Source organism: Populus alba, chromosome 8 (assembly GCF_005239225.2).
Source record: "Populus alba chromosome 8, ASM523922v2, whole genome shotgun sequence".
Classification (NCBI taxonomy): Eukaryota; Viridiplantae; Streptophyta; class Magnoliopsida; order Malpighiales; family Salicaceae; genus Populus; species Populus alba.
The window spans coordinates 11133115-11373259 of NC_133291.1; the positions used below are offsets into that span (position 1 = coordinate 11133115).

The following is a 240145-nucleotide window of genomic DNA, read 5'->3' on the forward strand; positions in this document are numbered from 1 at the left end:
CAAGTTAAAAAAATAGAGAAAAAGTTAATGATAATACATGCCTTGCACATATTAGTCGCTTTGTTATATTTGGACGACGCGTGTGGATGATTTTGGTGGTGGCAATCATTATTCTGTCACTTTATTTGATTCGTCTTAATGTCCTTTACCTTCCTGTGTGATACGTGTATGGTGGTTATAATTGGTTCGAATCCAATTTGGTTTTTTTTTTTTTTTCTCTTCTCTTTCTTTCTTATATTTTGTGTGCTGGTCAAGCAAAAAATTATATCAACCATTTAATTTCTTTTTTTTTTGATTCAGTCACTCTTCTCTTAATTGCAATTGTTTTATTTACATTGATTATCTATAATTGGATTTTATTTTTTATTTCATCTCTAGTGATTTGATTTTGTTATTTTTTTTTTATCAAATTTGGTCTTCGTTTTTATAATTACTATTTTTTTAAAATCATTTTCTTGAATGAATTGTTTTTTTTTTCAATTTTATCCCTCAATATTTATTTTCATTTAATTTTTATGTCAAATTTGGTCTCAATTCTTTTAATTGCTATTTTTTTAATCATTTTATTTATTGATTTTTTTTTTTTTGCAATTCTATCCCTAAATATTCAATTTCATTAAAATTTTCTCTGAACATTTAATTTCATTTGATTTTTTTGTCGAATTTAGTCACAATTTTTTTAATTGCTATTTTTTTTATTTTGCATTGTTTTTTTTCATTGACTTTTTTTTTCTTCTAACTTTCACCCCTCGATATTTGTTTGATAACGAATCTTACTTTTTTGTTATTTTGGGTTTGCCTTTAATAAGGTCATTTCAATCTTATGACTTGGGTCATAGATCTAAGATATTAGCCCAAGTCGACTTTGGTTTTTTTTAAAATAATTTTTATTTCAAGTTGGATGGTTAAATTGAAAAAAAGGGAAAAAAATTCTACAAAAGGAAAAAAAAAATCAAAAGAATGAGTGCTAAAATGAAAATAAAAAACATAAACTTTGATTGAATGGCAAAACTAAAAACAATTAAAACTCTAACAAAAGAGCCAAAAATCAAAATGAAAGATCAAAATAATAAGGATCAAATTAGAAATAATAATATATGACAAATTATAATTGAAGGATTGAATTGAAAACATAAAAAAGACTTTTGTAAAAGGGCCAATGATGGAAATAAAGCCATCCAAAACACAAGGACTGGAATTGAAAAACAAAAGAAATAGAGGATAAACATGTAGTTGTTAGAGAACCAATTCAATTCAATAATTTAAGCTGTTAGATAATGTTTCAAGATATGATTAATATTTTTCTCTAACACATCCTATAAAGTGAAAGCCTTTTGATCTTGAAACTTGCATATGGTCACATTATCTTGTGCTTAATTTTTATCCAATAAATGAAAAAAGTGAGATTTAAACTCGTGATTATTTGGTCATTAAGGTTTTGATACCATATCAAAGAACCAATTCAATTCAAAAGCTTACACTGTTAAGTAAGATTTCAACATATGATTTATATTATTCTTTGATAGTAGTTATGCTGGGAGAGAGAGAGAGAGAGGAAGGAAGGAAAAAAAAAAATGCTAACTGGTGATAAACCATCCATCAACCGTCGTTAAGCGCCACATCAGGAAAAAAGGGATGTGGTGGCACTTCTAAGGATACGACGAAAGACTAGGTTTGGGCAATTAGTGGCGTCGCACATGCCACCTTTTTTTATACATCTTTCCATCATATTTGCAGATATCCATTCATTATATTTTGTGGATGTGTTCGACATTGTGTAATATTTTTTTATGACGTGAGCTTATTCAGTTAGTTTCATTTGTATTTATCATTTAAGTCATGAGCTTTTTACAATTGATTTATCTTTTATATTTTTAAATAAATAAGTTTAGAAAACACAATCGAATGAATGCCTTATCTTTTACTGTTTTTTTTTTTGTTATTGTTAAGGGTTTTTTATTTATTTAAATAAATGATTATCGATTTATTTATCTTGATGATTGTATAGGTTTTTCAATTTACACTTTGATTTTTTTATGTAAAAAACACATTTTAAAAGCCTACATACTTGATATTTTTTTGATAAGAAAAAATTTACAACCCATGCTTTGCCGCAGGTTAAATGGCTAGTATAAACTATTGAAACTTTATTTAATACCTTACAAATTTAGTTTATATAATTTTTTTTAATATAATATTAAAGTTTTAATGATTAAACAGTTATAAATTCAAAACAAAATATTTAATATTTGTTTTTAATTAAAATTAATTAAAAACACAAGATAATATAATTATTATAAATTTCAAGTTTAAAAAGATTATAATTAACAATAAATAATACATATCAAATCTTAAAAATTCATCTAACTAATTAAATTTCTAGATTAAAATGTTACTTCACATTTACATTTACTATTCAACTTAATCTTAAAGCCGTGAAACACCAGGATTCTTTTAGATTTTCCCCCTTCATGTCAGAGCTATAAAGTTAGAAAAAAAGCTCAGTGAACAGGGAGCATAATAAGAACAAACCGTCCCGAATTACGATCCTTCTCCAACTCGATGATGGGAACAATTTCATGTATACATGTCTTTTTGGAACAATAAGAGCACTTCGATTTTTTTTTTTTTAATATCAACCACCGCTACGTGTGGTGTGCCGGTGATTCTGATTTATCAATCGGAAGCGTTTTGGATTTTGGGAGAGAAAATCCTTCACGACACAAGCACTAGTAAACATGGATCTGCATCCAGTTATCCGTTGTAATCAAATTTAAAATTTTCACAAGTCGGTGTTTTTTTTTGTTGAGAATTTTACCTTGTTGCCATCACACCTTTCAAGCGTAGCTTGTAGGGGTCGTGGCTCGGTTCATCTCCGATTAAAATAATCTTTAAATTTTCTCGACTCCTTGGTCCGACTAGACGGAATAACCAATGGATTTTGAAATAGAAGGGCACTTCCGTCAGATGAAAAAGACGGATTTCTTAAGAATATTTACTTTATTTCTCTTTAAATATCCATTCCCTTGTCTTGTTGTTGTCTTGTTGGGCCCCACAAAACGTCCCAAATTCTATGGGCTAGTGGATGGGCCCATGTAATCCTCCACCTCCGAACATTATTCCGTACAGTGATATGGGCTCAGTACTTGCTTTTGAACTTTGACCGACTGATATTTTAAGATCCAAAAACAGCTTTGATGGCATCTTGATCCTCTTGAAAGCGATACTCGGCAGATAATGCCAGTGAGAAATGCTTTTTCACATCGGTTAATCCAATCATGAAGGTTAGAAAAAAAATGATCACATGATTTTCGTAAGGCGATGGCTTTGCTTTGCCCGCTGCATGAATGAAGCTTGAAAGGAAAGGGTTTCACTTTCACTTTATGATTTTATTGGAGATTACAAAAGGTGAGCTTGCTTGCTGGGACATCGAGAGCAAACCATCATCCATTCTGCTTTCCCTGTGTGTGCCATACCTTATTGATGTCTCCGTTTTGTTTATTTTTATGCATCTCTCGAGTCCAAGTACGCGTACATGTGCACGTTATCACAAACATTTTCTCATTGAAACTTCTTCTCCATTTCCTACCCTGTTTTTCTTTTTTCCTCCTTTAGTTCAATCTAGGCGCCAAATTTGAACACGCACGCATATAGATTAAGAGTTAACAGACCATATTCGTCACCAATCAAACGAATGTTCAAGACACTTTCAAACTGATAAGAAACAGTACTGACAATTACTTATCCAGGTCACCTTTTTGCCGTGATTGAGATTCCAGGCACGCACCACCAAACTTTTCACACAAGGGTTAGGTCGTCGGTGTCTCGTGCGAAAAGAAAAGCTCAATTTGGAACATATTCGGGTTCTCATACCCTTTGGCATTTATTTATTGATTTATTTTTTATCTAACTTCTTGGTTGAAAACATCAAGCAATAAATTATACTACTGAAACAATCAGGAATCAGGAATTTGGAGCAGCAGGCGTTAATTCATATGAGATTCTGTGCCAAACGTTGGCAAAAGAATTGGCTTTCAAGGAGTTGGATTCTTTAACATCTCCTTCTCATCCATCAACCCAGAGTTGACTGTGTTTTGCGTTGGCCTGTGGGAGTGGAAGGAACAGAGAGAAGACTCTGCGGGTTCTGAATGTGTTGGATTTTTCGGACTCCGAGAGTTACTTTTTCATATTTAAAAGTGTTTGGTGGAGCTTTGTACTGGCTTCTTTTAATTTTAAACTATGTGTCAAACACAAGACAAGGACAAGAACATATGTTATACAGCTCAATCTTATATCTGTCAAGTCCAGTCTATTTCCATTTGCGCTATTTTGTATAGCCTTTTGCCATAACGTGGATTTTTTTTTATGCTCCACGTAATATTACAGATGGGTTCTTCCGAGCCCATGGTTTAAAGAGATTGCCCCCTGATTTCTTGAGGTACTGGCCTGCTCAAAACAAGCCCAGCAATATCCCTCTTCGACTAACCAATCACAGAACCCGTATTCCATGTCGCCACATCATTAAACCCTAGTACAATCTCACTGACGCATCTCTCTCTTCAAAGCTGAAGCTGGTGGATCCCACCCACATGTCTATGGCCCTTCTGTCTTAAAAGAAAAAACGATACATGATTAAAAATGAATATTTCTCATTACATGGGGTTTTCTGCGTATGTGAATTTTATTAAAAATTAAAAGGAACCTTTGTTATTATTAAAAATAATAATAGAAACAATTGTTTTTCTTGTCACACCTGATGGAGCCACTCACAAATTAGGTTGAGCTATTAACCTTAAGTTCAGGCAGTAATACTTTGCCTATTTATGTAGTCTCTTCCATTTCAGCTTTCAAGGATTAAAATATCGTGCAATTAAAGTGTGTTTGGAGCTGACGCTCTCCGATTATTATAATTTATAAGTTAATAATTGATTCGACACTAAATGATCCCATAGAGATCTTGAATTGACAATAAATAGGAACCTGGAATTATTATATTGTTGCTATATGCGTATTTGGCTGGTAATAGCTGTTGGGTGGGGAATGCAAAACACGTTTGGATTATAGAGAGGAAGGTATGATAGAGTTATCAATCGAGGAAGAGGCACGCCCACTGGAATCAAGGACTTGCCAGTTGCCATCAATAATGTCAGTCTATCAATGCTCGAGTTAAAAAGATTTCGGATTAAAAGAAAGAGCTGGCTGAGATGGATCCAGTTGCTGGCCTTGCAGCTATAGTTTGATTCTCCTCTAATTGTGCTGCATTCGACTTGTAAATAGGGCTTCTATGAGTATATATGTGATCGAAGTCACATTAAGCGGTAAAAAAATTGAATCAGCAATTTGTAGCCCAAAGGATATTATACCAAGTTTTGTCATTTCTCGTTAACCATATTCTAGAAAATAATACAAGCTGATGTATCACTTACTGAATCAATAGTATTTTGAAAACACCATCTACAGCGCAGACAAATCCATATCCTCTTTCATCGTTAGCTTAGCTAGACTGGAATGGTATGACTGGCTTTCGGGAAAATGAGACGCTGCTAGGGCAGTACGAGCCAACGTCCTCGTACGGTTCAGGCATGACCCTTGAAGCAGTTCAACACTGGAAATTTTACCTGTTTAAGGGGAGCTCTCGATAACCGGGGAATTACTGTTGAAAAAAAATATTTAAACCAGATGTAAGAAGACAGAAAAAATTCCTAAATTTATTGGGTAAACTGTCACTGACAGCAACGGGAATAGCTGTCGCCTTGTTCACTTTTCAATTGCATTGTTAATTGTTGTTTTTTACGGACAAAATCACCGACGGATTGAAAAGTATTTGGCAGTGAAAAATTCAATTAATTTAAAAGTTTCTTTAAATATTAGCACATGCACTGACGGATTTCATGGTGATTGTTGGGACTCAGACGGAAATTCGTCGGTAATTTCAGTCAGCTAGACGCGCAGATAAGGCAAGAGTAGACAATTCGCATCAATATCTTTTTTGATAAGTTTATTTTTAATTAATATGCGATGTTTTGTAGCTTCACTGGTAAGATTTTTTACCTTTTTTATGATGTTTTTCACTATATTTGTCAAAGAGTAGTTGATTTATTTAATAAAATTTTTAGCAAGCAACTTCATTTTTTTCATATGAATTTTTTTAGTTGAATATTAACAAAGTTTGAGTTGATTTTCTTTTCGCCCAAGCCTAGTGTTTTGATCCATCTGTCCACTCTGAGAACAAGTCCAGCATAGTTCAAATTAATTACATATCAACTGACCCTTGAAAAATCCATCGTTCAGCAACTCCCTGTTGGTTTTCTGAATTCCCTTCCAATATAGGTTCCTCCCACTTCCTTAAAAATGGGCTGTCTTCATCTGCAACACACTGTTGTAACATCAGAAGCATCCCATTCTCCTGCCTAATGTCATCCTGCACGTGTTTTCTTCGGTGAGCACAATTGCCTATGACAGCAACCAAGTCCCTCCGAAATCCTTTATATGGACACAATTCAGGGAAGTATGAAGTAGTTGCTTCTTGGTTATCAGCCTGCCTCAAGGCTTTCCTGATTTTTGCCGGAGGCCCTAGTTCACGAAGCAGGCATAAGAGCAAATCAAGAAGTCCAGATGAAAAAAGCGTATCAACAACATCAACCAAATCCTCGTCAATGCCATCTCAACCATTGGTAGCACATATATCTCTTAACATGGCGAGTGAGTAACCAAGGAGACAAGGACACCAATCACAGCAGATCCTGTCGGAAGCCCAGATTCACCTCTTGAACCAAACTCAATGGCTTCAACTGATTTATTGAAAATTCCAAAAATGCACAAAGCTAAATGGTTGAGGATGGTAATCTCCTTCAGTCGCTCATTCAAAATCTCTGACACAACATTCAAAGATATGCTTGTTCAGTCAAAAATGGATCGCCACTCAAACTAATTTCCTCTCCATTATCACAATCACTACCCACACCATATAATCTTGACAAGAGTCGAGGGAGGTGAACATCCTCTAAACAAATCCTCGAGAGAAGCAACTTCAGCCAATCTTCTCCAAAATCAACTGGTCAAACAACAACATAAAATAATCATAAATACAATACAAAAAAAAAGTGATAGATAATAGAATACTTAAAGGCTAGCATGATTGTGCAGAATAATCAAAATATTACCTGAAGATGCAGTCCGAATAATTTCAGTGACAGTAGGCAACCCTGGATCTCCACAAAGCTGGGAAACTAATTCACGGCTTCCGACACAAGAAGCATAAATAATCATAAAAAGAGGATCACAAGTCTCCCAACTCCGGACTTTTGCAAGCACGGGGCGAAATTAGGAGGATGGCAAGGGCCCCGATCATTCTTAGGAATTTTTTTTTCCGGTCGCCTCCTTTAACAAATTAGATTTTTAAACTTAAAAATAAAAATTCTTAAATTTTTTCCCTCCTGAATTTTTTTTCTTTAATTTGAGACTCCCAAACTAAATTTTCTAACTCCGCCTCTTATTAAATATAGCATAGTTTTCTTTTCCAAACTAGAAGGATTATCATTACATTTTTAAATTTCCTTTCCTTTTCTTTTCTTTTTAGTATCTTGGCTATTGTTATTGTTTCTAAAATTTCTTTAGTATTTTTTTTAATAAAGTTGATTATTTTGGATAACTTTATTTACTAGTATTTTTACGTATTGTTTATAAATACAATTTAGTGGCTATTATTGATACTTTAGCTTCAATTTTGTTACATTTTCTTTATTTTTTTTTAATTTTTTTTTGGGATAGTATATTGTGTCTCCATTTTTTATGGTATGGTTGATTGCCTTTTGAAGGATTATCTCCTTTTCTTTTCTATTTATTTCTTCCACATGTATACCCTAGTTCTTTCTTGTCTTTTGGGCTAAGGCTCATACACTTAGGGAAATGATTTAGAACTTGTAAGATGGGATTGGTGATTTTTCATTAAAAAACTTATGATTTCTTTTAGTCATAAGAAGACATGAAATTAGTTCCGAATATATCTTGAAATTATGTTCTTTATATTATTGTTGCAGGACAATATTTGAGGTATGAAAAGTAGGGAATTTATTCTCTAATATTTGGTATTCTGTGATATTTTCATCATATAATTTTAGTTGTGAGATAATTTTAAAAATAACAGAATTATATTCACTAACCATTTTAAAATCTTATAACTTTAGGTGCAACCAATCATAACAAGCTTGAGAGAGTGGTAAATTTTTGGTGGTTATATATTTTCTTTAGATTTTGCCACAAAACAAGAGGATATTTTATTGTGAGGTATTCGACTTTTAATCATTCATTGAGATGGTGGTGAATAAAAATCATTGCTTTTGCACAATCTTGCAAGGATGCATTATTTTTTTCTTTGATGGTCTCTCCAAAATTCATAGCTTCCAAATGAATATTAGCGTCAAGGATCCATGAAAAAAAAGTTATTCCTAGATATATCAAGAGCGATAAATTCAAGTTTTGTCAGATTCGACATTATTTATAAAAAAGAAGCAACTTATTAAATAAAATCATGAATATAAAATAAAATAAAAATTATTTTTTTAATACTGTTATTCAGTTCTTTAGAAATACTATTTATTCAAGAGCTGTATTTAATTTATTTAATTTTTGATAAACTTACAATACTAGTTCTTCAAGAACTTTAAATTTTGATAAATAAAAAGAAAAGAAAATTTATCAAAATAAGTTATAGAGCCAAATATATTTCATAAAGTATAAACAATACTAAACAAAGAAAATATTAAAATTAATACAAGCCACGTAACATAATACTTTATGTGTGCCAATATTTCAAATTAAATGGAGTGATCATGCTGATAACGTGTTAATAAAATAAAAAATAAGTAAAAATATATATATTCAGAATAAAACCTTAAAGAGAAGTTCATACACTTTTTATATATTATTCCTAATAATTATTATAATATAAGACAAAAAGTCTATTTATAGCATAAAAAAAATAAGAACATTAAATACATTTTAAAACTCCAAGTGTCATGAAAAATAGAAAAAACAAAACCAAAAAATCATAAAATTTAAAAAATTCTAAAATATATGTTCAATATATATAATTATAGATTTTATAATAATACATATCTTCTTGTGCTTTCGTGATAAATATGAATTAGATTTAGACGCGTCTATTTCATCAAGGAAAGGGAAAATAAAATAAAATTAATGCCCTTTCAAAAATTTCCAAACAATAAATGACAATTGTGGGTTTTGACGTATGCCATTAGCTTTTCGGAAATAATAACGGGACTTCCAAGAAAACTTTGCTTTCACCTCTTCTTCCTGCCTCTGAATCTGGCTGTAATATTGGCCGAATTCAGTATAGAAGCCGTCGTCGCTGTCAAAAAATAATACTTTTTTTTTAAAAAAAAAAAAAAAAAATCAAGTCGACGGATTGAAACTGAAAGAGATGGCTTTTTCCTTGTAAACTACTTGCTGTGTTGAATCTTTGAATTCTAAATTTCTAACGAGGAAAGTTCTTTGAATCCCGTTCTTCGCGCGCCGTCCTTTTTTACTTTCTTTCTTTACGATGAAGATTATGATCAAATCAAATTATACATCAATTAAAGTTAAATTTATTTATCGTTTAAAAACATTATATTTTTAAAAATCAACCCAAAACATCAGTAAATAATATTACAAGAAAAGCTAATTGACATGGTCTTTTTACAAGAGCTTAATTATTATTCATCTTCTCATATCTTATTATAAATTATAATAATAATTTTTTAAAAAAATTTTAATTTGAACCTTGAACTTTTTTTTTACATAATTAAACCTTTTTAGCTTAAATTCAAGCCAATTGCATGTTTTTTTAGGGGTGATGGTTGAATTAAAAGATAAAAGACTGAAATGATAAAAAGAGGATTAAATTGATGGTAGATATGTAATTTGTTTGGAAATTTCATTTTCATTCCCGATTCTTTTAAGCAATTAGGTTATCTGGTCCCTATAATTTTTAAAAAATACATTTTGATATTAAGCTTTATTTTATATTTTTAAATTATTTTTTGGATGAAGAAGAGAGAAGGGGTCGACAAATTTCGGTTCAGAAATAGAGAGTTATCGTTGGGGAAGCTTTAGGGCACTAAAGTGCACAATATTTGTATAAAAAGGTTCCATACAACGAAGGAAGTTAAGATTATGTGTTTTTTTACCTTTAAAACACCTAAAAAAATGTATTCGAGCTCATGAAGATTTTTGGTTTAAGTTTAATTTTGGGTTTTTTAGGCCATGATTTGATTTAATAAGGTTCCTCGAGTATTTTTTAGGTATTTTTGGTAAAAAAAAAGTTGAAAATGAGTTTTTTGATGGAAAAAACCATGGACCCCATTTTTCAACTACCACAATGTTCAAATTCTTGGATTTTAGATAGCGTGTAGTCTTTTTTTTTTTTTTTAAAAAAAAAAAGCAATAGGATGAATAACATGTCGTGTATGGTGTTTTCAGACTAATGACCTGAGTTAAGATCTGACATCTTTTTTTGTCTTTTTTGTTTTGATATCATCGTTTAATATTATTATTTTATATGTATATATATAAAAAATAGTTTTTTGGTTTTTTTTTTATCGAATTATCCTAACATCATAACATAGAACATAAGTTTGTCAGGTTAATTCCAACTAGCTTGCCTTAGTGTCTAGATTACATGTCTACCGTGTTGGCTTGATCTCATTATTTTTTTTTTTAATTTTTTTAATAGTTTTTATATTTTTAATTTAGATTTTTTTATATTTTTTAAAATGATTTTTGAGTTTGTATTTCACTTAATGATTTTTTTTTTGCTTATTTAATAACCAATCTTGACTTGGGTTCATAGGTTTGAGAAGTTTACCAACTGATAGATATATGTTTTTTGTTTTTTGATCCTTTAATTATTTTTATTAATTTTATCATTTAATATTAGATTAATTTTTTTTCTTTATGTAGTGATTATTTATATAAGTTGGTGCTTAATTTTGTGGCTATATATTTTTATCATATAATTATAAGAATAGTTTATAATTTTTTTATTAACTCAATAAAGTCAATGGCATGAATTATTGAATGGCATGAATTATTGGGAGACCGAGATAGATCTAATCTATCATTGTTTAAACAATTTTTTTTTTTTTTGCCTAAAAATGGACTAAGAAAATGTAGAAATGGACTAAGTTTATCCTAAAAATATTCCCTGGAACACACTGTTGGAACAAGCATTTATGCCTTCCCGATACCAACGTGATTACGGGCCGTACATGTATATAATTTCCTTGACAAATTTTATAAAAACCATCAATAATGTCTTAAAAAATTGCCAATTCATTCATTTTCTCGGCGAAAGCTTTCGGTGAAGTATTAAATCCTACAGATTTAAATCATGCAATTAAAGATAGCAAAAAGACATGCTCGGACCTTCGGCCATCAAATTTGATGGATGAGCATGTGAAAAACGATGACCGACCAAATCTAATCATACTTCTCTACCGATGTAGTACTGACATGTTTGGATCATGGACCGGATAAAATTGGAGGCACAAATTCGATAGAGTGCGAGATAACATCTTTTTGGTTGGATTATTAGTTTTATTGTCGATTTTCCCCGACACAATTGAAATCTCAAAATCTCACATGGAAACATAATAAAATGTAGGGTCCTCGTACTAGAAAAATCGTACTCGTCACTTTATAGGGTGGGGCAGGTTTGGTTTGTATGTAATATTTGGTAGAAGTTAATTTTTGAAAGAGATTTTTACTTCAAAATATATTAAACTAATAATTTATATTAATAAAATCTAAAAAAATTATTTAAAACAAGAAAAATATTTAAATTTTATTGAAATTTTATTTTAATATCATAATAAAACTGTAAATATTAGAGTCATGGATTTATTGAATCAATTAAAGGAACAACCTTGTATTGGATAATTGCTTTTTAAAAAATCCATGGATTTAATAATTATTTAATCAGATCAATTAAAGTTTAAAAAGGGTAATTTCTAAACTAGATGAAAATAAAACTCGATCCCAACTAGATTACAGGTTAATATGATATCAGATTGATACACAGTGCAGGGCAGATTAATAATTATTAAATAAAAAACAGAGAAAAAGGAACCTGAAAACTGGTCCAGGTTCATCCTCCCAATTCTCCAGTTCCTATATAAATGCAATGTCTCTCGCTGTCTCCTACTCAAAGCCAAATCTGCACCATCAGGCTTGCACTTACCAAGCATTTCTTTCTCATATTTTACTAGTAGTTTTCCAAAGTACCCTCGTCTGCTTCATTAATCAACTGCCCTCCCAGAAATCAAACTTGGAGAGAGAGAGCAAATTGAGTAACCTGCTTCTCTCCACCAATGGCCACCATGTCTGCCCTCGTCGCCAAAACCTCATATCCTCCTCACTCTCTCCCAAAATCATTCAATACCCGTTTTAGCCCTACCCTCAAACTATCGTTTGCGCCCAAAATCCAATGGAAACGAGGCAGAATTCAATCCGGGTTGATCGACCCAGATGGTGGAAAACTTGTTGAACTATTCGTTGAAAAGTCGCAAAAAGATGCTAAAAAGAAAGAGGCAATTTCATTGCCTAAAGTGAAGTTAACAAAGATTGATACTCAATGGCTGCATGTTTTGAGTGAAGGGTGGGCAAGTCCTCTCCGCGGATTCATGAGAGAATCCGAGTTCCTCCAAACTCTTCATTTCAACTCGCTCCGTTTGGAAAACGGGTCGGTTGTTAACATGTCGGTGCCTATTGTGCTCGCTATTGATGATTTGCAGAAGCAGAGCATTGGCGAGTCCAAGAGGGTCGCTCTTGTTGATTCAGATGACAACACTGTTGCCATCTTGAGCGAGTAAGAATAATTTTATCTTTGTTAAATTTGATGCTATTTGCATGTTTGAGTTGCGTTGGTGGAGGATGAATCCATGAAGTTTATATTTTTATATTTGTGTTTGAAAGTGATAATGAATTAGATTAAATTAATGTTTATATTATTATGATGTGATTTGTGCTTGGGCGTTCGTCTACTTTAGATGGAAGCACCCTCTTTCCTTTTCCGATCATGCTAGGACAAGTGTACAATAGAAAGAAATGTATAGCATGTCAAGTATTGTTCATAGTTGCTGATGTCCTACAAATTAGATGATTGTTCTGCAAGTTTTAATAGGCATATCCTTTGATGGTCTCATTTCTCATCCACCAACGGATGTGAAGTCATAGATTGTGTAAAGATTTTTGCTATCCAATTTGATTGATGTTGAAGAAACTTCTAATTGATTAACCTGTATCCTGATTTATTTAGTTGTTTCTTTCTTTCAGTGTAGAGATATATAAGCACCCCAAAGAAGAACGGATTGCGAGAACATGGGGAACTACTGCCCCTGGTTTACCTTACGTTGAAGAAACCATAGTTGGATCTGGAAACTGGCTGATTGGAGGGGACTTGGAGGTGATAGAACCAATCAAGTATCATGATGGTCTCGATCATTTTCGATTGTCTCCTGCAGAACTCCGTGAAGAATTCACTAGGCGCAATGCCGATGCTGTCTTTGCATTCCAGCTCAGGAATCCTGTGCACAATGGGCATGCTTTACTCATGACAGATACTCGTAGACGGCTTCTTGAGATGGGATACAAGAATCCCATCCTTTTGCTTCATCCATTGGGAGGCTACACAAAGGCAGATGATGTTCCACTTAGCTGGAGAATGAAGCAACATGTGAAGGTATGTCCGTCCCCCCCCCCCCCCGTCTTTGTCTCCACATGGATTCGATTGTTGTTGAGTTATTTTATCCAGACTAAACAAGGAGATGCTGGAACCTGAATTATGTTTGTTTTCCATGACTTTTACAGTGTATTCTTGTTTGAGATATTTCTCCCAGAAACTTTCCTGTTTCCCAATAGCTTAGTCTAATACTGATTTTGTTTGATGATGATGATAAATTCTTAGGTACTTGAGGACGGTGTTCTTGATCCAGAAACAACTGTGGTCTCAATATTCCCATCTCCCATGCACTATGCTGGTCCAACTGAGGTGCAGTGGCATGCAAAAGCTCGGATTAATGCAGGAGCTAACTTTTACATTGTCGGCAGGGATCCAGCTGGAATGAGCCATCCAGTTGAGAAAAGAGATTTATATGATGCAGATCATGGGAAGAAGGTGTTGAGTGTGGCCCCTGGACTTGAGCGGTTAAACATCCTTCCTTTCAGGGTATGTATTTTGTTGTCATCAAAATCATTGATATTGCACATGTAACCTTGATAGTAATTTGAAAAAAATCGTGGTTGTTGCAATTGGATGCAGGTTGCTGCATATGACAAGACTCAGGGTAAAATGGCATTCTTTGATCCCTCAAGGCCCGGAGACTTCCTCTTTATTTCTGGAACAAAGGTATGCAGCCCAACGTATTTTTCATTTTCTGATTGTCTAAAAGATATTGGAAATAAGACAAAATAAGAGGAAAAAGTTTCGGACCATGTGAAACAGAGGGAGTAACTTCGTATTTTTGGTTTATATAATTAATGTCTATCCTTTTGCTTCATGTGACAACGCTTACTTGTACCCTGCAGATGAGAACACTTGCAAAGAACAAAGAGAACCCTCCTGATGGATTCATGTGCCCTGGTGGCTGGAAAGTGTTGGTTGAATACTATGACAGTTTGAGTCTGGCAAACAACGGCAAAGTCCCAGAACCTGTTCCAGCTTAGATGGAGTTCAGGATTTGCTGTGCCATACTTGTTATGCCATCTGATTGGGAGAAACTTTGAAACTTATTTATCTCCATCTTATGGTCCAGCGTTTGCATAGATTCTCTGTTCAGATCTCTAATAAAATCACGAGGCACTGGAGCAGGGACAAAAAACTTGCCTCAATTTGTAATTAGATTGCCCGCTGTGGCATCTCGCTTTGGCACACTAGCATGTGTGCTGGATGCGTTGTAACATAGTGCGGCTGTGCTTCTATAAAAGACATAGTTGGGGTGTTTGTTTAATGTTTTTGGGACATAGTTGTGGTGCATTGTATCACATGCACTGAAAGAAGCCCTAACGAGGGATGCTCGTCGCTTGAGCTACCAATTTCCTGCACCTGTTTTAATGTGTGTTCTGGAGTGGTAGACCTTTATCATTTCAGCAGGGATCCTTTCCTTCAGGTCTTTGCATCCACGTCATTTGGAATCTGTCGTCGTTCCACTGGATATGGAAGCCACACATCAGACCTGATTAATAATGCATTCCAGCATTCCATGTTCGTGATAAATAACAGTGAGTTAGCACTGAAGCAACGGCTTTGTGCAGCTCACTTGTTGCGAGGAGCCAAGCACACTGAGGACGGGGTTTTATTAGAATTAGCTTTTCGAGAACAAATGGACGGAGAAAAGTTGTGAGCTTCTTGCCTTCGAGGACAACGAATTGGCTAGGAATGAAAATCCAATCATCAAGAGTTTGCAGGAAGAAGGGAAATTAATGAAGCGATGATGCCTGGAAAAGCACTTTGAAATCGGGAGAGCAAAATTGATTGCAAATTGTCCTGCATTGATGTTGGCAAGTTCGAGATCAACAACACATGTTTTCGGGGAGAATGGTATTGTTTATACTTGAGATAGCTGGTTTAAGACAACTACATCTGATTTGTGAACAATTTCAATTTGATGGAGGTGTGTTTTCTAGGATTGGCTACACGTAATTTGATGTATTAAGGCACTTCTAGTTATTAAGTATATATAAACCAAGTTGTCTCCACACTGGAAATAGGAACTACACCAAGGGACTTAGTGGGTATGCTGAGTATTTGGCTACCATAATTTGGCTTCCATCCCCTGCTTGGTAAGATCGACCAAGTTGTGCAGTTTCATGCACTAGCAAAACAAAGCAAGAAACAAGCAACACACGCGCCTTTATTAATGTTCAGAGCATAATGTCTGATGTAATACAACAAATATAACCATGATTCGCCAACATCCAAATCTAATTACAAACAATATATCATCTTCCCAGGAAGCTATAAAATAAATACAATAAATAATTCATGATCTGTTTTTTTTTTTCTTAGGGGTGAAAAAAGAATAAAAGAATCACGTGTCTTCTACGGTTTATTCCTCCAAGTGAGATAGCTGAAAATTGGTTTCTCTGGAACAGGTATGCACTTGACAACCCAACAAATTGGCCAAGATAGTGCTGCGGTTCCGATACATGCACCCCATTGGCCCCAGTTCAACCTCTCCGTGTCAGCAAATTTCTTCAAAAATTCTACCATTAACACCTGTAAGAGAATGGTTATTCCAATGATTCCCAAAAACAACTTGTTCTTATGGATCCCTTTGAAAACATTCTTCTCCTCCAGCTTCCTTGCATTGAATTCGTTGAACACCTGGCACAGGACAAAAATGTTGAAGATCAAAGTATCATTTACCCTTTCTGTCACTCCAAAGATGGATTCTCCCTTGAATTGAAGTGTCAAGAGGATTGCTATCTGATACAAAGCTTGAGACAGGAGGTTCCTCCACATGATGTTGGTGATGAGAGGTTCAGTCCTGCCCACAGGGGTTTTTTCCATGAGCTCCTGGGTGGGCTGCTCAGTAGCTAGAGCCAGAGCACCCAATGTGTCCATAATCAGGTTCACCCACAGCAACTGGACCGCTGTTAGTGGCACTTCTCCTGCTGAAACTGCTGCTACAAAGTTTATAACAAGAGCAGCAACATTTACTGTGAGCTGGAACTGAATGAATTTCTGTATGTTGTTGTAGACACACCTACCCCACCTCAAAACCGTGGCTACAGAAGCGAAGTTATCGTCCAAAATGACAATATCTGAACTTTCTTTAGCCACTTCAGTGCCTTGAATTCCCATAGATAGTCCTATATCAGCTTCCTTCAATGCCGGTGCATCATTTGTGCCATCACCAGTTACTGCCACCACATGACCTTTTTGTTTGAGGCACTGTACCATGAGAAGTTTATCGAAAGGAGAAGACCTTGCCATCACACAGATTTTATCAACCTTCTCCATTCTTTGCTCATGTGTGTAATTTCGGAATTCTTCCCCTTCAACCACAGCTCCACTGATATTCTCCGCACCAGGCTTGAGTATTCCACACTCGATCGCTATGGCTCTTGCAGTGAAAACATTATCGCCAGTGATCATTTTGATGTTCACTCCAGCTCGTTGGCAATCATCAACAGCTTTCTTCACCCCAGGTCTACATGGATCCTTGATACCCACAAGTCCTAATAATGTCAAGCAGTCTTCTTTGAGCGTTTTGTCTTCCTTTCCATCTTCATATTGGTCCTCCGATATTTGTTTGTGTGCGAAAGCGATGCAGCGAAGACTACTAGCTGCCATATCTTGAATAATTTGCTTGAATGTATTCCTTCCTCTGTCATCCATTTCTTTCATTAATCCAGAAGCATCATAGTAACTCGAGCACATTGCTAGGATCATCTCTGCTGCTCCTTTCCAGTGAACGTGGATCGTGTGGTCTATTTTTTTCATGGACAAAACTCCACTCCTTTTCTTCTGTGAATTGAAGGCTTCGACTTGGAGAATCGTACAACTCTGCTTCATTTGCTCCATATCCATGTTCAGTTCAAGGACAGCCCAAGAAAGAATTGCTTTTTCAGTGGGACTGCCTGAGAACTCAAACTTGGATTCTGGACTTTCTCTGTAAATGCTACCAGTTGTATTTAAAGCAACCCCTTGCTTTATCAGTTCAAGAACATATGGAGAAACCGGAGAAGGATTGCTCTGCTCCATTGATTCTTGACCAAGCCAAAACTTTGTCACTGTCATCAGGTTCATTGTAAGAGTGCCTGTTTTGTCTGTACAAATGGTGGTGGCAGAGCCCATAGTCTCACAGGCAGGAAGCTTCCTCACCATTGCTTGATCTTTCATCATTCTTTTCATTGAATAAGCAAGAGTAAGCGTGACTGCCAATGGCAATCCTTCAGGAATTGCAACCACGATTATGGTCACTGCTGCAGCCACAATCCCCACCACCGCGTTCACTATATCATCAGCCTTGGTCTTGCCACCATTGAACTCCTTTTTGCCGCTCTCATCTTGCGTATTCCCTGTGAAGTAGCGAACCAACAAGACTAATAGAACAAGAAAAGCGACAGCCAATCCAACCTTACCTATTGATGAGGTTAGCTTATTGAGCCTAGCTTGTAAAGGTGTTTGTTCATTTGTGTCACGACTGATATGGCTCATCATTTCTCCCCATGTTGTGTTCATGCCAACTGAAGTAACAAGCATTTGACCGTAGCCATCAGCCACCTTGGTGCCAGAGACCAAAAATGGATTTTTTTTGTGATTGATTTCCACATGATCACTCTCTCCTGTCATGCTTGATTCGTCTAGTTGCAAGGAATGTCCATCGATGAACAAGCCATCAGCAGGAACCTGGTCTCCAATCTTTAAACAGACGACATCCCCCACAACAAGTTCAAATATCGAAACTTCTTGCCGCCGCCCGCTTCTCACAACATCAATTTTTATGTTATTGCTGATTTTCGACAACTTATCAAACTGTCTATTTTGTCTATAGTTGCTTATAGCAGAGACAGCGATAATAAGAAAAACAGCAACAAAAATGCTGCCACCATCATACCAACCTTCCTTTAGACCATGCTCTTTGATACCGAAACCAAGAGAAAGAGCTGCACATCCTAAAAGAATGGCTATAGTAAGATCTTTGAAAGCGTCCACTACAAAATGGAAAAAGCCCTTTGTTGGCGGTTTCTTATACGTGTTGGAACCAAATGCCTGCTGTCGGCGATCAATGTCCTCAGGACCACCATAGATGCCGCCATCAATGTCGGTTCCAATGGCAGAAGCTATGCCGACAATGCCACCAAAATTCTCAAGTTGGTCGAGATCTTTCTTCTTAACAAGCTCTGAAAGACTTGATTGATGAATGTTGAAGTGGTCAGTGTCTAAATTAATGTTTAGCGCAGTGTAAGATGGAGAGGAAGAAACTTTGCTAGGCTTTTTCCTGATAACAGGTTTTTTGGATAGAGAGTATATGGTCCTGGAACAATAGATAGTTGCGAAAACTAAATGCCATCTTTTGTTGGGTTTGCTAAGGGTGGCAGGGACGTCAAGTAAACGCTCAATGCAAACCAAGTTTGCATGCAGAAGGGGGGACATAACGTCGAAACTCTAAAACTAGCAGAAAATGAAATGACAAGATTGAGAAACTAAAATGATATTTCACAAAGCAAAGGATAACTTCAAGAACTTGGAAGAAACCAATAATAAAGGAAGCGTAGAGGCGTATTATTTGAGTGCTAGAATAGACGAGGAGGAATTCTCAAGCTAGCTGTGACGATCAGGTTTTTGGTGTTCCCTCTTTGTTTCACGAGTTCCTTTTTTATAGCGATAATAGACGAGGAGGAATTCTCAAGCTAGCCGTGGGCTATGGCCCAATTAACTAATATTGATGAGAAAGACGGGTGGCACTCGGTTGGAAAAGATTGCTTGCAAGGATTGGATTCTTCTCTCAAGTTTGAAGTTATAATTAATTATCTTAAAACTTAATCTGATTTCGGGTGTTCATTATCCAGTACATATTATTGTATTGTGGATTCTTGACGACAAAGAATCGGTGCAGCGTGTTCAATTGTTATCTTAGTTCTGGGGTATTTTGACCGGTCAAAGCGCGGAAAGAAGGGAAAGGTCGAGGCGGGGTTCGCTTTTATGTCGATTGAAAATAATACCATCACCGAACCATATATGTTGTGTTGGTCACCTGCTCAAGAAAGAGAGAAGAAATAAATCCTAGGAAATTTCTGGGAAGTTCTTCGAATAATTTTTTATTTTTTTTGCATTAATTAAGACGGTTTAATCTCATGTTTTTCTAACTTTCATTTGTTCTACTTTAAAGTAAAATAATAATAATAATAAAAAAGCAGTATGTTTAATAAGGATTTTTTTAATATTCTATTTCATATCTTTTAGGAATGAAAGGTACTAAAATACTCCTTTAAGTTCAATCACTAGGTTGATGAACCAAGTTTTAAAACTTAAATCATTTTTATGGATAAAATTGAATAATTTTCTACTCGATATTAAATATTCTTAAAACTCAAATATAGTTTTAAATAATTAATTTTTTAAAATTTTTTTGAAAATAATATTTTATCATATAATTAATGTAAAGTAATTATAAAACACACTTAAACGTAAAGTACTAAATGATATTAACATTCAAATTGAAGCTAATATTTACAGTATTAAGATAAAAAAGTTAAGTTTTTAAAAATATTTATACTAAAAATATTCATTATATTCATTTTATTTTTTTATAAACAAGATCAAACTAGATTGGAAAAACTAAAAAGCTAAATCTAAACATTATTTTGAAATTTGATATATTACTCTAGCTTAATTTAATTTACAAAGATCAATTTTAAAAATCATAATTTTTAGCATATATTCAGTATTGTAGGACATAATATTTTTTAAAAATATTCATTACTTGAAAATATTTTAAAATATATATATTTTTTTATATTAACTCATCAAAATCATAAAAAAATAATATTTTATCATATAATTAATGTAAAGTAATTATAAACACACTTAAACATAAAGTACTAAATGATATTAACATTCAAATTGAAGCTAATATTTACAGTATTAAGATAAAAACAGTTAAGTTTTAAAAATATTTTATGCTAAAAATATTCATGGTAATCATTTGATTTTTTTTATAAACAAGATCAAACTAGATTGAAAAAACTAACAAGCTAAATTTAAACACTATTTTGAAATTTAATATATTACTCCAGCTCAATTTAATTTATAAAGATTAATTTTAAAAATCATAATTTTTAGCGTATATTCAGTATAGTATTGTAGTACATAATATTTTTTAAAAATATTCATTACTTGAAAATATTTTATAATATATATTTTTATTTTTATATTAACTCATCAAAATCATAAAAAAAAATACTGAAAAAAAATTAAAATAATATCTTCTTAAAACAAATATATTTTTAAAAACACTAAAAAATAAAAATAGAAACACTCTTGTACTAAATGAACGTTTGGAAACGCAGGCCAACCTATATTTTTAAAAAATTCAATTTGTTTTTGTTAAAAGTTAATTTTATTTTTTTTATGTTTGGGATTGTTTTGATGAGCTAATCTCAAAAATAATTTTTTAAAAAATAAAAAAAAATATTATTTTGATGCATTTAAACATAAAAAACACTTTAAAAAACAATCACAACTATTCTTCTAATTTCTAAACATGCCTTTAAGTCCTCGTTTTCATTTAATTGACGGGTAAGGGAATTACAAGCCTGGGTTTTGAAAAAAATTCATTCGGCAACATTATTTTTTTATGTTTTATGATGTATTAGAGAATTTTGGCTGATATATGATTGAAATGCCTGTTATGGTCGTTGCAGCGTTAAAAAAAATAACTTTATTTATAAAATTTTATCATTTTATCTATATCTATATTATGTATTTACAATCCATAGTTTAAAATTAATTACTTATAGATATTTGAATTTCAAACATCTTACAACCCATATAACTATAACTATTACATAACACTGTGATGGCATGTTTTGCTGAAAACACATTCTTGCTTGCCATCATGAGTGAGAATATATTTGTTTTTACTAATTTTTTTTTTAATTTTTTATGATTGTAAATCTTTTTAATATATTAATATCAAAAATAAATTTTAAAAAATAAAAAATATTATTTTTAATATATCTTCAATAAAAAAATATTTAAAAAAACAACCACCATTAAAATTACAACCATAACTACAAACACTAAGGCTGCGTTTGTTTCTCGAAAAGTGATTTTCAGGAAATCGCTTTCTAAGTTTTCCTGTGTTTGTTTGACATTAGAAAAGTTGGTTAACGGAAAATACTTTCTGGTAAATGAAAAACACTTTCTAGTTAGAAAAATTTAGCTTGATTTCAGAAAAGTATTTTCCTTTTATTTTGGACGGAAAACACTTTTTAAAAAGTTGTCAAAAATTTAAAAATATCATATTATTTACTGATTATATCAAATTTGATCCTCAAACTTTTGATTGCTATATATATTTTTGTTTTGAATATTTATTTTTCAATTTCATTCCTTGAAATTTAATTTTTATATTAACTTCGGTCCTCATTTTTTATTATTATTATTTACTTTTCTCTTATCATTTTTTAATATTTTTTATCTATCAAATTTGGTCCTCATTCTTTTAATTATTACTTATTTTATTTAAAATAATTTATGAAATTTTAATTATTATTATTTTAATTTTTTCATCTTTTAATTTTTAATTTTTTAGATTTGATCTCTATTATTTTGATTATTATTTATTTTAATTGAGATAATTTTATGAAATTATTATTTTTTTCAATTTCATTCTCATTCAACTTTTTAATTTGTAAGATTATTCCTTATTATTTTTATAAACTTGAAAAAAATAAAATATTAATAAGTTATTTTCTAGCTTATTTTTCATGACATAACTAAACACTGGAAAATGTTTTCCAACTTATTTTCCATTACACTACCAAACATCGAAAAATAATTCACTTTAAAAAAAACTATTTTTTCAGCAAACAAACAAGCTTAAATAAAATTGAGATTCCAAACCTGTTTGAAAGTGTTGTTGTAGTTGTTTTTCAAAATATTTTTTATTATGAAATGTATTAAAATAATATTTTTTTATTTTTAAAAAATTATTTTGAAAATTAACGTAATAAAATGATCTAAAATATAAAAAAAATATAAATTTTAAAACAAAAAAATTAAAATTTTTAAAAACATGTTCTTTAAAGGGAAACCACATTCTCAACGAAGTTGCTTGTGCAAGTGTAACGAAGAAAAGCAGGGACGTCTTTCTATATAGTTGTAAAAGAGTAAAGCAAAAGAAAAACCTAGAAATTCATAAGCAGATGAGTCGAAGCGAGCGGAAGGTTTGAAAAATGATAACAATTTCTTGGAAAGGATCCACCAATGACCTTTGCCCCGGCAACCCTGCAATACCATCTGAATTGCTATGCAAAGATTCTTCAAATTCGACGATGACATTTCACTGGTTTCGTCGTCTCTGTCCACGATTTAACTCGGTCAACCATATAATTTCCCTTTCCACAAGACTCTTGTATTTTACTCCAGATGGTTGAATTAATTCTCGAGCTACAAGAGAATAAGAAAGAATCTATCCTCTTCATCCGTCTCCTCCATATTTCAAATGCAGTCAGAATTGATTCCTGAGACGGCAACGTTCGAGTGGAAGGGGCCACGACTTCCAAGAGTTCATATTAGTCCTCACACACATATAAATTCTTTATATATGTCCACAAAGAATTATAAATTGTCTTTTTAATATAATTGTCGATGATAAATTGCACTCTAAATAAGAGCTTATATGGTTTACCCATTTCTCACTTAATTTATATCAAACAAATTCTATAAGAAAAAAAAGAGGGTATAATAACACTATTTCTTTAATTTTAGTCTAGACAATTAAATGCTAGATTGAATTAAGGTGAGACTAACTATTAGAGGTGACAGAATTAAAAGACTCTCCTAGCAACTTTCACTCAAATAAAACTCTTTCTTAAAGTTTTAAAACCCAGTTTGGCGACCCGAGACCCAATTAACTTGGGGCTGGAACTGGACCAGATTTATAAAAAAAATAGGGGTAGTTGAAAACCTAATTGACTTGGCAAGACTTGATTGTAACCCATTGATTTTTTTTTATTTACCGAAACAACATCGTTTTAATTTATAAAAAAAATAGAGTTGACCCGGGTGAGCCGGTAAAAAACTGTGACCCGGGTCTTGGACTGGGTTGACCACCGGGTCGGGTTATAAACACTACTTTTTTCTATAAATAAAACTACCATCTAATATGTTAGTTTTTTAATAAAATATTTTAAATTTACTAAAACTTAATGAATTATAATAATACACACACACAAATATATATATATATTTGGATATCAAATGTTGTTTGATTCCAAATCAATATGAACATAACAAATGCTTTTTTTTTTTTTTTCTTCTGTTCGAGAGCAATTGATGTTGTAATATCTCACATCAGCAAGTGAGGTTTTGAGACATCAATCTAAAAAATAAATTTGTATTATCGAGAACAAAATCTTGAGAGCGATAAGATTCAAAACGAACAATATACTATATGTTGGGCCGAGTTGTTACAGATATTATTTTTGTAAAATATTTTTTTTTAAAAATATATTAAAATAATTTTTTTAAAATTTATTTTTTATATTATCATATCAAAACAATAAAAAAACACACAAAAAATTAATTTAATTTTTAATTTTTAAAATTTTATGAAAAAACAGTCCAACCACAACTCCAAACAAGCACTATATAAGTTGCAAGTGTGATTTTATTTTTTTTTCTTTTATTTACCATTTGGGAAAAAGCTTGGATGCATTCAACTTCCAAAAATCAATTCTCTGTAAAAAATACAATACGTTATTTTAGTATGCAAAATTGCAAATAAGACTGAGGGTAGATGAAATAAGCCTGTTCTAGAGGAGGAGGAGGAGGAGGAGGAATCTATATAATATAACTGAAGTTGTCCTCTGACTATCTTGTTCAAATTTGCCCCAAGGACAGCGTGGAAAAGGTATTTGCCAGTCCACAATGTTTTATGTCCTATTGGTTGGGCTGCTGTGAAGCGTATGCTTGGCAGCCCGCAAGTATACGTGGACATGCTCGGAGCCTTTCTGTTTAGGATGGCCCAAGTATGATCTACTCGAGACTTAGCTTGAGAAGAAGCCCAATCCGAGTTTTTCCTTTTTCTTTTCTCAGAATCAATCAAAACCTTTCTATCCTACCCCACAATTTCTTTCATTTTTATTTTTATTTTGTTTTTCGGGGAGACCCTAAAGAGATTTTTATTTACTTCTATTCTCACAATAGATTTTATTTACCCAACAAATCTATCCGAACCCTTTCGAGCTCCTAAACTACTTGCACCGACATTTTTACACACAACTTCTAGTTATTCCAAAGATGCCTGCATTAATCCACGTCTCAAATTTCACCATCTACGTTGGTCTTGTAAAATGGGAAAGACACCGCCCCAGATGTATACAATGCGGTATCATCATTTCAGCCGCTAATCTTTCGCTAAAAAATTTCTAACAACTCTTCTTCATATTCCTCTGAACTAGAAAAAAGGAGAGTGAGGGTCCAACTTGCCAACTTTTGAGCTTGTGCAAAGGTAGAGAGTTCCAAAGCAATGCAAAGCTATAATATGGTTAGCCTTAAAAAATACCTGTCCTTAGCCTCCCAGCAGGTAGAATAAGCTTTAAGACCAAGAAATCTTGAATAGCAGACCCACCTGTTCAAAGCCTCATCATAACTATTATTCGGCACCCATGGCAGAATATATGTTAAGCAATCTGCTACTTTACTGGCAGAACTTGACCAATCTATAACCTACATGTGGCTTAAGCCTAATCATTGGTTTCAAAGTCTCGAGTTCAAGCCACATGATTAGATAATGGCAGGGAAATCTTTTGAGTTGAAAATGGATTAAATCATCAACGGATAATAATGCATATAATTTTATGCGTGGTAAAAATTCTATCTTGGATTCTGTCCGTGTCCTTGTATCCTTACCGACCATAAATGTTGGTTCTTGTCGGTCTGTAGGTCCTTGAGACCCTTTATTTTTTCAATCTGAATGTTGAAATCCAATATGGAGGAGGTAATTGCGTGGTGGGAACCTTTCCATGATTTTCCACACATGCCTAGCATTTCTTGGAGGCTTTCATAAACAACCAACCCATTTTAACTTCGGGAAAGCTACATGGTTCCAACATGATTCTTGATGCTTAAATGAGTGTCGAACCAAATATTATACCTGTAGATCACGAAGTAGATACTGCACAAGCATCTGCAACAATGCATATATACAAAACTGCCAACTAGCTAGGAAGGCTAGGTTTGATTAGCCTAGATATTCCTTTAGGATTGCCTAGAAGGTGGAATAATAATGCTAATGAATTCAGCACATTGTCATCATAAGGGCGGGCCACTGACAGGATACTCAAAGGCACATTTAGTCGCCGACAGTGAGCTTTAATTAGTTAACAGTGTCCCATGGATAGTATAGAATTCCAGATCACAGAATGTCAAAGTCACAGAGAAAAGGAAAAGAGAATGGAAGGATAAAATTAGCCACTCCTTTTAGTGATGGATCGGGTTTAGCTGACAGGTGACCAAAAATGAGGCTTATGCTTTAAGCAATATAAGTTAAGTAGCGAGTTTAATCAAGTATCAACACTCTGGCAGCCTCACAGAAAGGTGTCCTGTGAAATGCTTGTAGCTATAGGCATGTGAAAACAATGATCATCATGTATGTATTTTTTACACTTGTGGAATTTGAATCCCCTTCAGTTCATATACCGCCACAAAAAGAGTAGCCTTCGCCATTGACTTTTGTTGAATGTTTCATCTTACTGCGTCATTTATATTTCAGGATTTAGAAAATTGAACATGGGAAATGAGATGGGCAACAACAACACATCTGGACTGCGAGGTATGGCTAGAAATCTACTTTAGCTTTTCCCTTGGTAATTGTGATGCTTGTTAATTTGCAATGCTAATGTATGCAGAAGAAGATAGCACGACTGATGAGGCGCAGGAAAAATCTGTACAAGCACCTACTAATGCCAATGTTGTGAAAGAAGAAAACCATGTAGTTCCTGCGGGAGAGAGTAAAGATTATCATGAAAAAGTGACAGGGTTAGATTGTGATGATCGAAAGGGTTCTGGAGATACTCATGATCATAACCAGACATCGGATGAGGCAGGTTTGTGGCTTACCGATATCAATATGGAATGCACACATATCTCATGAATTTTATCTGTTGGTTGATGGAACGGAGGATTTGTTAAGTTGAACTGAGTGATTTTAATCTGTTGGCTAGTTTCAACAAAAAAAAAATTCATGTTCAAAACAAACAGAGCTCAGTATCTGTTTACTAAATCAGACCTTCTCTTTTGTAGAGCACGCTGAAGTTCATCCGACTCCGGAGACCTTCTCTTTTGTAGAACATGCAGAAGCTCATCCAACTCCGGAGTCTCCTAAAGCTGAAACGAAACCAAATGAAGTAGGTGGTGGAGATATTGAATTTCCCCCAGCTTCTTTTCCGAATGAATTGGAAGGTGATGAGAAGTCAACAGAGTCTGATTTGGAGGAGACTGTTCTTGGAGCAAACAGTAATCAGCTAGAGAGGCAAGCTTCCTTCAAGAAAGGTTAGCTTATCCTTGGATACTCTGTGAAACCCTATTCTGATTGCCTTACTTCCTGCCAATCATGTTGTATTTTTATTAAGTGATTTTTACATTTACAAAAATAGTAAAACCTAGTATAAACTTCTGCTATAAATGGCAACAGAGGAACAGGAGATCATGTCAGTTTCAACTTTTGTCACGATATCACCATCACATGATCCAGAACCTCAAGAATCTATGGACTTGAAGTTTGATCAACAGGAGTTTATTGAAAATCATTCCGAACAATCTGTGAAAGATAGCACTAATTCACTGGAAACAAGTGAAAATATCCTAGGATCAAATGTTGTTGAAGATATCATCACTAAGGAGAATGGTCACCTGGTGGAGACCTGCGCTTCTGACAATCTGGATGGAATTCTTGTTTCTGGGACCACTTTAAACATGGAGAAGAAAATGGGTGACTTGTCGGAGAAAGAAGTGGCATCTCAAGAAGATAAGATGCTTAGTGAAGAGAAAGTTGACGTTGAAGTTGGAAATGAGGTTGGAAATGATTTAAGCAAAACAATTGTTATGGAGTCAACAACGATACGATCAGATTCTCGAAGTGAGCACAGAGAGAAATGTGAAGAAGAGTTCACAAGGGAGATGGATTGTTATGGAAACAATTGCTCAGAGTCACAGCCAGAGGTTAATCTTATCGCTTACTCACCAAACTGTCATATGGAACAATCTGTGCCTGAAGATAAATGCATGGTCCTTACTGAAGAAACTGAATTCACGAGAAAAGAATCGGAAACGGAAGTTAACAAGCATCATTACAGCCCGAATCAGTTAATGGATGATTCAAATAGAGAATCAGATATTGACTTGGAACATGCATCTCAAACTGATTCTTTTCCCGGGCCTAGTTTCAAGAATAATGAGGAGAGTTCAGATGATGCTTCTCATGATCCTGCTAGCAACGGAAGCTGTCAAGTTGAGGAGGCAAAGGTTTCTGAGAATAGCAACCACATTGACTTATTCAACGACATTCAGAGTGAAGTTTCTGAAGACGGCTGCAAGGAATCTGAAGGAAACACTATGATAGTCCCTGAACTTGGAATTGTTCCAGAAGAGTTATCCATGTCCAACTGGAAAAGCAATGAAGGGGCAACAGATTGTAAACTGGAGGAAGAGAAGACAGCAGAGAAGACAGATGCTCCATGTGCCATTGGAAAAGGTGGAGAACAACAGCAAAGCGGGGACCAGTTAGTGTCCAAAACACTTGCAGTACAAGCAGAGGCATATAACCCACAGGCTCCGGCCTCTCTGTTCCAGTCTCAGGATCAGCAACTAGAAAAGGTAACGGTATCTGTAGATGCTCAAGGCAGCAATGAGTTAACCTTGGAATTGAAGCCCGAGAGTTGCGAGGAGTTCCTTGTTGCAAAGGTTTCTACTGACCAAGGGGAAGTCATGAATATTTTAGGGACCTCAGCTTCTGCAGTTGAGTTGGCAATGGACAAGCCTCAGGAAGAAGCTTCATCCTATTTCATAGCAGCTCGAGAGGTAGTGAGAGAAACCAAATCTTTAGCTTTTGATCAATGTGAGAAACTTGATTCAACAATCTTTCCAAAGGGTGGCTATGAGGCACAAGAAAGCGTGGGGAGGCTCAGCACTGAATCAAATCCCGACAACCTGAACATTCATGTACAGATGCGAAAATCTCCAAGCTTTGATCTTGATCTCCGAATAGAAGCAAGGAGTGAAGAATCAGATCAGACTCCACTTCTTTATCAAGACAAGACTACAGTTGAAAGCTTATCAGATCAGTCTGATGTCAGCCTTCAAAGTCCACATCTGCTTTCTCAGTGTAGTCAAGAAACACTGCGAGCATTGCCACTTGAAGAGAGCGTGATTACTCTGGAAAGAAGTGATTCTGAGAAGTCAAGAACACCATTCCTTGGTTTCTTGAAAGAAGATGAAGAGGCTCATGCTGTTGTTACACCAAAGAAACAAGATAACCATGCTGCTGCAAAGAAGACAACTAAGGATCTGTGGAACTCACCTACAAAGGAGGTGGCATCGGCTTCTCCTAAAGGTAAAGAGAAACATAAGCGCAGAACATCCCTCTTTGGTCAGTGCATGTGTTGCGCAACAGTGATTAATTAAATAGAAATTCCCAGTTTTCGAGTTTTACTTTTCAGATTTTCTTGAATGAATTTCATTTTAATTCAAGTTTTTCAAGAAATGGAGTCTTGATGAAAGGAGAAACTGTCGGTTGGTTCAGTTAACCCAAGAAAGAGTGATTACTAAATCTTCTGCATCTGTAACTTTTTTGTGATCTTTCCGTTCTATAATTCTTCTAATCTTGCATTGCGTTGTATTTTGATGCAAGCTCTTAGCTGATTCTCTTGATTTAATTATTTTGTAAGTTTTTGTTTGTTTGATAATGTGTTGGACAGAAATTGGAAGGTTTGGAAAGGAAATTGCAAACCAGACAGCTTTGCTGCTGCCATTGATTGTATCATTTGTTTATTATATTTATAACACAATCGTAGTGAAGCTTTATGTTTGAAATTTCGAGAGTTTTGACTTGTATTAACATTGTTTTCATCATGGGAAAAAAAAGGAAGTTAAGAAGTCGGATCGTATCAGGGGTGTTGCTCAAAAAGGCCAGCAGATAGGCATTCTGAGATCAATAATATTAGCATTAGTGTTTTTCTAGACTCTAGAGCCGTCCTCAAGGCACATACGAAATTCTTCCAGCCATGTGGCTGGAAGACGGGAGCTAGAGAGACAGCCCATGGACAGCAGTCTGCCCTTCAGCATGCAGGGGGGGCTCAAAGAAACGTTCTCCTATTAATTCAAACCCACAATATTTTGCCTCCAAGGAATACCCTAAGGTAATTCGCAAATAAGCTCTTTGCAGGTGAGAAATATTGGAGAATATAATCGCTTTTATTTTTAATATGAGCATGTTAAAAAGATCAGAAACATAAAAAATATAATTTCAAGCAATTTTTAAAAAAAAAATTCATGAAACTTAATTTAAACAATACAATAAAACCCAATTGATTTCATTTATCATTAGTTGGTGTTAGATTTTGTTACTGAAATTAAGTGTTGCTAGCACTTTTAGGTGCTACATCAGTTAGAAGAATGCATGGCAATGGATTTTCTTGTAAAATTTGGCTAATAAAGCTTAGATGAATTTTCTCAAGGACTCAATTGAATTCATCTCGAAAATCGGGACTGATTTGTCGTATTATTTTATCGGTAGCTTTTAGCATATCACAGGAGAGACAATTTCACGGAAAGGACAGGAGGGACCTGGGGGGGGGTGGGGGCTGTGTGGCGGCGGCTTGCCTTCGCCGAAGCTTTGATCATATTTCCAGAAAGCCAGCATTGACACGATATTCCCAGATCTATTTCCATTTTAAAAACATATTTAAACAACTTCTGGAGTAGAAGAAAAAATAGAATACAATTCAGCTTTGAACAAAATCAAATAGTGATTTTTCAGGTCATTCTAATATTTGGTCATGATCTTTGGTTGGCTGGCTACATTACAACAGCAACAACAATACTAAAAATGAATACAAATTTCTTATGGAGTTAAAGATGTCATTATTCGATGAATTCTGAGCACGGCGTCTTCGATCCGATCGCCTGGGATTTTTTTTTTCACGCCACGTTCATCATCATTTTAACAAACTCGTCGTAATTAACTTGGCCGTCGCCGTCCAAATCAGCCTCTTTAATCATCTGATCCACCTCCTCGTCGGTAAGCTTTTCACCTAAATTGATCATAACATGCCTCAACTGAGCATGAACAGGGAGAGCAAGTTTTTAATTTGATTAGAAAGGTCTCTTTCCAATTAAATTAAATAAGTAGAATGCTATGAACCAAATGCAATGTCCCATGAGAAATGGTTAATGTTCATTGCATGCTGAATCGTACAGCTTATCTCATACGGATTGATGGGTAAACTAAACCTTAAATATATGGTACAATATTTAATTATTTTTACCCGAATATCAATTATTTAAAAACAAAAAAAAACTTTTATAATACATAAAAAAACAGAAACAGAAATTGTGGGTCTCTCTCTCTCTCTCTCTCTCTCTCTCATATATATATATATATATATATATATATATATATATATAGTATGGTTTATTTTCCCTTTACAATTTGGAAGGCGGTTTTGTCAACATCATTCACCACTTATTTATGTTATTGGATTTACGATATTCCCAGTTCTCGTCAACGTCAACTCTCAATAAAAATAAAAGCAAGGGACATAGATGACGATTGTTCGATAACATGAACAGCACTATCATTTTAAATTTGAGAATTTCTGATTTTTTTAGAAGTCTGAATTTTCAATTATGTGAAAAGTATACTACCGAATTCACAGGTAAGGAGCTTTTTTAAGATCTCGAATTAGTTTTCACCGTATAATACTTATGGTCAATAACCATTGCCGTATATTCTATTCAATAAAAATCTCGAATGAAGATGCTGATTGATATATATATATATATATATATATATATTAATGCCATTGCAAAGAAGAAGAAATGAAAAGGAAGGCCAAATTGATTAGAGTATTACCTCATTAGCTGATATGTAGCCATTCTGATCCTTGTCAAACACTTTGAACGCCTCTTTAAGCTCCTCCTCCGCATCAGTCTCCTGGTAAATTCATAAATATATTTCAAATTATAGCCTTAATATATATATATATATGTTAATAACGCGTAACGTGTGTGTGTGATATACCTTCGTTTTCTTGGCCATCAAAGTTAAAAACTCAGCAAACTCTATGGTCCCATTTCCATCCGAATCAACTTCGGTGATCATATCCTGAAGTTCTTCTTCGGTTGGATTTTGATCCAGTGATCTAATGACCGTGGCCAGTTCATCAATGGTAATGCAACCTGCAAGCATATATCTGATTAATGAATACCAGTAAACACTTCAAACAAATGTTATAACTCGTAAGCTAATCACAAACTAACCATCTCCATCCTTGTCGAACAGACAAAAGGCTTCTTTGAACTCAACAATCTGTTCTTGGGTTAGTACCTCTGCCATTTTGTTTTCAAAGACACCACAAATTAAACCTTTCTTACTAGTGGGAGAGAGAGAGAGAGAGAGGTGAGCACAATAGGCTACGAGGGGGGAGAAGAGAGAGAGAGAGAGAGAATGTTGAGCACAAAAGGCTACAAGTGAGGGGGAGAAGAGAGAGTGCGTTGTTTTTGGTAAAGACAGAGGGTATGTTGAGTATCGCTCAACCTTAGCTGGGTTTATGTAGAGCTCCAATGCGGTAAAGTACTGCGGTAAGATTTTTCTTATTATTTTTTTCCTCTTTAAAAAATCACGAGTCAAATCAGCTGATGTCTGGATTGGTTTTTGTGGTCTTTGGCTAAGAAAGAGAATAAAAAAAAGGTCATCTGCTGTCTCTCTTTTGGACCAGTGGACCTTTCGTTTCTTTTACCCGATCTATATTATAGAACCATCTGCGTGTCGCAAAGGTTACTAAGACTAAAATAAGATACTGACTGGTAGCATAAGGTTTGTACTTACGTACAGATGTATATATGAATTTTATATTTGACTTCAAAATTTGTACAGCTGTAAGGTTTTGAAGTTCGGGAGACAGAGCATTCAAGGAGCAGACGGGAAAATTTGGTTCCCCGAGTTAAATTTTCTACCCAAAGGCCACGGTGCTTTGCTTGCTCGAGATGAAGAGATGAGATCTTTTACAAGACCTACTTGTCCACCCGGCAAAAATCGAAATCGAAATCAACGCGTTTTGTTGACCTACAAATATGTCTCATGTGCCGTGTATTGCTTTAGAAATGTCAGTGTAAAATGTCGTTGGCTTAGATTGTATACAAGCACACCTAATTATTAAATTATTCGCTAGTATAAAAACATTACAAAAATAGCTAAAGAGGTCGGTGTTTTCGTGTAGCTACTCTCAATAATTCACTTTTTGGGTTCCCACGATGAATTTACCAAATTATCATTGGAAGAGAAAAGTACGCTGATTTATGGGTATTTTTAAACTTTTTCACGGGATATTTGTAGAATAAGTGAGAAGTATGTATACCTTTTTTCCTATTGATTTCACACTTTAAACTTTAAAGTCTTAAATATTATTGGAAGCTGATTCTGGGTTTGCTTTGGGAGAGGGTTTTTTTTCTTAATTTTAAAATAAATGCTTTTGTCATTAGGGGTATTTGTGTCTTTTGAATTCTAGTTTCTTTGTAATTTGCATGTGGGGTCATTGGTGTTTTGATATTTATAAAAAAAAAAAAAAAAAAAAAAAGTTATTAGTATGTGTTGATCACACGCTAATATGTGGAGGCTACCCGTGCCATTTTGATGGCATGTGACACCTCCTCCAAGTTGAAAATACTCAACTGTCTTTTCAGGCAAAGCATCTCAAATGCTTCTTCTTAACCGATGCGTGTTGTTATAATCACCTTCATAAGGTGGTGGTTAATTTTTTTTTCTCCACCCTCTTTTCTCCTTCTCCACTAGCTCAAAGTTCAAAAAATGTTCCTAACCTTTTATATTATTTCACATGTGGTCCTTTTTTTTTATTGTTCTATATTTGCTTTAAAAAATTTTATAATTTTTTTTTTTCAATTTCATCATTTTATTTTATTTTATTTTTATGTCATAATTGGTTTTTTTTTTAATTGATATTTATTTTGTTTTTCACCCTTCTTCTAATTGATTTTCTTTTCAATTTCATACCTAATTTTTGTTTTATTTTGTTTTAATGTAGTCCCTATTCTTTCAATTATAATTTCTTTTGGTTTCATTTATTTTCTTAATTAATTTTTTTTTAGATTCCTCCCCTATTATTTGATTTTCATACCAAATTTGATCCTTATTTTTTTAATTATGATTTTAAAACCTGGTATAGAGGTTGTCCCCAGGCAAGTCTCTAGTTACAGATCAGGTGGGTTGGCTAGGGTTATCTAAGCAACTAAATTTTTTATTTTATAAATATGTAAAAATGATATTTTTTTTATCAAAATTTACAAAAAAAAAAAATCAATGGATTTTAAAACATGTTTTAAAAAAATTAAAAAGAATTTAACAAAAACACTAGATCCACGTTCTTTTGATCATGGTTGTTAAACCCGATTCGAGAGTTGACCCCAAGTAGCTCCTCAACCACAGGTCGAGTAAGTTGACTAGGATTACCTGGATCGGCTGATTTTTTTTACTTTGCAAGGCTATTAAAATTACATTTTTTTGATAAAGATTTAACAAATAAAATCAACGAGTTTTGATAAAAAAAAAATAACAAAAATTTATTCATCATTTCTTTGATTGTGGTTTTTAATTAATTTTTTTTTGTTTCATTATTTAACATTTAATTTATTAAGGATTTTTCTTTGTGATTTTTTTAGGTCTGCCTTCTTTAATATGGTGTCAGGTCTCATAACTTGAGATCATGAATTTAGAAGGTTTAGCTTTAGTAGACTCTTCTTTTTAGAAATATTTTTATTTTTTAATATTTGGTCGGCTACGAATTAGCCTTTGTTATTTTTTTCATTTTTTTTTGGATTATCCTAATCCCTTGTCTCGGATCACGAATTTAATAGGTTTATTCAGATCTTTTTCTATTGTGATTTTTTTTTATTAATTCAATTTATCTATTGTCATTATCTTTTTTAAGAATTATTAAATTAGCTAGGGTTATTAAATACGGTTAACTCAATGACCCATTTCTCTTATTTTTAAAAAAATCTCAAGTTTTATATGTTTTTTTTTATATAGTAAAAAAAATAATCAGACTCACAACATAACGCGGTTAATCTATCTACTGCACAGTATTGTTCATTAAAATTAGTAACAGTTCACTTTGTCAAGCATCCATAACGCAAAAGGTACATTCAATTGGTTCCGACAAAAAGCAAAAACCTTCCATCTCGTAAAATGTTCGTTTTATCATGCATATATATACTCTGTTGCAAACATGAACTTATATCATAATCCCTTTCAGTAAACACAGTTGAATATATATACTTTTTTATGGTCAGAAAAGGTTAGGATATTCGGCCGAATCAAGAGGATAATATAATATGATGGGCTCTTCGACCGGAGAATACAACGTAGTGGTTAATTTGTTTAAATGGTGTGTGATTACTGCCAACCGCGACCCATAAATGAAGCAAGATGCATATTTAACGCGACTGCCTGTCGACGCGCTTTCTCTTTATTAAGCCCAAATGTCAAAAGGAAATTTCGACATTGCTGAAAGCAGTACGGTGAGGACGTGTCAAAGAACAGTACAGGGTCCAGCATTCACGTGAAGCTCGGTCCAAAAGTTGGACTTTTCGTTCGAAGTTGTAGAGTTTTCCCCCGGGAAGAATGTTGACCTAAAGATTAACTCGAAGGAAATCGACTCCTGACGACTCGGCCTCGCCAATTACGAAAAGCTTTCAACTCCCTGCACACGAAATGAAAGAGATGGAAAAAATGTGGCATTCAAAGTATACATGTTTGAACAAGAATTTGATGAATCGGGATGATGGGTCAAGGCAAGTCTTCCACCTGCAAAGCCATTGGTAGATGGAAATCGAAAGGATGTCCATTAGGGATAATTGCTAGCTCAGTTCATAATCCACTCATGCTAATTTTATATACAGGAGGACCTGTCAGAATGTGATTCTTGGGATTCATCAAAATAATTTCCTACTTAATTCCCTGTTTTCTTAGGAGTTGGGATTTTCTTTTTTTTTTAGACAGTAGTTGTTTTTTTTAATTCTCTGATATAATAATTTTCATGCATCTTAGACACAAACAATACGCTCTCTAACATACTTACTACCTTTAACCTTTTTTCTTATTTTTCTTTTCCTTGGATTCTAACTTTGTTTTTCTTCTTGAATAATATTTCTCTTTTCCTCTTTCTCATTGCCTTCCATCTTCGTATAACAATGGAATCTCTTAGAACCCTCTATCCTAGAGTTTTTTTAATTGAAAATATTGTTACTTTTTCATAATTAAATTGAGGATTTACATTATAAATTTTATCAACAATCCAAACAATTCATTGCAACATTCAAGCTAAATGGGAGCTTTAGCATGTGATTTTCGAGATTCCAAGTACTATAATGGAAAAAAAAAAAGTGAAAAAGGGAAGATTTTAGCGGAATCAAATCATAATTAAGGAAAAAGATGATTGATTGTTAACAAATGCGTGTAGTTACATTATTTATTTACACACACACACACACACACGTATATATCACGACCTACTTTAAGCAAAAGAAATTCAAAACTCATGTTACACAACAAACGAATTCCTGCACTTGAAGACAAATAAGTGATGACTTCCTGATACATAATTTCCTGTTTCTTTGCGACAACACATCCCTCCACAATGACACGAACCAGTAGGCACCCTTTTTGCTTTGCAAACAACTATTACAAGCATGGTTGAATTGTACAAGGAACAAAGAAACCACGGTTCAGTTACAAATCAAGTTGGTTGAGGTTCTACATTACTGTTGCAATGGCAAACCTAACGCTAAGGCCTTAAGGTTACAACCAAGAGCAATACAAGGCTTGAGGCAGGTTCGTCGATCTATTTGATAAGATGTCTCAACTATCTTGATTCAACAGTAATATAAAAGACAAAAGAGAGCAGGCTAATCACTGTTATAAACAAGCAGCCACTTAGAACAGAAAATGGTGTCCAATATTTTCCCAACTTTCCTCCACCATTTCATATAGGCATGCCCTTCGGGACAATTTGATCTTTGAGCCACATGTAAATTGGAATCAGAATAAAGTATGTTGCTGCCATTGCCCCGAGAATGAATCGCATAAGGAACACCAATGGATTCACTGGCTTCTCAATCTCCTCTGCCTTTGGACCAAGCTGTATCAACATGCACATTAATGGGTCATAAATCTTACAGAGAAAAAGAAGCTGGGACGTATCAATATACACGTTCATGAGTCATAAATCTGAAAGTGTATATAGATCTTATGGAGAGATGAATCCAGGAAAAACCTTGAAAGAATGTAGTTTCAAAATGGTAAACGGAAAATAATCAATGCAATGCATCAAGAACAAAGCTTTATGTTTGCTGATTAGTCCTTGTCTACAATTACTTCATTTTAATCAGTGTTGTCTTGTCAAAAGAGTGAAGCACCACCCACACTAAGAATGATCCTCATGGATTGATATCTGTTAGAGCATTATCAAGCAAAGAAATAGAGAGATCTCCCGGGTGACAAAAATTCAACGAAAGTAACCCATATAGACTTACTGCATCGCACTTCTCATAAATCTGAACTTTTGATAAAACTACCTCCCTTTTCTAATTATCAACAGAATCGGAGTAACAGAACCTAAGATGATCTCATACTTTCTGAAAAGTTTAATACAAGAGACAAGGAGAAAATCATCCTCATCATTACTTCAAGGAAAAAAGAAAACCATGAGATAATTACTATTTCACATTGTTTTCCCCAATTGGTTTTGCTATATCCTCCCCTGCTTAAATTTTGATGCTTCAGAGTATTGCTGGGGGGGATGATCCATTTATTAGTCAGTCCAAATTCTGTTTGACTCTGTTAGCGAATATGTGTTCATAAATGGCAAGCTATTTTACATCAGTCTTATTAAATGATGCATCAATTTGCGCTCTTTATGTGATGCCCATTGCAAGCAGTAGAAACCAGCCAATATCCAGCAACGATTTCATGGGCACTTCAGAAAATAGTTAGTTCTTGAAGAATCATGACCAGATCTACCAGCACATATCATGCCTCTCATTCCACAAGGACCACAACTGTGGAATACCAATGCAAGCTGCCAGAACTGCATTAGGAAACGCTAACATCACAAGCTAAATTTCAATGCTTGTTTACCATTAAGACCCCGCACCACACTAATCTTCAAGTCTAACAAAATCAAGAATTTCTTGGACAACAATCAAAATACTTGATAATCATTATGAGAAATTGTAAATAAAATGCATCCAGGAAATTACAGATCTCTTGAAAGTTTTTGAGTTGCATAGCAATTAAGGTAGTTACCATAGAAAGCAAATCAAGGAACCCATAAATAGGTTGATCTCAGCAAAAGTTCATATTACTAAATTAAAAGATAAAGTACGTCACCTGCAGGGGAGAGTCTCCTGATAATGGCTTTACGCCAGTCACAGAGCAACCCATTATCAAACCATGCCGGCGGACACCACGATACCATTTTGGACCAATCCTTTTCAGTTTAACATCTTTAAATCCAGCCTTTTTAAACCATTCAATGTACTCTTCCTCTTTTGGGAAGAGCATCCACACATCAGCAAAAAATCTAGAGAGCCAAAAGGTTGGGTAGACGGGACCTATAATACATGCTTTCCCTCCTATTTTCAGCACTCTGTATGCTTCTTTGATGCCACGTTGGGGATCCGGCCAGTACTCAATACTGGGATGCACAACCACAGCATAATTTGATATACATTGTATTTAGAAAATTAAGTTGAAAATAGCCATTATGCACAAAACTGGAGTCTTTCATTCAGAAAAAAAAGACACAACATTTCTATACCTTCAAATAACAAAGAAAGAATACAGTAATAGCTATTTATAGCCTCAAATTAAAGAAAACAAATAATAAATCTAGGTGTATTAGCAATCTTACCTTCCAGCGGATACATAACGATCTGCATAATCAGTCGGGAAGGGAAGATCCTCAGCATCCCCTTCAATTATCTTGCATTCCTTCAAGGGCTTCTTCTGCTTAGCCTTAGCAAGCTGGTGAGGTGACTGGTCTAGAATTGTAACATTCTTGGCATCCACATGTTTAACAATACCCAAAGTAGTGAACCCAGTACCACCTCCGACATCTACCACAGTCATCCTCCTATCATAGAGGTCAGCAGGCTCAAGTGCCTCATCCCTCATATCCTCAGTCCAATGACCAGGGTTAATGACATGATCATACACTATAGACAGGAATCTATAGAACCAAAATGCCTCTTTCTTGTGCTGTATGAACCTAGGCTGAGAAGCAGGCCTTGCAGATGATAAAGAACATCTGGGTGCTAAGATTCTTGAATTTTGATTCCTATTATGGCATGGTACCATATTTTTCGACGAAAAACAACTAACATGAAGATTTGAACCTACAAAACCTAGCCCGGATGGGGTTATGCCACCAATGAAGTTCACATTTTGAGGTCCATTGAGCAATAAAGAAGCCATGAAATGGTAAATGAAAGAAAAACTAACAAGCAAAGATATTTCCCAGATGTCAAAATTGTGGAAAACCTTCAAGTTTCAAGAGCTTGAAACTACTGTGAAGCATAAAAATTCAGCGTTTGATCACTTTGGTTTGTGGCAGTTCAATAGAAGGGTAAGGTAATGTGATTCTACAGGGAAATGGTTCACCAAAGTTATAACACAGAGAGAAAATCAGGTTGGATTGGAGGCAGAGAGTATTAGAAGAAAATCAAAGAAATATTTTTTTTTTTTCATAAGAATTTAGAGTTCCCTTTGCCTGTGTTGATATGGCACCACAAATCCTACTTCTTTGCCGACTACTGGCTACTAATGGATAGGCTGTAGTTTTCATTTCTCAGCTCTCCACTCCCACCTAAATTATGTGAAACGGCGACGTTTATTACTGTTCTCATTTTCTTTTCTTTTCTTTTCTTTCTTATTTGAAAACCATTTTGTTTGTTCTTGAAAAAAGAAAATTTATCTTTTCTTAAGCTTATGAAACGGCAAAATATATTACTCATTTTTTATAATTTGGAAAAAAAAACAAAAATTAAGATTACAATAACCCCTGATATAATATAGAATTACAAAGATGAAAGAAACTCCCTTATACGTAAAAACACCCCTAATTAGTATTTTAAAAATATATAGATAAATAAAAGAACTTAAAAAATAAAGATTCTGTAACATATCACAATACAAATAATTAAAATGGGCTAGCATAAAATTCATTGAGAAAGGAGGAAAGAGAAGAAAATGGAAGAAATAATCAAATAGGACACACACCGAAACTTAAATAATAATATTTATATTATTATTACAAAGATTTTAACAAAATAAATTCAATAATATTAAAAAAAATTATAAACCACAACCGAAATGAGCCACACGCAATCCAAAAATTAACGAGTGGCTCACATTCTTTTGACAATGCATGCCCACCAAAATCATCGCCTTTTGATTTGCATTGGACATTGAGGATATCTTTGTTTAAATAATTGAAATTATATACATGAAACCCTTCTCCGATTATAATACTAAATCAAGAATGACTCATTTCCAGTGTTAATATGAGAAAGAAAGCTGCATAGCTTTCGAAAACTCTCATGGCCGGTTCATGTTGCACCATTGCTTTAGTTTAGAGCAAATTTTGGTTAATATCTTTGTTTCTAAAACAATCGTCTTCTTTTTATAGCCTAAGCCTGTCCATTCCCCGTGAATGATGGCAAGGCTTTAGTTGCCTGGCCATTAATGTTTCTGCCCCGACCAGGCACAAGTTCTGTGACCGCATTTACAAGTAAAAGCTTGTTACAGAACTACGTTTGGCTCTGCCACTAAAAAAAAGCATCAGAAAAGTGTGGTTCTCCGTAAGATATTTCTTCAGAAGAGATGGGATTCATTGTTTTCTGATAACATATGCGAATTCAGATCATCTTGGATATGCTGTGGAGAAATGGGACCCTTCTTGTTGTTCAAGCTATTGATAATCTGCGTATGGTATTCTTGGAAACTGAGAACGATGACAAGAATCATGGCTAATGCCAACACAAATAATAATAAAAGAAGATACCTGTTTGAATCAGTCGTGATGGCTGCTTGCTTTTTGATGTAAATGATCTATGTTTAGTTTCAAGCTGCCGGAATCTACTTTAGCGGACGAGGAGAAGTCATAATCAGTGAGTGACCACGACCGAATTAAGTACTAGCCAGCACAGATAATAATATTGCAAGGCAGTGCGGAATTCAATTGATGCAGAAAATCTACATCCATTACAAAGCTTTCCCAGCAAAATAGTATTTCGGTGAACACACACTCGACCACTTTCCTCTTTGATTGATGTAATATATCAAGTAAGTACACGGTCTTTCACGGTATAAAGTTCAAAAAAAAAAATGCAGTTCATGAGATAGCATTACGAATCATATCCAAGAAAAAGGATATTGCGGCTTCAGTGGAAAACTTGTTCTTTTGCAAAGGATCAACCAATAATTATACACGACTTTCCTAAGCAGCATCGAAGGAATAGATGAGAGATCGAAAGGAAAATTGGGAGCTCATTGTTCATCTCTCTCCGATGGATTCTGAACTTCCCGGAGCTGGACTGAGTTTTCAAAGCAGTGATAGAAACCATAGTGTGGGAATCTTTCGTACCATGTATCTTGCTGGGTATGTGTGTCCCAGTGCTCCCCACAGCTGCTCTTCCCATACTTGTGAACCCATCCAGAACCATTGTGACGCTCGCCCCAAGTGCGGTTCCACCGCTCTCCATGTTTTCCCTCCCACCATGCCTCCCCCTGCTTGACACCATGACCATTTAGATCAAAATTTTCATCCCACTTGTCACCCCACTTCGCCCAACCATCACCCTCACAGCGCTCAGCCCATTTATCAGTATATTTTGTGCTGCCTCCATGTCCATCATACTTCTCGCCCCACCTATTACCAGCAATATGTCAACATTTTTACAAACAATAAGAACAAAACTGCAATCATTGAGGCATCACTAGAGTTGAAGATTTCAGGAAGGTAAAAGTTCTAGTACCAACTTCGAAAAAATTGCAATTGCTTGAATATGAATGTGAAAAATAAATTACCAGTCTAAATCAATTGGATAAACTGGGAACTAGCATATAAATTTTTAAAAATAGGAGAATTAATACGGCAACAAAAAAATTTGGCAAAATAGCACACTTTTTCTTGTCACAGTTTAAAACCACGACATCAATTAATTGTCAACCACGATAATTAAATTATAGCTCTTCACTTGATCCTCAACTCTTGACAAAGCCCCTGCATAACCAAGCTTGAGCTCATCCTGGCATAGGCCCAGCAAATCACGATGCAGAGTGGAGATCTTTAGTAAAGAGAAACTGCCTTCTCACTCCTATCTTCATCCTTTTCTGGTCTGCGAGGAACTGGACGAGTACTAAAGGGAGATGGGCAAAGCAGGGCTAAAAAACTAGGCTCTAAGACCAGGAAAGAAGCTGAAGGTCAAAAGCAAGACAACCAAAGGCCTTAGGGAGAAGAAGAGGTATAGAGCTAAGAAAGCAGGCTTAGAAGCCGAAGGCTAATAAAAAGATGAGTTAACTCTCCCTTAGGACTGCAACTGGAAGGGAAGGAGTGGAATTTTTCCAATAAAATGGAAAGAAACTAAAACAAGTGACTCATTTAGAAAAGCTAGTTATAGATTGAAGAGAAGGGACAAAAGTGAGTAAATGCCTATGCCATGGAAGACTAATAGAATAGGACTGCATTATTTGGTTTAAGAGAGAATAGGGGTGTCTGTGTGGAAATTTAATGACATGTCGTGCTTCCCATGCGCAACATTTACTAAATGTTGCTTTTCTGAGGCATGACATTTACTAAATATAGCTTTTCCAAGCATAACAAGTTCAAATGTGCTATTTTGCCAAAACTTTTCAAATGGTGTTATCTTACTTATTAATTACTATGCTAATTACAAAAAAAAAAAAAATCAATTATAGTATAATACCTACTCTTCGTTTCAATCAAACCCAAACCAAAATTTCTAGAGTCTAGGAAATAAAAAAATGTCCCTTCAAAGGCAACACTGACATTTAAGATCTCCAATGTCATCACAGATTTGCACCACAATTTAACATGTTCAAGTATGATCATCTTGACTAGAAGTCCATGTCAAAAATGATGTTTTAGTAATAAAAAAAAATGATGACAAATATAAGATTGTTATGATGTGCAGAATTTTTTCCATCACCTTTCATGCCAAACATGAGCATGACCAGCCTCAAGGTTTGTGGTTGGATCAATACTGCACCACTTATGAGCCCATTTCTCTGCTTGACCAGATGCACCATAATGTTCCCACCATTGCTCTTGCCACTCGTCACCTTCTCCATTCTTCCCCCACTTGTCTGCAGTTTTTTCAAGATGCAAAAGCCCAGATTCCTGCATGCATCAGACTCTAGGTTTCAATAGGCAAGATAACTTGAATCATCTATATCACAAAGCCTAAAATACAAAAGGAAAGCGCATTTAGTTATTGCAATTTAGAGAAACACTTCTTATGACCTGCCGCATCGATTCCCTCCAAAACTCGCGCCACACATTTCCAGTTGCATCACGCCCTGATTTCTCTGAACCAAGTTCCTTGTAGCCAAAATCATCAGCAGCTTCCCAGAACTTTTCTTGCCACTCGACCTCTTGGTCAGCACTGACCCCCCTGGTCATCGTCCACCTGCAAATTACACCATCAGGCCTTTGCTCAATTCCTGTCTCCCTCCAACACCTTGATCCATCTGCAGTCACTCCATAGGATGACAACTCATCAAACTTATCTTTCTCAAGAGCATGTGCTGCTTCTGCTGCATATGCTGAAAATTGGACTCCAAGTTCACGTTCTTCCTCATTTTTAGAAGGCATTTCTAGAATGGATTCAGAGCCCTCTACTCCTTCAACCTCAACTAATGACTGCAGTGGAGGTATAGGAGAACTGTGGTTCGTATCTAAAAGTTTACTCTCAAATGGAATTGAGAGAAAATCCGCAGATCGCTCTTTCATTGCCACTGGGATGGTCGAATGAGTATCTGAAGATTTCCTAACTTTCAGCACATCGCTGGAATCATCTGAACTTCCATCACTGCTAAGAGGAGGAGTCCAGGACCAAAAATCTGGACCAGGAACTCCATCTGCAGAAGACTCAGATCGAGACACCAAGATGCTCCTACTCTCTGTTCCTGCTGCATAAGAAAAGAGAAGTGGCTTTATTTTGTTTTATTTCAACAGCAAAGTCTGGTGTATTAATTGCAAGAACTGAACTGGTCTTCAAATTGGGAAGTAAAAAGGGACATCAATTATTTCTAACAGCTTCCAATATGAAAAAAAAAAAAAAAATCATAAGCAAGAAATGTGCGCTGACTGTTTCTGATTCATAATTCCTAAGATCCTGTTCAAGCATTTACAGAGCTGAACAACGCAAGCTTTTAAGTACTAAAGTTAAAGTCTTTTCTCAAAAAATTTCCAATTTTAAAAACCACTATCACTTTGATATCACCATCTTAGCTCCAAGTTCGAAATCATACAGAATACTTCCTTCTCCTTTTTTTCATTTATTTCTATTCAAGAAGCAAGACTTGAAGCTTTAAGTTGACAATACCTAATATTTTCTTCTTTAGCAAACACAAACTCGCGTGATAGACATATAAAGCGTAAAACTTAAATCCTATTAATTCCCAAAATTAACTTAAATTAAACTTACTGAACTTGAATGAAAATATGAACATAAGACCAAAATTTACCTCCTTGTTGAGCTTCCACTTCTCCACCCATGCTTTCGTTACTCTTGAAATCCTTATCAGCGGACCTTTTTCCTTGACAATATCGCGAGCTGCCGCAATGGCCGCCGCGGCACGATCAATGACTTGCACACGCTGAATGCGGTCCCTCTCCTCCTTGGAGACTTCAAGTATCTTCTTGAAGTCCTCGCTCTTCTTCTCCAAATCAACAGTAACATCATCATCATTATCATCACTGTCATTATCGGTTTGAGCTAAATTTCCAGCGATTTGTTGGAACTCGACGGTCTTCCTCTCGCGATCAACAGCCGTTTTCCACATGTCCAGGTAGGAGTTACTGCCATCATTTGAAACCCTAATTCTAGTGATTTTGATGGTTCTTGTTCTGTTAAGGAATGGTGGGGACTGTGTAATAAAGGAGGTTCTGGTATTGGAGAAGAGGGAGGCGCGTGGGGTCGCGCGTGTGTAGGCGCCAAGATTGGCCGCCATTTTTAGTTGCTGGGTGAGTGTTGAGGGGGGGGAGACAGGAGAGGACTGAAGAAAGGAAAACAAAGCAAAGTGGCGGTGGATTTGATTTTTTGAAGTTAGCGCGTGATGGAGTGAGGTGGACGTAGTTTGTTAAATAAGGAGGAGAGGTGATTACGTGTGATTGGAGGAACGGGGCGATGCCTTTTTGTTGGTTTATGATTGGTCCAGGTTTATTTAATATGTTTATTTAGACTTATTTATTTTGAACGGCTAGAAAAATATCAAGATGGGATGACGCTTTGATTGGAAAGGAGATAGATTTGGGGGATCTGCTTTTTACGGAAACTTGACAGCAGAGTAAACGGAAAAGGAGGCTCCAAATGTAAGCTTGCGAGTGGCAGGTTGCTCGTTTCCTTCTCAAAATGAGTTCTTCCTTTAATATTCACGGATTTGAAAGGATTTGTGTATCATAATGGGGTGGGACCCAGGTTTATGATAAAGCTAGTAAAGCAATGCCAGTTTCAAAAATCGCAGGTGATGACAAGTGTTTTCTTTCCCATTAGAGTCACGCTGGGGTTATCGAAAGTGCAATGGGTGGTGTTTTTTAAAATAAATTTAAAAAAAAAATGTTAAAATAACTTTTTATAAAGTTTTTATATTAATATATTAAAACATTTAAAAGCATTGAAAAAAAATATTATTTTAATATTTTTTAAAACTAAAATTAATTTTGAAAAGCATATAAAAAGTAAAAATTTTGTAAAACAATTTTTTTAGGTGGTGTTTGGTTTTGTAGTAATGGTTTTTTTAAAAGTATTTTTTATTTAGAAATTAATTAAAATGATTTTTTTTGTTTTTAATTTATTTATGATATAATTATGTAAAAAAAATTTAAAAAATATAAATAATTTTTTAAAAAAAATCAAATTTCGGAAAAAATAGAGCCCAGCCGACTTGTGAAACACATTAAGGCCTCTCTCACTTTTTTATTGGGGTAAATTAAAGTTGGAGACTTGGATTGTATTCCTGCCATTTTAACGAGAATATGTGCTTGGAAAAGTAATCAAATTGTGGGACCATTCCAACTTTCTAGACTATTCACTATGTTCCATGATTCCATGAAGTGATTACATCTTTTTTTATTATTATTATTATTATTATTATTATGTGAATTTCATAATCTTAGTAACAAACATGATTTTTTTCCCCGGTTTTTAAGATAGTATTTCTAGATAATTACTTTCTCAATTTGACTTGTGCCTGTTAAAAAATATGATTATAATTATTTTTTAAAATAATTTTTATATTAAAAATAATATTTTTTTTTTATTTTTTAAAAATTATTTTTAAAATCAGTATATCAAAAAAATTCAAAATATATATAAAAAATTAATTTTTAAAAAAAAATAAAAATAAAACAACAACAATGTCTCCAAAACATTACAAAGAATAACAAAAGTTATTCACATTAGACTAGAGAGTTCGCACAAATTTTACCTTTCACATCATGACTTAAGATTTGATACTCTAATGATTAAGGAGAGATGCAGATTCCCCTTCAAATCATGAACGCAATAACCCAACACTCTTCTTTAGCGATTCTCTAAATATAAAATATATTTTCTAGTTTTATATATTTGATTTACATAGACAAATGTAAAATATTCTTACAGTGAAAAAAAATAAAACAATTGAAATAAAATTATAGCTTTTAAAAAATAAAAATATTTTACTAGACTAGTCTTGTTGATAAATTATGGGCTTCATCATTAATTAATTCTTATCGGTTCCTTTTTAACATGCACTAAACAACAAACTATTATTTTTAAATAGATTTCATTAACATAACCCGGTAATGAAAAATAAAATATTTCAAAAAATTATTTATATATGAAATATTGTGAATGGGTTATATGTTCTGAATTTTTTCCATTGATTGGAATTCAAATTATTATATCTTCTTCATGCTATAATTCTCTTATATTTTTCAAGTAAGTTAGATGTATTCATATAATATAACATGAATCATGTGAAGAATTTGTTTAGAAAATTTATTGGTAAACTATCTATATTTTTATACAGAAAAATTGAAGTTTCATAATAAGATTTTCCTAGTTTTTTATATAGTATCGTAAAATTTTCTGGATAAAAATATCTTTTTGATTCACTAGTGAATGAAACGTCATAATGGTAATTAACAAAAAAAAATCAATTTTTAATTTTTAAATGATGTAACTTAATTAATCAAGCTCTATGTTTATTTTCTAAAGGTTACTAGTTCGAGTCTCATAAATCTTAAAACTACTGAAGACTTACATGATCATTAATTTTATGACCTGTAAGATTAGTACACATAAATTAGCCAGACACCTACATTAATAAATAAATAAAAAAAATCAACTCTTAAAAAGAATTCGGCATAACTTATATACTTTAACAACCGAGTAAAATGAAACTTACCCATGTGTGTTCCAACAAACAATTACACGAAACAAGCCATCACCTTTTATTCCTCGAGGTTTGACGTGACTAGCATGTAGACTGAATGAGAGAAATTCTCATAAGAACCAAAATGGGTATATGAGCAAAAAATTAGAATTTTTTGTTCCATGGATAGGATAACCTCAAGCTATCTTTTACAGTCCGGTGAAAAAAAAAAAAAAACTATTTATTCAAGGCTATAAAATTCACGAGAATTTTGTTTTCACACCCTAATTTGAAAATTAAATCCTAATGACCAAGAACGGAACACGACGGTCTTTACCCCTAAGATCAAAGATCGAGCACATGACATTACTATGTTGTTAAAAATAAAATAAACTACAAGTTTAGAGGCGGCACTGTTGTTGGCGCGATGTGGATGGAGGTGGGTTTTATCAAATAACTTCTCATAATAGGACTAATTAATTCATTTTGATAAACTACAAGGACTAATTTTATAACTAGCTCCCAACTCCATATGCGTTCCTGTCGAGCTGTTATAGCAGAAAGTTCCAAACATAACTTGACAAATTTAGCACAGCATCACTTATAGAGAGTTAAAAGATCGGTTGCACACCCAAAACAAGGATTGTAGAGGCATCCATGCCTTAACAACGTCTTGGACTTAAAATTCCAAGATTGGAAACTGAGAGAATATATACATCAACTAACAAAGATATAATTTTCCAAGGACCACGATTTCATTAGACTAAATACGGCCCAGGTGGTGGTTTAATATCTGGCGCATCCAGTGGAGGGTCAATATCAGGTGGCGGGGGAGCAGGGGGTGGTATAATATCAGGCGGCAACTTGTGGGGCAGTCGATCCGGTGGCGGAGGCCAAGGTGTCCCTGGGGGTGGTAGTGGAACGTCAGGAGGCGTTGGTAACGGTGGAACAGGGAAGTCAGGTCCGGGATTAGGCACCTCTGGAATCCTTGGAGGTCTTATGTATCCTTCATCTGGTGGACTAGTCTCGATCTCAGGACTGCTTGGAAGTTCTGGTACTTCTGGTGGAACTGAGGGCGGATATTCATTATTATTAGACCTTCTCAGAAATTCTGGTGGGTTCTTGCCTGGAATCTCAGGCGGAATATTAGATTGGTTATGGACTAGTAATCGACATACAGGAGAGATAAGGCCTGGTTTTCCATAAACATGGCTCTTGATAATCTTTCTATTTAGAATTGAGGAGGAAAATAAAAGAGATGGAGTGTTTTTTAAAGTTCTTTCTACGGTCGAGTTTGGTGTGGATAATGGGATGGCTTTCTTCACGAGGTTAGATGATATTGCAGACACCGAAGCGGACATTTTTCTCCCCAGAGACACAGTGCAGCAAAACAAGACAGCAAAATACTGATTCTGGACTAGCCAGGATGGTTGAGTTGTGTCATGTTATAAGAATTACATAGAAACCACGTCACAAGTAGTGCTGGACATGAATGACACTTGTATTCCATGCAGGAGTATGTGGTGTTGAAACACTTTAAACAGGTACCATCTAGTCCCCGTTTGGGAGTAAAGTAATTCAATCTGTGTTTTTTATATATATATATTTTTTATATTGTTATGATGTATTAATATTAAAAATAATTTTTATTTTGATATATTTTTATGTAAAAAACACTTTAAACTGTTTTCATTATTATAATCTCAAACACACTTTTAGATATGTTGTACTCCTTAGCCGCAGGTGGAATAATAATTTTTTTATATATATAATAAATGTAATAGGTAAAAAAAAATGAAGTCTCATTAAGGTAGCAATTTAAATAATACAAAATAAAACAACAATGAATAAATTGATCAAAAACAATGAAAAAAAAGATAGAAAGAACCATATCAGTGTCTATCTAGATTATTAAACAACCCAATGCCGACCTTACTAAAAGAAAAGCATAAAAAAATAGTCAAACTTCAAAAATAAGAAGAAAACATTAGTTTTTTTTTAAAAAAAAAAACAAAGCAATCTCAAGCAAACCTCCTAGACTTAATATAATCTAAAAAATCTTCAATTTGTTCGATCATAAATTTAAGTTCATTTAAAAAACTTAAATGTCATCCAATTTAATTTTGAATGATGAAATTATTGAAAAATACCACTAACAAAAAACACTTGCAAAGGAAAAGAAGTTGCAAAAAAATAAGCCTAAAATCTTACAGGAAAAAACTCAATAAAGATGAAATTTGAAAAAATATATATATTATCCCAAAAAAATTGCAATTAAAATAATTAGGACCAAACTTGAAAGATTAAAAAATTACAGGGTGAAATTAAAAATATTTTGTAATATGATAAATTAAAAAATTATTGGGGGTGAAATAGAAAAAAAGATGTTGAAAGCAAACCTAAATTTTTATCCAAATTTAATAAAGAAGCATAATCCTCGATCAATTTAATTTTAAAGGACGAGGTTACTAGAAAAAATATTAATAAAAAAGCCTGCAAAAGCAACAAAAAAGTTTAAAAAATGAGAATCAAATTTAAAAGATAAAAATAATCATAGAGCGTAAAATTGAAAATATATGTAAAAATCAAGTAAATAACAAACATTCTAAACACGGTCAAATTTTAAAAAGCTCGCAGCCTATAAAAACCTGGATCTTGATCCTATCAATAAAATTATCATAAGCCAATTTAAAAATATGAATTTTAAAAACTTGTCAAGGCCAAAACAATATAACAAAAAAAGCCTCTAGCAATCTCAACACTTAACCGGAGCTAACAAGTCAAACACATAACTCGAGACACGAGACTAAAATAATGATACAAACATTAAAGCTTAAAAAACGAAGGTAAAAAAATAAAAATCAACTCGAGCTAATCTTTTAGATCTGTAACCTGGATTATGAGATTGATATGATCCCATCAAAGGCATACCTGAGAAAACAAAAAAGTCAACTTTTTTACCGCACAAACATCGAGGAATAACATTAAGGGAAAAAAATCAATAAAAAAATAATGCAAGATTTAAAAAAAAAATTAAAAAAATTATGACTAAATCCGACAAAAGAATAAAATGAAATTAAAGATTCAAAGATGTAATTATAAAAAAAAAATCCATCAAGAAATGATTAAAAATAGCAATTAAAAGAAGTTGAACCAAATTTCATACAAAAATCAAATGAAAATAAAATATCTAGGAGAGGAATTGTAAAACAAAGAACAAATCAATTAAGAAAGTAATTAAAAAAATAAAATAGAAATGAAAAAGGAAGAGCACTAAATTTGAAAACAAAATCTCAAAAATCAAATAACCATTGATGATTTTTTTTAATCCAGTTAAAAATAATCAATATAAATAAAATAACAATCTCCATTATTTGACATGTGTTAGTACATGGCATTAATGACTTTCCAAGCAGCACCGTGTCATGAAGGGGTGTTTAAGAAACATGGTAGATTTTATTTTTCAAATTGTTTTTTATTTAAAAATACTTTAAAATAATAATATTATTTTTTTTAAAACACAAATATCATAAAAACATACGTAAAAAAGAAACAATATATAATCAAAACATTAAATATTTTTTTAGATAGATTTTAAATATATTCCAAAACTAGTCTGATATCCTTGGTTCTTATTTAAACTATTTTTGCTTTAATTTTATCATCAAACTATTTTTGGAATGGATGAAGGTTTTTAATGATAAAAAAGGAAATTACATAATGAAACAAAAATTCTTTTTCCGCAAAAATATCTCAGGTGGTCCCAAGAAACACCCCATCCACACAGCCAATCAAATGCAACCACGTAACCAAAGTCCCGAGCCAAAATCATCGTAACATTTTCCCTACCCTCCTAATGTAGCCGTTGCATCAAACACCTACCACTGGAAACAGAAGGCAGTAGAAATCTTGTTTGGCAACCAACGATCCCACAAGCGTCTCCATCCAGCCTCGGCGACATCTACAAAGCTCTTTCTCACTTCACTCGCTTCGTTACATCCGCCCCTTTCCATCTCTTTAAAAAACACTTCCTTCCTCGTTAACCAATCCCCAAACACACCCTCCCTCCCTGTCATCACCAGACCTCACATTTTCCCGGTAACCATGTCTCAATCATTACACTTCTTCACTCCCTCTAGCCTCACTTTCTCCAAACAATCTCTCCCTAAACCCTCCTGTAATCGCCGGTTCCCGGTCACCACCCTCTCTCCGAAACTTATCTCAATCAAAGCCTCCACGTCAGCAGATCCCAACTCCTCCACGACCCCTCCTCAAGTCCTAATCTCCGACAATGGAACCGGAGCGGGAGAGATATTATCTTCTACACCACAGGACTACGACACGCCACCTTCGCAATCATTTCTATCCGACTCGAGCTCGATCGATGTTGATGCGGTGACGGAGGTGGAGTTGAAGGAGAATGGGTTCAGGAGCACAAGGAGGACGAAACTGGTGTGCACGATCGGACCAGCGACGTCTGGATTTGAGGAATTGCAGGCGTTGGCTGTTGGAGGCATGAATGTAGCACGAATTAACATGTGTCATGGGACGCGTGAGTGGCATAAGAGAGTAATTGAGCGAGTGAGGAGATTGAATGAAGAGAAAGGTTTTGCTGTTGCTATTATGATGGATACTGAAGGCAGTGAGATTCATATGGGCGATCTTGGTGGTGCTTCCTCTGCTAAAGCTGAGGTAACATTGCAATTTTGGCTAACTCACTAACATTATGTTGTTGTTATGGATGTTTTGTGAATTCAATTGAAGCATTAATGCATTAAATTATTATATGTTTTGCAAAATGATTTGCTTATTAGGTTCATTTAAATGTGCACCGAGATAAAAATTTGGTAGCTATTCGTTGAGTTGTTGGATGTGTGTGCGCAGGATGGTGAAATATGGACTTTTAGTGTGCGAGCGTTCGATTTGCCCCGACCAGAACGCACCATCAATGTGAATTATGATGGTTTTGCTGAGGGTAATGCTATCCTTATTTGAAGGAAAATATTACTCCTACTTTGTTTTGCAAGAAACTATAAATCTTTAGCGTAATTCAAACCAACAATTGATTTGATACAGATGTGCAAGTTGGGGATGAACTTCTTGTTGACGGTGGAATGGTGAGGTTCGAGGTGATAGAGAAAATTGGTCCAGATGTCAAGTGTAGGTGTACTGATCCTGGATTGATGCTACCACGGGCTAACTTGACTTTCTGGAGGGATGGAAGTCTAGTACGAGAACGTAATGCCATGCTCCCAACAATTTCCTCAAAGGTTGGCGCCTCCGATCTTTTCTCTGTTATAGAAATTGGTATCTTTTTTTTTCAAGTGCAAAAGTTGCCTTTCACTACCTCTGAGAGTTTGCCTTTCATTAAGGTTTGATCTATATGACAGATTACCAAGTTCTAGATTCTTTAAATCTTTGCGGGTTTTTTTTTTTTTTTTTTTTTTGGGGGGTGGTGCTTAACTAGTTATCCAGATCAAGTTTTCGGGATTCAAAGGTGTCCGGGTGATTAACTAGTTATACAGGTCAAGTATTTGGGATTGAAAGGTGTTCAGGTGCTTAACCAGTTATCCAGCTCAAGTTTTCGGGATTCAAGGGTGTTCTTTTTTCTCTTTTGAATGTGAAATTCACTCAATTTCATAAAAATGTTAACAAGAAGATACAAAAAAGAGGAGCTGAGAATTTTCATAATAGTTCAATTTCTTTCATAGTTAATTGATTTAAATGTTCAATCACTTATCTCACTTATTGAATTATGAACTAGAATTCTAGATATGCTTTTATTAATTTGAATCAATAACATTGTTGCTATTATTAATTTGTGTCTTTCATTTGTACTCTCTCTCTCTATCTATCTCTCTCTATACCGGCTTATTGGTTCTCACCGTCAAATGGCTAGTTCACTTCCTCAAGCTGCAAGTAATTTCTTGATAACTAAAGCTTGTCCATTTTCATGGATTCTCAAGATAGAAATTCTATTACTTCACAAAGGGTTTTGAATGGAAATGGTCAATCATCAGTGTTTATGTTTTTGGTTTATACATAACTTTCTTGGCCTGTCCATTATATGATCCATTGAGTGAATGAACTTTCATACTGAAATATTTTTTTCTGCCATGCCCCCACCATCCACTTTATATTGGCACTTTCTTTGTTGGAGAGGATACCATCATCTTTCGAAAATAATTGTTACACATATATTATTGAAATAACTTGCATTACAAAAATTTAATATATAATCTAAGTAAAACCTTGGGTTGGGAGTTGCATTCATTTCTAGGTCAACTCATTCCAGAAGTCTATCTTGACCTTAACACCTGGAAGAACTGCAGTCTGGTCAATTTTTCTCAATTGGAGTTGAAAGCTCCCTCATAAATAGGGGCTGTAGAGTTCATTCTGATAAACCAATTGCAGGTCTCCTGAATGTCAAAAAATTCAATTGTAGCCGTTGCATGCAAATGCGAGTACCATGTGTAGCAAAAATTATGTTTGCATAAATCTTTAGCGATTTGTGTACCACATCAATTTACCAGTCATTGCTCATCACCCATCTCCACTGCACCTTTCTATCTGCAAATTATAAAAATGTTCATTTGCTTTAATTCCCATGTTTTTTATATTTCTTTTTTCAGGATTGGTTGGACATTGATTTTGGGATTGCAGAGGGTGTTGACTTCATTGCGATATCATTTGTCAAGTCTGCTGAAGTGATTAATCATCTTAAAAGCTACATAGCTGCCCGGTCTCGTGACAGGTAAGCCTATAGAATTGATATATGTAATGCTCTCCACTCTCATGATTGAATCTCATCTTAAAACAATCTGCTGAAGTGATTTTTAATTCTGATGTAGTGACATAGCTGTCATTGCAAAAATAGAGAGTATTGACTCATTGAGGAATTTGGAAGAGATCATTCAAGCATCAGATGGAGCAATGGTAGCCAGAGGAGATCTAGGTGCTCAGATACCATTAGAACAGGTCCCGTCAGCCCAACAAAAGATTGTTCAGATTTGTAGGCAGCTAAATAAGCCAGTTATTGTTGCCTCCCAGTTACTTGAATCTATGATTGAATACCCTACACCTACCAGGGCAGAGGTAGCTGATGTTTCTGAAGCAGTTAGGCAAAGGGCAGATGCTTTGATGCTATCTGGTGAGTCAGCCATGGGCCAATACCCTGACAAGGCACTGGCTGTTCTGAGAAGTGTCAGTGTGAGAATTGAGAAGTGGTGGAGAGAAGAGAAACGCTATGAAGCTATGGAACTCCCTGCTGTAGGATCCTCATTTTCTGACAGTATTTCAGAAGAGATCTGCAGTTCTTCTGCCAAGATGGGTATGTGCACGTTATTCCTATCTTCTAGATATCTTGAATTTATGTACCTTTTACAATTAACTGTGCTATTCTCAGAATCAGAGGCTTTGCTTAGCCAAACTTCTCTGATTCAACTAGTTAAAAAATGAAGCACTTCACAGAAACCATGTTTTAAAATACTTTAAGGGTTTCTCTTTTCTTCTCTTTCAAGTTTGAAAAGCCAGTTTTCCAATTATCAATTCTGTGGAAAAAAATAGTTGGTCAACACATTTTCAGTTTTTCAATTCTGAAAACAAAAAAATTTCATTGAGAAACCATTTTTCAGGGAACATGAATACCAAAGGTAAAGAAAAGTGGAAAACGAAGAAAATGCATCCATTATATTTTGATTGCAAAATTACACCAGCAGTTTAGAACTTGCTGTTGTACTTAATTGATGGGTGCCACTTCCAGAAGTGGTCTAAACTCCAAATTTAAGGATGTTTGATGGGTAATTTTGGATTATTATGTTTTCAATATTGTTTTAAATCTTTCTTCCATGTTTTACTGCATAATCACCTATTGTTATTGTTTTCTTTTTTATTCTTTTCTTCTCTCGTTTATTGCCATAAACTGAGTTGCCTTTTTTTCTCCGAACATTGTCACGATACCATTGTAAATTGTCTCAAGTCATCTAAATATATTATGCTGGTTCAGCTAAGCACCTTCTTTTTGTTTCCCCTGCTCTGGCTCTCATGACTTGCTTACTTTATTGTTGGTGGTTATCAGAGTGCTCAAACCTCTCTGGTGATTAGATTCTGGACCCACCCCTCCCCTTCTCGTCCTTCTTTGATGGACCACTTTATTTTTGTTTGTGTACCTGCATGTTTTGTGTGTTCATTAAATTTTACATGGATTGTAAGTTATGATTTGTGAATTTGCAGCTAACAATTTGGGAGTAGATGCACTTTTTGTCTACACAAAGACAGGCCACATGGCTTCTCTCTTGTCACGTTGCAGACCTGATTGCCCAATCTTTGCCTTTACAAGCACAAAATCCGTAAGGAGACGCCTGAACCTACAGTGGGGCCTGATACCTTTCCGTGTGAGCTTCTCTGATGATATGGAGAGCAACCTCAATAAAACCTTCTCATTGCTCAAGGCTAGGGGAATGATCAAATCAGGTGACCTTGTCATCGCTGTATCAGACATGTTACAGTCCATCCAAGTTATGAATGTTCCTTAGATTTTGGGTTAGATTGTCATCGCTACTTGGAACCTTCTTTTCTATGTCCATTGTTACCAGTTCGACAATTTGGTTGCTGCTAGAAAATTCTAGTTGCTATAAGATGAACTCATCGTGAGGGTAGTCTTGAGTTCATCCTGCTTTCACCGGGCCTCGTGCCTGATACTTGAAGGAAATCCACCCATTCAACCATATAAGGCTTGGCAGATCATTCCACTTGAGCACCTGTAATTCTTTGGCAGGTGATCACAATTTTACCCAAGTGACTTTGTTTTGACATGTTGCTAAGGGTACCAACGGAAGGCAGAACTGTATTTTCTTATGTATTTTTGTGTGGTTTTATATAACCAGCGTATTCCAGATTGTTTCAAGTAGTATTTTCGGTTATTGCCTGTATTTGTTCATACATGCTCATCATCTTTCCATTTCATTACTAGGGTTTTTCAGCTTGCTTGCTTGTATTGTCCAAGCATTTGGTGTCCTTAACAATCCCTTATTCCCGTCCCTCTGTTAAAATGTCGTTTACCATCCTCTCCATGTAACCCTGCAAAGCTACTTTGGCCAAAGATACCTTAAAGCTGCCTCTTTGCAATTCAGTTTCAGAAAATGGGAAAAAAGGTGGATTTGAAAGTTCGGGATCGGAGAAAGTAGCTGACTGTCATCTGTCTCGACCGGAGGAACTTCTGGGCCTGGGTAGCTGGGAGCCCATTTGGGATTCTCGTGTTTTATCATTCCGAAAAACAAGATTGACTGGGGAATTATATTAAAGGTCCATAAAACAGCATATTTTTTTATTAAAAAAAAACTGTAAATCTGTGTAATAGAAAATTGAACAGACCGACAGAAAGACGTGGTGTAATGGAATTGAGACTGACTGGTCTTATTTTTTTTATTTAATTTATTTAATGGAAGACGGGATTTTATGCTTGGAGCGAAGGAAAAATATGCCGTTTAGTTTAATGGCCACATTCCGGGTCGTCTGAAAGCTAGAAGAAAATATTTCACATATTCCAGACGAATCGATTTATATATCTTACAACTTATTCCCCCATGGGGATATTGGTTTATATAATTATCAATAGTGAAATCTATATAACGGCAATATAGTCACGGTGGCGGTGGCGGTCCACCGCTTCTCTCATATATCTCTGTGTGAGATTTTATCACTTCCTGTCTTCACGTCACCATAAATGCTCCGCCGCTCCGATGTCAATTGAACTAGCTACTCTCTACTCTCTCCTTGTCTGCTTCTCGTTGCTGATGTTATAATTTACAATTTTACTTGTGCCCGTTCGTCCCTCTTCTCTTATTCATAACAGGAAGATTAGAGTGAGTATTATTTATTTAGTTGAGAGGAATAGTTTTAAGAGAAAGATTTTTTGAAGAATGTTGTCCATAATCCACCCACAAGAAATCTATATCTCATCTCTCTTCTTCATTTCTTGAGAAAAAAGAGAGACGTCGGATACAAGATGCAGTTGTGCCTGGCCGTGGCCAGTGGCGAAAAGAGGCGGAGGTTAACGCTTCATGGAAGATGGATTGGCCAGAAACCATTGTCGAGTAGTTTTGTCCACGGTGTGGGCTCCTGCTATCACAAAAACGACATAATTTACTGGGCCCACTTTATGATTCTCCATTCTCAATCCAGATTAAGAAAGAAAAAAAAAAAGTTATGGAGGTGACTTCAACTTGTGAGGCTACTGTACATCACCTGCTTCCCTTGAAATCATAGACTAGGGAGTGACTTTGATAGCTCTCACTATTTCACCGTTGATTTATTAAACAAACATCCAATTCTACTTTTTAATGGCTTACATCAACGATAATAATGTCAGATAAATAGTTTTTAAAACAGCATCTCAATTTTAACATCTTGAAAGTTTTGATGGAATTTTAAAGTATACTTTATATTATTTTTTATATATTTATAAATAAAAGCTTTTAAAGCTTTAAATTTATATAAATTTATCTTATCTTATATTTAATTTTTATTAAATAAATAAAAATGATGGAATTTAAACTAATTACCAGGTCTTTTTAAAATTTTAATATTATATTATAAAAATTAATTCAATTTAAAACATAATTTCTATTATCTATAAAAAAAACTTATTCATTTAAAAAAACCATATCACAAAGTGAGATTTGTTTTTTCCAATAATGTTTCCCATCTTCACGTCATCGTAGATGGGCCCATCACCCTGAAGTGGCCCAGTTCTCTATCAACTTGAGACTCGTTCAATCCAGAAGATGTGAAAACAGTATCCCTACCACCATCACGAAACAGATGGAAGCAGGCAAATTATTTTTGCACAGTGACCTAAACCCTGCTGCTATTGCTAAGGAACAAACAAGGGGAACAATGGTAGAACGATAGCTGATTTGGCTGTCTGAGGAAAAGAAGAAAACCTGAACTTACAAGAATCCAACCACAACAGTCCCACGGGAGAGAAAGTGGGTTTTGATGCTGGAGACAAAGAAATACCCATCATTTCTTTTTCAGCTTTCCTTATCAAACACCTTTATGTCTTCATCAGTCATCATCTCTGTTATTATAAACCTAAATTTTATTTTGTGGCACCAACTTAATCTGTTCTGGTTGATACAAACAAAGGCGTAATTATTATTGTTGCTATTTCTGAGAATAACAAAGGTTTTGTTGAGTTTCTTAATAGAAAAAACAACCGATGAAGAAGATCTTTAGCGTGGACGAGATATCTAAGGCCATGGATTTGGATTAACTTGCTTATAAAGTCAACACAATATAGCGTAAATACCTCTGGTAGTCTATATATATATATATATATATATATAGTTTGTAAAATGATTTTGTTAATGTTTCGACTGGTTTATGGATAAACTTGTTCGCGCTTGAAAAGGGAGGATTAAAGGAGGAAGATGCTAACTTCTATATTGTAATTCACAGTAAAAGCTCAGTAAGTTATCCAACAAACCATCAAATATATATCCAATTATAAACATGTTAACAACCTTTTAATCACATCTGATTTAACTAGACCTAGCCACTTGATCTAAATTCAACTGTGCAGGCAATGCAGGTGAAAACCTTGTCCTGGAATATGCGTCTCAGGTTCAAACCATCCCGTAGAAAAAACTTAAGGTTGCAGGAGGGGAAAGTGAAGGGTCTTGGATTGGGTATTAAGAACTATTTATTTGAGATTCGGTGATATTATAGAATAAAATCAAACCTTAATTTGATGTTATTACACTTAGCATAACATTCTGGACGTTATCTGTGAATAATAATAAAACTGTACAAGCATTATTGGCAATTTAGACAAGAACGCAGAATGTGAGGCCAGCGATGGCGCGTGTCCAGGGTCGGTTTTGCATGGGGCTGGGACACCCCATAGCCATCCCGAACTTTTCAAAACTTTGATGTGAACATCTCTGTTTTGATCCCTCGAGTTATATATAAGGCTGAAACGGTGGGTTAAACCTACACAGCGAGCTATGCTATAGAACCTACGAGTAAAACTTTAATCACTTCGATAGACGTTGATGTTTGATTAGAAATTAAATTGATTTATCGAGTGATAGCTGAGTGTGTGGAGGAGGGTTGAGCTTCATCGACAATAATGGAATCTCATATAACTTACGGCTTACGTACGTGCCATTGATTTGAATTTACATAGCAACAACACGGATTATATTAAGGGTTTAATATAAAGATTATCTTCGAGACATTATCCGAGCTCGAGAAAAGTAGACATTAACAAGCAAAGCAAAGCATAAAAAATCTATGCGGAAAATAAACAAAGCATGTGTGCTGTGATGCAAGCAAACATTGTTCGGGTCCCAACTCCCAATACCTAGTCTATAATTTTTAGGTAAGGTAGAGATGACTGGCTAGGTTTTATGTAGGATTAGAGAATTTGGTAGGCCAACAAATTTGGGATTAGACATGGAATTTGATATTAGTACTTGTGACGTCTGCTCCTTTATTGGTCAAGTAGATAGCATTTTTTGTTATATAGTATTCGAGTACGTATGTAGCTTCTTTCTCTGGGCTGGTCACCAAAGGTGCTCGGTGAGTGTGATATAAATTATTTATGCAGGCTTTTATGAAGTGTAATTGCATATAAAAAATTAAAAGTGTAAATTAAGATTTTATGCTATATATATAATTAAATAAATTTAGAATTACGTGTATTAAAAACAATTATTAACAATAAATGAAGATAGAAATAAAAAAAAATAAACATGTATAAATCAATATATTTTAAGTTATAACATTAACCTTTAATCCAGTTGTGTTAAATGATTTTGTCTAACATAATTAATTTTTTATTTAATAAAAAAAATACAAATAGATGCATAAGAAATTTATTGAATAAAATAAAAGAAAAAAAATATTATTTAAGGTTACAATATGTATTATAAATATTATATAAAATAAATACTTTCTACTTATATAAAACATAAAAAAAAATATAGAATTGGAATAATCTCTTCAAAAATAAAATTCGCATACAAAATAACAAAAAAAATAACCACAATTTAAAATAAGCTATATAAACAATATAAATGAGGGAATGGATTATTAATTTTTTTTAAAATGCATATAAAAAAGCCACCAATAAAAAAAAATAAAAAAAAAAAGACTAAGCATTGTGGGCTTGACCCCTTTTGTAAGGACCCGTGCACTTGGGCCTTTAATATTTTTTCAATGTAGATGGGACGATCGACATGTTATCCGTTTTATCTTTTTTTAAAAATAAATAAATCAGACTACTCGTCGTCTAATTTTGTTCACATTCGATTAGTGTTGTTGCTAAAAAATCAGGGTTGAATTTTTTTATTCAAAAATTTATTTTTCAAACTATTTCTTACTCAAAACACCTAGAAACCCCATAGTCACTTTGATAAATCTATCATGATCTCAAAAACCCAAATCAAGGCTCTAGAACTCAAAATCAACCCGGAACAAGAAATATTCCCGAGTACATATCTAGGACCACTATGATGTTTTTGGGAAGCAAGCCTGGTAATCAAAGGCAAGGTTCGAGTTTTTTCATACCTGGACCATACCACGCCTAGTACAGGACCATCCTTGTTTATGTTGGAAGAATATATTAATTCCGAAAGATTGTATCATTTTGTTGGTACAGTGGAATGAAAGAAGAAAAAAAACCTAGCCTCCACTAGATAACTACTGGTATTAATAGATCAACAAACAAAAGATGAGGTATTAATAGGCGAAATGCTTCCAAGGAATCTGAATTACAAACAATTTTTGAAAGAAAGATTGTATCATTTAATTTGTGAACGAGGTTTGTTTTCATTTTTTTAAAAAAAAGATTAGAATTCTAGCGTTAGTACTTAATTAGAAAAAAAATATTAAATTTTTTTAAATGCATCTAATATTTTTCTCTTTTTTTTCACGGCCAAAATTATTTTCGATAGATCTCTCGCATTGGAACCGGTTGAAAACAAACTATTTATTCTGCAAATAAATCCAAGTATTTATGGTCAGTACATGTATGCGGTCAAAATCGAGAACCAGAGCTAGACTCCCACCAGCAGATAGCAACGTCTGTGCATGATTATATGCCAACTATTTATGTTGACGCCTCAATAATTTGTGGAGGACCCTTGTGCCATACATCACCGTCTACTAAGTGACTGCGCAACCTCCTGTTCCGTGGTTAGGTCTAAGCAATTAATGGTAGAGGATTGGATAACAAACTTTATGTAACCACCGATCATATCCAAGTGATCCAGCGTCGAGAAATCACTGTTATCCAGACGAGGGTCAAGAAATGGTCACAGCCACACCACCTCTGTGGCTTTCCTCGCCATGAATCTGTGAATACCAGCAGCTCCGGCAGTGGGGCTAATGTATTTGAGAGCAGTACTGTCGTTTTCAGGTGGTCTCACCACGTAGATTAGACCCCCCATCTACCGATGAATATAAAGGGTGGAAGGCCCTACTTCATCATCATGACTTGTTTATATTTATCCCTTTCATTGATGGATAAGGGCACTCATTGGCTTTAGATTAATGCTCCACTCTTTCCCTCTTTATTTCATTATTTCCTTTATGCCAAAATAAAGCTAATGTTTATCTTAATTATCTTCTCTCTGTGTAAAAAAAGTTATAACCAAGCTCCTTGTGTTCAAGAAAGAAAAAAAACCCATCTCTTTATGTGCCCTCTTTAACGCATTACATTAATCCAATTCTCCACAGTGAATAAAAGAAAATAAAACTTTAAAAATACGCTGATTAACAAGATGGATTTACTCTTGATATGCTACAGCTAATGCTAAAGAATATTTGATATGTATATATAAATAAATAAATAAAAAACTGTACTTGGGTTAGGGTTCCGGGGACATCATGGCTGTACTATGTCCTGTGTTATTGGAATTCTTTCAACACACGAACTTTTGTCAAATATTATATCAGTTCCGATGTCTGTAACTGCACTAAATCCAAGGGAAACTTTCAAGTGCCGACAAAATAGCACGCTATCAGCCCGTTTGGTTAATTGAAGGCGAGGATCTGGGCAGGAGGTGAGGTCCTGGGAATTTCAAGGTAATTAAACTTTTTTAAAAAGAGGTAGATTAGGGTTTCGAGGCACTAAATCCGGAATTATGAAGGTAGGGCCTCCTCCTAATACGATTGTCTAAAGTCCTTCACTGTTCAGAGAAATTCCTAAAGTATGCAACTTTTTCTCAAGTCACCCAAAGCAATCCATTGCAAGTAAAAAGCATCCGAGCCTCCAAAAGCTAATAACAACTTAACAAGCCCATGCCCCAAAAAATAAATAAATAAAGGAAAAGGAAAAGAAAAGAAAACGAAAAAGGGTTTTAAAGAGAAAATCATTAAGTTCTTAAAAGAGATTCAATAATATCAACAGACATCATGAAAAGAAGTTCATCGAGGTGGCATCAACAGTCTTGCCACGTTAAAGTTGCAACACATTCAGGCTAAAAACGCAGCGGATTGGCGACACAGATCTCCGATTCATGGAACCTGGTTTTTTCTCTCGGATTGTCAAGCTTTGTCTTTTCATTAAATAAGAGAAAGATACAAGCAGTAGTCGACAATGGGAAATTCTTAAATGGGCGTAGCAAGGCCCCACTCGGTGTTTGGAGAAAGTTGATACATAATATTGGTTATTTAAAAACCTCGGTGACCCTTTACTTGCACAAGAATATAGGGTGCTGGTAGATCAACTTTTCAAAATGATTTTTTTATTTAGGGCAGAATAATTTTTTGATCATTTTCGGACACTGAGACTCTATTTTTCTCTGGTATAATCTTAAGGTAGATCACTCGAAGTGGAATTAATAGCTTTGCAGGAGTTATTTTTAGACGGTTTAGATGATCGATAACGCAGAAGTATACAATTTGTTCATTAAACCAAGCATCTAAGAATAAAAACCCTAGATGATAAAAAGTAAAGAACAAGTTATATATTTTGGATTGCGGATTACACTTTCATTGCAGACGAGCCAAATCTTACAATGCCAAGTGTAAATGTCCATAAGTACTCAGAATCCCTAATATAAACATGATGATTGTGCACAAACTTTGTGGGAAATCGCTGTGTCCCGGATTTACCAAAGAACAAGGACAGTTTAATATGCTTTAACTTAATCATGGGTTCTCTCTAGTTGATTCAAAGATCTGTGCCATGAATCAATCCCATTTGGGTTAGTGCTTTGTAAGAGATTTTCCATCATGCACAGCCAGGAAATTAATGGAGTGCCCCACCCTCAGCCATTGATTTTAGCTTTCTCTGTTTATTCCCCCCCTCCCAGCTCTCAGTACTCAGATACACAATCACTGCTTTCTTAGGAGATGTACACGAAATCATTATCCTGGTGTTCTTGTAGCTTTGACTGTGTCGAGAATGGCCAGACATGCTTGTAGATGAAGACTCATCCTCGATCGTTTTCCACCCTTGTTTCCTCTTTCACACCGCCAGGCCTGGACCATACGATCCAATGGTTCGGAGTTTGAACTGCTGCCTAATCATAGCTTAACAACACGTTAATTTTATATGTATCCATGGTTGGTGCACCTTGTTCTTCAAATTATTCTTTTGCATTGAGGATATTTTAAAGAATTATGCTGGTAATTAGAAATCTCAATACCGTTCTCTCGATTCGATTATTATAAAAATTATAGCCATGATCAGAGCCGGTTCAATCATTAACTATAACTAAAGTAGAGCTATTTTTTAATCATTTGATTTGATTCCGGTGGGCTAGCCATCGGTTTTGGCTATCATTGCCATCCTTTTTCTTTTTTCTATAGATCATGTCATCCCTGTATTATTTCAGGTGACCCTTCTTTTAATTCTAAGAAAAAAGGGATAAAAAAAATGCTATTGTTCTTTTTCACAAAAACCAAAATCCCTGTCATAAAAACAGCCTATCTATTTGTGGGGACGATTTTTGAACTCAAAACTACATTTTATGAATAAGAGTACATTTGCCTAGTAAAGGCACCAGTACGGTGAAATTTTGCCCCGTTGTCTATGGAGAACATGGATGTATAGCTTCTTCTTCTTCTTCTTTTTTTTTTGATTTACGTGGATGTTCGGGCCAGCTTGCGCGCACCACAACTAATCCCACGGCTCACTGAATATCCTGCAAACCCAGTGAGCATGTAAGGCACCGCGGGGGTGACAGGCGAGCACGGTGAGGTTTGAACCCAAGATGCTTTCAACAATAGCATCACATCATCAGGTGTTTGTTACATAGGTCTTCAAAAAAAAAAATCAATGAATATCGTAAAATTAATATTTTTTAAGTGATTTTATAATGAAAATGTCAAAATTACAAAAATATATATAAAATACCATTATATGTCTTTTTTTAAAAAAAATATTTTGAAATAGTATTTTCAAGAATTGAATATACTTATATACCTGTTTGGGAGTGCAGTATGCTTGTCTGAGAGTGATAGATATTATTTTTTAAGATGTTTGTTGTTTGAAAATCCTAAAATAATTTTTTTTTTAAAAATTATTTTTAACAGCAAATTAAAATAATTCAAAAAACACTCAAAATTTGAAAGTTAACAAAATTCAATTTTTTTTTAATATATGATTGGACCGTAATGCCAAATATCATTTAAAAGCTCGTTTTGTGTTGTGGTAATAGTTATTTTTTAAAAATATTTTTTTATAAAATGTATTGAAATAATATTTTTTTTATTTTTAAAATTTATTTTTGATATCCGTATATTAAAATAATATAAAAATATTAATTTAAAATAAAAAATTAAAAAAAAACTCTAAAATCTCGAGTCTAAATAGATTTACTCCCTTCAAGTTGCTTTGATCACTTCCAAACCAACGATTTAAGATAAAAATCAATGGTACTTCGGATAACACTTTTGAATCATAAGGGAACAGTAAGAAATATATTTTCCTGTCCGCATACTAATTTGAATGTATTAATTGTTTAGTTAAAGATCAAAGTAAAAATAATTTGATCTTGAAATATGAAAACTTGACAAATAATTCAATATTAAAGTATATCATAAGGTTCTCCAATTAAAACCACAGCACGTCCTTCAAGAGTCAAGTCAGATGATGAAAGCGTCTCCCAAACAAATAATGAAAATGAGATATTTAAAAAGCAATTTATACAACACTGACAAACACTTCAAGATATATATTTTTTCCTTGTAGGTTTATCACTAGGTAACGTGAAAATGAAATCATTCATTTTTTATTTAAAAAATTACGAAAAAGAAATCTAGGCTTAAGAGGAAAAAAAAAGAGGTACAATTAAAGTTAAAAGGATTTTTTTTTAAAATCCCACAATCGGCACTTGATGATCATCTATTCACCGAAGATGGCCTTATTATGTAATTAGAATTAAAATTATACACTATTATAAGTTAAGATTTTTTTTGTGTTTTAAAAATATTTTTTATTTTTTTTTTATGTTAAATGAAAATATTTTTAAGATTTTTAAAAACAAATACAATTACATTTATGGACACTTTTTTTTTTTAGTTTAACGTAGGATGTCCGAGTCCAGCTTGCGCCACTATGACTAATCCTACAGGGCCCTGAAAATTAATGACCATGTAAATCTCCAGTGGCTATCATATGAGCAGTTCAGGGTTCAAACTTGAGACTATAAAAAAAGCAAACATCTTGATCCAAACTCTTACGACGCATTACTTTTTCTTAATTAAATTTTATCTTGTCTACGTGTGTACTGGCAAGCAACCTTTCGTGATCAATGTATAATAAGAGGTCAGTGTCATCATTCATGCGGCGTGGAGCCTTCGATTTTAAATAAAATATATAAAAACCCCACTGCGGTGGAAATTATTGTTTCTGACTGTGCTTACCAGGTGACATGTTAGCATTTTGCTTTTAAATTCTAGTATTTTATTCTGCTAGCTCCTGCGCAGTTGAAAACCCGCGCATAGACAACTATATAGTAGGGGTAGGGATAGTTATAAGAGTTTAAGATTAAAAATTTTAGTTTTTCTATATTTAAATTTAAGTTTAGTAGTTGATAAAATAATAGGTAACTAAAAATTTATATGATTATTAATTTTAAAGCTTGTGAAATTAATTAAAATATAAATTAACCTGAATATTTATATTAATAATAAAAAAAATCATGCATAAATGATACTAATCGAGTAATAAAATTAAAAAAAATATATATAAAAAAATACAAATTTGGGAAAATCTGTTCCATAAAAAATCTTATGTGTACAAGCGTCTTGATATCTGAAACTCGGTTATATTAAAGAAAACTTCACAGAAAAAATATACCTTGTTAGATATTTTCTTAACAAGCAATACAAATATTATGCAAATGCTGCCCGAGCAAAGAAATGGATGAGACCTAATTCTAGCATACATTAATTATGAACCATAAGAACATTGCAATCATTGTAGCTTATTTTTTCTTGGTAATCACAACATCTCCCGCTTTGCTTCAATTATTTTAAGGAAGGATTTGTTGTTGGGATTATAATTGTGTTTTAAAATATTTTTTTTAATTTAAAATGTATTAAAATTTATTTTATTTTAAAAATTTATTTTCCATATAGCATCTTAAAATAATTTAAAAATATAAAAAAATAATAATTTAAAGTAAGAAAAAAAATCAATTTTTGCTGCCATCATTAACGTGCTTAGCAATTTTTTTTTATCTAAACAACAAAGTTACTTTATCTCCCTCGACTAAGACACCTTCCCCACCGAATAAACATGAAGGTTTGGGCCATCCATCATCTCTACATGCATCTTCTCCATGCCATCTATGCTATATGCAATTTTTGTTGTGCCGAAAATTTAAATTTTTTTTATTTTAAATTAATATTTTTTTTGATATTTTTAGATTATTTTAATGCGTTGATTTCAAAAATAATTTTTTAAAAAAATAAAAAAAATATTATTTTAATATATTTTCAAGTAAAAATAACTTTAAAAAATAATCATAACCATAATTTTAAAATTTAAAAAAACTTCACTGTAAAAAAATGAAGACTACAGTAATTAATTAATGTAAATAAGAATACCTCACTACCCATAAACCCGATTACACCAAAGAAAACTCTCACAAAAAATACTATATTAATTCCTTTTTTCCATGTATATATTATGCAAATGTTGCTTTAATAAATATTTATCGTATCCTTCTAGATTCTGGCTTACATTGTATACATCACACACATGGGCGCTCACACGATTGCTTAAGAGAGGTTGGTTGCTACGAATTCAAACTAAATAGGAAAAAAAATATTAAAAAAATTAGGACAATTGTTTGGTTCTTCAACAAGGATTTTTTTTTTTTTTTTTTTAACTTTAATGAACTAGAGATGGTAATATTCAATATCTCGAAATTTACAAGATCTTCCTGCTCATCTTGCTAGGTTTTTGGGGGAACTTCTAGAGACACTCCTTTGATTGCCAACAACATTTATTTTATTTACAAGTTAATAAACTTACCTCTCTTCCTTCGTATGGAATGCGAGTATTATCATTTTTAAAGATCCATACTATATTCTACATGCTTTATATTTTTTTACCAAGAAAATTAAAGATCCAAGGGACTAAAAAGTAAAACACATAGAAAATCTATAGTCAATATAGAATTTAGATAAAATATTCATTTTCTTCATTTTACTTCTATTTTTCAACTTTAACAATTCATTTATTATTTAAAATTTTAATTTTGATCCAAAATTTTATTTTTTAATTTCTAATTAGAAAAAAGGAGCGAGAAGGGGTGGGCATGATCAGATTTTGATGGTAAAAAAAAAAAATCATTAGATTTTGATGATGGAAAGAGAAAATTATCGTTGATACTGATTTCAAATACAAAAAAATCAATTTAGGTGTCAACAGATTCTATTTGATGTGGAAGTCTAAACTTTGACATTGAGAAGATTTTGGATTTCAGGTTGATTTTTTTTTTAATTTTTGAACTGATTTTTGGGTTGCTTGAAGGCATAAACAAGTTTCTTTATGTCCATAAATTGTTTTTCTTTTCTAATTGTTATTGGGTAAAAAAAAAGGTTGAAATGTTTTTTTTGGTTAAAAACCCACCACCCTGATTTTTTAGTGACATTCCGATCAAATAATTTTGAGCCTGCTGATAACGCATCATATGCATAATTAGTTGGCGCATCGTCCACTTACACAGAAGGTGAGTCGTCTACGTTGTTTTATTTTTAAAAAAAGAAAAATGAACAAACATGTTAGTCACCCTCTAATATCTGGAAAAAAATAAAAATAAAGGCTTGACCAATGTTATTAAACCCGGCCTGGCCCGGCGGGTCGACTAGGTGGTTGGACTAATCCAGGTTTAATAAAATACTGGTTGTGGTAACAACCCTGCCAAACTTGGGCGACCGGTGGGTCGACCCATGACTCGGTAAGACCTAGTTTTTTTTTTTTTTTTCAAATGTGAAATTTAAAACCCATTAGTATATATACTCTATGTTAAAAAAAAGTCATATTTTTTCAATGTGGGATAAAAAACCTTTTGGTTTAAATACTTCAATTTAAAAGGATAACACCTTTTATATATATACACTATGTTTCTAAGAAAAAAATCATGTTTTTTTAATGTTGGATAAAAAACATTTTGATTTAAATACTTCAACTTAAAAGGATAATATTTTTTCAATGTTGGATCAAAACATACTCTAATACCAATTAATATATTTTTTTTATAAAAATCAAAATGACATCGTTTGGCATTTTTAAAAAAGCTAAGTAGGTAAAAAAAATTATAACTTTTGAACGGATTATGTCAAGTCAATTAATTTCTTTACTTTTTTTTCAAACTTAACTTGGACTAAGTTCCCAATCGACCATGCTAAGGGTCAATCTATAAGGTTGATACGATTTTTATAACTTAACCTGGATTAGGTTCCGAGTCGACCATGCTAAGAGTTAACCTATAAGGTTGATACAATTTTTATAGTTATGGTATTTTCAGCCCGTAAAATTAAACAATACTATTTCATCTATTTTTTTTAATATCTTTTTTTTTTTCTTTTGAACAAAAAAGTACCTTTTCTTTATCAAACTTTAAAAAATCAGGTCCATTTTTTTGTAGTCTCATGAGCAATCCGTGTGTTTTTTTTTAGAATTTTTTTTTGTATATATATATATATATATATATATAAACTCACATATTTTTTTGATATTATAATTAAAAAACACAATAAAATTATAATTAATGTACCAGTTAATAAAAATCAAGTTTAGTAATATAACACACGACTGATGCTCCTTACGTGCTACACAATGTCAGGCATCCATCTCCCACTTCTATTCAAATTTCAAATTTACCCCACTAATCACAAACACCACCATTGCACGTACCCCCGCAACCCCAGCACCACGGGAGGTCAATCTTGTAATTACACAAATAACAAGCCAATCACGAGCTCCTTTGGTTTTTTTCTTGTTTAAACAGTTGCAGGTGGGATTATTGAACCAGGTCCACATCAAAAAACTACCTGCAAAATCAGGAGGAAACCTGCCATTTCAGAGTCTACATGGCTTGAGAAATCCACGTCAGCAACACCGTTTCCCCCTATAAATTGTCCGAACCCCATCCATTTGAGCCAGTCCATCAGTCTCCACACTCCTCCTTAAAAGAACTATCTCCACGAGTCTCCTTTAATCTCCTTCAAATTTCTAACCGTAGCAGTCGATTTGTATCTCGCCGGAGAAATGAATATTCCGGCGATGACTTATTCTAACTCTATACGCAATGTCCGCGTTTCCGACCATCGCCGTCATGTCTTACACGAAAAGACCCAAAGCTAAAACCCATCGTTCTCTCTTGCATAGTCTCCAAGTTTTACTTTTGTTCTTCTAGATTTTTCTTTTGATCAAATTTTGGTAGATTAACTCATTTGCTCAGGGCTTTGAGTGGGTTTTTTTTTTTTTCGGGAAAAGGGAGATAATACTGGTAGCTTAGCAGAGGAGTTTTAATTTTAACCAGCACGCATTGATTTTTCATGAAAATGTACAAAGCAAGACTTATCAGGATCAGAATGAATCATTGATGATTAGGCGGTCACTGTCTAAGGAAGCAAATCTATAAGAGCGGCTAGCTAGCTCTGAATATGGAGCAGATGCAGAACTGACAAGGAGCAAGTGTTTAAAACTCCATAGCAATCAATACTTACTAACCTTCAATCTCTGTTATGCCTTTCCCTATGAAGATCCAACCTATAGATATCGATTCTCAGGCACCGGTTCGAGCTGAACCGGCTAAACCGGTTCTGAAATCGCGTCTGAAGAGACTCTTTGACCGGCAGTTACCAAGCGTGCTGAGGATTTCCTCTGTGGACAAACCACCTAGCAGTATTGAAGCTCAGTATGGGGCTAACAGTAAAGATGAGCAGTTCGAGCCAAGCTCGGTTTGTTTGGCTAAAATGGTGCAGAGTTACATGGAGGAATCCAACGACAAGCCATTTCGTGGCCGCCACCGCTGCAATTGCTTCAACGGAAATGGCAACGACAGCTCCGATGATGAATTTGATGTATTTGGTAATGGTTTCGGAGAATCAATGGGTACAGCTCCTTCTGGCGACGCCTGTGATTTTCTCAAGGTAAGTAAATAACATAATAAGATTATTTCTTTCAATTTCCTGAAATAAATCATCAGAGAGAGCTAAAATGGTGATGTGTTCGCTTGGTGTTTAAAAATGGCAGAGTTTGATTCCTTGTGCGAGCGTTGCAGAGAGAAATCTACTAGCAGACACTGCAATGATTTTGGAGAAGAACAAGAACCACAAACAGAAAGATGATTTTTTGAGGAAGGTGGTAGCCGATGGATTAACATCTCTCGGCTACCATTCCTCAATTTGCAAGTCTAAATGGGACAAATCCCCCTCTTTCCCTGCCGGTACATATACAATTCCTTCCCTGTTTTTGTTTTTTCAGTCTAAAACTCAAAAGAAAATTGTTGATTTTATTTTAATTTTGTTCTTCGATCAGGTGAATACGAGTACGTGGATGTGATAATTGAAGAAGAGAGATTGATAGTCGATATTGATTTCAAATCGGAATTTGAAATAGCGAGATCGACTGGGGCCTACAAGGCCATCCTGCAATCGTTGCCGTATATCTTTGTCGGAAAATCAGATCGGCTTGGACAGATCGTGTCGGTCGTATCGGAGGCAGCCAAACAGAGCTTGAAGAAGAAAGGCATGCATTTTCCTCCTTGGAGAAAAGCCGAGTACATGCGTGCTAAATGGCTCTCACCTTATACCAGACTAGACGAAAACATTTTGAATAACAACAGCAACAAAACTGAAGGGCAAAACGAGAAGTCCTTGGAGATCAGTGACGATTGCGGTGGAGAGTTTGAGCTGATTTTTGGAGAGGATACCCCGACGTTGGATTCCGAGTCGTTTATTTCTTCGCCGAATAAAATTTCGGACGAGGATGAAAAAAAGGTGGAGACAGTGGCGTGGCAGCCACCGGCGGTGAAACCGAAAGGCGTAGAGAGAGGAGCCAGGATGGTGACTGGATTAGCTTCTCTCCTTAAGGAGAAACCATAAAAAATTTTGGATTTTTTTATTTTTCCGAGGCATAAAAAAATAGGAAAAAAAAATATCAGTGCTATATATAAATATGAATATATCTTTTTTTTTTCTTTTTTTTTCGAGGTGATGGGTTGTGTAATATCTGAGGCAGGTGAATCTACCGTCGTTGTAATAAAAAACCAATTATGTAAATATTAGAAATCAGAAAAAAAGACTAAAAATATTAAAGCACCTGAGGAACCTCGTTACTCTAAATGTCAGGCACTATCGATTACAAGTTTGGGGGTGTCATATCCATTTCCATTAGGTATTGTTTCCAAAAAGGGAACAAAGGAGGATGGAGCTTTCCTTTAGTGTTTTTTTTTTTAAAAGAACTCATCTTTCTAGGCAAATTACTTTGTAAAATGTATTTATTTTATCAATTTTCTTTAAAAAATATTGCAGGAGTGGAGGTGCCTGGGGGGTGTTGCTATTGTTGTCGATGATGACGGCAGTGGCTCGTGGAGTCTCGGACTCCGTGAGGGAGGAGGCAAATAAAAACTTCACTAGAATGGCGTGATATTCTCTTTAGCTTTTCATGTTTAAAGCTTTTTTATTAGTCTAGCACTACTCCACCTGGGTTTTTGTTTTTATTTCGTTTTCTTCTTTTTCTCGGGAGACCTAAAAAACGTCTCTTTTACTTCAATGCAGCTCTTGAATCCATTCATTTCAATGGTTTTCCCAGCCTTCAGGGAAATTTCTCCTTCATTCTACCGTCGGTCAAGGTTTGTGAGTTTGGGACTGGAAATAAGGGTATGATCTAGGAAGATGCTGTCACACGTGCAAGATAAGCACTGGTTGAGGTTAAAGAGGGAGGGAACACTTTGACCCTCTCGGGAAGCACTTCAGATTTCTGAGTTGATAATTGGTGAACAGGTTTTGAGAGCATAAACTCTGATATTCTAACCTAGACGAGGTATTAGTGGAGCAATCTGTAAAACTGAAAGCGAATCCCGTCCTGTTCCTTGCTATCCGAGAGGCATTTGGGTCAAAATGGACCTGGAGCTCATAGGATTGAATCCGGGCTCCCTCTATATTTTATTGTGGAGGATAAGAGGGCCAACATATCATGTCATAATTTGAAATCTTTTGTTTTTTTCACCTGTAACCAACCACTCCTTAAAGAAATCAGCTCCTTCAGGCCACTCATATTATTTAAATCCCCATTAACATGTTGAAGGTGAATTCACATGTCCCCTGTGCCCTTTCCCTTTCCCTGGACGAGCGCACCGTTGCATTATCTAAACAACTTGAAAACTCGGCATGTTTAACGAGAAGTTGGATGCAGTGGTGGATTAAAAGGGACATCGCCAATTGAATGTGTGAGCTCGGATGCACATTGTTAACACCAGAAGGTGTAAAGACAGGGGGGGAGCGAGCAGTCATTTCCAAGCAGGCATTGATTGCAGAGTTATGGGACTAACAGGAGCAGGTTAGATAGGAGGATGGAGTTCTTCTCTTCAGTTCAACTTTAGGGAAACTGTTCTAAACTTAACTCTCAAGGATCGCAAGAGCCCCACCTCTAGACCTTTTCCATCATGGCAACTAAAGAGTTTCGCAAATAGCCTGTCTGCTAGCATATTTGAGCACAGAGCTCCCTTTTCCTTTGGCTTACTTTGGTGTGTTAATTATCACTTTCTGATGATTTTATTTGGGAAAACACTTCCACAATCATTGTTCTTGGGCAGTCCTGTTTGTAATAATCTGCGTATCTTTCATTATTCGGAGAAAATACTTCCACAATAAGTATTATCTTATTCACGAAGTGGGTAGGGTCGGTTACAAAGCTCTCCGAGCTAATGAGGGGATGTGGGGTCTGTTTCCTCTTCTTATTTTTTTTAGATGATAGTACTATGGTGGGGCGGGCTCTCTTTTCCCTATACAAAGCAAAATAATAAAAGCAAATTTGCCCCAAGTTTGACAATAATAATGCTTTTGTGAAAGCAACCCTTCACCTACTCCCCCTCTCTCCTCCTCTCGATGGATACATGGATGGTATGGAGATTGCTTGTGAGGTGTGCCTTTGATTAACTGAGTTTGCCGAGGCTTCACGAAATCAGAGCATTCATAGCGCACAACGGCTAAAGAACTTGGAAGCGCAGTTGCTCATGGCAAGAACGCCGGGCAAATTGCCGGGCTTCCAAAAACAACGACCGAAGGAAATCAAGGTGACATTTAAATTGCTACATCATGGAATTGAAACCAATACAAGAGAGTGAGAGACACTCCCTTTTGCTATGTACTTTTATACACATAGAAAAAAACGATTATTCATATATGGAAAAAAAGCAGAGTAAATATTCTTTCGATAGGAGTACACGATTTGGTGCTTTACTTTAATCACAAACGTTGAGAGATGTCTCAATCCAAAACAGTGTGAGAGCTCATGGAAAGTCTAGACACCTTAGCCTCTCCTCCATCCAATCAAGATTTAACATGTTGCCCACAGAGCCTACAGTCCCTCCTTTATTCAATGGCATTTATCCGTTATGACATGGACTCGATATTAGGTGGCATGTGGTCCTTGTGCGTGTGTTTCAGCCTTGCCCTTTCTCCCCCCCTGAGTGCTTTTCCTCACATGGTACTGTTTTTTTTTTTTTTTTTTTTATCCGGACTCTTGCCCTGTTTTTCTTGTAGTCAAATCTTGAAGGAAATAAAACTCAAAAAAGCATGGAACAGCCCCATGATTATACTACAAGGCAACCATACTTGTGATCGATAGTGTTACTTCGATTTACCAAAGCTTATATCTCGAGAAGCATAGAAGTTTTACTTTGTGTTGATATAGTTTATGCCTCTGACTGGCTCTGTTATTGCTCACCTCGTCGAATCAACAGGGCAGGTTAAAAGTTTCTTGGGTCAACATTAACCTGTAAAGGGTAAATCACAAAGCCCTTCTCTGATCTTCGGGGGTTCCGTCACTTTTCCCTTTACACTGATAACTTTTTTTAATCACTTCCATCAAATTTCACTTTTGTACGTTTTCAATTTCTTCATATTTTTGGGTTATGCTGCATAACATAATTCCTTGACAACTTTTCCAATTATCACCCAAAGAAAATAAATTAAAGTATTCTATTCTTGGTAATTGATAAAGTAAAAGCTAAACTGAAACCTCACACCAGGGCCAGGAGCATGTTTAACGAAATTTTTGTTTAGGAAGAAAGTTGACAGAACTCCCGAGGTTTTGGTAGTTTATCCAGCTATAAGCTATAAACCAAAAAAACAATGAAAGGATACACAGGCCATCGAAGTTTTTTTATTTTTTTATTTATTTTTTTACCAGAAATCAGATTCGATGTGTATCGGACTGTAAAGGTGGTAAAGCAACCTTGGGGGATTGGTTCATGAAATAAATTTCAATTCTTTAAACGAGTAATTTCCTCTGCAGATGTGCATTTACAATTCGACTGGTCGATGTTCTGTTATGGCAGTCTTTATTTCATTAATATGAGCTTATTTCAAATGCGCCATTAAAATGTACTTGCCAGTTGCTATCCAGCAGTACTTTTTATATTTGACCCAGTTAGTTAATGTTACTATGAACAAAAATGCCACAACCCCAATTAAATACACCATTTATGGACATTTTGGAAACCAGCAATAGAAATGGGAGATAAAATTCACATCAGATGTCAATTAATATGTATGAGATGCTGCTGCTGCATTTACCAGCCTTGAGTTCCAGCTACTGTATGTAGCTGAAGATGTTGCAGAGGGCACCGAAATAAATGATTTCGCAGCATCCCATTGAATCCTTATGCATAAAAAAGAAAAGAGAACAGCTCAAAGAAAATGACCCAGCCAGCGAAATATTAATAGCAAAACCAGCAATAAAATGCAAGAGAGCTTCGATATTTGTATCAGTTACCACGAAGTCAGTGCATAAAAAGCATGGGTGATTAGCATTCCCATTATTAGTACCTAGACAACGCTATACGACACGAAATTGCTTCATGGTCTTGTTTAGATCTTTGTTATTTTCCCCTTTCATTTTTTTTCCCTTACAAATCTCACAACTGGCAAGCATTTACTGCTATTTCTGCAGCTATAATTTCGAAATGGACTCAACCAATGCTATCTAGAATGCATTTTCCAATAATGCAGTTCATGAAGATTAAGGAATATTCATTATCCCAGTAGAATATGCCAAAGCAGAGCTAGCAATGGCAATCATGCAAATGGATTCCCATTTGGGCCAGCTTTGCGATGAACAAAGAGGTCCTTTAATTTCTCTAATATTTGCAATGGTTCAAGGTGCTAAGAAACAAACACCACACAACACACAGCACAAGAAGATCGATACGCGTTTGGCTAAACGTGATTTGTAAGCAAGGCATCAACTTTTTATATTCACTGATCATTAAGCTGCATTTTTCCACTGCCGTGCAAAGCTAGGCAAATATTAGAGATGGAGAGAGCAAGACTCGGGATAAACTTTTTAGCGTTGAATTGATAAGCTCTATTAAATTTCCTGAAGCAAGTCTAACGGAGACTTTTTGCGTTATAATTTAATCCGAACAGTATGATTAGACATCCTTTTTTAATCCTCTTTCTTTGAAGCGGATTCCTGCCCTTTGTTTCCGAAGAAACTAGAAGGTAGTATCACTGTACCGAGTGATGTAATCATTTGCAATTAATAACTTATAATTATTTGTTAATATGAATGTTTGACCTTGAGATTTATGACAGATTTGTTCTAAACTTCGGAATCAAAGCAGATCACTTGTCGATGTAAATGATGTCAGAGGACCCTTGAATTACGGCTAAGTAATATAGAATAGTAATTTAAACGATACAAATATTGCTCTTCAAATACATGTACATGTGTTGATCAGATCTCAGTTGGAGTTTCTACACTCTCAGTGTTCTGTTGCAAAGATGACGGTGAAAGGATAAGATACCTATCAAGAAGGATTGAAACATAGAAAGACATTAATACACAAAATGAAATAGTATGGATCATATAAACGCAATGGATCGTGTTATTCCTAACTTGAGATCGAAGACTTTAATACCTTGCGTGTATACATGAGAGCACATAAATTAATTTTAACCATTCATCACAGATGTAGTCTAGGTGGTGTGGCAATTTTCGAGGGTTCATTATGAATCAAGATTTTATTAGTATATTTTTATCAAAAGAATATTAAATTAAGAAAAACATATGTTTATAATTTTCTTGATTTTCAGGTGTGTTGGACAAGAATACACCAACACAAACACGTCTCATTGGAGACGTCCTGGGTCTCTGGTCAAAACCAGATTCAATAGATGATTGGGTCTAATATTATCAATTCTATAGATTTTTATATAAAATTATGAAGGAATTATTTCTCAACAAATAGATTTAATTAAATAAATTTATATTTTACCAAGATTATTAGATATATTAAAATTTTTCATGGCTAACCATGTCATTATTTGTTAACTGGATAAAATGGATAGAATATTATTCATAATACAACTCAAAATATTAGAAAGGTTAAATTACACTTAAGCCATTTCTTTTTATAAAATAACAAGACTTATGATATCTTCAAAACAAAGATTCACAATTTTCATTATTTATTGCACATATATTTTGAAAGTACCTTGTTTTAAAATATCATTGTATTTTTTCTTTCTAAAAAGATACTTATTTAAATATTGAAGAGTCCATACTTTCATCGAAAGGGATTTTTTTGCAAGTAGATCAAGGGGAGTAAGTTGATTAAAAGTAGCGACAAACTATTTTGGCCTATCAAATAGAAAGTACAGGTTATTAATTACCTTGACTAAAAAATAATAATTAATTATTTGATTAACCAACCCGACAATACTATTTCTAGGTTGCTTGAATTTTTAAGATATCATGAGGTTGATGCTCTTGAGATATTTTTAAGAAAATTATAGTATAAAGGTAGTTTAGATGGTAGCAATTTTCTAATGTTTGCATTTCTATGTTAGAAAAAAATTAATAAATCTCTTTGATTGGTCTCATGGAGTTGGAGCGATTGTTAGCTAATGGCTCTATATATATAGATGGAATCAGAGGAGGATTTGAAAAAAATAAACCAGCCAATGGAATCATCAATATTTGGTCGGCCCTATCTACCGCGCACAGCATTAGTTTCTTAACCACCTTGTTGATTCTATTGGCTTCCTTGCTATCAATATAATATATGAATAACATATAGATAATTTAAATGATTAGCCACTCGATCTCTTCTTCCCAACGCACGCAACGATCCTCTTTGTTTATCCGCATAATAGTCATCAGAAGTGATGGGAAAACTATGAGCTTGACACAGATTCATTTATTTATAAACAAGGCGAGAGATTCGATAATAATCTTGAAACACAAAATAAACCAACTAGCTAGATTCCAGAGAGGGCTATAATTATAATGGCTAGCCAGTCTCAAGATCAGGGCGAATCGAGCAAGAACCTTTTAATATTGTCTGTAAGAAAACACTCCATGGAAAGTTACAGACCCGCCAGCTAATGTGGGTTGGAAATTGTCATTAGCGATACGAAAAATTGTAAAGATAATGATAATCTTATCTCTGGTTGATTGAGGATCACCCTTTCTTGCAAGGAAATCAGCACTGGTATGAAAAGATTATAAAAATATTTGATTCTATTAGTAAACTATATCTCAGAATCAACAGATCCACGAAGCGCCTCTCCCGAGAGATATATCGAAGTTGTAAGCCAAAAAAACAACGGCCATAATCATCTTTTTGAGGAAGCAAACAAGAAAGAAAGAAAACCCAGTGAGACCCTGATCCATTTTGTATAACAGGTATTTCTGATGTGCGGTGCTTACTGCAACTTGTGTACATGATAGTTCTTGTATAATATCATTCTCCTAGAACGAAACCCTAGACACTTCCGTTTGGTACCTAGTAACTAGAGGAAATCTTCATTCCAAATTCATATTTCTGTCTAAATCTTCGTTCCAAATTCATATTGCGGTCTTTGAACCCTAGATAATTCTATCTGGTAGTGACAAGATAAAAAGAATCTTGCTACAACCAAGAACGCGTCCCTGAGTGTTCCTGTGATATCAGCAAAGCTGCAAAGAAGGAGTGATGGGAAGAGAGGTTGCTTTGAAGATTTTAACGTATTCACCTCCCACCAACATGTGGACTGTCAGAACTTTTATAAAGCCAGGCCTGTAAGATTTTGATTTCGAAACTGCTTTTCTTGGTTTGTAGTCCAGTACAGAATCAAGCCCATCCTAATTGTTCATAAAGAGTTGCTCACTAAACTCCAAAATCAAACAGTCCCTCCCGCTCCCATGCTTCACCACCTGACCGGCCTTTTTCAGGAATTAAACGACCATACAGATGCCGGAGGCGGCCTAATCACCCTAATCTCAGAAGTATTATGTTCCCTTTTCACAGCTGCGCTTACCCCTAAAATAAGCGGCGCCCTCCATCGGCCAAGAAGCTGCCTAGCCCAATCATGGTAAAAACACGCAGAGAAGAATGCGATGAAGTTTGTAAGAAACGACGAGCAAGCAAGGAATGGCAATCCTCCATGGATCAATCGACCATGAATCGATTGGCCTATAGGGTCTGTCTCGCTGGAAATCTTTGCCCTTTGGTGATTTTGATCGTGGAGGCTCTTGAAGTCACCTATGAACTATTGATGAAGTTGTTTTGGACAATTCACGTTAACGTTGAAATTATTCACATGCTTGCCGTGACTGTTAATTTTAACAAAAATAAATTATCTAAGGTATTGATATTTTTTTATAAAAAAGTTTGATGGATAAATGTTGTGTGGATATTATATATGTATTTCTTCTTGAGATTATGAGTAAATTTTATTACAATTATCAAACATTTTTTTTTTAAATCTTCTATCCAAAATTTTACATATAATTTAAATTTTTGGATATGACATTTTTTTATATTGTGAAATACAATCTATAAAAGATTCTTATCCATTGAAATATTTTTATATCTAAAAAACCTTAAAGTAAGGTTTTCCATAATTAATAATTCAAATGGATTACAGATATTAACTAAGAGTTTGATATATATAGATTTTTAGATATGAAAATATTTTTATGGATACGAAAATATTTTGAAATATATTTTTGGATTAAATATTATTTTAGAAGGGGTTCTGGTAATTATCTCATTTTAACATGATTATTATGTTGCAAATCCTTAAAACCCATTTGTATATGAAGGCCGCAACGTCTGATGATCCAGCAAAAGCAAAAGCCCAAACCATCACAATCAAATCGGGCTCGGGTCAAAACACTCCCTGCCCGACTGCCCCTGAAAAATAGATCCCGCGGTCGCCAACCTAATCGCGATAGCCAAACAAGACCGATTCACACACAAAATAATGCAGAAGCGGGACCTGAACAAGTCCGGTGGCTCAGGGGGCGGATCAGCAGCCCCAGCACCTAAGAGAGGGCGCCCCTTCGGCAGCACAAGCGGCAGCGCCGCCTCCTTTTCTGCTGCAGATTCTGTAGCACCGTCCACTCTCCTCGGTCCCTCACTTCAAGTTCACACCTCATTCGCCGGTCAGTTTTCCAAAAAAAAGAAAAAAGCCTAACTTTTAGTGTTAAAATTAACATTTCTTTGATTAATTTGTTAGCTTCAGATCAGAATAATAAGAGAATAGTACTAGCACTTCAAAGTGGATTGAAGAGCGAGTTAACATGGGCACTCAACACTCTCACATTGCTTTCTTTCAAAGAAAAAGAAGACATGCGCAAAGACTCTCTCGCTAAAATATCTGGCTTGCTTGATGCTCTTCTTCAAGTCGTATGCATCTCGCTTTACTCTCTCTCTCTCTCTTAAAATCTCATGGTTTGTTGAATTATTTTGTTTATATTTTAGCAAAACTTAATTAGGTGTATGATTGTTTTATATTTAGCAATTTGGTGCTAGTGATGATGTGTTAAAACAAAACAGATTGATGACTGGCGTGATATTGCGCTTCCCAAAGAACTCCAGAAGACTCGTAGAGTAAGAACATTAGGTTCTAATTCGCTTGTTACAGGATTTGGTTACGAGTACGAGGCACTGGGATCAAATGACAATGTCAAGCAATCTGGGTAAGTAGGATTTTTATTAAAATCTGGTATTGGTAAAAGTGGGATGTGAATGTGGGGTGATGTCTTTGTGGCAGATTGACGGATGCTTCAGCGCAGAAGAATGTAGCCAAATTTCGTCCTTCAGAGTGGTGGTATGACGAGGATGGTTTGTTTAATTTAGATGATGAAGGTAGGGCAGAGAAGCAGCAGTGTGCTGTGGCTGCTTCAAATATCATACGCAATTTCTCTTTCATGCCAGAGAATGAAGTTATAATGGCTGGAAATCGGCATTGCTTGGAAACAGTGTTCCAGTGCATAGAGGATCACACTACTGGTGAGGACTTAATAAAGCAAAATGCTATTTCTGTTATTTATCATCCAAGTTGAATATCATCATCCTCATCAAAATATTTGGAAAATTTACAATTGTTTCTCTGAAGCAATCGCAGGATAATTTGAGATTTCATAAGGCCAGTTGCAAATAAAGATTGTGTGAATTATATCTAGCAAAAAACTGCAGAATATGGTAGACCAAAACCTAAAATTTAGGTCATCTAGGGTCATTAAGCTGATGCTCAGATTGATGAGAAGCCTCATGAGACATCCTTGTGCTTTAGAGCTAACTTTGAGGGCAGAAAACTTGACAGACGTGTAGTTGCTCATTTGAATGTGGAAAGTGAAGATTGTGTTGTATGACCTAGAATTCAGGGGTTGATATTGATGTGAATTATTTTTCCTGTTTCCATTTTCTTTTCTTTTTTTTATTAGTTTTACATTTCTTCCCTGATCTTATTATTTTGTTTCACCTTCTACCAAAATGTACTATAATGATAAGGGCCATTGCTGCTAAGGTACATGCATGAAATTTTAGGTTTGTGATCCCTGAATGAAAAGAGAAACACCCGTGCCTCCTTTACATGTCATGTGCATACGGGAGGTTCTGACACAGTGATCTAGTTCTTCTCTTAGTGCAACCAGCGTGTTCATGCTGTGGTATATTGGAGTTTGCAGGGATTGGGAGCGTATAAATATGTGATTTAGCCTTGAGTTCGTGATCTTAGAATTTGGTTGAGAAATATAGAGATATCAACTGCACTTGCTGAGTCAGCAAATGTCCTTGAAGAATAGAACCAGAGAACTCTACATATATATTTACCTGTACATAACAGAAGGAAAGAGTTAGATTTTTTTCAGTTGGCTTACTTCTCTTTATTCTACTTTATGATATTAGGGCTGGCTATTCCTTTTAGTTTCTCATTGTTGATTCTAATGGAGTGATTTTTCTGATGTGAGTTCACCAGTCAGAGAAAAAGTTCTTTTATGAGTTTAAGATATCTTCAAAGCCTAATAAACTGGATTGGGATAGTGATACAATGCAAACACTGCACCTACTGGAATTTTAGCATATTGGTTCACATTGAATCATCAAAGGTGGTCTGATAATTACTGATTGTTGTCATGCTAAACTAAATCTTGTTTGCCCTTTTCTGTCTGCCTTCTGTCCCTTGATCACAGCAAAAGAAATTGATTTGCTGAAATGCTTCAAAAATACACAAGTATAGTCTATGAAATCAAACTTATTTTTGGTGAAGGAAGTAGGAAGATGTTTAGAAAGGCAATTTCACGTGTTATGCTTTTGAAGACTTGTGAGAGGATGCTGAGCTTGTAGATTCTGTCTTATGATTCTTAAATGGTAGAGTTACATTTGTTCTTTTTATGATGTTGATGTATTTTGGTGAAGGAAGTAGGAAGATGTTTAGAAAGGCAATTTCACGTGTTGTGCCTTTGAAGACTTGAGAGGGGATGCTGAGCTTGTAGATTCTGTCTTATGATTCTTAAAGGGTGGAGTTACATTTGTTCTTTGTATGACGTTGTGCAAAGTCATTTCTGTTTTCACTATTCTTGTATTGCTCTTATTTTCATGTTGTTAGAATCCCATTGTCTCCTACATGGTTTAATATTGTTAGAGAAATTTGGATTTTGATGTTGCTTTAATTAGCCATTTCCCTTGCGCACAGCAGAGAAAAAAAAAGGTTGTTTTGACAAAGTGCTTCTAAAATACACAAGTATAGCCTTTGAAATTGAACTTATTTTCGGTGATGTAAGTAGGAAGATGTTTAGAAAGGTAATTGCACCTGTTATGCTTTTGAAGACTTGAGAGAGGATGCTGAGCTTGTAGTTCTGTCTTATGATTCTTAAAGGGTTGACTTACATTTGTTCTTTGTTTGAGGTTGTGCAAAGTCAGTTGCGTTTTCACTATTCTTGTGTTGCTCTTATTTTCCATGTTGATAGAATGCTGTTGTCTCCTACATAGCTTAATATTGTTAAAGAATTTTGGATTTTGATGTAGCTGTGATTAGACATTTCCTGAGGGCAGAAGAGAAATTGCGGCAGCTAAATGTTGACCTTCTAGGTGGAGTTAAGTCACTGATTATATTCCTGACATAGCAGCTTGAGTATATAAAATGTTTGTCCTGTCCCTTGTTTCTTTGATATTGGCTGTGAAAGTTTAGGGGCAAATAGAATGTTCATAGGATTTACTACTTAATGAAGGAAAGTTCTATTAGGTCTCCAAAGGATCCTGTGTTGCTATAGCATTTAGAAGAAAGAAGGTTGATACAACATTATTAGTTGGGAATGTAGAGGGGACTAAGTTATGGAGTGACTAGCGATGTTCTCTGTGGCTCAAGGCCCTTAATGATCATCATTTTGTGGCTTTGGGAAGTTGCAACAGATTTAGGACCAGCCTCGCTAAATGTAATGATATTAGGGTCCTCCGTGAAATTTGTAAATCATCATCATGGATAGGTTATTTTTTAGGTACGTTGCTATGTTTCACCAACTATATACCGTGCCCATGTTTCATTAGACTTATCTTAATTGTGTAGAGTTGCAATGCTCCCTTTGTACTTATTGTTCCATTAAATATTTTTCATATAAGTCTAGACAGTATTAAGAAACGCTGAATCCTGAAGCAACACGAAGGACATCACTTTTTCTTATTGCTCATAATTGCCTTATAGTTTAGATAATCCATTGAATCTGATAAGATATGAGATGAGTTTGGACCTCTGAGTCGTTTGAAGAGGTCATTATCCTAATAGTTGAAAGGCTCAAGTTACCATTAATTTGATGATATTAGATTCTAGCTTCACCATTACTGGTTTAGGATCTTATCTCAGAAAAGAAGGGTTTTTCTTACTCATTTAGCATCATCGCAGACTATAGCAACACTTTCATTTTCTTTTATCCTCAAGAAACACCGTAAGATTGCTTTATGTTAATGGAGAGGATATCAGTGTGGATATTCTTGTCAAATTGCAAATTATCTATAACCTGTTCTTCCCCTCTAGAAGCTCCCTTGTGTTATTTCATCAACCTGCCACTCCTATTTTGTCTCTCTGTTTTTCTTTGTGAATAACTTTTTTCCTAAAGTGCAAATAATGCTTGTTTTGTTATTGACAGTTTAATTGGACTTCCTTGTATGGAGCTCTTGAATTATGTTAAGTTTGTAGTTCTATCTATTCTCATTTGTAATGAGGCTTGCAATAATTTGAGGACTTGCGATATTCTAGCCTTCTTTTCCTTGCACCATACAATGCTGATGCAGAAATTAGATGTATATGTTTCACATGTTGTCTTAAATGCTTCTAAAAGTTCTTGACAATTACAGAGGATGAGGAACTTGTTACGAATGCCCTCGAGACAATTGTAAATTTGGCTCCATTGCTTGATCTCCGAATTTTTAGCTCCTCAAAGCCATCTTACATCAAAATAACGTGAGAAATCTTATTTATTATTGCCTCAAAGATTAATTTTTTTATTCTAACTTGTGGTTGACAAGTTTGTTAATTTCTTTATTGAGCAGAGAAAAACGTGCAGTACAAGCAATCATGGGGATGCTGGGATCTGCAGTTAAAGCCTGGCACTGTGCAGCTGCTGAATTACTAGGGCGTTTGATTATAAATCCTGACAATGAACCTTTCCTTCTTCCCTTTTTCCCACAGGTTGATTTTTCTCTGTTGATGGCGCAAGTTATATAATGTCTTTGCATAAATTTATAACGATGGGCCAAATGACTATTGCAGATACACAAGCGTTTAGTAGATCTTATGAGCTCACCTGCACTTGATGCCCAGGCAGCTGCTGTTGGCGCTCTTTATAACCTTGCAGAAGTTAATATGGACTGCAGATTGAAGCTTGCTAGTGAGCGATGGTAATTTTTCTTTTATTTTTTATTTTGGTTTCATAAATTAGAATGATACGAAGAAATAAGGCTGTGAGAAGAAATTTTATTGTCAACGGGTTTACTGGGTTGCAGACATGACATTTTTGGTGTGTACAATTTATAAAATTCAGGGCAGTTGATCGATTGCTTAGAGTGATTCGGGCGCCACATCCTGTACCAGAAGTTTGTCGGAAAGCGGCGATGATATTGGAGAGTCTGGTCTCCGAGCCACAAAACAAGGCCTTGCTACTAGCTTACGAGAACGCATTTGCTGAGATTCTCTTCTCAGATACAAGATATTCTGATACATTTGCCAGAATATTGTATGAACTGACGTCCAGACCAAGTAACAAATTCACAGCAGCTCGTGGTGTTTGGGGCATGTGATTGGAAACCGGCATCATTTATGGCTGATCCAGCTCCGAGCTGCCAGAATGTTGTATTGGAACTTTTTTCAGCTTAATGTACTGGAACTTTTTTCAGCTTAATGTACTGATTAAGACTTAGAGTTTGTAGTTGCCTACTTGCATTTAGGTTCACTTTATAATCGGATTGATGTCTTAACATCCTTGTAGTCTTTATTTTGTATTTAAAAGTATTTCTGCTATTTTGTTTTAGTATCAACTTGCACATTACGTAGACCCATGCGTTATTTATATTATTCTTTGTTGGTGTATATTTTTATCTTTAAAAAATTTACTTTGGTCTCTATATTTTATTTCTTTTTGGCAAATAAGTCCTCAAGTGAAAGCCTTTTTCATTCTATTTTATAGAAAACAAAAGGTTGGTCCACGATGTTTGGACATGTCAAGTAAAAAAAGTGATTAAATTAAGCAAACAATCTTTTCGCATAAGTGAAGATATCCTCCCCCAATCCAAGATTTTCTTCCTTCTCCCCTTCCCTACTATTCTCCATGAAGAAGAAAGAATCGAGCGATGCATCTCGAATAATTAACATAATTTTACATTTAAACGTGAGCTCTTGTGCCAATACCGATCCAGCTTTCGTTTTGTTTTCTAAATAGTCCAGCCCATAGAGTGTTAAATCTCGGACCGCAGGCCCCGAGTTTGAACCTCGGTCTTGTTTTCTTTAATAAGGTTTTATTTAAAATCTTTAATTGAAATAATGTAAGAGTAAAACTATAAAATACATTTGGATTCAACTTCTAATCTAATTAGGATCTTAGTTTGATTTGTTAGGTCATAAAAGGTCTGGATTGTGAATTAGACTTAGCAAAATATTATTTACTTGTTATTCATTTTAAAAGAAAAAAAATATTGATCTCGTTTGTTATGGGTAGAATCACTTTTTTTTTTATTAATATTAAATACATCATGCTCTTAATTCATAATAATAATAATAATAATAAAATGATCCTACCTTGTATTTAATTAATCGAATTTTTCCGAGTTTAATATGACATAATAATGCTTATTGGAACCCTAAATATATGGATGCTTATTAACCTTGTTTGGAAGTTTTATTTAGAAAGGAGGAGAAGTTTACCCTCAAAATTGCCTCAAGTATATTTTTATTTTATTTTTATTTTTTCAAACCATTGACTCATTTTACTCTCTTTGCAAAGCATTGAACCCCTAAGTTTCTTTTTTATATTTAATTTAAATTTAATGAACTCATCATTGCATATGGTTTTACACATATGCTAGAGATCCTTCACACTTCATTCTACAAATATATTTTTTTATACTATTAATATTTTACCATCAACACCTAACCCATATGTTAGTCTTTAATATTCAATCCCGGAACGAACATAAAGCAAGTAATCTTAAGCAAAATAGGGTGTCAATGTGTGCCTGTCGCCATCCATTTAGATTCGTAAACCACGATCATTTAGAGTTTAATTATGTTGGAAATCGATTTACTTGCACCCAACCTCTAACTTATTTGACAAGACACTTTGCTTGGTTCACCGCATGCCCTACCTCAAGCTTAATTGACTTAGCCTCCGGCGGTGGAGTTGTATACAAGCAAAGTTAACAATGCCCACCTACCTCTTATTAAAACGAATTTCAGTGCACCTTAGCTGTGCAAGAATCCAATTGATGTAACAATTTATGTAATTCTATGTGATGTAGGTTAATTAATCATGTCTTAATTTTGTATTTTAAAGGTTGTTAATTTGAATTTCATATAAATTTTAAGATTATTAAAAGTTTATATAATTATTAATTTCAGGATTTATAAAATTAATTAAAATATATATAAATTAATCCGAAGATCATGTTTATAAAAACAAATCTAATTGATGCCCTGCCACTTCCTTGTACGAAATATACATGTAAATAATGCCTTAATCGGGAATGCATATCATATATGTGAAAACAGGACAAGCAACCAAATTGATGCTTGGCATTCTCGAGAATGCATTTGGGAATTGACAACTATGGATGAGATTAATGGGATGGCTCGATTTTGAGATAAGCCCAAATGGATCTTAGAATTGGTTGAAATTATCAAAAAAGAAAAAAAGAAAAAAAGAAAAACAATGGAACCATCTTCTTTGGGTTGGTGTTATGATCCAAGAGGCTCCTTTTCTTTATTTTTCGATTTCCTTTTCTCCTAGATCAAAGATCCAACAGAGGCTGAGAGGCTTGATAAATATTTCGAGAGACAAAAAGACAGAGAGATTAAAGAATGTTCAGATTTTCAGCCATCTTGAACATGAATGGCATTCGTTGATTAACAACACAATAAAAATACGAAGAGAATCAGAATTTAACCATAAACAATTAATTGTCTTCACTTGCACTTGCATATAAATTGCACTTACATAAAACAATTGATAATCCATTCTCAAAAAAGAAAAATCAAAAGAAAAGAAAAGAGTTGTAATCAATTGACATTATAACTATCTCCCTCCGAAAAGGGGAAATTGTCGAGCTTCAAGAAGCAATGGACACCACTTTAGGCACATGAACAGGGAAATCGTCAATCTCATCAATCCAGGGATTCTTCTCTTTTGCCGGATTGATCGTCCTCAATGCATACCACACCGCACTGTTACACTTGAATCCTGAACCGAAAGCAATCTGCCAAGTTCTATCACCCTTCCTAATTCTTCCTTTGGCCTCAGTGTAAGCCAATTCATACCACAACGAACTGCTAGAGGTGTTACCAAACCTATAAAGAGTCATTCTTGAAGGCTCCATATGCCAATCAGAGAGCTCAAGGTTTTTCTCTAGTTCATCCAACACAGCTCTCCCTCCAGCGTGAATGCAGAAGTGTTCAAAAGCCAACTTGAAATCAGGAATGTATGGTTTTATGTTCAGTTTAAAGATCTTTCTTCCTACTAAAGTTGCAAAAAATAGGAGCTGTTCTGACATGGGAAGTACCAACGGCCCTAGTGTAGTAATATTGGTTTTCAGAGCTTCCCCCGCAACAGCCATAAGGTCTTTAGAAAGCGAGACACCAATTCTTTTGGTGTCATCCTCCTTTTGGAAGACACAATTGTAACACTTGTCATCGGCACCTTTGTGTGTGCGAACAGTGTGGATTAGTTGATACTTTGAGCGGCGGCGATCGGATGGTCGGTTGGAGAGAAGGATTGCGGCACCACCCATTCGGAATAAGCAGTTGGAGACAAGCATGGAGCGGTCATTGCCGAAGTACCAATTAAGAGTGATGTTCTCCATACTGATCACCAGGGCATAGGAGTTGGGGAGCACCTGTAATTAATTAAGATAAAATCCATCAGTTAATTGGTGATGCAATATTGGACTTTCTTGTTTTTGTGTAGTACTTTCCTCTTTTCCTATATATTAACGACGTATGAACTGTTTCCAAAGCTATAAATGCATTACTGTGAACGACAAGATAGAGTTTGAGAGGGAAACTATTTTCCGACCTAAGGTGGTTGTGTGCATGGGACTAACATTTATGTTGTTCGAACACTCGTTGCTACCTTTTCATTTTTAATCAGATTACAACTCGTGTCTTTAATTCGAAGAACTCAGGATGGTATGGGTCGATCGCCTAATAACAGCTGGACATCAGCTTGTGGATGTCACCAAATTAATTACAGAGCCGTTTCATTAAATTGCATCACCCTACTTTTTTCTGGTCCAAAACAAAGGGACGATGCTTGATTTTTCATACCTGCAAAAGCTGCTTGGCGAGATCGATGGAAATAAGCCCAGCACTGCAACCCATTCCTCCAAGATTGTAGCTCAATATGTTCCCTCTAAGCTTGTAATGATTGATTATCATAGCAGAGAGAGAAGGGGTTGGGTTGAACAAACTGCAGTTCACTATAAGAATACCTATATCCTTAGCTTTAACCCCAGTTTTGGCCAAGAGCTCATCAATGGCTCCAAACATCACCATCTCAGCCTCCTTCCTTGCGTCCTCCATGCACGGCCTTGGTGTGACCCGCATCACAGCCTCGGGGAAGTAAGTGTTCTGTCCTAAACCAGACCTCTCCAGGATCTTCTTTTGAAAGGCCAGGTTCTCTTCACTGAAGCAGCCTGCTACTCCTGATTTCTCCATGAAAGTTTCTCTGGTGCACATTCGAGCAGGTTCAGGCTTGTAACATGCAAAATCCACCAAGAATATTTTTCTAGGACGGCTCATGAAGTAGAGAGTGGCCAAGAAAACTACAAGACCTGAGCACAGAGTTACTGAGACAAAATTGAACTTGAGGTGGTTCCATAGCTGGACAAAATCTCGGATAGTGAGTGTTGAAAGATGAGCTGATGCAATGAATAGGAGTGGGACAAGCAAGAGATACATGGCACTAGAGATTAAATAATGATAACCAAGTTTCACATATTTGAGTCTAACTGATAAGAGAAAGTATGGGAGCCTGTCTCTCTTCGTCTCAGCATCAACTGTGACTGATTCTGGTTTCGGTTTTTGTTTGCTCTGATCCTCCGCCATTTTATTGGAACTTCAATGTATAGCCTAAGAAATCAAATTGGAGTTCTTACTCTTTTTATGTGGTTAAACAAAAAAGAAGAGAACCCACAAAGCTATAGAGAGGGGGATTCTGTGAAATGCTAGCACAAAGGAAAAAAAAAAAAAAAAAACTTGAACGTGTGCTTGCTTTGTTGTGTGATAATTGAGAAGAAAGAAAAATGGCTTGCAAAGAGGGAAGAGATGAGTTGGGATTTAAAGAGTATGGGTATAGATAAAGAAGAGAGAGTTGGACTCGGGAGGATGCAACTACCCCAGCGAACTTTTAATTGTTAACCCGCCATGGAATTCAATTTGCCAACCAGGAAAATACAGGTATTAGTTTTGTACACAAGTATTTTTCCCTTTTTTGTTTATACAATTAGGTCTCCTTGTACGCATCTAATTTTGAACTTCGCCTCTCCCCTGATGGCCATATGCCAAAGGGTTCATCAGTGTTCTCATTCAGAATTTAGATAGAAAAAAAAAATGGTATTTCTAAACTTGGGACTAAGCATATTCTTTTATCTTCCAACTTTTCAAATTATAAATTTTTAATCAGTAAAAGTTTATAAAAACTGACATTCAATTTTAATCTCAAACTTTATTTTTTTTTATTTTTTGATCCACATATTCATAGAAGAAAGAGAAAAGGGCCAGATTTTAGTGGTGGAGAGAAAAATTATTGATTAAAATTGATTTTGACAATCAAAACGGGTGATTTTGGTGCTAATGGGTTTCTTTTATTAGAAAAAGTTTATAAATGATGTTTTTTTCACTTTAAACTTATATGAAATGGTAAATCTGAATCTAAAAATAATTTTTATTTTGGGTTAATTGTGGTTTTGGGAACAAATTTCTTATTTGTTAGAGACTATGTATATATGTTTTACAAGATTTTAGGTCGTTGGAATTTAGACAATGCTAGCATCATGTTGCCTACTCTCTTTTTTCAAACCATTAAGGGGTGAACCCATCCTTTAAGAAACTTTTTAAAAACTAAGGTCAAGAAGCATGGGCTACTCCATGCCTGCGTGCTTAGGCCTTTTCTAGAAGCCCAAGAACTTTAGGATTTTGTTGCTCGAGAAATTTGTTTTTTTTTTTAGTTTTATCCATTACAATTGCATTTGTTTTTTTTTTTCAATCTCATGATTAATATTTGATTGATTATTAATTGAGTAATATAATTTGTTTTGGTTTGGTTTTTTTTTTCAATCATTTTGATATTTTATTGATTTTTAATTTTATAAGTATTTATTTTAAATGAAAAAAATATATATATTAAAAAAATTAAATTCAATTGAGTTTGGGTAGGTGGGGATTAAGCTTGATAATATATTTTTTTATATATAAATAATTCTTGATTTATTTATATAAAATTATATATAAAAAAAAAAATTTAACTCAATTGAGTCCATGACTCGAGTTACTTATTTAACTTATTAACTTTTGCTAGGTGAGGATGGGGCTTAATAATATTTTTTTGTTATATAAATAAATTTTTATTTATTTAATTAAAAATACACCTGAACTTTTTGAATTCCGGAGATATTTTTATATGCCGAAACATGTCATAAGAGCCTACTGCCTACATACACAGTTTTTTTTAATAAAGAAAAAGTAGTCAACCCGCGGTGTTACGAATTTTTCCACAGAAGTTCGTTCTATTTCTAGGACACATGCGTGGTGTCATAAATAGCGCGAACCATTATCTGCAGTCCGAAGTTACGAACCTTGGCTGGCTGGCTGGCTAGCGCGTGAAATTTGGGCACTTCAATTTCCCCTCTTTGTCTCAGCCATGCCAGCCAGATGAAACCACATCAGAAGCTTCACAGATGGCGCATACCAAGTAAAATTAAAGGTTTTTTTTTTTTTTTTTCTTTTTCCGACAAGTAACATTTAGAAATAAAAAAAAAACTAATAGTTATTTTTAAAGTATATTTTTATTTAAAAATATATTAAAATATATATTTTTTATTTTTAAAAAATTATTTTTAACATCAACATATTAAAATGATCTAAAAACACTGAAAAAAAAATTAATTTCAAACAAAAAAAATTAAAAAAATTAAAATTTTTAAAAAAAACACTTTTGAAATACAAAAACAAATAGGACTCAAGTGTGAGTCCGCGCTGAATCTGGATCAACCATATATGGTAACCGGAATAATGCCCGGCTTGATTAGAAGGTGTTTTTTTTGAAATATTTTTTTATTTTATAAAATTTATTTTTGACATTGATAAATCAAAATAATATAAAATATTTTAAAAAAATTTAAATTTTTTAAATAAAAAAAAAACATGTTAAAATTAAGAGACTTATAGTAGCTTGCTTTTGTTTACGAGAATAGCGTGATCTTCACACATGATTTAAAGCATCATTTTTAATGTATTACATTAGTGAATCCAGTTTATAATTTAATTCTTAAGTTTTGAAAATCTTAACCACACTCTTCAATTTTTTCATGTTTATTCATAAAAATCAATTATTTTCTTATTTACCCTCCAATTTTAATTTTTTAGCTGTGTTTCTGGTGAAGTCAAAACATAGAGTGAACCGGCTACCTTGATTAAAAAGAAAAAAAAATAGAGCTTGTAAATTGAACAATAATCTAGCTAGCGATCCAGGTTTTGGCATGGCAGGTTTTAGGATAGGCTTCTGACCACTATACAGTGTGACAGCGGTTGCTTTCAGCCAATGATGTTTTTTTTATTTTTAAAAATCATTTTTGACAGCATATCAAAACGATCTAAAAAATATAAACCAAACTCAAATTTAGCAAAAAAAATAAAATTAAATTTAGTAGTAGGAGAATGTCATTTACAGCATTTTTGTATTTCTTGGATACGTTTAAAAAATATAATTCAATTAAAAATATATTAAAATAATATTTTAAGTATTCTTTAATGGTTTTAATATACTAATATAAAAACCATCAAAAAATAATATTTTCAAAGTGATAAATATTATTTTTTAATTGAAAATAAATTAAAATAATATATTTTTATTTTTAAAAAAAAATATATAAAAAAAGGGTTTCAGCAGGGCTTCCAAACTTTCTAGACTGTTAGGTCGGCATTGGAGTATGAACAGGGGGTAGTGGGGTTTACTCTGCTTTTCGGAGCTTTTGCCCTTTTGACCACGAAAAAGTAGCCGTGTGTTTTCTCTCTTGAAATTGCGTGTCCAAGAACAAGACTTCTTCTTTAATTGTTTGAACGTCCAGCCAATCAGCAGCCACCAACCACCTTTGATATTTATACCGTTCTAGCGTATTTATCACCCTGCATGGACACAAGCACCAGCTTGTTGGGCATGGTAGGCAAGAAATACTCCATGCACGAAACCCCTACCCACATTCTATTTATTTTTATTAGGTGGCGAGCGTCCAACAAATAAAGGAAAACTCGAAAGTCTCGATAATTTTAACCCGAGTTTTTACCCGGAAAATACACGAGAAAACCCGCCCCCTCTTTACTCTAATATGGACTTGGGCTGAAAACGGGCCTAGGGCAACGCTTTGGCCCATAACAAGTTGAGGCGGGTCAAATCTCGGACTTGTGCACTTGCCAAGCATAAGATTAGCAAGAACTCCCGAGGAGGTCGCGTACACGAGGGCCCCATTTTTCATCTGAAAGGCGGGATGCCGTACCGAGTCACTGGCCACTGGCACATTATTACATGCTCGGGCCAATATCCAAACTGTCAAATAATTCTGGTCAGGAGATAAAACCAGTCGACCAAATCATAATTGAGCTCTGAAATTTAGAGCCCGCCATAACGAAGCCCCCAAATTCTTTCTGGGACCTAAGATTCATAAATTTCTCCATCAAAATAAGATGTCTGTAAGTTACGTCCCTGACACATATAATTGGTTCTTCAAGACCGTGTTTAGAAGTGGAGGATGAATTCCCTCCATTACTAACTTAAAATCTGAGATGATAAACAAAAGGTCCACGCAGCATGTAGGAGTACCTCAATCTATGTGGATATTGGTGTCCAACAGTACGAACGATGGATGAAATGAGCACAACTGAGAGGCTACAATGGTGACTTACAGTCAGCATCAATGGATATCCTTCCTGCGACCCAATGCTCGAGCCCTTTCCCTCATTTCTTTTGGTGATGGAGGTCTTACTGTATTTGATGGGAACACTATGTATGAACGCTTCACACAAAAGAGAAAACAAAATATGACGATTACAAGAATTGATCAAAATTGCATTTCAGAAAAAACAGAGCCACACCTTAGACAAACACTTAAGACAGATGGCCATGCTCATGAAAGGACTTGGCCAACAAAGAAAACAAACAGTTTCAGAAGAAAAAAAACTGCAAAATTTTAGGTGCGATATTGCATCAAGTGCATATTGCCACATCTTACAGCTCAATTGAGATCATGTAAACTTGTGATTGCCCTAAAATGTTCAACTCTCACAAACTAGAATACAATGATGTCAAGGATATGGTGTAACCCAGGGATCATACCTGTCCATTATCACCTAATGTCATTCATTACAGCTTAGGTTTTTTCCGCCACGTTCCACGAGCAAAGTTCAACACAGGCACTGGTTACTTTGTTGTGGAGAACAAACCCTTACTAGTTTTAGGTTAAGTTTAGTTTCAAGTGACACTAAGATTTCAAAGAAAACATGATATTTCATAATTTAGTTGAGGATCTACCACCGACCACCCTCTCTCTCTCTGTTTGTGCATGCGCTTACTTTTCATTTCTGAATTATGTTCAGACAGTGCCTTGGGTACAGCGTGGACCATCCAGGATGCATCCAATGTCCTCCCACATTTATCAACTCTTAAAAACTACAACATAAACCTTGACTACTTACAATTCTTCCAGATCTTTTCCAGCAATTTAACCACCCCAACATATACCCATCCATCTTAAGCTGCTGCCGAGAAAACTTGCAATGGAAGTTTTGAATCCCAACCATTTAAAGTGAATCCTTAGCCCTCGATCTGACCTGATGAAAATACAATAAAATCTTCATGTGATGTCCAAAACCAAAAGCCCCCTTTCTATACCAAGTCTTAACCCAGTCACAAGTACTCCTACCTCTGTGCACTATACCCTCATTGTTTTTCCCCTTAATATTTCATATTCTCTCTGTCTTGTATCTCACTTGCTAGAACAGAACCCACAAGAGGTATTCCATCAATGTTGATACTGATCATGGATAATGACACGTTTAGACCCTCAAGTCTACTCTACTCCTTCCATAGCTAAAAGAAACTTGTGCCCGCAATTCTTTTCTCAGCAACATGAAAAATAGGCACAAATAAATACCAGAAAATAATCGCAGCTAATGCGCGTAGAGAATTATATTAAACATTGTCCTAATCGCGGCATTAACTCAAGCATAGTTTGCAGAGACATGGGCAGGCCAGAAAGAAAGAAAGAATAACAAATCTCATAAAAAGAGAGAGAGAGAGAGAACATGAAGAAAAAAGGGAAAGAGAATCTCAGTATCATTGGTACATACATTTCCCATGAATTTCTGGAGATTGCTGGTATTGCTAGCGAAGCTGTACATGAGAACTATGGGAACGGTCACATAAACTCCGAATCAATCTCCAAAAATCCCCTTTGATGTACCCAACGACAACATTTTTCTTTTTTCTTTTCTCTCTATCAAGATACCGAAAACTTTCTTTCAATTGTGATCCATCTGAATCATTGACATAACAAAAAGTCGGGTCTCTGGGATGAGATGGAATAGGGTAAATAAAGGGTTTATGGATAATAGATGAATGAAAGGAACAGCGGAGGGGATACGTGAAAGGATTGGAGAGTGCGAGTGGCTTCGGTCCCTCATTTCATGTGGAAATGGGCCAATTGTGGGCTGCAATTGGCCCAGTGGCTATCTTCGTGTTATTTCAACAATTTTCACTAAGTTCTAGTAAGGTATATTCACTACCCATAAACTATTTTGTTTTCCTTTTTTAAATGAAAAAAATATATATTATTTTAATATATTTTCCAAAAAAAAATATTTTAAAAAATAATCTTTATTATAATATCATACAAATTCCAAAAATTCAAAAATACACGTGAAATCTACTAAAGTTCAACTATTTTAAATGGAAGATGCTTCACTAAAAATATTAACATGTCAATCAAGAACACAATATCTTTTCTTGTGAAACCGGCATTTATTTCAATTATATATTAATGATTTCTTTCTATTGTTCATTAATTAAAGTGCTAGTCCTAATAATTCTAGGAATTGGTTTCTCCAATACTTCCTTAATCAAGGAATCATCCCATTAATCAGGAAAACAAATTCTCATTTGCTTATTAGCTAGGAAACCAATCCCATTAACTAATAAATTATTATCTTCATATATCCATTAACCAAGACAATAGTTTCATTAACCAGGATGCTAGTTTCTCAGTTGTCCATTGATCAGGACACTAGTCTTATTTATCAGGATAACTAGTTTCTTTTTTGCCCATCAACCAAGGCATTAGTTTTATTTGCATGGATAACTAATTTTTTTATTGCTCATTAATCATGACACTAGTCCCATTTACTAGGGTAATTAGTTTTTTCAATAATTTATTGCTTATTAATCAGGACTGCTTTTCATTTAAGAAAGAATTACAAACACAATTAAATAAAGCTCTAGTTGTGAAATGTCAAAAACCTATCTGAAGTCTAGGAGCGTAAACCAATGTCTTGCTGCTGAATGGATCCTGCAATATCTTTTGTAACAACATGAATAATATCATTTTCTATTTCATCCTTGGTTGCTTCACATTTTAACTCAGTAGACCATCATTTAATTTCTTAATTTAATATAACAAAACTATTCCATATATTTAAGTTAATCCTTACTTAAAACATAACAAAGACTAAAATTTTAGTTTTATGTATAGTTTATTTCTTTTAAAAATTAAAATACAGGCTACAGATTCACAACAAAGGAAGAAAGTCAATTTTTTTCAGCGACACATCTAAGACTATTTTTAATTGTAACGTCAAAATTATTTAGTCAATTTTAGTTCAACCTTCCTTTGGTTTTTAATTTATATCCAGAGTTTTATAACTTCGATTTAAGCAAGGTTAATTTTGTTAAAAAGATATCATCCTCACTTCGACTTTCATGTATAACTTATTTCAATTTTTAATCACTATTAAGTCCTAAGTCCGACTCAAAATTACACAATTAAGTTGTCCAATTTCTTTATTCTAACATATAGCAAAATTAATTTTTTTAATTCATTTTTCTCACAATCCAATGCAATTATTTTTTTCTACCCAAATTTTGTAATATTCCTTGATCATAATATTGCAAGTTATTTATTTATTTATTTATTTATTGCAAAATTCCATAATTCCCATAACCTAAACATTCATAATTCAAGCTTAATCAAGTCAAGTCTTTCCATTACCATTAAACATAAAATTTCTATTTCATTTCATTTCATTCTTCATGTTTCAACACAAGTTACGATAATTATGACTAAATAATATTCATGCATTTCTTTAAAAAACTTTCTCAATTTTTTCTTCTTATGGTCGACACCAAATTCTTTACAGCACTAGATTTTTTTTTCTAATTAGTCATTATTTTAAGTTGTTTTCATCATTTTCCATCCTGATTTCATCAAACAAGATAAATTTCTCATTTCCCTTAAATTTTCTCATGAACCTTAACCTATAATTTACAATTAAAACATCAATTCTAAATCAAATTCAATATAACTTACAAAATCAAACTTAAAACCCTTTACCTAGTGATAAAGAGAGTTTCGATCCTTAATTAGTCGAATTTTTTGGGTGCTCTCTCTTTTCTCTCTTTGGCTCTAAACCCTTTTTATTTTATTTTCTAAATTCTTCTTCCTTTTTTTTATTATTTTATTCTTGCTTTGATGTTGTTTCCCCACTACCAAGACCAATCTCTCTCAAATCCAGTTAAGTTTTCATGCATGCCCCCCCCCCTCTTCTTTATACAAAAATAAAGATTAAGGCTTTTAATAGTCTTATCTCTAGATAATTACATATTATCCCTTTTAGTTTGGTATTTTTTTTTGCTAGCAACTTGGGGTGTGTGTATTTATATTTTTAATTTCATTATTTAAATTAACTGATTCTATCTCCAGGTTAATATTTTAATATTCAGGAAATTTTAATCGAGGTTTTTACACAGATTAACCTGAATTAACTTGTTAAATCAAATCAAATCAAATCATGAAATTAAAAAAAAAATTAATAAGAAAAAATAAAAAAAACTTAAGTCAACCTAAGTTAACATGTTTAACCAATAACTCGAATTATGTGGAGATAACCTCATAAAAAACAAATTAAAATAAATTATAAAGCTCAATTCTAAATCAACTTAGTATTGGAATAATAAAATAAAAAAAACAATTAAAAAAACGAGTCAACTTGGGTTAAACTTTTCAAACTCATGATTATGATAATGAGATTAAAATAATTTTATAAAAAAATAAATAAATAAGAATTATCAAACTTATTACAAATAAACCAGATATGGAAGGATGAGATTGAGAAAAAAAACTCAAGTTAATTGGTTAAACTTGTGATTCGGGTCATGAAATTAAGATAATTTTTTTTAATATTAAGTAATAAAATTAAAAAAATAATTTTTTTAAAAAAAATATTATTAAAATCAATAGTGATTCACGAGAAAAGTAACAATGAATTCCACTCGTCATTGGCTAGTGCTATAGTCAACGATTTTAGTACCAACATCAATTAATAGATATTCGGAGAATCCAACACTAAGACGCCAAATGGAAGATGCACGCACCAAAGAATAGTCTTCCATGTTGCTGCTTTATTTATTAGGGATACAATGGGTTTTATATACATATATATATATATATATATATATATATATATATTTTAACTAAAATGGTTTTTTTTTTTTTTTTTTAACTTGATTACATCCTTGGGATTTTCATACAAATCTATTAAATGATTATTAAAATTTTGACACAATGTTTAAAAATAAGTTTACAAATAATTTTAGATTAACTTTAATAATTTCAATCAAAAGCGTGATAAATCTTCATTTACGTGATAGGAGTAATTTTTATATTTTCTCAATTCATCACCCATACATTTTATATCTCGTGAGACACACTATAATATGTCAAAAATCCTAAAAACTCAACCATTGATCCTTTGGAATTGTTTACGCTGCTCAATATTATCTACTTCTAGAGATTTCTCTTTCTTTTTAATTTCTTGGAGAACTATGTAGTGCAGATCCTATTCGAGAGTGAGATTATGATTGTTTTTTAAAGTGTTTTTTACTCGAAAATATATTAAAATAATATATTTTTATATTTTAAAAATTATTTTTGATATTAGCATATCAAAATTATTTAAAAATATAAAAAAAATTATTAATTTGAAACAAAGAAAAAAAATAAAAAAAAATTAATTTTTTTAAAATATTTTTGAAACACAAAAATAAATAAGATCTAATCCCAGTCAATATAAAAGGATGAATATCATGGAAGGAAATCCATGCCACCAAAAACGGAACTAAGGGGTGGCAAGGCACCTGCAAAAGGCCCTTACAAAATATTTTAGGATTTTTTTTTATTTAGTATTTAAATATAACAAGCAATGAGTTTTCTAATAATAAATTATTATTTCATTAGTTATTTTTAAATTTAAAATTATCTCTTTGTGTACGTTGGGAAAAAAAAAAGATAAATAACCTTTTCAATTTAATTACCTTTCTTTACCGTTTCTCTATCTTCCTTCTCTAGAGTCCTAACCAAGAAATATAATAATAAAAAGCAATGTGGAAAGGTTAAAACAAAGCTACCAATTAATTCATTGTTTATCAAAACAAGGTAATTAGTGACCTAAATTTAAATTCTTTTGTTTTTTTTATGTTTGATAAGAATTTGATGAGGTTTATATATATATTCTGATTTTTTTTTTCTAGATCTACTAGTTTTACATTTTTTATTTTTTGTTATAGTAAATGTCTTTTTTTTTTTCTAATGAATTTGATATATTTTATGGGTTTATTTCAATTATGCCTAGATTTTTTTATATTTTGTTTTTTAGCAGAGCCGTCCAAAATTATCAATTTTTTCTTATGTGTACCTTATATTATCACCAGGTCCAATATACAATTAGACACGATTTTTTTAGTCAAATTAAGTTCTTTGAAAAGCACATACCCAACTTATAATTCAATTTAAGTTTTTTTTTTAGAAATCAATAATTCTATTTTTTATGTTAGATTTGTTTTTATATATCAATTTTTTTTTAATATGTTAATTTTGCTTTTATATGCACATGGTTTACATATTAAAAAAAATATATATCTTATTATATTAGTTTGACCCTCCTATTAAGTAATCCCAGCTCCACCCTTGCATGCCACCATATAGAGTGAAAAAGACTATTTTAACCATCTATTCTCAAACTATTGGCACCCGAAAACTGTGGATCTACTCTCTACACAATCCAGACCACAGCTCCTGTCCCTTTGTTTTAGAAGCTTATTTGGTATAAAGTATTTTTGTTAAAAAAATATATTGAAATTATTATTTTTTATATTAACATGTTAAAATAATATGAAGATATAAAAAAAAAATTGAAAAAAAAATTAATTTTTTTTTAAAAAAAAATACAAATACGCTATAAATCTGTGCGTGTTTATTTCACCTTCTGTTTTTTTCTCTGTTGAACATAAAAAAATATGGTGATATTGATTATTGACGTGCAATCTAATACTCTTCGATAACTGTTCAGCGAGGCTCGTTGGCATCTAAAGACGGGTTACTGTTGGTCCACGTGGACAATGGATCCAAATCGTCCCACCTGCTTTGAAAAAATATAAAATATCTAAAACATGATTACAAAATTTCCAAAGTTGTTAATTATTCATTACTTGTAGGTGCTGTGTTTGGTCTTTGATTTTAAAAGTGATTTATATATATATATATATATATATATATATATATATATATTAACATATTAAAATTGTTAAAAAATATTAAAAAAATATTTCTTACGCTAGCTAAGTGGCCCTTGGTGAAAGGATTAATTAGCTAAAAAAACAGTTTTTGCTCCCTTTTTAAAATTATCTTAAAAAAATCACTTGCACTGGCATGTCTATGGCCATGTTTATTTTTTCATTCATGTTTTTTTTTTAAAAAAATTAATATTATTTTAATATTTTTAGATTATTTTGATACATTAATATTAAAAATTAATTTTTTAAAATTAAAAAATATCATTTTAATATATTTTTAATTAAAAAACACTTTAAAAAAAAATAAAAATCACATTTCCATACAGGCCTGATAACGATATCTAGTTAACTTACAGGCGGTGCATGATATCTTGTTATAAATAAATATTCAAAAACTTTTAAAAATCATTGTTGAATCCCAACAATAAATATGAAAAGTAAACTAAAAATCAAGGGTGCTCATTCATTCTAGCCTTTATTTAAGATATAAATAATTTATAATTTTAACGCATCTAAGACCTAGATATTAATATTTAATCATTGAGAATTACTTTCGTCTTGTCGAGAGAATGCGTGCTTGGTTTGTTTACGTTAATTATTATTATTGTTCTTCTATCCTGCTTTAATTAATTACTTGAATTCTAGCTCGTCTGTGTGGGTTCGTATTTTTGACTTGCGGTCCCACAACCCTGACCCACAAACACACAGGTCATGAGTTTTTCCACGTGGCACGTTAATAACCGTCCAACTCAGCGTAGCAATGATGCCAGCAACTGCCAAAATAGCATAGCTGGAGAGTGACCTCCTAGCCCACACCACCAAACACGGCGAAATGACAAACTGTGCAGTTGCGGTTTCTCGGAACATTTGAAGGTGGTTTCCTCGAGGAACTTTGCTGATTATATAACATGCTACTGTTTGAGAGTGGTGTAAAAATTAATTTTTGAATTTATTTTAAAAAACACAGCTGGAAATCAACGATAAACACCACCTAGCTCGACTAAGATGAATTCTAGGTTGCAGAAAAAGGGTGCTCGACGCCATTGAAATAGTATCGCGAGATTGATCTTTTCTTTGCTTTTGTTAGGGAGGGCCAGTTAAGTCTCGCTGATGATTGGATGCCTTGAACATTCCAGTCGTCCGCCCACCATTTGGAGAAAAAGAGGACAGGGATTCAAGAAATTTTATACTCCGATGGTATGAAGGTGATCGTTGGCTAGCTGGACTCGTCGTCTTCTCTGACAGCGAGATGATAGGTTATTTTATGCATGATAGGCGTCGGCAAATAACTCTTTGCGTCTCGTAGTCATTAAAGCATTTTAATTGTTCATAGTGGTGAAGTCCTTTTCGATTGCAGTGCCTCTTTCATTTTAAGGCGTCAACTTGAGAGCAAAAGCTTGAAAAAAGAAATAATATTCCTCGACCAGATTGATCTCTTGGATACATCACCTGCTTCATATCCTGCATATGAATAGAAAATTACAATCTAGCTTTGTTTTCTTTTTCGTCTTCTTTTTCTGGTCTTTCCACCGCCACTGGCTTGCCGATTACCAGCATTTATTATTGCAGTGGTGGATGTTTTTTAAGGTTTTTTTTTTATGTCTAGAAATTAATAATATTTTTTATTTTTTATATTAATACATCCACGTAAAAACAAAAAATAAATTTAAAATAAAACAATAAAATTTAATTTTTTTCAAAAAATATTTTGAAACGTTTCTAAAAAGCTATATTAAAAGGAAACATAGTAAATTACCAAAACTTATTGTTCCCCATTCATTCTATATTTTGATTTAAGTTTATATATATATATAATGGATTTACTTGCAGTTAGAACCACGACAACAATAAATTTAATTACCGAAAAAAGGATAAATTTAATTTGAAATTTTACGAATCCTTGGAAGTACCATCGCTGTTATTCTGTGAAGATATTCCTAAAAAATAAAGATTGTAATGTAAATTGGTCTGGAGGAACATTAATGAGATAATAATTCCATTATTTACACATAATTAATATAACTTTGTATTTTACAACAATTTTCATTCTTTGAATCAACTCGACTCTTTAATGTGCTTCACTGAAATCACCGGTATTCAAAAATTAAAATAAAAATTGGCCAACCCTCTATAGTTTCCTAGAAAATAAAATATATAGTCATATAATAAATAGCTTAATAATAAAAATTTGAAACCAAAAAGTTTGCTTTTTTATGATCTTAAATTTAAGTCTTGTGGTGACTAATATAATAATTTACTGGAAACTTACATGATTGTTAATTTTAAAATCTGTAAGATTAATCGAGATATGTACCAACTGACTCGAACATCCACATTAATCAATTATATAAAGAGAGCAATTGAGTTTGATCAAGTTAACATGAAAACACAAAAATCACAACTGATTGCTATTCATGTTAAAATAAATTCTTAGAATTGCATCAAAATTCCCAGCCGTGACAATAAACAAATATTATTAGAAACAAATATCAATGCACGACACTTAACAATTATTAATCCAAAATTAGCATGGATTGCATCATGCATTGTGCCTGGGATGTCAAAGGGCATCCATGAGTTGAAAAGCAAGAAATTTAGATATTAATATCCTATTAATTGAGTTTTAGATATTTATATAAATATTTATTATTTAACTATTATTTATTATTTAACCTACAATAAAATAGTATCATATATATATATATATATACACACACACAATAAAAATATATATTTTAGATTAAATTAGATCAAGTTTTAAATTAAATTTTATAATATTCATACCGTATTTATTATTTATAAAATAAAGTAATTAAAACAAATCTATCAATTTAGATCGGTACATTATGTTGGAATTAAATTAACATCCTTAATTGTGCCTCAAAGGTGTTTGTTTTTGTTTTCTTCTGAGGTATATTATTTTTTCTTAAAAAAAATGCAAGCAGTAGAGATATTTTAATACAACAAAAATAAGAGAAATTAAAAAAAAAAAAAAAAAAAAAAAAGTTAGAAGACACCTGAATTCTAAATGAAACCCACAACCGGCACACGCTCACCCACATATAAAAGCAACCCTCCCCTTCATTAAAAGCCGATCCCCTGCACGCTCTTGTGTTGCTTGCTGTTTTCCTCCCCGCAACCCCCTACCCTCCACGAGCCATGGAGCCCCCGCCACCATCAACACTACAAACGACCACCTCGATACCGACCACGCTTCTCAACAAATACGAATTAGGCCGATTACTAGGCCGTGGTAGCTTTGCAAAAGTCTACGCAGCCCGCTCTTTATCCGACAAGACACAGCTGGCAGCGATCAAGATCATAGACAAAACAAAAACCGATGCTGCCATGGAACCTCGTATCATCTCCGAGATTTCAGCCATGCAACGCCTGCAAGACCACCCAACCATTCTCAAAATTCACGAAGTTATGGCAACAAAAACCAAAATCTACCTCGTCATGGAACTTGCCTCGGGAGGTGATCTTTACTCTAAGATCCGCAAGATTGGGAAACTCAAAGAATCAGCCGCACGTCGTTACTTTCAACAACTTGTGTCTGCCCTCCACTTCTGCCACCAAAATGGTGTCTCTCACCGCGATATCAAGCCTCATAATTTACTCCTTGACGGTAAAGGTAATTTAAAAATATCTGATTTTGGACTCTCGGCTTTGAAGAATGGTGGTGGTGACGGTGTGTTTTTGCTTCAGACTGCTTGTGGGACCCCAGCTTTCACGGCACCGGAAGTAATGTCGCGCCAGGGTTACGACGGAGCTAAAGCGGATGCTTGGTCTTGTGGAGTCATTTTGTTCTTTTTATTGTCGGCTTATTTGCCATTTGATGACAGTAATCTTGCTTTCTTGTATAAGAGAGCTCATAAAGGAGAATATCAAGTGCCCTCTTGTATATCAAAGCCGGTTAAATCGATTATAAACCAGCTTCTAGACCCAAATCCTAATACAAGAATGAGCATGGAAGCTTTAATGAAGCATTCTTGGTTTTTGAAGAAGTTTGAATTGCCAACTCAAAGTAGTGTGTTCGAGTTGGATTATAAAAAATATTGTAAATTTGATCAAAAGAGTGCCGTTGCTTGCATTACTGCGTTTGATATAATATCTCTATCTTCAGGGTTGGATTTGTCTCGGTTATTTGAGGTTAAGAGTCGGAAAGAGAGAAGATTTACATCAAGCGAAACGGTGGAAAGAGTTACAGAGAGATTGAGAGAGGTTGGAGGGAGATTGGGGTATAGGGTAGTGGAAGGAAAGGGTGGGAGTGCTATTGGGTTGGGGAAAGGGAGGGTGGGAGTGTTGTTTGAGGTGTTCGAAATAGCGGAGAAGCTGTTGGTGGTGGAAGTTAAGATGGTGGAGGGTGGTGGGGTGGAATTTGAGGAGGTTCATTGGGGAGAACTGAAAGATGAGCTTGAGGACGTTGTGCTTCAATGGCATAATGATGTCATGTGAAGAGAGGTTCATGTTGTCCTTCAATGGATCAGTTTGAGGAGGTTCGAGGATGTTAGTAACAAAGTTAGCCTAATTACTTGTTCTCGGATGGATGCGTATATGGTTACTGTTCTAATCGGGGATGGAAAACCTGAGCTGATCGTTGTTAATGAAAGAATGTGTTCAGTTGCAGTATATTTTTCACTATTTACTTGTGTTAGCTTGGTTTGTGATCTTAACCTCTTGGTTTAAGCTAGTTAACTTGTAACGGTGATAATCTCACTCAAGTTGGAATAATTAAATTCTCTTTGTTTGCCTTGTTACTTTCTGATCTATACTTGCGTTCTTTGATTTGGCATGACACAAAACCAGCACTTCAGGATATGCAAAAGAAGCACTTGCAAGATTTGTTTTTTTATCAGGAGCTGTGTACGTAGACTATGCCTGATAATTCATCATTGGTCGCATTGCGTCACCTCTAATTTCAGTTCTGAGTTTCTTTTCAGTTTACAGCATTAATTGTCAACTTTTGGTTTTGGTTTGATGAGACTCGAGATTTCTGGCTGTAGATACCATTGATTGCTCGTTAGTCGTTCATCCATTGAATTAGAAGCCATAGTTACAGGCGGCCAATTGTGAAGAAATATGCATATATAGAGAAAGAAAAAAAAGAATAAATGAACACAGATGAAACCCCTGTGAAGTCATGAACTAGAACTCTAAAAAGTTATTCACATTAATTGAATTTTAAACCTCCTTTTAAAAAAAAAAATAATTATGAAGCACAAAACAATGTATTATACACCCTTATCGTTTGTTGATCCAATGCATGACACAATAACATGCAATGTCAGAAGGAAGGAAGGGTACAGCCTATGACTGCAGCGTAATATTTCGACCGAAGTTCTTCAGAGATGTTAATTACTCATCAATTATCATCTCCTTGGTTGCTTCCCACCTGCCAAAGTATAAAGTTATTGCGTTCTGGAGAGTTCTATCAAGAGTCAAGTTAGTAAATAACGGTGATGAATTTTATTGTATGGTTGCTCATGATATGAGCGGTATTGTATTCATTAAGTCATAGTGTACTTTATTATTGTGAAGTCTGGAAAAGTTTCCAGCTTTTCTATTCAACACAATGGTCGTGTATCTTTGAAAAGGAAATGGTGAATGAGAATGATTCTTAACTACACATTGATTGGCATTAACTTGTGGGAATGGCTCTTAACTACACATTCAAGTTTATGCAGTGACAATCTTGTGTTCTTGGCAATAACTAACATTTCAAGGTCAACATCCAGGGGACAATTATGATTAATTCCCTGCATGAAACGGAAACGGAAACGGAAACGGAAACGGAAACTGAAGATTTCCTTTTTGCTTTTCCTCCTGTTGACTGAAAATGAAGATGTTTTAGTAGAAATGAAGACAAAAAATGAAATCAGTTGAGAATGAGCCGAAACACTCTGGAATTCTGACAATTTTTCTAAAGAACTTGTGCATAAGTTAAACTAAAAGGATTGCTAAGAATTTATGCAGATGTTTGCTGATACGAATCATGATGTTGTTTTGTTTTGAGTTTGGTCAACAGCAGTAGCTGTTGATCATGATCATGAATTGCCAACCTTGACAGAAATGAGCCAACCAATTTCGCTAATACTAAACAGTACCGATGTAATTGACGTGGTGATGGTATATATTCTTACAACTGTTTGCTAATGATAGCCAGAGCAATCCTAGCTGGAAAACTGAATGATCAAAAACGGTTTTGTAATACAGAATCTTTTCCAGAGATTTGGGAGTGTTTCAGAATTTACTTTTAAAATGTAGTTTCTGTGAACTCATATTCTGGACTCGTTTAATTTTAATAGCATTCGAATTTTGTACTTTTATCCAGCTCCAGTGATGAGAGAGAACTGTATCCAAAATTGCTTGCCATTTGAGGGGAAAAAAGAGAGTAAATAACATGTTTTGTTTTGTTTTTTTGCCAAGTGTTGGACTCATCTCGGAGATTCTCTTTTCTTTCTGACAACATCTCATGCATTTTTAATGGAGAAAGTTAAGGGAGCAATTGGAAGCTGGGAACCACAGGAGCCACCTCAGATGAACTCAACAATGACGGTGTGAGCCACCAGAAATTTGCGGTAACACGTTTGATTTTGTTTTCAAACTTGGGCTGGCATATTTAGAAGATTTTTATGAAAAAGTAATTTATTTTTTGGCGTCACGACTAATATAATTCAAGAATTTTTCAACACTTTTGGTAAGGTTACGGCTTGAGGTTCATTGATCTCAGCTGATCAATTTCAACTGCTGTAACCAGTAAATTGAGAATCTCATTTCCTTACCTCATCTCTGAAGGAGGAAGGGTCAATTGAGTTAAGAGCCAGAGGAGGTCACAGGCACTGACTTGAAGAAATTCGCTCCATAGAGGTGTCATTGAACTCAAATTGAACACTGTACATTTGACTCTACGCTTTTGTTGATCCTATCCATTACAGATTACAACGACAAACAACTTCTGCTACCCTGGGAGAAAGAGAAAAGGGACTGCAGACCATCACCACAACCTGGGTCTTGGGAAGTAGCGGTTGCTTTTCACTTTTCGTGCTGAAAAGCATGTCAATAATGTTTTTTCATTTTTTAAAATTATTTGACATCTCAAAACGTCAGCTACAGTGGAGAGACCTAACATCCATGCCTGCAAGCCATTCTGATAATCATTTTTCTTAGTTGCTTCAAGCTTGTCAACAGCCTTCTTTGATATTCCACATTTTACCAGAGCAATTCCAAGAGAATTGAACATATAATCGTCAGGTTGACTGGAAGCTTCTACCATTTCCTTGAACGTTCCCAGAGCCTCTTTCCATCTGCCATCCAATGCAGACAACCCAAGCACATTGCTATAGCACAACAAGTCAGTCAAAAGCCCCAACTCTCTCGTCTGTTTTGCAATCTGAATGGCTTCCTCAAACCTCCCCAGTCTTTTCTACATGCACAGCATCATTGCAAAGGTAATAATTTTCATTCCCTTATCTTTTCAAGCTCTCAAAGATCTTTTCTGCTTGTTTGACCATGGGTTTTTCGCTTCAGAGATCTATCACACAATTTGAAGAAAATGCATCAGGACCAGATTCGGACAGCTGCAGCAGTTTGTATGTTTCTTCTGCTTCTTTTGAGCACCAAACTTCGGTATAAAGCTTGATTAAGGAGCTATATATAACTGTATTTCCAGGCAAGCCTGCTCTTTTCATTGCATCTACATAACCAAGAGCTTCTTCAACACTTTCAGCATCAGCAAAAGCATTTATCAGTACACCATAAACTACAACATCTGGTTTCACATCAAGACCTATCATCTCGTTATAAAGCTCCTCAAGCCATTTCCAGTTTACCTATTTTCACAACGCTTGAGATCAAAGCACAATAGGAGATGCAATCAGTAAATAGTCCTGCCTCTTGCATCTTCTCCAGATAATGTTTTGCTTTATGTGGCAAGTCAGCACCGGCCAAAATCTGTATGATAGAACTATAGGTACATTTATCTGGAACTACGCCACGACTCTCCATGCTGTCAAACAAGTGACATGCTTTACCATAACTCTGCGCTAACCTGTATGCTTTAATCATCACATTAAACACGAGGACAGTCAGCATCCACAATATGGCAGTGCTTCCCGTGTGCATCAATGATGGCAGAATAGCACTCAAAACTCATATTTCCTGTGAGATGAAATCTCCTGAACCATAGCCATGAAAACTCACGCATTCCAGCTTCAATGTACATCCTGGTCAGAGCAGACTGAGTATACCCATCAATCTCCAAACCCTTTTCATCCATCTCAGGCACCAGGTCTTCTGCATCACTAGTGTGTGGTAACTAACACGATCTGGCACTAAACCAGTCTCCATCCTTTTAAAGTAGCTAGCCTCCACGGTTATATTATCATGCTTAGCACGAGGGAAATGAGAATATTATGTCCTAGTGTCAGGTGGGCATCGGAACTACATCTTCTGCTAGTCTCCTTCATCCTTTTAAAGTAGCTAGTTAGATTGTTTGAACTTAAACATCCATTGCAGTTGAGAGCCTTTTAATTTCTTACACCGGGTCTTGTCAACTGTCATGCTGCCAAAACAACACATATCACGTTCCTTGCACTTGAATTTTTAGACGAATCAGAGGATAGAGTAGCGGCTCAACTTGATGTCATTAATTGGTGTGTTTGTTTAAGTACGAACAAGATGCGCCGCAAACAAATACTCTCACTTCTTATAGGTTCATACAGGGTGTAACCACGGTCTGAAACGCATCTAAGCTGGAATAGTATAGCAGACACACCGCTGTTTTTTTAAAAATTGATTTTTTAATGAATTAAAAAAAAAAAAAAAAGGCTACTATAATGCCTCGAAGAAATATATAGAAAAAGATAACTCGCATCCATATTCCATATCCATTAAAAGTGGAGGCAGCATGCAGCTTTATCGAAAGTCAAAGGATTTTGAAATATAACAAATTTACAAACGAATAGCTGATGCATCAGAACATGATTATCCCTTTTCTTTACCTCATGCCTTGAGTAAGCATATTGCTTGAGCACAACAGTGCTTATAGGGCTCATAAACTTTCTAATACAAGACATGGTGGGTTGAACATAAAGATACACCCTTTATCAATTACCCGCATCCAGGCAAGCAAATAATTTGCTGATTATTTTTAGTATTTTGACTTCGTACGGCATAAGCAACATGTGGCAAGCCATGCATGCTTATTTACAGTACTTGTTGAACCATACTGCAATGTTAAGGAAGCCTTCGTAGTCGGATTGGGGTCTGCAGAAAAGCAATGCGGATCAGGCTTTATGTGTAAGTGAATTAGATTTGAGCTTCGTTGTAGATGTTTACACAAGAAGGTGTCCCAGTAAATGTTTTACCTTTCAATCGCATGGACATCATTGGGAAACATGAGGATTTTGACCTCAACGCCTCTCTCTTTCAATGCCCGTGCATACTACAAAATTTTAAAATATCAAACCATTAGTACCATAATATTATGCAAGTAATTGAAGAAAAAAAAAATAACCGTTTGAGATTTTTTATCTTGTCTATCACTCTTCCAGCTGCTTTTTTCAAAACATACACTGGAATACAATTTTAAACAGCCAGCTTGTACTTGAGGAGGGAACGAAACTTACTTGCAACCCATTAGAAAATGGAACACGAAGATCCTGAGCACCTAGAACAAAAATGGTCGGTGTTTTGACCTGCGAATGTTATCAAACTAAGAAATTCAATACCATGACTTGACGGATTTGGTACTCAGCGTAGATAAAAAAAGTCCAAAAAAAATGCCTATCACTATCTCTACCCGGCCAATATGACTGAAAGAAGGAGGGAAAAAGTTGTAAGTTTCAGGTTTCCTGTTTCCTCCACCTTTGATTTTGGCAAACACCTACACATAGTTGATGTTCTTGTAAATAACCAAAGAATTTTTTTTACCATGAAGCTCAGATTCTTCATTCTCAACATATTGTTTTCCTTTGCATTGCAAAACTGCCAAAAGCAGCGCTTGGTTGTTGTTGTATAGCATTCCATGCATCTTGCTAGTGCCAATGCAATCCATGCAGGTACAATTTCCAATCCAGTACAGTTGTCCACTGCAAGTTGCATGGAAACGCATTGTGTTTTCTAACACTAGCTATACTAGATTTTTCCGTTGCTTTAAAGTTGATATCATCCAGCATTGTAAAAGCAATTGCACTACCAGGTGTCATTTGGCTGTCGAGGCTGTAGACCAGCCTGTTCATTAGGAGTTTTTTGCAGTAAATTTTGTTTGGTTTGGACCATTCTATTCCTATTCTTAGTGCTTCTGTCTTAAGTCCCAAAAATACAAAGAAATAATATATATATATTATATATATATATATTGAAAAATTGGAAAAATATCGTGTCCAATAGGATTTGAACCACTATCAAAGGTTTTGAAGACCTCTGTCCTATCCACTGGACAATGGACACCATCACATATCACCTAATAGAAAACAGGTCTCTCTAGAAAGTACCTTTGAGATGTGTGATATGGGAGATTTGCTGTGAAAGAGAGCCAGGTCCTCAGCTGAGGGTGCTTCCGTAAATTTAGTTTTCCCCTCAACTCCATAGGATTCAACATAGCACCAATCAGGGATGTCTGTTATGCCAACCATTGATGCAAGGTTACAGACGGGATTTCTCGCAGCTGCAGCCACAAATTTATCTGGCGCCTGCAGAAAGTTTTACAAATGTGTTCACTATATTAGAGGTCTATGTAATAGCAAAAATCTCGATAAACAGTCTACAAAAGACACCTGACTATCACAAGGAGAGAGGTGGAAATGCTAAACCTGGCCAATTAAGTGAGTTGTGAGAAAGCCACCATGGGAACCACCAATCACAGCTATTTTGGAGGGGCTAGCAACACCCGTGTCAATCACATGATTTATTGCTGTAATTACATCATTGACATCCTGTGCATAGTAAGCTATAAGGTTAGAATTTGCACAAACTCCACACGATCTATTGCTGTAATTACATCCTTGACATCGTGTGCATAGTAAGCTATAAGGTTAGAATTTGCACAAACTCCCCAAATGTTTGAGATGCTTGAGTGGATATCTGTATGTCTTCTGGGAGAAAATGGATTTTTTCCAAACGAGGAAAAAGAACAAGAAACCAGGAAATACAGGTAATGTGTCCTCATACTCCTTGCAAGAGATTATTAAAAATGAAGAATCAACAATGGGGCAAAGGGAAGTGGAGAAAGTAAGAGAGAAATATGCAATATAGGAACAAGAAAGCTGACTTGTTTGTTTGTAGTTTAGTACTGCTTAGAGTTTAAAGATTGTTTTGATAACTTTTTAGGATTTTATTGTTGTTGATATTAGGATACTTATTTCTTATTGAGTTCAGGTAACTTTCTTGTTCCCAAACTACATCAGAGAATCCCTTCATAGAAAAAAAAAAGGACTCAGAAAAAGAATCCAACCTGATCCATAAAACCTTGATTTTTACAAAAAGCATCCCAAACAAATTTAGGAGAAAGGACTGATTTGCCCTCAAATTATTATGCACGTCCCAAATGAATCCTCCACCGATCAATTGAGTCCCCATTTATTAGGGTTGGTTAAATCATCTCAAATGTTATCTACAGTGAAAAGATTTGTTTATTTTTAACATATTTTAGGCAAGTATTCACACAAAACTGATGCTCCCTCAGACATTGTGGTGCCAAATATATTCATTAACAAGGATCTTGACACTAAAAGTCACCCCACATGATGCATGTGAATGCTCAAATATAAAAAGAGGTTATAGCCTATTTTGTGTGTTAAAGAGTCTTGCACATGTGGGTGTGATTTTTAACTCCAAAATATTTTAGGCTCACTTTTGTCCTCGAAATCAGGCTAAAAGTGCTTGCACCTGCAGGGGCTAATTCAGAAAATTCTCAAAGGATGGGGACTCATTTGAGATATCCATATATGGGGGGCTCCATTGGGATAGACATAACACTTTCAGAGTAAATTTGTCCTTGGACTATAAACTTTAATAAGAATGAGTACCTGTGAACCCACTTTCCCTGGAAGAGACTGCAAAGCTTCCTCGCCAAATCCTAGGGAACCTCTGTGATTAAAGACTTAGTTAGAAAAATCTGGGAAAGAACAAAAAGGACAGTCACATGCTGGCACTCTAATTGTGTGTTTGGGATTGTGGTACATGGTGCCTTTTAAAATAGCTTTTCACTTGAAAATGCATCAAAATGACTTTTTTTCAGATTTTTTTTTTTCACATTAGCACAACAAAATTATCATAAAGCATTGAAAAATACATCAATTTGAAACTGTTTCAAGCCAAAAACATGTTAAAAAAGCACTCAACGGCAGAAGCACCCCCAAACACACCCTAATACCATTTTAACGACTGCACCAAAACTTTTGAGCATGCAAAGATGAAAATTATCAAGGGACCAAATGAATTTTATGGTAAAGTTATGTGAATTTCAAACTGGTGTAGAACCACCAGCAAGAATATAAAAGTACTAATTCTCCGAGTAAAAACTGCATCTCGGAGATAATCAAAATTCAATGTTCTTTTGAATATCAGGGTAGGGTCTTTGTTTATAGACGGTAAAATTAGAAAACCTACTAAATAGTTCCCATCCAATAATAAAACTAAAGTAAACTAAATTCCAATTTTGAAATTCCTGAATAATCAAACAATATTTCCCGTTGTTGTCTTTCTTCGCTCCCCGTTACAATGCCATGCAAAGAATATAAAACATCAGCTTGGAGATCTTTTTTTTTTTTTTTGCAGATTATATTTCCATGGGTAAAACAGTCTGGTGGAGCATATAGAAACGTGCATTGATCTGAGTTTCTGATTTAACTTAAGAAGAAAAGGGAAAGCGAAAGGGAAAAACTTTAAAACACCTGTAATTTACAATCAACAAGCTGTAACCTAGTGAAGACAGAAATGCATAGGACTTTGCAAAGCCTGACAATGAGACAGAATGTGGGCCTCCATGAAGCACAACTATTAGCGGATCACAAACATCATTCTTCTTAGACTGGTTTGACACAAAAATAGCTTCGAAAGGTTTGCTAGCACCTGAAAGAAACAAATGTACAATGAAGCAAATTTCATTGCAGTGATCATAGTTCAACGCTTTCATGAATTGAGAAAGACTTCCCAATAGTGCCAGAAAAAAAATTCAACCATCCCATAAGATGTACGAAGTCCCTAAAAAAATTCAGCTCCATATGCTGATGCTGGAAACTAAATGAAAGAATACTTCATATCTTACTTTCTTTCCTTACCAATCAAATTCCAACAAAATTTCCAATGAACGGGCTAATGCATGTAAATCAATGAATAAACATACATAAAACAATACCCCCTCCACAGAAACAAAATAAAAAACCCATAAAAAACTGGGTAGAAATCACACTGTTTTTATGATGCATCTGAAATGTGATAGCAGACCCATGCCAATGCATCAAAGTGTTCAGAATTTTGAGACGACAACATATTGATATAATACCTTTTGTCCGGCATTCAGAAACATCCTTGACTGGAATCTTCAATATAGTGAACTGACGACAAGAGAGCAAAAAATTAACCTGTACCAAGAAGAAACTGTCATCACAAAACTAGAACTTCATGAATAAACGATACAAAATTCATGTTCTAAAAATGCCAACAATACAAACCTTCGCAGAGCATCCGAATATCGGGCTTGATACATCTGACCAATCCCATGCAGCATTTTTAATTTCCTTATCAACAAGATAACCATACCTGATTTGAGGTACATCTACTGGACTGCTAAACACTGGAACAGGGGAAGAAAAAAAGATTATATTTCCCTTCTCTACACTTTAACATGGTGGGTTTCAGCATGTGGCTTTACCGGCAATAATGCTGTCTCCATCTAGAGTAAGAAGATTCCATGAAAAATTGGAGTCTGTGGGACTAATACGTGATACATCCCCACTGTAATTCGATAATCATACCATGAATCAACTATACAAACAGATTCTGAAGCTATGTACACATAAGAAAAGCTGTACCTATATGACTTTTAAAGTTACCTCAACACATTCACAGAAAGTATAACTTGAATGCTGCCCCATGCTGAAGATACAATCATAGTGCATCCATCTGAAAGCCATGGATTAGGAATAAAATTAGAACAGTAAAGCCCGGGGAAGCAACCATCCTCTGCGCTCTGCACAATAGGAATCTGCAGTGATTTATAGAAGAAAATAGTTAGTTACAGATCATACACATGAAAGAAAATCTTCCAAATCTGTGGAAACTGGTAAATGCATCATTCATAGGGAAAACATAGCTATGAGGAAATTGCCAGGGATAGCCTCAGGACAAGGGATTGGCAGTCGTCCAGCCTGGGTTCCCAACAAGTGTATACTCCTTCCCTTCATTTGAATTTCTAAAAGGTGAGAGTTCACAAGAAGATCGAGTGTAAAAGCATGGCTATTTTAAAAGCAACATTGATCCCAGAACAAAATGCAATCCATATTATATTATCAATCATTACTTTTAAATATTCACATTCTAGTATCTTATATAAAAGCTGTTGATGAACAAGGCAAAGTTCATCATAACTTCTTGTAAATGAATAAAGCAATAGCAAACAAAATCGGCAATTCTATAGAAGCCAGTGGAATTCACCAAATGTAAATTATACAGATAGACATGAAGAGCTCACCACATCAATAATTTTTAAAGAGGACAAGTGTCCATTCACTGGCCAATCAATTCTGTGAAGTGAATCTGTTGCAGAATGTGCACCCGAATCTACAGAACTTCTTCCAGATAGAAACACAAGGAACCTTCCATCTGGGCTGGATAACAAAGAGATGTTTCACATGCAATCAGCTTTAAATACATCAATACTATCGTGTAAGGAATTTTTTTTCAAGTTATACAACTTAACATATTCAATGGTTTCCCGTTAACTGAAGAATTGTTGATCATTATAGCTAAGCTTATATAGAGAAGGTGAGGGAGAACATAAATAACTTTTAAGCATATAACCACCTACTAATAAACAAGGAATAGTGCATAAGCACATGCATGGAATCACTCCCAACTTAAACAGAGAAGAAATGATGCACAAATTAAACCTGATGTGTCTGTGACACCTAAAAGGACATCTGGACAACGAATTTGCAAATTTTAATATCAAAACATAGCCGCAGGGGAATCCATTAACTTAGAATAGAGAGATGGAAAATAGTGATGAAAAAACAGAAGGAACAAGTTTACTATGCCAGTGCATCACCCGTACAATTCATCGATGTGAAGAGGATCTATAGGCTGGAAACTAGCAAAAATTAACTGGTCACCTTTATCTTGTAATATTTTTTTACACAAAAAGAAAAAAGGTCGTGTTAAATTGGAAAGTGGAAAAGAGACATGCAATCTCAGCAGAGAAGCCATCACGCCATTTTGGGCTAGGGCTTCAGGATAAATTCATTTCCCATGAAATTAAATCTTCGGCAGACTTGATTGTCTTGAAAATGTATCCAAAACTTGAGAAATCACACTGCAGAAGTTATCGCTTATCACACAGAAAAGGAGAAGAAATAAAGTTTCTAGGTCAATGTGAAGGCTCAGAACCAAGGTGGTTGTATAAATAGCATACCTGAATGATGGAAAGAAGGCACTACTTCTGCTCTGAGTTAGGTTAAGAACGGGTGAGTCTTCGTTTGGACTCTCTCTGAAAGATCACAATGAAATTGAAATTACATAAACCAGAGTTGGCATTCTCAATCTCCGACAGCAACTAATTAACAACTGAGAGAGACAGAAAAAACGAGAGCTTTATGAGAACAAGTAACCCACTTGATCTCTAAATCATTGGCTTCTGATGCACAAACTGGTGCTCTAACTGCATATAGTGCACATGGCCTGTTGTAGCAGTATTTTATGCCAAGCTTTCTTGGATTTGATGACCAACCCACAAACACCAAATACTGATGCAAGCCTTGGGTTGATGGAGCCCAGACAACTTGGCCAACGCTCAAGGACTTTGAAATTCCTTTGACAGGCTGAACTTGTCCGCTGCACAACATGGGAAAGTTCAAATTGAGGATCTAATGTCTGACAAAAAACTATGTTTAGCTCTATCAATGACAACAAAAACCTATTACAAAACCTGTTAATGTCAATCAAAAAAAGTGCAGGCTGCCTTTTCCCTGCATAGGTTTCTCCCCAGTCCTCCTCCCATTCCCCCTGACCTTTCCAGCTACCACAGTCCTTATCTGCTGAACCACCTTTTTTATAACCCGAATCATTAAATGTAGGCTTGGAGGTTGAGGCCTCCTCGGCAACATAAGCAAGAAGAGTTTCATTTGAGTTCCATGAGATCCCCTCAAACCTATTACATCTAAAAACATTCAAATTTCTGGATGCTCGACGATGGCAGTGAACAATGATACTTATAATCAAACAAATGTACTACTAAAAGACATGAAAGTAAAAGTCGAAAGTATGCAAGCCTGGCTTAGAAAATCATAAATATTAAAAAGATGTCACCCGCAGCGAAAAGGCTAGATTTATATAGTCACTGACCATCCATCACAATACACAGAACCGTGTACAGATTGGGGGATGTTGAATTCCTTTTCCACATGACCTTGATTCCAAATCTCAAAACGGGTAGGAGATTCATTTTCCGGATTCCGAACAACAAGAAGCTTCGAACCTGATGGTGATGGAACAACTGTAGACACACCGGTCATCTCAACAGGAAATGGAGACCATTGAAAGTTAACAGAATTGCCACTCCCTTTCGAGATATTAGCAGATAGAGCATACTTCCTCCTCTTATTAGCCAGAAGATTTGCTTGGCTAATCGAAAACATTGCCTGGGAACCAATTCCTGCACCAGACATTGTTTCAAGAAACACAAACAGGAAAAAGAAAGAAAAAAAAGTTAAAGTCGCATAAATAACTAGACTTACCAGTGTTAGACTTAAAAGTCCATGCCTTGTCAATGTTAGGGATGCTAGTGAATTCTTGAAGTAAACTGGAAAGGGAAGCATACTCTTCCTCAGTTTTAGCATCTAACCCAACTGGCAGATCCTTCGGCGAGGAAGATACAGAGGCGTCCATTGATGCTTGAATGGCAGAAGATCGTTTACTACAGATTGAAGAGAAAACAAAAATCATCAAAAGAGAGAACAAGCCAGCAGCGAACAACAAGAAGCAAGTAGCATCAAGAAAAGAAAGCAAATTCGGTCAATCGGGGTCAAACCCACCAGTTATCAAACAAGATCAATCTTTAATTTAGCCGTATTATGATCAAACAAAACAAGCAAACTTGAGGAGGATAAGCAACGAAGAATCCACACTTTTTAAAGGTGGAAGAAAAATGGAGTTCTAACGTTAATGAAATAAACTAAGCATTGCGAGGAGACTAGAGAGAGAGAAGGGACGCTTACGTAGAGAGCGAACGAGGAGCGGAAAAAGAGGAGCGAAGGAGAGCTGGAGTGGAAGAGTGAGGAGATATTGTTAAAGAAAGAAGATGGGAAGGAGAAGGAGGGAGACACGACAACCAATTAAGCTTTACCAGGTGTGCTCTTCCCATTTTCGGATTCCAATTTTGTTTCGTTTGCCATTATGAAAATGCGTTTACACCAATCATATTAATAATAATAATAATAATAATAATAATAATAATAAAATAATGTTTTGTTATTATTATATTTTGCTATGAGCAACTATTGTTTTGTTTTTAGTATATTTTGCTATATATTTTTTATTTGTTTGAATTACAGAGAAATTGAAAAGGAAAATATATTTTAAATGCATTTGATGTGGGTTGTGGATGCTGTAATGAACATTCATCATAAGGAAAACTTGATTTTGAGGAACAAAAGTTTTAGAATATTTTTATTAATGAGACCTAGAACAATTTATCTTGTTAAAAATAGAATATGATGCTTGATAATATTAAAGTTAAAATCATCCTTGAAACCATGGAAGCGGTAAAAAAAATGTATAGAAATCAAAATAATGCAGTTCGCATATTTTAAATCAACAGAAATCTTGCTAATCCATGACAACATGACAAAACCTATGCTCAATTTCCTGGGATCCTGAAAAGTATATCATCCTTGCAATCTGTGTTGGAGTTGGAATATGTTGTCGTCCTTCAATAAAATGTCATAAACTCTTGGATGACATGGTCGTGTAGATGAGAATTTAGAGGTGATAAAATGTTCAGGTACAGAGATTTTGGGTTTGATTCTTAGCTGATATTTTGCAGGTTATATTCATGGATCTTCCCACCAGCATGGGAGTTTCAAAAATTCCTTTTGAAACTCCCCAACTTTCTTGTACATTTGCACAGCAATTCTCATAGTCACCATGCCCGGACCAGTCCTCGTTCATTGTTACAAGCAGAAGAAGAAGAAGAAGGAGAAGAAAGGATCTAAAGCAGGCCACGAAATCAAAAATTAGTTAACAGTACACACGCGAGCCATGCATTCAAAAGTTAGTTGAAAAGCCATACGCACCGTTTCATTTAATTACCAAACGCACCGTTTCGATTCCATAAACAGCTGCACGTTAGTTACCACACAGCCTGCGTGCTGAGGGTGTTGTAACCAATTGCTTGCAAAGCTTTATAAATAAGCATACGTAGAGTAAACGAGATAACAAGAAATATAATACACAGTTTGTTTCCTTCTTATCAGGAACTAAATATCAGTGTTGTTGGTGTGGTATCAACAGCCTCTCTAACATTTCATTCTCGCTAAATTCATTCCACCATCACTATCACTGGATATCATCCAATTCGGTTCTATCCATACTTCACCCTTAACATTTGGTATCAGAGCTTCCTATCCACGGATTGCCATCATGCCACCAGACACCAGAACAACTGATCTCAAACGTATTGAAGATTCCATTGCAGCAGTCTCGCAGGATCACAATCTCAAGTATGAATTGATGGCAGATTTACTGAAAGGGCAAAATGTCAAGCTGGATCAAACTATAGCCAACCAAGGAGCTCAGATCAGAGACATGCAAGGTATTATGAGCACCATGGCACAACAGCTAGATTTGGCTCTGCATAAGCTTTCTTCTCACTCTGGCAGCCCAAGTCAGGGCAGAGACAAGCAAGTATCTGGCATGGACGGTTATGAGTCAAGACATAGGAACTCACAGGAGGAAAGAAATCATTCATACAAAATTCACAAACCAAAACATTTTTTCCCAGTCTTCAATGGTGAAGATGTGCACCGCTGGCTCTACAAATGTGCTCAGTATTTTGAGATTGAAGAAATTACCAACACTGACAAATTAAGGATAGCATCGTATTATCTTGAAGGGGTTGCATTATATTGGCATCAGAACTTCTTAAGGAGTACAACCAATCAAGAAACCACTTGGGAGGAGTATATGGAGGCTATTAGCTGCAGATTTGGAGGACAACAAGATCCCTTGGAAGCCATAATGGAGCTTAAACAGCAAGGGAACCTGGAGGAATACATCCAGGACTTCGATATATTGTGGAACAAGGCAGAAATCAATGAAAAGCAAGCACTAGTTATTTTCCTTGGTGGTCTGGAGTTGGAGATCAAAAATACGGTAAAAATGTTTGAACCTAAGACTCTTAAGCATGCTTACAATTTGTCCAGGCTACAAGCAAAAACATTATCATACAAAACACTATCCCCTCCACCAAAACGTTACAGCCCTCTTTTCAACACCTCACAATCACAAACCTACATCCCTCCAAACACACATAACCCCACGAACATCACAAATACCACAAAACCTGGTCCAGCACCATGGCATAATAATCCTGCAAATACTGTTCACAGGAACCAGGTTAAACCCACCAAATCTATAAAGAACCAAGACTTTGAAGAGAGGAGGTTAAAAGGCTTATGTTTCTGGTGTGATGATAAGTTTGTTCCCGGTCATAGATGCAGAAGTAAAAGGCTGTATTCATTGAGTGTTACAGAAGAAGAAGAGGAAGTAATCACTGAAGAACTGCCCGATCTCGACACTCTAACCAGAGAACTACCACCGCACATATCCTTGGATGCATTGGAAGGTACAGTAGGGCTTAACACTATGAAGGTCACGGGTAAATTGGAAAAAACCTCTGTGAGCATTCTAATTGACTCAGGAAGTACTCACAACTTCCTCAATGCGGAATTGGCTCTCAAACTCCAGCTTCATTTAGTCATCATTAAGCCAATGATGGTGCAAGCAGCTAATGGTGACAGGATGATTTGCAAATCCATGTGCAAAAACTTGAATTGGAAAATGCAGGGGATAAGCTTTGTGGCAGATGTGTTCATCATAGACCTAAGCAATTGTGAAATGGTGTTAGGTATCCAATGGTTGTCTCTACTGGGAGATATACTTTGCAATTACAAACATTTGTGGATGTCCTTCGACTGGCAAGGAAAAAGAGTGCTACTCAAGGGAGAAAACCCACCCAAACTGCAATATATAGAACTTGAGCATCTACATTCACTAGCGGGCAGCCATGACATGATAAAGGGTTATCATCTTTGTAACTTACAAATGGTGGACGAGAAGGAGGCAGGAGTCTCTCTGGAATCCACCACTGTCACTATGTCCTCAACTGATAACCAGGACACTCACCTAAAAAACCTGCTAGCAGAATACACTGATTTATTTCAGGAACCTATAGGTTTGCCCCCGCTCAGATCCCATGATCACAGGATTCCTATCAAGGAAGGAGGAGAGGCAGTTAATCTAAGGCCGTACAGGTATTCAGGTCTTCAAAAAGATACACTGGAGGACATGGTAAAGGAAATGCCGAGGGGCAAAATCATAAGGACCAGTAATAGTCCCTTTGCTTCTCCAGTAATCCTGGTGAAGAAAAAAGATTCAACATGGCGTCTCTGTGTGGATTACAGAGCCTTGAATAAACTCACCATCAAGGATAAGTATCATATCCCCATGATTGAGGAACTATTGGAAGAATTGGTGGGAGCTGCAGTGTTTTCCAAAAATTGATTTGCGTGCAGGCTACCATCAAATTCGCATGGCAAGGGGAGATGAATTCAAAACAGCTTTTAGAACTCACAGCGGCCACTACGAATTCTTGGTAATGCCATTCGGCCTAACGAATGCACCGGCCACTTTTCAGAGCTTAATGAATGAAATCTTCAGGGAGCATTTGAGGAAGTTCATTCTTGTGTTCTTCGACGACATCCTCGTGTACAGCCATACTCTTCCTGAACATTATATTCTTCTAGCTACTGTGCTGAACTTATTAAGGGAACATCATCTGGTGGCTAAAGCCAGCAAGTGCTTCTTCGGCAGGGATCAAGTGGAATATTTGGGACACATCATTTCCAAGCAAGGTGTGGCGACAGATCCCTTCAAAATACAAGCCATCCAGGAATGGCCAATACCTACAGGATTGAAGCAGCTGAGGGGATTCTTGGGGTTGACAGGTTACTACAGACGCTTTGTCAAAGGCTATGGCAGCATATGCAAGCCACTCACTCAACTCCTTAAAAAAGAGGCTAAGGGCTGGAATGATGAGGCTACCACAGCTTTTAATCAGTTGAAGACTATTATGACTAGTGCTCCAGTATTAGCTCTGCCAGATTTCAACAAGGTGTTCATCGTGGAGACAGATGCATCAGTAATTGGGGTGGGAGCAGTACTTATGCAAGAGGGGCACCCCATTGCATTCATTAGCAAATCCTTGGGTCCTAAACAACAGGTAATGTCAGTATATGAGAAGGAAATGCTGGCCATTCTTCAGGCAGTTACCAAGTGGAAACATTATCTTTGGGGACGCCATTTTATCATCAGAACAGACCACATCAGTTTGAAATATCTTCTACAGCAGAAACTGACTACACCTGCACAACACGTCTGGCTGGTAAAATTGTTGGGATACGACTACGACATTGAATACAAGCAAGGCCGCGAAAATATTCCTGCAGATGCCCTTTCCAGAATTCCTAATAAAGAGGTTTATGCCTTGACTACTTCAACCATCTCCACTGACCTCCTGGCAGAGATCAAGAAGTCCTATGAAGAAGACGTTACAGTTCAAGGAATTATCAAACAGTTACAAGAATCAACTACTACCCACCCACACTATACTTGGGTAAATGAACACCTAAACAGAAAAGGAAAGGTGGTAGTCGGGAAGAATACTGCATTACGAGACAAGCTCATTTCTATGTTTCATAGTTCACCCGTGGGAGGACACTCTGGCATGACAATAACAGCTAAAACAATCGGGGGGTTGTTTTATTGGAAGGGTCAGCAGAAACATATCAGGCAATTCATCAGAGAATGCAATGTTTGCCAGAGGAATAAACATGACAACGCAGCCAGCCCTGGACTCCTTCAACCATTACCCATTCCTGCAGCTCCATTCATAGACATCAACATGGATTTCATTGAAGGCCTTCCAAAATCTGAAGGGCAGGAGGTGATATTAGTGGTGGTCGATCGTTTCAGCAAATACGCCCACTGCATGGCTCTCAGCCATCCTTACACTGCTTCAGGGGTGGCCAAGACATTTATGAACAATGTCTATAAACTGCATGGTTTACCAGCTTCTATAACCAGCGACAGGGATCCAGTCTTCTTGAGCAGCTTTTGGAAGGAATTATTCACCAGTCAAGGAGTCGAGCTTAACTATTCCTCAGCCTACAACCCACAAACGGATGGTCAAACCGAAATTGTGAACAAGTGCATCGAACAATACTTAAGGTGTATGACTGGTGATTGCCCGAACCAATGGGTCAAGTGGTTACCATTGGCGGAGTGGTGGTACAATACCAACTACCACTCAGCCACCAAAATGACACCCTATCAAGTTTTATATGGTGCTGTTCCACCCCTCCACATTCCTTATTTCCCAAAAGATTCACCTGTGGAATCGGTTGATGAGTATCTATCTGCGAAAGAAGAAATCATCAAAAGGGTCAGGGTGCATCTCCAAGCAGCACAGAACAGGATGGCCATGGTAGCTAACAGGAAAAGGAGTGATCGCAGTTTTGAGATCAATGATTATGTATTCCTCAAACTCCAACCATACCGGCAACAGTTATTGGTGCGCAGATCATCACAGAAGTTAGCAGCCAAATATTATGGACCTTATCGGGTAGTAGCCAAGATTGGGAAGGTGGCTTACAAACTGGAATTACCAGCTTCAACACTGATTCATCCAGTATTCCATGTGTCTCAGCTTAAAAAACATATTGGGAATCACATCAGCCAAGGCACTCCTCCGATGGTACCAAAAACAGCTGCCTTACAGCCTAGAACTGTGTTAGACCGAAGAATGGTGAAACTTCACAATCAAGCTCACACACAAGTATTAATACTCTGGGAAGGACTAGCTCCTACTGAGGCTACGTGGGAAAACTTGGGGGAAATTCAGCAACGTTTTCCACTGTTCAACCTTGAGGACAAGCTTGGGTTCAAGGGAGGGCAATTGTTACAAGCAGAAGAAGAAGAAGAAGGAGAAGAAAGGATCTAAAGCAGGCCACGAAATCAAAAATTAGTTAACAGTACACACGCGAGCCATGCATTCAAAAGTTAGTTGAAAAGCCATACGCACCGTTTCATTTAATTACCAAACGCACCGTTTCGATTCCATAAACAGCTGCACGTTAGTTACCACACAGCCTGCGTGCTGAGGGTGTTGTAACCAATTGCTTGCAAAGCTTTATAAATAAGCATACGTAGAGTAAACGAGATAACAAGAAATATAATACACAGTTTGTTTCCTTCTTATCAGGAACTAAATATCAGTGTTGTTGGTGTGGTATCAACAGCCTCTCTAACATTTCATTCTATCTAAATTCATTCCACCATCACTATCACTGGATATCATCCAATTCGGTTCTATCCATACTTCACCCTTAACATTCATTCATCTTCTAAGCCAGTGAAGAGCCTCTTCTTTAAGGCCACCTTTGCTGTAAAAATCAATCAAAATACCATATGTAGAGTTGACCGGCAGAATCCATTTGATTCTCATTTCATTACACAAACATTCAACATGGCTCCATTTTCGAGCTCATCGAGAATCCTGAGCATAATGTTATATTGAATCACATATAACTCATAGCAACCGTTCCCCTTAAACCACTCAAAAATCTCCAAAGCTCTTTCCCAATTAGACTGCTCCTTCAAAATCATGTTCCTATCTCTGTTACTAAGTGTATCCTCCCATGGATTCAATGCACCATCCAAGTCTTTGATCGTATCAAGAGCTTCCAAAATTGATGGAATGCAACCTCCATAATCTGCCTAGTAGTCGAACTGCGGTGTGCGCTTTATCAACGGAACCATTGCTGCTAACCCTCTTCAAATCAACCCCAAAATTCATGTTATTATCAATTATAGTGCTATTCCTTGAGGTATTTCTCAGTTATCTATCTGGGTTTTTATAGAAGCCAGGTTTATTAGGAGTGTCTTAGTGAACTGTACTGAACTCCTTGAGAATTCTTCCGTTGTGGGTTTCAAAGAGGCCTTGCTGTTTGTGTTTCGACAGTTTCAATCTTTTCTAGTGGAGAAAGTGATACTCCTGTGTTTGTGGGTTTGAGGGTGGTTTCTTTTCATCAGTGGCACCATAGTTAGATTCTCTTATCTTAAAATTTTTTTATACCAGTTTTTTTTAAGTGTTTTTTATTTAAAAATATATTAAAAAAAATTATTTTTTAAAAATTATTTTTACTATTAACATATTAAATTAATATAAAAACATTAAAAAAAAATATTGATTTAAAGTAAAATAAAAATATTTTAAATTGCACAAAAAAAACAAAACAATAATGTAATAACTCAACTTTATATCATTTTGGGAGGACATAATGTGGTAACTCAACATTATATAATTTCGGGTGTGTTTTGTTTAAGAGATATTGGCACCCCCAAATAAAAACTCTCTTCTTAATGATTCCACGATTCCAAGGATTTGCAATATTATATATCAAAATATTTTTTATTTAAAAATATATTAAAATAATATTTTTTTATTTTTTTAAAATAATTTTTTATATAAAAACACAAAAAAAAAAAAACAAAAAACAATTTAAGATTTTAAAAGATAAACATAATTTATACCCACGGAAACATACCTATAAAAGAAAAAAAAAAATTGAAACACAAACCTATCACAGAAGCTCTTAAAACAATATATAGAAAAAAATAACTCCGCATCCATATTCCATATCCATAAAAATTGGAGGCAGCATGCAGGCTTATCGATAGTCAAAATGGATTTTGAAAGACAACAAATTTCCAAACGAATAGCTGATGCATCAGGACATGATTATCCCTTTTCTTTACCTCATGCCTTGAGTGAGCATATTGCTTGTGCGCAACAGTGCTTATAGGGCTCATAAACTTTCTAATACAAGACATGGTGGGTTGACCATAAAGATCCACCCTTTATCAATTACCCGCATCCAGGCGAGCAAATAGTTTGCCGATTATTTTTTGCATTTTGACCTCGTACCGCTTGAGCAACACGTGGTTAGCCATGCATGCTTATTTACAGTACTTGTTGAACCATACAGCAATGTTAAGGAGGCCTTCGTAGTCGGATTGGGGTCTGCAGAAAAGCAAGGCAGATTAGGCTTTATGTGAAAGTGAAATAGATTTGAGCTTCATTGTAGCTGTTTACACAAGAAGATGCCCCTGTAAATGTTTTACCTTTCAATCGCATGGACATCATTGGGAAACATAAGGATTTTGACCTCAACGCCTTTCTCTTTCAATGCCCATGCATACTATAAATTTTTCAAATATCAAACCATTAGTACCATCATATTATGCAAGTAATAGAAGAAGAAAAAAACTGTCAGCGATTTTTTATCTTGTCTAACACTATTCCAGCTGCTTTTTTCAAAACATACACTGGAATACAATTTTAAACAACTAGCTGGAACTTGAAGAGGGAAGGAAACTTACTTGCAACCCATTAGACAATGGAACACGACAATCCTGAGCACCTAGAACAAAAATGATCGGTGTTTTGACCTGCGAATGTTATCAAACTAAGAAATTCAATACCATGACTTGAGGGTTTTGGTACTCAGCATAGATAAAAAAATCCAAAAGAAATGCCAATCACTATCTCTACCAAGCCAATATGACTGAAAAAAAAGGGAAAAAGTTGTAAGTTTCAGGTTTCCTGTTTCCGCCACCTTTGCTTTTGGCAAACACCGACACATAGTTGATGTTCTTGTAAATAACCAAAGAATTTTTTTTACCATGAAGCTCAGATTCTTCATTCTCAACATATTTTTTTCCTTTGCATTGCACAACTGCCAAAAGCAGAGCTTGGCTGTTGTTGTATACCATTCCATGCATCTGGCTAGTGCCAATGCAATCCATGTAGGTACAATTTCCAATCCAGTACAGTTGTCCACTGCAAGTTGCATGGAAACGCATTGTGTTTTCTGACACTAGCTATCCTAGATTTTTCCGTTGCTTTTGAAGTTGATAGCATCCAGCATTGTAAAAGCAATCGCATTACCAGGTGTCATTTGGCTGTCGAGGCTGCAGACCAGCCTGTTTATTAGGAGTTTTTTGCAGTAAATTTTGTTTGGTTTGGACCAATCTATTCCTCTTCTTAGTGCTTCTGTCTTAAGTCCCAAAAATACTAATATATATATATATATATATATATATATATATATATATATATATATAACTCGCATCCATATTCCATATCCATAAAAATTGGAGGCAGCAGCTTTATCGAAAGTCAAAATGGATTTTGAAAGACAACAAATTTCTTAACGAATAGCTGAAGCATCAGGACATGATTATCCCTTTTCTTTACCTCATGCCTTGAGTGAGCATATTGCTTGTGCACAACAGTGCTTATAGGGTTCATAAACTTTCTAATACAAGACATGGTGGGTTGAGCATAAAGATACACCCTTTATCAATTACCCGCATCCAGGCGAGCAAATAATTTGCTGATTATTTTTAGTATTTTGACTTCGTACCGCATGAGCAACATGTGGCAAGCCATGCATGCTTATTTACAGTACTTGTTGAACCATACTGCAATGTTAAGGAAGCCTTCGTAGTCGGATTGGGGTCTGCAGAAAAGCAATGCGGATCAGGCTTTATGTGAAAGTGAATTAGATTTGAGTTTCGTTGTAGATGTTTACACAAGAAGGTGTCCCAGTAAATGTTTTACCTTTCAATTGCATGGACATCATTGGGAAACATGAGGATTTTGACCTCAACGCCTCTCTCTTTCAATGCCCGTGCATACTACAAAATTTTAAAATATCAAACCATTAGTACCATAATATTATGCAAGTAATTGAAGAAAAAAAAATTGTTTTGAGATTTTTCATCTTGTCTATCACTCTTCCAGCTGCTTTTTTCAAAACATACACTGGAATACAATTTTAAACAGTCCGCTTGTACTTGAGGAGGGAACGAAACTTACTTGCAACCCATTAGAAAATGGAACACGAAGATCCTGAGCACCTAGCACCATATGTATAATTGACCGGCAGAATCCATTTAATTCTCATTTCATTACACAAACATCCAGCATGGCTCCATTTTCGAGCTCGCCAAGAATCTTGAGCGTAATGTTATAATGAATCACATATAACTCATAGCAACCGTTCCCCTTAAACCACTCAAAAATCTCCAAAGCTCTTTCCCAATTAGACTGCTCCTTCAAAATCATGCTCTTATCTCTGTCACTAAGTGTATCCTCCCATGGATTCAATGCCCCATCCAAGTCTTTAATCATATCAAGAGCTTCCAAAATTGATGGAATGCAACCTCCATAATTTTCCCAGTAATCGAACCGCAGTGTGCGCTTTATCAACGGAACCATTGCTACTAACCCTCTTCAAATCAACCCCAAAATTCTTGTTATTATCAATTATAGTACTATTCCTTAAGGTATTTCTCAGTTATCTATCTGGGTTTTTATAGAAGCCAGGTTTATTAGGAGTGTTAGTGAACTGTACTGAACTCCTTGAGAATTCTTCCATTGTGGGTTTCAAGCAGGCCTTGTTGTTTGTGTTTTTGACTGTTTCAATCTTTTCTAGTGGAGAAAGTGATACTGCTATGTTTGGGGGTTTGGGGGTGGTTTCTTTTCATCATTGGCACCATGGTCAGATTGTCCGAACTTAATTTTTTACACCGGTTTTTTAAGTGTTTTTTATTTAAAACTATATTAAAAAAATATTTTTTTTATTTTTTTAAAATTATTTTTAATATTAATATATTAAAATAATATAAAAAACATTAAAAAAAATATATTGATTTAAAGTAAAATAAAAATATTTTTACAACACAAAAAAACAAAACAATAATTTAATAACTCAACTTTATATCATTTTGGGAGGACATAATGTAGTAACTCAACATTATATAATTTCGGGTGTGTTTGTTTAAGAGGACATAAAAACTCTCTTCTTAATGATTCCACGATTCCAAGGATTTGGAATATTATATATCAAAATATTTTTTATTTAAAAATATATTAAAATAATATTTTTTTATTTTTTAAAAATAATTTTCTATATAAAAATACAAAAACAAATAACAAAAAAACAATTTAAAATTTTAAAAGATAAACATAATTTTATACCCACGGAAACATACCTATAAAAGAAAAAAAAATTGAAATACCAACCTATCACAGAAGCTCTTAAAACAATATATATAAAAAAATAACTCCGCATCCATATTCCATATCCATAAAAATTGGAGGCAGCATGCATGCTTATCGAGAGTCGAAATGGATTTTGAAAGAAAAAAAATTTCTTAACGAATAGCTGAAGCATCAGGACATGATTATCCCTTTTCTTTACCTCATGCCTTGAGTGAGCATATTGCTTGTGCACAACAGTGCTTATAGGGTTCATAAACTTTCTAATACAAGACATGGTGGGTTGAGCATAAAGATACACCCTTTATCAAATTACCTGCGTCCAGGCGAGCAAATAATTTGCTGATTATTTTTAGTATTTTGACCTCATACCGCATGAGCAACATGTGGCAAGCCATGCATGCTTATTTACAGTACTTGTTGAACCATACTGCAATGTTAAGGAAGCCTTCGTAGTCGGATTGGGGCCTGCAGAAAAGCAATGCGGATCAGCCTTTATGTGAAAGTGAATTAGATTTGAGCTTCGTTGTAGCTGTTTACACAATAAGGTGTCCCAGTAAATGTCTTACCTTTCAATCGCATGGACATCGTTGGGAAACATGATGATTTTGACCTCAACGCCTCTCTCTTTCAATGCCCGTGCATACTACAAAATTTTAAAATATCAAACCATTAGTACCATAATATTATGCAAGTAATTGAAGAAGGAAAAAAAAACTGTTTTGAGATTTTTCATCTTGTCTATCACACTTCCAGCTGCTTTTTTCAAAACATACACTGTGGTAAAATTTTAAACAGCCAGCTTGTACTTGAGGAGGGAACGAAACTTACTTGCAACCCATTAGAAAATGGAACACGAAGATCCTGAGCACCTAGAACAAAAATGGTCGGTGTTTTGACCTGCGAATGTTATCAAACTAAGAAATTCAATACCATGACTTGACGGTTTTGGTACTCAGCGTAGATAAAAAAAAGTCCAAAAGAAATGCCTATCACTATCTCTACCCGGCCAATATGACTGAAAGAAAGAGGGAAAAAGTTGTAAGTTTAAGGTTTCCTGTTTCCTCCACCTTTGCTTTTGGCAAACACCTACACATAGTTGATGTTCTGGTAAATAACCAAAGAATTTTTTTTACCATGAAGCTCAGATTCTTCATTCTCAACATATTGTTTTCCTTTGCATTGCACAACTGCCAAAAGCAGCGCTTGGCTGTTGTTGTATACCATTCCATGCATCTGGTTAGTGTCAATGCAATCCATGCAGGTACAAATACAATTTCCAATCCAGTACAGTTGTCCACAGCAAGTTGCATGGAAACGCATTGTGTTTTCTAACACTAACTATACTAGATTTTTCTGTTGCTTTAAAGTTGATAGCATCCAGCATTGTAAAAGCAATTGCACTACCAGGTGTCATTTGGTTGTCGAGGCTGCAGACCAGCCTGTTCATTAGGAGTTTTTTGCAGTAAATTTTGTTTGGTTTGGACCATTCTATTCCTATTCTTAGTGCTTCTGTCTTAAGTCCCAAAAATACAAAGAAATAATATATATATATATATATATAGTCCAATAGGATTTGAACCACTATCAAAGGTTTTGAAGACCTCTGTCCTATCCACTAGACAATGGACACCATCACATATCACCTAATAGAAAACAAGTCTCTCTAGAAAGTACCTTTGAGATGTGTGATATGGGAGATTTGCTGTGAAAGAGAGCCAGGTCCTCAGCTGAGGGTGCTTCTGTAAATTTAGTTTTCCCCCCAACTCCATAGGTTTCAACATAGCACCAATCAGGGATGTCTGTTGTGCCAACCATTGATGCAAGGTTACAGACGGGATTTCTCGCAGCTGCAGCAACAAATTTATCTGGCGCCTGCAGAAAATTATACAGATGTGTTCACTATATTAGAGGTCTATGTAATAGCAAAAATCTCGATAAACAGTCTACAAAAGACACCTGACTATCACAAGGAGAGAGCTGGAAATGCTAAACCTGGCCAATTAAGTGAGTTGTGAGAAAGCCACCATGGGAACCACCAATCACAGCTATTTTGGAGGGGCTAGCAACACCCGTGTCAATCACATGATCTATTGCTGTAATTACATCATTGACATCCTGTGCATAGTAAGCTATAAGGTTAGAATTTGCACAAACTCCACACGATCTATTGTTGTAATTACATCCTTGACATCGTGTGCATCGTAAGCTATAAGGTTAGAATTTGCACAAACTCCCCAAATGTTTGAGATGCTTGAGTGGATATCTGTATGTCTTCTGGGAGAAAATGGATTTTTTCCAAACGAGGAAAAAGAACAAGAAACCAGGAAATACAGGTAATGTGTCCTCATACTCCTTGCAAGAGATTATTAAAAATGAAGGATCAACATTGGGGCAAAGGGAAGTAGAGACAGTAAGAGAGAAATATGTAATATAGGAACAAGAAAGCTGACTTGTTTGTTTGTAGTTTAGTACTGCTTAGAGTTTAAAGATTGTTTTGATAACTTTCTAGGATTTTATTGTTGTTGATATTAGGATACTTATTTCTTATTGAGTTCAGGTAACTTTCTTGTTCCCAAACTACATCAGAGAATCCCTTCATAGAAAAAAAAAAAAAAAAGGACTCAGAAAAAGAATCCAACTTGATGCATAAAACCTTGATTTTTACAAAAAGCATGCCAAACAAATTTAGGAGAAAGGCCAAATTTGCCCTCAAATTATTATGCACGTCCCAAATGAATCCTCCACCGATCAATTGAGTCCCCATTTATTAGGGTTGGTTAAATCATCTCAAATGTTATCTACAATGAAAAGGTATGTTTATTTTTAACATTTTAGGCAAGTATTCACACAAAACTGATGCTCCCTCAGACATTGTGGTGCCAGATATATTCATTAACAAGGATCTTGACACTAAAAGTCACCCCACATGATGCATGTGAATGCTCAAATATAAAAAGTGGTTATAGCCTATTTTGTGTGTTAAAGAGTCTTGCACATGTGGGTGTGATTTTTAACTCCAAAATATTTTAGGCTCACTTTTGTCCTCGAAATCAGGCTAAAAGAGCTTGCACCTGCAGGGGCTAATTCAAAAAATTCTCAAAGGATGGGGACTCATTTGAGATATCCATATATGGGGGGCTCTATTGGGATAGACATAACACTTTCAGAGTAAATTTGTCCTTGGACTATAAACTTTAATAAGAATGAGTACCTGTGAACCCACTTTCCCTGGAATAGACTGCAAAGCTTCCTCGCCAAATCCTAGGGAACCTCTGTGATTAAAGACTTAGTTAGAAAAATCTGGGAAAGAACAAAGGACAGTCACATGCTGTCACTCTAATTGTGTGTTTGGGATGCCTTTTAAAATAGCTTTTAACTTGAAAATGCATCAAAATGAATTTTTTTCAGATTTTTTTTTTTTGACATTAGCACAACAAAATTATCATAAAGCATTGAAAAATACATCAATTTGAAACTGTTTCAAGCCAAAAACACGTTAAAAAAGCAAGCACTCAAAGGCATAAGCACCCCCAAACACACCCTAATACCATTTTAACGACTGCACCAAAGCTTTTGAGCATGCAAAGATGAAAATTATCAAGGGACCAAATGAATTTTATGGTAAAGTTATGTGAATTTCAAACTGGTGTAGAACCACCAGCAAGAATACAAAAGTACTAATTCTATGAGGAAAAACTGCATCTCGGAGATAATCAAAATTCAATGTTCTTTTGAATATCAGGGTAGGGTCTTTGTTTATAGACGGTAAAATTAGAAAACCTACTAAATAGTTCCCATCCAATAATAAAACTAAAGTAAACTAAATTCCAATTTTGAAATTCCTGAATAATCAAACAATATTTCCCGTTGTTGTCTTTCTTCGCTCCCCGTTACAATGCCATGCAAAGAATATAAAACATCAGCTTGGAGATCTTTTTTTTTTTTTTGCAGATTATATTTCCATGGGTAAAACAGTCTGGTGGAGCATATAGAAACGTGCATTGATCTGAGTTTCTGATTTAACTTAAGAAGAAAAGGGAAAGCGACAGGGAAAAACTTTAAAACACCTGTAATTTACAATCAACAAGCTGTAACCTAGTGAAGACAGAAATGCATAGGACTTTGCAAAGCCTGACAATGAGACAGAATGTGGGCCTCCATGAAGCACAACTATTAGCGGATCACAAACATCATTCTTCTTAGACTGGTTTGACACAAAAATAGCTTCGAAAGGTTTGCTAGCACCTGAAAGAAACAAATGTACAATGAAGCAAATTTCATTGCAGTGATCATAGTTCAACGCTTTCATGAATTGAGAAAGACTTCCCAAGAGTACCAGAAAAAAAATTCAACCATCCCATTCTTCATGTACGAAGTCCCTAAAAAAATTCAGCTCCATATGCTGATGCTGGAAACTAAATGAAAGAATACTTCATATCTTACTTTCTTTCCTTACCAATCAAATTCCAACAAAATTTCCAATGAACGGGCTAATGCATGTAAATCAATGAATAAACATACATAAAACAATACCCCCTCCACAGAAACAAAATAAAAAACCCATAAAAAACTGGGTAGAAATCACACTGTTTTTATGATGCATCTGAAATGCGATAGCAGACCCATGCCAATGCATCAAAGTGTTAAGAATTTGACACAACAACATAATGATATAATACCTTTTGTCAGGCATTCAGAAACATCCTTGACTGGAATCTTCAATATAGTGAACTGACGACAAGAGAGCAAAGAATTAACCTGTACCAAGAAGAAACTGTCATCACAAAACTAGAACTTCATGGATAAACGATACAAAATTCATGTTCTAAAAATGCCAACAATACAAACCTTCGCAGAGCATCCGAATATCGGGCTTGATACATCTGACCAATCCCATGCAGCATTTTTAATTTCCTTATCAACAAGATAACCATACCTGATTTGAGGTACATCTACTGGACTGCTAAACACTGGAACAGGGGAAGAAAAAAAGATTATATTTCCCTTCTCTACACTTTAACATGGTGGGTTTCGGCATGTGGCTTTACCGGCAATAATGCTGTCTCCATCTAGAGTAAGAAGATTCCATGAAAAATTGGAGTCTGTGGGACTAATACGTGATACATCCCCACTGTAATTCGATAATCATACCATGAATCAACTATACAAACAGATTCTGAAGCTATGTACACATAAGAAAAGCTGTACCTATATGACTTTTAAAGTTACCTCAACACATTCACAGAAAGTATAACTTGAATGCTGCCCCATGCTGAAGATACAATCATAGTGCATCCATCTGAAAGCCATGGATTAGGAATAAAATTAGAACAGTAAAGCCCGGGGAAGCAACCATCCTCTGCGCTCTGCACAATAGGAATCTGCAGTGATTTATAGAAGAAAATAGTTAGTTACAGATCATACACATGAAAGAAAATCTTCCAAATCTGTGGAAACTGGTAAATGCATCATTCATAGGGAAAATATAGCTATGAGGAAATTGCCAGGGATAGCCTCAGGACAAGGGATTGGCAGTCGTCCAGCCTGGGTTCCCAACAAGTGTATACTCCTTCCCTTCATTTGAATTTCTAAAAGGTGAGAGTTCACAAGAAGATCGAGTGTAAAAGCATGGCTATTTTAAAAGCAACATTGATCCCAGAACAAATTGCAATCCATATTACATAGTTTTTAAAACCGACCCGGTGGTCGACCTGGTATAACAATTGGGTCACGGGTCAGATAGGTTGACCCGGGTTAACCCGGGTTGACCCAAAAAAAATCCAATAGGCTTTCCTTGATAACCTTGGTGAGCTGTGGTCATTTGGGAGAAATAGTAATCAAGAGTCTTCTGCAAAAAGCATCTAAACATGAAGGGGAATAAGCTGCGTTCTTGGCTGCCATAATTGGAGGAATAGGAGGTTGAATCAGAAGAGGACAAGGAAGATGACATCGAATAGGCTTTGGAACTGATGACATTCCTTCTTACAGGGCATGAGATGGGATCACGCTTTCCTTGTTGGAAGAGCTCTCTGTCGCAATAAAAGGCGCTACTGCTAGGCTCTTAGATGGGCTTGTTAACGAATCTCCTGCATCAAGAAGAAGCTGTTTGCTCTTCTTCCCGACTGAAATGGCTTGAAGATTTCCTTAATTAGGTTTTCTCAATTCTCATTTCTATCTTTTCAATTCTTCATCATTAATTGTTTTGGCTTTTTAACTATAAAAGCCAAAACGACACCGTGTCATGTATATATATGAGACCGGGTCTCAGCTGGGTCTACCCGGGTTCCGGGTCGACCCGCCGGGTTGATCGGGTCCCCCCGGGTCAAATCCTTGGCTGGTTTTTACATAGACCCGGCCCGGACCTAGGCCCGGGTCGGCCGGGTCCCGGGCGACCCACCGGGCCGGGCCGGGTCTTAAAACTATGCCATATTATATTATCAATCATTACTTTTAAATATTCACATTCTAGTATCTTATATAAAAGCTGTTGATGAACAAGGCAAAGTTCATCATAACTTCTTGTAAATGAATAAAGCAATAGCAAACAAAATCGGCAATTCTATAGAAGCCAGTGGAATTCACCAAATGTAAATTATACAGATAGACATGAAGAGCTCACCACATCAATAATTTTTAAAGAGGACAAGTGTCCATTCACTGGCCAATCAATTCTGTGAAGTGAATCTGTTGCAGAATGTGCACCCGAATCTACAGAACTTCTTCCAGATAGAAACACAAGGAACCTTCCATCTGGGCTGGATAACAAAGACATGTTTCACATGAAATCAGCTTTAAATACATCAATACTATCGTGTAAGGAATTTTTTTTCAAGTTATACAACTTAACATATTCAATGGTTTCCAGTTAACTGAAGAATTGTTGATCATTATAGCTAAGCTTATAAAGAGAAGGTGAGGGAGATCATAAATAACTTTTAAGCATATAACCACCTACTAATAAACAAGAAATAGTGCATAAGCACATGCATGGAATCACTCGCACACTTAAACAGAGAAGAAATGATGCACAAATTAAACCTGATGTGTCTGTGACACCTAAAAGGACATCTGGACAACGAATTTGCAAATTTTAATATCAACACATAGCCGCAGGGGAATCCATTAACTTAGAATAGAGAGATGGAAAATAGTGATGAAAAAACAGAAGGAACAAGTTTACTATGCCAGTGCATCACCCGTACAATTCATCGATGTGAAGAGGATCTATAGGCCGGAAACTAGCAAAAATTAACTGGTCACCTTTATCTAGCACCATGAGCATCATATTAAAGTCACCCAGGAAGGGCACCTCTGTCACCCGGTCATGCTGCCTGTGGATTAGATAGCTTTTCGTATTGTTGTATCATTGTTTTCAAAAATATTTTAAAAAAAAATATATATTAATTTTTTTAAAAAAAATATTTGATACGATACATAATAAAAAATATTAAAAAATCAAAAAATAAAAATAAAAACAAGCTCTTGATGTCATTCTAGAAAATTACCTGACCCATTTCCAACCTGAACACCATTTTATTTTTTATTGCAACCATGGGCTTTTTTTATGTGTAACTTTGCCCTGATTCAACTTTAATAAAATTCTCGCTTCCAGCATGAGTATTTTTTTCCTAGAGTCTAAAAAAATATATAATAAAAAAATATTTTAAAAAATAATATAGAAAATAATAGATGACACATGTGATTTGCAGGTCACAGTGTCATATGCTACTTTTTATAAATTTGATGAACACAAGATTTAATAAGAAGAAAAGAAAAAGAAAAAAAAAGAAAAAAAAAAATCATAAAAACACATTAAAATTTCAATGATGACATCATTGATATCGGTAGAAAAATCTTAATATGACAAATCTAGCGACACCAAAAAAAGTTACAAATGATGATTGAAATGAGTTACATTAATAGCTCAAATGTAAGTGAGTCCTGATACATTTTAGACGACTCGTATAGCCCACTTGGTTAACTATTTGTGACCTTGGTGTTGTTAGATTCATTTCTTCGAAATCTTTCCAGTGGTATTGATAATGTCATCATCGAAATTTTGATGAGCCTTTAAAATCTTTTTTTTCTTTATCTTTCTTTACAAATTATAATAAGAAAAAAATGAAAGAGAAAAAACAAAGAAAAAAAGAAAATGATCTTAAAATTAAACTGATTTAGATTTATCTACCTCACCCTATATTTATTTTTTTAGGAAACTTTGAGGCACTAAATAACCACTATCAATCCCTTCTTGACTCACGGAATCCGTTGACCAAAAAAATTTATTTTGATAATCGAAAACCGCTTGAACGGTGACTTTTTCTTTCATTGTTGAAATTAAGGAATTTTTTTTTTTAAGTCGAGTACTGAAAATAATATAAATAAACTTTTGTTCTAAAATTAATTTTTTAAAAAATTTAAAAGCACAAAGATGGAATGTCTAGTTACTCAAAAACTAGATGGAAACTGTGGTAGTTCGTTTTCATCCAGGGAAGTAATGACGCTGGCCTGCTGGTGCCTGCTACCCTGTGCTATCTCTCCCACACGGCAAGAGTTATTATAACGTCAATATTTCCGGAGGAAGCCAGCGTCATCTCAGAATTTAAGACTCTAGACTCACCAATTGCTTGCTGCCAGCCAATCAGCAACCACGTGATCCTCGTCCTTTGGACACCTTGAACATCCGCAGCCTCGTAATAACTGTCATGTCTCGTCCGAACGTTTCCCTACGGCAAGGTCGAACAGTTTGGCCATTTTATGCCCACGTCTATGCACCTTGCAGATGATGATGTTTTTGAGTTTGTGGACCTGGATCGATTGAAAACTAGCGTCAAGTCTGTTCCTGATGCGCTCCTTCTTTCTAGTTTCTGTTCGAATCTGAAACATGAACATTTCAAAGTCTGATACGATATCTGACGTCGAAGGTAGAAAAATATGTGAAGACTATGAAATATTATTGTAATCGTAAAAACAGTTGAATTTATGTGAATATGTATGGTGGGTTTTATTAAAAATCAAGATGAATGATTCGGATGAGTTTTGTTTTTTTAATTAAAATTAGTTGATTGTATTTCTTTTAAATTCGACGAAGTATTTATTATTCATCTAATTTTAAATAATAAGATATAATATTAGATTGATACCCCCATTGAAGCTGGCTGAAAGTCCACGAAGGTGGGATCCAGCAGGTGGTTGGAATCAGGGGGAGGCAACTAGTTACCGGTTCTTGCAAAACATTTTAATTTTTTTATTTAATATTTAAATATGGAATAATATTATATTTTTATTTTAAATAAATAAATTTTTTAATAATATATTTTATTATATTAATTTTAGTTTCTCCTGTTAAATACTGCCAGCTCCACCCCTGGTTGTACCCTTTCATTGATGGAAGAAGAGAAAAAGGTGACCATATTATCGACTAGTTGATATCACCTTTACCTTCTTCTTTAAAACAAAACATTGCAAGGCAGAAAAGCAGAACTATCAAGAGCCAAAATGAGACCCGCATCCCGTTTAGTCTCTTCTCTCTTCTTCTTTCTCTCTTACAGTAATATCCTCCACCACTTGCAAGCCCAGCCAAGCACTCAAGGGTTCACCTGCCCAGCCAACCAGAGTTCCTTTCCATGTCAAACCTATGCCTTCTACCGAGCCTCAGCTCCTAACTTCCTTGACCTTGCCTCAATCGGTGACCTTTTCTCGGTTAGCCGCCTTATGATATCAAAACCAAGTAACATCTCCTCTCCAACCTCACCTCTCATCCCCAATCAACCCCTCTTTGTCCCTTTATCATGTTCTTGCAACCCCATCAATAGCACTAACATTTCCTCTGCAAACATCACATATACCATCGAGGCAGGCAACACTTTCTACATTGTCTCGTCTGAATACTTCCAAAACCTTACGACCTACCAGTCTGTTGAGCTTTTCAACCCTACACTTATCCCCGAACTACTCGACATAGGAGTAGAGGTGATCTTTCCAATCTTTTGCAAGTGTCCTAATCAAACCCAACTGCAAAACAAGGTGAATTATCTGGTATCTTATGTGTTTCAGCCTTCTGATAACTTATCTTCAGTTGCTTCAACATTTGGAGTTGAAACACAATCTATTGTTGATGTTAATGGCAATAACATCCAGCCTTATGATACCATATTCGTTCCAGTCAATCAACTTCCACAACTGGCACAACCTACAGTAGCTGTTCCTGTTCCTTCTGGGGCGCCGCCCCCTGAGAAGACAGAGAGGAAAGGTGTGATTATAGGATTAGCAGTTGGGCTAGGAATTGCTGGGCTTTTATTGGTCTTGGTAAGTGGGGTTTGGTTTTATAGAGAGGGTTTGTTGAAGAAGAGAAGAGATGTTGAGAAAGTTGAGGAGAAGCGTAGGATGCAGTTGAATGGGGGAAGGAAAGGGTTGAAGGATATAGAAGTGAATTTGATGGCAGATGTTTCAGATTGCTTGGATAAGTACAGGGTCTTTAAGATTGATGAACTGAAAGAAGCTACTAATGGGTTCGGTGAAAATTGCTTGATTGAAGGATCTGTGTTTAAAGGGTCCATAAATGGAGAGACCTATGCCATCAAGAAGATGAAGTGGAATGCATGTGAGGAGCTCAAGATATTGCAGAAGGTAAGTTTTTTTTTTCTTTCACTGATTACAGATTTACAGTATATACTCCAGCCTTTACTGTTTGTTTTGGTTTCCAATGAGATAGTAGGATCAGGGACCCAGTTGCATAAAACTTTGCTGTTTCCATGCTTTTACAGCTCATAAAATTTAACACATATAACCCAATTAAAGACGACTTGGCATTTTATATTTCACAAGCTTTCAATGCATACCCGTGATCAGAGTTCTAGTAGAGCAGAGGTCTAGCCTTATCGCCGTCATGAAAAACCTCTAGTCTTGACCTGAACTCCCAAGTAGCAACATAGACGATTAAGTTCATGAATCTCATCTGCTTGATTTCTGTGGGCTGGGATATTTTGAGCCATAGGAAATTTTTACATAAATCCAGATGCGGAGGGGCCATTATGAGGAATCCAGAAAAACACGGGATTAAAAATTGAGACATGACAAGGACACCAATGTCTGACTTCCATTAAAATTTGCAAGTGTCTAATTTTTATAATGGTTAGGTGAAGTGACATGTCTATTTAGCAGGTTTAAGGTTTTAAAAAGTAGACGCATTTTAATTTGTTTTCCGCAGCTTCATAATGAGATTAGGATGTTATGTCAGATCGGCCCATTTCTTTGAGGGCGTGCTATTGCGGAATGTGGATTCCTCATCAGATGAAGGCAGTAGTCAAATGCCTTCTTTTCTCCAGAACAAAATCAATGAAGCTGTCGACTTCCCAGTTAAAAGAAGTCATGATGCCATTATCAGAACATGGACTTTCAAGCCATAGCTAAATACTGAAATGTCAACCTTTTGTTTCTTGATATCCTTGCCTTACTAAATTCTGCAGATAAATGAATGTGCCTAACTGCAAAATATTCGAAATCAAATGCTAACATATAGAAATAAATGGATGGTTTTATTATAAAAAAATAATGGTAAATATATAAATAAGTGAATGATTTCATTGCCATCAACTCCTGGAATAGCTTAGCGTATATATTTTCTTAAGCCATTTCTTTTAGCTCCATGGGTTGGACGGTTTGGGTTAAATATGTAGAATAAAATGCTTTAGCCAAAGCAGAACTGTGATATAATTTGTCTAATACCCACCATATTATGTTTAAGAGCTTATTGACTTTCATTTTAATCATCTATGAAAATACATTTCTGTATGGCTGTGTGGCAAACTCACTGTTCCCTGTTGAAGGTAAACCATGGCAACTTGGTGAAGCTAGAGGGCTTTTGCATAGACCCCGAGGATGCAAATTGCTATCTGGTCTACGAGTTCGTAGACAATGGCTCTCTACATTCGTGGTTGCATCGCAACGAGAGAGAAAAACTAAGCTGGAAAACAAGGTTACGGGTTGCAATTGATGTTGCAAATGGTCTCCAATACATCCATGAGCACACTAGGCCAAGGGTTGTGCACAAAGACATTAAAAGCAGCAATATCCTCTTGGACTCCAGCATGAGAGCCAAAATTGCCAACTTTGGACTGGCAAAAACAGGCTGCAACGCCATAACAATGCACATTGTTGGCACTCAAGGCTACATTGCGCCTGAATATTTAGCTGATGGTGTGGTGTCAACGAGAATGGATGTTTTCTCTTTTGGTGTGGTTTTGCTTGAGCTAATCTCAGGAAGAGAAGCAATTGATGAAGGAGGCAAGGTTCTGTGGGCAGAAGCTATTGGAATTCTGGATGGAAATGTTGAAGAGAGGAAGGTGAAGAGATTGACAGCATGGATGGACAAGGTTCTTTTAGAGGAGTCATGCTCAATGGAGAGTGTAGTGAATACAATGGCTGTTGCAATTGCTTGCTTGCATAGAGATCCATCAAAGAGGCCTAGCATGGTGGATATTGTCTATGCCTTGTGCAAGAGCGATGATTTGTTTTTTGACATCTCAGAAGACGGATTGGCAAACCCTCAGGTTATGGCAAGATAAGTTGTGTTTTTGGGGAGCTGGTAATAAGATTTAGGGAGTTATATATTAAAGTAAAGGGTTGTATATTTAAGCTTAATAATATGATGTAATATATGTGTGTTCTTCCTTTTTAACAGAATCATGTCTTTTTTATCCATGTCATGGTTTTTGAATAAAAAGTTATTTTAAAAAATAAATATTAACTGAAAAGCAAAAAAAAAATATGTCTGGATAATTCTATGTAATTGAATGAAAAATAAAAGAATGTTATTATAATTAAAAAAAAAATGGGTTGATTTGATTGCCTAGGATTGAACCCAGTAATTCTAGTTCTTCACCAAAATCACACCTTGATAGGAAAACATTAATATTTATATATATATAAAAAAAAAAAACCTAAATCTAACGAAATTTCAATATGCAAAATATAACGAAGGCAGACAGTATTGTTAAAGCAATCAATAAACAATTTCAAAATAGCAAGTTTATAATTTGTGTAATTAAAAGATAAAATATTTTTCTAAAAAATATAAAATTATGTTAGAAATCAATTTAAAAAATTTAATAATAAAAAACTAATTTCAATCTGAATGATACTTTATTATTACTATTATTATTTTCAGATTAGATATATAATTATTAAAAAAATAATTTATTAAAATTCAAATAAAAATTCATAATATTATTTAAAAAAATATCAAAATTAAAAAAGTAAGTGAATCTTGGAGTGTAAAGAAAACTAGAGAAGGAAAAAAAGACAAGAAAGGGTAGGCCCATCACCTTGCCCCTTTTTACTTTTATTTATTTATTTTTATTTTAATTAAGGAAATGAATGATATGTTATTTATCTTTTATATTTTTTAAAAAAAAGTGATGGATGATTGGTATTTTGTCACAATTCAAAAAATATTTGCGAACCTCCGAGCTCGAATTCGGAACCTCTAGCTTGTCCTACACGCTAATTAACTAAACTATAACATAAAATTGCTATAACATGATTAAAAAAATATATTAAGATTCTTTATTTGGTAAAAAAACAAGATTGTAATTTTTAAAACTCAAAGGTTAATAAACTCACTAAATCATAAAAAACACGGGGACTAAATTATAGTTTACTTTTAATTTTAATGTAGCACTACCTACCAGCACCATATGTTGATTTTAACAATATCCTTTTGATGAAATTAAAGCAAGGTGGGTAAACCTCCATTTATACACAATGCATTCAGATTGAGGGAAGATGACAAAATATATAATTCCGAGCATATATACTCAGATAGGCAATATACTTTCAGGCTTCGTGTTCTGTTTAAATTAAGAAATTAAAAGGGCTTTTGTACGTTGTAACCAGGAGATATTTTATTAAATTGAATTAAAGAATTTGTGTTTAAGCAACACCAATCATGCTCTTTCTAATTGAAATTAAATTTAAAAAAAAAAAAAATGAAGGATGCTTACATGAATACATGCAGCCCTGCGTACATGAATACAATTATTATAGAAAGCTTTCAGATTATATTCATGTTCCGACTTTATTAGGGTGCGTTTAGTAGTTTATATATATATAAAAACGAGGTGCCCTCTTATGTATTCAAGAACTCACGGACCTGGAGGAATTTGGCAGCAAACCAGCCCAGTATTCATTGAAGAACAAGAATATTTCACTAACTAGCAAAATTGAAAAGAGAAAAAGAAAAGGAGAAGAAAAACTGAGATTGATTCTTAAATATTGTTGTTGATAGATTCGATACATGTATAAATCATACTCCTCACCATGACATTTGTAGGTATAACAACTGTATGCGCACACACAAGCTATACGTAAAGCTGCTGTTTATACGTTTCTTTTTTCAGAAGAAGAAAAAAAAAGGAAATAGAGTACTTAATTGGCATACGAAAGAAGAAAATACAGGATTAATAAGTAGACAATGTCCCAGCCGCACTTTCGGTTTATTTAGGGGATGAAACCTACCGCCATATCCCGGTTGCAGTCTTACTACTGTATGGACTAATTAGAGGCTTTGGATTGCTCAGTAACTGAGCTGGGAAAGGCAGGCGGTGGTTGACGATTAGCACGGCCAACAAAGTTCATTTCATTCAACTCGCAGGTGCCACTTGCTCCAGGGGTGCAAGGGGAAGCCGCAGATGGTGGCACTGGACCCCGTTGAAGGGACTCGATAAGTGGAAAGTGTTTTTTCAACAATTGCTCTTCATACAGTGGCCTCATGGCTGCACCCCATTGGAGTGTGCTTAAAGTCAACAAAATGGAGAACAAAGTGAAAACAATTGTGACACGACTATTTCCATTGAAGGCCATTTTTTAAAAAATGAACTGAAGGACTCTGTTGCAGATAATGCGTATGATTGAGCAGGGGAATGATGTTCATATATGTAGACATCCAACATGTCCATGACTTACGTACGAGGCAGGAGTTTTGCTTGCTCAATCACCTGTTAATTGGTCAATTGACTTGTGCGCGGAAAATGAATGGATTCTTACAAATGACTTGGCATGGGTTGAAGTTTGAAATATAACATGGTACGGAGACTGGAATAATATGTTTTCATACGAGGTTATGAATGAATAAAGCAGGTTATCGACAATTCCAGTAGGCTATGAAAGGAATAAAGCTAAGAGTAAACAGTTAACTATTTTCAATTCTTTGAATTATATCAGGATTAGACTTTGATTTAGAAAATTGGTAATAGAAAAACCAACTAGCAGAGTTCTTTGAGGGAAAAACCAACTAGCAGACTCTGAAGTTAGTTCACAAAGAGTCCAACAAATGATAAATATCATTTCACTTTAAAACAGGAATGTTCCTGGAAAGTGACTCAATAATCCCACAGGAATTCGAGCTCTGAATTAAAAGAAAAGGGGTTATATTCACATGTTTTTCCATATTAGAATTATAACAATGGGGATTATTTCATACATATTAGGACTTCCTAATTAACAGATTTCATCTGCAAATTCTGTGATTTACAAGTTGAGAGGGTTTGGTAGACTATCGAGAAGGTGGTGGCCTCTGTTGCAGTAAGCACTCCTAAAAAGACCTTGAATTGAACAAAGAAAAAGCTAGTCCTCCAATTAGTATTTGTCGTGTTCAAGAGATTCAGATGAACGGGTGAGTGAGATTGCTTGTGCTAAGGAGCAAAATGTGTTTCTTGAATCAATGCGTCCAAAGACTGGAAAAACCTGGTTATGCAGTATCCGGTGCTTGCTAGCTGTGCGAAACGGTAATTGACTTCTTTGATCTCTCCAGCAAGCGTTCCCAAATGGTCAAGACACGCATACTTTACCAAACGTGAGTAAAATTTTAAATTTAATTAAGAGCTAAATTAAGGAAATTCATGATCAACAACCTCCATGTAGAGGGCGCTGGATAGATGAAATTAGGGGTGAATTTTTTAAAAATAATAAATAATTAAGTATCAAGTTGCGTGAATCTAAATCGGAGCTGAAATTGAAGCTAGCATGTACTCATCCCTGTCCCGTGTGGGTGGTCCCTGAACACGATGTCCTGATAACAGAAGAGCTCACGTTTCTTATCTCGAAAAAGCTTCGCGTGGTTTAGAGATGCTGCGGTGGCTGTCTGTCTGTCTGTCCTTGTCACTTTTCCCGTCCGACCACATTATCCTGCGGTGGCCTGCCTCTGCCCTCTTTCCCTTTTTTACTCACGTTTCTGATTGAGACGGCCATGGCCTTTTCAGGTAGCGTCACAGTGATTGTTTTGTCAGGTAATTTATATCTGAGATATTAAGCTAATTTATATTAATTTTTAATATATATTTTCTAGTGAAATAGTTCTTAACTTGACACTTTTATAAATTTATTTTATTTTATATTTAATTTTTATTAAATATAATTTTTAATTTTTAAATTCATAATTATTATCAAAATTATAATATTATATTAAAGAGTTAATTCAACTCAAAAATTTAAATTATTAAGTTAAATCTCAAAATATAATTTATATTATTCTCTAATATATTTTTATTTTTTTTATGAAGTATATTAAAATAATATTTTTATTATTATTTTAAATTTATTTTAAATATTAACAAATTAAAATAATTAAAAAAAATTAAAATATATATAATTAATTTTTTACCGAACAGCTATGCGCGGCGTCCACGTCACCGGGCACTACCTCATATTATAATATTAGCATCTCATTATCCCACTTGCAACGACACTGGTATCATTACAAGGGAAGCGTGGTGTTGACTTTAATTTTCTTCGATGCCATGAATATATTTATCTTTGGTGGGATTAAAAATAAGTTATTTTTTATATTAACGAGATGGTATTCCCGTGCTGTTGCAAGTTTATAAGATAAATATATTTAATAGTATTATAATTATAAATCAATGCTAGATAAATAATAAAAATTAAAAATATAATAAAACTAATATTTCATGATGAAAAAAAAAATTAAGTTAATGATCAAAAATTTAGAGACTGAACAAAAATAAGTTGTAGCAATTCATAATGTTTTGTGAAAAAATATACAATATTTTTATCACATGATTTAACTTTTATGTTAATAAAAAGCAAAAAAAAAATTACAAAGCTAAATTTTCTATCAATTTAATATTAAAAAAAAATCAACAAAGATAATTCTAAAAGAAAAAAACTCATGAGAAAAAATGTTTGTAGCAATAGATAATGTTTTGTTAGTGAAACTATAGTGCTTTCCCCAATACAATCTACAAAGACAGATTAAGAAAGAATTATATATATATAAATCATTTAAAAAAATACTGTAGCAATCTACAATATTTTATGAGAAAAACAACAACACTTTTCCTATATGATTTAGTTTTATTGTAATTATAATTTTAATCAACTCGATATTAAAAAAAATCAACAAAGATAATTTTGAAAAAAAATCATAAAAAATATACATGGAAAAACACTGCAGCAATTCATGGTATTTTAAGGGAAAAAAATTACAAAACTAAATTTCAATCAGGTCAATATTAAAAAAAAAATCGATAGAGATAATTTTTGAAAAAAAAATAGGGACAAAAAAAACCATGCTTGAAACACTATAACAATTCACATTGTTTTGTGATGAAAGCTATAATACTTCTCCACATGATTTAGCCTTATTTATTGTGACTTATAATTGTAATCCTCAATTAGTTCACTATAAAAAATAAATCTGACAGAGATAATTTTGAAAAAATCATTAAAAAAAAAACCATGTGGAGAGACACTGTAGCAATTCATAGTGTTTTGTGAGGAAAGCTACAATACTTTTCTCACATGAATAAACTTTGTTAAAAAGTTAAATTCTAACAAACTCAATATTAAAAAAATAACATCAACAAAGATAATTTTGAAAAAAATATTATAAAAAAAAACACAAAAGAAACTAGAAAAAAACAATGTGAGGAAAAACTATATCAATTTATAGTATTTTACGAGGAAAGTTACGGTGTTTATCCCACATGATTTAGCTTTACTTGTATTTACTTGTAATTGTAATTCTTAAGCAGATTAATATTAAAAAAAATTGACAACAATAATTAAAAAAAAACATAAAAAAAAAACTATGTGAAAAAAAATATTGTAGCAATCCACAATAATTTGTGAGGAAAGTTACAATGCTTCCCTGAACATATTGTAATTGTAATTTTTAACTGGCTCAATATTAAAAAATAAAATAAAACAGGATAATTTTGGAGAAAATCATAAAAAAATAATCACGTGGAGAAACATAATAACAATCAATAATATTTTAAAGAAAAAAATTACAAAACTAAATTCTCAATCAGCTCAGTATTAAAAAAATATAATTGACAAATGTAATTTTAGAAAATAAAAAAATAAAGTAGAAAAATCATGTGGAAAAACATCGTAGCAATCCACAATATTTTAAAGGAAAAAAATTACATAGCAAAATTTTTAACCAGTTCAATAATAAAAAAGTAAAACTAACAAAAATAATTTTGAAGAAAAAAATAAAAAAAGGGGAAAAGAGGAAAAAGTGCAAAAAAAAAAAATGCACTATAAATTATATATATTATAATACACAGTGTACTGGGTGTGTGTAAACAGTGAATTCCCCCACCCTTTAACTTATTACTTGGAGGGTGTTTGGGAGTGTGGTTGCTGTTGCTTTTCACTTAGAAAACACATGCCAATAATATTTTTTTTATTTTTAAAAAATTATTTTTGATATCAGCACATCAAAACGATCCAAAAAATACAAACCGTTCTTAATTTTAGCAAAAAAAAAATTAAAAAATTTATAAAAAACCGGCTGCACCACAGTGCCAAACAGGCACTTAATATTAATGGTTAATTATCAACTTCCTCAAACAAACCATAAACAAGATTTTTTTAAGCTATAATAATCAGATTGAATTTGAGCTGTTTTTTTTATGTATTAAAACTGTCGTTCGGAATTTCTACAAGTTATCTAGGATTATAAAAATTAATTCATGATAAATTATTTTCTCGTAGCCTTTCTATGGAACACGATAGCTAAGAGTTCACCAACCATATTATCCAATACCTCAAAGATGTTTATAATTTGAAGGTGGGAATCATAGCTACTTGAATCCCTTGTTAAACCTGGCATGGCTCTAGTTGTTAGGTCCACCAACCACCTTACCGACTAGTCTTTTTCTAAAGTCAAAGCTCTTGTTTGATATTCTGTTTTAAATAGGGATAGAGTAAAATTTATTTATTTTTTTACTTAAAATCAATTTTTTATATGTATCTAAATCGTTTTGATGTAGTGGTGTAAAAAATATTTTTTAAAAATAAAATAAAAATAATTTTAATATATTTTAAAATAAAAAATATTTTAAAAAATAATTAATACATCACCCCAAACACCTTTAATTTTTTTAACAAAATAAAATTATAAAACTAATTTATTTCGACCTAGTCAACTTGGTGTGTTAATCCACAACTCCTCCATTTTAATAGTTAAAATTCATCAACTTATTTTATTTGTTCTCGGAACAACATTTTCTAAAAAATAAATTAATTTTTTTTTACTGGAATAATAAAGATTAAAGTGGATTCCTAGGCCGTGTTTAATTCATATGATCCCAAACAAGGTTGTTAAAATCGCGTTTTGACTCGTAAAATCATATGATTTTACGAGTCAAAACATGCATTAAGGGTTGAATCGCTTTAAAAAAATAAAAAATGAGTAAAATTTGAAATCGGTTGAAATCGCAAAAATCAGATGAAATCGCGCAAAATCGATTTCAGAACTAATTTTGTGATTTTGAACAAAATGAGATCCTGAAACAAAATCTCCCCTCTTAGACAACTGTCAGATGCTTTGGTAAGAGCAAAAGCTTCGTGGGCACGATTTGCTTTCCCTCGCGGCAATGGCCTGGTTGGGCCCTTTAGTGAATTGATAATGGATCAGCTCACCAGATTTCAACTTAAAATATGGATTTATTCTTTGTTGTCCAAATAGAGGAATTTTCTATATCACAGTGCTTTTATAGTATTTTCATGCTAGTAAAAACCTAATTCGGGATCGATTCAACTTGGAACTTGAGTCGTTGATCAGGTAGCAACTTCGCTTGATGTTGTGCTGTGTTTGCGCAACAAAGTGCAGAGGGTCTTTTTACTCTTCTTTCTAGTTTCATAATTAATTGGACTGAATTAATGGGGTAAAAATTGAACTGAAAATTATTGAATTTGACTGAATTTAATGTTATTTCAGTATTGTAGGACTGAATTAATTGGACGAATTGTTATGTATGAATTTTTATTTAAAACATGAATTTTTTTATGTATTTTAAAATTTCTTAAAATTTTATGATTTTATGATCCGAGTTTGTGAATGACTTTTCATGTCATGTTAAAATTATGATTTAAAAAATCTTGATCCCAAGCATTAATCCTCGTATATACACACGTGGATTTCCTATTAAAATTTGCCTAGAAACATCTCATTTTTAAGAATTGAACGAAGCGGGCCAATGGCGATGACAAGATCCAAAAGTCCCGAACGAGGATAAAAAACAGATGGCCACTGGGAACAAGTGGTCCAGACTCCAGAAGATACCTTTGTCCTCATGCAAGTCAGCAACACTGGCACTCCTACACTGGAAAGGGTACTTTTAGATTTTCAAAAGTTTTTATTTATTTTTTTTGTTAAAATTAAATATGATTTGTATTTTTTGATTATTTTGATATATTAATATTAAAAATAATTTTTTAAAAATAAAAAATATAAATAATATATATTTTAACACAAAAAATTATTTAAAAAACAATCGCTACAACGTAAACCTCTTTCTCCTCTTTTCTCCACTCTGACTCTCCAGTTCCCCTTCCTTTCCCCTCTCAACACAACAGAAAAACACCACACTTTCTGCTGGTACGTCACATCTCGCCGCTCTCTCCCTCTTATTTCTCTCTCGGTACTTTCTTCAAACAGTGGATATAACAATATAAAAACATCGAAAAAGAGAGATGCTTCTCAGCCATTTGCAGAGCTCCCACCCATGGATCTTACCGCCTCGAATCCCTAGACTGAATCAAACTCCTTCTTCACCTAAGAGGTCATCACTACTCCATCTTCATTATCTGTACGCGCACGTTCTTTTGAGTTGATGTATGTAGCATTTTAAACTTACTTTCTGGAGTCAAGTACAACATTGACAATAACAAGAAGTGGACTTCATTAATCGAGATAGCGAAGACAGTGTGTGAACGTTTTATGGTGAATGTTGTTCACACAGATTTTTCCAGGAAAATATGTTGAAGAAATATTTTCCTACATAGTCGAGAATTGTTCGGCTTTGTTTGATTTCTTGGATGCAAAATACTCTGTAAGATGGGAGTTTCTTCAAGAATTTTTTATAGTATCTGCCCGATAGAGGTCTTCTTTGTTCTCTGCTGCTCTTGTTAAACAAAAATTTTCCGGTCTGAGCATTTAAGATGGCTACACTCAATAATTTTTTTTTTTAACAGAAAAGATGGAAAAGTGTGCTAAATTCATGTGGTGTTGGTACTTTGGTTTATAGGATGACATCAACTACCTCACACTGACAGTGTATTTTTATAGGAAATCGTTTCCATGCCGATTTTGGTGGATAAAGTCTCCAGCTTCTGGAGCTTGTAAGTTTGAATTATGCAACACTGGAGGTGAGTTTGAAGCCGTAACCCTTTACCACTCGTTTAGTGCTCAAGTATGATACCAAGGTCAGAACTGTACCTAGATTGGGGTTCTGTCTAGTTCAATGTAGTATCAAGTTCATCTATTTGTTTTACAAGGATGTAATTTTTTACTCAGAGCCCATAACTTCTGAGGCAATAAGTTTGCAACCATTTCAGCACCTCAAATCAAAGAAAAAGCTGTATCAATCTGTTTTGACATTAATTTCTGTGTCAATTGTTAGCATAATCCTTCCTATTTTTGGTGCTTTGCTGATACTACATCATCATTTTTAAATGAACTGTGACAACATTTTTTCTTAAAAAATACATTTTTCAGGGAATTGTAAAGCCATTAATCAAAGCACATGGTATAAGTTCGATAGTGCGGTGTATACAGATATTCCAGATAATTCACATCCCAAGTTCTTGAGTTTGAAGCCAAATAGTAGCTCTGAGGTAAGCATTAAGTGAAAGAACCTGAATATGGAACAAGTTAAAGTTTGGATACACTGTAATAGAGTAATGGGATCTTCCTTTTCCATTTGTGATGTTTCCACAACGAGAAAATAAAAGAATGGTTTGGTTGCATTGATTCTTACTCTACTTCATGTGTACAATTTTACATATTTGGCTCATAGCGTTTTCTTTTGTTGTGTATCTGGTACTGAAAGAAAAGTGATCTAGATTGATATACAATATTTCTGCATATCTCGTTGTAGAAAATTTTACAAGTAAATGTGTTTGTTGTAATTTGCCATATTTACGTTGATGTGATCTACTGTATGTGCAGGATTGCCAAGCTAAACTTACAATTGGATCAATTGCAATGTGTTGCTTATTGACACACTTAAATTCTGCAAATACATTAATAAAGATTGTCAAAGACTTGCTTCCCTCCTTGGCTGGGACTCTTGGAACTACAAACTCCCCATTTGCTTGTGTATCTAATTCCTTGAACAAACCAACACCTCTGCAGTTGGATGTGTCCTTACCCTCATTTCAAGATATTAAGTGGAGCTTATCACGCCTACTTTATTTGTTCAACATGCAACTTGAAAGAAATGTTGCTACGTAAGTGAAATAATAAATATCCTTGTTCTGGTCCATGTGCCTGTTTTTTTTTTTTCCCTACCAGCTAGATCACAATAAGTTTTGTGCGTTATCCCTTATGGTTTGAGGGATTAGAAGATAAGATGTCATCAAGACATTATGATACAAAGTTGATGTAGCTGCAGTTAAGGGAAAACAAACCATGGATTTGTTCTCCTGTAAAACAAAATAAGTAGAGTTCTAATGGCATAAATCCCAAGCATGTTTGTACAATCAAATGGTCTACTGATCACCAATTATGCCAAGAAGGTTTTCTATAGTTCTATCTGTCAATTATTCACTCTTAAATCTAACTTTGTTATTCTACATTAGGAGTTTTGTGGTAAACGTGGCTGCTTGAGAAGCATTGCAATCTTTTTGAGTGTATAATGGGTTACTAGATTTCTGAGATGGATATTTAAATTAATATTTAGCAAACATTTGTAAATATGTGCACAACTTGATCTTAAGGGTTAGAATTTTGGTACCAAAGTACTTAATTGAAACCTTAACTTGAAAATTATACAGTCTGCGTATCGTTCTGGTATCTGTTAAATCTCTAAGGGTTAACATTTGGGCAACAGAGTATTTCAATGAAACCTTCACTGGAAAAGGACATGGTCTGCTTAAGGTATTTGTTAAATCTCTTCCATAGTTTAAATTCCCACAAAAAATAAGGCACCTAAAAAATTTAGCATCAGTGATTGTGTTATATTGGCAAATTATGTTTTTCAGCATGTGAAAAGTTATGAGGGCCCTATGTTTTGTTCGTTGTTTTTCAGTGATCATTTTTGTTGTAAACTTGTTGTAGGTCCTTTGTGGTGCTACTCATGGCTTGCTTCTCATTTGTTTTCATTGGAGGTTTCCTGTTTTTCAAGTTCAGGTAACCTACCAACAACTGCTCCCTTTGGAGAATATAATGACAAAGGAGGATAGTTTTGTTACTTTCTGATGGAAAATGGAACTGTTTAGCTTTATGCATGCCTGCACCATGCCTTGATATTTTTGTCTCCAATACCTCTTGGTTTGGAACTTTTGCAAGATTGCAATGCACTAATTTTGCCATAATCCTTTGGCTTATGCAGATTGGAGGGACTATGTGGAAAATTAAAATGCATTGCATGGATAAAGCTATGCCCATATTTTTATTTGAGGATCTTTGTGCATTTCATGCGTTAAGCTGTAGAGTTTAAACCAACAAACTTTTATTTTACATGTCATCTATACACCTATCTTGCAGGCTATCATTTTTGCAACAAAAGTTTCATTTTCCTCGGGCTTATTTTAGTCACAGCCATTGCCTCAACTCTTCATGTTGTCACCTTTTTTGGTGGATATGATGACGTTTTTAAACATTTGGTTGACATTGGACTTTCAGTGCCTTCTTGTTTGTTCCTTCCATGTGCTCTATTTTCAAGTTGATCAATGGAGAAAAATGTGCAAACATTGCATAAAGAAATTCCATCTATTGATGCCTCCATCCTGTATTTTGTCTCTTAACTATTTGAAACAGACATTGGAGAGGATCTCTTCAGGTTTGATCTGGTTATAGCTCATCTCCGTTAACCAGATGTAAAGTTTCCATTCTATAAGCTGAAAATCTTCTATGTGAGCTTTTTTAGTAAAATCATTTTCCATTTATCAATGCCAACCATTCCTTCTTCATCAAGGAACTCACTCTAGCTGTGATCGGTTGCTTATTTGGTTCTTCTCTTAATTAACTCTGGCTGCATCTAGTGCTCTCACTTGTTTGCTAATCTGGGCTTGTGCTATGTTTAACAATACAGGGGTAGCCAATCTCTGGAGGACTGCTTCTGGGAAGCTTGGGCATGTTTGTGTTCATCTTCTACTCATTTAAGGGTGCGTTAAAGAGGTGAATGCTTACAGGAGAGATTATTAAGGGTGTAGGGATTCAAAGCTATTTCGATGTGTTTTTTGAGGGAATGTTTAATATATAAGAAAATGCATGATTTTGTTTTGGGTGGGATTTTATTTTATTTTTGTTGGGGGGTTGTTTACCTCTTCCAAATGCCACCATACATGATTAATAGTGGCCTTTGTAATTTTGCATGGATTTACCTCCAAGTGAACTTGGCTTTTGGAATTTCTAGAGTTCATTCTTGAGAAAGATTTTCCTACATTTTCAGAATTGTTTGCTTACATTTCTCTATTCTAAAGAACTTCATTATATATGGAACTGCAGCAAAGAACACGAGTTGAACGCGTAATTGGCTTTGTTCTTGCTATATGGGGTATATTGTTCTACTCTCGGCTACTGAGCACAATGACAGAACAGTTCAGGGTAAGCTATTGGAACAGGAACTACTTACTGATGCTGAATTGTATTTAAGTTGCATTCTTAAGACTGTTACTTGGACAGCATAACATGCAAAGACTCAGGGAAGGGGCACAAATGCAAGTTCTTGAGACTGATCATATCATCATTTGCGGAGTAAACAGTCATCTTGCTTTCATACTAAAGCAGCTAAACAAGTACCATGAGTTTGCTGTCCGCTTAGGTACTGCTACAGCTAGGTAATTAATTCTCATCTGCTAGGACTGTTCTGTTGCAGTATCATGTGCTATATGCACCTTTGATTATGTTTTGTATGTCTTTACAGGAGGCAGAAAATTCTACTTATGTCTGACCTCCCAAGGAAGCAGATGGACAAGCTAGCCGACAATATCGCCAAAGATCTTAGCCACATTGATGTACTCACCAAAAGGTATGGTATAATTAAATCCTCTTTGCTAATTGCTGCAGGGCTTCTGCAAAATCCTTCAACCTTGTTCTTTTCTTTCCCTGTGGCTTTGCCAAGAGTTCCTTCTTTCGTCATCAACATCCTTTGGTTGTAACATTTGTTTATTTTGGCGATAATTTAATTTCGATGCAAATATTTCATTACGAATGAATTTCTCTCTTTTTAAGGCACACCAAGCATCTAGGACTTTTCTTTCAACAACTTTCTTCTCGTTAAAGAATTACCCATCAATAAAATTATTTTATAAATTCAAACAACCAGAACATATACATTACATTTGAATTTTGACAACCTACCTGTGAGTGTTCTGTTTTCACATGTTCAGCTTCTTATTTGTACAGTTGCAGCCTTAGCTTAACAAAATCATTTGCAAGAGCTGCAGCTGATAAGGCACGTTCCATAATTATACTGCCAACAAAAGGAGATGGGTAAGAAATTCAAAGCAACATTTGTAGGACTATCTGCTCATATTAATTGACATGTTAGCAATATGTCGCACAAAACTGCTTCCCTTTCATTTTGTGGAAATCATCTTGTAGTACACGGACAAGCACCAGAGTTGCTTTGTTAATGATAGAGATATTTTTACCATGGTAAATGTCATTTTTAAGCTTAACTGTTAACTGTAAATATTGTGGATAATATATTTGGATCGCGGTCCAAGTTGTATCGATGAGCCATGTTTCCTTGATGCTTTATCGTGATGACTGATAAGGTTTGTGCCTTAATTACATTGACAGAAGGAGTGCTGTCCTTCAGTGTCTTTTGTCCACTATGGTGGTCATTGGCCCTTACCACACGGGCAAAACTTTTCTCCACGGCATTGAATTTGTAACAAATAATGTTTACAATCAGCAGTAGATGAACTCAAGATTTGTAGGGATATATTAGACCCTTCCAAGATACTTCCCTGGATTTTGTTCAATATGCAACAACGAAACTTACAAAGAGTATGGTCATTAGCAACAAAGAAACTACAAAGATGCCACATTAAATTGACTGCATTTAATACCTTTTTGTTAATTTTTTCATCACTATTTGTACTTCTGCATGTCATTATCATTACTGTCGTAATTTAATCCATTGATCAACTCCTTCCAGATCAAGTACATACATAACTTGAAGTGTTCCCTGCTGTCTCCTTTTGTGCCTTTCGATCTCAATTTTGGCCTTTGGCAGCTTGCTAGTGATACAATGATTTTAATTTGCATGCACCTGAAATAATCAACATGATGACTTTGTTGAGGTGTTGGCCACTAGGACTTTGCTTGACCAAGAAATACTGTAGCTCTTATAGGGTTTACGGGAATATGGGGAAGGATAAAATGATGTTGGATCTAATGGCCTCTGATTTTGTTAGAATGATCGAACTGGCCGTTACAAGTCTCACTTTTTGTGCATCTGAATCTTGCTTCTTTTCTTAGTGAGCAGATCATGTTTTGGGAATGTACAGTTCTAAGAATTTGTTTGCGAGAGCAAGACTGGAAAAAAACTAGAATTATATTGATTTTTGATCTTCTATTGATTAGGTATGAAATCGATACCAATGCATTTCTATCTGTGCTGGCCCTTCAACCTATTGCAAGGATGGATTCTGTTCCCACCATTGTTGAGGTATGTTGGGTTTTTCCTGATCACTTAATAAAGTTTATTATGCAAAATTTAACTGAATATGGGGTTCATTTTGATATACAGGTTTCAAACACCAACACATGCGAGCTTCTAAAATCAATTTCAGGAGTGAAAGTGGAGCCCGTGGAAAATGTTGCATCCAAATTATTTGTTCAATGTTCTCGACAGAAGGGGCTTATAAAGATCTACAGACACTTGCTTAATTATCAAAGTACGGTGTGAATTTCCCTTACATAAATATGGCTACCAGTATTGTCTGTGAGAGAGAGACAGTTTAGGTTTCCTTTTGGGTTAATATGCTATTTCCTACTGAAAGAAAGCAGCACCACCCAAATACTACTTGAACCTTCCCAACTCTACTATCCGAAGCAAAAAAGAAAATTCCTGCCTAAACACAATTGGCTTTGGTTTAAATTAGAATGGTTCTGTGCAAGTTGGGTTAATTCTTGGGCTATTAAAACATATCCCCATACAATATCCCTATAAGTTAATCAGTTTAAATAGCAGAACTTTTTCCTTTTTCTATTGTATGAAATATCTTTTCCATTGCCCAATTTTGTATTTGTACAGAAAGCGCTAATCAGTATCATGTTTACTCGTTGCAGAAAATGTATTTAATCTTTGCAGTTTTCCTGCTCTAGCTGGAATTAAATATAGGCAACTAAGACGTCGATTTCAAGAGGTAATGTCATCCTCATGGTTTCAGCTAGAAGATAGCTGAAATGCAGTCCACTAAGTTTGATATTTTCTTCTTCAGGTAGTGGTTTGTGGTCTCTACCGGAATGGGAAAATATTCTTCCACCCAAATGATGATGAGGTTGTGCAGCAAGCTGACAAAGTATGTGGATGTTATGAATTTCTGAACTAGCGTACATGATCCTTTAGTTTGCGCATTCAGGATCCTAACCTTAAGATGCAATCCAGTGAAACTTCTAATTTCTATATGAAAGCAAAGAGTGGAACCTGAAATGCCAACCTATTTAGCCACATGAAACTGCTTTATCTTTTCATTCTGACCTTGATTAAAAAATACTGAGGTTGTACTCAGAAAACTTCAGAATGATTTTTAGATATTGTTGCAAATTGGCAATCATATATCAGCCTCATGGTTTATTAATTTCTAGGTGTGCATTGTTGTTTTTATTGTTTCACTGTCTTATCACATGCTGCCTATCGTAGCTGATTTTAATATTTTTAAATCCAGTAAATCCAATTATCTACCTGGGAAAATATAAAGATAACAGATTAGTTTCAAGTAACAACATGCTGCAGCAGTTAGTTTGCTGCCAGGATAAATCTAACGGTTCCAAATTTGACTAAGAACGGGCATGCGTATGAGCCCTTGGCCTTGCATGTCAATGAGTTGATTGATTGTTGCTGCAAAATAGTGTTGCATCTGTCTCTAATTGATGATTGCATGTTTGAGACTTGGAGTCAAATGCCTGCAGTTCACTGGATTTTACTGTATTTGGATCAGTTAATGATGGTAACTATAAACTAAATTAATATGTATCATTAAGTGGAAGTCAATGATGCTGTATAGTTCAATGGATTAGTTAAGTTACTATCTTCCCAGAAAATATATTTTGAGCTTTAGGTTCTAGAATTACTATAAATTAGAGCAATTTCCAGTGTATGAAGGGTCACTCTCTGTCATTTTCAACCATCACTGGCTGCATATAATTGTATGGTTGCCTAGTTTACCACTTTCTTCATGTTTTACTTTGTGAACATCAATGGTTTTATGTTATGCAGCATATATCCTATATGCCATGACATTGTGTTGTCTTATATTATCTCATTGTCAACTTCATTATATAAATTTTAGATGGCTACTACTTCACATGGAAAGATATGTCTGCTCACAGTATATTGTTTCAAATATGTCTGCTTCACTCATGTTACTGGGTTGATTACGGTTCCCCCTTGATCTTATTTACTTGTTCTCTAATTTGCTCGCTTTTGCTACATAGATCTTGTTCATTGGTCCAGTTCACGGTAAAAGGAGCCCACAAATTGCATATTCTAGTGTCTTCAAAGAAGGAGCTTCCTTTTTTCAAAATCTTGAAGTTCCGGAAGATAACAGTGACAATTTAAATTCTGCTATAGAATTGAGAAAAACACGGCTTGAAAATATTGTAAAACGCTCCAACAGATCAGGGTCAAAGGTATCTTCTCCTAGATATGATTGCTCAATCAATAGTTTACTTTTGGATTATATTTGTTGCTTTGCATGATTGTTTTGCTTGTCTATGTAGGCATCAGACTGGAGTCTAGGACCAAAAGAACGCATTCTTTTGCTTGGATGGCGCCCAGATGTTGTAGAAATGATAGACGAGTATGATAATTATCTTGGACCTGGGAGTGTGGTGGTATGCTGCTATATAATTTAGAGCTTTTAACTTGTTTATTTAAATTATAGCTTTTCTCAATATTTTTCTTGCAGTTCATCTTCGTACCTCTTAATTTAAATAATAATTGCTCCTCAAATTTGGTTTTGCTTACCAGAAATTTAAAATTAAATTACACACAAGCAATTATAATGAGAACATGTATGATGTAGACGTGCAACTTATCAGAAATGGTTTAGGAACAGCCTGTAAAACATTATTGCTAACCTTAAGGCAGTCAATGATCCAGGATACATATCCCATGGATTAATTGATTAGTAAATTGATACATTTATTCTGGAGAACAGAGGAATACCATGTTGAAGGTAGCATTGGAAATACACAGTAAAGATGATTTAGTCAGCTGTAGTCTGTATTGGAGAATTTAAATGTTTCAGAATTGTTGTTGGCAGAATGCTTCTTTAGAAATGTACCATTATCATATATATCCTTTGTTTAGCTTCTAACTCCATGAAAGTGTATATGGACATTTTGTTTGCGTCATTGTATCCAGATTCCCACGAAGAGGGTCTCTTTGTTGCACTTTTCCGGTTTTCAGCCCACAAAGGATTTTACCAATAGCGTTTTGTCAATTTGCATTTCTTACTGAATAAGACTGAATTGCATGTTTGTTTCCAGTCCCATCGATAACTTCTCATGTCAAAACATAACTTTCTATGCTTTGTTTCTCCTCTTCTTCATCTTCTTCTTGTCGAGTCTCCTCTCGCATTTAGTATCTGTTTAGCTATTGGACAATTTAAGTCTGGCGTCCCCCGGGATTTGACTTATAATTTTGGAACCTGATAGAACAGAACTTAATGTTTACACATGATGTGCTTTCAGCTTCCAGATCAAACGTGTTGATCTATAGTTTAGTTTCACCTCCTCTACAAATATATGCAGGAGATATTATCAGATGTGCCATTAGATGAGAGGAAGAGGACCAGCAGCGTTGCTAATCAAAGAAAACTCAAAAACATCCAGGTTTCCCACAGGGTACTGTCTAATTCATCCAAGCCAAGAACAGCCATTTTACACCATTTTCTTTATTTTGTTTTTCTTGGAAACCTTCTTTTCTTTGAGTCTAATGCTTTATGATCTTTCAAATATTGCAGATTGGAAACCCCATGAATTTTGATGCATTACAGGAAACCATATTGGATATTCAGAATTCTTTCAATAAAGAAGATATTTCCTTTTCAATCGTGGTAATATCTGATAGAGAATGGCTTCTAGGAGGTAAAAATACGTGCCTTGGAGATAACAACATGCAAAGCTTTATTGGGTTGATGTGGGGTCGCACTAATTGTTATCTGTCTTCAGATCCATCCAGGGCAGACAAGCAATCTGCTTTCTCTCTTCTTCTTGCTGAAAATATCTGCAACAAACTTGGAGTCAAGGTGAACATGGTTCCTGTTAATTTCAGTTGATCATATGGATCCATGTTTTTTATTTCTGAAGATTAGTTTTGAGAGTTTTTAATCCAAAAAAATTTAGTCATAATGAATTGATCTATCTTTTCGAGAAATGATAATCAACTCATCAATATAACAAACAACTGTTCTGCAGGTACAAAATCTAGTTGCAGAGATTGTCGACTCAAAATTAGGCAAACAAGTAACACATCCTATAACAGCCTTGTTCAGCTTTATGTCAAGAACACTGTTGTTTTGTGTGGGTATTTATTAAGCTCATGCTATCTCTTCAGATTTCAAGAATCAAGCCATCCTTGACTTATATAGCAGCAGAGGAAGTAATGAGCCTTGTGACAGCTCAAGGTCTCGAATCATTGTACTCTACTTGCTGTTACACTATTCCATTATTACCATGTTCGAGTAACTTTTTGTTTACATAACAGTTGCAGAGAACAGTGAATTGAATGAGGTGTGGAAAGACATCTTGAATGCAGAGGGTGATGAAATATATGTGAAGGTAAATTCATCTTCCTTGTATTGTATTTTGGTGTCAAGCCTCCTTAGGTGAGTTAAACATATTTCTCATCAAAGAGTGACTCGGTCGTGGAAGGAGATTCGGGGCTGCTCTTTTCCATTTCCTTGAGCGGCTGGTGATGGACTAAACATTCTACAATTAGCATGGAGTTTATTCAGTACCAACCCATTTTACACATTCTAGCTACGTTATTCTGTGCTTCTTTGGCAGGACATCTACCTCTACATGAAGGAGGGGGAGAATCCTTCATTCGAAGAGCTCTCTGAAAGGGCATATTTGCGTCGAGAGGTTGCTATAGGCTACGTGAAAGATTCTAGAAAGGTATAGACGATTAAGAAAGTATATTAGCATTTGGTTTAGGTTTTAACCATTTTGGTCTAGACATCTCATCAACCTTAATTTTGCAGGTTATCAATCCAAATGTAAAATCAGAACCCCTTTCCCTGTCTTTGACTGACGCATTAATCGTTATCTCCGAGCTTGAAGGAGAGCAGCCCATTGTTTTGAAAACGTGAACTTTCAGTCATCATCTGCCTTTGCTCCCGCTTCCTGCATTTTTTTTTTTTCCATTGTTGCAGGGCATCTCTGTTTCTGTCTTATGTGGATGCTGCCTAACAAGCAGAAACAGTGTCAAAATCATCCCAAATAAAAGAAAAATGACGAGAGAGAAGATCAATGGTAGTTTAAATAAAGGAATGGCTACCCAGGGCAGAGTCATACAGTATACAGTGTGTAAATATGCGGGAAAATCCCTTGTCCTGTATTTTTGCCCCAAGTAGGTTGGCACAGGTGATGCTGGTTGATAATTTTCATATTGGTTTGTAACCAGAATTTAGATACCACTTTTAGCTGTTCATCTGATCAGAAAACTTTTGCGAGGATGGGATTATTGTAACCATGACTTGAGAACAAAAATTGTGGCCGCATCCAATCAACCAGTAAGCTGGCAATTGATGATCCTTGAGAGCTCATAGCATGGTTATTAGAACCGGATTGGACTGGTCTGTTTAACCAGTAAATCGGACCTTGGACCGGTTTGGTTCAAGGGTTTAGTAATTGATTCGGTAAGAACTGGATTGATTTGGCCTAAACTGAATCAGTCAAGAATTGGATTCAACTGGTTTGATCCGTTTCAAAGTCAGCCCGTCACATGTCATTTGATAATAAAAAAAATAAAAAATTGAAAAAAACAGCTCTTTTTAGGGACCCCCGTATATCCAAACTCTCGTTCAGTTATGATGCTCTCTAGCTCAAAGCTTTGTTGCTTTTCCTATGTAACTTTGGATGTATAGTTCAATCTATCTTTAAATAATCGAACAAGTTTTTAATGTTTTTAATTGTTTCAATTATATATTTGAATGGTATTCAATTATTTAATATGTAATTTAATTTAGAAGAAATGTGAAATCTGCGAGTACTGAGCAGGCCAGCATTGCACTGAAATGTTTGTGAGTATGGTTAGATTGTGTTTTTTTAATTTTTTAATTTTTTTTTAAAAACTTTAAATTCATATATTTAGTTTTTTTATTATTTTAATATGTTAATATTAAAAATAAAAAATATATATATAACAAATATTTTAATATATTTTTAATACTTTAAAAATATCATCAGCCACACTCTCCAAAAAAAGTCAAGTGTATTCATTGATTTATTGAGGAAAATTAGAGCTCCTTGAACTGTATGTGGTTTTTTTTTAATTTTTAATTTTATCATTAAACTTTTATTTTGCATATTTTATCCTTTTTTTTTAACCCAAATCAATACTCAATTGAATATTTTTTTGTGAAGGGTTGAATTAAAAAAATAGATGACTAAAGTGAAAAAAAAAAATGAAACAGGTTTTGAAATTTATCTTAAAAATTTTATTTTTGTTCCTCATTTTTTTTACTCTTAGGTGATCATTTTTTTAAAAAATCTATTTTGATATTAAACTTTATTTTTCTTATTTTTCAACCACCACTTTTTTGGTGGGGGGAGAAAGAGAGACTCGTCGGTTTCGACATAGAGAGAAAAAATTATCATATTGTGAAAACAATTGATTTATTGTCAAATAATTTTATATAATAAAAAGAATTTAGAGTAAGTGTTTTTTTTTCATTGGAAGTGTCTAAAAACACAAATATGAACCCAGAAAGATTTTTTATTTTAGGTTTTTAGATGTTTTTTTTTTTGTATTTTTAAATCATAGATTGGTTTAAACAAAGTGCATGGAGTTGTTTTTGAGTATTTTGGATAAAAAATGTTGTCTAACCCATTAACTTAAAAAAGAAAACAAAAAGCCCCCGTGCGGGTCATTTTTTAATGGGCCAAGCACTTGACTTAGCTTATTAGGGTGAGCAACGCATGGCCTTATTATTATTTTTTATTTTGATTTTTTAATCAACAACTTTTTAATATATATATTTGATATAATTTTTAAGTTTATGTTTTAATTAATACTTATTTTGCGTCGTTTCTTTGGCTTATTAAACATTTTTTAAATGATGGTAATTTTTTAATTATATTGGGTGTATTTAATTTTTTTTAAGAGGCTATTATGATACATCTATAATTTTTTTATATTATAGATTAAATTTATTTTTAAAAAATTTAAAATATTTTATTTTATTCAATATTTTTTTAGTATGATTTCTATTACAAAATAATTTTAATAAAAAAATTTATTAAACACAATTAAGTAAAAAACGTGTGTTGCGATATTAAACAACTTAATCTATATTTATCTCGTGATTTTCCAGATTTATTTTTATTTATTATTAATTTTATTTTTATTAAATTATTTTGATCTTATAACTTAGGATGCCTGATAGATATGTAATCTATAAACATTTTATGTTCAGGTCACGGGTTTCACGTGTTAACCCTGCTCTGCTCGAAATATTTTTTTTTATTTGTTGTTGTTATTTTATTTTTTATTGTATTATAAAATTAATCAAAATTAAACTTGATAATCAAATTTTTTCTTATTTTTTAAAATATATATTGTTTTTTAATTTGTTTTGGTTATAATTTTTTTTTTATCTAGTCTATGGTATTGAGTGGGTATTTTTGACTATTAAGGATTTTAAAATAATATTTAAGATTATGATATTGATTATTTTTTAAAATATTTTTTATTTAAAAATATATTAAAATAATATTTTTTATGTTTTAAAATTTATTTTTATTATGAATAAACAAAAAAAAAAAAAAAAATGAAAAACACTTTTTAGAAAACAAACAAGCGAAGCAGAAGAAAAAGGTCGTATCATAGTATAGGGAAAGGATCCCAAATCTTGTCGAGCGAGTGAACGAGAATAAACAAAACAGAAGAGCGGAGGGGGGGAAGGGAGGCATATCAACTTTCGAACAGCAACATGGCCCATGGTGGCTATGGCAAACGAAGAGTGGCTGAGCGCAAACCCCCTGTAGGTCGCCGTTCCAAAGGATTAGGCGTAGACAAGAAGCCTAAACAAAAGCCCAAATCCGTCTCTATCAAGAACCAAATGCGTTCTATAGATCGCATGCTCCGCAAGGTACTACTTTCTTACTCCCTTTTTTCACTTTCAATTAGGGTTTTTTCCCCATTAATTAGTTCTCTTTTTAATACAAGGAACTTCCACCTCAAGTAAGAGAAGCTCAGGAAAAGAGGTTAGAGGAATTGAAGAATCAACAAGAAATTCATACTCGTTTGGCTCTTGAACGCAAGATTTTCTTGCGTGATCGGAAGATTAAGTTTTTTGGTAACAACTTAATGTGATATATATATATTTTTCATTATTTAGTCTCAAGCTGAATCCTCAAAGTCATGTCCTTTGTTTTGTTTAGAGAGAAGAAAGATAGAAAGAAGAATACGGCGTCTTGAGAAACTGCAGCGTTCATCTGGTCAGCTACCCCAAGATGCTGATGTTGCTGACCAGCTTTCTAAATTGAAAGAAGATCTTGAATATGTTAGGGTAAGCTGCCGCTGCTCTAAATGTTTTTTTGCAACGCTATATTTTGCCCTTTAGTTTAGTAATATTTAATGGACATTTACTGTTGTTCTGTACTAACCTGATTGAAACTAAAGATACAGTCTACCATACAGTGTGAGATGAAATGTTGATTGTATTGTATTTAGTTTGCACTTGAGTCTTCTTGGAGAAGTATTTTAAACAAATACATGAGCTCCGCTCGTCCTGCTTCTTGTTTTTTTTTTCCCCTTAAAAAAAAGAGATCTTTCTAAGCTGAAGTTTTTTTTTTTTTTTTTTTCCTATTTTACATTACTATTTTCTCCTGGAATTGCAGTTTTTTCCCAAGACCGAGAAATATGTATCTTTATTTACTGGAGGTGATGATTCAGACATAGTTGATAGGAGAAATAGATTGCGCAAGCAGATTAAAGCCAACTTAGTTGCTGCTGCAGCCAGTGGCAAGGATTTGGAAGGTATCTTCTTTCTTTTGCTTACCTCTGCAACTTTCTAAATAAAATGATATGAACTTTCTTGCTTGGCTACTGGACCCAAAGAATGACCCTTGTATAGGATATAGCGGTGAGTGGTGGATATGGTTTGTTCTCGAAATCTTGATGTAGAAAAATCAACGTTTCATGCTTGTGGATCTGCTCCATGGATTAAGTGTTTTTGCAGGCATTTGTGTTTAGACAAATCATTGTCCTCAAGAAATGAAACTAAAATATACAATTATGTGTATCTGTATTAATAAAGAATACACTGTCGGTTGTCATAGGAAGAATGTTTTTCCCTATCTTACCATTCTGTGCACCACAATACTTTGCGAATTTGTACATAGCCAGAATGAAGAAATGAGGTTTTTTTTTGTGCCCTTGCCAATGGTGGGAACCCAGCCTCTATGCCTGGTAGATATTACTTAGCTTTAAATGTTTTCACATTTATTGGGTTGTGGGCAGATCACTAAAGTGACAACTTTGATTTAAGATAAATGATACAGGTCTTAAGCTGAACAAGCAAGCACCCACCAATAATGCTTTCCACATTACAAAAGGCTTTGTGGATTATACACCTGTTCATGCTGTTTACCTGCTAATACATTCTCATTATAGTGGTTTTCTTGTGATATCTTCTTATTATTGTGATGAATGCTTTTTTTTTTTTTTTACTTACCTTAACAGAGACAGGGAGTGAAGATGATGGTCTTTTGGATCTGAGTGAAGACGATTTCTTTTTAGCTGGAACCTCGAGTGATGAAGCTGATGCAGATGATGAATGGACAGATAAAAGTACAAGGTATATACCATAACTGTGAGGGAAGATTCTAGTTTCAAGATCTACATTTGCAGTTGGGCTAGTTATTTTATCTTATCAGCTGCTTGATTTATATTTCCTTCATGTTTTTATCAGTCACATTTACTACTGAATCAAGATAGCAATGAAAAAATAAATATGCATGTACAATGGTTTATTCTGCAAGCTTTATGCTGTCACATTAGACTGGAAGCTCTGCGCACCCATTTGGTCCTATATTTAGATTGTCATAATATAGTTTTGCATATGGTGTAAACTGGTTTATACCTTAAAAGGTGCATATTATAATTTGTTTTCAGGGAACCAGCTTCTAGTGCTTCTGGCAAAGCAGCATCTGGAATGTCAAGCGATGAAAGGAATCAGGTCACTTTTTAAACCTGAATATTGTACTGTTTTAATGAAATTATATATCAGCTATTTTTTATTTTTATTTTTCTGTTATTTAAAAAAAAATGAACATTTTTTCTGACATCAATTTTTTCCATGGAGACAGACAGCTGCCAGAGCTCTAATGCCTCCTCCTCGGCCTTCAAATAATTTGCATGCAAATCCAGTGCATACTCAATCAAGGTTTGGAGCTTCATCAAGCAAAAATTCATGGAAACAGAGGGCTGGAATTTCTACATCTAGTAATACATCAAGTAGCATAAGTGGATCTTCCTTTAGGGCAGGGGGTTCTTCAAGTACAAGGACAGGCCACAGCAGTATTCTAAGTTCAAATTCCGATGCTCATAAACCCCGAAGGAAGAGGAGGCCAAAGAAGAAAAAGCAACAGGTATGTTACTCTTGGCTGTTACTATGTCCATCTTGCATTCTATCTCGTTATTTCTTTCAACCATCCTAGACTGCTGTATTCATTATCTTCAAAATAATTTCATGAGTTGGAGTTTGTTAGGTGTGCAAGTCAATTTGCTGTTATATTTATTAATTATCAACCTTCTGCTGTGCATGATTTGTTTCTTCCTCCATTTGCAGGCCTGAAGTGGATGAAATCAGCACGCATGTAACTTCACTATAATCAATTTAATTAGCTTGTCATCATTTATCTATGAAATTCTTTTGCAGATCTGTTATAACCCCGCCAAATATTTTTCATATCAACAAACAGTTGGGAATCTGTTGTTTTTTCTTTTTGAATGTTAACTTGGTCCAATGTCTCTGGAATGATAGCGTTATTTGAGAATTCTTTCCGACAGAAACACACTTTCTGATCTATATGTATCCCCAGACCCATTCTCCCGGTGTTGTTGTGGTAGAGGCAGTTGGATCTGAACATGGTTTATCAGGGATTTGAATGTGTTGTCATGCGCTGAAAATTAGGCTTTCTCGCCCTTGAATTCCTTTCTTTCTAAACAGAGTTCCTGTAGGGCTCGCTCGAAAAATGTATCCGTGGTCATTTGTTATCTCTGCCATGGCTCGTTCGACTCTGCAATCACTTTTTCACCAAAACAACACCTTAAAGATGTTAACATGCAATGTTATTATTTTATTGCGGTTTCTTATGGCTCCGATCCTTTCGTTTTTTAATGGGTGAGACGCGGGCCTGAATCTTTTTGTTTTAAATATTTTTTATTTTTTAAATTAATTAGTTTTGGTATTTTAAAATTGTTTTTAATATGTTTATATTCAAAATTATTTTTAAAAAATAATCATTATCGCATTTTAAAATGCTCAGCATACCATTGTTTCCGGAATTTTTCTTTTAATTTATATTCATAGAGGTTGTTGGGATGGTGTTAGAATTTTTTTTATATATACAAAGAGGTATGCCTATGGTGTGTTTGATGGATTCACCAAGCGTTATGCATACATAGTTTGGTGCTAATTATTTTACCTGTATTTTACTATGGATTAGATAATTATTTTTTGATAAAAAATTAAATATGCAAGCTTTGTAAATATGTTTTTTATAATAAAAATTTTAATTATAAATTAAAAGTTCTATGCATGTATTTAATTAGATAAACTAATAATTATTTGTGCTAATAAAAAATTTTGTTAACATGTTTATTTAACTCGCTTTGCTATAAATCGAGCAAATTTCTTTCAACACGGATGGATTAATGTGTAGGTATTATTAGCATATTTAACAATGAGTAAAATATATAAATGTGAAATAATGCTTACTTATTATAAAATATAATGAATATCACATGTTGATAGAAACATAATAGTAAAAAAATATGATAATATTGTAATTGCTACTTAGTTTTTGTATAATAATGTTTTTTAAAAAAATGTCAAGAAAAAAAAATGACAATAAGAATAGAAATAATGATATAAATAGGTTAAGTGTAAAGTGATAAATATTTCAAAGAGAAGAGAATAACAAATAATATTTTTTTTCTTCAAAAAAATGTAAATAAAAAACTAAAAAAATTATTATAAAAAATAGTGATAAATAGAAAAAAATGTCAAATGATAAAAATATCAAGCATAAAGAGTAATATTGATATCATATACATTATAAAAAATAAAATTATTAATCTTAAAAAATTATAATGAATTTGATAATAATTTAGATTTTAAAAGTTCTAATTATTAATTTTTTCTAATTATCTTTATTCTTTAACACAAATACAGATTCACAAATACATACTAAAAACATGTTTAAATTACTTGATGTGTGATTAAGGGTGTGTTTGAGAGTATTTATATTTTTGTTTTATGGTATATTTAAAAAGTGATTTCAGTTTAAAAAAAAATTTTAAATTGATATTTTTTTAATAATTTTTATGATTTTAATGTTATAACATAAAAAATTAAAAAAATTATTTTATAAAAAAATCCGTACACGACAATCAAAAACACAAAGTAAGTTTCATTTTTCTTTAAACTCTTTTTAATTTTTCTCTCTTGTTACTAGACTTACCAAACTCGGTTGGGACGGAAGGGAAATGGTTTCCTGGTAAAAGTAAAACGGAACAGCAAAGAGAAGCTCAATTCTCAGTAAGGGCACAACTGAAACACGAGCATTCATTCATTATATCTATTTATTTATTATTTGCTGTAATATATCTTTGTTGCTACCAAAACAACAGAGAGACTGGAATCAGAGAGAGCAAGGAATGGAAAAAACCTGGAAACAACGATGCCTGCCCTTGTTGTTGTTGCTCTCAATATTATCTGCCGACACCAACCACAACAACATTATCTTCCTTCGACAAACTGCGGCTGATGGTGTCACTCCCGAGGAAGCCACACTTCTTCGAGACGAGGTACCCCCTCCCTCCCTCCTTTTTTAAATTTGCCTCTTCTTCTTTTTAATTCAATTTGAAATATAATAAAAAGAAAAAAGAAAACTCTTCTTCTTCTTCTTTAACATTGGATCTGTCATTGCTCAAGTATTCACCTCTTAGCTTTATCATCGAATTTCAAGTTTTTTTAGCTGTTTCCTCTCTCTCTCTCTCTCTCTCTCTCTCTCGCTTTTCAGTAATTACTGGACTTCGAGAATTGCTTTTATTTATGGTGATTATAAGTAAACTTTACAAGTTTTATAAATTTGATCCTGCCCATTTATTATTTAATTGCATTGATGAATTTATTTGCAACCACACTGATTGAAGCTTTAAGCATTGCTCAATTGACAAAAATCCCTCTATGTATTTTTTCCTCTTACGAATCCTTGGTGAATTGCACCATCTCTGTTTTGGGAATAGCATCAATCTTTTTAGAAAAGAAATAAAGAATTGATTTTTCTTCATGTGCGTGATGTGTTTTTGTTGATGGTATGATATAGGTTCGTGAAATGTTCTATCATGCTTTTAATGGATACATGGAGCATGCTTTTCCGCTTGATGAATTAAAGCCTCTATCATGTGAAGGAGAAGACAGTCTTGGTGGTTATGCTTTGACTCTGGTTGGTGATATCCTTGCTCCTGGTTCTTTGTCTTTAAGCTATTATATGAAAGTTTGGTGAACATATTAATGCTGTCGCAGATTGACTCCTTGGATATGCTGGCTCTACTTGGTGACCGAGAACAGTTCACATCCTCTGTTGATTGGATTGGTAAAAATCTTCGGTTTGATATAGTGAGTAAGCATTTATTATGATGATTTGAGCTCACATGTTTTGATACTTTTGATAGGAATAACCTTTTAACAGGCATCAATGCATTTTTATATTGAAATTTGCATCATAGAAATTACAAGCGATGTTACCCCTCCTATCATTTTAGTTGAGCAGTCCAATGACTATCCTTCTGAAGTTATAAAACCTATGTCTGTAGTTATCAGAAGACATGTTATCTAATTTTATTTTTTTTGATTCTGTTATCATGTTTCCAGAATAAAACAGTATCTGTCTTTGAGACTACCATCCGGGTCCTTGGAGGTTTACTCTCTGCTCATCTTATTGCAAGTGATTATGCTACGGTAAATACAATGATCACCTTTGTAAATCTTCTCTTTGCAATATCTTTCTAGTTAAGGATAAGGCAGAAATGGGAAACATTTAGTAATGAATTTTATCGCCTTTTTCTATGAATAAATATCAAAATAAAGCATTAAGAAAGCAATGCGCATGACACACAAGTGTGTGCATGCTGCATGTAAGTTATAGCTTAAAGACAGTATGTTCTTGGGTGCTAATTTATATTGTATTTGAAACTTGATGTGCGTGATTGCTCCTAAATAATGAGTAAATGCTTAGATACCCCTTCGATATTCTATCCGGGGAGAATGCTACTTCCATCTTTTGGTTGCAGGGTATGAGAATTCCATCCTATGACAATCAATTGCTTGACTTAGCTGAGGATCTGGCTCGGAGAATGCTACCTGCATTTGACACTCCTACAGGTATGACCACTAGATACTGACATTTGCTGTATTTCTTGTGGTTTTTGGCATTCCATCCTTGAGAGGTGGGTGAAATCTGTGGCATGGACACAGAATTTGCACTATATCTGTAGTTCTATGAGTGGTCATGACTCATGAGTTTATGTTTCTGGCAATCATAATGAATTTATATTTGTGGTTTGTTTTAAGCCTATCATATTTTTGACATTTTTTTTATTAACAGGACCTCTTAGTTATTGTCTTCAAGCTTAGCTTTAGGGGATGTGTTTTGTAGCTTTATTTTTGTTGGATAGAGTCTGTCTTACCATCAATCTCTAAATTTAAAATTTCTGAAAGCAATTGCATGTTTCGAATATTGGCCTTGCAAGTTCATTGTAATATTATATTAATTTGATCTTAAGCTATGATGTACTGCAGGAATTCCATTTGGGTCTGTCAATCTTTTATATGGGGTTGATGAACAGGAAAGCAGGGTAAAGCCACCCTCTTTTTCTCCTTTTATGTGAATTTCTTGAGATACTTGCCAATGCTTTCCTCACCTTATAGCACCCCTCTTTTTCAAACAGTTATAATAAATGTTTTTTGCTCTACATGTTATTCATTGTAGAATTGACTCCATGAATTCAATATCCTAAAATGACTGGGTAGCTTGTGAAATGCAATTTTTGGTGTATTTAGATAACATCAACTGCTGGTGGTGGAACCTTGACTTTGGAATTTGGGATGCTTAGTCGCTTGACCAATGATCCAAGTAAGTATTCATAGCATGATACATTTTCCAAGCTGGCCATTGAATTGTTGTTTTCCATCTAGCAACTGAGCTTTCTGATTTTCTCCTAGAGAAATGAGATGTCACGATTAAGTTGAGATAATTGTGTTTTTCAACCTTTAATACAGAATTTATGTATAAAAATGTTATAAATTGCATCTTCACACAAATTAGATTGTGCTTGCATTATTATATCATGGCCCAATAGTGTTTGGCTTACTGCCAGGTTTCATATTTTGCAAATCTCAAACTTCTTAGCTTGTCAGATGTGCCATTTCTTAGATGGAATCCATAGTTTGTATATCATTTATTGAATAGAAACTCCTGAGCCTTGCAAAGCAGCGGTGCCAGATTTGTGATCTCTTCAGTTGCGGTCCATGGTCAATGGTGAGATTTTCAAGATCCGAATAGGATTTTTCCATGAGGATTGGCACGGGCAGCACCTTTGTCTGCTCTTTTTGGCAGCATGGCTGAAGAAATTTAATTTGGCTATATTATGGAAATATTAAGGCATTTATGTAACATTATTATGAATAAGACTTTCTCTAGTCATACTGTAGACAGCTACAACAGCATATGAACGTTTAGTTTATGCACATGAATATGCTAGGATATAGTGATTTGAGAAAGTCGAAACAAGAGTGACCTATTTCTTGCCCTTTCCTGATGGTTCAAATCGAAAAAACAAAAAAAATGAATCCTCCTCCTAGGCAATAAAATTTTCACTTGCATTGGAATGAGCGTTGCTGCGTAAGAGACTTGAGCAGAAGAGGCAGTCCATTGACTCCCTAGCTGTTACACACATCTCGACCTGACTTGAAACTATGTTCAGTTACTTTATATTTAGTTAATTATCAAGCAACTTCTGTATAATGACCAGGGGCTTTGCCTCAATTTATAGTTACTGTATAAACTTTCTATAAATTTGTTGGTACTTCAAACATAATAGGGTAACAGCCCCTTCCACCTCAACTCCAGAAATAAAAACAGAAGCAATCTTCACCTTCTGCTAAATTGTTCCATAATGTGGTGCTACTGTATCTAGCAACTATGGGTATTGTGTGTTCATCCATCAAGTGGACCTTATAGTGCCTTTCTGGATTCTGACTTTTATTTGATAAAAGATTAACTTTCTAATGTCAATTCAGACTTTATCAGAACGTTATTCTAAAACTGCCTTTTGTATCTCCATATCACTTTGTAGCTTCTTTTCTTATATTGACTGGTTTCTTTTATTATCCTTTTCCTTCTCAGTTTCTGTGGGGAATCGCAAAGGTTGATTGTGATCCACTTATTGACATTGATTATTGTTCTTATCTCATCTTCATGGAAATGCAGTTTTTGAGCAAGTAACAAAGAATGCCGTGCGTGGATTATGGGCTCGCCGTTCAAAGCTGAATTTGGTTGGTGCTCACATCAATGTATTTACAGGTGAATGGACACAAAAGGTAACATTTTTTTTTAGGCCTTTCAAAGTGTGTAGAATATCTTGTGTTTTTAAAATTACCTGTATTTGACAGCAACATGGCAATCTCCTAGACATTTTCTTTTAAGTTGAATAATGAGGAATAATTAAATTGTGAGAGCAAATTACAGATTGCTATATGGTTTGTCTGACTAGTCCATCCCTTAAGAAAGTTGTGAAAAAAAGAACAGAAGTTTTTGAAACACATTGTAATGACCTTGTCAATTGATGTCATTGTGTATTTTAAAAGTATGAGGATGGGTACATATTAGCAGTTTTTATCTCAGCTTCAGTATTTATATAATTTATTGCATCCACCCACATCCTTCCCCTCCCCCAAAAAAAAAATGCAGCAGATCGATATCTAATATGGGAACTTGGTTGAAATCTCAGTATTTAGCTGATGACATGATTTGGTTTGAGAATAAGAATTTGGGTTAATTGAAGTCACATTGCTTGATATTTGGCTTGAAATTGTACGTGTCTGATGATATTTGACAACTTTGTCTTAACTTGCTCAGAAATGATGGTTGAGAGCATTTTTTTTTATAAATTCTGGAGAAGGTGGTATTCTTTGCTCGTTCACTCTTTGTGACCTTAAAATTAGGGATGGAATTCACTTGAAAAATTCAATCAAGCTTCTTGTCACATATTTCTTCATGGTTGAGTTTTCTCAATGTTTGGGCAACTCAATTCATTTTTTTTCCCAAGGGACAATACTCATGCTCCTTTGCTGCTTTGCAGGATGCTGGAATAGGAACAAGTATTGACTCTTTCTATGAATATCTCTTAAAGGTATGTGATCATACAGTGATTCCATCAAAAAAATATTTGATTATCAGATTCACCAATTTTTTTTCCACTTTTTTATGACTTGTGTTCTATATATCATGAAAGAGGGGGGTTAAAAATACTCAACTCAACTAAGCCTTAATTCCAAACTGGTGGGCACCATTTCTTAAGGTTTTTAGAAAGAGCACTTCAGAAATAATTGTCTATGCAGAACCAGCACTATCAAAATGCTTTAATCATTTCCTGTTCACAGATAATGGTAGAGATTTCTTTGCTATAGCAGATAAATCAGGTTCTCTTTATACAAAGAGTATTTGTTCATTTCACAAGAATCTTTGGGCTGAAAATTTTCTTCATCTTTTCAGGCTTATTTGTTATTTGGTGACGAGGAGTATTTGTTTATTTTCCAAGAAGCCTATGCAGCTGCTATGCACTATCTTTACAATGATCCTTGGTAAAATCTCTAGGCTATTTTGTGCTTCTATATAAATATATCTTTTATATTTGGTTTCTTTTGTTATTCCTCTTTTATGGGGCAATAATTCACCCATTGGATCTTAATTTTAGATGTCTTTATAGGTATGTTGAGGTAAACATGGATTCTGCTGCTATTGTCTGGCCATTGTTTAACAGTTTGCAGGCCTTCTGGCCAGGCCTACAGGTATTTTCTTTTTCTTTATTATAGGTTTTGGACTATGGATTTTATGACTGCCTTTTTTTGAATCTATATTTGGTTGATTGGATATGAGTAAAGGTTTTAGCAGGAGATATTGATCCTGCAATTCGAACTCATGCTGCATTCTTCAGTGTCTGGAAAAGATATGGTTTTACTCCAGAAGGCTTTAATCTTGCTACTCTGACTGTTCAGGTATCCAAATCATTGTTATTGAAAGCCCAAGAAAGTTATTATTCATAAGTGTTCCAGATGTTAGGCCCATTCTATGGGTTTACAAATAGCTGTGCAGGAAATGTCTGTTCTGTTGACCTGACATCACCAAAACTCTTGCCTTTTCCCTCCACCCTGCACTTTTCTTTATGTAATTTACTTTGCATGCTAATAGACATCTTGTGTGTTATATATTATCTCATATATTTGCATCTTTTTTCCATACATTTGTTTTATAGCATGGGCAGAAGAGTTATCCATTGCGCCCAGAGTTGATAGAGAGCACATATTGGCTTTACAAAGCTACCCGAGATCCGAGGTCAGATAAAATCTGTGACAACTTCATACTTCCATAATGTTTTTTTGTTTTTCCAGTTTTGAGGATTTCTAAATTTTGTATACTGACAAATATCATTGCTTCTTTATGTCTACCAAGAAGAAACCAGTGGATCTGGAAAGGATCACATACTGACGTGCCAGTACCATGAAATTTCTATATATGTTTATCATAGGCAGTAGATCCCAGTTAGAAAATAGAAGAATAATACATTCATATGCATTGCTGATTTACTAGCTGTTAGCTCCTTCTACTTAACCTTCACATTTAGCATAAAAAAATAATAAAAGGTTAGCCAGATTTAATTACAAACAGATAACTTGGGGTAGACTGGAATTTCCTGGATGCAAAATATTACCTGGAAAGAAATTCGAGAAATATTCTGGAATGTAAGCTGCTATAAAACAGATTCTGGTCTTTTTGCCAGATTGCATAGTCTTTTTCTCTTGGTTCCCAACTTGCTTGTTTCAATTCCCATGCTCTACCTGACGTGGCTTCTCCTACTGTCATGAAATTGCAATTGAAGCCATGTCTCTAATTATCCTCTGCAGATATCTTGACGTTGGAAGGGATATGGTTGTGAGCTTGCAATATGGGGCTCGATGCCCCTGTGGTTATTGCCATATAGTAGATGTAGAATTTCACAAGAAAGAGGACCACATGGAGAGCTTTTTCCTGGCCGAAACTGTTAGTATTACTTTTGGGTAACTCCAGTCAGATATTTTATTTTCCTTTTTGCTTGGTATTATAGAGGAACCATACCATCAAATGGTATGGAATATTATCATCTTTGTGGATTTGGTTAATATCAAGACTGTCTGTTCATCATGTTTAGGAGTTATCTCTAATGTTATTGCCCTTATAGATGGTCTTGTCATCCAATAATAGAAGGTTGTGAAAATGCTTGAGAATGTAAAGATTGTTTATGATGAGAGGGAAATTTTACCTTTTCAAACGTTTGTGATGAAAAAAATAGCATGAAGATGTTTATAAAATTCTTTTAATATGTTGTTTGGTTTCCATATTGTGTTTTTTTTTTCCTTTTGCTTGAGAAAAGTGTGCCATTACGTGTACATGCTAAAGAATTTCAATTAGATACTAGGATTAGGGTTGGAGTGCAGACTGATTAAATGGGTTATGTTCTATTCAAACCCAGCAGCTAAACTTTTTTGCCTTAGCCAAACTGAACCACTCCTATTCTGGCCAAGGTGTACGAACCTTGGGTTTGACTGTTTGCTTTATATGAGATTTATATTTCGATGATAGCTTGTTTCCTCTGGGATAAATTAGGCACAATCTTCTTTGCTTCCCTTTTTCTGGAAAAAGAAGAATAGATTTATTAGAAGAGATAAAAACTGCTGTACAACAAGGAGGATAAGGTGTCTTCATGGAAATAAGGCAGAAGGTTTATTTGTTTTTTTTTTTTTAAGTATTTGATACAAGAGGGATTGATGCTCATATTCTATGGCAATAAATGAGTGTGTCCTGCCATGCAGAAGGTTATATTAGTGACTTTGCCTTTCCATTTGATGTGCCTCATGAGTTTTAATCCATCTATGCCTTGATTATGCCATTGCATTTGATTAATTACTTGCTAAAACTGTTGTTAGGTCAAGTATCTATGGCTTCTTTTTGATTTGGCTTCGGGTCCAGATAACCTTGTAGAAAATGGGCCATACAAGTAAGGCGTTGTGCTTTTAATTGTGCTTGCAAGGTTAATTCTCTACTATCTCTTATTTTCACTCATTTGTTGGAAATATTTATTCATTTACAGGTACATCTTCAGCACAGAGGGCCACTTATTGCCAGCAACCCCACAAATATCTCTCATACATGAACATTGTTCATATTTAGGTGCATACTGTAAAGGTGGTGGCATTGAACAGGAATCTCGTAAATCAGACATCTCAATCCATCCCCAAGAAAATAATACCAGTGTGATTTCTGGGAGCTGGGTTCATTCCAGCTATCCATCAGATTCCTCTTTTCTCGAGTCTACTACTACATCAGGGTTGATGAAGGTTAGTTTACCTTTTGTTTTTTCCAAATCCCCCGCCTGCATCCTCATTTTATTACTATTAAGCACTAAATCCTATATGATACCTTGTTAAAGATGTATGAATTGATTTTATGTTTTCTTGAGAAGAGGAAGAATGCTGTTAATAAATTTGATGCAAATTGAGTGTTGTTATCCCCTGACGTGTCATTTTGAATTTCAGTGAATATCCAACAGCGAAGTTATATAATAAATGAATAAAAACGGAGTGTCAACCTTCATGCTATCTGGTGTTTGCAACGGCCTTAATAATCTTGACATGGAATGTTGATGGTTTTTCTTTGCAGGGACTTTGCCCCGGATTAACTCATGGACAAAAATATGGAATATCATACCTAGATGCAACGCGTACAGCTCAGGAGGATCGCTCCATGCAGCAAAGAGAGAATGTGGCTGATAGCCATTCTCTGCTGGTTGTTTCCCAACAAAGTGCTGATAATTCTCTGTCGAAAAACAAGAACAATGATCATGACAGGAATGTACAGGAATCAAGTGAATAATAGGAATATCTGCTTGATGCAAAGTACTGTTCAGGCAACCAAGCCATCAGCTGCTCTCATCCTGCTAGCTTCACCGGGGAAAAGATCAGGAATTATGATAGAGAAATGGAAGAAATTCCTGACATGGTACCTGACTTTGGCCCTGTGCAAACCCTGAACTAATTGATATTTTTTGGCTCCAGAGTACCAATGTTTTCTGATGACTGTTTTGGGCAATTCAGCAATCGTTGATAAAGCGGGTTTCTGGCTCGGGATAGAAATATAAGAAGAAAAACAAACATTGATCCTATATTTGATTAACCTTGTCTACATGTTTCCCGGATAAGGAGATGGGAATACGAGCTCAAAGCATTTGTAACCCATGATTCGCCATACCTTCTGTACAATTATACTTATAGTGAGCCTTAAATATTGATTTTATTGGTTGTTTGAGATTTTTAGTGAGATACTTGACTCCAGTACAAAAGCTCCTACGACATGGCAGCCATTCACTGTCTCTTTGCCAGGCACTGCTGCTCTTGAGGATTCAATCAGGTTTGACAAATGTTTAGTTTTTAGCGTTCTTTGATTGAATTCAGCTCTGGTTTACAAGTCAATCTCTACTTTTAGGATTCGGGATTTATTCCCTTTTCGATTCGGGATACAGGCTTGAAATCCACATCGCACCCCCATTTTAGTAGATGCATAATCCACCATTGGGTCGCTGGCCTGTGGCGTTTTCACGCCTGTAGCATTGGCCTGTTGCTGCCCTATATGCATTTAAACCAGGAAAAAGAAAAAGGCATAAAAGCACTAATTACTAAATTAATGTTTTTTTTATATATAAATATATGAAAATCATCTAAAGATATTAATTCAATACTTTTTAAATAAATATTTTTAAAAAATATATATTTTTAATCGTACTACCGAACACAAGCCGTCCCTTTCTTTCTCCAAAACTCTACGCTCCTTAACCCAACAGTTAAAACCACCCTTATTCAATTTTGGCGCCATGAGATATTCGCTCTTGTAGTTTTAGGCTCTATCACCATCACCTCCGACCTCACTGCTCTCTATCCATTGGTTTTTAGTGCCACCTCTTATGCAGCTATGCTCATGGACTGATAGATGAAATTCCTGATTCAAGCTCAAATCTGTAGACCTCATTGATAATGGGTTTGTTGAAAGATGTTTTGTTATTCAGATCTGTAGAGAGTCCTTCGTCCCTTTGAATTTCACTATTGCTATAGTGCTTAAGGCTTTAGATGGATCAAGGAGAGTATGAGATGGTTGGGGGGGGGGGTGATTGATTTTTTTACGACGAGAGGGAAAATGGGTTTTGTGAGGGAGGTGTTTGAAGAGATGGAAGATAGAGATACTGTTTGCAAGAATTCAATGGTTTTGGGGTATGGAAACAGCGAAAGAGTTTATGTTGGACAACATATATATCATGGATGGATGGAAGAGAGGAACGTGATCTGTTTGAATAGTTTGATCCAGGGATATGTTAAGGCTGGGGACATTGAGGAAGCATTCGTGTTGAGATAGTGCCTATGAAGGACTTAGTGGTATTGGATGTGATAGTCTCTGCTGCTCGGAATATTTTAGAAGCTATTCTAATTCGTGATGTTGTGACTTGGAATTCAATGGTCTTGGGTTCTGTAAAGCAGGGAATTTGGAAGCTGCAGATTTTTTTTTTTTTGACAGGATGCTAAAAATAGCAGCTGCATAATGCTTTGGACGTGTATGAGTTCTTTAGGAATAAGGTATCAAGGCCAATTGGAACTTTATATTGGGAATCATACTAGCTTGTTCACAGTGGTTACCAGTTTGATAGATGTGTATGCAAATGGTGCAAGAAGAGAGAGAGCTTTGAAAGCTTTTAAGAATGGTCTATAAGAAAGATTTGCCCTGCAAAATATTACTGCCTTTGCAAATCATGGACCGAGTCAAGATACCATTTCTTTATCTGTTGATGCAAAGGGAAAAAATAAAACTTGATATAGATGCTTTCTAGTGGTTTTGACTGCTTGTAACATTGGGGGCATTGTGAACGAGGGAGGAGGTTTTTCAAGCAAATGACTGATGATCATGGAATTCAGTAAGTGGAAAAGCTCCATGCCGGTGTTGTTGATGACCTTCTTAGCCATGCTAGGTGCCTTGAATAAGCATATAACCTTGTTAGTAGCGTAGCAGTCATGCTGGGTTCATCACAAGATTCAATTGGCTGAAATTTCAGGAGCTGCGTTATTCAAGATCGAGCCTGATAATTCTGGTTAATCTTGTTCTTTTGTCTGATATCCATGCAGTTGCTGGAAGATCAGATCATGTTGCTAAATTGAGAGCAATGATCTGGGAGAACCAAATTAGAAAGCATGGAAGTTCCAGCCGATTTGAGTTGGGAAGATCCATGAAGCTTCATGAGAGATACTTCTCAAAATTTATTATATCTTAGACTCACTCAAAGATATGAAGGTTTTGGATCTATTATGGAAATTCAAAAGAGAAGTATTTCCTCCCTGCACCACGTGTCCCTCTAATATGTGCTCCTGCAGCATTTTGAAAGATGGATGATCAGAATGAAGTGATATAGAGACAAGGATGCAAATTTTCCAGCAGAGTACTGCCCGGATTCATATACACAGTTCCTCCTATAAAACTAGGTTATCTAAAATCATCCTGCTAGTAAAACTATAACCCGCTTGCAGTACTTTTGTCAAAGGAACCCGTTTCAGTACATATATCCTGAAAATCCTCCAGAATTGGTTTCAAAATGAAGTGTTTTAGGTAGATGAAATTGTTTTCTTCAATGGGCCGTGGTTTATACCTTTTGAGGAATGTGGTCCTGAAGTTGGGAAGGTGAAAGTAATGGCTAGAAGTTTGGTAGGTGAGAGGAACTGTTTTTAATGCGTTATCTAGCCAGGTTGAATGTTAGCATCACAAGGATATCAACTGAGTGACGATCTGTAAGTGGGAATGGATATTTCCTTTTCTTTTGGTTCCATCTTGGCCGAAAAACACTGGAACTGGCCACCAGCTAATAGCACTGGGGCCTGGTATCTTATCAAGTAAAGAACAAATTGCCGATGTAAAAAGGGAAACATCAAGATGGAAGTATTAATGTGGCTAGATGCTTACGTCCCCTGAAGTGAAACTGGGCCTAGAGGAGCCTTGCTATTTTTCAATGTGATTTGTCTTGTATGTACTTGTTTGTTTAAAGTTGAGCAGAAGCTCAATGAGAAAAGTGAAAAGAATAATAAAAACCAGGTATCGTTTTTGAACGAGAAGCAAAACTATAGTTCGATGATGACTTCCACCACTGCTTTTAAAGCAGTGCAGATCTTGTGCTCTCTAAGATAATAATAACATGATCCCTTGTAATGCTAGTGATGATCTTTATTTTGATTTGAGATCAAGCCTAACTATGTGGTAGCGGTTCAGGATTTATGTTCCATAGCACTTTGAAATTCTCTCTTTTGTGCCACTAGCTATGTTGCCAAAGACTTTTGTTTTGTAATGCTTGGCTATCAATTCCTTAAGAGTGACCTGAAGTAGGCAGTAGTGTTGCAGCTGGTGGAAATAACATCATCATCAGAGTACTTAATGAGAAATGTAGCTTATTGGAAATCAACAATATTGTTACGCTGAGAATTGTTCGAGCAACGCAAGCTATAGAACACGTCAATCAGATCTTCATTTTCTTTTTGGAACATAGGAGCTGTCTCTAGTTCAAGCACTCAGTGTCCAAGATGAGGATGTTTTTTCTAGCATGTGAATCTTGATTGTCAATTGGTGCAAGCTGGACCATAACATCAAGTTATCTTCCATGATCTTTGATTACAACAACAGACTGTTTTTCTGGTTTGCTGACTATTGTATGAAATAAGCATCACTAGAATTGTGCCAGGTCTTGTTTTAATGGATTCCTTAGGAGCCATTATATATCTAGTCCGCACTAGACGAGGAGAGCTAAGATGTTGATGTTGATACTTAGTGATGGATGGTGTAGATATGGGAGAAGTTGCCTTCGCAATAGTTTTGGCAACAAGTTGCCTTGTAAATCTTATATTCTAAGACAAGTTCAACGAACCTGTACATTTTAAATCTTTTGGAATGCTGTATTTTTTAATGGAAAGTGAAATGGTTGAAAAAATAAAGAAATAAAAAACATGAATGTATTGCATGGAAGACATAAATACATGATGGATTTATTGATTTCTTAATCTTATGAGCCAGAAAATTGAAAAGACGCGGTTGCTTTAGGGCATGTGGTTCCCAGCTAATCACCTTTTTCCTAAAGCATATTAGACAAAACAATCTTAACTAAGTTCCAAAAATTCTCTCTCTGCTCGATAAGATTTTCTTAACCAAACTATATTAGTGATAAAACACAACCAACCATTTTATAACCTGTATAGTGATTTCAGGGTTTTAGGCAGTCATATCCTATGAAGTAATTATCAGAAATGCACAGTAAATCAATAATAATTACACAAAAACTTGTCTTCTGAACAAATATTGGATGCCTTCCGAAAACCTGTGTGTGTAGACAGAATGATGTTCCTACAAGACCAACATTTTCACGTCTGTAAGATTTGCGCCGATTCTCTGGATTAATTAGTTCACATTGAATTTAGAAGATAGCTATCTTGAACAGGAATCTACTGATGTAGTAACTGCTTAATTTACCAGACAAGCTACAGTTTCCTGCTACTTCTAACTTCTGATTTCTCTGACTATTTACCTGTAAAACACACACGGAGTATTTAATCATGTGTCATGTGCATTTTTATGTTCTTCACTATTCCCGACATGCCTTACTTTCGTTGTCAACTAGCTATGCTGAAGAACATTGATAAGGGTTAAAGATGAGCATCTTTATTAGCTGAAAGTTGATGTCTCTGAAGCGCTTTATGCTTTTCTTTTACTTTCTTGTTGTAGGAACACCTTGTTCCTCTTAGTTTTCACACACATCCAGAAATCCTATTCCTCTTAAGGGCTCTGGTGAAGCTCTGATTGCCATGTAGTCTTTGCTGATGAGTACTTATGACCACACAACATGAATGTGAAGCTTCCTAGTATTTTCCTTGCATTCTATTCCCCATGTCTTCTCTATATCGAGCAGACCTTTTCTTTTGATGTTAGCTGGATTACATCGAATGCTTTTTGGACTTCACCATTGGCAGTTAAGTTTACGATTGTGTTAATTTGGATTGTTAATAAACTGAGAAGATAGCTTATTTCTCCTGGTACTGCAGCTATTTGAAATTTACCTTCGATCAATTTCCATCTTGATGCTTATGCAAATGAAAATGACTGTTTCTTTCCTTTTCTCTTGGAATATCTAAACAGTTGAAGGTATTTCTTTTACTTTTCATGTTTTCCTTTATTCTCTTTCCCTGCTTTGAAAATCAACCACAGCCTTGAACAAACTTGATCTGGTCCTTCACATCACTGGTCAAAAAGATCAAAAGAGAGTAGAGGAAAAAACACATAAAGTAGGACCTGCCATCGTTTCTTCTTCCTTAATCTTTGCATTATTTGCTTGTGTTCTTTATTTTTTAAGTGAAAAAATCTTTATTTAGCACCGGCCCTCTCTTGCATTATTAGTAAATCGAGATTCCATGAACCACCATCGTTTTCTTTTACCAAAATATTCTTATTGATTGCATTGAATCTTTATGCTGTCTTTCAGATAAACAAAATTTGGATCAGATTTTGGATTGGGGGGGGGGGGGGGGTGGACAAGGAATAATTATGGAAGGCATACCCTTTAAAGTATAAAAAGATCATGCTAGACATTTACTGAACATCCAAATCTGACTGAAAGGTGTCATATTTCTCGTGGGTATCGAACCAGTTGATCCCTGAGCAGGTGGACACATGCTGAATCAAAAAGTCTCTTTTTCACACCGACTAGAGAACACAGCCGGATCAATATAAAAATATAGTCAGAATCAATTACAGGATTTGTTAGAACTTGGCAAAAACACACTTTTATAATTAGCTTATAGTGGTGTATGGAGAACACTACATGGCAAAACATGGACGACCCTGTCTTTCCATATTTTTCTTTCTGTTTTCATTTACATAATTGCTTGCACTTGGAGCAATATTATCTTCCTGTATGCAGTTTTGGTTTTGATGATATTACAAGGACCAACAAAATGACACCATAGGTGTCCAAACCACCAAATATCTCGCTGCCACACTCTAGGATAGAAACTGTAACTTCACTCTGGTTTTTCCTGTTTCCTGTCTAAAACTTCCAGTCCAATTGTGGAAAACTCTGTAAGAGAGAGACGCGGATTCAGATTTGAGTTTTCTTCTAGGAGAACCCAAGCTGAAAGACTTTCTCAAGGGATGAATCTTCTCTTCGCCCTGCTCCTATGGGTTAACATGGCTTGTGGGTTTTTCATGCACCACAACCCAAGCCTATTGCTTCCGATCCTTTCATGATTCTCAGTTTCTTGCAGGAAGACAGGAACATACTGCAAATGAAAATGAACTGTTAGAATTTATTACATAATATATAGAAATAGATCCAAATGATCTTAGAGAGGGGGGGGGGGAGGCAGATTGGCAGAACTTACTCCCAAGGAACATCTCCAACTAGCATCCAGTCACCATCTTTGTCCTCGTAAGTAGGTGCATATTCTGACCCTTTGTAGCCTTCCCTCTCAGAGTACTCACCTGGCATAGTTACAAATATCATCATCAGAACCACAATAATACTAATCAAATATAGATAAACACCATGCAGTATATACAAAGAACAACATAAAGCACACGCATGTTCATCAAAATAGTCTTACCTATGGTGAGCTTGAACATGTTCTCCAAAGCCTTCAAGAGTTCAGGGTATCCCTTGTAAACCTTAAGGTCTATCTTTCTAAGGTATGGTGCTCCGTCCATGCTTACTTTAACATACATCCCAGCTGCAGCCTCGTCCTCAGCCTTCTTTGGCTGGAAGCTATTTTTCCTGTAGGATCTGATTGGTGGCCAGCCCACTATTTGTACCCTGCATGTCGCATGCATATCAAATGAATAAGTACTGCAATACATTATAGGAAATTAAAGGGTGAATCTATCTACTAAAAACGAAAGACCCTGAGCCAAAAAAGAACAAGGAAAAAGAAAATTTCTGACTTACTTCGGAGCAGAGGCAGTTTCTTGGTCATCATGTTGAGCATCAGATTTACCATTTGCTCCACCCTCCTCTCTGATCTCTGGAAATGGTCGTTTGTTGTTTTTAGCACCAGAAACTCCTTTCTCATTGGTACAGCCCGTCCCTGGCAAACCCAGTCTAAGCTCAGTTGCCTTGAGGTTTAGATCATTCTCATATGCAACGCCAACTTCCATGTTTTCCAACAATCTTTGTTCACGCGCAGGATCTGTAAAGAGATGATGTACACACGAGACTTGAAGATTGTTCTTGTTGTTTCCTTCTGATATGTGGATTCTTGAGAGAAATAATAGCTAGTATTCTCTCTGCAAGGGGATGTGTGAATGGAAACAAGTGTATTTTATATATAAAAAGAAGAGGTTGAGAAAAATCCCTGCTAATCTCCTCAAATGCCTGAATTATGGACGAAGGCAAGCTAAGCCTGTCGGTAGCAATAGCAGCACCTTTGAGGCCCCTTGTCCTTGCATCGAGGGACAATAGGGGGACAAGCACAGCCGCCCATATGGAAGACTTTCGAGAGCTTTAATCGGGGACGGTCAAGATGAGTTTTGGGGGATTGTGGGAGGGAAATCAGGAACGTTGGTTCCTTAAGAGGAAAGGATGAGGAAACATCTCCATGTGGGCGATGGGGTCCGCACGGCTAGGTCGGTATGGGCATGGCCATGCCATGTGGGGCTCGAATTTGGCCATTGAGTTTTGAATTCGGTTGAATGGGTTGTAGCATGGCATGTGGGATATCATGTGGACATGGTCAGCCATCCCCTTATTAATGCCTAATATTATTTATATATATATAATAATAATTGATTTGATTATTCCATGTCATTAAGTAGAAGAGCACAAGAGCCTTAACTAAATGAATTCAATCTTCTTGAGAATCAATTTAATTATCTCAAGGTCTAAAGCTGCTCGTTCATCTAATATATAAACCTTTCACATTATCCTAATGATGTTTAGAGTGCCCGAAATTGTAAGATCATACCATACATCGATGTAATTATCAGCTAATCTTTTCAGAACGAGCAGCATAATCATCATTGATTTCTTGGGATGTTTTAGTCTTCAAATGCAGTTAAACTTTCTTTGCTTGTCCTCGACGTTCTCTTTAATGTTTCCAATTATGGGGTGTGCTTTCAAGGAGAATGGTTATCTTCTTCTAATGATGGATTTCCGATAGGATAAAGAGTGATGGTGATTTTAGGTTATTTAGGGGTATTAGAACATAAAATTAATTTTTTTCAATGAAATAATAAAAACTTTTGGTGAAATAGTATATTTTATATTTTTCATGGTTCTCAAATTTGATATTAAATAACATGATAATTTAAAACGCAAATACAAATAAAGTTTTTAATTTAAATTTATTTATATTAGGAGAGAAAAAGAGAGGTTGAGATTTAATTTCAAAACATGGTAAAATATTGCATTTTGAAATTACAACATTTATAAAATGTCACATTTTAACGAATTAAAACTATGCTATCTCGTTAAGTTTTTCAATTTATGCTATTCTATTTTAATATATTTTAAAATACAATCTATAACATGAACACAATCACCACCTTGTAAGAAGTGGAGATTGAAAGGGTGCAGCATAATGGCACCTTGTCCATTTGGGCTCAGAGGGGTGAGCCCCACTCGGTCCTATGGTCTGACTCTGTGCATAGGATGCTCATTTGTAAGCTGTGCAACTCTGCAAATGATCAACATCAGGGTCCAGTCCTGCTGTTGCACCCCCCGTGCGCCTTCAAAAGTTGTCCAATAATTATCATCTTGATTTTTGTACACGCTCAACAAATAATATTTGATGAAACATCATGGGAACCTCTTGCATCCATTCGAAACATTTTACTGTCTCCTTACCCGTCATTGTCGTCTTCATGTTGTTTCACTGTTCCTCGAAATTTGAAAAGCAGTTTTTCATGTTCGAAGAGCTGTTCATCAGTAAATACGAGCCTGTGCATCGCAGCAGGTGTGTGTCGGCAAAGAAAACTCTAATTCGCTGCAGCACCTCTGTACAATTTGCCTTTTTGTTTTAACAGAGTATCGATAATAAATGCGTATATTGAAGGAAATTAAAATTCAACATGTTCGAAAAGGAAGCTGTAATATAACTTGTTATATATCTTGGTTTCGAACTTTTTTAATTTCTATAACTTGGTTAAAAAAGGTAAGAAATTAACAAAAATAATAGAACCTTTAATTTTTCTATAACTTGGTTACGAACTTTTTTAATCGCTGGAACTAATTATAAAAAGTAGGTCAAAGTTAACATTTGATGGATGTTTGAAAATGATGGAGGGAGTCTGTGCTTTTCTAGTTTGAAGGGGAAAAAAGGGATTCGACATAGCAGAAGAAAATAGAGGCTCTGTTTTCAATAGCCATGAATAAGCACCTTTATTTGTTCTTCGACATGAAAAGAAGTTTTCACCAGCAATCAGTCCGAAAATCCACCCGTAGAATTCTAAAAGTAACGAAAGCAAAATCTCCATGGCTTCCTCTTGCCCTGAGATGATCACTTCCAACATCCAAGTTGTTGATTTAATTACCTGCCATTATATATATGATGTGAAGGCCAGGAGCTTAGAGAAGTTCTAGGTTGAGGTGATACCATGTGAAACAAAAATTGTTCACCATGTTGATTTGCCATGTGAGTTCTTGTGTGCTTGAATGATTTATGAATTTAAATTTTTTTAAAAACATTTTTGAAACACAGAATCAAATAGCACTTAAAAATAAAAGCAGAAGTTTAAACACACTCTGAATAAGATGCAAATCTAGCTAGGTTAGAAATTTCAAGTCCAAATTACGTTTTTATCTACTCATTTTTGAAAGAAAAAAGAAGAAGATAGGGCACAGAAGGTTCCTGCGACATACTAAGTTATTGTTGATGGACAGGTACTGCAATATGGTTGGAAATCTTGGATTAACTAGATAAGCCCGGCTAACCATTAAAGTTTTAATTATTTTCTCGAAGTAGGTATTTTAATTAAGTGCTTACCGAATCATGTAACCTCAGAACTGAGCAAAAGTATTCTTCTCTGATGTAACATCTAACCTTTTCAAACCTTGATGGTAAAAGTGTTTGGGCGGTATACTGTATTTGGGCATGCTGAAGTCGGATTACATTGATGTCTCGAGTTAATGTTGGATAGCAACATCGATGACATCCGTACAAAGCTCGCTAAATTCTGTGGTGCAACGCCGGTGACCACAAATATGTGAAAGCTGTTTGTTAGCTTGCACTAGCTAGTGGTACCCGATCGACCCTGTGCTGGCATTTGGACAATGAAGAAGAAGAGTAACTGGCTAGATAGCGATGCCTAACGAATGAGTCCCGATTGAATCTATTTCGAAGTCTTTGATCCACAAAAATATTTTCCAGGTTGGATACGTGGATGATAAGACCGATCAACGGAATGGAAAAGAGTCCAGTTGGCATGGCATGGCAGGTCGACAAACTTTGACCGACTACGTGTGACATAGAAAGTTCGACAATGGTGGTGCACACGGATTCTGATTCATGTTTGGTTGTAAGAAAGTAGTGAGTTGTAGTGACAGGTCTTGAGATTTAATGTAGGAGCATTGGAATTGTTTGGTCTGAGTTTGTTTTTTCCTTTCGAATCTATCCTTTACCCTTCAGCTTTATTACAAGTCACAGTCTTCGTCCCCGGCGGAGTTGCTTGGGACATAAAAATAATAATAATGAACGATGCCATGGAAAAATAATTGTCCTGAACTGAGTTTTGCTATATGGGCAATCGAGGATCGGACAAGATGATTTTACTCGTACTGCTGTTATAAATCTGTTGCATACGCGAACCTGTGAAAACAGGTTCCTCCTTCTATAATGTGAGTGAAAAAACTAAGGCTTGCTACAATATTGCTGAAAAATCATTGGAAGAACCTGATAGATTTATGCGAATCAAACTAATCGCATTACAGAAACTCATTGCAGCAATTACTGGTTGTAACAAATCTCTTTATATCAACTAATTAAGAACCACATAAAAACTATATTTCTCAATCATTTAAAACAGAGTGCATGCTTCGGATCTGAACAAGCATTAGAATTAGACCTGGTGAACCTTCCTTGTACCTAGATGAAGAAATTAAATAAGTAAACTCAGTCTGTACAAGGACAACCAGCTGCAAGTGTTTTAGATCTTTCTCCTATCAACGACATGTATGGGAACAAACAGCTGGTTTAGTGTCCATATCCTCAACAATATTCCATCTTTTCAACAATATTCCATCTTTGTCGATCAAGCAAGCAAAACGTTTCCTCGTCTACGCAGAGGTGTCTCTTTTAGTTATCACAGATTCGTACTAGGAACAAGGCACAGCAACTCTTCTACTTAAATAATCTCCGGAATATTGATTCCAATACGTGTAATGGTCACAATAAGACAGACACGGAGGTCAGGGTACAGAGCGGCATGGGCTGGATTGCTTGATTTAAGGCTCTCTTAACTAGTCGGTGAGGTGCGGTACTGCTATTTTAAGTGAACCTTATCGGTCCTGCTTATCCTCATAAAACGAAAACAGATGAGTAACCGAGCATAAATATGTATGGACACCAGCAAGCATCATAGGCTGTGCATGTTCTAAGTAAATGTCCAAGAATAACCAGCTGACCAAGCGAAAGCTTGAGGAGCTGGGAAGAATTTCTTTGCTTCGAGAATATTGACTTACTTAACGTAGGCGAAACGACAAATACAACTTAGCTAAAGTATAGTACTGGTCCCAAACAGGCCACCAGATAATAGAAATTAAAACAATCCAACTCACGAGGAACCCCACTCACAATGGGAGGAGAACTTGACAAAAAATGTGGCCATCACATTGAATCGGAGGGCTCCTTTCTCTGCATTAAATCCGTTGGCTTCCTCTTTGTTAATTTCCATCTCTTATATATTCACCTCTACCCTCAAGGACCACATTTGCACTCATAAAGGGTGCGACTCTTTCTTTGCACATATTGTTTAATCTTTTGGATGTCCAACTCCATATTTCATCATAATTAATGTTGGACCAAAACCTTTTGATTAATCAATGGCTTTCTCAATATCCCACCCACCTCGCCCTCTGCATATGTATGTGAAGCAGAACTGCACAGGCACCTTGATGGTCATGGTGGTGGTGGTGGTTAAATCAATAAATCTCACTCTGAGCAATCTGATTTTCCTTGTAGAGTGCATTGCTAGAAATATTTGAGATAAGTACACCTGCGCTGTGTAGTTTTTAGTCTGTTAATTTATTATGACAACTTGTATTATCAATTTACAAACTTGTTTTGATCCATTTAAAAAATTATTCTTCATGTTATCAATTTACAATCCATATAGATTTAATTTTTTTCATGGGCATTATGGAAAAATAGAAAGAAGTTGAAGAATAAGAAGAGAGTATTTAAGGAAATAGTTGATTGTTTGGTACTTATTATGGCAAGAAAGAGGAAATTTAAGAGAGTATGAAAGAGAAAGGTGAACAAACCAAGAAATCAATTAAGTTATAATAACGACAATTAACATACTTGGAGTAATCCTGTGTCTCACTCATAATCACATTTGTATACTTTTCTTTTGATAAATGTACACCCACCTCAGCTATAGCTAGCTGATAAATGATCTTTTTGATGATCTATGCAGTTCCCTTGGATTTTAAGCGAGAATCATTGGCGTTGAGTGAATCTGAAGGATTTTAGGTGGACCTTTGCGGTCGGAAATGGGAAGTTAGAATCCAGAATCCCCAACTTGACTTACAAGCGCGTTTCCGACAAGAAGATTTCAGACACCGAGTAACGTTGATACTAATTTTGCTACAAGCAGATCCACTTGTGCTCGTGTCTGGTGGATCAGAGCATCAGGAGGAGGAGGAGGAGGAGGAGGAGGAGGAGGAGTGGTAGGCTTGCCTGGTTGTCAGGTCTGATCAATTGACAGAAGGTTAATTATGTCGCTAACCCATCTAGCTATCAATCTGCCTATCTGTATTTTCTTGAAGATAGACTAGAAATGCTTGAAGTAGGTAAAGCCACGTCTGTCCATTGAAGACCATTCATGGGATGGCTTCGTTTCCTGCAGAAAGTAGGACCCAAACGAAGCTGCTAATTAACAACGTACACTACTTCATTTGTCTTGTCTACGTTTGATAATGCAACTACGCAACCTTTTCATTCGCAACAATCAAACATATACATGCCTGAAATGTTTAGGAACCTGTTTCAGGCCCAGAGAATAGTTTTTTATGTTTCATTTTCATTTATTTTTTCTATATTTTCAGAACTCAATTATAGATTTTATTTCGGTAATTTGTCAGAAACAAAGATTTTTATACTTTTTTACAAGGATTGAACATGTTTATGTTTTAATTTATTTCAAGAGATTTTAGTTTTCGAGTTTAAGATAATCAATCAACTCAAAGCTCATGTTTATAATTGCCCAATTGATTTTACTAATTAATACATGCAAGGGAAAGATATATAGGACACTTGAAGAATCCTACCATAATTTTTTTTTTACTGTATTTGGAGTAATTAAACGAGTTTCGTTAATTGATCAATAAAAAATTTCAACAATTATCAAAGCCAGAAGGAAAATAAAAAAGAAGAAGAAAGTGTAGCTCCACAAACTAAACTAAACGCTATTTTGATTAATATGCAGGAATTAAACATGATAACAACTTTTTTGCCCTTGAGTAACCAGCTATGTAATTGAATTTTAAGTGGTGTTTGGTATTACTATACTATTATATTTGTAAGAATTTTTAAATATTTTTTAATTTTAAATTAATTTTTTATATTTTTTTTATCGGTTTTGATATGTTAAAAATAATTATTTTTAAAATAATTATTTTAATATATTTTTAAATAAAATTAATAGTTATTTGTTTTCAAAATTCTCAAACAAGAAAGCAAAAGTAAAGAGGCATAGATATCCTTCATTTTGACGGGCAGGTTCCAAATGGGTTCGAATTATTCAAGTGGGCTTAAATGCGACCTCGGGGCTCATAGTGTTGAGACTTTGGAGAAAGAGTGGGAATATATTATACAGAGATAAAGAGATAAACTGATGATTTATCAGATATGAATAATTCATTTTGGAGTCATCATTTGATCAAATGTAACATTAACATTTGACAAACATGGCATGAACTCTCTGGACAGTGATAACTGTAGAAAATAATGTCCAAACAATGAAAGCAAAAGCAAATCAAAATCATTACTGAGCAATGAATGGAATATTCAGCTACTTGTTTGAGTAATGTTAGGTAGAGGAGTGTCAGCCGAATAGTCTTTTATTATTACATTTAATTGATTTCTTTTTTCACGAAAAAGAAGAAGAAAAACAACTCATTCATGGATTCATTACGGAATGGAATATATATTAATCTATTGGTAAACTTTTATGGTTGAGATTCTATCAGAGTCGTGATTAATGTTCGAGTAATGATAAAAAAAAAAAACTCGTTCATGGATTCAATGAATGGAACATCGACCTGCAGTATCTTAAATAGTTAATTCAACAAGTTGAGAGGAGATTTTGGAACATGAGAGACATCTTTGGGGCAGGTGAGCTTCTTTCAAGTTAATTTCAGCTCCTATATTAAGAATTTCTCATTGTTAATTTGTTTTTACGTTGATGATTTAATAATATACATGAGCACTGCTCCTGTAATGCTGCTGCAATTTAAGATCATGGAATATGAAATGACAGGTATGGGACTTATGAAATACTCCCTTGGTATTCAAGTCCAACAATCTAAGGGCAAGATTTTTATTTCTCGAGAAAAGTATCTGGAGGATTTGCTGAAGTGATTTCCAATGAGTAACTGCAAACTAATTTCTACTCCATTAGCAACAAACGAGAAATTGCAGCAGAGTGATGGTGCACCCAAAGAAGATGTATAGCAGCCTGGTTGGTTCTCTAATCTACTTGACAAACACTAGGTCTGACATCGTCTTTTTAATCAGCCTGATCTCAAGATTCATGCAAGAACCAGGGAAATTACATTATCAGCAGCAGCTGAAATAATTTTGCGTTATCTTCAAGTGCGAGAAAACGTGGCATTAGATATGTCAAAGAGAATGGTAGCAAGTTAATTGGTTTTCCAGATGATCGCAAAAGCACTTCAGGGAATGTGTTTTGCATGGGAACTAAAATGGTTATCAAAGAAGCAAAAGACTATTGCACTTTCATCAGCTGGAGGAGAATATAGCTCTGCAGCAGATGCGGCCTGTGAAGGTGTTTGGCTAAGAAGAAATTCTGTCAGATTTGCTGCAGAAAAATGACACCCTTACAACCATTTCTTTGTGACAATATGTCCACCATAGCCATGACAAAGAATTACGTGTTTCATAGCAGAACCAAAGACATTGAGCTAAAGTAAAGAGCATATTTGAACAATCAATCAATGGACGATTCCCTGCTAGATCAAGTAAAAGGAAGTAAAGAGCATATTTGATAGGTGGACTATGTGTTTGCTGTCATCCTTGTGAACTCAGCAAGTTCTAGCCAGGAACTTATGGCGGAAAACTTAGCTGTAGACCGACTTATACAGGTGTAGAGGTCCTTGTGCTCGAGTAAAAAAACACTTAATTAGTATTCACAATTACCCCTTAGCCTCTGTTTAGTTCTCTGTATTATGATAGAACCAGTACAGCATCTTGATATCAGAAAGGAATAAATTTTTCTAAATGTATCGTACCAACATGGCTCGAAAGCACTTCGTCGTCAAATAAAAAAAAAAGGAAATAAATCGATCCTATATTTAGGTGAAGCAGTAACCAAGAAAGTGATTCGCCTAAAAGAGATCGGCGATCCTCTTGTCCGCCACAAGTGGGGTTGGTATCCTAGTGATTGCAGGTAAGCATATCGTCACTGGTGACTTCAAGCAACGCCTCCAAGAAAAAAACTAAAACTCTTGCTGATTTGAATATATTCCAAGCATAATTAATTAATTAATTAATTTTACCAGATTATATTATATATATATATATAGAAAAGTATTAGCCATCGATCATTAGCATAACACCGCGTTAGTTAGGGTGGAGAAAAGGATGATCAGGGGAATGGTCGGGCAGGCTGGTCAGGCTAATTTTTAAGTGAACATTCCAAGCAAAGAGTACCCTGGTCAGCCCCCACCATGATATTCATTGTCTCAGCTTCTGCCAACATTTGGAATAATATTATCGCGGGGAAAGATTCTAATATATATATATATATATATATATATATATATATATATATATATATATATATATATATGAGAGAGAGGGGGGGTGGGGGCGCCTTTAATTATGGCAGAGGGTGTGCGTTTACATTTGCATGTGACATGATATATACTATTATAATTTTTTAAAAAGTATAAAAAATTTTAAAAATATAAATAATATTTTAATTATTTTAAATTTGATGTTCATGTCTTCATCCAACACGCGTCAATAATTTTTAAAATAAAAAAAATAATATTGATATATTTTTCTAAATATTTATAATGTGATTTCAAGGACAAACACTTTTTATTGGTAATATAATTTATAATAAAAATATTTTATATACACCGTACCAGCACAATAGTTTTTCTCATATTTTAAAATATAATATAATATGTGAATATGTAATTACCGGCAAAAGATTATTATCGAGGTATGGGGCGCTTGACCAATGATCCAGACGATCGGGATTTGGGTTTTTAATAAAGAATTTGTATGGTGCATGGTGATATTTCTCAAGTTCGGACATGCATGAAAGACTGCAAATCCGAAATGTTTTTAATCTCTTACATGTTCAATCTACTTCGAAGACCTTTCTTCGTTAACATGTGTAACCGTTAAGCAAATGCCGCCAGGTGGGTGGACAGGTGTCCTGGCTTTGACCCGTATTGGACACAGGAGCTCTTTTGGCGCAGGTGATGGCTTAATGACGAGGCAGTAACTTGTTTTTAATTCCATGTTAAATTAATGAATTATTATTGTTGTTATTATTTTGATGTTGCGTGCAGTAATGTATCGATGCACAGCTGCCATTTAGGCCCGCGAGAAGAAGACTGATTTAACAACTTTATTTCGCGTGTACAGGAAATTGGCAAGGTACAGCGCTGAAATATTAATTTGACGCAAAAAAACAATCAATCTTATTGTCCCATGTGGCTATATGTGGAAGATTGTGGCCAGGAAACGACCACCGGGTCGCTTGGTTGTATTTTGACTCGGGTGGGTCGAGGGTTGTATCAGGATTCAGGACCACCTCAAGAACACACTAGCTAGCAACTCAAGCCACTGCGTTACCGCAATCGGGAGTCACTAAGGTGTTGTTTGGGGTATTTAAATTCAAGAAAGTGAAAGGCGGTCGTTTCTTGTATTCTAATATGATTTGACTCGACCAGAAGTCCAAAAGATAAAAAGGCGTCTATTTCTTAGAGAGACGGTCCTTTTCGGGAAAGACTATTTATAACATGATTAGGAATGAATGTGTTTATTTTTAAAATATTTTTTATTTAAAAATATATTAAAATAATTTTTTTCATTCAAATATGTTTGAAGCTTAACGTGTAACTAAACTCAATGATATTTTAACTCATTATATAGCCGATTCCAAAAATGTTATTTTTGGTAGCTTTGTTAAACTTATGTTTATTTGGGCTCGACACTTAACTGAATTCAAGAATATTGAATTTGACAACAAGTTAGACTCAAATTATATGGATTTGATATTCTTTCGAGCCTCAAAATGTTTCATTTTTAACTCTTCTTTTGACCCTTTTAAATATAGAATTAGGCTAAAAATCAAATTTTAAAATATGTTGATCTTATATGTATAAAGATAAATTTCAAGTGCAATTAATAATCACTTCATGTAATTAAGACAAGGATCCTTTTGATTTCAACTTAATTAGAAAATATAAATTAATTTGAAATTATTAGTATCGCCAATTGGGTGCTTTTCGTGCGTACGCGCATAGAATGTTCTATCTAGTAAATTTGTGATGTGTATGTCATGCTTTGCAGTTTTGTATTTCCACTTTTATTTTTAGAACTCATTATACACACACACACACACACACACACATATATATAGATATAGAATAACACCAAACTAATTTCTTCTACAAGGAATAAAATGGAATTGGATGCGTATATTAGTAGTTACGTATAAAAGATTTGAAAGCTTAGCTTTGAATTCATGATATATTCCATCAAGTGTTCGTAAATATGTTGTTGATGGTTTTACGTGTTTGTATTTTATAATAAAAACTTGCTAGCTAACCCATCAAGAATTATAGTAATTGATAGATCTAATATTAGGATCATGAATCAACTTTAATCTATTGCTTTTATGTAAAATGATATCAATTTAAATTTTTTAAAAAACAATTATTTGATTTTAACTCTGTCAAGTTTAGACTCCCTCACAAATCAATTTTTTGAATCATCCTAATTAATTTAGCTAAGTTAATATAAAATATAATTAAAATAAAAATTCAATCCAAGTTGAGCTTTGATTAATTCAGTAGGTCAACTTGTTGAGACAAGTCATGTTTAATAAGCATTAGCAATTAGAAAAAGGGGGGACATTAAACCAGCGCTGCTCTTAATTTCCATAACGAAAAACATAGGGAATCAGACAGCCTGAGGTTCGTTCAGCAATAATATTGTTGTCCTAGCAAAGCCTGTCTAATATATATATATATATATATATATTCCCTAGCATTGTATGAATTATTGGTTCATGTGATTACTTGCACCTTGGAAGGTTCCTGGCAGAATCTTACCATTAAGGTAAGGGCGTCTATGTCCAATTTTAATGATACAGAGGGCATATGAGCCGGTGGAGCATTGTATGCTCATCAGCCAACGGACCGCGTGGATCGACGGAAAAGAATATGAGCATGCATGTACAAATGAGGAAAAAAGAGAGAGAGAGAGAGAGAGAATTTGAAAACCAAAGAAAAAGGTAGTTGAGAGTAAAAAAGACGTAAATCAGAGAGATTATTTGCGTGATACACACACATAAACCAAGTGAAACTCAAGCTGAGATGAATTTAATTCAATATATATATTAGCTGCATTTATTTATCAGGAATTCTAGTTCACTCTCAATTATTTAATTTTACTATTTAAAATTGTTGCAATGACAACATGATTTTTTTTGTTAAAAAATAATATAAATTATATCTTGAAATTTTACCTAATAATTTAAGCTATGGAGTTGAATTGGTTCTTTGACATAATATCATAGTCTTAATAATCAAGCGGTCAGAAGTTTAAATATCATTATCTCTATTTATTTGATAAAAATTAAGCATGTATAAAGTAATATAAACTTGTACAAGTTTCAAATTCAAAAAAATTTCACTTCAAAAATAATATAAATAATATTTTAAATTTTTAATTAATATTTTAAATTATTAAATTAAATTGATTTTTCTGACACCTTTACCTGTAAAATGAGAAGAATTGAGTTTGAAAACGACTATATAAAATAGTAGTTATTATGCTGAAATTGATGGGAGAATGATGATGATCACTATGCTCCAGACAGAAAAAGAGAAGCCACCTTTTTTTCTTCTTCTTTTCTTTTTTTATGGACCATTACATAATAAAAGATTCTCACAACGAAATAATTTGCCAGACCAATTTCCCTTTTATAATTAAGTCAAGAAACACCCTTTGCAGTCTCTGAAACATTGTATTATATACACGTAGTCTAATTACTCCCACGTGTCGAGCACATCAGCTATTATCTTCAAAGTAACAGTTTTCTTTTTCTGATCTTGAATTTTATCGATCGAACTTTAATCTTCACTTCATTAATTACTTCAACTGTTGGATTAAACAATCATTTGATAATGGCAGGTTCAAATTCATTAAATTGAAAAAAAAAAAAAAAAAAAGGGAAAACATCTCCATTGTTACTGCTTTTGCAGATGGTGGTTGACCTTTAGGGGGAAGATGTATGAAGAAGACCATTTTCCGGCTCTTGATCAGATTGATTAAATGTTCAAGAACCAACATCACAATCTACTGTCCACGTGTCCACAAACCATGGATAAACAAGTCGATATGACGTACACATGCAGCTATACATAGAGAGAACCCACCCCCTCTCCCCCTCAAAACCCCAGTTATATTATTGTGGTCGCTCTCTAGCTAGTTGGCTTGCAAAACGAAGAAGAGGACACGGGAAATCAGAAGCAAGGAGGCTAGCTATCAACAGCACCAAAAACAACAAGCAATAAATCAAAACACGTTAGATCTTCCACTAAAGGCATTCATTGGCGAGCTCGCGGCAGAGAGAAATGGCAACTTCTGTGCTAGGTACCGAGCGAACTGATTTGAACTACAAGGAGACTGAGCTGTGTCTCGGATTGCCCGGTGCTGGTGGTGCCAAGAATGAAGTTGAGACACCTAATAAGGCTACTGGGAAAAGAGGGTTTGCTGAGACTGTTGACTTGAAGCTTAATCTTCAGGCTAAAGAAGGTGTCATGGATCTGAATGAGAATATCAAGAATATTACTTCGAAGGACAAGAACCACCTTCCTGCTGTTGCCATCAAGGACCCTGCTAAGCCACCGGCCAAGTAAGTTTTTCTTTTTTATGATTCTTCTCTTCTTCTTCTGGATCTTTTTTTAATTTCTTTCCTGCTTCAATATATATATCGTATGGTATATATAAGCTTGTTGGAGAACAATTACAGGATAGAAGTTGTATTATTTAAAACCTTTGAAAAAAATTATCTAAATAGAAAATCCTTTTCTTCTAATCCTTAAAGGGATTTTTCTTTTTATTGATTCCCCCTCTTTGTGTGCACTGGTACTAGTTAGTTATTTTATTTTTTTGTCTTTGTTTTCTTTTCTTTTTTGGAAATTAGAGATGTAATATTAACATGAGTGATATTTGATTTCAGGGCACAAGTTGTAGGTTGGCCACCAGTTCGATCTTACAGGAAGAACGTTATGGCTCAGAAGAACGCCAGTGAGGAAGGTGAGAAGGCAAGCACTGGCGGCAGCAGTGCAGCATTTGTGAAGGTCTGCATGGATGGTGCACCCTATCTTCGCAAGGTGGACTTGAAGATGTACAGGAGCTACCAAGAATTATCTGATGCCTTGGCCAAAATGTTCAGTTCCTTCACCATGGGTGAGTGTGATTATATATAAACCTCATGATGAGTTAATTAAGAGAAAAGGATTGAATACATTGAATTGGATATATCTAATTAATATTATAGAACCAATAATCATCGTAAAAGTACTTTTTTGAAGGTAATTATGGAGCCCAGGGAATGATAGACTTTATGAATGAGAGCAAGTTGATGGATCTACTTAATAGTTCCGAGTATGTGCCATCCTATGAAGACAAGGACGGTGACTGGATGCTCGTGGGCGATGTTCCATGGGAGTAAGTTCCTCGTATCCTAAAAGCTCTAAAGCATGTAAGAAATTGATCAAATAATGAAAAAAGAAAAAAGAAAAAAAAGAGGCGAGCTTGTAGCTCATTCTGCAAAAGTACCACTTTGTTTCGAATGTTGCCACTAGTATTTTTTAATGTAAATTTAGTATACACTGAGCTCAGATCTCGAGTTGATGAACTCTTTTTATGATTTAATTCTTGCAAGTAATTCTTCACTCATGAGTCGCGTCCAGTGATATATCTATAATATATATAAAACAAATAGCAAAGTGGTGACAGTACAAATTAGGCATTACACACAAGTTTTAGGGCTTCCTAGGTCATCATCATATGGAGCAAAAAACATATTGGGCAGGTGCAGCGAGAATATTAATGGTTTTTTGTATTGATTTTAAATATCACGAAAGAAGCAAGAATTAGTTTGAAATTTTATCACTAACATGGTTGCGTTGATCTTATGCAGGATGTTTGTCAATTCATGCAAGCGCCTGCGCATCATGAAAGGATCTGAGGCCATTGGACTTGGTATGCATCTAGATCTAATTAATCATCTCATCATCATAACTATTATTATAATATTTATTCTGAAAGTAAATTTGTTACTAAATATTGCTTCCACATGTTTCAAAAAAAAAAAAAAAAGAGTTAATCATGAGCGAGAAGGGTATACGGCTAACTTAAACTTCATGTCCAAGTTTCAGCACCGAGAGCCATGGAGAAATGCAAGAGCAGAGCCTGAACCTTGTATACTCCATTTATTTAGCTTTCCTACTGAACTCCCTCTTTTCAGCCTCGTATCCATGAAGACAAGGAGACAAGGCACTTGTGCAACGTGGGTGGAGCAGTAGTGGTGTTTCCTGGATCTGTCTGTACTTTTTTTTAAAAATTATTTTTGAGAAGATGTGTCTGTATTTTCGTTTGATCGTATATAGATATCAAAGATCTAGACATTTGTAATGGACAAGAAGCAAGAACTTAACCCCCCCTGTTGTCTGGCTTGTTTATTACTAATGTCTTGCGTAATAATTAACCTATTTCTCCATTGTTTGTTGTTGTATTGGCTGCCATAGTTGCCGAGCACGTACGTGTTTTATTCCTTCAATTCAATGCTACTCCTTGTTTTTTTTTTTTTCCTCGTAAAAATAGATTCCTTATGCCCTCATTTATTCATAAATATATGCATGATTTGTTATTTTGGAGTAGGGGAGTTGCTTTGAAATTCATGACCCAAGTGAGGGGTAGGGAACAAGAGCATGTGCATGTTGATGGGGCTTTCAATTATGACCATTAGTTTATGCTATATGTTCATGAGCTTCCGATAAGCAAATATGTCTTTGATTGATGAAGTGGGTGGAATTTTATTGATTTGTTTTTAAAATTATTATTCATTTAAAAAAAATATTAAATTCATGTGTTTTTAAATGATTTAAATGGGCTAATACTAAAATAAAAAATAAAAAGTATTACCTTAATATATTTTTTTAAAAAAAAATACAATGCTCCAAGAAGAGATAGTAAAATAATACAAAAGAGAGTGTGGTTAGCGACATCTCCATGGATGTGTTTTTGTGTTATTTTACTATTTTAATTGAATTCCATGGGGACACTAACATTGATTTACCTCTATCATTCTATCACTTTCTCTATCTACTTGCACGCGTTTCAAGCAGAAATAAATTATTATTATTGTTATTATTTGTGGATCAGTGCATCATGGCAGCCTCATGTTCCTAAATTATTTTATCTTAGGGAGATAAATGGACAAATTGTTCCTAAGAGATATTAGAAGCCTTATTTTCATGTTTTAAAAATTAAATTTTTTTTACTTGAAATTAATATATTTTTTATATTTTTAGATTATTTTAATATATTAATATTAAAAATAATTTTTAAAAATAATTATAACCACACTTTTAAATATATTTGACATATATTTGTTGGGAGTGAAGTTAACCTCAAAATCTAAAATGCACTTGCACTACGTTGATTTATTAACCTTTCATCTAACTATATCAACAAATGAAATAAAAAGAACTGGAAATCAATAACCTTTTCCCATTTTCCCATTTCCTTTTAAAGAAACATTTTATGAAATGTATAGTTCATATTAAAATATGCTTTGAAGGTGTTTCTTCTTCTTCCTTTTCCTCTTCTTTTCTTTTGCTTAATAGAAAAAATATATATCAGATCTTAGGTTGTGATGAAAGCTGCTCGCCTTCACCTCCCTCGGGACTCAATTCGGCTATCCATCATTTTGAAAAAAATAGTTTCAATATTCAAGTTACACATCATCAGGTACCTTATTCGGAGAGTTGTAACGGTATTCTAACTAAAAAAAATAAAGAAATAAAACTAGAATTTTTTTTTCTACGTGTACATATCTTTATTATTTTTTTTATGTATCATAGATTTTATATGCTCTCTCACCTCTTTTTATATATATATATATATATATATATTAAATTAATCCCATAAATAATTAATAGGATGATACTGAACATCATAAAAACTTATGTGCGAACAATTAGAAAATGATGAATCTAACTTATTAAAAATCTTGACAATCATAAAAGCAGTGGAATACAAGAGTGAGTTTTGCTTAGAAGTGTGATGGTTTTTTTTTAAAGTATAAACCATACTTTTAAAAACTAAAAAAACATATTTTTTACTAAAAAATAAAAAACACAAATTACCTCTCATCCAAATACACACAAAATCTTCTTTCAAAAGAAAATGTGAATTACTAAAAGGGCAAACAACGTTGCTAGAAATGATGAAAAAAAAGGCCACCGAAAGTCTCCCGGTCCGAATTTGTTTGGGCTGCTCCTCGGAATCCTTCCTATACTGTTTGATGTACGTAGAGCAAGTCGGTATAAATAAGTCTTGGCCCTGATTCAACAATACTAAAGAAAAGTTTAAGAGATCCAGGCCTGCTCGTTTAAAGTTACATTTTTTTTCCTTGGTGAAAGGCCTCATCGTTTTAGATATCCTGCCAGGATTAAAATGTTTATAATATTTATTTTTCGAGAGAATTTAATATTAGTATTCTTACAATATCTTAATATTATTTATTTATTGGATAATAAAGTATATCTTCAATTCAATTTGCTTATCCAGTGAGAGTAATTCCGTTCTTATCTTAAAAATTACATCCTCTATTTCAATTTAGCGCATTCATGGAAAAACTAACCTTAAAACTCGAGTACATAAAATAAAATAAAAGTAAATATACATATTTAATTATTAGACCAATATTTTAAAATTAAAAATAAATATTATTTAAATTAAACCTCTAATCAAAAAAATAGAAAAGGGATTTTCTAGTTTAATTATTAGACCAATATTTTAAAACTAAAAATAAATATTATTTAAATTAAACCTATGATAAAAAAAAAATAGAAAAGGGATTGTCTAGTTTAATTATTAGACCAATATTTTAAAATTAAAAATAAATACTATTTAAATTTAACCTCTAATAAAAAGATAGAAAAGGGATTTTTTAGTTTGTAGAGAAAATACTATACAAGCTTTTTTTGTACATCAATTTTCTAGCTATTTAACTCTTAATAAATTTTTCAATGAAATATTAGTAAATTTTTCAAGCCTTAGTAAATTTTCTAATAAAATATTAGTCTAGCAGTTAAGATATTATTATATTTTTATAAGAATGAAAATACAAGTTTGATTTTTTTATTAAAAAGGATAGTCAGAACTTCAAATGACACTAGTATCATTTTTTAAAAGGATATTAGGGTACCGGGTTAATAACTAAAAAAAATATAATCTTAGTAAATTTGAAAGCTAAAATTGTAGATATTTTTTTTCTGTTGGATGGTTGTGATTCGCTTTTTTTAAATACAATTTATGTTTAGAATTGTATTTATATGTATTTTAAAAATATTTTTGATTAAAAATAAATATTAAATAAATATTTTTATTTTTAATATTTCTAAATTAGGTTAAAGTGTTATATCAAAAATAAAAACTATTTTTAAAAAATACCATCAAATACACTGCTACACCTTAACACTTGCTAATCAATCGGCCACTTTTCAAACTCAAAACATTTCCGACCAAACCATGCGATATAATTGCATTTCCTTGGCGGACTTTCCCAGCAACCAAACACGACATTACTTCCATGACACAACATCCCAAGATTCTCTTCCATCCTAAATTTACAGACATTTGAAAAAACCAAAAACCTCTTTACCTCTTAAAACTAACATTCCATGAAATCACCTTAAAAAACCCAAAGATCCACATTTAAAATCCAACCACCCCGGAATGGACTTCGTTGAATTGGAGGCGATCGAGGGCCTACGTTGGTCGTGGAACGCATGGCCAACTACCAAGAACCAAGTTTCTTCCCTTGTAATCCCACTTAGCATCATGTGCACTCCACTGATGCAATCAACTGAGCTTCCGATTCTGACTTATGACCCTCTAATCTGCACTCGCTGTGCTGCCGTTTTGAACCCTTATGCTCGTGTAGATTATCAGTCTCGCATTTGGGTTTGTCCTTTCTGCTACAACAGGAATCCTTTCCCTATTTCTTATTCAGGTATCGGCGAAACCAATCTTCCTGCTGAACTTTTTCCTACTTACAATACTGTAGAATACAAAATTGACAAGGTTGATTCTAAATTTCGGTCTAATTTGCATTTGGGTTACGGTTGGTCTAATGGGTTTTCTTCGTCTAATGTGTCATTGTCGTCTATGATGTCCGCGGGGACTCCGAGGAGCATTGGTGGTGCTGGTGCTGGTGGGGAGGTCAGGGGATTTGTGGGGCCTGTACCGGTGTTTGTGTTTGTAGTGGATGCTTGTATGATCGAGGAGGAGTTGAGGGCAGTGAAGAACGAGTTGTTGTTGGTTGTTGAGCAGTTGCCGGAGAATGCCTTGGTTGGGTTAATTACTTTCGATGCAATGGTTAGGGTTTATGATTTGGGGTTTTCTGACTGCTCTAGGGTTGTTGTGTTTCATGGAGGACGTGAGGTTTCGTCAGAGCAGGTACTTGGATTAAACATTCAATTGTAGAATTACTTGAGTGTTTATTAAATTGTCGATTCTAATCTTTTGAAGCCTAGACATTAGTTTCCATGTGCAATTGTATGTTTTAGTGGGTCTTGTGCATATTTATTGGATGCTTCAAAAATGTTAATTTTTATTAAGTGTGCATTAATTGGGAAGGACTTAAATTTTTTATGACAAAAGGATTACTGTTTTCTGAAATGACTGATAAAAATTTCTGATTAGGAAAGCCAAACTAAGCAGCAGTTTGCTGTTGTGATTTGTGTAGTCTCTTGTGCTGGAGGTTTTATGTTTTAATTAGATGGCTCAAGCTTTATGCTTTTCAGGGACATGCTTGCATTGCTTGAAAGCTGAATGGGATTTGATCATACTGCTTGATCCATACTTGCCTCTAGCACTGTTCGTTCACTTCACCTCTATAGCTTGATCCACACTAGCCATTTTTCCTAGATACCAGATAAGTGGAGTATCATTGTTTTGCATCTATACCACAAATCATCAAAAAACAATTTTGATATGCGCGTGCGTGTGGTTAAATAAAAAAATTCCGTGTTTACTTAAAATCACTGTTTTTCTTTCACCTTGGAACCTGCAGACCCAACAATTTCTGGGTATATACAGCGCCAAGCAGCAGCAGCAGCAACTTGGGAAGAGTCCAGTTATCCAAAAGCTGGGATTTTTGCTACCTGTATCTGAATGTGAGTTCAATATCACCACTGCAATTGAAGAAATCTGTTCTTTAGCTGTAGTCATGCCAGGACATCGCCCTCAAAGGTGCACAGGAGCTGCAATATCAGTTGCACTTGGACTTCTTGAAGGATGCTCAGTGAATACAGGCTCTCGGATCATGATTTTCACATCTGGACCTGCAACTTTGGGGCCAGGGATTGTTGTGGACTCAGATCTTAGCAATGCCATCAGAACTCATGGAGATCTCATTAATGGTCATGCATCATACTATTCAAAATCCTGTAGCTTCTACAATCAGCTTTCACAGAGATTATCTGATGCATCTGTTGTCCTAGATCTTTTTGCTTGTTCTCTTGATCAAGTAGGTGCAGCAGAATTAAAAGGCCCAGTTGAGAGCTCTGGTGGGTTCATGATGTTAGGGGAGTTGTTTGAGTCTGATCAATTCAGAAAGTGCTTGCGGCAAATTTTTAGTCAAGACGAAGAGGGGAATTTGAAGATGTATTTTGATGTAACAATTGAAGTGGTGACAACTAAAGATGTAAAAATCTGTGGAGCGCTTGGACCATGCGTTTCTCTTCGGAAAAAGAACAGTTTAGTCAGTGACCGGGAGACTGGGGAGGGTGGCACGTATAAGTGGAAGCTTGGTACACTAACTAATAGAACATGCATAGCTTTTTTCTTTGAATTATGTGATGAACAGAGAGCTGAACCTGGGTCTGCGTTTTTAGTACAGTTTATAACACGCTACAGACATGGGAACATGGGAGTCCGGAAAAGGGTTACGACGGCTGCAAGAAGATGGGTTGAAAACAAGTCCCCAGAAATCACTGCTGGTTTTGATCAGGAAACAGCAGCTTCAGTAATGGCCAGACTAGCCATTTACCGAGCAGAGAGATGTTTTGCTCGAGATGTTATAAGATGGCTGGATGACGACCTTATTTGCTTTGCTTCCAAGTTTGGAGACTATATCCAGGAAGATCCGTCCTCCTTCCGCTTGTCATCAAACTTTTCTCTGTACCCTCAGTTCATGTATTACTTGAGGAGGTCCCAGTTCATAGATGTTTTCAACTGTACCCCTGATGAAACTGCATTCTTCCGCCTGATGCTGAACCGTGAAGGGGTAGTGGGTTCCCTTATCATGATACAACCTACACTTTTTCAATACTCTTTTGATGGGCCTCCTGTTCCTGTGCTCCTAGATGTTCGCTCCATTTTTGCCGACGTTATTTTGCTCTTTGATTCCTACTTCCATGTGGTGATTCATTATGGGTCCAAGATTGCTCAGTGGAAAAAGCTTGGTTACCACAAAGATCCAAACCATGAGAATCTGAGAAAGCTTTTGGAAGCTCCTGAAATTGATGCACAGCAAGTGATGGTGGAACGAGTTCCGGCACCCAAGCTAATAAAGTGCGATCAACACAGTAGTCAAGCTAGGTTTCTTCTAGCCAAGTTGAATCCATCCGTGACTCAGAATTCAACATACACAGAGGGGTCAGAAATCATACTTACCGATGATTTGAGCTTGCAAGATTTTATAGATCATTTGCAGGCCCTGGCTGTGAAGGGTTAACAAAGAGTAGCGTCGTGTAGTTTTTCCCACGTTTCTGTTTCTTCCACTAAACTACATTACGAGATTGAGAGTTCTTTGTACATAAATTTATCCGAGTCGAGGGTTTTGTTTCTATTTAGAAATAGAAGCACCTTGTATTGGGTACAATGAATATTATTTGTTTGTGCTTTGCAAGCAGAGCTACTTGCACTCTCTTGCTGGCTTTGTTCAATTTTCATTGTGTTTTAGTGGATGTTCGATAGGTTTTGAAGATTTTACATGTTGTCATCCTGTTTTCTTCCTTTGTTACACCATATTGTCTCTCGAGATTTTTCCACGTAGGATGACAAGAACCAGAAGAAATCATACTTCCAGCAAAGTGCACATGTTTTTTCAATTTGATGAATTTGTTACTCAATAGTACAAGTATAATTTTTACCATATGATTTATTATTACCAGCTTTAATTTCATTCATGTAAGACGGGCCGCCCTTCCTACCAAATATTATTATTTTTTATTTAGATAAATTATACCCAGTCTGTTGACATTGGGAATATTGATATTTATTTGAATGAGTGGGTTTGGAGTGTAGTTATTATGTTGAAGAGCACAGGTTTTAAAACCGGTTTGGTCACGTGTTTTGACTGGATTATTGGATTATTCAGTTCATTTTTAATTATTTTTTTATAAAATAAAATGATGTTTTTTTATTAAACAATAAATAATTAATGGGTTTCAATTGGGTCTTTTGACCTAATCAACTTATATCATTTTTTTTCTAAACTCAGTTTGGTTTTAATTCTAATGGAGTTGAGTTTTAAAATTATTTTGGAATCATTTGATTCATTGCCTCCCCTCTAACTGTCAATAATAAATTATTAAAAAAAATCTAAAAAATAATAATGTCTATTTTTCTCTTGATCTTTTAATTATTTTTTTTTGTTTTTAATTAAAATTTTTTGATATTTTTAATCATTTTGGTGTCTCAATATCAAAAATATTTTTTTAAAAATAAAAAAAATTATTTTAATACATTTTTTAAAAAATAATTATTAATACAATAACAAACAGTATTTTGTGCATTTTAGATCATTATTTTCTTATTATTATTATTATGGCACCATTGGTGCGCCAAAATCTACTCATCACCATCATCATGGTCTATAATGCAGCCATGATGGCTGGTGTACTTGTCATACATGCCATAAGCAAGCAGCATCAAACGTCTCTGGAATAGGGATGTGAATTGTGATGAGATATTTTTGAGTTTTCTGAAGGGAGTAGAAAATGAAAATGTATTTTTATTTTTTATAAGGTGCGCACGATGTTGATTCAATTTTATTTTTTTTTAAATAATTTTTTTATATTTTTAATCATTTGATATTATTAAGATTTTTCTTTTATGTTTCGACAGGGAAGCAACCGGCCGTCAATTACGTGTCGAACCAGCATTGATGCTCTCCTAAATCATTTTTAAACAAACAGCCGTAGCATGTGTAAATTAAAGAAACCACTCCCAGTCTCACATCCTTGATCTTCTTGATTGATCACTCCATCATCTCATCTCTTTCGATATCAACACAACCGCCAATCACCCCTTCCCTGCGTTCACCCTCACCCAAATCAAACCGCTCACTCTCTTTTTTTGTTTTCTTTCTATATAGTAAATAAATAGAGTAAAATAAATACAAACGCATTCTTTCTGGTGCGTGGGTGGGTGGATGAGGTTGTAGAATTATAGAAATTAGTAAGCGAAGGACACGGACGGAGGAGGAGATGTGATGTGATACGGTGATGAGAGATGGCGAGGGACGGGTACGTGGTGCCGGCGGACCCTCTGGCGGTGACTGCCGTCAAGAAGAAGGCGCAGCCTGCCAGGAGTTGGATTCTCGTCGACGCTACCGGACAAGGAACCATTCTCGATGCGGACAAACACGCTATCATGAATCGCGTTCAGATTCACGCCCGCGATCTCCGAATTTTAGACCCTCTCTTGTCTTATCCCTCCACCATTCTCGGTCGTGAGGGGGCCATCGTTTTGAACTTGGAGGTTTCTTCTTTTTTAGATTTTGATTCTTTTTTCTAATTGTTTCTTTATTTTTTTGTTGCGCTTATTTGCTTGTTTTGAATGGTTGCAGCATATCAAGGCAATTATTACTTCCGAGGAGGTTTGTGGCTTCTGTTTTCTTTCTTTTTCCATGCCTTTTTTTTTAAAAAAAAAAAATTGAGATTTTGAAATTAAATTTTTTGATAGCTGAATGAGTGAATATTGTTCTTTGGTAGTGATCAATTGAATTTGAATTGATAATCCCCCTCCTTTGGAGAAAATAAAAGTCTCAAAGAAATCATGCTTATAGCTTTGATTATTTCGTTTTAAAACTGGAATAGGTATTGCTTCGAGACCCTTTGGATGAAAATGTTATTCCTGTTGTCGAGGAACTTCAAAGGCGATTGCCTCCTTCAAGTGTATTTCGTCAAGGTCAAGGAGATGGGAAAGAATACCCTGGTGGACAGCAGGATGTTGAAGCTGGCGAAGAGGATGGTATGCCTCATTGATTTATTCATTCTTGCATTGATATTTAAGATTAGAGGTTTTTTTTTCTGCTGGTACTGCAAATATGTTTGCCTCGCATCATGGTTGGTTCATCTAGAAAACTCTTGCTTGTTGAGTGATCTGGGTTGTACAATACAGAGTCTCCATTTGAATTCCGTGCCTTGGAGGTAGCCCTCGAAGCCATTTGTAGTTTTCTAGCTGCACGTACAACAGAGCTAGAGACTGCTGCTTATCCTGCTTTAGATGAGCTCACCTCCAAAGTAAGTGTTTGTTTTTTCCCTTGTAATTAGTATTCTTTTATTATTTAATAATCTCCTCCTTTTACCTCTGTTGATTATTTTTCCTTAGAGAGGGAAATCTGCCTGCCACATCCTGGTTAAGGAATTGGATAAAAAACTTGCAACAGATAATGTAAAATCACAAAAAAATATTGTTTGGGAGATAGATAACTATGGTGACTATTGCACGATTGTGTGTTTACTGGTTAACACTATTTGTTTTCAATGGTGCTGTATCTCTTTTTCTGACTGCTGTGGTGGTTTTTCCACCATTTCGATTATGGTAGTGTGGCATAGTTGCTGTTAACTGCTTCTTGACACCTTGTAGGAATGCAATAGCGTTGTGTGATGCATATTTGATCTGGTTGGAAGAACATCTTTGAGATTTTGACTTCATAGATTTGTACTTGTGTTCTTAGGCGTAGCCCTTAGGAATTGTATTGGAAGATTGATCTTCTTCCTGAATTTAACTGTGGGTGTTTTATTTAGTTAAGTTGGTGAGTTTTACTATTTATTTTGTTAAAATGTTTTGTTGAGTTTCGTTTATTTTTCCGATTGCTACTATCAATGATGTTGCTCCTTTTATCCTTTTATAAAGCTGGCTGGGTGAAATTTTGACAAACACCCCCCTAAACAAATTAAGGGTTGACAAGGTTTTGGAGGATCCCAATGTATGGTGATAAAGAGATGGTGGATATTTGCTTTTTTCTCTTTATGGTGTCATCTTATCTTTCAATTTTTCCATTTCTTATACTTGGTATTTCATTGAGTTGATTTTGAGCTTCCGGTAGTTGGGATTTTGTTTATCACTGTTAGTGGTGTTATCTTTTATGTGCTCCTTCCAGTTTAAAATTTATTTTGTAATTGTGTGCATATACTGTGCATTCAACAACTTGAACTCAATAAATTACTGAATAAACAGAACCCTGCGTGTTCTAATTCCATTGCTCTTGAGGTTTTTCTTTCTTCGTTCAAGGCAAAATTTAGGCTGGATAAAGTTAATTTTACCTTAAATGCAGAACCCTGCATGCATTGTTTGTCACTATTTTGACTCTCTCCTTTCCCCTTTATAAATGGGCAGATTAGTAGCCGAAATTTGGATAGAGTTCGTAAATTGAAGAGTGCAATGACGAGGCTGACTGCTCGGGTACAAAAGGTAAGTGTATAACATTGGTGGTGTTTGCAAAATATTTCAGTATAAAATACTTAACATTTTAGCATCTTTAGTCATTTCATATGTTCAGGAGACTGAAATATTTGAATGTAATAAATGAGAATAGGACCTTGTGTTGCTTTAGATCATAATACTTGGGAACGATTCAGTGCCCTCTGATGTTGCAATCTTCTAGGCCAATTGTACTGGATTCAGTCTTCTGTCACAGAAAATGTTGACTGACAGTTTAGCAGATACACTCCAACAACTTGCATTTTTGGATAATAGCAGTTTCAACTGATTCATATACAGTGTAATGTTCTTTGCAAGAAGTACATGTAGCTAAGGATGTCGCTCATTCAGGGATTATGTAAATCTACATCCAGCTGGGAGGTTCTTGGCCCAAGAAATCTGCTATATAACAAATAAGTTAGGTCTTAGTTTGTGAATTTGCTGAAGGGACTGGAAAAAAACTTTCCTGGCCGAACATTAACAAAAAATAACATGCTTAACTGTCCCCTTAAATTGCAAATGTGATAGGTAATGATATTCTCATCAATTTATTGCAGGTGCGAGATGAACTTGAGCAGTTACTGGATGATGATGATGATATGGCTGACCTTTACCTATCAAGAAAGCTGGCTGGTGCATCTTCACCAGTAAGTGTCTCTGGTGGTGCAAATTGGTTTCCTGCTTCCCCAACAATAGGTTCAAAAATTTCTAGAGCAAGTAGAGCAAGTGTGGCAACAATTCGTGGAGACGAGAATGATGTTGAGGAGCTTGAAATGTTATTAGAGGTAGAGTTTCCGACGTGTTTTACCTTTCATTTTAGATGCTTATTTTAATTTTAATTGGGACAAAGGGCCTATTCTTGAAAATGGATGAATTTTTGCAGGCTTACTTTATGCAAATTGATAGCTCATTGAACAAATTGACAACGGTATGTGCTTTTTATTTACTTTTCCTTTTTTTACCACAAAAGGCACACACATTATGGCCAGAATCACAAGGCTATTTCCATCGTTTTTAATTGCATTTTGAAATATGCAGTTGCGAGAGTACATTGATGACACAGAGGATTACATTAATATTCAGGTAGGCAATGTTAAATTGAAAACTAAAGGTTGTTTTCTTGTTTATGCATGTTTTCTTAAATTAATTTCATGCATCCTTTTTCTGCAGCTTGACAATCATCGAAATCAGCTGATTCAGGTGCTTACGAATTTCTCTTTGTGAATTGTATCGGGACCCATTCACTCACAAGCAAGCACACGCAACACACATATGGATTGTCTATGTGTTTTGACCTGCTGTTCATGTCGTGTCTTTTCACTTTTTTCTGCAGTTAGAGCTCTTTCTGAGTTCAGGGACTGTTTGTTTATCCATATATTCCTTGGTGGCTGGAATATTTGGCATGAACATCCCATATACATGGAATGACAATCATGGCTACATGTTTAAATGGGTAGGCAGAATACTTTTAGCTCCTGGTTATAAATTGCTTTTATTTGGTGAATCATGTTTTTTTTTTTTTTTGGTATTGCCCAGGTGGTAATTGTCACAGGTGTGTTCTGTGCGTCTTTGTTCATAGTTCTAATGACATACGCTCGCCACAAGGGTTTGGTTGGATCTTGAACGGTCCCATCTTCTCTATGGGAATGTCTTGAGATTCTGTACAGAGGGTCGAGTTTCTATCTACCTCCCTCTTCACTCCCATATGCATCCCTGTTGAGACCGAGATTTGGTTCAGCCCGCAGACCATGGCAAATTCTTATTATTTGTCAAATCCTGGATCAAAGGCATCCGAAGCGGAAATTGTAAAACCGCATTCAGATTTTTTAGATATGCGTTTTAATTATTTTTTGCCCATGATAGTGAATCTTAATTTTTTTTAAATTGCATACAGTATTTTACTTGTTAAGATGTAATCATTGCCATAATTTTACATATCTACTCTACATGACTTGATATTTTTATATGATTGACATGAAGCATTATAGAGTAGGGGAATTTGAATTTGTAAGAAGTTTTTTGGGTGATATATCGCCTCACATCAGTGTGGGTGTTTAACTTCTTGTTTGGAAATATATAAAAAAAAAAAATTATGTTTTTAATATTAACGTATTAAAATAAAACCATTAGAAAAAATATATAAAAAATTAATTTAAAGCTCCATTTATTTTTTTTGTTGGAAAATGTTTTTGGAAAAAGTTAAATTTTTTTAACTTAAATTTTTTTTTGTTTTTTAAATTGTTACAAAATATATTATTTTAATATATTTAAAAAAATACTTAAAAAATCAATCACTATTAAGATAGCTCTAAATTTCTTTCTAAATCTAATTTTTTTACCTAAATGCCTCCGTTTCCATTCAATCAAACTTGGCCTCTGTACGTAGGAGATTTGCTAATGTTAGATATTTACCAAAATTAACGTCTAGGAAGGGATCTGAATCAGTTTAGGGGGTTAATTAGCGTTTCCTAGCAGATTTGGCAACTTAATCTGTAGCTAATTAAGTTCGCTTTCCTGCTTGCAAAATTAACGATACATATATTTGGTGTTTCTTGCTGGATCGAATTTAATTAATATCAGCGATCACAGCTTCGATCGATCTCCCAAGGAAACCGTGTTGGTGATTCCCTTAATTTAGAGCTTGTATGAATATTGATGAATCACCTAGAAAAGAAAAATAAATTCATTCTAATAAGTTATTCCTAATTGATTATTTCCTTTTGAGTTAATTATCGTCTAGTCCTTATAGTTTATCAAAATAAATTAATTAATAAAAAAGCTAATGATTAGTACTCTCCTTAAACATATTATAATGCGTTTATTAAACTTCACTCATTGCTGAATTGTGTTAAAAAAAATAAAAATCATGATATTTATTGAATTAATATAGTGAATAATTATTATTTTGTATGACAATGTTCTTAAGTGCTTACAATAAATTAAAAAAAAAAAACATATGAATTGATTAGGAGCATCATTATTTTTTAACAACAACGTCACTAAGGCACCCTGGATCCTTAATTAAAACTTATAGTATAAAAAAAGTTAAATATTATTTATTTATTACTATTTATGTTTTTTAAAATAAAGAAAAAATAACATAAAAAACAAGTTATATATATATATATATATATATATATATATATATATATATATATATATATATATCGTTTCCCAAACCATGAAAAATCAATAATTACTTTGTGTAAACTATATATTACGAAGATCGATTAAGTTACAAGTAATTATAACTTCTTGTTTATTATAAAGTCGGACAGAGGAAAACTAATTAGCTCTCTATCTGTTTATGATCTCTCTAAAACTGGACAGGATGAATCTAGAAATATACAGAGTCATAAAACTAATAGCAACACTACGCCGGCACCTACTCGTGCATGGCCCATGCGCCAGAAATACAACGAGAAAGGATCATCGGAAGTGATATCATACAGTGCTTCTGCGATCATTTCCTCTGGCAAATCAATCAAGGTGCATCAAGATCCCACAGAGAACTAACTTGTCCAGATAGCGGCGTCTATTTCATGTTTCTTAAGGCAACACAGTAGCACTGCCAGCTGAGCTGAAAATATCTGACACGTCACAGAGCCTTGTTATGGCCAGGAAAGTTGGAGCATCAAAATATGGGTATTGCGTTGCCAAATGCTGCCCGGTAAAGCCAGCTTGCCAGGGGAGATAGGAATGACATGGAGAGGTACAAGGACCGGAGGAAAATCACAGTTCACAGGTAGCTGGCTAGCTCAATGACAACACTGAGCCCACCACCATGGCTGGAGCATCTTAACTTCTGGTGACCATTTTCGATAATCATCATCTTTGTTTGTTTATTTGTGTAATAGAAATCCAATGTTGATGTGACACCTTTTGTACGTAAATATGAAAAAGAAAACGATGGCCACTAGTGGGAGTTAGAAACCAATGTGGATTTCTCGTTATCTCAGAGGCGGACTGTTGATAAGTACTGGTGAACAATGTTTGAAATTAGTGGTTACCTTTGAAGAACTAGTATCTATAGTCCCTTCTATAAGGATACCTTTTTTTTTCTTTTTTTATTTCGAAAGAGTTTGATCATGTTCTCTCTACAAAACCTATCGGTATTAATTTCTTTTGCCATTTATGCACCCCAAATTTACACATATCAATAAGCAATGGACTGTTAAATAGTTTGAATCTGGAAATCCATCCTCGAGGTTTTAGTTTATGTTTTTGCCTAGTCTTGGAATCCAAGATATTTTGAAATAAAATTAATGTATTAGATAATTGAATGATTTCTTAGTTAAAGTATTTAATTCATTTTTCATGTTTAATGCATCTTGTAACTTGATATTAAAAATTTAGAGAATTGATAATTAATACCAGATGATATTTAATAAATTAAGTGATTAGTAACTTATATATATAAAAGATTTTTTTGACGTGAAGACTTTCTATAATAAACTCGTTTTATAGCTTTTACGAGGAGAAGAGGTTAAGGTATAATTTTATTTCTGTGATATTTTGAGTTATATTCTATTCAAAATAATAAATATTGAATCAATATAAAATATTAAAAAACTCTTGTGAAATTCAAAAAAATAAAAATATTAATAAATGTTGAGTTCAAGTGCATTAAAAAAACAAAAAACAAAAATCAACCACCCAGTAAATTAAGCTGAGGATGCGATCCAGAGCTCGAACTCGTGAAAGCGCTGGGTGCACTCCATGCCTGCACCATTTTATTGGGATAAATCATTTTATCTATTTTATTTTGGATAAATCATTTTTAATTGACAGTACTACTAAAGGAGAGCCCTATGGCCCCTATCCTCCCAGGATGCCAAGTAAATACGTTTCTCTTGAAATCCTGTTTATTCCATTAAACACAGTCTGTTTAAAAAGGAAAAAAAGAAAAATAGTTGCCATAATCACTCACAGTCACATCGACGACGCCGTACCATAGGTGAAAGCCCACGTTAGTACTTTCGAATCCAATAACCAGTTGGTCTGTCATTGTCATGGTACCTTATATTGTATACTACCTTTGAATTTCGATCACAACACTCGCGTGAGATACACGTGCACGGAACCAAGACTCCAAGGCACGGCTGGATAATTAATAAGTAATCAACCCTTTACTTACACTACACTATGTCTGCACCGAAGGAAAAAAAAGAAGAAAGAAAAAAACTACACGACATATGCACAGGCCACAGCGCAGCGCGTAGCAGCAGCACCAGCCACCTGCGAGCTGCACCCAAACGGTGAAACAAAAAAAGCATGACAAACACACGTGAGGTTGTGATCTCGTGGTTGAAGGGATTTGTTTCTTTCTTTTATATCAGGGTTCAAGCTCCATTTATATATGTCTGTTATCCCTACGGTGCCTTACATGTTTACTGGGCTTGTAGGATATTCAGTGAACCCAGGAATTAATTGTGGTGTGTGCAAGCTGGCCCGGACACCCCGGGTTATATAAAAAAAAAAAAAAGCATGACAAACAGAAGCACCCTACACACAACTCTACGCGCGCGTGCATACATATATAGACTGGAGGAATAATTCCACGTCACAGGGACATAGCTAAATAATATCATTAAAACGAGGTCATGAAGTTCAGAGAAAACATTAATTATAAATATATCAGTTATGTGTCCATAATAAAATTGACTTTGATAAATGATAAAGTTGACTATGAGATCAATATATATATATATAAAATACCAGACATTCAAGAATAAAGGTGACAATAGGCCTTCCATCGAAGTCGAATAACCGATTAATATTATTATTATTAATGGGAATTAATTGAGGAGATGATATTATTATCCCTTTCTCTTAATACATTCTTTACTTAAAAAGGAGTTTTTTTCTCCTTTTATTTTAATTTTTTTTTTTTGGGTTAACTTGTTTTTTTTTTTTTTTTTTTCATTTTTTAATTTTATTTTATTCACATTTTATTTACAAGTTTATTTCGAATCAGATTATAAAAATCATTTTTTGTTTGTTTTCTATTATGTTATCCCGGTTTTGTTACTTGATTCATAAGTTTGATGAGTTAGTCTGGACCGACTTGGGATATTTTTTTTGTATCTCCTGTTTAATTGATTTTTTTTTTAATTTTATTTTTTAATATTGAGTTGATTAGAAATTCAACTTTATATTTTTTTTTTTAATTTGATTTCTTTGAAGTATCCTAACCACATAATTCGAGTTATTAGTTTGGTAAGTTAACTTAAACTGATTCGAGTTATTTTTTTAATTGAATTTTTTTGTAATTTCATTATTTAAAATTGAGCTGATTAAAAATTAAGTTTTATAATTTATTTTTTATAGGGTTATCCTAGTCTTACGATCTAGATCGTGGATTTAGTAAATTAACTTAGATTGATTTAAGTTGGTATAATATATTGTTATTTTAATGTTTTAAAAAAACATCATTTTAAATTTTTTTTAATCAAATTATATTTTTAACAGCCATACATATTATTTTTTGACTAAAATTAGCATAGCTATATTAGATCAACTTTCAAATATTTTACTTTTTTTCTAAAAAAAATTATGTTAGTAATATCTTAGATATTATTTGAAATTAAAAATATTAATCTGACCCGTAATATTACTAAAGACAATAGTCAAACATAAACATAAAACACCAAGCTTCTTACAAAAAGGTTGGTTTTTTTTCTCCATGAAAAAGTTAAATATTTGAGTAGAATCCATTAGCAAATCGGACTTTAAGGCACATTCTCCAACTCCAAATAGAACTGCACCAAGCCAGCCTGGACAAGGGAAGTAAATTGAGAATTTTAAAACTAAATTAAGGATTTAATTGGGATAAAAAAGTGTATTTGGAAACTCAATCTAAAATTACTATATAGTTGAGGGACTTGTTCGAGGTTTGGCCAAAATAGTTTAGTTGCTTCTTTTAAAAAAACAGGCATCGTTAATAGCTCACCGTAGAAGTTTTGTTTTGTAGGGAGGAGTTTCTGTGAATGTATTCGAAAACATTGAGAGCCTCGAACAAATCACATCATACCAAAGCCATAGCCATTGTCCAAATCGAACAAGACCCACTTCCAATCAATTCCTCCAGAATCTCACTCTCTTCATTCTTTTGTTTTTATTAATAATATCCCCCTCTTTAATTCCTTTTTCTCGCCCACCAAACACAAAGCCACCACCAAAACGAAATCTTTGAAATCGTTAATCACCAACCAACCCAACCCCTACTGTTTCTTCACCGATTCTTGCTTGTGATTGTCGTGGTTTTTTTCTTGGAAAAGAATAAAGAGGTTTCGTGATTTGTGGGGTCTTGATTACATGCACCATGTGGGGCACGTGAAACAAAGGAGAGTGTTAGTGTCACAGTGAGAGAGCCAAAAGGCAGGTGGTGGTGTTCGCGAAGATGATGTTAGGCCAGGTGGTGAAGGTTCAAAAAGAGAGGATAGCGGCATGCATGACTTGTCCTCTTTGCAACAAGCTCTTTCGAGAAGCCACTACTATCTCTGAGTGCCTCCATACTTGTGAGTCTCTCTCTCGCTTTTTATATGCGTGTTTATCTTGTGGTATTCCATTTTTTTTTTGTTTCCTGATTTGGGCCTTTAATTGTTAGTTCACGTAATTCGTGTATCATCTTTTAATGCTTGAAGTTGAGCATGGCTTATATATTGTTTTGGTTATTTTGTGATATGCAGAGTATTAGTGTAAATGAAATGCGATTTTATGATCTTGGTATTTCTTTATTTTGTTTCTTGGTCTATTTTTGCTGAATGGATTGGGAGTTTTATTTTGAAATAAAGGAAAACATTGAAATTTGATTGGCAAATTTAGCTTCCTTATTTTGCGTAGGAGCAATGTAAATGATGTGAACCTGCAAGCTTTATAGTAATTCATCAACCATAAAGTCATCATTTTGTTAATGTTCATATATATGTAAATGTTTCAATGTTTGTTGCCATAAAGGTAAACTTATAACTTGGGGTTGTTGGAAGCTTTTGCGCTCTTCAAGTTCGTCAAAATTGCCATGTCCTTGCTTAGTTCGTGCTGTCAAATGAGAACAGTAATGTGTTTGGGGATGATGAATAAAGGTTTAGATTTTGTATTTTCCTTTAGAAATAGATTTCTTTTTTAGTATTCTATCATTTAATCAGTACGTTTTAAGTGATGTCTTGCCTAGATGATACATACATCTCTCATCGAGTATATCTAATGCCTGCTTCTTCTTCTTTTTAATTTTTTAAAATAGTTTGCAGAAAATGCATATACATGAAGTTAACTGATGAGGAGTTGGATAGTTGTCCAGTTTGTGATATTAAATTAGGTTGTTCTCCACATGAGAAGCTCAGGTATTTGATAATCTCATTTTCTTATAAATTATTCAGTTTATGCCACAGCAATTTTGTATGATACATCTTTTGCATGCCATGGAAAAGCAATATATATGTAGCGGTTTCTTATATAAATGGACTATAGTGTCACACATATCTAGGACGTGTGCAAATGCTGTTCGAGTATTATCCATGCAGTGCAAGTGAAATTGTCTTAGGGTGTCAGCATGAATGAGAAATGAGGGTGAAATGATTTTCTAGACACTCCTCTGCCTTTTGAGACTGTAGAACCAATCCTTGAGTGAACTGATTAATGTTCTTGGGAAAAAGGTATCAAATTGCCAAGTCAATTTATTAGATATTTATACCACACAGAAAGCATATGCTTCAAACAGTAGACATGCATTGTGGCACTTGAAAATCAATTATCGTGTTGCTTATACCTGAGCAACATCCCTGCCCTGCAGCTCATGTGGGATGCATGCATGCATGATTTAGTTATTTGGAAACTCTGATATGGCATCTTGCAAATATTATGATCGAACATTTGCCTCAATCTGTTTATATGCCAGAAAAATTAAAAGTCCATTTTCAAGGTACTCATAATGTTTGGAAGACAAACCAAAATTGAGAAAGTGGACATGGATTTAACTACAGCTGCAGAATCTTGAGCTTGTTTTAACTTGCTTTCATTATGTTAATCCACAGGGCAGACCACAGCTTGCAAGATTTAAGGGCCAGAATCTTCCCTTCCAAAAGAAAAAAGGCCAGGGAACCTGCAACAGTTTCCTCAGTCCCAGAAGATGTGCCCTCAGTCCCAGAAGCTTTGTTGGCAGTCCCAGAAGCTGTGCCAGTCCAAGAATCTGAGCATTCGGTTCCATTGATAGGCAGAAGAAAGGAGAGATCTCTCTCTTCATTGGTAGTCAGCACGCCTAAGATATCTGTCAAGTCTGTTCTGACAGGAAAAAGATCAAAATCTGTAGCTAGAAAACGAGAATCTCCCATTCCTGTTGAGGAACAGATTAAGAAAGAGGACGATTACTATGAGAGTTTAAGCTCTCCCGAGACTCTTAGAAAAATTGCACAAACTAAAAGGCAGGTAGAAGTGTTTAAGCTTGAAGCTTTCTTGCCACTACCTTTTTCCTCTTTTTGGTCTTTTGAAAATGATCTGCTTTTCCTTTGATGCATAGTAATTTCCTGTGATTATTTTTTCACGGTGTAGAATTCTTCTACTGCTGAGTCATCCAAACAACAGAAGCCTAATAAATTAGATGTAGAGAATGATGTTAAACCATGTAAAGAGAAAATTGATTTGTGGAAACCCTTAAATTTCTTGGTTGAAGCTGCAACCAAAACAAAGTCTAATAAGTCAGACTTACAGGAAATTATTGTCCAAATAAAGAAGCTTGATGCCCAGGAGGAAGAAGCTCAAGCACTCAAAACCAGCATTAAGGAGCATGGTGATAAATCAAAAGTTATCGGTGAAGAATCTAACTCAACTTCATCACCTTCAGGTTCAGTGAAACCTAGAAGGCTGCAAACCATGCGACGAAAAAGAGAGGGGTTTAATATCCCAGCACGGGCTGCTGTTGATGCAAACAGTAAATGTGATAGAAGATTTAGTCCAATTTGGTTGTCATTAGTTGCTTCTGATGAGCAGTGAGTTATTGTTTCTTTAACATTACTGAAGATTTATTGATGATTGAAGTCAAGTATACAATGACATGTTGTTAAATATAGTTTCTCTTTGGCATAATTTCAGGGAAGGAATTGCGCCCTTGCCACAGATATCTTCTTGCTACTTGAGGGTTAAGTGAGTTTCATTATCCTCACTATCTGGCTTATAATCATAATGTTGGTTTGCTTGTCAGTTTCCTTATTGATCATGAGTTTTGATATATATATATAGACTCCTGGTTAAACTGTGTTTTATAGCACCATTCTTCAGTTTTGTAAGAAATTCCATGGTTTGCTATATGTGAAATCGTAATTGAATTTTGGTACGCTAAGCTTTGTAGTTATATTTTGATATTGTATCTTATCCAACGTTTTCTATGCTACTTTGATTTCCCACGTAGAATTTCCCTTAGCTTCTGTTGTTAGCTTGATATGCTGTTGTTCTCCATTATAATAGTATGATGTCTATTTCCATTTACACGTTTTGGTTTCAATGAATATGTGCTCCAGATATTCTGCAGGAAAAAAAAAAAAAAAACTAAATCACAGCCTAGAAGTATAACTATATTATGCTGTGCGCCAAAAAAAAAGATAGTCATGGGAAATCACACATCACTCTGGTGGACCTTATTTTACAATCCTGGGCACGTTATAGAGCTAGAGCTAACTTTACAGCCTGTTTGGAATTGTTGTCAATTGCATTTGGAAATGCAAAAGGCATTAATATGGTGCCTTTTCAACCCAGCCGCATTTCCAAACTCACACTTGGTATATGATGAGATTACCTGTTTGAAGTAGCGAGATTGATTAACTAGATTTAGGTGAACTGGCTCCTAACTGATCAGATAAAATATATGCTTAAACATAGTTCTATCATTTTGGAATCTGTGATCTTTCAACATATTATTAACCTCTAATACAAATCACTCCATCACCATGAATATAATAGCTAACATACAATTCTATTGTCCTTCAGGACTCGCATGAATTGTGAGGGTGTATCTATGTACTCGCATGAATTGTGAGGGTGTATCTATGTTTGCTTTTTAAAATACGCAAATTATGATTTATCTGAGAAATGAACTTGATACTTGCCTCTTTCTCTCATAAAAACGTTAGAAAAATAATTATCTACATTTTTAAGCCTACTCTTATCTCACTATATTTATGACTCTTGTGCTCTTTCATTGCCATTCCATTCTTTTCTGTGAAGAATATAAGATTGAAGGAATGATATTGAAAGTCCAGGAGCAAACATTCTTTTCAAATATCGGCAACACCGGAAACCCTGTTTTTCAAAATCCTGAATGTTAGAAAGCCTCAGAAAATACGGTGTTTCCCTGCATTGCTTTGATGGGCAGTTGCAGATACAATATTGTCTAAAATATTGTCTGTGAAGTTTTGCATGCTTAGCCATGTTTAAGTTTCTGATTGCACACTGGTGGTCGCATTAAAATAGTGGCACATAGAATTAAAAAAAAAAATGATGGTGTTGTCCCGTGAAAGAGAAGATCATGAAGCATTTTAATTGGATACACGAATTCTGCACACCACATATGATGTTGATTTTCTTTTTCTAGGCCAGAATTTCATTTAGAATATTAATAATGAATATCCAGAAGAATCTTTGCCTTTGAAGTTATGTTACTTCTAAGAGCAGCTTTATGGGGGGATTCAATACCAAGAACTTTTATTTTGAAACAAATATACCAAGAACAATTTTGGAGCTTTCTTTTAATTGTTCATACTGTTATGAAGAAATATCGTCACTGGAGTCTGGAGATGTTCTTTATTCATTTAACCCATCTATAAATTTTGTTGATTAGTTTTTGCAATTTCGTTGTAGGGATGGTAGTTTGCCTGTTTCACATATAAAGAAGTATCTTGTTCAGAAGCTGGGTCTTGTTTGTGAGGCTGAGGTAACTTCATCCTCTCTTTTTTCCCTCTAGCATGTTAATGAGTTTGTGCATGTTAAATAGTTTTATTTCCTCCATTCCCTCTTCTTTTCCTGTTGGTAGTGAAAGTGGACAGTATTTATTTCTTATCATTAACATTCGAAGATTTCTTTCGTTTAAACTTGAATGTCCAAATTACCCTGTGGTTCTTTCGAGTCATCTTCAACAACGTATGGCAGGGAAAAGGCTTGCTGCTCTCTTGGTTTCTGATATTGCAATAAACCCTATTTTATACGGCCCTCCTTAACAAGACCTGCGACAGTTTTTGTTTTGATAGAAGTGTTTACCATCTTTTTAAAAGATAAAATGCGGGTGAAGTGTGTTCCAAAAATTATTTGGAAAGTACAGGCTATGAAATTGAGGAAATTTTAAAACACCGTGCGTAATGTTCAAATTTTCATAGGTGGAGATCTTATTGCTTGGTCAGCCGGTGGCTTCAACGTTGCAGCTGCATAACTTGGTAGACTGGTGGTCGCAGACAGCTTCAGCTTCTGAAAGAATTCAGACAACCGTAGGCAGTTCAGCTAAAGATTTTGTAATGGTTCTCTCATATGGTCGTAAAGTCAGCCTCCAAAAACATCTTGCTACGGCGGCAGAATTCCATCTCTTGCAACAGTGATCTTGGTCCAGGTGGTCGGAAACAAGAGCCTTTTTTTATATCTATTTTTCTTGTAATCAAAGAATATTAGACACGGTAGAAACTATAGAAGTTATAAACGGATATAGATTGTTTATGATTATCTAATTTGTATTCACGGGTTAAATTTAAAAACAGCCTAACTAGGACTCATGCTTCTGGCGAAACAAGTTGGGTTGGCCTTAGAAACATTGGGCAATGGCAATCATGGGCTAGATTGGTGAATTGGTCGTCATTTTACACGGGACGTATTAGGTTAATGCTGAATAGCGAAGATCCCAAAAAACCTTGGAAATCCCAGGATGTGCATGTCTGGTCAGCCTTGAACATTAAAATGCTGTTTGGTAGTGTGGCTGTTGGTGAGGTTTTTACCTGCAGCCACACATTTTAATATTTGATAACTAAGCAAAATCAGTTTTGGGTTCATATTATTTTTGCTGACCAGTCGTAGGAATTGAGAAGCAGCATTTTGCTGCTTCTCGTGGGTATTAACAAGTGAACAGTGGGGCCATGCTCCACTGTCACCATGTTTTTTTTTTAAAAAAAAATGTATGAAAAGTTTATTTATTTATTTAAAACCGGTGGGCAAAGTTTATTTTTTTCCCCTAAAAAACCAGTTCAGTTAATTGTAAACAATATTTTTTTTTGTTTTTTTTTTAAATTAGTTTAAGGTGAATTAAATTTACTCATATTGTAATCTCAATTTTATTCATGATAATATTTTACATAATTTTATTACATGCTCAAAAAATCATGAAAACTGTAGTTTTTGTCGAATAACTTTTGTATGTAATGAAATTGTAATTTTTTTAAAAAAAATTGTGTTTTACTCGAAAAATTAGTATTTAATATTATTTAATAACACTACATAAATTAGAAAGATATCGCATGATGACGTAGCATTTATGGAATTTGATCGCAATTTCAATAATAAATATATCACAATCTTTATTATTTAATAACACTACATAAATTTAAAAAATCAGTTTTTGTTATTGCACGCTTAAGAAACCATGAAAAATATAGTCCTTGTTTGATATATTTCGTATGTAATGACATTACATATATTTTAATCTAATAATAAAAAAAATTTGATATTAATATTATTTATTTCATGATGTAATAACAGTAGTTAAATCTACAATATTTAAATTAAAAATAATTAATATTAGTGTGTGTGTGTGTATTAATTATTTTATAACCTCAATTTGAAAAGTATTTTTTTAATCAAACACATTAAACTACTTTTTGTTTAACCTCAATTTCAACCACAGTTTTAATCAAACATATATTTTTTTCAAACCAACCTCAACTAAAAGTACTTTTTATAAAACAACTTTTTTAAAACCATAACCACAATAGCAACCGCAATACCAAACATACCCTAACAAAAGCTAAACCATGGGAAGATTTCTCTATAGCTTTATATGTAGATTATTGTGGATTCATAGGTTTTTTTTTTGTTTTTTTTTGTTTTAGCTTAATAGTCTTTAAAAGATTTCCTAGAGTTACTAAAATTTAAAACTTTCATCAAGGGTTTTCTTGGTTTTTTATAATTTTTATAACAATAAAAATATTTTAAACTTTGATTAGGTTTTTTTAAATTTATATACTGTACAATGACTTGTTTAGCCCTAGAAAAGATAAAAAAATAAGCTATGTCTTTGGGGGTATTTTGATATTTTCATATGGGTATTTTATGAAATTAAGAAGATCATAGGGGTGTTTTGATATTTTCACTTTTTATTTTTTAATTACAAAGTTGTCGGCGCATGTGACGCCTTCCGATGGTCAAATTTGGTCATCCATCATCTTGCTAAATGTGTAACCGTGCCCTCTTCCATATAGTGTGGCCCATGTAGGCCTATAATGGTTAAATTGCCGCCGATGATCGATTTTTTTTTGTTTTTTCTTTCTTCTCTTTCCTGACAATTAAAGTACACAATTGTTCTCTTTGTTTGTTGTTTTTCAATTTCAATCCTCATTCTTTCAATTTCTTATTTCATCATTTTTTTTATAGAAGTTTTGTTCTTTTTTTTTTTAATTTTTTCCTTCATTTATAATTTCATATATGTTTTGTTTTTCATTTCAGTCCTCATTTTTTTAATTTTAATTTTAATTTTATTTTTATTATAGTTTTAGTCCTCCTAAATATGTTCCTATTTTGGTTGGTATTTCAGAATCCTCTTTATTTTAATTTCTTATTTTTTCCCTTAGTTTTTTTCAAAGTTCTTATAGTTTTTTAATTTTACTTTTCAAATCAAATTAATGGTTTTTTTCAATAGTAATAATATTTTTTTAAAAAAATTTTTAATAATAATAGTAGCTAATATTAATTGTGATTGTAATAGCAATAGTAGTAATAGTAGTAGTAGTACTAGTAGTAGTAATTATAATTATAGTGGCGGTTATAATAATTAATTATAACAATAGTATAAACAGTAATAATAAAAGCAATGATAATAACATTGATAATAATAATAATGATAGTGGTCACGAAAATAATATTAATAACAATTATGATATTACTTATTGATAAAAGTAGTAATGGTGGTAGCTCCAATGATAGTGATAATATTAATAATGATAATAATAATAATAATGATAATACTAATTGTTATAATAATAATAGTGATAATTCATCATTCAATGTTATATTAGCTGAGAATTGAGTTTTCTTGCTTTTTTAAGGATGATATTTTTAATCTAATATCCCGTATCCCGTCAAGTCATAATCCATAAGCACACTGCAGGACCTTTATTATACAGTCAATCCACCAGTATCCCCCATACATTGAGGATAAGAGATTTATTTGTGTACACACACACACATATATGATATATATCATCTTCATGGGATCGGATAAATGACCACTTTTCCGACAGCTCTGCTGGTTTCAAGATAGGAAAATGCCTCCGCAGTTTGAGAAAATGGGAAGGGACCCTTGGGATCTAGCACCGGCTTCACCTTTCCACTCTCCAGGTAGGGCTTCAGTTTGTCCAAGACAGAGCCATTAGAAGTGAGCACGAATATCAAAGCCGGGGGAGTTACAGGACCAACTATTGTTACAACGCTTCCATCTTCTTTCACTGCCTTGACTGCCCTGTCACACTGCCCTGTTTTTTGTTTTGAATATTGAACGCCAACCATTAGTGTCATGGTGGTTTAGAATAAATCTTAAGCATTAGCAGTTTAGCATACACCCAGTCATAAAACTCGCATATGCCCGAGTACAAAACGGTAATGTTTAACAAACAGAACGCACTACAGTTCATTCATGTAAATCGCAAGTATAGAAGAAGTGCAGCAAGAAAGAAGTTAGAAGTCAATAATGGATCTAGAATCATACCAACTGCATCATATACTACATCAAACTTCTCAGGCAGGTCCTCAAAGTTTTCCTTGGTGTAATCAATGGCCAAATCTGCTCCTAAGCTTTTCAGCAACTCCAATTTTGATGTGCTAGAGGTGGCTGCTACTGTAGATGCACCAAAAACATGCTTTGCTAGCTGTCTCAAAACGAAAAGAAAACATCAAGGAAGAAACCCAACTTGGAAAATCAAAGGGCGGACAGAAGATGATAAAAATTTCTCTATATAGAACTAGAAAGGCTACCTGAATTATTTGGGTACCAACTCCACCAGCACCTCCTAAAACAAGGATAGATTTGCCGGCAGAGAACCCGGTTCTTTCAAGACCTTCATGAGCGGTTTCAATGACAAGGGGCAGGCTGGCTGCTTCAGCAAAACTCAGATTTTTGGGCTTAAGAGCCAATAGATTCTCTTCAACAGCAGTGTACTCGGCTAAAGAGCCAAATCGTTTGGGTTGGTCCAAAGCTTTCTCATTGATGTCTCCGTATACTTCATCTCCTACCTTCAGCCTTTTAACTTGGCTTCCAACTTTAACCACCACACCAGCCACATCGTAGCCCGGAACAGTCTGCAAATTCAGAGACAAAAACAAAATCAGAAGTCCTTGAAAGAAGTACTGTCTCATGTTCAATCTGCGAAACTATCTCAATAATTCACTATCCCTGGACCATTTAAAATTCTTCAAAACATGTAGAGAAAGAAAGCGCTGGGAACCCCATCAAACATGGCTAGCTATCATCTTCGAGTCCTCGTTTGTGCGAGGACTTGAAAGTCAGAGGCCATGCATGGCAATCTTATAACAAAAGCCAAAGATGTAGAACTAAGATTGCAATATCAGAGGAGTTCTCCTTACCGGCACAGGAGAGTCACTGGCTTTGAACATGCCAAGCATCCTTTTAGCATCAACTGGATTAATGGATGCAGCAACAACCTTGATCAGAACCTGATCTTCTTTCACTTGAGGAACTGTAACGTTCGAGTCTAATTTTAAGACATCGGAAACGTTCCCATATTCACCATAGACCCAAGCCTTCATTTTAGACGGAATGGAAGTACTCGATGGGATCTCCATGGTTACTGAGGAATGTGGATTCTACTCTCAAAATGGCCTTGGGAGTGTTTGGAAGTCTATAAAACTACTACGGTAATAACCATGGTAGAGAATTACTGGTGAGGTTTTAGTTTTGTTATTTAAAGTTATTTGTTAGACTTTTACCTCTCCTAATATTATTGATAATGATTTTTAAAAAAAAGTATTAATATGGTTATTAATTTTAAAATTTGTGAAATTAATTGAAATATATTCAAATAATCATATTAATAAAAAAAAAAAAACTATTGCAGTGATATTATTTTTTTAGAAATATATTAAAATAATATTTTTTATTTTAAAAAAAATTATTTAAAATACTTAAAAAATTAATTTAAATAAATACTAATTGTATTTTAATATATTTGATATATAATTATTTTAATAATTTAATATAATTTATTTAATTTAAAAATAACCCAAATAAATCTTAATCAATTCAATATTAAATGATAAAATTAAAAAAAAATTAATTAAAAAATTTAAAAATCAATTTAAATTACTTGGATAAAGTTGTCAAACTCATAATACGAGTGATAAAATTGTAATATTATATTTAAAAACAAATAAAAAAACATGCATTTAAAAAAAAACTAAAGAAAAAATCAAATGAAAAAAATATTATTACAATGAATAATATTTTATAAAGTTTTCATATTTTTATAAAATATATAAAAATAATGTTTTTACAAGAGAAATTGTATTTTAGAAAAAAAAATAAAGCATGAAAAATAAGTATTTATAAAATAAATTAATATTTTATTTTTGATTTTTGATTTTTGATTTTTGATTTTTTGATTTTTAACTTTGATGCCCTTGCCAATTATAATTTATAAACCATTGAAATGAATGGTGAGTTTTTTTGTGGTAGGAACTAATGATGAGATTTCGGGTAGGTAAACGTCAAGATGCATAGAGACTGTTTTTAAGTTCAAGTTCAAGGCTCCGGTTTGGTTGTTGTCAACCCTGCTCTCTCTTTAGCGTGATCACATGCCATGTGGGGTCTGTTTCTTTCTATATTTTAAAAGTATTTTAAAAAAAAATTAATTTTTTTTTATTTTTTATTAATTTTAGATTAATATATTTTTCGTTTTTTAAAATTATTTTAATATATTAATATTAAAAATAATTTTTTTAAAAATAAAAAATATCATTAACATATATTTTAACACAAAAAATTATTTAAAACACAACAAGATAAACACTGCCCAAAACAAAAAAAAAAAAACTCCTGTAACTTGTAAAAGATGTTTTGGCATTATATTTATCCACCATCTCCTACCGGCTAAGAAATTCAACAGGATAAATGTCTGTTTTGCGCGGCAGGTGAAATTTCTTTGTGGTTGAAAATAAATAAAAAATATCTAAATATTATCAATATATTTTTTTAATAAAAAATAATAATTATACAGCATTGATTCTGATTCAATATAATTTAGTCAATTTTATGAATCTAAAACAATCTAAATTATTTATAAAATTAAATTTATTCAGATAAATTTAGATTAACTTATGAACTCCTAATTAAATTTTAAAAATAACTGAATTAAAAAGAAAATCCAAAGCAAAATTTAAAAGGACAAAACACTGCAAAGAAATGACAGCTATTTTTAAAGTAAATTTTAATAATTGATCAATGATCCAATTTTCAACATCTGATTGATCGCTGGGAGGTGTCTTTCGTAGCTGCATCACGCTGACGCTTGCATGGTGTCATTTCCCAGTTTCCTCATCTTGAGGAGGACAGAAGTGAGCCTTGAATGACGATGATTTAACATCAGCATAATACACAGTGATTACTTTTCAAAGTTACTAAAATATATGTTAATGATATTTTTTTATTTTTAAAAAATTATTTTTAACATCAACACATCAAAACAATTCAAAAAATACATACCAAACTCAATTTTAATAAAAAAAAAAATTAAAATTTCAACAAACACAAGTTCAAACTCCCTACCAAACGGTTACTTAACCCCACTGTAAATGCTTCCAGCCAGAGGTATGGTTACGCGTTCTATATAAATATAACTATTTTCTCATTTATTTCGCATGGCCTTGCGTCTTCGATTTGATGTGTCAAAGATTTCCTACCATGTATAATTATATCTATTTTAATCCTTATCAACATAATAACACATGTTAAATAAATATAATTAACAAATATTTATCTTGATTCCTAAAATTCTCGTCCCTGCCCCCTATAAATTACCCACCTTTACTTTCATCGTAAATACCCTAATTTTTTTTTAATCATGTTTTATTTGAAGTTATTTACATTCTATTTTATCCTAAAAAAACATTACATTTTCACAATTTTACTTTTCATCAATTTAACATTTAAAAATTCTAATTAAAAATTTTATAATTTTACATAAATTTTATTAATATTTACTTAAACTTCTACAATCAAGTTTATAATATCATCTCCAATAATGATATAAACTTTAAATATTAATTAATCAAAGTTTTATGCTCCTCTTCTTTTTTTTCTCTATATATCATGAGTTTCCTCTCTTTACTCTTTTTCTCTTAATTAATTCCCCTCTTGATTATTGAGTTAGAGGTGTTCATACTCGCTCCTTTATTTATTCTACCTTAAATCTTGGTTTTTCTTTGGAGTTTTAGTGAGGAAGCTCTTAATTTTTTTGTTTTTCAACACTAGCCAACAGTTTAAAGGGAAAGAAAATGCTGAATTTCTAATTTTTCAAATTTATTTATGAAAAATATCATAAATGAGCCTATCTTGGTTCGACTATTTATATTTTTGCATAATTTTGTAAACTTTGATTAACTTAACATTTTAATTTAAGATAAAGTAATGTATTTAGAGATTTCTTGTAAAATTCCAGCTCAATTCAATAAATAGATTAAGAGTTATAGTCAATAATGTAAAATTGATTAGTAGGTAATTTTATGTTGACATCTAAATTTTATTATTCAATTATTATGGTCAGCACATAATGTAATTTGTTTTATTTCGATGAAGTGCCTTTTACAGTGCACAACATTGTAATTTGTTTAAAATTGATCATTATCTTGTTCGTCAATTTTCTTATGACGAAGTGCCTTTTACTCGCTCAATGGTCTGCACATAATGCACGCTTCAAATTTATCTTTACGATGTTGTAAATTGCTGCTGCTGCTGATAACTTCTAGTTAGTTTATTTGTAGCCATCCTTGACGCAGCTCTCTTTCACAAAATTGCCTCCCCGCGAACTTCCCTTGTTTCAGATATTGTGGGCGCTGCATTATTGCTTTTGATTAACAGGAACAGGGCATGCGCTGAAATACCTGTCCTAACTCGAACTTGAGATCTATTATACAGATTTTAAGTCCTTTATCATCACGCCATGTCCCTTAAAGACGGTAAGTATAGATTCCACTGCAGCATGATTCCATATTTGCGGTTCATGTTAGAAATTTTACTTCGCTTGACAACATGAAAGCTCTGCTGCTACGCAGTTGCGTTTTGAATGTGCACGTACTACCGAATGGGGTAAATGAGCAGCAAGAGCAAGGGTGTTAAGAGCGAGACCACAGCCATGCGAGACATCTAGACTAAAATATGCCTGATCTAGTTGCGACTGAATTTTTTTCTCTCTGTTTTTTTTTTTGGAACGTGAAAGAGGACTCCTTCACTAGTCAAAGCCTTGAAGGCCATCTGCTCTAAGCATATTACAAAAAACCAGCAGCTGCGTTAGCATTCCTGGAAATAAGCATAACACTACAGTTTGGCATGGTCAACAAAGTCTCTTTGATTTCTGCGATTTGAGCTTCCACTTCCCAGTAGCAAGTACATTAGTTGTCGTGCAAATACTTTAACCACCATGCTGGAGTCAGACTCGACATTGATCCCTCCTGCCCTTAGCCCTTAAGTGCAACAGCCTCTTTAAGCGCAGTTACTTCTGCAGCCAGTCTCTGTCTGTCCATCAACAACGCGACCTGTTTAGTCTCTGCCGATAACAAAATATCTGAGAGTAGTAGCAAGGCAACTAAGCCAATATAGCTGATGCTAGGTTTTAAACTACAAAAAAGCATTGAATATCGTAGAACCTGCCAACAACTGAGTTACAGTTCTCAATCTCCCATCGCAAACCGTCAGTTCAAGACAATATAAAAGCTAGAACTGGTACACCGTACACAAGCACACCAACTAAAGATGAGATGTCCTAAAATCAGGATATAATATCTGTAAACATCTGCAAGAAGTTGCTCAACTTATAGTCTAGCAATCACTGGAGTTGCAAGAACTCAAAGATGCCAGTCACAAAAGGAAGTAGAGTGGCACAAGAATATACAACACAATAAACAACCAACAAGCTGGCAGTTAGGCCAATCTGATAAAAAGATTTCAGAAGAAATGTATCTCCAGCCCGAGTGCAGATTAGACCTTTAAGACACCGGTCCAAGATAATCGCCCTCTAAACTGACCAAAGCCTGGAATTCCCTCTCTGCCTCTAGCCACTTTGTTCCAAGCACAACAAAACGAACCACCACATCCTTTTCAATCTTTGATGTCTTTTCATTCAAGAATACTGGATTCTCTCCAGGCACATAGCGGTAATCAGGCATTTTCATACAAGAGAGGTAGATATTCTCAATTGGCCCACATCTCAAGAGAACCCCATGCTTAAGCACCTTGTGAACAATCCCATCTAAGATCTCCCCCCTGAAAATCTTGAAGGTGATACCACTGAAGACAACAGGAAATAGCACATCCCCTGTGTGCTGCCTGACTTTTCCCTCCCCTATGCTCTCCAAAGTCGAGACAGCAAGATAGTATCCGAGATCTTTGGTGGCTCGTTTTTTTGCAAAGTCATCTAAAAGGCGGACAACAATTGACCTTTGGAGCATTAGTCCTTTGGCATCCAAGTTCTCAGCAGGTATTATGACATTCCAGGGCAACTGCACTTTGAGAAACATCCTTTCACTGTCCACTTTTTTCACCTGTAATAAACCAAAAGGTGAGAAATAAATCAATTTCAGTTCTAGTTTCAGAGTTTTACCAAGAATTTCTTTGGTGATGCTAATCAGCTATACAGAAGGGACTCTAGAGGTGCAAATTATAGATTAAGTAGCCAATCTAAGTGCATTTTAAATCACAATGCGCCCTACATAATCCAAACAATACAATAAGGACCAGATATTCAACTGATACATCTTGATAATAACACGTCATGTTTTACCAACCTTAAGTGGCACCAACTAAAATGCTTAAGATACACTAACAAACAATAATGGAAAGAAGAAACCAAGTGCTTATGAGGAGCCTCCTAGCAGACTGACCATTGCAAACTCAACCACAGTGCCAAAAACTCATTACTTCTTGAATTAACTAGGTAGCCCAAATGCATTCTTTAGGTCCCCAGAGGTTTGCATGGATAATATTATTAATGAGAAGAAATTTTTAAAGAATTGTAACCACATGTATAGGTCAGCTGAGTAAGGACAAAATATGATCTAGAATAGAACCACAAAAGACAGCAGCAGAATTGTTAAGCCCAGGACTTGAGAGTGCAGCTGGAACTTGGGACCATACATTCACAAAGGCATGCAGAGGATGAAGACAAGTTAAACAGCATTTTAGCACACAAAGGCCATTGGCAGACTTTAAATCAAGCAAACATTAACTATATCATCCTTTTCCCACACAATCAAACATCCCCGAGGTTTCTGAGGGGATGTTTTGCATTCATGTCAAGTACATTGCCTTGGAGTGATGAGGAGAATAAATATAACTCCTAGATTTTAAGGTGGGAATAAAACAAAGGAGAGAAATCACAGAGTAAGGATAGAGTTTGAAAGAACAGAGAGGGGACAACATTTAGCAATAACTCTAATCGTATTTTATTTCTGTTCAAGGATGCATATACCTAGAATACAAAACAACAAGAAGAAGAAACCACTGCACCAGTCAAAGGAGCAGAAAATATAGATGGTTGTCTAGTACAGTCCACAACATACTGCAGAGAATATTAAATCTTAACTACAGCAAATTCTCCTACATCAGACAGGAGTCTCGATTACCTAAACCTAGTCAAATAGATATTTGCAGTTCTTCCCTACAACTTAAGTTCTGTTATGAGCTAAACTTTCTATCACACTCAACTAAGATACTTCGAATGTTTCATACATGTATCATGTGTACTGTTAATACGCAACAGTCTTCTCTAGCACTACCAGAGACTGGTGAAGTGTTTCAAAATCATTTACACCTAGAACCCTGACATAGCATTATGTGTGCTTGATTTTAAATGTTAGCTTTCGATCTAAACCCAAATCAGGTCTTATGTTTTTGCCGTGATCCAAAACATAACCAAATGTTGATTAAGTTCTACAGACACATTCTTATTAGCTGATTTAGAAGGCCCAACATTGTATCATACTTGAAAAAAATTTGTAAGTCTTCCTGAAACCAAACGACTCCATCCATTTACGCATTTACACAATATCTAGTATTTAGAGTTCTCACCTCTCTCCAATGCCACCAACAGATAATACCATGCCATGTTAAAATAAGAAAGCACAATTTGAATAATAGCCTCTGAACTCATTTCCATCAACTTTAATACAATATTTTCATAGCTAACAAAGTCCACATTAATAACCTCTTAACATTTCTTGCTTTCTCCTCATGTTGAATAAAAACATACCCATTAACCAGCCTTTACCAAAAACCATTATGAAAAAGAACAGCTACTGACAACCAAGGAAAATTTTACAGACTTGAAAATAAACATGCTCTCGTATGACAAAAAGACGAAATCTTACTTAAATCAATAGAAACGGAAGAATTTAAGCGGGGGAGGGGGAACCAACTTTCGCGAAATAGGTGCGTTAAAATAGACCAACATCAAAAGGGTTTCAATAATGGAGAACCTGAAATCGTTCGAGATGATGAAAGAACGCCCTTGTTGTTGATGACTCACTGAGGTGCGACTCGTTCTCCTCATCGGTTCTCTCTTCCCAATTCGCAACCTTAAAATAATATATTATTTTTTAAAACAAAATTAATTTTTTATATTTTTAATTTGTTTTACTATGTTAATATAAAAAATAAATTTTAAAAAATAAAATAATATTATTTTAATATATTTTTAAATAAAATATTCTAAAAAATAATTACTGCCTCAATATTAAATAAATTATCACAATATATTAAATAGTATTAAATAGATTACCACAATATATTGATAGAAAATATATTTGAAATAAATTTAGTTCGGCACAAACCCCAACCAGATATTATAATTAGGTTTTTTTCCTTGTTCGCAAATAATAAAATAAAATTTTGAAAGGTAGAGAAATTATTAGAACGGCATCATGGCGCCTTTATCAATTAAAATCACATGAAACATGTCATTAGCCATGATGGTCCATGTTGCAAAGGTGGATTTTGACCAATAAAATCACATGAAACATGTCATCCTTTGATAGTATTTGGCAATATAGTTAAAAAATATTTTTAAAAAATTTAAAATTTTTTATTTTAAATTAATATATTTTTAATATTTTCAAATTATTTCGAAATGCTGATATCAAAAATAATTTTTTAAAAATAAAAAAATATTATTTTAATATTTTTGTAATGAAAAGGTCTTTGAAAAACAACTGCTATCACATTTCTAAACATCCTCAAAATCCATAAAATTATGAGTGCGAAATTTCTAGCGCCTGGAACCAATCCAGTTTTGTCTAAGGTTTCAACAATGATTATGACATTATTGAGGACTTCACTTCACCGAACATACCAGCGATCTACTCCAAAACAACTTCAATAAAATAAAAAATAAGGCCTCGAGATCGAACAACTAACTTCCTTAAAAAATGCATCAAAACAATTCTTTCACATAGTTAAACAAAGATGATCAATGAACAAAGTTTTCAAGACAAAACCTAATTCAAATAATCTAATGAATGGATAAGAATGTTTAAAACTATAATATTGATGGGCCATGGTTTTTCAAATCAGCCTCATTTAAAAGATAATACAAGAAAGTCATAACTCGAAATGAAGCTATATCTTTTCGGGTGTCCAATCCCACGACTAGGCCCAGGGCATCCACGCCCAACTCTATGTTGGGAGCAGATGCGTTGACGCCTAGCTATCTCCTGGGCTTGAGGCATGAATTAAGCCCAACATCTCTCAGCTTGAGTGTAAAGCTAAAAGGTTACTCTACACTAAGTCTCCCATACCCTAGGCCTGAATTAATAATTATGATGCCCATCATGATACCATTAAATACAAACAAGTAGCCCATACTTATATTAATTAGATGTGATGGCACAAAAAATAAAATAATATTATTTTACTATTATAAGATTACATATCCCTCTTACGTTGCATGAAATAAGTCAAGTCAGGTAATATAAAAAGAAAAAACCTTATACTAGGGAGGGAGATTCTAGGCTTCTTCTTTCTTAATCCTCCATCTTCTTTCTTTTTCTCTTCTCTATCTTCATAAAAGCTTATTAACACCTCCATTATAATGTCTTGTACCACATAAAAAAAAATACCTGGTATTGACTTAATCTTCGAAAGGTCCACCATTAACACTCTCAGGAAACTTTGTGCAGGTATTTATTCTAGAAAAAACTGATATTTCCTCATAAAAAGATTTATTCAAGGAAAAGCTTGTATGATCTTGAAGTGGAGATCATTGAATACGCGCCATTAAAGATGTAAGGTGATTTCAAGTAATAATTCACCCTGGAACATTCCATTCCCTTTGATATTTACAACCTCATCAAATATGATACAAGCAGTTATTGATAAACTATGAATACCTAGCTGCTTTTCATTAAACAAAAGAAGAAAGTAGCCATAGGACAGCACAGTGATAGCCAGCTCTTAGGTCATCACTGGTTGGAACTTGGAAAATATAGAATAAAGTCTCATCTTGCACCAAAGGAGGGTTGCTACAATGCTGGTGCTTCGAGCATAAACAGAATGCTGCTCCTGGATTTGAATCAAGTGAGTCCCGTTTCACTATTTTACTCAATCCTAATGGCCATTGGCATCATGCTGATGCTCTGATCATCAGCACTCTAGTCCCCCCCTGCATCAATGGAGTCTGCTCTTTCCAACTCTTCTCAAATAATTGTCAGCACATTCACCAAGAAAAGCAGATCTTATTATTATCCATCAGAGCACACTTGAATTTCCACAGTTTATATGTCATTGAAGCTCATGATCCTGGCTTCTCCCGATGCAAATGAAATCCTTCTTCCAAAACACCTTTGACTTGTAATCCAACAAGCATAAAGTATTCCTATTAATCCACATACACTTAAACTTACTCAGCAGCCTAACAGCAGTGAAAGATTAACAGAAAATGTTCAGTGAATTGAATCTGAAACAGAGTTCAAACCAAACACATGTCCGTCTATCAGAAAATGTAGTAGGACGTGATTTTTAACGGAATATATTTAATTAGGCTCCGTTTGTTTGCAGGAAAGTGGTTTCTTTTTGGAAAGTGAATTCCGGGAAAAGTAAATTCCTGGAAAGTGAATTCCGAGAAAGTATTTTCCGATGTTTGGCAGTATTATGAAAAATGAACTGGAAAACACTTTTCAGTGTTTGGTTGTGTTATGGAAAATGAATTGGAAAATAATTTATTAATGAATTAATTTTTTTTTCAAGTTTATCTAATATATATAAAATATTTAATCACTTACAATAAAAAAAAATGAAATCTAAAAAGTATTTATAATGATGAATTTTTTTTATTATATCCTATATTCATACATAGCTTATTAAAATAATGAGGAACAAATCTTATAAATTAAAAAGTTGAATGAGAATGAAATTGAAAAAAAAAATATAATTTCATAAATTATCTCAAATAAAATAAATAATAATCAAAATAATAGAGATCAAATCTAAAAAATTAAAAAAAATGAAAGATGAAGAAATTAAAATAATAATAATCAATATTTCATAAATTATTTCAAATAAAATAAGTAATAATCAAAAGAATGAGGACCAAATTTGATAGATAAAAAATTTCAATAAAAATATGATAAGAAAAAAGCAAATAGCAATTATAAAAATAAGGACCAAAGTTAATATAAAAATAAAATTTTAAGAGATGAAATTGAAAAATAAATATTCAAAACAAAATATATATACCAATCAAAAGTTTGAGGATTAAATTTAATATAATCAGCAAATAATGACATTTCTAAAATTTTCATAACTTCCAGAAAGTATTTTCCCTTCAAATTTTCCAGGAAAACACTTTCCTGAAAACCAAGCCAAATTTTCCTTTTACTGGAAAGTGTTTTCCATTGACCAACTTTCCTACTGGCAAACAAACACAAGAAAGTTTGGAAAGTGATTTCTCGGAAACCACTTTCAGGAAAACAAACACAGCTAAAGGGAAAACACTTTCCTGAAAACCAAGTCAAATTTTTTTTTGACTGAAATTGACTGGAAAGTGTTTTCCGTTGATTGGAAAGTATTTTCCGTTGACTAGAAAGTGTTTTTCGTTGACCGGAAAGTGTTTTTCGTTGACCAACTTTTTTAATAACAAACAAACACATGAAAATTTAAAAAATAATTTCCCAAAAATTACTTTTCAGAAAACAAATATTAGCCTTAATGACAGAAGAACAATCAATGACGTGATTTTTTTGTCTTTTATATATATATACACACACACACACACAAAATACACCTTTCTTTTTGTCTTTTATCCCCTTATTCCTTACATAGGACAGCTACGGAGATGGGGTATATCTTGGGACGTCTGACAGTGAAACTGATGGTGGTGATGATGATTTTGAAACAGAGAACAATTTGGTTCAGAATCTTCGTGCAAATTTTCCATATGATGTCTCAAACCAGCTGTCCGGAAAATAACTCGTTCGTTTTCATATTATTTTATGTGTGAGTATTAAAAATATTTTTAAAAAATATATTATTTTAATATATTTTTAAATAAAAAATATTTTAAAAAATATATGATATCAAAATAAAAATAAGCTATTAATCTTGCTAGTCAACAGGCCAAGTGCGTCCTAGGAGATGAAAATTGAAAAAATTGATTCCTCATGTTATTTGTAAAAGGATATTTAAAATTGTAATAACAATTATTTTTTAAAATATTTTTTATTTAAAAATATATTAAAATAATATATTTTTATTTTTAAAAAATTATTTTTACCATCATCATTTAAAATAATATAAAAACATCAAAAAAATAATTAAAAATAAAAATAAAATAAAATCATTTTAATTTTTTTTCAAAAAACCTTTGAAACAAAAAAAATAATCACACTAATCTTCGTGAAAGCTGGCATTTAGTTTAGGAAAAAGCCACGATATGACAAACTATATGTTGATCCTTGAATTGTAAAATTGTGTAATTGAATCCTTATTTCATCAATTTTTTTTTTATATAAAAAAAACAGTAGATATCCCAAAAAAGATAAAGGTGCGTGAGCTTTTCCGTTTTCTGTAATTTTATCTGGTTCAGGGACCGTGCTGAAATTGTGTACCAAATATTAGGAATAAAAATGAAGATATAGTGAAAAGACAGGATAAGATAGGATTAAAAATAAAAAAATCAATAGTCAGGATTCATTGCGTCATATAATTGTGTTGAAAATTTGGGTCGCTGCTCAGTTTAAAGTTCTTCACAGCTGTTTCTTTCTGTATTTTAAAAATATTTAGTATTTTTTTAATATTTTTATTAACTTTATATTAATATATATTTTTTATATTTTTAAATTACTTTAATAATATGCTGATATTAAAAATAATTTTAA

General features: G+C 34.4%; 24 protein-coding genes and 1 pseudogene across 36 annotated transcripts; 14 read left to right on the forward strand and 11 right to left on the reverse strand.

Moving 5' to 3' along the window:
• Window positions 1-12193: 12193 nt before the first annotated feature.
• LOC118056598 (ATP sulfurylase 1, chloroplastic) lies at window positions 12194-15008 on the forward strand. Its single transcript, XM_035068844.2, has 5 exons — window positions 12194-12868; window positions 13336-13741; window positions 13967-14227; window positions 14321-14407; window positions 14587-15008. The coding sequence occupies exons 1-5, from the start codon at window positions 12372-12374 to the stop codon at window positions 14722-14724; spliced, it is 1389 nt and encodes a 462-aa protein (XP_034924735.1). The 5' UTR covers window positions 12194-12371; the 3' UTR covers window positions 14725-15008.
• An 883-nt stretch (window positions 15009-15891) lies between these two features.
• LOC118056586 (putative calcium-transporting ATPase 13, plasma membrane-type) lies at window positions 15892-19360 on the reverse strand. The gene has a single exon (XM_035068834.2). The coding sequence runs from the start codon at window positions 19160-19162 to the stop codon at window positions 16100-16102; it is 3063 nt and encodes a 1020-aa protein (XP_034924725.1). The 5' UTR covers window positions 19163-19360; the 3' UTR covers window positions 15892-16099.
• Window positions 19361-26147: 6787 nt separating this feature from the next.
• Window positions 26148-29827, forward strand: LOC118056608 (uncharacterized). Its single transcript, XM_035068864.2, has 5 exons — window positions 26148-26387; window positions 26511-26570; window positions 26647-26844; window positions 27041-27289; window positions 27432-29827. The coding sequence occupies exons 2-5, from the start codon at window positions 26528-26530 to the stop codon at window positions 29417-29419; spliced, it is 2478 nt and encodes an 825-aa protein (XP_034924755.1). The 5' UTR covers window positions 26148-26387; window positions 26511-26527; the 3' UTR covers window positions 29420-29827.
• An 828-nt stretch (window positions 29828-30655) lies between these two features.
• Window positions 30656-32636, reverse strand: LOC118056619 (calmodulin-like protein 11). Its single transcript, XM_035068875.2, has 4 exons — window positions 32276-32636; window positions 32037-32194; window positions 31869-31949; window positions 30656-31072 (listed from the first exon to the last, which is right to left on the reverse strand). The coding sequence occupies exons 1-4, from the start codon at window positions 32349-32351 to the stop codon at window positions 30935-30937; spliced, it is 453 nt and encodes a 150-aa protein (XP_034924766.1). The 5' UTR covers window positions 32352-32636; the 3' UTR covers window positions 30656-30934.
• A 3937-nt stretch (window positions 32637-36573) lies between these two features.
• Window positions 36574-39848, reverse strand: LOC118056626 (2-methyl-6-phytyl-1,4-hydroquinone methyltransferase, chloroplastic). The gene is made up of 3 exons (XM_035068888.2): window positions 38944-39848; window positions 38421-38727; window positions 36574-37170 (listed from the first exon to the last, which is right to left on the reverse strand). Exons 1-3 carry the CDS (start codon window positions 39504-39506, stop codon window positions 37015-37017), a joined length of 1026 nt encoding a protein of 341 aa, XP_034924779.1. The 5' UTR covers window positions 39507-39848; the 3' UTR covers window positions 36574-37014.
• A 1371-nt stretch (window positions 39849-41219) lies between these two features.
• On the reverse strand, window positions 41220-45406 carry LOC118053985 (protein LIKE EARLY STARVATION, chloroplastic). Its single transcript, XM_035065417.2, has 4 exons — window positions 44792-45406; window positions 43576-44234; window positions 43262-43452; window positions 41220-41961 (listed from the first exon to the last, which is right to left on the reverse strand). Exons 1-4 carry the CDS (start codon window positions 45285-45287, stop codon window positions 41580-41582), a joined length of 1728 nt encoding a protein of 575 aa, XP_034921308.1. The 5' UTR covers window positions 45288-45406; the 3' UTR covers window positions 41220-41579.
• A 6164-nt stretch (window positions 45407-51570) lies between these two features.
• Window positions 51571-56614, forward strand: LOC118056635 (pyruvate kinase isozyme A, chloroplastic). The gene is made up of 6 exons (XM_035068901.2): window positions 51571-52385; window positions 52578-52668; window positions 52770-52963; window positions 54326-54447; window positions 54545-55023; window positions 55926-56614. The coding sequence occupies exons 1-6, from the start codon at window positions 51798-51800 to the stop codon at window positions 56225-56227; spliced, it is 1776 nt and encodes a 591-aa protein (XP_034924792.1). The 5' UTR covers window positions 51571-51797; the 3' UTR covers window positions 56228-56614.
• A 13694-nt stretch (window positions 56615-70308) lies between these two features.
• LOC118056642 (uncharacterized) lies at window positions 70309-72370 on the forward strand. The gene is made up of 3 exons (XM_035068913.2): window positions 70309-71321; window positions 71425-71617; window positions 71710-72370. The coding sequence occupies exons 1-3, from the start codon at window positions 70914-70916 to the stop codon at window positions 72273-72275; spliced, it is 1167 nt and encodes a 388-aa protein (XP_034924804.1). The 5' UTR covers window positions 70309-70913; the 3' UTR covers window positions 72276-72370.
• Window positions 72371-80514: 8144 nt separating this feature from the next.
• On the forward strand, window positions 80515-86249 carry LOC118056652 (armadillo repeat-containing protein LFR). Of its 2 annotated transcripts, none has more exons than XM_035068924.2 (8): window positions 80515-80829; window positions 80904-81073; window positions 81224-81366; window positions 81441-81679; window positions 85019-85124; window positions 85214-85352; window positions 85434-85561; window positions 85705-86249. In XM_035068924.2, exons 1-8 carry the CDS (start codon window positions 80649-80651, stop codon window positions 85958-85960), a joined length of 1362 nt encoding a protein of 453 aa, XP_034924815.1. In that variant the 5' UTR covers window positions 80515-80648; the 3' UTR covers window positions 85961-86249. The 2 variants fall into 2 exon arrangements, with proteins under 2 accessions (XP_034924815.1, XP_034924824.1); XM_035068933.2 differs by having other exon boundaries at window positions 80910-81073.
• A 2063-nt stretch (window positions 86250-88312) lies between these two features.
• LOC118056664 (3-ketoacyl-CoA synthase 11) lies at window positions 88313-90585 on the reverse strand. Its single transcript, XM_035068944.2, has 2 exons — window positions 89694-90585; window positions 88313-89263 (listed from the first exon to the last, which is right to left on the reverse strand). The coding sequence occupies exons 1-2, from the start codon at window positions 90471-90473 to the stop codon at window positions 88481-88483; spliced, it is 1563 nt and encodes a 520-aa protein (XP_034924835.1). The 5' UTR covers window positions 90474-90585; the 3' UTR covers window positions 88313-88480.
• Window positions 90586-93746: 3161 nt separating this feature from the next.
• Window positions 93747-96332, reverse strand: LOC118056672 (uncharacterized; annotated as a pseudogene).
• Window positions 96333-104524: 8192 nt separating this feature from the next.
• On the forward strand, window positions 104525-106238 carry LOC118056680 (CBL-interacting serine/threonine-protein kinase 4). Its single transcript, XM_035068967.2, has one exon. It carries the CDS (start codon window positions 104638-104640, stop codon window positions 105934-105936), a length of 1299 nt encoding a protein of 432 aa, XP_034924858.1. The 5' UTR covers window positions 104525-104637; the 3' UTR covers window positions 105937-106238.
• A 4095-nt stretch (window positions 106239-110333) lies between these two features.
• On the reverse strand, window positions 110334-119087 carry LOC118056683 (acylamino-acid-releasing enzyme). 3 transcript variants are annotated; one of them, XM_035068981.2, is made up of 19 exons: window positions 118914-119087; window positions 118434-118612; window positions 118042-118351; window positions 117626-117847; window positions 117313-117531; window positions 117113-117187; window positions 116174-116309; window positions 115536-115687; window positions 115355-115437; window positions 115155-115276; window positions 114986-115064; window positions 114375-114552; window positions 113508-113568; window positions 112293-112415; window positions 111975-112172; window positions 111281-111364; window positions 111108-111176; window positions 110847-110923; window positions 110334-110745 (listed from the first exon to the last, which is right to left on the reverse strand). In XM_035068981.2, exons 1-19 carry the CDS (start codon window positions 119057-119059, stop codon window positions 110682-110684), a joined length of 2577 nt encoding a protein of 858 aa, XP_034924872.1. In that variant the 5' UTR covers window positions 119060-119087; the 3' UTR covers window positions 110334-110681. The 3 variants fall into 3 exon arrangements, with proteins under 3 accessions (XP_034924872.1, XP_034924889.1, XP_034924881.1); XM_035068998.2 differs by lacking the exon at window positions 118914-119087 and adding an exon at window positions 118731-118870; XM_035068990.2 differs by lacking the exon at window positions 111281-111364.
• A 7530-nt stretch (window positions 119088-126617) lies between these two features.
• Window positions 126618-137350, reverse strand: LOC118056707 (acylamino-acid-releasing enzyme-like). 5 transcript variants are annotated; one of them, XM_073410728.1, is made up of 12 exons: window positions 136725-137350; window positions 135335-135486; window positions 135154-135236; window positions 134954-135075; window positions 134785-134863; window positions 134173-134350; window positions 133317-133377; window positions 132098-132220; window positions 131780-131977; window positions 127417-127485; window positions 127159-127235; window positions 126618-127057 (listed from the first exon to the last, which is right to left on the reverse strand). In XM_073410728.1, exons 1-12 carry the CDS (start codon window positions 136875-136877, stop codon window positions 126994-126996), a joined length of 1359 nt encoding a protein of 452 aa, XP_073266829.1. In that variant the 5' UTR covers window positions 136878-137350; the 3' UTR covers window positions 126618-126993. The 5 variants fall into 5 exon arrangements, with proteins under 5 accessions (XP_073266829.1, XP_073266828.1, XP_073266827.1 ...); XM_073410727.1 differs by lacking the exon at window positions 127417-127485 and adding an exon at window positions 130934-131002 and having other exon boundaries at window positions 136725-137349; XM_073410726.1 differs by lacking the exons at window positions 126618-127057; window positions 127159-127235; window positions 127417-127485 and adding exons at window positions 128132-128558; window positions 130672-130748; window positions 130934-131002 and having other exon boundaries at window positions 136725-137347.
• Window positions 137351-139487: 2137 nt separating this feature from the next.
• On the forward strand, window positions 139488-142789 carry LOC118056726 (serine/threonine receptor-like kinase NFP). Its single transcript, XM_035069044.2, has 2 exons — window positions 139488-140734; window positions 141934-142789. Exons 1-2 carry the CDS (start codon window positions 139604-139606, stop codon window positions 142669-142671), a joined length of 1869 nt encoding a protein of 622 aa, XP_034924935.1. The 5' UTR covers window positions 139488-139603; the 3' UTR covers window positions 142672-142789.
• An 8137-nt stretch (window positions 142790-150926) lies between these two features.
• LOC118056733 (putative ion channel POLLUX-like 2) lies at window positions 150927-162582 on the forward strand. Of its 3 annotated transcripts, XM_035069056.2 has the most exons (24): window positions 150927-151200; window positions 151707-151786; window positions 152136-152254; window positions 152589-152869; window positions 153699-153770; window positions 154675-154747; window positions 155091-155189; window positions 155268-155422; window positions 155509-155613; window positions 155991-156077; window positions 157179-157263; window positions 157345-157492; window positions 157887-157963; window positions 158039-158119; window positions 159255-159449; window positions 159540-159653; window positions 160575-160667; window positions 160787-160910; window positions 160995-161071; window positions 161241-161288; window positions 161380-161449; window positions 161530-161603; window positions 161832-161942; window positions 162029-162582. In XM_035069056.2, exons 1-24 carry the CDS (start codon window positions 151112-151114, stop codon window positions 162134-162136), a joined length of 2565 nt encoding a protein of 854 aa, XP_034924947.1. In that variant the 5' UTR covers window positions 150927-151111; the 3' UTR covers window positions 162137-162582. The 3 variants fall into 3 exon arrangements, with proteins under 3 accessions (XP_034924947.1, XP_034924965.1, XP_034924973.1); XM_035069074.2 differs by lacking the exon at window positions 155991-156077; XM_035069082.2 differs by lacking the exons at window positions 150927-151200; window positions 151707-151786; window positions 152136-152254; window positions 152589-152869; window positions 153699-153770 and adding an exon at window positions 153973-154459.
• Window positions 162583-164869: 2287 nt separating this feature from the next.
• LOC118056752 (uncharacterized) lies at window positions 164870-168050 on the forward strand. Its single transcript, XM_035069093.2, has 8 exons — window positions 164870-165139; window positions 165217-165346; window positions 165432-165559; window positions 165891-166029; window positions 166735-166849; window positions 167167-167230; window positions 167361-167642; window positions 167843-168050. Exons 1-8 carry the CDS (start codon window positions 164981-164983, stop codon window positions 167846-167848), a joined length of 1023 nt encoding a protein of 340 aa, XP_034924984.1. The 5' UTR covers window positions 164870-164980; the 3' UTR covers window positions 167849-168050.
• A 1628-nt stretch (window positions 168051-169678) lies between these two features.
• Window positions 169679-178901, forward strand: LOC118056760 (alpha-mannosidase I MNS4). Of its 2 annotated transcripts, XM_035069103.2 has the most exons (18): window positions 169679-169816; window positions 169909-170085; window positions 170607-170726; window positions 170807-170899; window positions 171155-171241; window positions 171574-171664; window positions 172082-172137; window positions 172343-172415; window positions 173772-173881; window positions 174643-174693; window positions 175056-175144; window positions 175270-175351; window positions 175445-175558; window positions 175816-175895; window positions 176465-176600; window positions 177524-177594; window positions 177688-177934; window positions 178257-178901. In XM_035069103.2, exons 2-18 carry the CDS (start codon window positions 169936-169938, stop codon window positions 178467-178469), a joined length of 1863 nt encoding a protein of 620 aa, XP_034924994.1. In that variant the 5' UTR covers window positions 169679-169816; window positions 169909-169935; the 3' UTR covers window positions 178470-178901. The 2 variants fall into 2 exon arrangements, with proteins under 2 accessions (XP_034924994.1, XP_073267176.1); XM_073411075.1 differs by lacking the exon at window positions 169679-169816 and having other exon boundaries at window positions 169824-170085.
• A 5519-nt stretch (window positions 178902-184420) lies between these two features.
• On the reverse strand, window positions 184421-186070 carry LOC118056771 (auxin-responsive protein IAA4). Its single transcript, XM_035069112.2, has 4 exons — window positions 185605-186070; window positions 185267-185472; window positions 185045-185144; window positions 184421-184942 (listed from the first exon to the last, which is right to left on the reverse strand). Exons 1-4 carry the CDS (start codon window positions 185811-185813, stop codon window positions 184867-184869), a joined length of 591 nt encoding a protein of 196 aa, XP_034925003.1. The 5' UTR covers window positions 185814-186070; the 3' UTR covers window positions 184421-184866.
• Window positions 186071-198740: 12670 nt separating this feature from the next.
• Window positions 198741-201089, forward strand: LOC118056777 (auxin-responsive protein IAA14). Of its 2 annotated transcripts, none has more exons than XM_035069125.2 (5): window positions 198741-199217; window positions 199545-199774; window positions 199900-200035; window positions 200511-200572; window positions 200743-201089. In XM_035069125.2, exons 1-5 carry the CDS (start codon window positions 198937-198939, stop codon window positions 200784-200786), a joined length of 753 nt encoding a protein of 250 aa, XP_034925016.1. In that variant the 5' UTR covers window positions 198741-198936; the 3' UTR covers window positions 200787-201089. The 2 variants fall into 2 exon arrangements, with proteins under 2 accessions (XP_034925016.1, XP_034925021.1); XM_035069130.1 differs by having other exon boundaries at window positions 198743-199217; window positions 200749-201089.
• A 2991-nt stretch (window positions 201090-204080) lies between these two features.
• LOC118056790 (protein transport protein SEC23 G) lies at window positions 204081-207595 on the forward strand. The gene is made up of 2 exons (XM_035069141.2): window positions 204081-205057; window positions 205674-207595. Exons 1-2 carry the CDS (start codon window positions 204335-204337, stop codon window positions 207336-207338), a joined length of 2388 nt encoding a protein of 795 aa, XP_034925032.1. The 5' UTR covers window positions 204081-204334; the 3' UTR covers window positions 207339-207595.
• Window positions 207596-208767: 1172 nt separating this feature from the next.
• LOC118056796 (magnesium transporter MRS2-2) lies at window positions 208768-213281 on the forward strand. The gene is made up of 11 exons (XM_035069153.2): window positions 208768-209368; window positions 209457-209486; window positions 209707-209860; window positions 210011-210132; window positions 211232-211306; window positions 211873-212100; window positions 212199-212243; window positions 212354-212398; window positions 212486-212515; window positions 212649-212768; window positions 212852-213281. The coding sequence occupies exons 1-11, from the start codon at window positions 209120-209122 to the stop codon at window positions 212936-212938; spliced, it is 1185 nt and encodes a 394-aa protein (XP_034925044.1). The 5' UTR covers window positions 208768-209119; the 3' UTR covers window positions 212939-213281.
• Window positions 213282-218282: 5001 nt separating this feature from the next.
• Window positions 218283-224024, forward strand: LOC118056805 (E3 ubiquitin protein ligase DRIP2). The gene is made up of 7 exons (XM_035069164.2): window positions 218283-218835; window positions 219558-219657; window positions 220348-220738; window positions 221021-221298; window positions 221402-221452; window positions 223163-223235; window positions 223675-224024. Exons 1-7 carry the CDS (start codon window positions 218718-218720, stop codon window positions 223888-223890), a joined length of 1227 nt encoding a protein of 408 aa, XP_034925055.1. The 5' UTR covers window positions 218283-218717; the 3' UTR covers window positions 223891-224024.
• A 2616-nt stretch (window positions 224025-226640) lies between these two features.
• On the reverse strand, window positions 226641-228434 carry LOC118056812 (2-methylene-furan-3-one reductase). The gene is made up of 4 exons (XM_035069176.2): window positions 228134-228434; window positions 227525-227848; window positions 227259-227418; window positions 226641-227025 (listed from the first exon to the last, which is right to left on the reverse strand). Exons 1-4 carry the CDS (start codon window positions 228350-228352, stop codon window positions 226760-226762), a joined length of 969 nt encoding a protein of 322 aa, XP_034925067.1. The 5' UTR covers window positions 228353-228434; the 3' UTR covers window positions 226641-226759.
• Window positions 228435-232538: 4104 nt separating this feature from the next.
• Window positions 232539-235402, reverse strand: LOC118056821 (DNA-directed RNA polymerase V subunit 7). 2 transcript variants are annotated; one of them, XM_035069189.2, is made up of 2 exons: window positions 235253-235402; window positions 232539-233320 (listed from the first exon to the last, which is right to left on the reverse strand). In XM_035069189.2, the coding sequence occupies exon 2, from the start codon at window positions 233294-233296 to the stop codon at window positions 232766-232768; it is 531 nt and encodes a 176-aa protein (XP_034925080.1). In that variant the 5' UTR covers window positions 233297-233320; window positions 235253-235402; the 3' UTR covers window positions 232539-232765. The 2 variants fall into 2 exon arrangements, with proteins under 2 accessions (XP_034925080.1, XP_034925089.1); XM_035069198.2 differs by having other exon boundaries at window positions 235145-235288.
• Between the last annotated feature and the right edge of the window lie 4743 nt (window positions 235403-240145).

Bases quoted from the DNA above. Each gene is read 5' to 3' on its own strand.
- LOC118056598 (XM_035068844.2), top strand. From the start codon at position 12,372: ATGGCCACCATGTCTGCCCTCGTCGCCAAAACCTCATATCCTCCTCAC. The intron at 13,742-13,966 runs GTATGTCCGTCC...ATAAATTCTTAG, and splicing joins GAATGAAGCAACATGTGAAG to GTACTTGAGGACGGTGTTCT. The intron at 14,408-14,586 runs GTATGCAGCCCA...TGTACCCTGCAG, and splicing joins TCTTTATTTCTGGAACAAAG to ATGAGAACACTTGCAAAGAA.
- LOC118056586 (XM_035068834.2), bottom strand. From the start codon at position 19,162: ATGTCCCCCCTTCTGCATGCAAACTTGGTTTGCATTGAGCGTTTACTT.
- LOC118056608 (XM_035068864.2), top strand. From the start codon at position 26,528: ATGGGAAATGAGATGGGCAACAACAACACATCTGGACTGCGAG. The intron at 26,571-26,646 runs GTATGGCTAGAA...TAATGTATGCAG, and splicing joins CAACACATCTGGACTGCGAG to AAGAAGATAGCACGACTGAT. The intron at 26,845-27,040 runs GTTTGTGGCTTA...TCTCTTTTGTAG, and splicing joins CCAGACATCGGATGAGGCAG to AGCACGCTGAAGTTCATCCG.
- LOC118056619 (XM_035068875.2), bottom strand. From the start codon at position 32,351: ATGGCAGAGGTACTAACCCAAGAACAGATTGTTGAGTTCAAAGAAGCC. The intron at 32,195-32,275 runs GTTAGTTTGTGA...ATATGCTTGCAG, and splicing joins GTTCGACAAGGATGGAGATG to GTTGCATTACCATTGATGAA. The intron at 31,073-31,868 runs GTAATACTCTAA...GTTCATGCTCAG, and splicing joins GCTACATATCAGCTAATGAG to TTGAGGCATGTTATGATCAA.
- LOC118056626 (XM_035068888.2), bottom strand. From the start codon at position 39,506: ATGGCTTCTTTATTGCTCAATGGACCTCAAAATGTGAACTTCATTGGT. The intron at 38,728-38,943 runs GTAAGATTGCTA...TGTGCATCCCAG, and splicing joins CGTTATGTATCCGCTGGAAG to TATTGAGTACTGGCCGGATC. The intron at 37,171-38,420 runs GTGACGTACTTT...ATGTTGATACAG, and splicing joins CAGGAGACTCTCCCCTGCAG to CTTGGTCCAAAGGCAGAGGA.
- LOC118053985 (XM_035065417.2), bottom strand. From the start codon at position 45,287: ATGGCGGCCAATCTTGGCGCCTACACACGCGCGACCCCACGCGCCTCC. The intron at 43,453-43,575 runs GTCATAAGAAGT...TGATGCATGCAG, and splicing joins GGAGGGAATCGATGCGGCAG to GAATCTGGGCTTTTGCATCT. The intron at 41,962-43,261 runs GTGATGGAAAAA...TGCTGGTAATAG, and splicing joins GCTCATGTTTGGCATGAAAG to GTGGGGCGAGAAGTATGATG.
- LOC118056635 (XM_035068901.2), top strand. From the start codon at position 51,798: ATGTCTCAATCATTACACTTCTTCACTCCCTCTAGCCTCACTTTCTCC. The intron at 52,386-52,577 runs GTAACATTGCAA...GTGTGTGCGCAG, and splicing joins CTTCCTCTGCTAAAGCTGAG to GATGGTGAAATATGGACTTT. The intron at 52,669-52,769 runs GTAATGCTATCC...GATTTGATACAG, and splicing joins TTATGATGGTTTTGCTGAGG to ATGTGCAAGTTGGGGATGAA.
- LOC118056642 (XM_035068913.2), top strand. From the start codon at position 70,914: ATGCCTTTCCCTATGAAGATCCAACCTATAGATATCGATTCTCAGGCA. The intron at 71,322-71,424 runs GTAAGTAAATAA...TAAAAATGGCAG, and splicing joins ACGCCTGTGATTTTCTCAAG to AGTTTGATTCCTTGTGCGAG. The intron at 71,618-71,709 runs GTACATATACAA...TTCTTCGATCAG, and splicing joins ATCCCCCTCTTTCCCTGCCG to GTGAATACGAGTACGTGGAT.
- LOC118056652 (XM_035068924.2), top strand. From the start codon at position 80,649: ATGCAGAAGCGGGACCTGAACAAGTCCGGTGGCTCAGGGGGCGGATCA. The intron at 85,125-85,213 runs GTGAGAAATCTT...TTTATTGAGCAG, and splicing joins CCATCTTACATCAAAATAAC to AGAAAAACGTGCAGTACAAG. The intron at 85,353-85,433 runs GTTGATTTTTCT...TGACTATTGCAG, and splicing joins TTCTTCCCTTTTTCCCACAG to ATACACAAGCGTTTAGTAGA.
- LOC118056664 (XM_035068944.2), bottom strand. From the start codon at position 90,473: ATGGCGGAGGATCAGAGCAAACAAAAACCGAAACCAGAATCAGTCACA. The intron at 89,264-89,693 runs GTATGAAAAATC...AATTAATTACAG, and splicing joins TCGCCAAGCAGCTTTTGCAG to GTGCTCCCCAACTCCTATGC.
- LOC118056680 (XM_035068967.2), top strand. From the start codon at position 104,638: ATGGAGCCCCCGCCACCATCAACACTACAAACGACCACCTCGATACCG.
- LOC118056683 (XM_035068981.2), bottom strand. From the start codon at position 119,059: ATGGGAAGAGCACACCTGGTAAAGCTTAATTGGTTGTCGTGTCTCCCT. The intron at 118,352-118,433 runs GTAAGTCTAGTT...TGTCTGGTGCAG, and splicing joins GACTTTTAAGTCTAACACTG to GAATTGGTTCCCAGGCAATG. The intron at 116,310-117,112 runs GTATGCTATTTA...TTTGTTATCCAG, and splicing joins GCCTTCTTTCCATCATTCAG to CCCAGATGGAAGGTTCCTTG.
- LOC118056707 (XM_073410728.1), bottom strand. From the start codon at position 136,877: ATGTCTTTGTTATCCAGCCCAGATGGAAGGTTCCTTGTGTTTCTATCT. The intron at 135,237-135,334 runs GTAACTTTAAAA...ATCGAATTACAG, and splicing joins CTTTCTGTGAATGTGTTGAG to TGGGGATGTATCACGTATTA. The intron at 127,486-131,779 runs GTACTTTCTAGA...TAACATTCGCAG, and splicing joins CCATATCACACATCTCAAAG to GTCAAAACACCGATCATTTT.
- LOC118056726 (XM_035069044.2), top strand. From the start codon at position 139,604: ATGAGACCCGCATCCCGTTTAGTCTCTTCTCTCTTCTTCTTTCTCTCT. The intron at 140,735-141,933 runs GTAAGTTTTTTT...TCCCTGTTGAAG, and splicing joins AGCTCAAGATATTGCAGAAG to GTAAACCATGGCAACTTGGT.
- LOC118056733 (XM_035069056.2), top strand. From the start codon at position 151,112: ATGCTTCTCAGCCATTTGCAGAGCTCCCACCCATGGATCTTACCGCCT. The intron at 152,870-153,698 runs GTAAGTGAAATA...AACTTGTTGTAG, and splicing joins CTTGAAAGAAATGTTGCTAC to GTCCTTTGTGGTGCTACTCA. The intron at 153,771-154,674 runs GTAACCTACCAA...TTAACAATACAG, and splicing joins TTCCTGTTTTTCAAGTTCAG to GGGTAGCCAATCTCTGGAGG.
- LOC118056752 (XM_035069093.2), top strand. From the start codon at position 164,981: ATGGCCCATGGTGGCTATGGCAAACGAAGAGTGGCTGAGCGCAAACCC. The intron at 166,030-166,734 runs GTATCTTCTTTC...TTACCTTAACAG, and splicing joins CAGTGGCAAGGATTTGGAAG to AGACAGGGAGTGAAGATGAT. The intron at 167,231-167,360 runs GTCACTTTTTAA...CCATGGAGACAG, and splicing joins CAAGCGATGAAAGGAATCAG to ACAGCTGCCAGAGCTCTAAT.
- LOC118056760 (XM_035069103.2), top strand. From the start codon at position 169,936: ATGGAAAAAACCTGGAAACAACGATGCCTGCCCTTGTTGTTGTTGCTC. The intron at 173,882-174,642 runs GTAACATTTTTT...GCTGCTTTGCAG, and splicing joins CAGGTGAATGGACACAAAAG to GATGCTGGAATAGGAACAAG. The intron at 175,896-176,464 runs GTCAGATAAAAT...TATCCTCTGCAG, and splicing joins AAAGCTACCCGAGATCCGAG to ATATCTTGACGTTGGAAGGG.
- LOC118056771 (XM_035069112.2), bottom strand. From the start codon at position 185,813: ATGGAAGTTGGCGTTGCATATGAGAATGATCTAAACCTCAAGGCAACT. The intron at 185,473-185,604 runs GTAAGTCAGAAA...TGCGACATGCAG, and splicing joins GAAACTGCCTCTGCTCCGAA to GGTACAAATAGTGGGCTGGC. The intron at 184,943-185,044 runs GTAAGTTCTGCC...TTTCATTTGCAG, and splicing joins GTTGGAGATGTTCCTTGGGA to TATGTTCCTGTCTTCCTGCA.
- LOC118056777 (XM_035069125.2), top strand. From the start codon at position 198,937: ATGGCAACTTCTGTGCTAGGTACCGAGCGAACTGATTTGAACTACAAG. The intron at 199,775-199,899 runs GTGAGTGTGATT...ACTTTTTTGAAG, and splicing joins GTTCAGTTCCTTCACCATGG to GTAATTATGGAGCCCAGGGA. The intron at 200,036-200,510 runs GTAAGTTCCTCG...GATCTTATGCAG, and splicing joins GTGGGCGATGTTCCATGGGA to GATGTTTGTCAATTCATGCA.
- LOC118056790 (XM_035069141.2), top strand. From the start codon at position 204,335: ATGGACTTCGTTGAATTGGAGGCGATCGAGGGCCTACGTTGGTCGTGG. The intron at 205,058-205,673 runs GTACTTGGATTA...TGGAACCTGCAG, and splicing joins GTGAGGTTTCGTCAGAGCAG to ACCCAACAATTTCTGGGTAT.
- LOC118056796 (XM_035069153.2), top strand. From the start codon at position 209,120: ATGGCGAGGGACGGGTACGTGGTGCCGGCGGACCCTCTGGCGGTGACT. The intron at 209,369-209,456 runs GTTTCTTCTTTT...GAATGGTTGCAG, and splicing joins CCATCGTTTTGAACTTGGAG to CATATCAAGGCAATTATTAC. The intron at 212,769-212,851 runs GTAGGCAGAATA...GGTATTGCCCAG, and splicing joins ATGGCTACATGTTTAAATGG to GTGGTAATTGTCACAGGTGT.
- LOC118056805 (XM_035069164.2), top strand. From the start codon at position 218,718: ATGATGTTAGGCCAGGTGGTGAAGGTTCAAAAAGAGAGGATAGCGGCA. The intron at 218,836-219,557 runs GTGAGTCTCTCT...TTTTTAAAATAG, and splicing joins CTCTGAGTGCCTCCATACTT to TTTGCAGAAAATGCATATAC. The intron at 219,658-220,347 runs GTATTTGATAAT...GTTAATCCACAG, and splicing joins TCTCCACATGAGAAGCTCAG to GGCAGACCACAGCTTGCAAG.
- LOC118056812 (XM_035069176.2), bottom strand. From the start codon at position 228,352: ATGGAGATCCCATCGAGTACTTCCATTCCGTCTAAAATGAAGGCTTGG. The intron at 227,419-227,524 runs GTAGCCTTTCTA...GTTTTGAGACAG, and splicing joins TTGGTACCCAAATAATTCAG to CTAGCAAAGCATGTTTTTGG. The intron at 227,026-227,258 runs GTATGATTCTAG...AACAAAAAACAG, and splicing joins TGTAGTATATGATGCAGTTG to GGCAGTGTGACAGGGCAGTC.
- LOC118056821 (XM_035069189.2), bottom strand. From the start codon at position 233,296: ATGTTTCTCAAAGTGCAGTTGCCCTGGAATGTCATAATACCTGCTGAG.